Source organism: Mytilus galloprovincialis, chromosome 7 (genome assembly GCF_965363235.1).
Source record: "Mytilus galloprovincialis chromosome 7, xbMytGall1.hap1.1, whole genome shotgun sequence".
In the NCBI taxonomy this organism is placed as follows: domain Eukaryota; kingdom Metazoa; phylum Mollusca; class Bivalvia; order Mytilida; family Mytilidae; genus Mytilus; species Mytilus galloprovincialis.
Genome location: NC_134844.1, coordinates 94,599,990 through 94,881,263, shown reverse-complemented (window position 1 = coordinate 94,881,263; position 281,274 = coordinate 94,599,990). Strand labels below are relative to the sequence as shown.

The following is a 281,274-nucleotide window of genomic DNA, read 5'->3' as shown; positions in this document are numbered from 1 at the left end:
ATCAACGTCATTAAAACTTAGTAATTGTATATAATAACAATGTGAAACGTCATATAAGGTCAACAAAGCTTGACGTATGATAACTTATCAATTCAATGAATCATTATCAAGAGATATACATGCCACCAAGACACTTTCTCTATGAAAATGTTTTTGAAGCAGCGCATATATGTGGTATATGTGTGGTACATGTTGTTGTGTCAGTATTACAGCAACAATGTATTTGGTTTTGTCTGCTTTCATTGCTGGTGGACGTTTCGTCCCCGAGAGTATCACCAGACCAGTAGTCAACACTTCGGTGTTGATATGAATATCAATAATGTGGTCTTTTTTTTTTTTTTAGAAATTTCCTGATTACAAAACTGTGAATTTTTCGAAAAACTAAGGATTTTCTTATCCCAGGCATAGATTACCTTAGCCGTATTTGGCACAACCTTTTGGAATTTAGGATCCTCAATGCTCTTCAACTGTGTACTTGTTTGGCTTTATAAATACTTTGATATGAGCGTCCTGATGAGTCTTTTGAAGACGAAACGCACGTCTGGCGTACTAAATTATAATCCTGGTACCTTTGATAACTATTTACTGTGCTATTGTTGACCTGTTATAAGAAAAATGTTGATTAAAAATATTTTAAATGAAGAACGACAACCATCATATTGCATTCGCAACTGTTTTTATTTGGAATGTTTCATTCAATTATAAATAAATAAAAATATTTTAATAAATATGTATTGTTATTTTTCTTTTTATACAGGAAACGAAAAATACAGCGAATTTATTTTGAATTCCCAAGAAGATAACTTCATACGTCTTAAAGTGAAACAGCCAGCGAACATGTTTTACATGTTGAAGCTTATGACAGATGGTCCACAGTATAATATGTCAGTAAAGATTGCAATAGAATTTCATAAACAGGTGTCTTTGTCAGATGCGGAAAATGGGACACTCATTAGTAATACACAAATAGCATTTTTAAAAGAACCTGAAAAGAAATCGCTATACTGGAGTATAGGAGTTATCATCAACGATAGAAGCAATGGAAATATTAGTCAGAATATATCTGTTAAAATTTCTTCGACTGCCATTAATTGTCGATATTGGAATAACACTATCGGAAAATGGGTTCCAGAGGGATGTCAGGTATTAATATATAAAAACAGGGGATGCTTATCTTATGAAAAAGGGGTTACTTTAGGAGTCGTCTTTTTAAAAAACTATAATATTGAATTAGTTAATTTGTGATCTAAATTTGAAAAAATAAGGTATAACGAAAATACCAAACAATGGAGAAAATACCAAACAATGGAGATGTCCTTATAAACTGAAAAAATCAAACGTTATCGACCAACAAAAAACCGGTTAAAAATCAACTGTCAAAATCCGGACTTGGTACAGGCATTTCTTTAGAAAATGGTGAGTTGCAGCTGGTTTTATAGCTATCAAAACATCCCACTGGAAAGTCACACAGAGTAACCCACGCAGGCATAATAATGTCCAAGGTTATTTTTTTTAAAGTGTACCTTTATTTATATTGTGACATTTTTCTAATCATCTAAGGATAACTGAGAGAGTTAGCTTAGCTTATTCTTTGTATTTATTTATGATCGAGTTACGCCTTTCAATCGATATATCATAGTGTATCTTTTTATGTCTTCATGTTGTAGTGTTTAACTGCTGATTCAGCTTAGATGACGGTTCGCGCTTTTTAAAACGTTTAAACCTGCTACATTTGCATAAATCTATCTGGAGCCCGTAGGTCAGTGTTGTCGTTTGTTGGTGTTATTCATTAGTGTTTCTCGATTCTCGTTTTTTATATAGATTAGACCGTTGGTTTGTCTGGTTGAATTGTTTTACATAAATCATTTTGGAGCCCTTGACAATTGCTTTTCGGTGTGAGCTAAGGCTCTGTGTTGAAGACCGTATTGATACCTATCAATGTTTACTTTTTACACATTTTGACTTAGATGGAGAGTTGTCTCACTTGCACTCATACCACATCATCATGCTAATACATACTAGGTTATAATAAATAGGACAATACTTTTGATCTAGCGAAGTCCAATTTGTGAAAATACACATGACAGACTTGCAACACAACTGACTGAATTTTACTAACAGACACATTAAACACCAATTGCAAAGTTTTTATACCGTATATTGTAAGTGTACTTTTTGTGCATGTATCATATTCGTGAAATCGGTGTTGCTGACAAATTGCGTGTATTTGATTTCGCTGTATTACCATGATATTAAAAATATTTATAACAGACTTTCTTGAGCCACTAATTTTGATATTGAGCAAAGTAAGTTCATACCTTCGGTAGAGTTTCATTCATTTGTACGTTTGTAAATATGACCTATGAAATTTAAATCATATATTCTTGTGTTTAAAAAAATATTTGTATTTGTAAATTTATAAAAATACTAGAAATTTTGAAATCGCAATACAATTGAGCAAATGTTAAATCAAAGAGTTTTTAAATTTCGCGGGCAGTATGTCGACTTAGAACTGAGGGGTCAAAAATACAAAAAGGGCAGTCAAGGTCAAAGATCTAAAATAAACTGATAACCTCATGGCTAAAAAGGAACAGACAAACAGACAAATCACAGTACACAAGACTCAAGATAGACAACTAAAGATTTAGCAACACAAACACCCCAAAAAACTAGGGGTGATCTCAGGTGCTCCGGAAGAGTAAGCAGATTCTACTCTACATGTTGCACCCGGCGTGTTGCTCATGTTATTACAAACCCGGTAAATAGTCGTATTCGTGAAAAGGGCAGGGAATTGGAGTAATGACAAGGAACATTTCCGATGTCATCTGTGAAACTGTTATTCAATGACGGTCAACTATCTCGTGATGGCGTCTGTAAAATTAACAAAGGGATAATCATCTCAACTTTACCATCTTGAACTCTTGGTTTAATAGCTTCCTTTTGAGCAGCAACCCTCTTTAAAGGTAATTATGATAGGAAATGCAAGCCAGGGAATACCGTATGAAAGCGCTGCTGAAATGATGCAAAATGGAAATGGAATAAGGATAAGGAGATGTCCAAGTTTTACATATTCGCGACGATTTACATTTACGTTATTTTTCTACTCGCGAGGTGAAACTAAGTTGGTTGACAAATATTTGTTTATACTACTTCTTTTTTGGAAAGTTGTAAATAATAGCTTAGGTTTGAACTTTTAAATCCGTATTCGAGATGATGAGACAACAACTTGTGTGATTTCCAATAAGTGCTAAGTCAAATGATAACAGTGATTTTCTGGATTTTTCCAAACAGAATTACAGGAATCACAAACATCTAAAACACTATCACTGAACCACATAAACAAATGACAGGCGACTTATAGAAAAACCCAGAAAAAACAGACGTTGTTACAAATTACAAAATCAAACATCAACGAATAACACATCATCAAGACAATTTGAATACTGTTTATATCAAGACATTTGTCTTAAATCTGAAATTCATAAAACAAACTTACACAGATGACCATTAACTTTAAATACACAAAGATCAATACATGCCATATGAAAATAATTTTGACAGCAATATCAAATTGTTTCCGCTATCAGTACCACAGGACGCTAGCTTCTAGAAGGAACATAATGGGTAATTAAGATTTAAGGCAGCACAATACAAAGATTTTATACCTCCAATTCCCCAGTTTTAAAATGCTGTAACTTTCGTTATAATGCTTAAAAATTTATAATAGGGGTATCTATGGATAGCTAACAGATTACTCTTTCAAATTAATGCAATGTTAGTATTATAAAACAATTATGTAATCAATCATAATGATAACTGTGTCTACAAAATTTTACAATAAATTTCCACTTTCAATTGAAATTAGCTTCTTCATGGATCCCCCGAGAGGGTAGATTTTATTATATGTTGTTCCTTGAGTCATTATCCACAAAAGAGTGTCTCAGATTTTGGATAGAAAGTATAGATCAAATTTTACACCTTATCATACATTATCTACTTTTATGTGGTAAGGAAGTTTACACTAATAACAAATTTATGAGAGAATGGAATACGATATCGATAATTTGAGACAACCTTTTGAAGCTCCAGCTGTGTTGCTTAAGATAACGTTAAAATTTCTTGTGTAGCTCTAGAGATGAAAGAGATAAATGCATTCAAGTGAACTGACCAAGATTTTACCGTTAATTGAATAATAATTGATTACATTTTATGATTGCATAACAAAATGTTGCATTCATTTAAAGTATTATTCATTACCTTTGTCCATATTCCTTTTTTATTAATTCATATACAGTTGTAAGAAAGTTACAGCATTTTAAAGGTTTGGGATTGGAAGTAAAAAAATCTTTTATTGTGCTACCTTAATAGTTTGATAAAAGCAGACATCAATAGACCAAAAATGGTTACAGAACAGTTGTTGGTTTTAATGCTGACGTTAATAAAATCAAAATTTCTTGCAGGAATGTACCAATCGTCATACCATTATATACTCATTTATCATTTATGGCGACTTATATTTACAGGTTTCACCTGTTTCATCAAGCGAAACATTAGAGTGTGAATGTGATCATCTTACCGATTTTGCTGGAGGAGTTTTCGTATTACCGAATATTGTGGATCCATTTCAAGATGCTTTACTATTTCTGACGTTCTTTGACAACCCAGTTGTAGTAACAGTAGTGATATTGGTCTGGTTGATATATTTTCTGGGTCTTTACAGGGCAAGGCAAGCTGATCGCAAGGATTCAAATTTTGTAAGTAACAGGTTTAGCTAGCTATAAAATCGGGTTCAGTCCCCCATTTCTACATAAGAAATATTTTCTACATAAGAAAATGCCTAAAGCAAGTCAGGAATATGACTGTTGTTATCCTTTCGTTTGATGTGTTTGAGCTTTTAATTTCGCCATTTGACTAGGGAATTTCCGTTTTGAATTTTCCTTGATGTTCAGTATTTTTTGAGATTTTACTTTTTTTTTGGAAATAAATTTAACATTATAGTGGTAACAAATACCTTGACTAATATTAGTTTGGCTCATTTAATTTTCATAAAAGTTTGACAAAATATTTACTTTGACCCTTTGACAAAGATATAAAAATTTCCAAAAAGTTGAACCAACCACTTTATCAAAAATAAGTATTGCTTATATGGGCTATTTCAAAAAAAATGATGCCTTTCCTTTAAACCTTTGTCAGTCTCTTGTATGATACTATATCTGTAATGTTTTTAGGTCAGATAATGTATTATGATTAGTTGGTCCTAACTGCCAAAGATAATAGCAGTATGTGCTCTGTTTAAAAAATATTGTCCAAAAATGTACCTCAAAATGTCAGGAGTGTAACGCTTTTAGTGTGACATTTAAAAGAAAGCATGTGCATTCATTGATGATATGGAATAAATAAGGGCAGATACAATACCAAACAATATCTTTCATCCAACTATTATATCTTGACTATGATTTCTTGTTCAAATCTTCCATATATTTACATTTTTATGAGCCTCATAAGGCAATTCAAATAAGTTTGTGTAAAAATAAAAATGTTAGTAAAAGTCAAGATGCTGCCAGAAAATGTCTTTGTAGGTTAGATAACATGTTTCTGTACATCTTAAAATTGAGAAAGGAAATGGTGAATATGTCAAAGCGACAACCACCCGACCATGTTTATGTTTTTTGTTTAGTATCATAGCTTAGCACAGGTGCATCCAGTTGACCCTGAAGTTCTACTACTGGAATATTATGGTTACAATAAGAGGACTACCCAAGTCTGTCAGGAGTGTAACAATTGGGTTAAGATGTATTTTTTTTAGAAACAATGTTGTTATAGTTGTTGTTTTTTCTTGAATTTCAGTGAACATTACCTGTTACAGTTTATCAGTAACAAACATGCCATTATTATGGCCTTCATTGCTTTTGTATGCTCAATACTTCAATGTCAGGAGTGTAACACAAAAAAATGCATTATTTCAATCTTATTAGCAAAGATAAGTTATTGAAAGAAAAACAAGCTGACAATTATTATAAAATGACATAACTACACCTCAGCTTAACACAGAATACAAGTCTACATCATTACTTTTGAAATTTTTGAACTAAAATTGCAATTGAACTAGCTTGTTTAAATGTGTTACAGTCCTGACATACAAGTATTGAGCATAAACAAGCAATAAAGGCCATAATAATGGCATGTTTGTTACTGAAAATATGCCAACAGATGGTGTTCACACTCAAATTCAAGGAAAGAAAACCAATAATAACAACATTGTTTCTATAAAAAATAACATGAATGTTACACTTAAACATTTTAAAGCGTTACACTCCTGACATTTTTGGGTACATTTTTTGACATTTTTTTTTTATACAGAGCACGTACTGCTACCATCTTTGGTAGTACGAACAAACTTATCATAATACATTATCTGACACAAAAATAGCATATATATAGTATCAAACAAGAGACTGAACAAGGTTTAAAGGAAAGCCATCTTTTTTTTTTAAATAGACCATTAGCAAAATTTGTACATATGTAAGAAATATATAAAAAAATTTAACCTGTTCTTAATGTGCACTAAAATAATATGTGAAATATAAAGACTCTACATGATTTCAGGTCAGTTTCAGGTTAAAATATGGTAGCAATAAATTATGGTCAGGAGTGTAACATTTGTTACACTCCTGACAAGTTTCTGATGTAGCTTATCTATAACAAAATTCAACATGATTCTTTATTAAAATAATTGTAACATCTTTACAATGAAATGAGAAAGCCGATCTGTCTTGTTAAAGTGATTTTTCTGCACACTATTTACCAAAGATTCTTTAAAATTAAAGTGTAATTCTCATTAAACATGTTAAAAGTTTGCTCTGTGCTCAGAAATTAAAAAAATATGTAATCAAATATCTAATAGGTTTATTTATTTGTGAGATTGTAAATTTAAAAAATATATCACGTCTGATTTTCTAAACATTTCATTAAAAAACAGTCTTATAGGTACTGAAAAAATATGTCAGGAGTGTAACAAAAGGATAGAAAACATATGTTTGTATTTTTTAAATGAAGAAAACTTAGAATTGACTGAAGTAATTGGTGTGAAATTTTCAGAGGATGTAATTAGATCATATATGTTTGCTTCCTTATAATTTGTATATAAAATTAAAGCCTTTGCAAAGAGATATAAAAACTTTTGAAATAAGATATTAAAGAATACACTAAAAATTGGTGAAATTTACATATTTAAAAAATAAAAACTATATAAGTAAAAAAAAATTGCAGGAAATCATTTAGTACCTATATTGCAACAAACAAAAAAATTACATTGATATTTATATTCTTTTTTATGTTTGTATGTTGATATTATAATTTTGTTGTTTCCTTTAAAAAGTGGATGAATTCTTATGAGTAAAATGTTGTTAAAATTTTTATTTTCATTATTTTGCATTAACCCTTGGTAGTTTTGTAAACTTGAATGTCTCGGGATGAAAGAAAAATGATAGAAAAAAGATAAGCAATGACTTAATTTTTTACTATGTTTGTCACACTTTGGCATCATTTTTTTTTTGAAATAGCCCATATAGCAGTTTAAAAAACACTAATTTTGTTCATTGAAAAGCTTTATATTTCCTTAACAATAAAACTTGAGTAAAATGTTCAGCTGAATTTTAGAGAGTTATCTCCCTGTACATGTACCACCTTACAGCATAATAATTGAAATTGTGTGACGCTTTGATGGAGTTTCTTTCATACGGAACGTTCAAAACCATAAGCAATAAGACCAAAATATAAATGATAACTATAATCATTTTTAATCAAAATTGGTAGAGGGAGTTATAGACTTTGTTTATTAATAGTAGTAGAACATATTTCACATAAACTTAAAGAAAAAAACTTTCATAAATTATATTAGTGGCAAATTAAAGCAAAGACTACTTAGCACTTGCTACCATCGTAGACTAACAATCCACAAACATGTTTTATGAAGGGTACCACCGAATGTCTTGACGTGAAACTGTAAATAAAAAATTAAAAAAAATGTATGCTGGATAGCAAACCAAGCATTTGACTTTAGACAGGCACATACAGAATCACAGCAAGAAGTCAGTTTATCAAGGTTTAAAGTTAAATGAAGCAAAACACAGCATTATCAAAATAAAGGCAACAGTAGTATACCGCTGTTCAAAATTTATAAATCAACTGAGTCAAAACAAATCCCGGCAATAAAACAGAAACTGAGTGCAACATATTCAATAAAAGAGGAGAACTACGACACAACAACAAGACTGTAGTGTTCATAATATCTTAACTCTATATTTAGTTTAATGATGAATGGATATTTTTAGGACATTTGGAAGTCTGTTCCTTAGACAGAGTCATTATTTAACAATGTCCTGCTCTTTCATATTGGAATCATGAAATCAAATGTCCAGTTCAATAACGATTTAAGGTGGTACCTAACACTACAGGGAGATAACTGTGTAAAATCAGCTAAACGTTTTAATTACGTTGTGTTGTTAAGGGAATATTAAGCTTCTCAATGATCAAAATAAGTGTTTGCCAAACTGCTATATAACCAGTGTAATTTTTCTGATAAAACGGTTTGTTCAAATTTTTTGAAATTTTTATATTTTTGTAAAAGGGTCAAAGTAAATACTTTGTCAAAATTTTAAGAAAATTAAACGAGCCAAATTAATTTTAGTTAAAGTGTTGGGTACCACCTTAATAGTTATATGTGATTCAAAGAGACAATTTTAGGAACCACGATAGGTTTTTCATGATATTTATTACATAGTATATTTTTTGTAGGATGGTATAGTGACACCCTTTCCAAGTGATCCTTCTGACCCGTTTAAGTATCTTATGTGCATTGTCACTGGATGGCGGTATGATGCTAGAACTACAGCCAATGTTTCGTGCTACATAAAAGGCAACAATGGACAAAGTGCAAGGCATTGTTTAAGTAGGACCTCATCACCGCAGGTTTTGTTTACATCTGGTGGGGAAGACTGGTTTCTAATTACTTCTTCCTACGATATAGGAGACATGGTGAATGTAATTGTATGGCACGACAACAGTGGTTCCTCGCCATCATGGTTTGTATGCACTTATGTGTAAATATATTTTTATAGATTTAACCGTAGGTTTCCCGTTTGAATTATTTTACACTAGTCATTTTTTTCATAGCTTGCTGTTCGGTGTGAGCCAAGACTCTATGTTGAAGACTGTGCTTTGACCTATAAAGGTTTACTTTTACTAATTATGACTTTGATGGAGAATTTTTTATTGGTACTCATACCACATCTTATGTTTATTTCGAAATATTTCGATTCTGTTCGAAATATTATTCTGATATAATATCATATGTCAATTAAAACGTTATACATTTGATTAAAAAGTTAACAGAATATAATTTGAAATAGAACTATTAGCCTAAATGAGAGAACTTGGTTTGGAAAAAATGTCGTATAAAGGTTATCAAAAAAAAATCAATATGATTTAAAACTAAACTGAGGCATCGAAAATAGCAATTTTGTATTTGCGATTTGAGTTTAACAGTTTAAGCAATTCCAAATCAATAAATTTAGGATATAAAAGGTGGCTTAATGACTTCCAAAAAAACAGCTACCTTCGTAAAGTAATCATAATGTGCAATTGTTAAAATGCCCGCTAACTGTACAGTTGCAAATATGAACATACAACGAAATTGAAATTAACGCTACATAAAATGCTGACCGTCTGTAAACAAAGAGATAAACTATAAACTTACTACAACCGTATATATGTATGTTGTGCCATTTTCAAAGATATATTTTCTGTTATGTATATCTGTACAGAAGGACAGTTTATATACTATATCGCAAAAATGTAAAATTAAATTCATTTCAACAGTTGTAAAATGTAGAAATCTTTAAAGAAGTTTATTTAATTACCATCTTTCCGGTACAAAGTTGAATTATTCTCGACAGCTTTTCAATTTACTTATATTCTACCGGAAAAAAGTTAAACCATTCTCTACAGATGTACAGTTTATATTTATTTTACCTGTACAAAGTTAAATCATTCTCTACAGATGTACAGTTTATATTTATTTTACCGGTACAAAGTTAAATCATTCTCAACAGAGTTGTATCATTCTCTACAGATGTACAGTTCATATTTATTTTACCGGTACAAAGTTAAATCATTCTTGACTGAGATACAGTTTATATCTATTTTACCTATACAAAAGTAAATCATTCTTCACAGATGTACAGTTTATATTTATTTACATGAATATCAATAATGTGGTCATTTTTATAAATTTTCTGTTTACAAAACTTTTGAATTTTTCGAAAAACTAAGGATTTTCTTATCTCAGGCATAGATTACCTTAGCCGTATTTGGCACAACTTTTTGGAATTTTGGATCCACAATGCTCTTCAACTTTATACTTTTTTGGCTTTATAAATACTTTGATATGAGCGTCACTGATGAGTCTTATGTAGACGAAACGCGCGTCTGGCGTACTCAATTATAATCCTGGTACCTTTGATAACTAATTACCGGTACAAAGGTAAATCATTCTTGACAGATTTACAGTTTATATTTATTTTACCGGTACATAGTTAAATCATTCTTGACAGATGTACAGTTTATATTTATTTTACCGGTACAAAGTTAAATCATTCTCGACAGATGTACAGTTTATATTTATTTTACCTATACAAAGCTAAATCATTCTCAACAGATGTATAGTTTATATTTATTTTACCTGTACAAAGCTAAATCATTCTCGACAGAGGTGCAGTTTATATTTATTTTACCGGTACAAAGCTAAATCATTCTTGACAGATGTACAGTTAAACAAAGGACAACTTTATCAAATAGCAAAAAAAAAAACATGACAAAGTCTTCAATATACAATCTTAAACAAAGGAAAGATAACCCATAATGAGGTTATCAACATATAAACTTAAACAAAGGACAGATAACCTATAATGAGCTCGTTAACATACATAGTTGAACAAAGGAAAACTGCAGATAACCAATATGGAGGTCGTCAACATAGAATCTTAAACAAAGGACAGATTTACAAAATAGCAAGCTTTCAATTGTCCCAAATCTGAACAATTAATTAAAAAGTAATATATACTGACAAACTGCTACCAACCTCAGTTTATTACATTATTACTGACATGGCGTTGTCAGTTTATTTTAGATTGATGAGTTTGACTGTCCCTTTGGTATCTTTCGTTCCTCTTTTATTAAAAACAAGTGCAAATTTATTATATTTTTTGTTTTCTTTAAAGATTTTCTTGAATTTTGTTTCTATTTTTAGAAGTGAGTTGGCTGCCTTCCTTGCATTTGAGTTTTTATAGCCCGACGTTGTCGTCCTATGTTTCTTGGTTCTATAAAAAAATATGTGGTATGATTTCCAATAATAAAACTTAAGGACATAGATGTACATACTATTTGTTTTTTGAAGTACTTATTTGATATTGTTTCTTATCTGAATCAGTTCAATAAAAAGTATACATTCGTGTTTTATAGATTATCGATTGAAGAAAAATGTACATGGAGTAAAATAATTTGTTTATTATGTTTTAGGTTTCTTTCAAGAATAATTATACAAGACTTGCAAACTAAAAAAGTATTTAATTTCTACTACGATAATTGGCTTGGAATTCAGAGTGGTACTGCTAAAGTGTGTTTGTCAATCAAGTCAGGTTACGAATTGAAGCAACAGTTTTTCCTTAGAACAAGTCAAGATTTACGTAGAGGGCATTTGTGGATCAGTATAATCTCAAAACCACCATGTAGTAATTTTACGAGGGCTCAAAGATTATCATGCGCATTGTCTTTATTGTTTTGTACAATGTTGTCCTGTCTAATGTTTCATGGAATTCCGACTGACGAAACGATTAGTTCTGATGTAGCCAGTATTCAATTTGAATTTTCGCTGAAAGACTTTATCATTGGTTTGGAAAGTAGTATAATAATGTTTCCTATAAACTTTGCCATCATTGAACTTTTTGTGCGATCGAAAACAAAACAGCTACATAAAGAACGATATATGGAAATTGATGTTAACCGTCAAACGACAAGTGATGAAAAAGGATCAGATAAAACGGATAATGAAATTGTTGCAGTAAAACGATGGATGTAAGTTAACCAATTTTATTATCTGTTTCTTGTATCACAATGGTGTGCATTAGATGGCTCAGCCTATTTGTAAAGCTAGGTTAATTATACATAAAGTAGTAAAACGATGGTAGTCATCTATGAAACCAAATCAATACATGCGCAGCAAACAACACACAAAAAACAAAGAAAAATGGCTTTTACTGCTGTTCCTCATCTATAAGTTATTAAAATATCGAAGAGCAAACACGTTATTTTCTTTTATCAAATGTTTTATGCGAAATACAGCAATTTTGTATATCTAATAAAGGTTCTTTTTTCCACTCTGCATCACCTACCCTGTATCGTATACCCCATATCGCATAGCTAAACTCGTATCCCATACCCCGTATCGTATAGCAAAACCCGTATTGCATACCTGTCGTGACGTCATAATTCGAATGACGTCAACGTTTAACATATGACGTCTAGTTGCTGTATTTCCTTGCATAAGAAAAAAATGAGTTCCACTAAAAAAAATATCCTATCATTTCAACTAAAATCGATATTTTTCCATAAATTATTACCCAGGAAAACTAAAAACACAATAAGATGTAGAAATTTTAACAATATAATTTGGTGAGAATAGATAGCAAACTTTTCAAGAACTATTTTTCTTGCTGTTCACCTCGTCAGAAAATTAAAGTGATCATGAACCACACCATCGCAATTAAACAATAAAACTTTAAACATTTCCACATCTTATGATATTTATTTGATAACTATTAATTTTAGTTGAAGTATTACCCTTAGGATAGGATCGTAAGTGGAAGATTTTAATACATGGTCTTTCACGTATATTAAGAATGTAATAAGGTTATAGGGGACATTACGATGTGGACATTAAGCAAATAAGGAAGTCATTAAAAAAACAAGCAAGCTGGAAAAATACAGGAAAATCATTATGTTCTTTTCTAGCTATAATTTCGGATGAATTAAAAAAAAGAGGAAATCATATGAATCTAATTCTATCGAAATATATGATAAACAGAATAATACATGGCAAAATCCGTATCGCATACTGTATCACCACTCGACCAATATCAACATTCGGGACCTTCGGCCCTCTGGACTGATATTGGTTTCAAGGGATAATACAGCATACGATACGGATTTTGCCATGTATTCTTCTGTATACATCGAAATCTTTCCCAGTTCTCTTACATACTCTCTGTTCCAATGTTTAATTGGAGTTCGGTATTTCTGTTCTTATACTTTTCTCTTAAAAGAGGTGCGAAAGATACAAGAGGGATAGTCAAACTCATAGATAAAAAATAAACTGACAACGTCATGGCTAAAAATAAAAAGACAAACAGACAAATAATAGTACAGACAACATAGAAAACTCTCGACTTAGCAACACGAACGCCACCAAAAACTGGGGTGATCTCAGGTGCTCCGGAAGGGTAAGCAGATCCTGCTCCACATGTGGCACCCATCGTGTTGCTTATGTTATTACAATTCCAGTAAATAGTCTAATTCGGTAGGTTACCTTCGTGAAACGGGAAGGGTATTGTAGTTAATATTAGTTGATCGAAATACCTCTTATAATCATAATGTTTTGGATCTTTACATATCAGTTCTTTATGACATTTGTAAATCAAAATAACTACATACTTGTTATCAACGCCTTGAGATCTTTTCATATCAGTACTTAAATTGTGCAATTGCATTCAGATATCGCAGATCAAATTTATTCGTTCATAGTGTGTTAATTTACGTTTTGTGATTGAGTTAAGACTGCCAATTAATATTTTATCATGTGTTTTATTTTTGTGATGTTATGCTATTGTTTCAGAAAAAGGGAGAAGGTTTGGTACCATTAAAACATTTAATCCCGCTGCAAATGTTTGCACCTGTCGTAAGTCAGGAATCTGATGTACAGTAGTTGTCGTTTGTTTATGTAATTTATACGTGTTTTTTTATATTGATTAAACCGTTGGTTTTCCCATTTGAATGGTTTTACACTAGTAATTTTGAGGCCCTTTATAGCTTGTTCTTCGGTGTGAGCCAAGGCTCCGTGTTGAAGGCCGTACATTGACCTATAATGGTTTACTTTTATAAATTGTTATTTGGACGGAGAGTTGTCTCATTTGCACTCACACCACATCTTCCTATATCTATTAAACGATATTTGTGTATTGATATAACTACATACAGTGAAACTTGTCTAAACTGAATCACTTCGGGGTCAAATATTTTGTTAGGTTTGAACATGTTAACATCTCATAAAGTTTGATATACTGGACTTAAAAACATGTTTTGATTAGACATGATTTCGATTGATTCAAGATTCGGTTTGAACAGGTTTTCCTGTATTTTTATTCAAACTTATTATTTTCAGGTTTCCATGGTGGGTTATATACATTGCATGGACCACAACTATTTTGACATCGTTGGTTTCGTCATATTTTGTTATGCTGTACGGATTAAAATATGGCTACTATGAAAGTTTGAATTGGCTAGTTTCCTTTCTTACAGCATTTGTTGATGATGTCTTTTTAATGGAGCCTATCAATGTTGTGTTTTTTGCCATGTTGTTCACATTTATATTGAAACGAGAGATCAAAATTGATTCGGCTCCAGCCTTGATTGTACACAAACCAGAAAGTAAGTTTGTTAATTTTTTGTGTAGTTACTAATAGTGTTAGTCTTCTATCGTTAACGCCGTAAGTCACCTCTCCTGTCGGTGACGCCATAACTCACTTCTCCTATCGGTGAAGCCATAAGTCACCTCTCCTATCGGGGACGCCATAAGTCACCTCTGCTATCGCTCCTATCGGTGACGCCATAAGTCACCTGCCCTATCGGTGACGCCATAAGCCACCTCTTATTTATGACGCCATTAGTCACCTCTTCATCGGTGACGCCATTAGTCACCTCTTCATCGGTGACGCCATAAGTCACCTCTCCTATCGGTGACGCCATAAGTCACATCGTCTATCGGTTACGCCATAAGTCACGATAAGTTTGCGTTTTATGCTCATCAGCAAGTCAGTCCGTAAGACAGTTTCTTTATATGCTGGATTAATTTAGTTTCTGCACTTTTTCTTTAACTAGAGATTAGATACTTACAAATAGTCATATAATAAAAAGATACATATATAATTTGAGTTATGTTTTGGATGGTGTGGTTCGTTGACATAGAAAACTACTAGTACTAAGAAATTTTATTTGGTGCATAACCTTTGACTAAATTGATAAGATATTTGGATTAAAAAGTAAAATCACAAAAATACTGAACTCAGAGGAAAATCAATTTGGAAAGTCCATAATCACATGGCAAAATCAAATAACAAAACGCATCAAAAACGAATGGACAAGAACTGTCATATTCCTGACTTGGTACAGGCATTTTCAAATGTAGAAAATGGTGGATTGAACCTGGTTTTATAGCTAGTTAAACCTCTCACTTGTATGACAGTCGCATCAAATTCCATTGTATTGTCACCGATGCGTGAAAAATAAAGTGTAACAAAAAAAGTTTGAGTTTCGTTCTGGTTGTGTGTTTTTCATCGGAGTTGTCAATGGACTTTCTCATTACTGTGGATTCATTTTTTTTTCGTGGATTGAGGAAAACTTGCATTTTCGTGGATATTTTATTTTCATGCTTTGTCAATCTGTGCATGCAAAACCTATAGAAAATTTGTTCATTTGAATTCATGGTTCCACTGTACCCACGAAACCCACGAAAATCCAACGAATAATGATGAATCCTCAGTAGGAATGATTGTAAATATAATTCACTCGAAATGCTTGGTTTGTTTGTGCAATCAAACAAAAGTTAATATTTTTGGGTAAAAAAAAACTTCAATGAATATAAGGTTGGTATGAATGCCAATGAGACAACTCTCCACGAGAGATCAAATGACACAGAACTTAACAACTATAGGTCACAGTACGACCTTGTAAACCCCATACCGCATAGTCAGCTACAAAAGGCCCCAAAATAACATGTGTAAAACATTTCAAACCAGAAAACTAACGACCTTACTTGTGTACAAAAAAAAAAAAAAAAAACATATATGTAACACATAAATAAAGGACAACTACTGAATTACAGGCTGACTTGTGACAGACATTTAATTGTGGATTTATTTCTTTTACATTAGCTTTATTTGGCAAAACGTTTTGGAATTTTTGGTCCTCCATGCTCTTCAACTTCGTACTCTATTTGGCCTTTTAAATATTTTTTGATTCGAGCGTAACTGATTAGTCTATTTTAGACGAAACGTGCGTCTGACGTAAATATAAATTTTTTATCCTGGTATCTATGATGAGTTTATCTGAAGATGATGAACAATCCGTTACTCATGAAAACAATTAAAAAGTGTTTGTAATTTTGGACAAGCGAGACAATTTTTGTGACAGGGTAGACATTTTCAGCTCTGCACACAATTATTTTTTAACGTAACAATATCTTTATTGCATATTTGCTGTAACAATTTACTAAGTTTACAGCTTATTACTTAGTATCCCTCATGTTAGTTTACCTAATAGCTTAGGGAAGCATCATTTGGAAAGATATAATATTATCTATAACAAATTAATTTCACAAATATATATAATAAATATTGTGAATACACATACAGATTTTTGTTTTTTCTTTCCTTTTTTATACAGATAATTTCCGGAATCCTCTCCATTATCATGCTCTGTACACAATGTCAGCCAAACGATTCCTATGTTACAGTTAAACTAAGAAGCTATGATCATAATAAATTGCAAAAGTTGTAAACGTATGAAAATTATGACGGAATAGAACTATTGAAACAATTACAAACTACCAATTTATAAATTTATAATGGCCTTCGTTGTACCTTTTGGGAGATGAATTCGGTCATTTGATGCTTGCTTTACCCGAAAGGTGAAGTGAGCTCTTTTTCGTCCATTGGCGACGGTCGGCCGTTATAATTCACAAAAATCGTCTACATCATTGTATGATACTAAATTGGGTCACAATAATTTTTAAGGTATCCATTAAAAAAATGTAAAGAAAACTGCAACTAACATGGCAAATTGACAATTGTCGTCTGGTAACATCTTATAATGATAAAATTTGACAAGGATAAATTTTTGTGAAAAGAATGTTAAGATCAGACAACTGTTTATTCACATAAGAAGAAAAAAAAAGACTACACATAGGAGTTCTTGACCTTAAAAGCAACTTTTAATAGCAAAATGATCATCAAAACAAGGTCAACAAAAAAGTCATTACTGCCGAAATTGTCAACCGATACCTCATATGTGTTATTTTCCTTATACGGGGATATTGCAAAGGATTTATAAAGGAGGAATCAGAAAAAAAATGAAAATTGTATGTATTGCAGCATATTCTATTTAGGTTAAGTTCTAGGTTACTATTAAAAGCGCCAAAACCAACCGGTTAAATACCAGCATGACCAGTTTACTTGTTTCCAAAATCTATTAGAATGTCAATAACCAGTTAAAAGTTATATTCCAAAAACAAAATGTCAAATTTGTCAGTTATGTGACGCTTTAAGCGTGATATAAAAAATTAAATTTCAAAATGTTGTAAAACTGTTCTAATGATAAAATTGAGAATGGAAATGGGGAATGTGCCAAAGAGACAACAACCCGACCATAGAGCAGACAACAGCATGCTAATTAAGATAGTTTATAGTTATTCTTCGATATAAAAGAGGAGTGAAAGATAGGGTGCATTTGATATGAGATTTTATAGATCATAGATACATGTATGTGTTATCATTGCGCAAATATCATAACAAGAAATACATAAAGGTATGTGCCAAAGTTAATATATAGTAAGCAAGATTATATAATTTCTAAATTTTAGCGCTTTGATTTCTCTTAAAGAAATTATTTTGTGTAAAATGCGATAGTATTATGTATGCATGTTTGAGTAACCAATTAAGAAATAAATTGACACTCTGAGATTGGATGTTTGGGTAGCCATAAAACCAGACTCAACCCAACATTTTTTTTTATATAGACATAGTGATACACGTTTCTTATATCAGTATAGAAAAACTAAATATTTTCTAAATGAATCTATTGAAACAATTATCTTTTCATTCCAGAAAACAATACATTATTGCAGAAAAGAAGTAATACGAAGACAATTATCCCAGGACATGCTTCAAAAAAAGATTTGAAGAAAGCTAAACAAGAACTTGATTTAAAAGAAAAAATCCAGACAAATCTCCAAGATATAATTCTTTACGTGTTTTTCACATTTATGTTGTTATTTGTTGTTCACAGCCATCGACCAGTGGAGAAATGTTTCATGCAGTCTCAAGATATCAATAATATCTTTATCCAAAATACATTAAAACATGTAAGTAATACAAACAAGAAAGAAATAAACAAAGGATCAATCATAAACCATTAGTCAATAGTTATCAAAGGTACCAGGATTATAATTTAGTACGCCAGACGCGCGTTTCGTCTACATAAGACTCATCAGCGACGCTCATATCAAAATATTTACAAAGCCAAACAAGTCAAAAGGCAAATTAGCTGTATTTGGCATAACTTTTAGGAATTTTGGTCCTTAATGCTCTTCAACTTCGTACTTTATTTGACCTTTTTAACTTTTTTGGATTTGAGCGTCACTGATGAGTCTTTTGAAGACGAAACGCGCGTCTGGCGTATATACAAAATTTAGTCCTGGTATCTATGATGAGTTTATTTAGACTGAACAATCTCATAAATCCATCAATAAGATCCAACTAAATTTTTTTTTAAACAAATGAGAATTTAATAATTTCCATTGGGAGCGAGACAAGATAAGCCAACAAATAAGTTTCTCCTGCTTTTAATGCATCACCCGTCTTGTTACTAAATCTTGTACACAGATAAAATCAGGGGAGACATTTTACAATGTTTTATTGGTTAACTGGTTTTGACAATTTTTTTTTTTTAAATGAAGACCCAGTTTTGTTTTGTAGAGGACACGGGTTTTTTTGTGGGCAACGTGAACATGCATTCTTACATTGTCTGTCGAAAAAAATCCAAATAAATTTCATCGTAAAACAAACTGTTGTCGTGTTAAAATTTATTTTAATCGGGTACTTTTCATAATAAGGAGGACACCTTTTTCGAAAGCGAAACGTATACATTATTAAACTATCTCGAAACTAAGTTTAAATGGAATATAAATACACAATGTACTCTCAATCATACAATGATAACAATTATCTTATAAAATTATACTAGATTTAAAATTAAGAAGATGCAGTATGATTGTGTCATCATAATAATTTAGTAACATTAGTAAATAAAGGCAACAGTAGTATACCGCTGTTCAAACTCATAAATCCATGGACAAACAACAAAATCGGGGTAACAAACTAAACTTAGTAGTAACTCGACGGGTTTCGAATGTGGAGCAGGATCTGCTAACCTTTCCGGAGCACCTGATATCCCCCCTATTTTTGGCGGGGTCCGTGTTCCTTAGTCTTTAGTTTTTCTATGTTTTGTCGTGGGTATTATTATTTGTCTGTTTCCTTTCTTCTTTTTTAGCCAAGGAGTTGTCAATAGTTTCAATTTATGAGTTTGACTGTCCCTCTAATACCTTACACCACTCTTTTATAACAGTAGTAAAGCACGTTTACTTACAGCTTCATGTAAAATATTAACTATCAACTTATTTATTTGTTGACGGACGATCAGGAAAAGAATTTAAACTGATCTGCACTAATTAATCATGCATGCAACCATGTTAGGTATTCTGGTACCATAAGATAATGGTTTCACGTCTTGGTCTCGCATTGCGACGAGACAAAATACCAATTGATGAGAATAAACATGACAACCAAACTCACATACCTTTAATTAAGCGGGTATCTCTGTTTTCTCTTTTTGCATAAAATATAAAGATGGTATTTAAAAGGGTTTTATTGTATCAGTGGCGAATTAAGGGGGCTTATAAAAAGGCAACCCTCCCCCGTTTTATATGATTTTTTTTTTAAATTCATAGCATCCAATCGTGGTTTATATTCCGTGTAATGCAATTACTCAACGTTTAAAACAACATAGATTCGTTCATATATATATAATGTCTAAAAATAGCAACAATCAACATTCAATCTATTTAAGCGTGGATCAGTTTGTGAAAATAAACTGATACAGTTACTGAATTAAAATTATATAAATGTCTAAGAATATAACTTAAACACACTAATTAATACATTAAAAAGTTATATTAGATGTTGCATAGAAATACGCAATATTTCGCTAAACAAATTAGCTTCATCAGGCGTGTGCATCTCTCAAGGTGAAATCGGATGCATGACAAAAAAATATTTTTGTAGCTTAATCTATACAAGAGTTGAGGAAAAGTGTAACATATTGATTGATGTTGCATAAAATATGTTTGTAGCTACAACTACATGAAGTTAGAATAAAAGTTTAACACATTTATAGATGTTCGATTAATTGTATGAATTTCTATAAATTAATTTGTAAGATTTCAAGATAATTATGGTTTTGATTTGTTTTTAAATCTTTTTTCGTCTCTCTCATTGAGTCCATCAGGTTCATGGTGACCACGTGAAAATGTAGATAATGTAAGAAAACAATTGCCACATGCAGTTTGTGCATCAAGTCTTTACCCTCATCCATGAGACGATATTTAATGACAGTCTAGCATTTCTAAATCAACTAATTGGATTTTCAGTGCATTTTTTTTGCGCAAAATGTTGGAATGACAATATTTTTTTTTTGTTGCTTCCCAAAGACACAACCGTTAAATCTCAAATGCTGGCTTGATCTGTCAAGATTGGAGAGTAGGGTACTGACTCGTAATCCTTGGCTAGCGAAGATGTCATGAAAGTTGCAGTCTTTCCTATGATGTTTATAATAAATATTCTGAGCACTCAATTGTTCAGAATATCTTCATCAAACAATTATAGATAAAACTACAAATCTCCCTCCCTTCAAACAACCTGTTATACAAGTAAATCACATATCAAATGTGCGTCCCTTAACTTTCCAGAGCCGTATCATGTTTGAACATTTAAATTTACACAATACATATCAATCAACGTATAGACGAGTTAAGTCTCAAAATTGGTTACACCTTCAACTATCTGTATTTCGCAGTTGAAGTATTTCTATAGATACAAAGCTAAATAAAAATTATTTTTCTTCTTTTCATTGGCTTGTAAACTTGCTTTTAGACTTATAAAGTTATGTTCAACTAGCCATCAAAATCCAATTCAAATTTTCAAAAAATTGAGCTTCGAGCTTGTGGACTCAAAATTTAATAGTGAATGCTGTTTGAAATTTTACTTCTTATATCTAAATATTATTTTGTAGGTTAAGACACGTGGTGATATTTGGACTTATATCAACGAAAGTGTTATTCCTCCATTGAGTAGAACAATACCTTATGACATGTCAAAGAAGATTCCAGAAAATGATTTTCTACTAATAGGAAAATTTCGTCTGCGACAGATAAGGGTTAAAAGAGGTAAACAATATAAGGTCAATGTCAGGAAAATATCAACTTTTTTGTATGAGGCTGAGAAACTGGGGAAGGGCGGGGTTCTAAACTTATTTTCATTCTTTAATGGACCCCTGATTGAGGAGAAAGTGTTCCATGATGAAATTGACATTTTACAAAATATAGCTATGTTACTATTTAACTAGGAAATAAACAATAATAACAAAAATAACATAAACTAGTTCTTTAAATGTAAATATTTGATGCACATTTCTACATTAGTATTATAGTTTCACACAGTTATATTACAGATCAGATTTAGAATTACATACTTTTTATGGAGTAACCTGGTAAAATTATATCTGTCAATTCTTTTTCTAATTAAGATATTTTTTACAACCGAAAGGTTGCGCCATTATCAAACAACCTTTAGCTTGATGAATGTTCATGTAGTCTTGTCACTATTTTCAAAACTTTTAAATTTAAAAAAAAAACTAAGGCTTTTCTACCTCAGGAATAGATTACTTAAGCTGTATTTGGACAAACTTTTAGGAATTTTGTTCCTCAATTCTTTTCAAATTCGTACTTTATTTGGCCTTTTAAACACTTTTTGTGATTCGAGCGTCACTGATGAGTCTTTTGTAGACGAAACACGAGTCTGGCGTATATACAAAATCCTGGTATCTGTGATGAGTTTATTTACTAACATCCGGGTATCTGTTATGAGTTTATTTATATTCACTGTGAATGTTTCTACATAAAAATAGAAAAAGGCATGTTTTCATGAACACCTTTGTTTTTTAGACAGCTGTAATTTCCCAGATAAGTTGAGGAAACTCTTTGGCTTGGACCATCTTGACATGAAATGTACATCTACATTGAACACGGTAAATGATGACAATGACAATTACAACAAGTCGTGGCAGATTCAGTCACAACTAGTGCCAGCCACTGATGAATGGTCCTTCCAAAATGCTTGGGACTTAGAGTCTGTACCATATCTAGGCGAACGGGCAATATATGGTGGGGGTGGCTACTTGGTTGACATGAACACAGGTCCTTCGTCTATTCTAAAGATTTCAGAGTTAATGCTTAAGTCATGGATTGACACAAGAACAAGAGCTTTTTTCATAGAATTTGTCTTGTATAATCCCAATGTTAACATGTATAGTTCAGTTATGATAGTGTTTGAGTATAGCAGTCCTGGTACAGTAACAACATCATTTCAGATATATACAACACCTTTATCCCACTACTCAACTAGTAAAGAAATTACCAGTTTGGTGTTTGAGATAGTATTTTTTCTTTTGACGATTGTCGTGTCTTATATTGAGATCAAAAAGATAAGACTGGTCGGTTTGAAAATGTACTTTAAAAGGTTTTGGAACAAACTTTCCATGTTGATGTTAATATTGTGCTATACTTCAATGGCGATTTTTATAGAGAGATTTAGAATGATAACACACATAATCCAGCAGTATAGAAGTGATGGTAAAGACAGCTACATTAATTTTAGTCTTGCAATCCTTTGGGATTGCATTTTATTTTACATTTTAGCTTTGTTAACCGTTATTATAATGATAAAACTACTGAAACTTTTAATGCTGAATCAGAAATTGAAATACCTATTTTCATTGATGGAACATGTAAAAAAACCTTTAAAATATTTCTTTTTTATCTATGTTATTTCATTGTTAGCGTTTGCGTGTTGTGGGCATTTGTTGCTTGGAGCATCATTAGCTGGTTATAGATCATTCGGAGACAGTTTGATGGTCCTTATAGAATGTACTTTCAGGATTGTCAATTATAATCAATATCTTGAATTTCATCCACAATTAGGTCCTCTTTTTATACTTTTGTTCATATTTATATTTGTGTTTGGTTTAATGAATATGTTTACTGTCATTGTAATGAATGCGCAGAAATCCTTAAGACAAAAAGGAGTAAAACATGATGACCAACTAACATTACTGATTAAGTACTTTGTGCAGAGCATCAGAAGAATGTTTCGATAATATAATAAATCAGTACTGAGTGCAGCATCAGAAGAATGTTTCGATAATATAATAAATCAGTACTCAGTGCAGCATCAGAAGAATGTTTCGATAATATAATTAATCAGTACTCAGTGCAGCATCAGAAGAATTTTTCGATAATATAATAAATCAGTACTCAGTGCAGCATCAGAAGAATGTTTCGATAATATAATAAATCAGTTCTAAGTGAGCCGCATTAGAATAATGTTTCGATAATACAATAAATAAGTTTTAAGTGCAGCATTAGAAGAATGTTCCGATAATATGATAAATCAGTTTTAAGTGAGCCGCATTAGAGGAATGTTCCGATAATATAATAAATTAGTACTAAGTGCAGTATTAGAAGAATGTTCCGATAATATGATAAATCAGTTCTAAGTGAGCCGCATTAGAGGAATGTTCCGATAATATAATAATAAATCAGTACTAAGTGCAGCATTAGAAGAATGTTCAGATAATATGATAAATCAGTTCTAAGTGAGCCGCATTTGAGGAATGCTCCGATAGTACAATAAATCAGTACTAAGTGCACCATTAGAAGAATGTTCCGATAATATGATAAATCAGTACTCAGTGCAGCATCAGAAGAATGTTTCGATAATATAATAAATCAGTTCTCAGTGCAGCATCAGAAGAATGTTTCGATAATATAATAAATCAGTTCTAAGTGAGCCGCATTAGAATAATGTTTCGATCATAAATTGAATCAGTTTTTAGTATAAAAAAACAGGAGAATGTTTCATTATAAATTGAATCAGTTCTTAGTATACAAAAACCAGAAGAATGTTTCGATTATAAATTGAATCAGTTCTTAGTATACAAAACCAGAAGAATGTTTCGATAATATGACAAATTAGTACTTGGTGATCAGCTTCAGATGATATTTTGATAACATAATGTATCAGTACTTAGTGAGCAGCTTCAGATGATATTTTGATAATATAATAAATCAGTACTTAGTGAGCAGCTTCAGATGATATTTTGATAATATAATAAATCAGTACTTAGTAAGCAGCTTAATTTAGATGATATTTTGATAATATAATAAATCAGTTAGCTTGCTAGTTTTAATTTTTATCAAACGCCATACTTTTGTGCTGACATGAAAAATCAAATGCACAGGTATTTGTTGGGACAGGTATTTTTTTTAGGTTTATGTTCATTAAGTATTTCAACTTTCTCTTGTTTGCAATGTTGTATAACTTTGTATCTCATTCTTCTTTCCAATTTTTTTTAGTGTCACTGATTATACTAATCGTTCCTTTAAAGTGGTACTACTGTAAGCACCTTGACTTAAATTGATTTGACTCGTTAAATGTTCATATAATTATTACAAAATATTTTCTTTGACCCTTGATAAAGGTATAAAAATTCAAGGAAATTTAAATCACGGGCTTTATCGGAATAAAATCATGGATATATGTCAGTTTGACAAACACAAATAAAGACATTGAGAAGCTTATCATCTCGATAACAATAGAACGTAATAAAACGTTCAGGTGATTTTTACAGAGTTATCTCCCTGTAGTGTAATGTACAACATTTCAAAAGATTTCATCAAATCTACATGTCTTATGGTTTACTATATCAGACGCGAGCTAACCTGGTGGATCTGATGAGTTCTTTTTGGAAGGAATAAGTTATAACAAAGGCTAAAAAAGCTACTTTAACAGAAACAGGTACATACATCTCATTTGATGACTTTGACATTTGGAATGCAAATATAGTATGGTGAACTGGATATCTATATTGTAAAAGTTATATAACTTACTTTTGTATTTTAAAAAGTAAAATCACAAAAATACTGAACTCAGAGAAAATTCAAAACGGAAAGTCCCTAATCACATGGCAAAATCAAATGACAAAACTTATCAAAAACGAATGGACAACAACTGTCATATTCCTAATTGGTACAGGCTAAACCTCTCACTATGTACGACAGTCTCATCAAATTCTGTTATATTTACAATGATCCGTGACTAAACAGACATACATAAAATAGTCAAAATATGGGTACAGCCGTCATCATCATGTTACAATTTTAAAAAGAAACAAATTCGCGTGTCTGACGTTAGAAAATTTATACGTCACATATTTTTGTCGTTCAATGTGTATACAAACAATTTTAAAATTTCCCATGGGCAATGTTAGCATACAGGGTTAAAAAATCAAAAGTAAGTAAGAATTAATTTTAGAAATAGACCAAGATTTAAAAGATAATGAAACTTTTAATCTAGTTTAACCGGAAAAGAGTGCAATCATTTCTTCTTTACTTTAAATTGGGATATTTTAATACCGGTCCCACATATTTACTTTATATTAAGGGGGTAGACTTTGGTTAAGGGAAATAACTCTTAAAATCATCAGTACGTTTGTGTCAAAAAAAAATTACTAGTGCATTGAAAATGGACGATTAATTTAACATCAAAACATGTAAATAAACTAAAATTATAAAAAACAGGAATGTGTCCTCAGTACACGAATGCCCCACTCGCACTATTATTTTCTATGTTCAGTGGTCCGTGAAATTGGTATAAAATCTCTAATTTGGCATTAAAATTAGAAAGATCATATCATAGGGAACATGTGTACCAAGTTTGAAGTCGATTGGACTTCAACTTCATCAAAAACTACCTCGACCAAAAACTTTAACCTGAAGCGGGACAGACGGACGAACGGACGGACGGACGAACGGACGCACAGACCAGAAACATAATGCCCCTCTACTATCGTAGGTGGGGCATAAAAAAAAACATACAGTACTGACAATGGCTATATACTGCAGACTTTGAATTGGTACAAACAAAATTGCAGCTAGGTTAAAATTGTTCAGATCAGTATTTAGTTGTGAGGGCATTGTATTTCAGATATAAGATACACACTATACACAAAAAGAAAAGTTCAGTGACATATTAATGTTGTATAAGAAAATTGAAATGTAAGTGGCAAAATGTTTTTCCTGTTTTTCTGTTTCCGCAAGACAGCTAGTTTGTAGGTCAAATAGTTAATTACATGTGACCCGGGGGTAACAGTTATCCTACTAGTATCGATTGTTGATTGCTTTCAGGAATAAATTTGATTATCAGGAGATAATCTCGCAGCTGTCTTTTATGTGAAGATTTACATAGAGGAAAATCAGGTTTTCAGGCTTAATGTATGTGTCCTTGTAAATCAAATTTGATTTTTATTATTTTCATCACGGTGGTACCTGTCTTCGTCGACAACATGTATAATCTAAAAGAAACTTTTTAGGAATTGAATCTTGTCCCTTTGGCTTGTTTAACTTCATCACAAAGATTAAAACTACACAGTTGTAACACGTTGTAATGATGTGCAATCCCTCCATCCAATAGTGTTATGGTTTCATATGTACGTATCAGCTTATTAACAGTTTCATACTATATAAAGGCAACAGTAGTAATCCGCTGTTAAAAAAAGTAATAAATCGATTGAGAGAAAACGAATCCAGTTTACAAACTAGTCCCAAGGGTTACACATCAACCATAAGCATGACAAGAGACAAATACCGGAGCACAGAAACACTGAAGAGCAATACAAACAAATGTCAATGCAACATACATTGAAAAGAACTATAAAATAGCAGATGTCATATTCCTGACTTCGTACAGGACGTTTTTAGAAAAAAAATTATAATGACTACAATTAGGATAACATGTTTTTCATCTTTTGATCATTGATAGTACAAAAGTATGTACGACGCGACCATGGGACACCATATCAGAATAAGAAGATGAGATATGATTGCCAATAAAACAGCATTCAACCATGGCTTACATTTCCTTGCTTGAGGGTTGCTGCTCAAAATGAAACTAATAATCAAACCAAAAGTTTCAAGAAGTGAAGTTTAACAAAATGGACGAAAGATACCAAAGGGACAGTCAAACTCATAAATCTAAAACAAACTGACAACGCCATGGCTACAAATGAAAAAGACAAACAGACAGACAATAGTACACATGACATTAAATCATCCCTCAGTTAATTTTACGGACGCCATAACGAATCGGTTGACCGTTATGGAATATCTGTTTCGTAGATGATAGCCGGTATAATCCATATGAGGGACGAAAGACATCAGAGTGACAATCAAACTCATAGTTTGAAAATAAACGGTCAACGCCATGGTTAAAAATAAAAAGACACACAGACAAATAATAGTACAGAAGACACAACATAGAAAACTAAAGACTAAGCAACCCGAACCCCACCAAAAAATGGAAGTGATCTCCCGTATTCTGGAATGGTAATTAATAAGTAGATCCTGCTTCATGTAGCACCCGTCGTGTTGCTTATGTTATTACAAATCCGGTAAATAGTCTCAATCGGTGAGGCACATTGGTGAAAAGAGAAGGGTAATAAAAGTCATAACTGCATTCCACTCTCTTTTTCCCGAATTAGACTTTTTACATATTTCTAAAAACACGAAGAGCAGGATCTGTTTACCTTTCGGTAACACCTGAGATCATCCCCAGTTATTGATGAGGTAGATGTTGCTCAGTCTTTAGTTTTCCATAACACCTCAATAAATCTATTGGAAACATAACTTCAAAATAATTCAGGATTTTCTTGACGCCTAAGATAAAACATGGGAAAAGGTCGAAATGGCCGCTTCGTCAGAAAGGGTCGAAGCACTCAAGTATCTCATAAAACGACGACTGTATAAGTTTTAAAAAGGGTAAATGATCAACCATTGGTGCAAAATAACCAACTGTTTATTATATATAATGACGAGATATAAAAAAGTATATAATATAGTGAAATATAAAAAACAATAATTATAACGCCCGACCGTTTGGGTCTATAAGTCACTTAAAACATTAATGTAAATGGTACGACGAACACAATGAATAAGTTCTTTTGGAAATTGTCAAAAACTTTCAATCATATCTTAATAATGATGAAAAGGATATTGCATAAAGATTTTAATTTAGGTACTAAGTTATATTAGTACAGATCGCTTTTGCACTGTCGTGCTGAATGGCCAAAACAATCCGTTTTTTTTTGGCGGGAATTCGACATTATGGTAGGTACAACACTTGTAGATAAAACCAAAAAGAAAAAAATTGCATTCTAGTTCACTACCGATGAACTGTATGAAATCATATAAATGTTAATATACAAATTGTATGATATATTGATTGTTTTCCCGTACTCACATGACGTAGTATACCCAGTACACCACACAAAATAATATAAAAGATATAGGAAATATGACGCGAGAAACATTGTCTATTGTCTTGGCTTTCTTGTGACCAGTCATTGGTTGTCTTGAAACATTCCTTTCCAACTTTTCCTGTGGTAAGAAATAAATGATGAATAATAATTATAAGGGAACAGTGTTTGTGTTAATAGACGAAATCAAACTCCTGCCGTCTATGTTTTAATCGTCAATATGGAATTTACTCACAACATCGATAACACACTATTATATTATATCTATAATCTTACTGACTATCATAACATGATGCATTAAAACTAGGGGCCTATCAAGGAGGGTGGTAAAGGGTTATTTTCGTGCAACGTGATCGCCGTTTTTTATTTCACGTTCAACGTGTTTTTACTTTTTTATTTGACGTTCAGTCGGTCAAGACGGGTGCCTCGTTCAACGTGTTCTGCTTATTTAATTTTACGTGCATCGTGATTTTCAAAGTCTTATTTTGCGTGCTCGGTATTTTTTAAATAAAATTCAAACACTAGGCAGGGATCGTCAAGAAATACTTTTTTTAAAAGCCGTAAACCAACTCTATCATAAATGTGTATACTAAATCAGGAATATCAAGTAAAACAAAGAGTTAATATATACAAGAAGGCAGTGACTCAGTCACCAAAGGTTCAAATTAAAGTTTTTATTTTTCGTGCAACGTTCATTACAGAAATTATTTCACGTTCAACGTGAACTTATGTCTTATTTCACGTTTTCTTCGTGCAAGCACCCCCACCCCCTTTACCACCCTCATCAAGTGATCAAGTTTTCTTTTGCAGAACTTTCATTGATCTTTACAAAATACAAATGCCAACATAAACAACTTGTTAGCTTTATCTGTGATTTGTGATTCATTTCAATCGTTCATCATCAATCTCTTCGTGTGTTGCAACCTTTCAGATTTTTTTCTCAATACGTTGCACAAGGACTCAATTTGCAGATTACAATTTGGACAGTCTATGGTGAATTGTCGTTGTAAGAGGGGGGCAAGGGGTTTAACTGTTATGCTGTTATGGGGCAATTTAATTCTTTGTTATCTGTTATTTTGAAAATATAATTGCTGTTAGCTGTTATTGTCTTATTCTTTGTTAGCTGTTATTGGGCTTTTAGTTTTTTTGTTATCTGTTATTGTGATAATGTATTTGCTGTTGACTGTTATTGAAAATTGAAATGTTAGCATTTTTTTTTGACAGTCAATATTCGGTATAAATTGAAGATCATTGGACATTGGGGTCTACCACTACTAATATGTTTGTCCCGTATTCAGAAAATGATTCCATTAACATATACCCATCACAGAAGTGAGGTCCAGGACAATTCAAGTATATCTTATATTTATCCTTTGTAATAAATTCCATTTTTTTTATGAATGTGTATTTAGAATTATCTTATTTTTTGTATGAGAATAATGTTCCTTGTTTCCCGTACGAACATATTAAATTAAAACAATTCTTAATATGACAAAAAGGAAAACATATGGCCAGGAATATCTGACAAGGATCTCAATTAAGGACTAGGTCCTAACAACCACTTAACCTTTTATATAATATGGTACATAGACTCAGCTCTGTGATTCTTTTCAAAGCAGAACCAAATGCATTGTACAATGAAAGTTCCAACCATGTACTTGGTTCCGAAGCTGCACATAACTCATAACAAATAAAGATTTATTTCGTTTCAAGCCATTGTTTCCCGACTAAACTATGTATTCTAATTACTAGTACACTTGGTAAAATAAAAAACCTCAGCTGATAAAAAATTGTTCAAATAAGGCCTTTGAAAATAGTGGAATAAATTGCTTTTGGGGTGTCAATATTCGTTCGAAGTACTTGATAAATTGCATGCTTATAATTGGTGCTTTTGATTTTTCTACCCTATATACCACTTTCCCTGATAGTCTTATTAAGATAAATTCAAACACCTCATTAAATGGCCATTTAAAAAAAAGTCAGAATATTCAAACTCTTTTAGGTCATTTTTTTTTTATTAGCAACAAAGGGAGCTTCAGTCAATATATATAAACAATACAACAACGTTTCATGAGAACTGCTGAAAGCATTTTTGAGTTATTTTTGAAAACTAGAAAATATCACCTTTTTCTAATGAAAAAAATCCCTTAACTCAATAACATAAAATCTAAAATTAATAAAAATCGAAAGGGAGTTTACAACAATAGATATAAACATTTCAGCAAAGTTTCATGAGAACTGCTGAACACATTTTTGTGTTAATGTCTGAAAACTGGAAAATCACCCCTTTTTAATTAATAAAACCCGTTAACTCGGAAACGTAAAATCTAAAATTTATAAAAATTGAAAGTTACCTCAAGTTAATAGATATAAACAGTTCACCAAAATTCCTTGCTTTGTGAAAGCATTTTTGAGATATTATCAGAAAACTGAAAAAAAACCACCAATTTTATTGAATAAAAACCCATTACCCAGAAACTTAAAATCTAAAATTTATAAAAAAAACAAAAAGGGAGCTCACGTCAATAGATATAAACAATTTCCAAAGTTTAATGCAAATTGGTTAAAGAGTTTTTGAGTTAATGTCCGACATGTTGACAACAGACGAACAACAGTATACCATAATACGTTCCGTAAACGAGCATATAAAAAATATTATAATATATTGAGTAGTAATTTAAACACATTCTAGATACATAAATTAATACTAAAAACATAGTCATAGAAAATGGAATGCATTACAAAGGATTATATCCGTAATAAGAAATACTGATTTGTCAAAGACCGAATTATTTTAATATTTCATTTACTGTTATCTGTTTTTGTCCATTTTAATTCCTTTTTATCTGTTATGAGCCAAATCAATTTGCTGTTTTGCTGTTATTGGGACCCCCTTGCCCCCCTCTTGTAATAAACGTATCAACCCGGAAGTTTTCGAATAACAAAGTTGTCTCCCATTTGGTCAATTTGATTGAAAAAAGACACGTTTTTCAGAACTTTACATAGCGATTGCTTTCGCTCGGAAATTTGAATATTTTGACCTGAATGAAATGATATTCGAGTAAGGGTGTCGTTGATTGGAAAATCAATGCATGTTTCTGATAGAATTTTATTAGAAATTGAGTGTGTTCGTAAGGTAAAAAGTTAAATAGAAATATTTTTTTAATTAGGATGGGTAAGCCATTCAAATCGGCGACTTAGATCCCTTGAGGATTTTTCAGTATACGGATGTGGATAATACACTGCACATACCAGAAAACAAAGAAATAGTTATGCCATCGTTTAAACCCCAAATAATGTAATACCAACAGACAGGAGATGGAGTGTTGTCTCATTGGCATTCACACCAGATCTTTTATCTGGGAAATACCAAATTAAATAAAAACATTGATAGACGAAATTTTGATCTGCTAACCGATTCCCTAGGCACGTTTGTTTTAACAAACGGACATAACAACGATACTAACGTTAATTGAAATAAATCACGCCTACTAATCCCAGATGAAAGATACATTGTCTCCAATGAAATTGCTTTTAACCAATCATATTCCTAGAAATGTAAAGACTAAGAGGGTAAGATAGTTCGAGATATTGCGCCAAAGACCAGGCTGATATCTTCAGATAGTTCCTCTGAATCAGACTTCATACGCCAATAGATTTTAGAAGAGTCCTTAAACAAACAGGGAGCATTCTTCTTATTCCAACCAGAAGTGGCAAATGCTTGCTGCGAATTCTAACATCGTGTATGTATATGTTCCACGATAAGGTCAAGAAGGTGTGTAGCCAAATTACCCTGACAATGACTAATTATACTTCAAAAGGCAACTTAAAAATAAAGTTTAAAAAAAGCTGTACAGGAAACTAAAAAAGTCATTCTTGCAGTCTTGTCCGAAAACAAAATCTTATTTTCCAAATGTGTATAAAGTATATTCAAATAAGTTAACGTGACGGTACCGAAATTGCACCTATCTTTACAGTTTTTTCAACTACGCCTTTATATGAAAAATTTTCATTTTGTGTTTATTTTGTAGCCGTATCCTTCTTTATTATATAGGTAAACAAATTTGATTTTCAATTCATATGGATTCATAGAAAAAAATGGTGTGAACTGACCTCCAAACCATCAATGATTCTGCAATGAGGAGTACCCACATTGCATCCATGCTTTAATTCGCATCGTCAAAATCCGAATAACAGAGCTTTTGTTTATTTTTTTCTAATATTTTAAACAATTGGATATTTATCCATGCTTACTCTTTTTTTTTAGAAATGAATACTTGGAACATATTGTATTTGCTTATTTTTAAAAAAAAAGACGTTTTGGTGACGTCGCATGGCGACGTTCCGATAGATTTTGCATTTTTAGTAAACTCTTCATCTGTTGATAATTTCTGTCAACGTTTTGTGTATATCTAAATATATTTACCAATTTTGAAAGACGTGCAAAATATCAAATCATAAAAATACAAGTTGTTTAGTCTCTGGGAGATCTTGTAAGATTTCTGCTGCTATTTTTTTTTTTGCTAAATAGGTGCAATTTGGGTACTCGTTCCAATTTGGGTACCGTTACGTTAGACAAACAATATCTCCTTAGTTATATACTGAAATCTCGTCGAAGAATACCTACCAGACAAGGTTTACTTTCTCCATTTCCTTTGAGTCGAACACTTTGAACTCGTCTGATCTGCCGCCGTTCCATTACGTTTACAAACGCAAATTCTAACAGCGCAGCAAATACAAACACTAAACAAGCTCCCATCCAAACGTCTATAGCTTTAATATATGATACTCTCGGAAGTGACGCAGTACCCGCTGATCTCTGTGTCGTCATGGTTAAAACAGTGAGAATACCTAACGAGATTCGTGCCGGAACAGCGTCGATCGTCAACCAGAACGAGACCCAAGAGAGTAAGACAATCATCACGCTAGGTACAAAGAACTGTATCATATAATAACCAATGTTCCTTTTAAAGTGAAGATCCAGTTGTATACAACTAAATGATGCTGTAAAAACATGATCCTGGTTAATAAAATGTTAGTAATGGTAAAAAGTCTCAATCTTAACAAGTAAATGATTATAATGCTGTAAAAAACATAGCTTTGATTGTTAAAATGTAAGTAATGGTAAAAAGTCTCTGTCTTAACATGGAAAATATACATGTTTAACGTTAAGCGGCAAATATAACATGTATAATCCGGACGAGAACATATCATATATATGATGGATTGGGACAGTTAAGCAGATGCCATCATGATTTGTTTGACCGTTAATTAATATATCTATCACAGATTTCTTTCTAATGTCATCTTGAATCGAAGCATCAAACCTGTTCTCATTTCCTTGTTAATGGCCTAAATAGTGAACTTGACATATCACGAGTTTTTAGCATTTCACGAAGGACTCGACTGGCTTGACTTGATGTGCAGGAACAACTCAATCTTGGGTTTTAAGTGCAGTGAATTTGTTTATTACTGTTTGTCTCATTTCCGTTTCTACAAAGACAATGAATGTGTCTGTCTGTTTTCAACGCATGGATTCGTGCACACATTCAGGAACCAAGAAATATTTTTGTCAAGAAATAGCTGAAGCGATTTTTTCGGGTTTTTTTTTACCAAATATTATATTTTTACATTTGTTCTGCGATCAGTAATGGCGTAACTATATTATGGAAGATGGGTTAAAACCATGAACACTCACAACAAGGAACGCTGGGAACCAGAATCACTCAGAAACAGGAACAATCAGAATCAGTAACCTTCAGAACTGGGGATATCAGAATCACTATACGATTACGATAGATTAAAGTAAAAAATGTTGCTTCATTCATTTATAATTAAAGTGTACAGCAGGCATACATTGTACACAACATAGTCTTTAGTTTTCTATGTTGTGTCTTGTGTACTATTATTTGCCTGTTTTTTTTTTTTTTACTTTTTAGCCATGGCGTTGTGATTTTGTTTTCTATGAGTTTGACTGTGCCTCTGGTATCTTTCCCCTCTCTTTTGTTAGGTTAGATATTATATGTTTAATTTGAACCATCAGGATATACGGTTTTGTTCCATACACGTTTCTCTGAAATATTGACAATTGTTCATTGCTCAATAAAGATATCTATTTGACACTATATAACATGCATGATACACGTACCATTCCCGTTTGTTCCATAGCTTTCATTACATTCCAATGTATCATTTCCAACCAATCGAAATTGTGGCAATTCAAATATGTTACTTTTTTGAACCGCCGACTCGTTTTCCCATTTAAATACTATTCCGTTAGTTGTAAATGCAACTGCAAAAATACAATACTAAGAATCAATTTCTTTGTGTAACATTAATTCTTTAAAAAGAAATTATAAATAAAGATTTCATAAAATGAATAATCAAAATCTCAGTATTTTTTTCTGCTCTTAACAATATCAAAAAAAAAGTGATGGTTAATTAACATATAGTCCTTTGATTTCAAGTTTTATGTCATTACATTCATTCTGCAGAAAATGAGAAAACAACACTTAATATTGTTACATTAATGGTATGTTGGTGTTTTGTTTTTATCTTTGAATGTCTTTTCTGTTCATCCATAGGGTTTTTGTACAGATCCATGGAACAGGATGCTTTCAAGTAAATTCTGGGGGGAATATAACCTATTAGATAGGGATATAAATTATAATTACAAAAATGACCTATTAGATTAGGCCATAAATTATAAACACAAAGAAAACCTAATAGATTGGGCCATAGATTATAATCACAAACATAACCTATAAGATTGGGACATAAATTAAAATCACAAAAATAACCTATTAGATTGGGCCATAAATTAAAATCACAAAAATAACCTATTAGATTGGGCCATAAATTATAATCTCAAAAATAACCTATTAGATTGGGCCATAAATTATAATAAAAAAATAACCTTATAGATTGGGAGATTGGGCCATAAATTATAGTCACAAAAATAACCTATTAGATTGGGCCATAAATTATAATCACACAAATAACCCATTAGATTTGGCCATAATTTATAGTCACAAAAATAACCTAATAGATTGGGACATAAATTATAATCACAAAAATAACCTAATAGATTTGGCCATAAATTATAATCACAAAAATAACCTTTTAGATTGGGCCATAAATTATAATCACACAAATAACATATTAGATTTGGCCATAAATTAAGATCAAATAAATAACTTAAAACTAACTTTTACTTAAGGGTATATAATTATCGTAACCATAAAAAAACCAACAACACGGCGGATAACATTTGAAAAGATATATTCAACCTATGCCTACATACAAAGTACAATATACAATTATGGCCCGTTACTTATAAATTTTCATACATATACTTACAGCTTTGAAAATACAACGAACATGTCTGTTCATCCATAGGGTTTTTGTACAGATCCATGGAACAGGATGCTTTCAAGTAAATTCTGCCATTTCCAAAGCCTTATTTCCTCGTCTCCCGATGGGCTGTCAGTGTAACGTGAACGCTGCCATGATGTTTATTTACGTCTGTGACGTCATTTTCATGGGAGGTAACTCGAGTGCAAATCTAGGCACTAAAAAGGTTATTCGCCGGTGAATAATACGGTTATTCACCGCTGGTGTAAATTTAAGGGCTATTCGTCCTCCCTTGCAATTAAACAAAAATTAACCGAATTATTCCATGTCACGTGATAACGTTTCACCCAATAGAATTGTTTAAAATATATGTAAGGTAAAATAATATACAATTATTGCCCGTTGAAGAGGTGAATATCCAAAATTGTCAACACGAGAAGGTTATTTCATTGAGGGCACATTCATCGATTCTAAGGGGCCACAATTGTTTTATTATACCGAACTAACAGTGGAAGGGCATTTCGAACACTTACAGTTACTAGTCTATATTTTTAACATAACACATAGACTGGCGTTTGAAAATACATTTGTGTTCGATTTTCTCGAATTTACAACAAAAGTAGAATCTTTTTGTAAAATATTGATGGCCCTGAAAAGGACCGATTATAAGAGATATCATCGGCTGCTGGCACTCTCAGCTCTATTTATGTCCAATGTCATATTTCCTCGTCTCTCGATGGGCTTCCAGTGTAACGTGAACGCTGCCATTTTGTTTATTTACGTTTGTGACGTCATTTTCATGGGAGGTAACTCAAGTACAAATAAACAAACCAAAAGGTTATTCACCGGTGAATAATAGGGTTATTCACCGCTGGTGTAAATTTTTAGGGTTATTCGTCCTTCCTTGCAATTGAATGAAATTTAACTGAATTATTCCATGTCACGTGATTACGTTTCACCACATAGAATTGTTTGAAATATATATAAGGTATAATAATAGGTGTTATTATAACAATAAGTTATTAATTACATGTGAAATATAGTCAGTATTTAAAAACATTAAAACTTACTCTTTCAAAATAAAACAACAACAGTGAAATACTTATTATAGATATTGATATATGAAAATAAAAATAAAAAATCAATATTACAATAGAACACTCTTGTTTGGTAAAATACTTCCAAAATTTTGTTGTTCTAGTTATAAAATTAATATACTGTATTATATTCACATGGTACTGGCATATCCTGAACATGCATGAAATATTTTTCACTGGACGTTAAGCAACCTTCATCAAATATTTTATCATGTTAATTTCTAATACAAAAGAGACCAGAAACACGTAATGTTGCCTTTTTTAAGACTAGGTATTACAAGTAACAAAAATAGTCTTTTGTATGCTTAACGCCAATTTCAAACTGGTTGTAAAATGATTGCCCTCTAATTATTTTTTGTTTTTATAACACTTAATCTGTTATATTTTATTCAACCTATGCGAAGATTTTTTCATACAATTTTATATATAAATTACAAAATGTTGGCATAGGTTGAATGAACCTAACAGCATGTTAACATACTTTATTGAGTTTACATCCAAACAAGTTCAAACAAACCGGCGGATAACAGCAGATTAACATACTTTATTGAGTTTACATCCAAACAAGTTCAAACAACACGGCGGATAACAGCAGGTTAACATACTTTATTGAGTTTACATCCAAACAAGTTCAAACAACACGGCGGATAACAGCAGATTAACATACTTTAATGAGTTTACATCCAAACGACACGGCGGATAACAGCAGATTAACATACTTTATTGAGTTTACATCCAAACAAGTTCAAACAACACGGCGGATAACAGCAGATTAACATACTTTATTGAGTTTACATCCAAACAAGTTCAAACAACACGGCGGATAACAGCAGATTAACATACTTTATTGAGTTTACATCCAAACAACACGGCGGATAACAGCAGATTAACATACTTTATTGAGTTCACATCCAAACAACACGGCGGATAACAGTAGATTAACATACTTTATTGAGTTTACATCCAAACAACACGGCGGATAACAGCAGCTTTTATTGAGTTTATTTCCAGAGGAACTTCCATTATACACATACATCAGGTTTTTAGTTTAGATAATTTGGTACTGATTTCAGAGCTTCAAACTGGTTCACTAGATAGTCTTCATTTCTAGACATGGGACTAATCTGTTTATATTTTTAAACGTTTATTTGATGTCAAAGATTCTGAATTGGACACTGATATTTGACCTGAAACCAACCAATTTTGAGACGTATACATGTACGGATAAACAATGGTATTTCGAGAATTGAGCGCAAATACATACATGTAACGTTGCTACCTGACTTATGTAATTATGACGTTACGTATAAAGCAATGGCTAGACGTTAGAATAAACACGATCTATACACAACGGATTTTATCTACTTTACATAATATTTATTGTGCCGTGAATGTCGGAAACAATGGAATCAAAGTTAAAAGCAGTACGAAGAGGACACAGAGGGCAAGTTACAAAGTTATTGAAGACATTTGATGAGATTGAAAATAATTCGGACTTAGACAAAGACGATGTGAAATTAATTTCGGATGCAATTGAACAGAAACAGAGGACTATTGTGGATTTGAAGGAAAATATACTGGATTTAACGTCGGAGGAGGATGTAGCAGAGGAAATTTAAGAGTTCGATGAATATATGTTTAATTTAGAGTCCAAACTTCGGAAAATTAGAAAAATATCACATTATGATTCACGTTCTCAAAATGTCGCATCAACGTCTCTAGATCCAAATGCAAACAGTTTTACGCCATCTTACCCCACAAATTCATCGCTTACCAATGTCAATGTTATACGCAGCAATAAAACTGAAATTAATGTACAGCCAACCCATTTTGATAATTTTCGCTCTATGCAAAATACCCATCGTGAATTACAGTCTTCAAATAATTTGTACAACCAAGGCTTTTCTTCGGTATCAAATAGCAGTCAAAACCACAGATTACCTAAACTAGATTTACTGCACTTTGATGGGGAAATTTTACAATGGCAAACCTTTTGGGATTCCTATGAATCAACTATTCATTTCAACAGTACTTTGACCGAGATACAGAAATTTAGTTACTTGAAGGCCCAACTCCATGGTCATGCCGCCCAAACTATTGAAGGTTTCGCACTGACAAATGCCAATTACACCACTGCCGTTAATTTGCTCAAAGAGCGTTTTGGATCGCCTCACAAGATTATTCATGCCTAAATGAAAGCTTTAATGGATCTTCCTTCACCGTCAAATTATTTAAACAGCCTTAGAAGGTATGGAGACCACCTAGAAACGCACGTAAGAGGTCTTAAATGTTTGGGTCAAACACAAGAAATGTATGGCGCGTTACTAGTACCTATAATTAATTGTAAACTACCAGTAGAAACGAGAAAAAGTATTGCCCGTGAATATGATAGCGATCATATAACTTTAAACAACCTCAGAAAAGCCATCACAAAAGAAGCGAGAATTCTTGAAGGGAAAATTTACCCACCGCGACGGTTTACATATTACCGCAACATTTCTGACCGAGGCTCGTAATAATACGCAGCGAAATTTCAATACAAACAATCCACGTTTCAATGACAAAAAAAGTCCATGCATCTACTGCACTGGTGTACATTGCACGATAACTTCTAACGTGAATGAAAGATTGAACATCGTAAAGCAAAAGAATTTTTTTTCATCAACTGTCTAGGAAACCACGGTGTTTCCGAGTGTAAATCGCGTAAACGATGTAAGAAATGCAACAAGAAAAATCACAACTCTTGGTAAAAACAGAAGAACCAGAGACCTCAGTAATGTAAACCTTACAACACTCAAGCGTTTTATTGAAAACAGCTATCGCACCAATATCATACGGAAAACATATCACAGAAGCTAGTATTTTATTTTATTACTCAGAGCATAGCCGAAAAATTACAGATAAGACCAAGCAGAAGGGGCACAATTGAACTGTCAGCTTTTGAAGACAAGGAAAAGAATATACGCGATTTGGATACAGCAACCGTTCAACAACAAACTGACAAAGGTGAGATTGTAAACATTAATGCATTGCTTGTTCCAGATATTGCAGTCCCACTTCAAAACCAGACGAAATACTTTACACGCAATTTGCCATACTTGAAAGATTTAAAGCTCGCACATCTGGCAAATAACGCTGATAGCTTTGAAATTTCACTCTTGATAGGAGCCGATTATTATTGGGGTATAGTTCAAGATCACGTGATTAGAGGGCATGGACCTACAGCCGCAGCATCAAAAATTGGTTACTTGTTATCTGGACCCGTAATAAGAAACGGAAAGAAATCCCTTACTTCATCAGTTCTTTTGAATGTTACTTCACACCATGCAGAGGAAAGCGAAATCGAGAAATTCTGGAATATAGAATTGTTAGAAATACGTTTAACACAACAGGACGATGAGGAGAGTTTTGTAAAGACTTATCAACAAGACTGTATTAAATTTGAAAACGAACGTTATTCTGCCAAGTTGCCATGGAAACTGGATCATCCGGACTTACCTTCAAACATCATGATATCTAAAGCAAAGACCGAAAGCACAACTAGAAGACTAAGTCGTGAACCACATTATTAAGAAAATATTCAGAAATTTTTGAAGACCAAATGGAGAGAGGGTTCATAGAGAAGGTAAACGATAAAACGACAATGGTAAAAACACTCATTATATACCACATCATGTCGTAAAAAAAGATTCGACAACAACACAATTCGTATAGTGTAGGACTGTAGCTGTAAAAAGTCGCATGATCACGCAAGTTTGAATGATTGCCTAATGTCAACTCCGCCAGACTTGAACGACTTGACAAAAATATTAATGGGATTTAGAACCAATAAGTACGCAATAAGCATTGAAAAGGCTTTCTTACATATTGGATAAGATGAGAAAGATCGGGATTTTACACGCTTTTTTTGGTTGAGCGACACAGATAATCCCAGCAGTACTCTTACAGCATATCGATTTAAATCTATTTTGTTTGGTTCAACAAGTTTATCGTTCATTTTAAACGCAACACTGCTTCAACACTTGGATGTATGCAACACAAATATATCAGTAATGATGAAGAATAACCTTTACGTGGATAATATTTTGTCCAGTTTGGAAAATGAAGATGACGCCGCAAAGTATTTTGTACAAGCCAGATCATTGATGTCGGAGGCTGGATTCAGCCTTGGTTCATGGAGTTCAAATTGCTCAAAACTTACAGATTTATCCAAACAGCATAACGTATGTGAAAAAGAAACTTTTGTCAAAATACTTGGACTGAAATGGGATACAGTTAAAGATACGATCACTTTTCAAAAAGTCGACTTATTTGATATTGAACTACCAAATATTACGAAACGTGAAATTCTTAAACAGTCGTCACGTATTTACTATCCGCAATGGATTACTTAGTCCTGTATCCATACGAGCAAAAAATTTAATGCAGACATTGTGGGAACAGAAGCACGGATGGGATGAGCCACTGCCATTAGAAATACAGACATCATGGAAAAAATTAGCCAAGGATTTGAAGAAAACGATTTATACAGAATTGAAAAGACCGTATTTTACCAATTTACCAAATCAGAAAACCCAACTCCATATTTTTGTAGACGATAGTACAACTGCATACGGTGCAACTGTTTACATATGAAACAATCATGAGTGATCTTTAGTTATTGCAAAGAATAGAGTAGCACCGCTTAAATAACTGATACTACAACAGCTGGAACTAATGGCCGCATTGATTGGAGCACGACTAGCCGATCACGTTAAATCAGTTTTACACATAGAAGACATAACGTTTTGGTCAGACAGTCAGATAGTTCTACAGTGGATATCAACTTTAAAGCAATTGAAAAGGTTCATACGAAATAGAGTAACGGAAATACGCAAATTGACTAATACACAAGAATGGAGATATTGCCCAACGAAAGATAATCCGGCTGACCTTCTTACTAGAGGACTCAGTGTGTCACAGTTTGAGAAGAACACACTATGGTTCAACGGACCCGAATGGATAACTGATATATCAAAATGACCGTCGTGGAAGCAAAATGACACAATGTATTAATAACCAGTACAGATATAGAAGATTCAAGTACAGCGGACAATGAAATAGATCATCAACAAGGAATACACCAAATTGTGCAAATTACTAGATATAGTACATTATCAAAAATAATACGAATAACAGCTTATCTATTACGATTTATGCGAAATTGCCGTTCGCCAATATTACAGAGAAATAAGGCAAAATTCGTTTCAAGGAGGGAATTGCAGGATGCAACAGAGTGTTGGATACTAAATTGCCAAAGAACTTCATTTAAGGACGAAATGTTATACTTGAAATTATGAGATACTTAACCTACTGTTTTAGTCAGAAAACTTAGAGTGTACCTGAATAACAAAGAAGCAATTTATTCTGTTCAGCAGCATTACTAATAAAAGTAATGAAAAATTTGAGAACATTCAACATTTTGAAATTATAAAATATATAAGCAAACAGGAAACAGGTGTCAGATACAAAAACGGTAACACATCACAGTTTATCACTATCAAGCAGCTCATCAAATATGAACTCATTCTAATCAGCAGTTTTTGGAAACACAGTAATGAAAATATTTGTTGACCAAAATCCGACAAATTTAGATGATGGACAGACGACAGACAGTGCAAGGAAGCTTACATTCCTACCTCAATGGTATGATGTTTAGTTTTTCACTCTCAACTCGGACTAACTATCTTATATACACATCATGCATATGTCGACATGTACATGCATGACATATTTGCCATTGGACATTATGCCAACATTATACACATTTTTAAGCTGAAGTTACATTGACTAAAACTTGTGTCCCAAATTCAGATTTTCCCATATAACTTCTCTTTCTAAACTAAAACGTTACACTTCTAATAGGGTTACATCTTGAAGCAATAATCATTAAATAGATGAGAACAATACACCATTTTACATCAACTATTTGATTTATTTAGGAATACATTGAAAAAGTCAGTAAATTGTCTTATTTAAAATCACTTGGAATGTCTTCTTGTAGTGTCTTATATTTTTTTCTTGCTGTGCCATGCTTCTGAAAAAAAAAATATGACAATCTTACATTCATATATAAACTTCTTGCGCATTCCTTTATTATAGAACGATTCACGTTGCCAGACGGATGTACATCCCCTCTCCTTTAAAGTTTTTAAATAAATAACGATGTACGTTAGTCTGTCGGTATGGGACGATAAATAGCTGACCTTTTTAAGCAAGAGCAATATACCACGCTGAACCTCATTTAGTTTTAAAAACACACATAAAAATTGATATGTGTGCAGTCCAGAGTGTTATTTCATTATACTCATTAATTGTCATGATTGTTGTTTTTTTCTTCTTTAATTGTTTTGTTTAAATCAGCCTGTTTTTTTTTTTTTTTTTAATTTTATTTTAGTTTTTTCTTATTTTTTTTTTAGTTATCATTAAATACACTGTATGTACATAAGAAGGAGCCTTTAAAAGCCCTGCTACATAAAACATATTAATGTCCCTTTAAAGTGTTTAGCTCTGCAGAGTGACATAGTTTATAATTTTTCATTTGTATCTAAGGGCATAAGATACAATCCTAGTTGTGTACTTTAAGCACATAATAACCTTTCTAAGTGTTACGCATTGTTTTCACAATGATGATAATAATATAACAACTTCCGAGAACACACACAGAGGCAAAAATGGACTTGTGTGCATTCTTTTGATGATAGTGAAGGACAGTTTGTTCTTCACATATATGACTACACAAAATTCCAATGTGTCAGAGACCAATCCTAAGGTTGTGCAGTACATGACATCTGACTGTGTAGAGACAGAATCAAAATTAGTACACAGCATGACATCAATCAACACAGATACTGTCATCACTTCCACTCCCAGTAGGAAGTCACCTGATACCAATGAACTGTTGTTAGATTTTAATACTTTATCTTCAATTAACACCAATCATCATGAAAGTATTAATCTACAGGAAGAAATATTTGAACTGAAGAACAGTTTGCCATCTAATGAATTTGATAAACAATAAACCAATCGTAACTGACAAAGGGACACAAGTTACTACTTGTCATATGCTTGTGATGCTTCTGCACAAACTGATGATTTCCAAATACTGGTAACTACAAAACCTGAAACTAATAGCATCGGAACTCAAATTCATCCTGATTTAAAGGACAGTGCCATGCAAACAACCCCTCCTGAGGTGCATTAAAAAAATGTTGAAAGGTGCATACAATCAACTCCTGATGTTAAAAATATCTCTAAATCCTACTCTCAGCAAAAACAAGAGCAAAAGACTTGGGAATGAATCTCAACAACAGAAAATTAGTAGAAATTTTAATAACAACAACATTCTTGTGATAGGATGTTCCCTTCTGAAAAGCATAAATACAAAAGACCTGACTAACACCCGTGTATCAATAAACAGAGGTGCAAGAATTATTGATATTACCAATATTGTTAAAGATACAGACATAATGCAATATCAATCAATCATTGTCCATATTGATGGGAATGATATAAGCAATGATGCCAGCCTAAATTTGATCCAAGAGAACTATGAAAGTTTCCTGCACCAACATCATTGTGTCAATTGTACCCCGAAGAAAGGATACAGATGTAGAACCGGTTAATAAAATTATAATTGATCTGTGTGACTATTACAATTTACAATATATAGAACATAGCAAATGTTTCTATGATGACTATGGTTATGTCAAAAATACTTTATATTAAAGAGATGGCATTCATCTTACAAAAATGGGAACAATGGTATTTTTACAAAACATTCATCAATATGTAAAAATTCTTAAACTTTCATCAGACAATGATTACTGTCAATACTGTGGTGAAAGAGGTCATGACCTAAATACATGTAGGCATGGTAAACCTGTGTCTTGTTTCTCCTGTCAATCATTTGGTCATAAGGAGAAATTTGTGATTTGTATTGGAGTTAAAACAAATGGCAAAGAAGATATAGCCATTTCATCTTTAAAATGTATTTCTAAAAATTAAAAAACTTCCACAAACTACTTTGATGTTTTAAATCAAATTTGTCAAGAATGTAATACTTACAAATGTATCTGCCGTACAGACAGGAGTCTAAATTATCTTTTTAAGAAAATTGAGAGAAAAAAACACCAAACTTAAAAATTCTTCAAATAGAATGGACAAATCTATTGTCAATTTTTCTAAAACTAATATAAGTGATTTGAACAAAATTAATGCAATCACCAGTATGACTAATGCTGGAAATTTTTACAGTGAATAACAATCTTTCTGTAGCTGTTACAGAATCGGATAATGGTTCTTATGAATCTAATGATGAGGTAATTAATGTGCAATGTACTGATAAAAATGTTTTATTCAATCCCCCCTGAGGCCTTATCACCTGTTGAGTTTAAGTTTTGTTTTTTCAATTGGATTAAGTCTATTAGTGACAGCATGTTTACTTGCTTTACTAAATAATAATTGTTATGAATTACCTAATTTACAATTTATTTTAGGCATTTTTAACATATAGCTCTTCAACGATTTTCGGTACTTATACATCTTCGGATTTCAAATGTTTGGCTTTGAGCGTTCCTGATGAAGGTAAATCCAGAAAAGCGCTTCGGACGCAATAAATTATTAAACGTGTTGTTTTATATTTTTACAAGAAACATCTGAAGGAAAGGATAATGTTGATGACTTTTCTTTAACAAAGGGTTTTAAAAATACTACCATTTCTTACAGAAATTTTAAAAAAATTCAATGAGACAAATTTTCTTAGTGACTTAGCTTTTTGATAAAATTGAACATGAAAGTCACCCAAATACATGTATTCAGATGTGTTATGACATATTTAATGCAGTTCTAGATACACATGCACCAATTGTTACTAAAAGAGTAAAACGAGACAGACAACTTGAATGTTTCAATAATGAAATTGCATATGCCAGAAAAATGAGAGAGAAATACCATAAATTAGGAATGTGGTCCGAGTTCAAATGTTGGCGAAACAGGACAAAACACATAATCGATGAATCAAAAAGAAATTTTTATTCAAAGATGGTAAAAAATTCAAAAGCTTCTAAAGATTTGTGGAAATGAATTCACAGTCTTAACCCATCCCAACAAGAAAAGCCATATGAATTTTAAATGAAGATGGTGTTAAAACTAATAATGTCAGAGACATCTGTAATGTTTTTAATAAGTTTTTTTACATCTTGTGTTGAAAACCTGAGGACTGACAGATGTATGAGCAAAAATCATGATTATACAAATTTAACTCAATTTGTACAAAAGAAATTTACTAAGTCAGAACAAGTAAAATTTTCAATTTCACCAGTCACAATAAATGGTCTATTTAATGAGATGATCAAACTTGACATTAATAAATCCACCGGATCTGATAACATAGGACCACAAATTTTGAAATTGAGTGCTCCTTTCATAACTTCATCTTTAACTTACATTTTTAACAGAATAATAGATACAAGTACATTACCCAGTGTTCTAAAGAATGCAAGAGTAACCCCTGTTTTTAAAGCTGGTGAAAAATTCATGGCAACAAATTATAGACCAATTTCTGTACTTCCCGTTTTATCAAAACTTTTAAAAAAGCATGTTTCAAAACATTTGTATGACTATCTAAAAAGATCTTTTACACCCAGCACAGTCTGGGTTTCGATAAGAACACTCTTGCCAAACTGCCCTTATCAATATCATAGATAAATGGATACAGGATATGAACGATAGTGATATATCATCTTAGCAGTCCTGTTGGATTTTAAAAAAGCTTTTGATGTAGTAGATCATGATATTCTCTGTAAAAAACTTGAAATTTATGGATTTGATAATACTGCTGTTTCATTTTTTAAATCATATTTGAATGAAAGAATTCAACAAGTACAAATTGGTAATGCTCATTCTGAAAAACTTTATATCAATATGGTGTCCCCCAAGGTTCCATATTAGGCCCCTTCTGTTTATATTATACATAAAAGACCTTCCTATTTATATGAAAAATTGTTGCACTGATTTATATGCCGATGATTCAACTTTACATCTTTCTGGTAGTTGTTATCAAACTCTACAGTCAAAGGTACAAGAAGATTTACATGGTGCAATGATAACAATATGTTCATCAATGAAAATAAAACAAAATATATGATTATTGGAACGAAGCAAAGATTAATGCCACATTACAATGAGAGTTGTTTAACTACATTTTGTATTAACAATCAAGTGATACAATCTTCCACATGCGAAAGTCTTTTAGGCATTAAAATTGACCCTTCCCTCACATGGACAAACCAAATTGACGTGATCTGCTCAAAAATTGCATCTAGACTATCATGACTATATCAACTATTAAGGATTAAAAAATTTCTAAATCTAGACTGCAGAAAATTATTCTATAATGGTTATATCTTGCCACTAATTGATTATTGTTGTATAGTGTGGAGTAGTTGTAGCAGTGAGGGTTTAAAAATGATATTAAAATTACAAAAGAGAGCTGCTAGATTAATAGTAGAAACAGACCCTTTCGCTCCTTCTGCGCCCTTATTCAAACACTTAAACTGGATGACAGTTGAACAGAGAATAAAATATCACAAGTTTGTGATGACATTTAAGTGCATTAAAAATGATGCCCAATCATATCTGACTAACAAGTTTCATTATGTTTCAGACAGAAATCCATACCCCTTGAGAAATGCTGTTCAAGGAAACCACGTACTCTCTAAACCAAAAACAGAATTTTTCAAAAAATCTTTTGTGTATTCTGGACCATTCTTGTGGAATAATTTGCCAATACCGTTAAGAAATATTACAAATGTTAATTCTTTCAAATACAAAATAACAGATTATTTATTGAAATCAACCTAGCTGTTTAAATAATATTAAAAACTGATTATGTCATCATCATGATCATGTTTATTTTTTCATCACATTTTATCAAGTTGTATTGAACATTATTATCATACTTGACTTTTTATACTAATGTATGCAATGTATATGTTTGCATTTTGTTTGATATTTCATGATGAGGGCCTCAGGGAAGATTAGTTATATACATGATATAGATAACTGTTTAACCCTCTTAAAATAAAGTATTGTTGTTGTTGTTCAGCTGTTAAGGGAAATTTAATTTATTGTTTTGCAAATACATATGTACACCGATTTTACTATAAAAAAATCTCCATAGTCACATGGTGCTTGCTGTTATTGTTACTTGTTTGTGTGCATCAGAATAAGGTATTGAGTCATCCTTTTTGCAATATTTGTTTTATATAATGTGTATTTAATGTAGACGGTTAGTTGTTATGTTTCAATTGTGTTGAGAAAAAAATGACATTTGTTTGTCAAGGCCTTTTGAAGGCTACATGTAATTTAAAGTGGACTAAATGTTATGGGTTTTCTCAGTGTTGATAGCCATACAGTGACCTATTATTTCTTGTATCCAAGTCATTTGAATTATGATTGATAGCCGTCTCACACACCTTATCGCTATTTCAGTATTTGGAAATCTATCCTGCTTGAACTCTTTTATGTCAGCATACTTCATACAATAATACACCTTATCGCTATTCCCACTTGACCTAAGAATCTGTCCTTCTTGAACTTTTCATGTCAAACAACAATCACTTTTCCATTTTGGCGTCACTCAGATATTTTTTATTTTGACATCAAGTTTTAGGGGATCTTGTGACAGTTGTGTGATGACCAGTAGTGGCGGACAAATAGCAATAATGTGTATCAAATATTTTCTATTATGACGTCAACATTTGACTGGAACTTTTGTGATGTCTATGGCCAGTAATGACGGAATAAGGTGTATTGGCAATCAAACCACATGCACTTGTTTCTATCCATCAAAAGACCCAGTGGGCCACTATCAATGTATAGACTCGTAAATATGCGTGATAGTGCATCTCCCCTTAGATAGAAACAAGTGCCTGTGAATATAGGTGGATAGTGGGTCTTCCCATGCCCATGGATAGAAACAAGTGCCTGTGTATCGCACACAAGCCACATATCCTTATTTTTATAGTTTGTGTACATTGATGCTGGAACATTGACAGATTTAGGACATAGACACCGTTATTGAGCTACATATAAGAATATTTACAAGTATCACTCCTAAGGACCAAACAATTGCTTGCCTTGGGCAGGCCCCCTTTTTTAAAAAACATTGAAACGCACATCTAGAAACAGATGTATACACCTTCTCACTAATCTCTGCTGACCCGGCCACTTGAACTTTTGACGCATACAACAATCACTTTTGCATTGTGGCGTCAGATGTTTTGTTTTATGACGTCAAAATTTTACGGGAACCTGTGTGATATCCAGTAATGGCGGACAAATAGCGATAAGGTGTATTGTTTCCGATTATGATAGAACACACAAAATAAATGCACAAATTTTATCTTAAAAAATTAATCATTCTTACCAAGTGAGTATATATCGCGTAACAAACAATTTTCTTTGCTCTCTGTTGATATTCTGACTTTCCTCTTCAAAATTCAAAATAAAAAATTCATTTCCGGTGATAAAACAAAAGTCGATTCTGGAAAAGATCGGTTTTCCGTAATGCATTCAAGCGGTACGAAAACGGAATTACTACAGTTTGAGTACAGTTACCAGTTTTCATTTCTTTTAATTTCTAAAATAATCACAAACGAAATGAAAAAAAAAAACATTAAAGAAAGATAATTGTTTATTAATACATTATAGCTTAATTTAATGTTGAATCTTTTGAATTTTGATATAAGGAGGAATAAAATCTGACTCCTTCCATCGGATATCATTCAAGGATTACAATGATATAGTACATGTATCTTGGTTGTCATGATATTGATGAAATGTAGTATTATATCTTATATCCTGAAAAAAAACCCGAGCTAATTCCACAATTAAACGATGTGTGTGGGGTTTGGAATAAAGTTTAAATAAAATGTTATTCTTATATCCGTAAAATGTTGAATAAAATATCAGTAAGACAATTAAATAATGTGCATGTCCAAATGTTTTATAGAAAACATTTAGCTAATGTTTTTCCGATGTTTTATGTAAAACATTTAAAATTTACTTTATAAAACATTTTATGCAAATAGCAAAACTATTCTGTTAAACATTTTTGAAGAATGTTTTTGGGATATTTGAAAAATATTTACTTTAAATGCGTAATAATATAAAATACCAATTGAAGAAAATATTATTTTCTTATATTAAAAAAATATCTACAGGATATTTTAGAACAATGTTCGAGAACATGAATAAAAGATATTAGCAAATAATATTTCGTTAATGTCGGGGGCGGTTCCAGGATTATGGAAAGGGCGGCGAAGTTTTTAAAGTTCGCCGAGCGGAGCGAGGCACCGCAAAAACTTTAGGACCTTTTTTGGGCTAAAAAAACATAAAATAAGGGTGCTATGCACTTTTTAAACTGTTTCTGGCGTGGGGCATGTATATTTTATAGATGCTGTAAAGTGTATTTAAGGGTTGGACTTTCGATGCTGTATTCTCCCTATTAATTAGATATAGAAAGATGTGGTATGAGTGCTATCATAAAATTTTAGTATGGATCCAAAGCTATGTACTGATATATTTAATGTGGGACTTGTCAGTAAAACAATAAACATGGAAAAATCTCGCCGGTTTGTTGTAAGTTAATTTATCATAACCTCACACATTTCTTGTTGTGAACAAGGTATACGCAGGGCTTTTCGATGAAATTTACAATACGACCGACAAGAGTTAATAAAAACAAACAAGCAATTTTCATCCAAATGTTTGGTTGATATGTTTCACCCAACACAATTAAGGGAAGTGAGGGGTTCCAAATCAACCAAAGGCTACGAATGAGTCTGAAATGAAAACGAATTTATGAATGACGGTCGACAAATGGAGAGATAAAGGCCACACACAGCAAGCAGGTTGCAGTCTGGTCTTGAAAAAAGTATTCAATATACCAGTTCGGCGAAACAGACATTCCAGTCAGACATGCAAAACCCCGGCCATATAAAAAATACTCCCGTTTTTATTCATCATGTTTATTTAATGCTAAAATAATAGAATTTTTTATTTCTATTAGCAAAAAAGGGGACAAGATTATCGTTTTCAATCCAGATACGGCCAGGATGTTTGTTTCCAAAAAAAATCAGAGTCAAATTCTTTTCTTTCAAATACCTCAGTCTGCCTCCTCAAATCAAATGGTTCGTACCTTCTATGTTTTAAATCTATCTAGAGCTTATACTGACTGGGGATCATTATTCAGCTATGTTATTTTGAAATAAGCTGGGGAGTTTTGGGTTAAACGTGTTTTCGTAAGTAAATATAAAAAAGTATTGCTTTGGAACTTTTTTTTCATGAGAGTGTAAGTCTATAAAGTATTACTTTCTGTTTTGTGGAAAAGGGAAATAGAAGTCAATTCGTTCTTGTTCAATGTGTCGCTTTAAAGGTGTCATGATTGTCATCCTCAGCCTAAGCAAAGTGTTACTGTAATTTAAATTTCAAAATGACTGAGTGACGTTTTTTCGACGCACTGGTCAACTCCAACATAGCGAATCACATGACTTTGACAATCAGTAAAACAAGCGAACAATATATTCATAAGTAAAGAATTGTCGCATAAAAATTAAATACAAGGGAAATGGCAAAGTTCACGAAGTCTATAGATATAGGAAGATGTGGTGTAAGTGCCAATGAGACAACTCTCCATCCAAATAACAATTTAAAAAAAGTAAACCATTATAGGTCAATGTACGGCCTTCAACACGGAGCCTTATACCGAACAACAAGCTATAAAGGGCCCCAAAATTACTAGTGTAAAACCATTCAAACGGGAAAACCAACGGTCTAATCTATATAAAAAAACGAGAAACGAGAAACACGTATAAATTACATAAACAAACGACAACTACTGTACGTCAGATTCCTGACTTAGGACAGGTGCAAACATTTGCAGCGGGATTAAACGTTTTAATGGATCCAAACCTTCTCCCTTTTTCTGTTTAATCATTTTACTTCCAAAAAAAAAGTCCAAGCAAAAAAAGGGGGCATACGCCCTCTACGCCACCCCCCCCCTTCTGGATCCGCCACTGAATGTTGTAAAAACATTTTACTATAATGTTAGAAATAAAACATTTCAAAAACAATAAAATAAACATTTTTTTAATGTTTAAATGATATCTTATTGAAATATTTTGTAAGAGACGTCCATATGACATTTGAAAAATGTTTTTAAAATGTTGTGTGTTTGCTGGGTATACAGCACCTGATCCCGCCACTCCCAAAAGTTCGATTACTGGAAGCGCCGCCTTTTACAATTACCGGCGTCGACTTTACAGGAGCGCTGTACGTTAGAGATAAACATGATACTGAAAACAAGTTTTTCATATGTCTATTTACTTGTGCCTCAACGAGAGCCGTACACCTGGATGTTGTACCGGTCCTGTCAGAAAAATCATTTTAACAAGCCTTTAGTAGATTCGCTAGTCGTAAATCTAGACCACACACTATGATTTCGGATAACACCTCGACATATTTAGTCGCCTCGGAAACATTAAAGAAATTAACCCAATCACCATCGCTAAACGATACGTTGTCAACATATGGAACAAATTGGAGATTTATACCGAAAAGAGCGCCCTGGTATGGTGGATGGTGGGAACGCTTTATAGGAATTACAAAAACTTGTTTGAGGAATACATTAGGTAGATCTTACGTTACCATGGATACACTTCAAACAATTCTGACATAAATAGAAGCCATCATTAATGATAGACCATTGACTTACGTACCACCGGATATTGAGGACAAGGAGCCGTTAACTCCGTCACATTTACTGTACGGAAGAAGAATAATTTTAACGCTGTATCCACAACCGAATATTGAGTACATTGCCGTGAATAGTGGAAAACAAGAACTGCATAAACATTTGAATAAACAGTTGAGTTTAATGGAGCATTTTTGGAACCGGTGGAAATCCGAGTATATAACGACGCTAAGAGAGTTTATCGCCAAACAGGAAACAATTTACAAACTATTCATTTTGGAGATGAAGTGAAAGTCCAAGATGATAAATTACCGAAAAACCGATGGAACATTGCCGTTGTTGATGAATTGATCATCGGAAACGATGGTTTTACACGAGCAGCTATAATACGAACCAGTGCAGGACGTACATCACGTCCTATAGTAAAACTGTACCCGCTCGAAATCCGAACAAACATTAACAATTTAGAAGACAAAAATGATGATACTTCAACAGAGAGATTGACAAGAGTTCTACCAAAACGAGAGGCATCTGTCCGAACTCGAGAGAACATCAAGAAATGGACTACCCAAAAGTGAACTACTAGCTGAAAATTTTATTTTAATAGACTTCGTTAAAAGTGAAAATTTAATAAGTGATTTATTTGAATTTGTTTAAGAAAGACAATTAATTATTTAATTTTCAATAATATCTATTCGATTGACATTTAAAGTAATTAATATATAATTATGGAAAGCCATACGGGACCCCCGACTCCGTGCAAGTTTTACAGTGTAATAATACAGTACTTGTACGGCCGTGTAAGATTACCGAATCCCGTGAATGTTTTTGCCGACTCCCCGAAAGTGTTGGACCGACTCCGTGAAAGTTGTTGACCAATTCCGGGAATGTTTTATACCGACTCCGTGAAAGTTATGAACCGATTCCGTGAAACTTGTTGACCGACTTCGCGTTTTGGAACGACTCCGTGAAAGTTGTTGACCGATTCCACGAATGTTAATTCCGACTCCCTTAAAGATATGAACCGATTCCGTGAAAGTTCTTGACAGACTTCGCGAAAAATGTGAACCGTATGGAAAGCCATACGGGACCCCCCGACTCCGTGCAAGTTTTACATTGTAATAATACAGTACTTGTACGGCCGTGTAAGATTACCGAATCCCGTGAATGTTTTTGCCGACTCCGCGAAAGTTTTGGACCGACTCCGTGAAAGTTGTTGACCGATTCCGCGAATGTTTTATACCGACTCCGTGAAAGTTATGAACCGATTCCGTGAAAGTTGTTGACCGACTTCGCGTTTTGGAACGACTCCGTGAAGTTGTTGACCGATTCCGCGAATGTTTAATTCCGACTACCTTAAGGTTATGAACCGATTCCGTGAAAGTTCTTGACAGACTTCGCGAAAAATGTGAACTGACTTATTGAAATATTTTGTAAATTCCTTTTCGTTATAATGTCTGAATGGATTTTTAACATTCAATTCATTCAAGTACGTAACATGCCAAAATTGAACATTGCAAGAATGCAGCCGGCTCTGGTTATTTTATAAACTACATTAGTGATCTAAATAGTTCTTCTTGAAATGATAAAAAAAATTTAAATGAAGTGTACATGAGTGTTTGGATTAGAGTCTTCATACTTGTTTTCTTTAACTTTTTCGACTTTTTTTCTCTCTATCCCTTTCTATTCTTCATGATTTACCATCCCATTATTTGTTTTATTTTCTAGCACTCCACTATTCTCATTTCTTTTGTATCTGGCGCCAATTATTCTCATTTCTATATTATTTGCATATTATTCTCTATTTTGTAAACCGTATCCATACCCTCATACGGATATTATTGATATCATATTTTAAATTGTGATATGGGGAAAAAATATAATGCCTCAAAATGCTTGAATTGCTCGTCCTGTTAATATAATTCACGTGTAGATATCAACTTAATGAATTGTGATGTGGGAACAAACTTAAATATCATATGTTCCCTCAGCAATCACATGAATACAAATGACCAATTACATGTTAGATATTTCCAAGACAACACCTATAATGTCATATGCATGGGACAGTTTCAAGAGTATGAATTTGTCTATCAATAACTACTAAGTTAAACAAAGTAGTATATTTGGCTAGTATAAAGATGTCTATGGAATTTTCTGTTATTAGATTTATGGAAGATGTGGTATGAGTGCCAATGAGACAACTCTCCATAGAAGTCACCATTATAGGTCAAGGTACGGTCTTCAACACGGAGCATTGGCTCACACCGAACAGCAAGCTATAAAGGGCCCCAAAAAATTACTAGTGTAAAACCATTCAAACGAGAAAACCAACGGTCTAATCTATATAAAAAAAAACGAGAAACGAGAAACACTTATGAACCACATCAACAAACGACAACAACTGAACATCAGATTCCTGACTAAGGACAGGTACAAAAAATTGCAGCGGGATTAAATGTTTTAATGGTACCAAACCTTCTCCCTTATCTGAAACAATAGTGTAACATCACAACATAGAAAGACACACTATAAAATATCAATTGGAATGGCTTAACCCAATCAAAAAACGTAGTAACACAATGAACATACACTGAACGAATAAATTTGATCTATGATACAATGTAAATACAAAGTTAATAAAAATATTAATATTAATAAAGTCAAAGAAACTAAACAGACTCAAAGATCAGTAATACAAGATAAAACAAAATAGAGATTTTTGTCATGAAGTCTATTCTCATCTAAAAGGTTGGAGAGTATATATCTATCCTTTGTTTGATATGCCCATAGATCAAGGTGAGCGACACAGGCTCTTAAGAGTTTTTTTAACGCTATGCCAAAATTCGATATTGACAAAAAGAATAACAACAGTATTAAGACACTACATAAAAGCATAAAGACATATAAATTCACCTCATGAAGTAGGGGATGTTCCCAAGTGCTCCTGGTGGGTAACAAGAATCTGGTCAACACGTGAAGCGTCCGGTGCTACTTTTCGCTCATTGTCAGGGTTTATTCGCTCTCTTTTTGTCGAGCCTTCGACTTTAGTCGAAAAAGCGAGACATAGCGATCCTACATTCCGTCGGCGTCGGCGTCGTCGGCGGCGTCCACAAATATTCACTCTGTGGTTAAAGTTTTTGAAATTTTAATAACTTTCTTAAACTATCCTTGAATTGTACGAAACTTGGACAGAAGCTTGTTTATGTTCATAAGATAGTATCCAGAAGTAAATTTTGTAAAAATAAAATTCCATTTTTTCCGTATTTTACTTATAAATGGACTTAGTTTTTTCTGCAAGGAAACATTACATTCACTCTGTGGTTAAAGTTTTAAAAATTTTAATAACTTTCTTAAACTATCCTGGAAATGTACAAAACTTGGTCAGAAGCTTGTTTATGATCAGGAGATAGTATCCAGAAGTAAATTTTGTAAAAATAAAATTCCATTTTTCCCGTATTTTACTTATAAATGGACTTAGTTTTTCTTCCAGTTAACATTACATACAGTCTGCAGTTAAAGTATTTAAAACATTTTTAAGATTCTTAAACTAGCCTGGATTTTTACCAAACTTGGACAGAAGCTTCTGACAATCAAAAGATAGTATCGAGAGGAATAATTTTATTGATTTTTTTCATCATTTTTGATGAGTGTGTGATTAATAGCAAAAGTAGGCGAGACACTGGGTTCCGCGAAAGCCTTACACATGTTTTTACTGTACGAGCGATATATGTATACCGCGAACCACAATGTGAACCTTTTTTGGGAGTGAGATCAGGATAAAGTTCGAATATATATTTAATTTATATTTTCTTAAATAAAAAACGTCGTATCAACTATCGGAAGCCCTCTCGACCAATCATATTAACGTATTTCCTAATGTGCAAATCATATAAGAATTATTACTGGTCTTTTCCCCCTTCCTAAGACAGTTTTACGCTTGACGAAAGCAAGCTGGATAACGGCTCCTCACACTCGAATCAAGCTTTAGCAAGTCAAGTTTATAAATATAAGCCCATACCGCATAGTCAGCTATAAAAGGCCCAAAAAATGACAAATGTAAAACAATTCAAACGAGAAAACTAACGGTAGGCTAATTTATGTACAAAATAATTTACGAAAATTAAATATGTAACACAGCAACAAATGACAACCACTGAAGAACAGGCTCCCGACTTGGGACATGCAGGCACATACAGAATGTATATGTTCCATCTTCAGACATAAATTCATTTACTCTGTAACCTTTTTTAACATGTTTTTTTTTTTTAAATAATTGAGTTTTTATAAACAAATCTAGCGGAAATTGTCATAACTCATACTTATGTTATATTTCCTATTTTATAACACTTATGTAGCAATGTTACATAATGTTTTCTTATTTACTAGAACCGATTTGTTAAATTTATTATGCACTTTCTCGTAGCTGAATCTGTGAATCAAGAATAACATAAAATAGTTAATTCTAGCTTTATTAAACTCTAAACAATGGAATAATATACTTCCACATTTAAATATCAATTATAATATGGGTTTTATTGATGGGCGATATTTTTTTTGCGCCTAAAATGAACTCATTTGCGCCACAACTTATTTACGCCAATGCTACTTTTGCGCCACTCCAATTTAAAAATTATAGGTATCATTTGCGCCAAAAAAACAACATCTAATTGCGCCAATTTTATCTATTTATTTATTTTTACTTATATATATCAACTAAATAATTAACTTCTCTCCTCCTTCACCCATGCATAGGACCATCAATTTACCGCCTGGCAGAGTTATTTTAAAGTCATTTTAATACATAAAATATGCTGAATCATCTTTGTTTGTTGCAACACCAAATATCATCAAGAATTTGTGAAATTCGGATTGATTTTTTTGTTGAACTGGATGAAGTTTCCTTCTTTCTCTGTTTTATGTATAGTTGAAAGAAGGAGGTTAAACATATTTCAAATATTAATTATTGTAGGAGGTTGCTCAGATAACATACCAGTTGCTTTTTCGTTTGCATGCTTTTCTCAAAATCTGTCTTTCTAGTTTCTGAGTATTAGTTTCATGTAAATAATCTAAAAGCCTAGAACAACTCGAATATCTGTGTATCTCTATCTAATTTTTCTAACAAATGCCTGACGAAATTTATGTTCTTCGACAACGATGACAAGTTTTCCTCTATCAGATTCGTATTTCTCGAACGATATATTATCAGACATCTTTACATGTGAAAAAATATTCTATTGATACTGAACAAGTTATTTCTTGGTGACTTTTCTTAATTTTTATGAGATAGTATTAATGAGTAAAACCATTTACAGGATAAATCAACAGGAACATACTTTTAAAACCTTTGAAATAGTTATATTTTCTAGTAGGAATAATGAATATCTATATATGATATTTGTATCCTCAAAAGAAAAAATGATAGACAGTTCTTTTCGTGAAACTATAACAATTGCTTAACTTGTCTCCTGGTTCTGCTACTAATTGTATGCATGCATTATAAAACAGCAAAAGAAAAAAGATAATCCGCACAAAAAAAAGAACATCTAATATATTGTATTCATGTGGAGCAAGTTATCAAAATTAGGGGCGGTACTGTCAATATAGTAACCTAAAAAAATCCGCATATATTCTCGTTTTATACCGTTTACATAAACAAAGAAACCCCCCCCCCCCCCAACAAAATTCCCTTCTTAATTATTTTAGATTTTAGATCAAATATTAAAAAACTATAAGAGGTAAGAATAAAATTGTCAAATACATATTAATACAATGACAAGTAGCGAATAATACAAAATAATTATGCATTATATAATTATAATGGTTTTAATGATTCCATGGAGATCGCTAATGATATGTATGAAATGGACACAGTCGGCAATAAATTGTATTACACGGCCGCGACCATCACTAATTACTAACGTTTTAATCAAATTAATTACTACAGAGTCGGCATCAATCTTACACGGCCGCGAATGTGCTATGTAATTAAATAAAGTTATCAAAGTCGGCATCAATCTTACACGGCCGCGAATGTGCTATGTAATTGAAATGTCGGCATCTATCTTGCACGGCCGAGTATGTCAACTGGCATTGCGTTTAAAGAGTTTGTTAAATAAGTCGGGCTATATCATTCGCGGAGTCGGTCAGGAACTTTCACGGAATCGGTCCAAAACTTTCACGGAGTCGGTCCAAAAAATTCGCGGAATCGGAAAAAACATTCACGGGTTCGGTAATCTTACACGGCCGTGAAAGTACTATATAAAACATGCACGGAGTCGGGGGTCCCATGTGGCTTTCCATAGAACCGACTTATTGAAAATTTTGTAAATTCCTTTCCGTTATAATGTCTGAATGGATTTTTAACATTCAATTCATTCAAGTACGTAACGATACACACTGAAAAAATACACTAGTCAAACTGACTAGCTTACCTAGTCAAACTGACTGTCCACAGGATGACTATGTCAAAAGTCAAAGTGACTTTAAAAAAGGTCAATTGACTTATTATTTTTGTAAATTAACTAGCTTTTCTAGTCACCCTGACTTTGTTAAAAATAGTATTTGTACTAGACCAATAGTCAAGTCTACTCATCATTCTAGTCAAGTTATCTCTTGCTGCGCACGCAGACTGACTAGCCAGTCCCTAAGATAATGCATGTTCCACATGCATTTCCTCATTCTCAAGAGCGTCCAGTGAAGAGAAAAAAAAATTGACTGCAAAATCTAAACATAGGCTTAACGAAATCAATCAGAAACAAACTTCAGGAAACGACTGACAATAAACCCCATTAAAGAAAACATGTCCTTTGGTGGATAATTGTCTCATATATATTATACCACATTTCTCAATTATGTACTTCTTGTTGATTTTATAAACCTGTTAACATTTGTGTATTTTTTGGGGTTTTTTTTGTGTTATTTTAGAACACTAACATTAAGAATAGTAAATAAAAATACCATAAACAAAGCAAAACATTTAATATCATTTATTTTGATAATTCTGGTCCGAACTCGGCCATCAGTTGTTCTTGGTCCCACCAATACTTCTTGGACTGTTCGAAATGCATCCCTGCTCCCTGGTTCTTCTTCCCATATCTGCAAAATACAGAGATAGAACGTAAGATGTGAATAGAATAGAATAACCGATAGTGAAGTGTGTAATGAAACTTTAGTTTCACAGACTCATTTGGAAAATTTTGCCTATATACTCTGACCTTGAACCAAACGCACTTGTTTGTTATACATGTCCCATGTTCACATATTCTGAAATATTTAACTTTTTGGTTGTTTCTTTTAAAGTACATGCATGTACACATATACATGTACATGAGCAGCAATGAATTATAGACAACAAATAATTATTATGGATTTTTTTGAAATATACAACACAAGTTCACTTCTCAGCAGAAGAACTGGCTCAAGACAACAGATGCATCTTTCCAATCCTAAAGGAACGAAGATTCCTTGTGTCGTAAAAATATGAGTTGTTTCAGTTTGAATTTTGCATTTAAAAAAGTAAAGGTTAACTGAATTCATTTTTCGGTTCTTTATTCTTAAATGTACAAATGTCCTTTTAATTTTACTTCAGTTTTGTTTTCAATATTTTCTGTTCTTTGACCATACACTTTTTTCATTCATTTTTTGTACATAAATAAGGCCGTTAGTTTTCTCGTTTGAATTGTTTTACATTTGTCATTTCGGGGCCCTTTACAGCTGACGATGCGGTATGGGCTTTGCTTATTGTTGAAGGCTTTATGGTGACCTATAGTTATTAATTTCTGTGTCATTTGGTCTCTTGTGGAGAGTTGTCTCATTGGCAAATATACCACATCTTCTTTTTCATATTTATAGTAATACACTTACCAAAATTTTGCCATATCAGTCTGTTTCTTTCTATTTTTAAGTAACTGATATTCTTGAAATCTTATGTACAATTGATTTAGGTCAACTTTGTCTCCAGGTCAGGTTTTTCAATTTTTTTGTTTACTGACTAAATAACTTGGTTATCAGAGGATTTTTCAGAATCGTGAGAATAAACACTTTTCTGAGGTGGGTTGCTAATTGTCATGATTGTCTGCGAACAGGTGTCAACTGTACGGTCAGTTTCTGAAGAAGACGAACTTGGGGCAAAGCAGCAGGATGACCTTGCACATGAACAATAGCCTGAAATATTCACAGATTTCTTTTCCTTTTGTTGATTTTGTTCTCTCTTCTTTCTTTTGTATTTTAGCTTTGAATTTAAGGAATGTCTACCCATATAATTGCTGTAAATAAAATAATATAATTGATTAAGCATATATAACCCTTAAATTTTAACTCCTTTAAGTTTTCTTAATGTACCCAACACCTGTAGACTTTATTATAGTTTATATAGCAACTGTAAGAATTAGGAAAAGAAAAGAGATATATGTATGCAGCTTAAAATATAAGCAACACAGAAAAAAAATTATACTCAAGTCCTTTTAATCTTGAACAAAGCTTTTACACCTAAACCAAGCGACTTAAAAGATGAGAACAAATAGGTGTAGCTGGTAGAATGAATATAGCCATAGGATAAGGGGGAATTCAGGGGTACCTCCCCCAAAAAACAAATCATTAATCAGTGGCAGATCAAGAACGTTATGTAAGGGGGCTCACTTACTGACCTAAAGGGGGACGCTACAGTTTTGTTCAGTGATTCCCTATATAAGCAACCAATATAATTTATTATATTTCCCACAAAGCCCCCCCCCCTCCCCCTTTCCCCCATCTGGATCCCCCTATGTTAATTAATACCTCCAATAGTACGCAATCATGTACACATTTGATATAGACATGTTGTTGAAAAGTAGAATTCAGATATTTGATTTAAATTCATACCGATTTAATTTAGACAAAAAACAAATAACGAATGATATAGCTGTGTGTCATTTTCATGTGAAAAAAAAATGGATTGAACGGGCGCAGCCATGTTTATTTCAGTGTATCCTCATTGTAACCGTTTGCCAGCACATGGGCAATGTTGTCTTTATAGTTATATTTACCATGTTTACCTGTTTACGATTTCTTAAAAAAAAATAGGTGTTAATTATAACATTAAAAAATTACAAACTTTGCAGAACATAAGAAATATTTACCTTTTTTCTAAGGAAACGATGTGAACTTCTTGTCCCTTTTCTTTGTTATGAAAGCACGTGTTGAGGCGCGAGAAGATGTGCGTCGGCTATCCAGATGTATAAGATAAGACGTCATAGCGGGCATCATCAAATTTCACTATGCATGCTGAGTAAAGGTACTAGGTTAAACAGTAGCGATTTTATCTACTAGACATCTAACTGAGATTACTAGACAGACTAGTCATTCTGACTAGGTATTTTTTTCAGTGCATGCCAAAATTGAACATTGCAAGAATGCAGCCGGCTCTGGTTATTTTATAAACTACATTAGTGATCTAAATAGTTCTTCTTGAAATGATAAAAAAAAATTTAAATGAAGTGAACATGAGTGTTTGGATTAGAGTCTTCATACTTGATTTACTTGTTTTCTTTAATTTTTAGGACTTTTTTTTCTCTATCCTTTACTATTCTTCAAGATTTACCCCCCCCCCATTATTCGTTTTATTTTCTAGCACTCCACTATTCTCATTTCTTTTGTATCTGGCGCCAATTGTTCTCATTTCTATATTATTTGCATATTATTCTCTATTTTGTAAACCGTATCCACACCCTCATACGGATATTATTGATATCATGCTTTAAATTGTGATAAGGGTGGAAAATATAATGCCTTAAAATGCTTGAATGGCTCGTCCTGGTAATATCATACACGTGTAGATATCAACTTAATGAATTGTGATGTGGGAAAAAACTTAAATATCATATGTTCGCTTGAAGCCTCGGTCACACCTTACCGGATAGCATGAACGGACGCCTAACGGATGAAAATAAAAGTTGTCCGTTGGGAGTTCGTTGATGTATTGACCGAATAAAACGGACGTGCAACGAATGCATAACGGACACAAACCGGATATGCAACGTACGAGAAACGGTAACGTACCGGACAGAACGGATGTAGAACGTACACCCAACGGACGAGTACCGCATAAAACGGACACCTAACGGAAGCGTATCGGATAAAACGGATGAACAATATATACGAAAATTAAAGACGACAATAAGAATGCATGTAAATCGCATCAATATTCAAAATGTTTCTGTGTAACTGATTTTGGTTTGTTCTTCAAAATGCCGCCAAAGGGCAGTGTCTGGCCTGAATAAGACCTGCTTGATTGTGAAGACGTGCCTTTACTCTAAGATCGATTATGAATAAGAAGAATTCACGAACCTTCAGAAATATGACACACCAATAATTGGCATTTCTGACGCGAAATTTTCAATTGGCATTTATCCGTTTCAGATCCGTTCATCATCCGTTTTATCCGTTATACGTCCGGTAGAAGTCCGTTTCTCATTCGTTCAACATCCGTTTTATCCGTTAAACGTCCGGTAGAAGTCCGTTGGTGAATTAATCTTCCTGACCTCCAACGGATGTACAACGGACACGTAACGGATACAAAAACGGAAACGAAACGGACGAGTACCGTACAAAACGGACGCCTAACCGACGTTCAACGGACATTTTATCCGTTGGACGTCTATTCAAAGTTTTGAACATGCTCAAAATTTTCTACCGGACAGAACGGATGTCGACGGATAAAACGTACGCTAAAACGGACATGCAACGGATATTGACGGACGTCTAACGGATACGAACGGACGTCTAACGGACATGAACGGATTGAAAAAAGTTATCCGTTAGGCGTCCGTTCGAGCTATCCGGTAAGGTCGAGGCTTCAGCAATCACATGAATACAAATGACCAATTACATGTTAGATGTTTCCAAGACAACACCTATAATGTCATATGCATGGGACAGTTTCAAGAGTATGAATTTGTCTAACAATAACTACTAACAAAGTAGTATATTTGGCGAGTATAAAAATGTCTGGAATTTTCTGTTATTAGATTTATGGAAGATGTGGTATGAGTGCCAATGAGACAACTCTCCATCGAAGTCACAATTTATAAAGTAAACCATTATAGTTCAATGTACGGTCTTCAACAGGGAGCCTTGGCTCACACCGAACAGCAAGCTATAAAGGGCCCCAAAAATTACTAGTGTAAAATCGTTCAAATGAGAAAACCAACGGTCTAATCTATATAAAAAACGAGAAACGAGAAACACTATATGAACCACATCAACAAACGATAACTACTGAACATCAGATTCCTGACTTAGGACAGGTACAAACAATTTCAGCGGTATTAAATTTTTTAATGGTACCAAACCTTCTCCTTTATCTGAAACAATAATGTAACATCACAACATAGAAAGACACACTATAAAATATCAATTGGAATGGCTTAACTCAATCAAAAAACGTAGTAATACAATGAACATACACTGAAGGAATAAATTTGATCTATTATACAATGTAAATACAAAGTTAATAAAAATATCAATATTAATAAAGTCAAAGAAACTAAACAGACTCAAAGATCAGTAATACAAGATAAACAAAATAGAGATTTTGGTCATGAAGTCTTTTCTCATCTAAAAGGTTGGAGAGTATATATCCTTTGTTTGATATGCCCATACATCAAGGTGAGCGACACAGGCTCGTAAGAGGTTTTTTTTAACGCTATGCTAAAATCCGATATAGTCAAAAAGAATAACAACAGTATTAAGACACTACATAAAAGCATAAAGACATATAAATTCACCTCTTGAAGTAGGGGATGTTCTCATGTGCTCCTGGTGGGTAACAAGATTCTGGTCAACACGTGAAGCGTCCGGTGCTACTTTTCGCTCATTGTCAGGGTTTATTCGCCCTCTTTATTTACTGTACCAGCTATATATGTATACTCGATTATCAGGTTTTCGACACATTGATACCGTAAAATCTCAACCGCGAACCACAATGTGAACCTTTTTTGGGAGTGAGATCAGGATAAAGTTCAAATATCACGGCCCAGGCCGCGTGTAAGTTTCCAACAAATCTATGGCTTCCATGAATTATTTCTTAAATAAAAAACGTCAAGATCCACTATCGGAAGCCCTCTCGACAATCATATTAACGTATTTCCTAATATGCAAATCATATAAGAATTATTACTGGTCTTTTCCCCCTTCCTAAGACAGTTTTACGCTTGACGAAAGCAAGCTGGATAACGGCTCCTCACACTCGAATCAAGCTTAAGCAAGTCATGTTTATAAATATAAGCCCATACCGCATAGTCAGCTATAAAAGGCCCAGAAATGACAAATGTAAAACAATTCAAACGAGAAAACTAACGGCAGGCTAATATTTTATGTACAAAATAATTAACGAAAATTAAATATGTAACACAGCAACAAATGACAACCACTGAAGAACAGGCTCCTGACTTGGGACAGGCACATACAGAATGTATACGTTCTTCAGACATAAATTCATTTACTCTGTAACCTTTTTTAACATGTTTTTTTTAAATAATTGAGTTTTTATAAACAAATCTAGCGGAAATTGTCATAACTCATACTTATGTAGCAATGTTACATAATGTTTTCTTATTTACTAGAACCGATTTGTTAAATTTACTATGCATTAATTTTTCTCATAACTAAATCTGTGTGTCAAGAATAATATAAAATAGTTAATTCTAGCTTTATCAAACTCTAAACAATGGAATAATATACTTCCAAATTTAAATATCAATTAAAATATGGGTTTTATTAATGGGCGATATCTTTTTTGCGCCAAAAATGAACTCATTTGCGCCACAACGTATTTGCGCCAATGCTACTTTTGCACCACTCCAATTCTAAAATTATAGGTATCATTTGCGCCAAAAAAACAACAACATCCAATTGCGCCAATTTTATGAATTTATTTATTTTTACTTATATATATCAACTAAATAATTGACTTCTCTCTTCCTTCATCCATGCTTAGGACCAAAGCCTGGCAGAGTTATTTTAAAGTCATTTTAATACATAAAATATGCTGAATCATCTTTGTTTGTTGCAACACCAAATATCATCAAGAATTTGTGAAATTCGGATTGATTTTTTTGTTGAACTGGATGAAGTTTCCTTCTTTCTCTGTTTTTATGTATTATAGTTGAAAGAAGAGGGTTAATATTTCAAATATTAATTATTGTAGGAGGTTGCTCAGATAGCACACCAGTTGCTTTTTCGTTTGCATGCTTTTCTCAAAATCTGTCTTTCTAGTTTCTGAGTATTATTTTCATGTAAATAATCTAAAAGCCTAGCACAACTCGAATATCTCCATCTAATTTCTCTAACAAATGCCTGACGAAATTTATGTTCTTCGACAACGATGACAAGTTTTCCACTATCAGACTCGTATTTCTCGAACGATATATTATCAGACATCTTTACATGTGAAAAAATATTCTATTGATACTGAACAATTTATTTCTTGGTGACTTTTCTTAATTTTTATGAGATAGTATTAATGAGTAAAACCATTTACAGGATAAATCAACAGGAACATACTTTTAAAACCTTTGAAATAGTTATATTTTCTAGTAGGAATAATGAATATCTATATATGATATTTGTATCCTCAAAATAAAATTGATAGACAGTTCTTTTCGTGAAACTATAACAATTGCTAAACTTGGTCTCCTGGTTCTGCTACTAACTCTATGCATGATTATAAAACAGCAAAAAAAAAAAAGATAATCCGTACTAAAAAAAAGAACATCTAATATATTGTATTCATGTGGAGCAAGTTATCAAAATTAGGGGCGGTACTGTCAATATAGTAATATAACAAAATCTGAATATATTTTCGTTTTATACCGTTTACATAAACAAAGAAAAAAAACCTCCCCCCAACAAAATTCCCTTCTAAATTATTTTAGATTTTAGATCAAATATTAAAAACTATAAGAGGTAAGAATAAAATTGTCAAATACATATTAATACAATGACAAGTAGCGAATTAGTTGGGGGAAGAAACCTGCTTAATACAAAATAATTATGCAATATATAATTATAATGGTTTTAATGATTCCATGGAGATCGCTAATGATATATATGAAATGGACACAGTCGGCAATAAATTGTATTACACGGCCGCGACCATCACTAATTACTAACGTTTCACATTAATTACTACAGTGTCGGCATCAATCTTTTACACGGCCGCGAATGTGCTATGTTATGTAATTGAAATAAAGTTATCAAAGTCGACATCTATCTTGCACGGCCGAGTATGTCAACTGGCATTGCGTTTGAAGAGTTTGTTAAATAAGTCGAGCTATATCATTCACGGAGTCGGTCAGGAACTTTCACGGCATCAGTCCAAAATTCTAATGCAACAACCTTTGTAACGTTCATTTTGATTGGATAACGTCACTTTCTTACATGGCATCAATTGACAATTGATGCAATGGGACGTACGCGCAAGCGCAGACGGCATATGACAGATTTTAAATACATGTTTTAACGTTGTATTCTGTCAGTTTCATTAGAATGGAGATAACAATGTTGTATTTTAAGCTCCGACGGCATCAATTTGGGATTTGATGGTCGCAAATACCCGTTTACTGTCTCCGCTAACGCGTCGCCAGTAAACTTAATTTGCGACCATCAAATCCCCAATTGATGCCGTCGGAGCTTAAAATACAATACAGTTATCTCCTAACTTTCACGGAGTCGGTCCAAAACATTCGCGGAATCGGAAAAAAACATTCCCGGGTTCGATAATCTTACATGGCCGTGAAAGTACTATAGAAAACATGCACGGAGTCGGGGGGTCCCATGTGGCTTTCCATAAATAATTCTATATTTTAACTTTTGCCGGCCCCGAGAATGTCGGGAATTTAGTGCGAATATATACATGTTAACATTGCTACCTGACTTATGTAATTATGACGTTACTTATATAACAATGGCTAGACAAATAAGAATAAGAATAAGAATAAGAATTTTATTAGTATAAAATCCAAACAATAGGATTGTTACTAAAATATATGACAAAAACAAACCAACAGACAGTGGCATATTAAATACAAAACGATAGTCATTAAACACTACAAACATGTAGCATTGAAAGAAAAACAAAAACATAGATTATTAGTATTAATTATAATACTATTTTTGACAGCATGCCTCCTCTTTAAAATTATCATCAATTAGAATATTATGCTTACAAAAAATATGTTATAATATATATAACATTATAAGTTGAGCCATCAATTACACAGTTCATATATTATCACTAGACGTGATAAACACACTCAGTCGGAAAGCAAGCCCTTAGAAACGACCGTTGTTGCTACTTCTTAAGACAACAATGGGACTGATATTAAAACCCGCCATTCTGAAATTGCGCTAATTTCGCGGAAAAAATAATTTGGCGCCGATTTGGAATTTTTTCTTTTGTCTGTTTTTAAATTGCCTATTGATTTTTTTGCGAAAAAAAGTTTGTTTCCAATTTTTGGATGAAAAATAATTTGTTTTTGACCCTAAGAAAAAAAAATGATTGTTTTACCCTCAGCTGCCATTAAATGAAATGCTATACTTGAAAGAGAAGAATTGTTTTCAACTTGTCGCCAAAAAACTGATTGACTTAACTAAAACAAGGTAAGGAAATCTTATACTGTCTTTGCACAACCCTAACTGCTTTAGATGACTGACACAAAACCCATTCATTGTTTTTTGAATATCTTTATATCTACCGGATGTTGTTTGAGCTTAATGGCCGCAAAAAATAAGCTCCAGGAAAAAATCAGAAATATGCTATTTATTGGAAGTTTCCAGTTCTGAAAAGTGATAAAATGTGTTTCTCTAATGTTTTTGCACATGTTTTCAGTATCAAAATATATTTAATAAGATTATTTTAATAATATCCACATGTAAATAACAGCATATGGTGCTTGATATAACAATAGTTTGTTTATGATAGTGTCAAACAAAGGGACGTAACTCGTGAATTACCGTCGGCCCCGCTTCGTCAGAAACATCGACACATCGAAGTGGCACATTTGCGTATCTTAGCGTATCAAGTGGCACAAATTTGACATATCATAGTACAAGTTATGTTACATAACATAATTTAAATTCAACATAGCTTCCCGAGAAGTTAAGAAAGAAAATTACGATTTTAATTTTCTGTGACCAATTTTTTTCGTCAACACCTTGACTTTGAAGACACATTTAAAAAAAAAAATTAGTTTAATCCATAATTGAGTTGAGTAATTTATTTCTTATATACTCAAAAATGTTCACTTAAAAGGAAATTAGTTTTAATTCATGCAAAAAACTACAAATTCCAAAAAACGGACTTTACTTTCTTTGGTAAAAAAAATGCCCATATATGGTAATCACATGACGTCCATTGTTGCTTTAAGAAATGGGGCCAAACCGGGGTCAGCTTTCCGACTGAACACGATCTATACACAACGCATTTATCTACTTTACACAACATGCAAACATGTCAGGACTATGGTTCTAATAATCAACATTCGGTTAAGCAATCTACACCACCGCCAAGTTATTCATCTCTACACCAGTTCCAGTCGGAAACTAATTGACACATCATAGTTAAATTCATAATAACGTAGTTCTTCCAGTTCTTGGACAGTTAAAGAGTTGATTGTATAATGTTTGAAGAGAGAAAACATAAATATGTGTGTGGCTCGTTATCCATAGTCATTATTGAGCAACCTGTATTTCTTTGTATCGCAAGTGTAAACTGAGTAGTTCTCCTCTGTATAATATACTGCATATGCATGAAATAATGCTCTGTATATGGTAATGAATAAGCATGAAATAAATGTATGGCTGTTGCAGACCTTCTAAAATTCAAACTGACCATTATTCCGTGCGTTCATCGTGTATCGTGCGTGTTGCGTGCGTGCATCGTGCGTGTATCGTGCGTGTACCAATCGTGCGTTCATCATTCATCGTTCCGTGTATTTTCCGTGTAACGTGCGTGCATCGTGTATTCTTAATCGTGTATCGTGCGTGTATCGTCCGCTCATCAAACATTCATTCTTAACCGTGTATCGTGCGTGTATCGTGCGTTCATCAATCATTCATTCTTAACCGTGTATCGTGCGTTCGTCAATCGTGTATAATTGTGTAGATCAGATAACGTGCATTTGTGAAACGTTCATCTCTAATTGTGTAACGTTCATACATTGCGGTTTTTATATGATAGTCGGTTATAAAATTTACAGTCATACTTTCTTTCTTGTAGACTCTTAATTAACTTCATCGTACATAACGTTCATACAGATTCATGACTTTTTGTGTAAATATTTTATCATCTGTAAAGATTTTGTGGTTATTCGGTGAATCTTGGCTGGGACTGACACATTTTGATATAATGATACATGTTGTACATACAAACAATAACATGATATCGACATTTCTACGACAGAAGAGTTAAAATTGGAATTTCTATTCAACTGAGCGAAAATGGACTTAAAAATATACTGTTGGCCAACTGGTATTTGTTAAAAATATTCTGTCAATTAAAAACAAATGTGTTTTTGCAAAATTTAAATGTGGGGTAGCTCCACTAAAAAAATAGAAACTGGAAAGTATGAAAGAAAAGAAGTCCACGAGATGACATGTGTTGTAGCTCTACTATTGAAGATGAACTTCATGCCATTCTAAAAGGTAAACGGACAGAAAGTCACAGGACAAAAAGTCTTAACAATTATTTGATCATCTTTGATATTTTTTTGATAAATTTTGCTTAAAAAGTTGGTTAATATACAATACATCAAGAAAAACACAAAAATATTTTTGTAAAAATAAGCATTTTTTATTCAAAGAAAATAATCAGAAAAAATGAATTGTGACTTTTTGTCCTCTGACTTTTTGTCCGTGACTTTTTGTCCTGTGACTTTCTGTCCTACATTCTTCTAAAATGCCCTTTATAGTATAATATTATACATTTTAATGAACATTTTAACCCGCGGCTATAATTATCAGATAGCGAAAATTTAATATTTTTATTTAATAACGGCAATGTTGCTGCTATAGTCGCAAAACACACCAACAATATTTTATTGAAAAGAAACTATACAAATCCTTGGTTGTAAAAGAAGTCCACGAGATGACATGTGTTGTAGCTCTACTATTGAAGATGAACTTCATGCCATTCTAAAAGGTAAACGGACAGAAAGTCACAGGACAAAAAGTCTTAACAATTATTTGATCATCTTTGATATTTTTTTGATAAATTTTGCTTAAAAAGTTGGTTAATATACAATACATCAAGAAAAACACAAAAATATTTTTGTAAAAATAAGCATTTTTTATTCAAAGAAAATAATCAGAAAAAATGAATTGTGACTTTTTGTCCTCTGACTTTTTGTCCGTGACTTTTTGTCCTGTGACTTTCTGTCCTACATTCTTCTAAAATGCCCTTTATAGTATAATATTATACATTTTAATGAACATTTTAACCCGCGGCTATAATTATCAGATAGCGAAAATTTAATATTTTTATTTAATAACGGCAATGTTGCTGCTATAGTCGCAAAACACACCAACAATATTTTATTGAAAAGAAACTATACAAATCCTTGGTTGTAAATCCTAGGTAGATTATAATTCTTCGCTTATTTGGCAAATTCCTATGCTACTAAGATATTTCGAAATATTTAAGTTTTGATAAATACCATTATAAATATCATTTTTGTCTTAGTTTCTGATGGTCACATATGCACGTTATGTTATTTCATTGAGAAAATACAATATACACGATTGTCGGGTAAATGTGGATTGCGGATTAAAATGTTAAATGTCAAACATGAATTAACAAATTAAACTGAGGCGAATTAACACGAATATGTATATTCTCTTCAACAGTGTTTGAATTCTCTGTTCTGAATTTCTTTAAAACTAAGCTAAAACGTTTGTGGAAAATTGAATAAAAATAAACATTACATGTATTTGAAGGCATTATTTTAATTAAACAAATATAAGTTCACGCAAATATATCATACATATTATTTTAAATTGAGGAACTTTTAAAACTTGAAATTGGATTTACAAGTTTAAGGTTTAATCTTGTTTTTTTTTTTTTTTTTTTTTTTTTTTTTATATAAATTAGTTAAATATATGGTATTATCATAACAAGTCTTTACTTGAATGGAATAAACATGGAACACTTTCACGGATTCATTTTTCATTGTGTTCATGGTTGCCTATCAATGACACCGTTTTTAATGTATGTCTAAAAGATTATTACGTTGTTACTGACTAGGTTGGTCCCCTCCGTAAAACATTCAGTATGCCTTCGGAACATACAAATATTAAGGTATTGTCAAGAATTTCAATAACGGCCGGGAAACAAACTAGTTGTTAACCTTCTATGATTATTAAAGAATGACGGATGTTGGTTTTTTTCTTCGATACGTCTTAACACTGCTAAGGAATCCTTAGTGCTCTAAGGCTTTGACTATACAATGCCACTAAGGAATAGAAGGAGTGCTGTAATATGTATTATTTTTATATATCACGTTAGAGATTGATATTTAATGCATAAATTTCAAATTTTACAGAAAAATAGTCATAAATAAACGAGATATTCAACATTATTTAGACACGTGCCAGTTTTTCTTTGATATGCCGAAAATCAATGAACCGTTTGACACGTGCCAAATAACATATATATATATATATAGCAACTGATTAAACAATGACGATCTTTTTTATTTTAAGTGATTTAAAACAATTGTATCGAAAAGATTTATGCTTCAAATATTTAATTAATGTGTTGTTCTTATTTAAAATGATGAAAAGGACAAATAATTTTGCTGTTGTTTCATTTCGTTTGCAACAAAATTGTTTGCCATAGGAGCACGACTTTGATGTGCGCCAACTTATAAATAAGAGTGATCAACTTGTTAAAATGTTTATGTAAAGATATACGGAGACAAAAGGAATATATATATTTATAAGTGTTTTGTTTTTATTTTAATTCCGACAAAGATGCGTGTAAATACAAATGGTTTCACTAAAAATAAGAGTAAATTCCGAAAACCATCATAAGAAACAACTATGTTAAGTTTCATGAAATGGATAAGCGGTTCTCAAGTTACAGTGCGACATGCGGACGGACGGACGCCGGACATTTGTATACCATTAAACGTCCCGTCAAAATGTTGACGGGCGTATAAAAAAGCGTAGTGCGCCCGGATGTCAGAAAGAAATCTGATTTCTATGTTTTTTGTCGAGTCTTCGACTTTAGTCGAAAAAGCGAGACTAAGCGATCCTACATTCCGTCGGCGTCTTTGAAATTTTAATGACCGTTTCTTAAACTATCCTGGATTTCTATTAAACTTGGACAGAAGCTTGTTAATAATCATAAGATAGTATCAAGAAGTTTTAAAACACTTATTAGATTGATAAACTGTCCTGGGTTTTTATCAAACTTGGACAGAAGCTTTTTTCATTCAAAAGATAGTATCAACAGGAATATTTTATTGATTTATTTCCTCATTTTTTTTTAACAAATTGTCTGCTTAACATATTGTATGAGATAATTTATGAAATAATTACTGTGGTGTGTTCATTACTCACTGTTGAAGGCCGTGGGGTGACTTATGGTGAAAACTTTTGTGTCATTTTATTTCTTGCGATGAGTTGTCTCATCCCCAATCATACCACATCTTTTTCTTGTTATCAAAACTTCAACACGTATTTTCAAAAATTTTAAGAACGATTGTACGAATATGTATTGAAACCTCGTAACCAGCTTCAACATGTTCATGTTTGGACAAGTATCATTTAAATATATAAATATTTAAAACACGTATTCAAAATGGCGATTAACTGGAAACAACAAAGTATTAATACCAGAATTTGTGAAAACGCTCCACGTACAATAAAGCATTTTTTTTAATTTGTTTTTTAGGGATGCACCCAGTTGCACCTTTTCATTTAAGATATATTTCCGTGACGTAAAACAAATTGCCTAAAAATATAGAATACAGAAATACTGAATCCCCATTCAGACCCTCATGATCTGACATTTAAAGCTTTAGGACATTTATGGGCATGCAATACAGTTTAAGACCGACAGTGATTTTTTTTTACAAAATCAATTTGTACATGTGTATATGTGCTAAAAATTATATCTTCATGTGCTAAATTTAAGAGACAAATGGGTTTGAATTATTCGACATTAATTTTCCTTAATATTTCGGTTTCTTGGACATTTCTGCCTTTGAGCAGACACCCTTAACATTTTATGTTTCAAAATATAAAGATATGCAGATTTCGGTAAAGAGATAAGGAATATCTTTGTTACAAAATTGGGTTCTTCCTACATTTGTGTAACAATTCTATTTTTGTTAAAAGAAATTGATTTAAGAAAAAACGGTATTTTTGTTGAATATTTATTTAGTTAAAAAAAGTCGTTAATTTCTTCATAAAAGTTGGAACAAAAATCTCCATACGGTATCAAGCCAAATTTCTAAAAAGAAGGGAAATATGCTCTTAAGCTAATGGTTAAATCTCGAAAAAATGTTAAAATGCTAAAAGTTTTAAAAAGAAAGAGTTTAATGTCTGCTATTTTAGATTAATTCTGCGAATTGTTTTTGTCTGCAAAAACATAAAACAGAGAGATAAAGAGAATCACAACTAATTGAATAAAATGGAGGATTGAAATGGAGAATGTGTCAAAGAGCAGAAAATGGTGCGTCTAAACACGGCTAAGGACTCATAAGTGCACTAATATGTTATAATATGCTACTAAGGACTAAAAGAGTGATGTGTAGTGTAAACAAATTTCTTATCTAGATTGAGATTGATATTTAATGCATATATTCAAATTTAATCAATAAAAGATCACTGATAATAATTGAACAATGCCTGTGCCGGTTTTCGTTAATTTTTCCGAAAATCATACAGAGTATACATGAATAAGGCAAAAGAATAATGATTTGCATAGATACATAGATACAAACATTTTTTTTTTTTTACATACAGTTACAATACAATTACTAACTCATATTCACTTCAATAAATTTACCAACAGCATTAAGGACCTGATTGTCTTCACAGTTTAATAAATAAATAAATTTATGCTGATTATCAAGTATTGAAAAATTTGGAATTCTTTGACAAACAAAGTCAAAGAGAGCATCTCTATCTGATTTAAAATTTTCACAGTTAGTTAAAAAATGGATTTCATCTTCAACACAGCCAGAGGAGCATTTTTTGCAAATTCTTTCATTTCGTGGAATATTTGAAAAACGACCAACTTCAATTTGAAGCTTATGAGCAGAAATACGTAATTTGCATATAGATCTTCTAAAATCAAAGTTCTTAATTAAAGAAAGATAATTTTCATAACCAAAATTCTGCTTAAATTTCACATAATTAAACAGTTTTCCATCAGAAGCTTGATTTTGGCTAGCATACCAATTGCTAATATATTTAGTGTAAATTAATTTACTAGATATGTTCAAAAATTTATATTGTCCGAAATGTTTTACTTCTTGTTTAATTTCAAAAACTTCTGATACTTTTTTAACAAATGAGAACCAAGAAGTTATGTTAGATTTGTGAAGCTCTTGGCTGCATTTATAAGCATCTTTCAATAGACTGAATTCAGTTGTAAGATTTTCAAATCTATACCAGTATTTTACAATTGACTTTACAATATCATAATGTAAGGGGAAACGTCCCAGTTCTGATAATACAGCAAAATTGACACTCCTTTTGTGTACATCAAGTATAAATTTAGAAAATTTAAGATGGAGATTCTCACACTTAAGATTTTTAAAAATATTTTCAAGATTAAATAAGGAAGACTGTAATTTATTACAAGAGACATTATAACCTCCCCATACCTCTGAATTATATAACAGAATGGGTTTAAGGGTATGATCAAAAATATGAACACAAGATTTTATTCCAGGAGACAAATTGATAAAATCCTTTCTAAGTTTATAGTAGGCCTTAAGAGCCTTATTATAAAGTTCAGTTTTAGCTAGATGAAAACTTCCAGAAGCAGTAAAGTGAACACCTAAATATTTGTAATGAGCGACACAGTCAATCAAGTTATTCTGCAGTCGAAAATTCTCCTGAATTTTCCTTCCAGCCTTATTAAAAATTATGACTTTAGTCTTTCTAATATTAACTTTCAGGCACCAGTCAGCACAATATTTTTCTAGCTGATCAAGTCTACTTTGAAGCCCTGTGGCTGATGTTGACATAATCACAATATCATCCGCATACATCAAACAATTTAATTTCTCTGAGTGCAGGGAAACTGCATCCAGACAGGAGTCAAGATAAGATGGGAAGTCATTTATAAAAATTTTAAATAATGAAGGACTCAAGTTGTCTCCTTGTCTTACACCTAATTTAATGCTAAAAGGGTCAGTGAGAGAAGCTCCAACTCTTACACATGCTTTACTATTATTATACATATCTGATATAATATTATAAAATAAAGTACCAACTTTCATATTAATAAGCTTCAGTTTAAGACCTATATGAATTACACTGTCGAATGCTTTGCGAAAGTCTACAAAACAAGTATATAGTCTACCCTCTTTACTGTGACAATATTTGTCTATCAGTGTTTTCAAAATAAATATATGATCTGAAGTTCTGGCATTTTTTGTAAAGCCAATCTGAGAATTATGAATTAAGTTGTTTTGGTACAAAAATTTGTCAAGTCTAGTATTCAAAATATTGTTAAAAAGTTTACCAATGGTACTAGTAATTGTTATACCTCTATAGTTAGATGGATCACAAGGATCATCTGATTTAAAAATTGGCGAAATAAAACCATCAGCCCAAATCTTTGGGTACACACTATTCTTGAGGCACAAATTAAATAATTTATATAAGCAACCTATCAAATATGACTGACTATATTTTAACATTTCATTTGAAATCAAATCAGGTCCACAGGCCTTGCCTGATTTTAAGCTCGCAATAGCATCAGAAATTTCTTTTTTACTAATATCATTATCTAAATCATTAAAAACTAAAGATTTTTCTTTGTCATTCAGGATCATTTCCAACTGGTTAAGTTAAACAAACAACAGACACCGATTGTGTCTTATATTGTTGAAGTCATTTTTACTGAGAGCAAAATTTGATTAATTGATTATTCAGTGGTTGTTTAAACGTCCAGTGGCAAACATTTCATGCATATTCAGGACGAAAAGTCGTTTCAGAAGTATATAATGAAGTACTTGATATTACAAGTGTTAATTTTCTAATTATTAAGTAAATGTCATTTTCTTAGCTAGTTCTAATTAATTTGTACGAATCAAATTTTTCTGACAAAATAATATCTTTTGCTCTCAAACACATACGATTCTGATAACAATGGATAATATAAGGAACTTTGTAACTTAAAAAAAGAAATCATGATTGTTTAATCAGGTGTCATGTCAGTTCGCTTGTGTCAGTCGGATCGCTGATTTTCAGGAATATCAAGGAAAAACCGACACGTTCTAAAGATTGTTCAACTACTCATTTATTGGTGAAATTATAACCTAATATGTCCTGTTGATAAGTATATATGTACAGAACTACAAAAATTTGCAGTGAATGTTAACATAAAAGAATCAAATAATTTCTGCTATGCTTGTAGTGAAAACGAAAACAGCTTACAATATTTTTTAGATATATACATATATAATCGTTTATAAAATGTATCCGTCAAAGTGAAAAAATATATAACATGTAAAAATACATAGATCATACATTTATTGCAATCAATTATATCAAACATGTTAGTTAAAATAATTTCTAGAACCAGTCACTCTCTGTAGATATAATGCGTCGGACATTGTATGCATAAAAATAAAATCTCGATTTTTAACTGTATGAAATAAAATTAGTAAGAGTTTCGCGGAACACAATGTTTCGCCTTTGTTTACCGTAAACTTGAACTCTCAGGGTGAGGCTGAACAAAATCAAGACACTATATTTTGATTGTTATGAGCTTCTGTCCAAGTTCACAAATATTTCCGGTGCCTATAAAATAGCCGACTTTAATAAAGTTATTTGAATCTGAGCTGGCAAAATAGCATATTATCTATTATGGTGGTATCGGCAAAACAGCTACAAGTATTGCCTTTAATGAAAATGGATATCAATTTTAAATACTATTCTAAATAAAATAGCTTTGAGAATCGTGTAAAAAGCGTTCGTTGTTCAGTCGTCAATGAATCATCCAACGTGCGTGTATCGTGCGTGTATCGTGTATTTATCATTCATCGTGCACCGTGCGTGTATCGTGCGTGTATCGTGCGTTCATCATTCATCATTCATTTTGCGTTAATCCTCCGTGTAACGTTCATCGCTCATCGTGCGTGTATCGTGTATCGTGCGTGTACCGTGCGTGTATCGTGCATTCACCGTGCGTGTATCGTGCGTGCGTGTGGTCATTTTGAATTTTAGAATCTGTAAGTAGTTCTCCCCTGTATATTGTTATGAATATGCATGAAATATATGTATGGCTGTAAAGTAGTTCTCGCCTGTATATTGTTATGAATATGCATGAAATATATGTATTGCTTGCTGTTCGGTATGAACCAAGGCTCCGTGATGAAGGCCGTACTTTGACCTATAATTGTTAACTTTTTATCCATTGTGACTTGGATAGAGAGTTGTCTCATTGGCACTCATACCACATCTTCTTATTACTATAATGGCTTGTTAAGTAGTTCTCCTCTGTATATTGTTATGAATATGCATGAAATATATGTACGGCTGTTAAGTATAGTTATCCTCTGTTTATTGTCATAAACATGCACGAAATATATGTATGGCTGTTAAGTAGTTCTCCTCTGTTTATTGTTATGAATATGCACGAAATATATGTATGACTGTTAAGTAGTTCTCCTCTGTTTATTGTTATGAATATGCATGAAATATATGTATGGCTGATAATTCGTTTTATTTGTACATGTTGTATGTATTTTTCTTCTATGAGAAAAACAAGGGCATGCACCCATGCATATAGTTGTAAAACCTTATGAAGAACCCGAGTTCAAGGTTTTTGATGATTTTTGTGTTTTTGAATCTTTGGTTTTCTATGAAGGGTATTCAGGACCGTTGTTGGTCTTATTATCTTAGGTCGGACCACAGTGGTCGGAAAGCAGAAATATAATCAAACAAAAGGATTTTTCTGTAAAAAATATTTATATTTCGTTAATAGATGAGGGGCCGGATGGGTTATTTTCGTTCTTTGTGATCGGCGCATTTTCGCTATCGTGATCCGTTTTTCTACAGATGTATTACTCTTTTTATATTTTCGTGATCCGTGATCATGGAAATTTATTTTCTGTGAATCGTAATTGACAAAAAATCAACTCGTGAATCGTGATGAGACACAGGTCATAGGTTTGAACAGTCATTACATTTATGGAATTATATGCAACGTATGAGCACCAATGAGCAGGGATGCGTACCCAAAGTTAGCTAAATATTTATATTTTAAACGGTCGTGAATGAAAAAATACTTGCATGGTTTCAATTCAAAAGGATTTCAAGTAAATCCTCGCATCTCACAAAAAACGCAATTTAATATTTTACAGTAATCACAAGTGTGGACACAGATGAGTGTGGATAGTATGTTTGGATGTTTGACAGTGTCTTATGACAAAAGGAGATCTTTGTTTTTCCTATATGGTGTTATTAACTGTGTTGCACGATGACAACCAATCTGAGCATTGGAAGTGTTATTTATTAAATTATTTTTTTTTATGTTCAAGATGGGCATGGAGGAGACAGTAATTACACTAGTTACCAAATGATTATGATAGAATATGTTCTACATCTTTGATTTTGGATACATTTTGTAGCTACATTGTAGGAGAGCAACACATAATTTGTTCTTTTTTCATACAATAATCATAACAAAATTTAATTACTATCATAATATAAATAGTTTGTACTGTTTTAGTATGGATTTATAAGTCTCTGTTTATGTTTTGTACAGCAATAATTATATTCATATAGTGGAATGTTAGACTTTAAAAAGATATTGATTTCATAAATAAAATGTCCATCCGTAAATACTTGACGTTTGTGTTTATTGATATTATATTCTAAATTTTCTAAAACAATTCACTAACAGGAATGTATTTTAATTATCAAATTTCAATTCTTTTTTTGTTTGTTTGTCTTAATAGTTCAACCTTATAGCATCTAAATATTTGTACTATGGAACGATTTTGAAAATTGTATTCATTGTGTTGACCATGCATGCAGTTATCCTACACGTCTTGATTCATTTACATTATACATCACCCTATTCACACGCACACTTTCAGTTTGCGTTCACAAAAATTCCTAACTCGAATAATTATAGCGCCCCCTTACGGTCATTGTCACTGGCGATGTAGTGATCGATAGGGAGCGTAATATAACGACTGGATTATTCGGGTTAAAAAATTCCGGATAAAAGTCAATGAATCCGTAGTCAAACACTTGAGGTGGGTAGTTTGACATCCGAATTCAACTATTAGATTAATATATATGATGTGATGACGCAAATGCGTATTCTTATCCAGAGTGTCAGTGCGTATGCTTTCTATTTACTATTTCTTGCGCAAAAATACCACGTGTATGCATAAATATTAATTTCATTGGTGAATGCGAATTTTCGCTTTTCTTATCTTAATTCACGGCAGTAAGAGCTTAACATGTGCCTTTCAAACACAGTCATCATTACTTACGGTATTCTGACCTCAAGCTGTTTCTCTTTTGTTTTGTTTTTTGAGTCACTGTCCTATTATAAACTTTGACATTTTCGAAATGCTGAGGATTTCCTACCCAAGGAATTATAGAATACTTAACTTCGTACTTTATTTGGCCTTTTTAACTTTTTTTATTCGAGCGTTACTGATGATTCTTTGTAGACTTAACTCGCGTCTGTTCAGGTATTCATAAAATTTCTGAAAATAAGATATTCTTCAAAACCAAGTATTTCTGTAGAATATTTGGATAGCTTTAAGTAAAATCAGGAAATCTTTAAAATTTGAGATGTTTTATGAGACCAAAATAAGTCTCTATATAAGAGGCTCTAATGAAGCTGATGTGTTACTTTCAAGAAAAATATACGAAACCTTCTTAAGTTGCATGCCACAGGGTTTCACTTCACATGGAAATTGAACTTTAAATTTATCTATACAACATCTACTATGAGTACAGACAACTTTAATAACGAGTTGAGAATAATTGAAGGCATCCAGGCAACAAAATATGAAGATATGATAGATAAAAAAAAAATGCATCCAGATTATAAAGCAAACTCAGTGCTTAAATTCATATTGCGATTGGTTTGTGCGATTTGCATTAGACATCCGGTTTGTAGAAACCGGAATTGCAAAAGGGTTATGAAAAAATGATGTACACTCCCAAGAAATAAATAAAATATTCGAGCCTTGAAATGTATATTTAAAATAGTAGCTGTATATATACACTTATCTATTCACAACTATCCAACATTGCTTTCAACTGACTTGTGCAAGAATCTACACACAATTACATATTTTTAATAATGTGTTTTAACACCATCATTATCTTATTATATTCACAGTCAATTATTTCAATTCAAAAGCAAACAAAAATTCAACAAAAAATTTTCGGTGACCAATCAGCGGTCTATGATTTACGTATTGCTTTTTTTTATTTTAAAGAAAGCAACTTGTTTCTTTTTTTGTACATTATTTTGTCTGTTTCTTATGACACAATTTGATTTTCCCTTTTCTCTTGTTATTTGATTGTTAGTCATGTATATCGCCCGATCGACAGTAAATCAACGTTTCGGTTTCTGGACAATATCTTTGGAACCGTAAGCAATACATTTACCAAACGTGCCACATGGGGTGAAGATTGATTGATTGATTGTTGGTTGCTTAACGTCCAGGGGTAAATATTTCATGCATGTTCAGGACGAACATGGGGTGAAGAAGATCCTTATCGAGTTTAAAGTCATTAAGTGATTAGACATGCAAATGCTCAAGGAACGACCATTTAACTTCCAGGGGGGGGGGGAGGGAAGGGGGGGGGGGGGGGGCTGGGGGTGTTATTTTTTTTCTTTCTAAAAAAATATTCTGATCCCCAATTTGATAAAAAAAATATTCTGGTCAAACAGATAACAAAAAAAATTATTCTGAATGCAAATTCCCCCCATACCTTATAAGTGTTAAATTTTGAAAAAAAAAATAATCTGATTGATTGCATCAAAAAACTAAATAAAGAGGTAGAGCCAATTTTCCGGCGATTTGTTTCATTCGATTAGATAGGTAAATCGTGCTTTAAATAGCCCGATAGATGTTAATTATAGTACATGAAAATACGTCACATCATCTATTTTCATACCTTGAACAGGTATTCCTACAAAAACAAGGCCAAGGCTATTGATTTTTCAATATTGATTTTATTTTATTTTTAACATCCTTAATGCAAGGTGCCATACCACGTAACATGCCAAGGAGCCAAATAACATGGAACAAATTCAAATCTTGATTTTCTCATTCTAAATATATGTATATCTGTACTTTTCCTGGTCTTTTAAGGTTTTATCGTCTATAAGATAAGATAAGATGCTACATGTATATATTTTAACCCGAGAACATCTTACATGTACACATGTTATATTGCCTTTTCTGTCATTTTAACAAATCGGACCTTCGTTGTGATACAGATGCAACAGCTTCTTGATGTTTTACCTACAATCACGATTTGTAGTGTAATTGATTGTTCTGTTGTGTTGTTTTATTTTCTGATGACTTAGGTACCGGTGTAGGGACGGTGGTAAAAATTTCAGTACTAGTATCTAAACAGTTTGTGAATTGGCGACAACATTGTTGTTGACTGCATTTGTTACATATAATACCATGTTCAAAAAAGGTTTCGAAAAATAGTTTGTGCTGTTTTGAAACTTGTATACAATGGCCTTATTTTAAGTTATGTGTATATAACACCCGCAACATGTTACAGTAGGTTTCATTGCTATATAATTAATTCTCGTGTTATTGGTTATGTACAGGCCCTTACATAAGTTTGACGGCAGTTGGTCCTTGAATATATGTAATAAATGTAACCACATGAATAGAAAGAAAGTCAAGAGTATGGATAGTCTAGGAATACACACAATAAGCAATACATTATTTTTTTCTTTGATACATGTAAAATGATAAACTAGTAAACTATATAGTCAAAATGAACCAGAATGACTCTATGAATTAAGCAAACATCCGATAAAATATGATAGAAACATTAAAATTTAATATAACAATACAAAAAATGCAAATATTCTGAGCGAGATTCGAACCCTTTCTTTAAAACCATCATTTATTAGTAGTTCTGTGCTCTACTTAAGAAGCTACGGCGATGCTTATACATATCTCTCTTATTTAGAAGCTATATCGGTACAATTTATCGATGTTACAATTTTTTCTTTAAAAAGTTGTTTTTTATGTAATAAGGACACTCTAAACCAATTTCATTTTTGAGAAAACAAGTAGTATGAATAACAACAGTCATAAAAAGCATAACTTTTTTTTGGTTTGAAATGTCCTTCTGATGGGATTCCCTGTTTTTCTCACCTAAAAACCCCTGAAAATCCGCATATTGGACTTTCATCCTTTTTTAGGGTCAAATTAACTTTTGATCACACATGTCATAATATATGTAAATCGAGATATTGATCAAAAAGCATTTTTATTTTTTGTTTTTTTTGTAAATTTTATTCTTTCGGCACTTTTTAAAATTGGCCCTTCTGTGAAAAAAATCATCGGCAAATTGGCCCTACCTCAAATTTGCGATTTTTTTTCTAAATAAGAAAAAATACCATAACCCCCCGTTGAAGTTAAATGGTTGCTCCCTAAACTGATAGTGGCAAAAATATTGATTTTATATAACCGTAGTCCAATTTATAAAACTTAGCTTGCGAATGCCCCTTATATAAATAAATAAGTAATGAAGCTTCCTATTGATCTTCGGTAAAATAGGTTAAAGATCAAAATCACAGAGTATATAAGAAGATCTGGATTGGGGGTCCTACTTTTCTTTTTTCCGTTATTTTTTTTTGTGGCCTTTTTCTTAATCTTTTAATTGCCGCTGTGACATTGACCTTTGAACCACATTAAGGGTCTATTCCACTCAAAGATGAATTATCGATGTAAAATTGTGAAAGATGTCTATTTAAATGAGGGTCTGGACGGGGTTTACAGAATAATGAATAATGTCAAAAAAAAAGGAATCGAGAAAAATGAGCAAAAAAAAAAAAAAAATTGAGATGAAGAATAATGGGGTGCAAAAGAATAAAAAAAACCTGTAAAATAGGATTATAGGTAATAAAACACTGATTACAGAATTGATCCATGTACAGAATAAAAAAGTCATGTGATAACACATAAATCTAATAGAAAAATGAGCTTCGAAGTTTACTGAAGAAGCATTATTTTTAAAGGTAACGCAGATTTTATTTTTTCCAATGATTACACCATCTGTTGATATATATGTGAACGTTTTGTGTATTTTTAAATAAATCTACCTATGTTAAAAGATGTGTATAATGTCAAATGTAAAGTGTTTAGTCTCAAAGAAAACTTGTAAGATTCCCGCTGCTATATTTGTTAAATATGTGCAATTTGGGTACTCCGGTGCAATTTGGGTACTGTGACGTTACTTAAATATTAATGAGGGGCGGACAGGGGGGTACCTTACTCCCTTCTCTCGCCCCCTTTTCTCCTTCCTCCCGCCCCTCTTCTCCTTTCTCCCGCCTCATTTCTCTTGACTCCCTAAAACATGAAAAACTAATGTATTATAGGAAGCTCATTTTAAAAGAAATTGATTAAATGTCTTGTTTTTTATGGCTCGTCCCTGTCTTATCCTTTCACAAGATAGAAGTGTTGTTTCTTCTACTTCAAGAACCTCAATAAATTTTTCACTGACTTATATAATTTTAAGCTGTCTGTTGGCATTGAATTTGTAAGTCTGATGCACGCCGTTTTCAGATGATTTTTTTAAAGTATAAATCCAAATTATAGAAACGCAGGGGAATTTTTGTGCCACTATTGGTGCAATTTCGTTAAGAACTCATTCGTTTTAAAATGGTGGTCGAAAAACGCTGCTTGCAAAATAGAAAAGTAAAATTCATTTGGAAAAGAATATGGGATATAATTTGACGAATATGCATAGTACAAGCAGCCGCGGAAAATCAGGCAGAAAATGGTTTGACATTGTTGGAATGGAATTAACAAAGAAGAATAATTAAATTGTCTTTGAACTTGGTTATATTGCCGCACAACTTTCTCTATGTTCCAAGTGTAACCAGTTTCTGAATGTTATAGGACTGTACAAAAAATATGGTTGCGGAAGCTTGTAAAAAATAAATTGCCAACCCTGTAATCGTATAAGCGCAGTTTACACGGGACAGCAACATCGGAATGAGGAAAAAGTTAACAAAGGCTTCAAATTCTGGGATGTCAACACTTAATGTGCACCCGTTGGGATGATATAAAATTAGTTTATTCAGATCCCGCTACATATTTTTCTTTCAATTCCGTATTTCAAAACAAATTATCATCTCGAAATTTACAATCACACGATTCATTAAAAAAACAGTGGCCAACAATAAATGAATAGCCGGTGCTTTGATGAAGGTAAACTAGAAAAGCGCCCCGAACGCTAAAAAATAAATAAAATTAAAGAGATTTTTGTTTACCTTTATTTCTTAAAACGACAGAAACAAACTGAAAATACTGACATTTTAACATCATTTTGATTTAGATTCATGTTAATTTACCCTTGGGTGTACAGGGATGGGTGTGTTTTGTTGTTTGAATTGAACATGATGTACAATTGAGATTACATTCCACTATGAACTGCTTATTCAATCAAAAATATATTTTGTCACCAAATGCCTTGTAAAATAGTCAGAACATAATCATATACGGTTAATATATATTTTGGTCCCTCGGCAAAATGCCCGGAGCATACTGTTTTACCCGTGTAAATTTGACCGCCTGTCCCTCACTTGGTATATAGCTAAGGGTTCATACAATTTATTTCTTAGTGCTATATTTTTTTTACCTTCGACTTTACATTATGTATCTGGTGTTAATATATATATATATATACCAAAAGTGTGCATATTGTCAGGATTTTTTTTATGTACGTCTGTCTGTCTGTCCATCTGTCAGTCCGGCAAATCAGTTTTCCACACTTTTTTTTCTTCATGCTTGAAGATATTGATTTGATATTTGGTTTATTGTTTTATCATGACAAGTTACAGGTCAAGTTCAATTTTCACGATTTTAGCTTTTCTCTTTGTTCAGTTAAAGCCCTTTCCCTAGGATTAAATTTTTGATGAAATACTTATTAATTATAGTAGATTTCTGTTCAAAAGGAAATAACTCATTTAAAAAAAAAATGAAAGACAAAATGCATATGACATTTTGGATTTTTTTCCTTTTCTTTGGTAAATTGTTTTAAGGATTTAGTGGTAGGTTTGTTTGTCATTCTTGAAGATATTGATTTGATTATTAGTATATATTTTTATCATGACAAGTTACAGATCAAGTTGGAATTTTGTTCCGGTCTGATGATTTTGTGCAGAGTTATGGTCTTTGGACATAGAAAATTCACTTAAATAATCAGTTTTCAACAATTTTTTCCGTCATGCTTGAAGATTTTGACTTTATATTTTTATGTAGTTTACACCATGACAAGTTTTAGATCAAGTTAGAATTTCGTTCCATTACAATGAATTTTTAACCGGTAGGGGACTATGTATTGCCATGCAATACTCACAGAATGCTTGTTATTGTATAATTTTCTCGAATGACAGAATGTTGAACTTTGTCTTTTCAAATGTATTTTTGAAATACAGTTTGCAAGGTTTGTCCGCACACAACCCACACGTTTACATCATACAGAGTATATACTATCTTAAAAATATGTCTTCTTCTTCTTCTTCTTCTTCTTCTTCTTCTTCTTCTTCTTCTTCTTCTTCTTCTTCTTCTTCTTCTTCTTCTTCTTCTTCTTCTTCTTCTTCTTCTTCTTCTTCTTCTTCTTCTTCTTCTTCTTCTTCTTCTTCTTCTTCTTCTTCTTCTTCTTCTTCTTCTTCTTCTTCTTCTTCTTCTTCTTCTTCTTCTTCTTCTTCTTCTTCTTTAAGACACAACTAGACACAACTATTTCAAATTGTATTGTATCGTCCTGAACATGCCTGCAATATTTGCCACTTTACTGAATCAAATTTGTGAAGCACTTTATCCATGCATGGAAGTAGCGATGGCATTATCTTTGTCTAGTTTGGTAGGATTAAGTTGAAGATAATTTTTTTCTAAGCTGAATGTGCACCCAGTTAGTTCGAAATAAAATTAAATCAGTAGAATTAATAGGAAATTTACGAAACGTACAGACAGGGAAGTAAAAACAAAATAACAAACACGATTCAGATCCCGTTAGATATTTTTTCAATACCTCTGAGTAAAAATAACTTTATATTCAGAAACGTCATCCTTTATCTGCCAAATTCTATGCATATTGGTCAACTTTGAAGCAATTTATCAAAAAAAAAAAACAAAAAACAAGGGTGGTGACATGTGTCTCTATACTTGCAAGGACTCACTATAAAATCCTGGAAATTGTTAGTTTAAAAGTCTTTCTCCGTAAATGAGAGATCGTTATAAAATCCTGGAAATTGTTAGTTTTTAGTCTTTCTCCGTATATGAGAGATCGTAATTAATTAGTGAGCTACCATTTGATTTTTATGGGGGCGGGGGCAGGACAGGAGTTTTAAGTAAAAAAAAGGAAGGATGAGCAACTTGGCAAAAAAAAAAAAAAGGTAGGATGAAAATTTATGTAAAAAAGTCAGGATAAACTAAGAAGAAAAAAAGGCAGGACCGAATAGAGTGAAAAATAAAAAGGCAGGACAGAGATTACAACTAAAAAAAATGCAGGACAAAATTTTTCATCCTAACCCCCAATAATAATCAAATGGTAGCTCCCTTAGTGACGACGCTCGTAGTATTTATGAGGTCGCTTTCGTTACTATGACATTTTATGAAATTTTATGCGACTGTCATACCAGTGAGAGGTTTAGCTAGCTATAAAGCCAGGTTTAATCCACCATTTTCTACATAAGAAAATGTATGTACCAAGTCAGGAATATGACAGTTGTTATCTATTCGTTTGATGTGTGTTGAGCTTTTGATTTTGCCATTTGTTTACGGACTTTCCGTTTTTAATTTTCCTCGGAGTTCGTTTTTTTGTTATTTTACTTTTATTAGCACTTTCTTGAAGCTTTTTATTAGCTAATTTAATAAGATAATTGTTTTCCAGCTAAACTTAAATAATTTTCATATACATTTTTGATTTCATTTTTGTCTCTTTTTTTTACCCCTTTTCCCCTTTCTCTTGCCCCTTCTCTCCTTTCTCCCGCCCCCTCTCTCCTTTCTCCCACCCCTCTCTCCCTGTCTCCTTTTACCCTGTCCGCCTCCTCATTAATAATTTACTTGGCTTGTTTAGAACTTTTTTCATGTATTGTTTGTTTCTTGTTTATATATATGTCTATTATGTTTGGATTTTAACCAGTCAGGGTATTACTTTTTGCAATACAGTTATATTGAAGACCCTACCTTCTAGCAAACGAAAAGGTCAACTGTACTGTAGCTAACATGCACCCCACGGGACGTATTCTTTTTTACTTTTTTTATATCCTAGTCCTCTGTAAATATAGTCCTGTAAATATAATCTGAGTCTTGAAGCTTTAACCGATTCTGAAAAAAAGTGCTCCTTTGAAGGAGGGAATTCCTTTTACAGATAAGCCTTCCATTATAAAGACGTCACAAAGTGTTTCACCATATGTATATGTGACGTCATAGAAAATGGAAAGTACGGTGCTTTGACGACACAGAAGAAAAATTTGGACGGTAATTCAATAAAGTCGGTAAGACATCTCTGTTTTATGACATTTGTTGAAATGCACAGGCGGCTGTCTTTTTTTCAGGCTAGCGTTTCACAAAAGTCATACGGTAATTTCACTTTTGTACACAAGTACTTGAAGTAGATCCGCAAACATCCTGCATTTATATGTCTATCCAGTCATGCCAGTGCTAAGTATTTTTGTTCATTCTTACCTGGTCATGTTATTCATTTTCAACATCCTCCTGCCCCACCCCCACCCATTCCTTTCTGTTATGTAACAACACACGCATTGTAGGATTCGTGAAAATTGAAAGGTCATGGGACGATCATTTTATTATGTTTTGGGAGAGGGGGGGGGGGGAGATTTTGAAAATAGAATCCTGTCCAGGTAATACAAGACATACAATGTAGCATTAAATAAATGAATAATTTATTATTTTGCCCTTGTCCAAATGATTATGACGTTTTCAAAGGCTATTTTAATCACGTGATTTTAATGTTTTGCTGGGTCTTCCTACTCCTACAGTATATTAGATTTATTCGTCAAATAATCAAGATAACATATTTTGAAAAGTTTGGAGTGGAACCGGTAAAAAGTCTGGATTAACAATAAATTTAGCTCCATAAGGGGGGCCTAAATCCGACTCTGATTACAGTAAAATCAACGGTAAAATAAATTTATGAAAATTTTAAAGAATGACCAATATTTTTAAAAAGATATATATTATATAAGGAAAAATGCCAGAAAAATTAAAACAATACAGAAATAGACGTATTTACACTTGTATGCAAATTTGTCCACCATTACTTAAAATCACACAAGTTCCCGTAAAATTTGACATCACAATTTAAAAAAAATTGACGTCATAATTGATAATTAAAAAGTGATTGTTGCTTGACGTCAGGTTATTCGGCAGTGTGGCGTAGCTTGCCCCCCTCCCCCCCCCCCCCCCAATAAGCTAAACAGTTTTTGCTATTTGAACACAAGAATAATCTATTAAAAAATGACAGTCTTCAAACTCAAATAATTTTCATAGCTCAGGCCAGGGGGCCCTGTACATTCTGAAATCCGCAGCCCCCCCACCCTGAAATTTTACAGGCCCAAATTTTAAACGGTCAAAACTCACTAAATCTGAATACAGGTTAGCTCCTAATTACTTCTGACTGCAATAATTGGATGTTTATTAGTGGGTGTCAGATAATCAAATCATTGTATTTTCATTTTTTTTTTATTCATTTCAATTTTTAATCTCTGCTAAATGATAATATCATGCTGTCCACAATATTTTCTGGTATTTTACAGTCTGATTCATCATTGTCACAGTCACTATAGTCGTCATCATCATCATCATCATCACCATCTATCACCACCACCACCAATGATAGTGGTTGTTTAAATCTACATTATAATAATGTTAATATTAATAAAATGCCTTACACTGAGATATACTAGAGATGAAAGGGGGGGGGGGGTAGTCGGAGGGGTTCTGATCCCGAAATCCCGGGCTTATTAAAAAACATGAAATCCCGTTTCATTTTCATTTTCAATTCGTAAAAAGAATTCCCGGATCCCGAAAGGATCAATGCCGAAATCCCGAGCTTAAAAACACCCGATCCCGGAGTCCCGATAAAGGTCCGACCCCCCCCTCACAGATGTTAGTTGATAACTGGTACACACGTCATTTTCAATGTTCAGATGAGTTTTGTTCACAAAACATTTATCTCTTTTTCAAATCGAATCCTTTCAGTGAACTTCCAAGATTTTAAATTCATTGCGAATAAAAGATGGATATGAGATATACGTTAATGACACAGCAAGCCAACAATACAACAAAATTAAAAGTCATCTACAGGTTGACATACGGTCTCAGACAATATATTTACAATATATCAATCTCCGAAGTTGTCGTCATACGGTCTCAGACAATATATATACAATATATTAAGCTCAGAAATTGGCGACATACGGTCTCAAACAATATATATACAATATCAAGCTCCAAAGTTACTTTTTTCTTTTCTCTTTGTTCCTGAAAGCCAATAAGAATACCTAAATCTGCTGATATTTTTCCATATCATCATATACTCTAATATTGGTGGCTGTACCTTATTGTAACATTAGCGTTAACGTCATACAAGAAGGGAGACGAGATCTTGTTCGATGGCTAGAAGAAACCTGTTACTGTACAAAATTTTGAATGCACAAAAACGAACGAAACGGTTATTAGGTTTACTTATTTAAAATAATTTTTGTGATGATTATTTATTCATTTATTCGTTTTCCACGAATATAGGAAATAATCACATGCTAAATGTAAAGTGCACCACGGCACTTTTATTGGTTTTGTTTCGCCCTGCTATTTCTTGGAAGGTCTTCAAATTACGGAAGCCGATAAGGGCCATTCAAAAAAAAAAATTATGTCGTAATTACGACATAGAATGTCGTAATTTCGACATAACATGTCATTATTACGACATCGCTGTGTCGTAATTTCGACATAACATGTCGTTACAACGACATCGCTATGTCGTATGTCGTAATAACGACATCGCTATATATAAAAGAATATGTATTATGATTGCCAAGAAACTAAATGGCACAGAAATTAACAACTATAGGTCATCATAATGCCCCCAATAATTAGAAAAGCCCCCGCATAGTCAGCTATAAAAGAGGGAGGAAAGATACCAGAGGGAGAGTCCCCAAATGCTGTGTGGCAGACAGTGTTATTAATTAATTATTAGCTCCCTTGGTTAAACTCCAAATTTCATATTTGATGTATTTCATTGTTAAATAATTTACATGAAGCTTAATAAGTATATATTTGTTAATTGCATAGCTTTTGCTATTTGAATTCATTGGTTAAAGATATTTATTTATATTGTAAAGTTTGATATTTGCATCGTCGCACAATCTTTGGTTACCCTCTTTGGATACCTTCAGTGAGAAACTTATATATTTTATAGATCCCATCGAAGTTTAATAAGTGACCGGTCGTGGAAGAGCCGTACAGACAGAGAATAAAGATAAAGAAAATAAAGCTGTATGTGTGGAAGCATTTCATTCCTTTAAGACCCAAATATGTAGGTAATAAGAAAAGAATCTTGACATTCTTTACTCTGCGTGTATCTAACTTTTGTTTTAATCAATTATAAATAAATTTGGTGTTTTTTCTGTCTTCTGATGAATAAAAAGAGTAAGACAATAATAATATCTAACAAAAGTACAAATATTTGCCTCATGTGAGTTCAAATATTGCTGATTCAATAAAATCTTCTCTACACAGTCGTTTTTCAAACGGTAGCCATTTTGTCCAAGTTGATATTTCATTTTTCAAAGCAGTTAACGCGTATTTTTTATTTAATGAATGGCTATTATCTATTTTGAATTTATTGAACCATAAAACTAATTTTTGACTCTTCACATTGAATAATCCGCGAAGCGGATTATGTTAAATGTGAAGAGTCAAAAATTAGTTTTATGGTTCAATAAAATCAAATATGTTTTAAATTAAGATTTTACAGTGAAGCAGTTAACGCGTATTTTTTATAATTGATCAAAACAAAAGTTAGATACACGAAGAGTAAAAAATGCCAAGATTCTTTTCTTAATAACTACATATTTGGGTCTTAAAGGAATGAAATGCTTCCACACACTACAAAACGGTAGCCAATTTGTCCAAACGTCTGAAAACGTCTAAAATCCTAAAGACGCTAATTTCCGACGTTAAATGTGATAAATTTTCAATTAAATGTTCATGATAATTAAAACAAATCGTGTTATGAAATTTTGAAAAAGAGGTTGATGATTGCTGCCGAAAAAAAAGAATTATATTATATATTATAGTGCAAATTGCTATAGATTCCTCCCGGGGACATAGGTTCGACACAGGTTAAATTTTTATTAATCGTTTATAGCTTTTAACGATTTAATTAAAAGAATTGGGAAATGGGGAAAATATCCCATTACATGAACTTCGTCAAACTTTTGCAAAGACAAATTGGAGACACCAAGACAGTCCTCTAAATGTAAAATGCGAATTAAAATTTATGTAACGGAAGTACTCCAAAATAGATCATTCAAAGTCGTCACTTCAGTAAGGTGCAATCACCAATATCAAAACACTTAATACCAGTTCACGGAATGTTTTACTTCGCGATTTGTCCTGCTATTCATGTTATAACTGTCGTGATGAAAGTAATTCCTGTACTAGCGAAGCCGAAACTTTTCGTCAATATAAACTTGTGCATGAAATGGAGGTAATAGAAAGAAGAATCCCAAACAGCGACGAAAACCGTTTCATCGAATTAATAAAAACTCGGGATTATATTTGCCGTTTTCGCGGACGATCCAGGAGTAGATTACTATATTTTAAAATGTATATCAGAAGTTAAACACTATAGATGACTTGGGAAATAATTCTCAAGCCAAGGTTCAAGTAATTGAAGGGGTGTATTTCGACAACTTATGTGCCAGGGAAAATACAATTCTATTCAAATTTAACCAAGGGTAAAAATGTTCGAATTACTTGCAGAGTATTAGATATATTTGTATTGGGGTTGAATCAAGATATAGAAACTTTACAATGACAGATGATATGCACCTTGAAAGTTAAACATCCTATGATAAAAAAAAATATGGAAAACCGTAAACATCTACTTCCGTCCCATCTTTCCTTCCTACATTACTTGCGACAGAACTGCATTTTTAGTTGAAATAACTTAAACATTATTAAATCGATTTCCAGAACTCGAGGTAATTTTTGATAAAATGACATCACAAAACGAACAGAACCAGAATCAACCAACAATATGAAAAACCGAATAAAACTTGCAAAAATTAATCGAAGTCAAACACCCTTTTCGACGCCGCAATTCACCCTTATTACAAGAAGCCATGAAGTTTGCGCTTATTTAAAGGGAGATGGAATGCTTAGCTTGCAATGTCAGTCCTCATATAATTCCACATATTATTCTTCCAACAAATGGAAGTTTATATCAACCTTGTCTGGTTGTACAGCCCTTCCACGGCCGGTACCTTATTAAACTTAGAAGGGATCTATAAAATATATAAGCAAATATTAAACTTTACAATATAAATAAAAATCTTTAACCAATGAATTCAAATAGCAAAATTTATATGCAATTAACAAATATGTACTTATTAAGCTTCATGTAAATTATTTAACATGAAATACATTAAATATGAAATTTGGATTTTACTAAGGGAGCTAATAATTAATAAATAACTCTGTCTGCCACACAGCATTTCGGGGACTCTCCCTCTGGTATCTTTCCTCCCTCTTTTATAGCTGACTATGCGGGGGCTTTTCTAATTATTGGGGGCATTATGATGACCTAAAGTTGTTAATTTCTGTGTCATTTAGTCTCTTGGCAATCAAAATACATATTATTTTATATATAGCGATGTCGTTATAACGACATAGTGAAGTCGTTATTACGACATAGCTATGTCGTTTTAACGACATAGCTATGTCGTTTTAACGACATAGTGATGTCGTTATTACGACATGATATGTTGAAATTACGACATAGCGATGTCGTTATAACGACATGTTATGTCGAAATTACGATTACGATATAATTTTTTTTTTTAATGGCCCTTATCGGCTTCCGTACTGATCGAACCAGACTTTTAAAAGCCTCTGTTGGAAGATGAGATAAATCATGGAAAATAATTTTTACTCGATTAAAATACGAATAAAAAGATGAAGAATATTGTCTCATCTTTCAAAATCACTTTTCTGTTAAATAAAAAAGCTCGGAGATGTAACAACACGGGTTTTTATGAACCGTACTATTTATAGACTCAGCTGTCAATTTTGTCAATATCCGGTTCTATTTTAAATAAAAGTGGACTTTCGTTTTGTCGACCTTCATACTGCAAAACAGCTTTTCAATGAAAAGAAATAAAACCCGTAGCAACAAAGACTCCCAAGAGTGTCTAAAACGATAGTAAAAAACTCTGATCCACTCGGTAATGAAAGGTTGAGTGTCAAACGGCAGCGAGAAATAATAAGTTACAGTCGTGCACCTGCTGACGACGAGGGTTTCTTATCGTCGAGTTGCAAGTTGCGAGTTAAGAAAGTCGAGTTGCGAGTTACAAAAGTCGAGTTGCAAGTTGTGAGTTAAGAAAGTCGAGTTGCGAGTTAAGAAAGTGTAGTTGCGAGTTAAGAATGTCGAGCTGCCAGTTAAGAAAGTCGAGTTGCGAGTTACAAAAGTCGAGTTGCGAGTTACAAAAGTCGAGTTGCGAGTTACAAAAGTCGAGTTGCGAGTTATAAAAGTCGAGTTGCGAGTTAAGAAAGTCGAGTTGCGAGTTAAGAAAGTCGAGTTGCGAGTTAAGAAAGTCGAGTTGCGAGTTGAGAAAGTCGAGTTGCGAGTTACAAAAATATTTTTGACCCCGAATTTCCAGGTTTGAACAAAGCATGCATGTACCCGAACTTAGTTATTCCCGCGATTGCGGGATTTGAAAGAGTTATATGTGATACTTATTTACATGTATAAGATATAATGTATAAGTTAAATTTTGGAAGTATTTGAAAAAAAATAAAAAAATACTGTATCCCAAAAAGATGAGATCGATCTTATTTAATCCAGTGCGTTTTCAATACAACATAAAAAAAACCCGGTCTGATTATAAATTACCTTATAACCTTGTCAACCTTATATATCGTAAACAAATAATTCTAAAAATAGAATAGTAAATTAAATTCTGCATCTCGCGCGGACTATAACACACGGAAAGTCATCACCGTGTATCATCGTACAGCCGATATAGGTACTAACCAAGCGGGCGTGAGCGATTTTGATCTTAAACGCGGGTAACGAAAAATCTTTGTTTTGTTCACATAATATCAATGTGTACTTCAATCTAAACATAATTGTTGTTTTAAGAAATGATTTGATCGTAGGTTGATGATTAGAGATGTCTCATTATTTTCCCAAAACAAGAGGGATTACTAAAAGCATGTGCAAATACTTGTAAAAGAAGTTGGCCCTCGTCTCATCCGATATAATTCTATATTCATTTCAACTCTTTTTCTGATAGAAGGTCAATGTGTGTGTGTAATAAGTATAGCTGTTTCAATAATTAGCATTGAAATCTTTCATACATATGTTATTTTTCGATATTTTATCCCTAAAGAAGCGTTGTGTACGGTGTTTAGCTGACCACACAAATCCTTATGTACGGTGCATAGTTAAGTTGTTGTACACCGTACACAAAAACTTTATTTTATACTCGTTTATAACCCAAACAGTTTCAAAGAATGAGTAATCACAGGTAGGTTTATGATTGGTAACCATTACTGTTGCCCTGTATTAGGTTTCTTTCAGATAAAACATGTAAATGTCTCAACAACTGTATCGAAATTGAAATTGGGTGTTGACTTTCACAACTATTTGCGCATGAACAAGTTAATTGTTCTTATTTGAATATCAAAGTTGATTTATGAATAGGAAAAAATCGATGCAAAAATTATTTGTGAGCAGGAATTTCAGATGTTGAGAAATGTACATTGAATATTGATAAAGCAAGACAAAGATCTTCGTTACCTTGTAAGATCAAAATCGATCATGCCCGCTTGGTTAGTACCTATATCCGGTGTACTGATGATACACGGTGGTCATGGAGACAATAGTTTGCTCATTGGAATTTCGTATTGATTTATTAATCTTATTTTTGGTTCATTCATCACACAGACTTGTGTGTAGACTATCGCTAAATAACGAACGGTCAATGCGGCCGCGTTTGAAGATGAGGATTTGCAGCAAAGGAATAGAACTTATCGATTAAGAAGATAATCCCAAAAGTAGAGGAATCTATGTTTACTTTTCTTATTCAATCCATCATTTTAAAACACGCTGAAGATGCACAGATTTATTTTCATATCTAAAAATAGGTGGCCTCGGTGGCCGAGTGGTCTAAGTAGTTGCGACTGTAATCACTGAGGTTGTGAGTTCGAACCCCGCTCGGGAGGGTCCACTCGACTCCTATCTTAATTGACTAGGATTGTCAGTTTTTCTATCGAAGGTCGGTGGTTTTCTCCGGGCACTCCGGCTTCCTCCACCAATAAAAACTGGCCGGCACGAAATAGCCTAAATACGGTGCTTAAAAGTGGCGTTTAAACACTAACAATCAAATCAAATCATATCTAAATATAACATTCACCTGAAAAAAGATCGATCTTTTTAAAACCACATCAGGAAGTGGACTTTTTAAGATTGGCAATGAGGCACTATCAAGGTCAAATGAAGTGTTATAAAGCCACCATAGACAACCGTATGGCCTTCAAAATCAATTCTTAGTAGTCTGCTATAAACGGCCCAAACATGAAAAATGTGAAACAATCCAAATTGAAAACTCTAGAAAACTAACGGAAACCGTTTTACTAGCTCATAATTGACAATCTCAAACATGTGAGCACTATATAATTTTACACCTAAGTAACTCAGTAAGTTTTATAAGTTACCCAATACCCAGGAGGAATACTTTAAAAAAATCTTATTCACGTATAGCAATACACATTTTAAACTTTCCAATGAAATCGTACGTGTAAAATGGCGCAAAAGTAGTTTTTACAATAGTATCTTTGGCATCTACATGTATAGACTAAAGAATAATAATCTGCTATCACACGCTTTTTTGTAATTTCAATAATGCAAATGTTGAAATTAAAATAGCAACACTTTTGAAATGTAAGGTTTGCAAATATCCAAAGTTAATGAACCATGACTGAAGGAACAAGGCAAAACAATCTCTTTTGAAATGAGATGTGCCAATATTAATACAATTGCATACCAAATATCATTGACTTACCACAAGTAGTTTACCATAAACTAGACCTTATTACAAACTAATACATTAATTGTTGACGCAGCCGCTGCCGTCGCCGCTCGGACGCTGGAAACAGCATACCTATGTCTAGCTTTTTGACTCCGTCAAGAGACACAAAAACGGGGAATGAGTCAAAGAGACAGAAACCCAACCAAAATATACAAATCAACCAAAGGCCATTGGGTCTTCAACACAGCAAGAAATCACACACCTAGAGGGAGCCCCGAGCAGGCCCCGAAACACAATATTCATTAGATCAAGAATATGGACGCCATTCTATGCTCCTAAATATAAAGATGAACCTAAATTGATAGATATATACAAGAGCAACAACGGCTAAAGGTTCAGACACAAACAATGTGGCGGGTTTAAACTGATTGTATGTACGTCCATTATGTCCCCTTCATCTCTAGCCAATGTAGACATATTGCACTCACACCACATCTTCCTATATCTATATATAATTTTAACGACCACAATTTTGAGTGTCACTGCCTAAGAATAAATTTTGCGGTCCCAAACAAATATACCGGGCTCTGTAGCTGCCCCAAAAAGCACACATTAAACGAAATCTGCAGAAGGGGTCTCTTACATATGTACTATAGTTTGGTTGCTATCTATACCTTTACGTTTAATATGACGGTGCTAGCTATGAAATTAAATAATAACTAATTTGCAAGCCATCCGCTGTATTTCAAAAGGCTATCTGCTTCTTCAGAAAATACTATACGTAGTGATTATGTAAGCAATCCATTTTATTTTTACAAGAAACTCATATTAAGTCTAAACAACAAAAATAATCAACTATACTGTATACAATTCTATAAGCAAACATCGTTCCAAATTGTTAAACAATTACACCAAAAAAAAACCCAAATTGTTTCGTTTCCACATTTTTATGTAATTACGCAACTCGACTTTCTTAACTCGCAACTCGACTTTCGTAACTCGCAACTCGATTTTCTTAACTCGCAACTCGACTTTCGTAACTCGCAACTCGATTTTCTTAACTCGCAACTCGACTTTCGTAACTCGCAACTCGACTTTCTTAACTCGCAACTCGACTTTCTTAACTCGCAACTCGACTTTCTTAACTCGCAACTCGACTTTCGTAACTCGCAACTCGATTTTCTTAACTCGCAACTCGACTTTCGTAACTCGCAACTCGACTTTCTTAACTCGCAACTCGACTTTCTTAACTCCCAACTCGACTTTCTTAACTCGCAACTCGACTTTCGTAACTCGCAACTCAACTTTCGTAACTCGCAACTCGATACATGCAACTCGCAACTCGATACTCGACAACAAGTGAATCTTGCTGACGACAATCAAAGTATCGATTTCAGGTTGTTTTACAAATATCCTTCTCACAACTCCAAAATATACGTACATACATTATTAATTACTTTTGTACAAGTTAAACGACTTTCATGACCGCAGGTTAAGTTTTCTAAATGTTTCAACTCGAAATAAAACTCCTTACCGCGATTGTTTTTGATTCCGACGTTTTGTTTTCCACGAGTTTTTATTCTCAACAATCTTTGAAAAAACATTTTTTGACAGCGTTTTTACGCCCGATACATATATATCGAATGCATTTGGTGTTTATCATAATATCTATGGACCAACTGGGCCAAGGAACATGTTAAAACGTTATTTTTACTGTTTGCACTATGACCGTCTAAAAATAGAAATTTATGTATCCTTAATGCCCGCGTCACACTGTCCCGATTTTTATATACGATGGACACCCGAATGCGAAAATTGTAAGTTCGTACGAAGTTGGTCCCGATCTCGTTAAAATACCAAAAAGTGACCGAAGCAAGTACGATGAATAACGAAGTCTATACGATGGTGCCGAAATTATATACGATAGCAAAAGATGGACATATGAAGGTTAACCGAAGACGGGTATTTAAGCTTCATATCTCAGCCGGAGCCTACACGATGGATCACGAAGGCTACACGATGGATTACGAAGGCTACAAGATGGATTACGATGATGGCGCGATGGATTACGATGATGGCGCGATGGCCATACGATGTCTAAAAGATACGAACAGAATTTCGACAACATATCGTTTCTGTACAAGTCTGCCATGCATGGCGGGAAATCGATCTTTTAGTCTCATTCATATAAAACTTAGTTTATTATCCCCTCGCCTACTACATGTAAGTTGCGTGTAGATAAAATTGTTATGGACACTCTAGAACCAAAATGCTCAAAACCTGGTATGGTGTTACTCGTTAAGAATATCTTAAGCGCTATTGACTTTAAAGTTCAAAGGTCAAGGTCACAGTGGTAGTTGTAATACAAGGCAATATCACCCTTGTGGACACTCTAAACGCAATATGCTTCAAAAGATTTTAACCACATTTGGCATATTGTTCCTCCTTGTAATGATCTGACATTTTTTACGTTCAAGGCCAAAGGTCAAGGTCATGCAGATGGACTTGTTTTTTCTCCTTGACATTGCATAATACACTGGCAATTGGTTACTCATTTTTTTAACTGGTGATTCTAAGACAATATTAAAGGTATTTCCAGTTACTGAATGTTTTGGTTGATTTCTAAAAAAATAGTTTATGTATCAAATATGCATATTCAATTTACCATTTTCTGCATGTGTCATATACAAATATAGTGTCCATATTTGTCCCCAATATGTTACATACGAGGGGATGCCATGCTCGGCATTGCCTTGTTTGAACTGTAAAATGTGTGCACTAGTCTGAATAATCACCCATAATTATGCCCATGTTTACTGATCTATATTAAAGGTAAGGTAATGGGTTTGTTGATCCCTTTTATTCAAAAAGAGTTCTTTCCAGGAGAATATCATAATAATATAGACAAAAGGAAGGATGTGGGGAAAGCAACAAATGCGGCAAAATATGACATATAGAAAACAAAATGGTTATGGAGTAAACATTCGTGTGACAACAACTCAGACGATACATAAAAAATCAGAATAATGAAGAAAAAGTTGGTTTCCCTATATACGTGTACCTGCAGTGTTGGTGTACGAGGCGCGTTTATGATTTTCATTGTGTTACTTGATATGAAAAATTGACAAAAAATAATATTTTACTTATAAAAGTAAATCCTGAGCCTGTAATAGCTGCTCTTCTTGTTCCATTTGAATTAATAGAAACAACGCTGTCGCCTTTCTTGTTCTCATAGAATCATATGATATGAGCTCCATGTTTTGTGAACGTCTTTCTTAATTGTCGTATTAGACTGACCATTGCATATCGCTCATGGCACTTTAAATGTATTTTAGCGCGAAAATTAACTTACATTTAGCTGGATTTATTACCGTCGTAGTTCCATCTTGTCGCCTTCGTACTTTTATTCGATGGCAACACGACGGGATTACGAGGTCTTCACGAAGTCGTGTTGCCATCGTAAGACCTTAGGATATCTTCGTGATTCATTCGTGTAGACATCGTAATGTCAAAACTGCCCGATGGAAACGATGGAAACACGAATGCAATACGATGTGCAAAGATGCATTCCCGGTGACATTACGATGGTGAGGTAGTCCAGCCCTGGCCTCAGTGACTCATTTTTTTTTTTTTTTTTTTTTTTTTTTGTTGTCACTGAGGCCAGGGCTGGACTAGATGGTGAGGATGGTGATACGAACTCAATACGAACCCTCAACATCGGATGCACCTTCGGGGATTTTTTAACATGTTAAAAAATTTAGAACCCTTCCCGAAGTTGTCCCCGAAGGCTAGAAAAAGTGGCAGATGGTTAAAGAAGGCACTACGAATAGCCCGATCTGGATACGATCAGCCCCGATTTTGAAAATTTCCATTATCGTGTTGCCATCGGCGTAAAAATCGGGACAGTGTGACGCGGGCATAAGAATCGATACATTCGGCATCTACACCGGTGTGCCAAAAGGATACATTCGGCATGCGCATGAGGGTACCAAAAGAATACATTCGGCATGAAAGGGTTAATTAATAGTTCTTCCTTCAAAGACACTGTTCTCAAAATTTTAAATTTTTATCATTTTTTTCCTGTTATCCTGAGATATAAAGGGATCTGCAAACTGACTTTAATCATACTCTCATCATTCTAGTCCTAAGCTTATAATCTTTTATTGTTCTTATTAGATTTTTAGCTTCAAGAATTCTTTGCTTTAATTCATTTGATAACATGATGTCTAGTTTATTCAAAACATCGCGTTTAAATTCACTCTTTTTAAGTTTAGAACTTTTTTTTTTATTGTTTGGGATAAAATATGTGTTTTAGATTGGTCAAAGGGAGATAACTTTAATTGTTTTTTCTTTGTCGCAGGGATTGCTGTTTCGGCGTCGACGTCGACGGCGTCAACAATTGTTAAGTTTTCTGCTTTAAGTTAGTTTGATAGGACCTGCTTGTGATATATCATTGATATCTAATATAAAGTTGTATTACTATCAGTACATCAGTTTGACGACTATTTTGAGGACCAGTCCCCTAGGACATGGTCCATCCACTTTGAATTAATTAGCAAATTTTTAATGTTAAGTTTTCTACTTGATCAATGACGTTGCATTACTATAAGTTCATATAAGTTTGACGGCTTTTTCGAGGCCCTGTGACCTACACGACCTTGGTCATGGTCCAGCCACTTTCAATTACTACACCAATGTTTAATGTTAATTTTTTTGCTTAAGGTGGCGCGGGTGTCTACCTCCATCTTGGATTTTGAAGTAGCAGATAACGTTGGTCTAGATCTTTGAAGAAATGTGCAAATTTTGAGAGTAGCATGTAATTTATGTGTAAGACTTTTGATGAAAATATAGAAAATTGTGTGTTTTATCATAATTATGGCTGCAATTTCTCAAAAACACCTTATTTGTGTTTTTTTTCAACTTTGCCAAATAAGGGGAGATAACTCAGATAAAGTAATTTTTATAATAGAAAGTGTTGTGAATTTACCTATTTTAATCTGTAGCAAGAAAACAAGTTCGGTGACCCCATTTTTTCTTTTTCTTATCTGAAAGCATGTTATAAGAGCTATTTTCTCACATTTTATCTCAAAATTCTATCATGTAGTTTTCTTTTTATCACACAAAATTTGATTTTCCATGCATAATCTATACAAAATCTGACAATTTTGCACAACCTGTAGCGTGAAAAAAAAGTCCGGTGACAGCATGTTTGTGTGTTCCTTCCTACATCATGTTTGTGTGTACCTTCCTACAACATGTTTGTGTGTACCTTCCAGCAGCATGCATGTTTGCGTGTTCCTTCCTACAGCATGTTTGTGCGTTCCGTCCTACAGCATGTTTGTGTGTACCTTTCAACAGCATGTTTGAGTGAAACTTCCAGCAGCATGTTTGTGTGTACCTTCCAGCAGCATGTTTGTGTGTACCTTCCTACAGCATGTTTGTGTGAAACTTCCAGCAGCATGTTTGTGTGAACCTTCCAGCAGCATGTTTGTGTGAAACTTCCAGCAGCATGTTTGTGTGAAACTTCCAGCAGCATGTTTGTGTGTACCTTCCTACAGCATGTTTGTGTGTACCTTCCAACAGCATGTTTGTGTGTACCTGCCAGCAGCATGTTTGTGTGAAACTTCCAGCAGCATGTTTGTGTGTACCTTCCAGCAGCATGTTTGTGTGTACCTTCCAGCAGCATGCATGTTTGTTTGTACCTTCTAGTAGCATGTGTGTGTGAACCTTCCAACAACATGTTTGTGTGTTCCTTTACTTGTTTGAGTTTATTCAAGTTCATGTTTCTGTATACCTTTAATTAGTATAAAATTGAGAATGGAAATGGGGAATGTGTCAAAGAGACAACAACCCGACCAAATAAAAAAACAACAGCAGAAGGTCACCAACAGGTCTTCAATGTAGCGAGAAATTCCCGCACCCGGAGGCGTCCTTCATCTGGCCCCTAAACAAATATATACTAGATCAGTGATATGTTATGTTTGTATTCCAGCAATATGTCTGCGTGCACATTCGAGCAGCATCTTTGGTTGTTCCTTCCAACAACAGGTGCGTGTGTATATTTCAGCAGCATGTATGCGTTATTTTAAGCAGCATGTGTGTGTGTGTACCTTCCAGCAGCATGTTGTGTGTACCTCCCAGCAGCATGTTTGTGTGTACCTTCCAACAGCATGTTTGTGTGTACCTCCCAACAGCATGTTTGTGTGTACCTCCCAACAGCATTTAGTGTGTACCTCCCAATAACATGTTGTGTGTACCTTCCAACAGACTGTTTGTGTGTATCTCCCAACAGCATGTAGTGTGTACCTCCCAACGGCATGTATCTCCCAACAGCATGTTTGTGTGTACCTTCCAGCAGCATGTAGTGTGTACCTCCCAACAGCATGTTTGTGTGTACCCTCCAGCAACATGTTTGTGTGTACCTTCCAACAGCGTGTTTGTGTGTACCTCCCAACACCATGTTTGTGTGTACCTTCCAACAGCATGAAGTGTGTCCTTCCAGCAGCATGTAGCACTGTGTACATTCCAACAGCATGTTTGTGTGTACATTCCATCATCATATATGTGTGTACCTTTCGACAAAATATTTGTGTGTTTATTCAAGAGGCTTGTTTGTACGATAAGCAGCATGTTTGTGTGTACATTCCAGCGACATGTTTGTGTGTATATTCCAGCGACACGTCTGTGTGTATATTCCAGCCACATTTTTGTGTTAACAGTAATGAAGCATGCTTGCGCGTAATTCATGAGGTATGTTGATGTGAACAAACCAGCAACATGTGTGTGTGTGTGTGTACTTTCCAGTAGCATGTTTGTGTGTATTTTCCAGCAGCATGTGTATTTGTACATTCAACGACCTGGTTTGTGTGTACCTTCCAGTAGCATATTGTTTGTGCCTTCCAGTGACACGTTTGTGTGTACCTTTCAGCAGCATGTGTGTATATATATGCCAGTTGTTGTTGTTGTTGTTGTTCTGTATCTTTCCTCCACTGTCTGGAGAACTGTAGTGTTGAATATGGTTAAACAACACTTCATTATATATATATGCACTGTCCCACTTTTACTGCAATACTTACAATATAAAGAGAAGTCTATGTACACACTATGAGCGGGGTGGTCCCTACTATATTTCAATCACTCAATCATGAAAATATGATAAATCTCAAAAATCAAATGAGCTTTAGCACATTATTAAAAAGGTTACTTGTAATGATATTCCAGAGCTGTATTGCGTGCTATGTAGGGCATAGCATAGTCCTCAACTTTCACAATTTTCAGGGCATCCATAAACGGTTGTCTGACTGTAGTGAGATGCTTACATAGGACAAGAAAGTGAGTTCTGTCCTCTGGTCCTTGTTTACACATCGGACAAGATGGGTCTACTTCGAACTGGTTAAAACGATGTCTATTTAAGTTGGAAGCAAAAACCAAGTCATCTTTAAAATACATAGACATTGACCGTCTTTCAATTGGCAAACACATCTGATTTGGAGTAGTGCTGGTTCCGATACCTATATGCTATAACAAAAGCGTCTGTAAAATGTAGAATGTTACTTGGAGTATACACAGAAGATCTGTTTCACAGGTGACGACGGACATGTTCTAGTTGTCGTAACGACAACCCCGTCATCTTTTCCTCGAATGTGAACTACCAAATAAAACCAAATCACTGGATTTGAACTTTATGGATTTATATTACCCAGTAATACTGATCTATTGAGTTAAGCCAATTGAAACTGTTTTTTACTTTTTTTTCTTATGTTGTGCTGTTACACTACAATCCGAGGTTAGGTTAGGGTTTAGAGCTCCAAAAAGTTTTTTTTTCAATTAGTGCGATGTATATCAGAGAATTTAATTTATAAAAATAAAAGATTGATATTCTTATCTGTTCAAATGATCATACACGATAGAAAAAATCAGAGAATTCATATTTTATAGAATTGATGCTTTGTCGCTTAGTCCGATCCCCCCATTTCCCTGTAACTTTAGTGTGAGTTGATTTAAAGTGTCTCATTGTTGACAATAATGTACAATTCTTTTGATTTGTGTCAAGCTTGTGACATTCATGTAGCGGCAGTGAGACACACCAAACCTGTATTCCGTTGTCGGTAGTGGCGTCGGCGTCTTCATCATTTAGATTAAGTTTCTCGTTTGAGTTGTTTTTTTACATTTTTCATTTCGGGACCTTTTATAGCTTACTATGTGGTATGGGTTTTGCACATATAGTTGTTAACTTCTACGTCATGTGGTTAAGAGTTGTCTCATTGGCAATCATACCACATTTTCTAATTTCTTTATACGGTTTTTATTTTGTATTAAATATTAAACTGTTTTGACATGATCAATTTGTAAACCTCAATGGATTGTTATAAAACTTGTATAGGAGTTATTCTTCAAGATCACGATAAAGCATCTACAGAAAAACTTTTGTTTTTACTAATAAATATAGTCAACATTACGCTTTTACTCTGACAATAGCAATATCAGGCGAGACAAGGATTCCGTGGAATCTTTTACGAATGTATTATATAACACTGCTTCCAATTGAGAGCTAGGGAAAAAAACTGCAGGACCAAGTGGTTGGGGATATCCCCCGTATGTCCGAAAGACTGTAAATGTTTTAGTACTTTTTTCTTATTTTTGTCTGCCGTAATTCCCTCTTTCGTACCAATTAACTCTGACCAACAACTCGAACTTTAATTTGAACTTTACCTCAATGGATAGCGAAACTCATCCAAAGTACATTAAACAAACGACATATGGAAATCGGTTTAAAAATAGAACATATTTTTTTCCGAAATGGTCACGTGGTTTTACCTCATCACGTAATGTGATAACCACATCAAAGAATGAAAGGACCACATCAAATACTGAAAAAAACACATCATGTAGTGTAAAATCGTCAAATTTTGAAACATCATTACGTAATGATAAAGTCATATAAAGAATTAGTTTAAACATATTTATTTATAGTGGATTGGGAAACAAGTTTTGCAACTTATATTAATCCCTTTCCACTTTGCGTAGCGGCATTAGCCTACTCTTTTTCGAAATCTACAAAGGTGTCTTTAACGTGCAAGAGATATGGCTCTCTCTTAACACGGGTCAGCCATTTATCGTCCCCTTCCGACGGACTATCATCGTTTCCTCAAGACCATACTCGCAAATGGTGTCAAGGGAGAGCCGAAAATTGAGTTCCTGAAATTTTCATCCCGAACGGGAATCGAACCAGGAACCTTTGTGTTAGTAGTCCGATGCACTAACCACTACAACAAGGATATAAAGAATTGGCAAATCATCATTACGAAATTACAAAACCACATCATGGAATGAATCAACTACATTACGTTAAGTCACATACCCATCAAGTAACATAAAAACCACATTTCCTAATGAAAAAAAACCCACATTAAATAATAGTGAAACCACATCGAGTAATGACAAAACCATATCATGTAATGACAAAACTATATCAAGTCAATACGAAACCATATCGTGAAATATCGAAATATATAGGAATATACAAATTTCGGAGAGTTCATCAACAGTTTCCCGGTAGTCGGTGTCAGCATCAGTTGTGTACATTTAAAAAACATGTTTGTATATGTACCTTCACACTGGAAGTTAAGCCAGCACCTATTTCTAGACGTAAGATTGCACTAAAATTACGGAACAAGTTAAAAAGAAAATCTTTCTTTTATTTTTCAGGTTGCAAGAATGAGAACATTTATACATACCATTTTGCTGATCATTCTTTATCTACAAGGTAAGTTTATAATGTAAAGTTATATCTAAAAATGAATAGACGTGGCATTATTGCCAATGACACAAATCTCCATCACTGAATAAATGATAAGGATGTTAACAACTATAAGTCAACGTACGGTCTTCAACAATGAGTAAAAACCATGCCGTACAGTAAGCTATAATAGGCCCGACATGACAACAATATACTATGAAAACTCAGAAATTTTTTTGGAAGTACACAATGTTGTGTCTGAAACTATCCCAGCAATGTCATTTCAAGCAAAACAGATTCCATTTCAATATTGTGCATCCATTTGTGGTACTGATAGTGGCGAAACATTATTTATTTTTCTTCTTCAAAGTTCAAGTTAACATACGAGTTCGAGTTATGATTTTAACTGTAGTCATACGATAACGACATCTTTATTTACGAAATAATGTTGTAAATTTATCAGCTTTTGCCTAAAACGGTTATGAAATTCTGAATGATCTTTATGAATACAGATTGTACATGTATATGACACTGATGTCTGTGAGTTTGCAATGTTATTACATAGGCATTTATAATAAAGTATTCAAGTATGACGTAAGTTTTATTTCCCCTAAATTATCATTTTCAAGTTTTTGATTTTTAATCAACGTTCGAGTTATGCTTGTCTTAGAATTAGATTAGAATAATGTTCGAGTTAAATGTCTTTTCAAATAAAAGTTTGAGTACGAGATTGCGAGGATTTTTCAGTATCAGTTCGAGATAGTACGACAGCTAAAATTGATACAGTGCATTGATCCAAATATTCGTCACCTTCAATTTTAACGCTGTATATTTCAGAAGACAAACATTAAAATAAGGATGATGTGGGCTGATTTCTGTTCAGATTTTCATTAACACTTACCATGCGGTGACCGTCATATGACGGGCTTACCAAAATAACCGTTATTTGGCTCCAATGGCTCTCCATACTTTAAGAGGTCAACTGCATGATATCTATTTCGAAATTGATGCATGTTCCCTCAACCTGAGGCTATTTATTGTCATGTTTCTCATGTTTAAGGTGCATTTTGAGCTCAAATACGAACTTGGAAAATTGAAATCGGATAAAAGTGGTTTTTATACGCCCGGGACGGGACGTATTATGGTATACCGTTGTCCGTCCGTCCGTCTGCCCGTCCGTCCGTCCGTCCGTCGTCCACACTTCGGACAATAACTCAAAAACACTTTCACCAATTTCCATGAAACTTGAGTGAATTGTTTATATCTATTGACGTAAGCTCCCTTTCGTTTTTTTTTAATTTCAAATTTTAAGTTTTGGATTTATGTGGCTTTATTCATAAAAAAGGGGGGATTTTCAACACTTCGGACAATAACTCAAAAAGGCTTTCACCAATGTCCTTGAAACTTTGATGAATTGTTTATATCTATTGACGTAAGCTCCCTTTCGTTTTTTTTTAATTTCAGATTTTAAGTTTTGGATTTATGGGGCTTTATTCATAAAAAAAGGGGGGATTTTAAACACTTCGGACAATAACTCCAAAAGGCTTTCATCAATGTCCATGAAACTTTGGTGAATGTTTATATCTATTGATGTAAGCTCCCTTTCAATTTTTATAAATTTCAGAATTTAAGTTTTGGATTTATAGGGCTTTATTAAAAAAAAAAGGGGGATTTTTAACACTTCGGACAGTTACTCAAAAAGGCTTTCACCAACGTCCATGAAACTTTGGTGAATTGTTTATATCTATTGATGTAAGCTCCCTTTCAATTTTTATAAATTTCAGATTTTACATTTCCGTGTTATGAATTTTTATGCTTAAAAAAGGGGGGATTTTCCAATTTTGGGACAATAACTAACACTTTCACAAAATTTATGCAACTTTGATAAATTGTTTATATCTATTGACCTTAAAAGTGCCAATTGGGGGGGGGGGGGGTAACCAAAAAGTGGGGGGGGGGGGGTATTTGACAGGGCTCACACTATTTCTAGTTGATCATATAAATTCATTTAAAGCATAAAAGACAAGTTAAAAGAGCAACGGGCGTATCATGCGCTAAAGCGCAGCCCTTTATTCTGGAGAGGTGGGCTTCCCTTCGGTGTCTGACAAAGGCAGTTCAGTATGGCATGGTATTGGTTGCAAAAATTGATATTTTTCATTTAAATGCAATATTTTTTATTTAATTGGTATATTTCTTCATCTAAATGCAATATTTTTTTATTTGAATGGTATATTTTTTTCATTTAAATGCAATATTTTTTATTTAAATGGTATAATTTGTCATTCAAATGCAATATTTTTTTTATTTGAATGGTATATTTTTTCATTTAAATGCAATATTTTTTATTTAAATGGTATAATTTGTCATTCAATTGCAATATTTTTTATTCAATTGGTATATATAGTAGTTTTTTTTATTTATATGCAATAATTGCATTATTGGAAATTCTTTGACGTCATAAGGTCAAATTTGCAACAACATTTGTGATTTGGATTTCCCCCCTTTCTTTCTAAACATGAGTGACCAAGTATTAAAAAACGCGTCAGAATATCGCCCCCTAACTAAATCTTGCGTTCGTGCGAGTCCTGCACTGGTTGTTAAAATCTTATGGTCCTTACTATTATTTCTATTGCAAAATTTCGATGGTCAATACGTTCGGACCACCACTTTTTAAAAACTTTCTTTGTACATGGATCTATATGCAAGTATTATTATTATTAGTATATCGTTTTTTTAAATAGATTAGGCACCGTTGGTTTTCCCGTTTGAATGGTTTTACACTGTCATTTTTGGGGGGCCCTTTATAGCTTGCTGTTCGGTGTGAGTCAAGGCTCTGTGTTGAAGACCTTACTTTGACCTATAATATATATATACATTTACAAATTATGACTTGGATGGAGAGTTGTCTCATTGGCACTCATACCTCATCTTCTTATATCTATATACAACGTACACCAGACGTTTCTCAGACTGTTTTCTTTTTTGATAAATCCTTTGCAGCGCGTTGTGAACTGATTGATACTTCAGTCTGGGAGAACAAGATTTATTTCAGTATTAGTTGTAATAGCTTTAAGGAAGCTGGCTTGTCATGTTTTGGATTTTTTGACAGATTTTCGGAATCCTCTGGTTTTATCCATTTGAATGCCTGGAAAAAATTTGCCCGGTGACCCCCATTTTTCTTTTTATAAATCTTTTACATGTATAATGATAAGCAATCTGTAAAAGTCTTATAAAATTTTAATTACTTTTTAACAGTTTTTGAGAACTTCAACTTGTCAATGATAAAGCTAGGAAAAGTCAAGAGAGAATATTTTCCCGCCAAAATTTCAATGGCATATATCTCGAAAACAAGCACGGCGACCTATATATTTGTTTTGCTCTTTGGATTCCTTTAATAACCCCCTATCTATATAAACTAGTGTTTTGAAAAGTTAATTACTTTGAAACTGAGAAGCGAACTCCCTTAAGCAAACTTCCAGTAATTGCAAATATTATTATGTCGGTGCTTTGTGTCTATTGTCTTAATGTTATTTTTTTTTATGTGTCTCATACCGATCTTTTGAGTTAATCTAATTGCAACTGATTAGTGCAGGTTGTGCTTTGATGATACTGTTACACCACTGTCCCAGCTTCGGGATGGGTTGAGTGCTAACAAACATGTTGTTGTACTGTTAGACCACTATCCCAGGTTAGGGGAAGGATTGGAATCCCGCTAACATGTTTAACTTCGCTACATTCTGTATGTATGTGCTTGTCTCAAGTCAGGAGCCTGTAATTCAGTGGTTGCCGTGTGTTGTTGTGTTATACATATTTGTGTTTCGTTCATTTTTTGTACATTAATTCGGCCGTTAGTTTTCTTGTTTAAATTGTTTTACATTTGTGATTTCGGGGCCTTTTATAGCTGACTATGCGGTAGGCTTTGCTTATTGTGGAAGGCCGTACGGAGACTTATAGCTGTTGATTTCTGTTTAATTTGGTCTCTTGTGGAGAGTTGTCTCATCTGCAATCATACTGTACTACATCTTCGTTTTTGTACCAACCCTGCCATTTTCTTTATTTGCCTGTCCCAGGTCAGGAGCCTGTAGTTTAGTGGTTGTCGTTGGTTCATGTCTCGACTCATATTTGATATTTTGTAAATTGTTTTGTTATGTATAATAAGCCGTTAGTTTTTTCGTTTGAATTGTTCACACTTTTCATGTCGGGCCTTTTATAGACGACTTTACAGTATAAGGTTTTTGTCATTGTTGAAGGCCTTACGATTGTCTATAATTGCTTACATCCACTTCATATTTGAACTCCGGTGGATAGTTGCCTTATTAGCAATCATATCCCATCCCTTCGTTTTTATATTATATACCTGACTTCTAAACTCGTGTTTTATGAACAAGCATGAAATATTTGTCACTGGGCGTTAAAAATTAGCAGCAAACAATCAACCAATTTAAACTTGTGTTAAATAAGAGGAAAACCATTTAATATTTATTTATTTATTGGGGTGGGGGACAGAAGGATTTCATATATGAATATGGTTGCCTGGTAAGAGCTGAAAAATAGGCATGATAAGCGACAGATTAAAATGAATAATACTGTCCTCTCTTCCCTTCCCCATCCTTCATCTATAAATTTAAACTGACCACCACGGAATAGCCCAATAGTATTGAAAATAACGTTAAATACCAATCAATCAAAATCCCTTCCCTAGAATATCAAATAATCGTCCCTTAACTGTTATTGTCCGTGTAGTTCTTATATTTATCCAGCTTATCGTCCTACAGGGATGTCTTACTAAGGTTGTCATACCATAAAAACGTTTATAACACAGCCGCATTCATAAACGTATTAATGTTATTTAGACTAAACGACGCCATGTTTGTTATGTGCCTCTGCCGTCTAAAGAACCTATAAAAAAAGAAGAGGTGGAAGAAAGCCAGAAGATCTTCCCAATGCAAAAATGCAGAAATGGACTTCTTCTGGCTCACTACCGAAGAACAAAAAAACGCTCCCAATCAATATGTTTTAAAAACGCCTTGCTCCTACCCTTTTTTCCAAAAAAAATGGCATTGTTAAATATATATACATATATATAATCATCATTAAAATGCTTTTGTATTTTTATAAGACCTACTTTATTACATGATCTGGGACTAATGACATCTATCTATAAGTCCAAGCATACATTAAATTATTATAATATGAATATGTTTCTTTTAATATCCACATATGATGCTATGCATGAGTCACCATTTATCAGGACATAAATTGGGTTTACATAGAGAGAATAGTGTGCAAAAATAGATAAGGGGCGGGACCAAACCTATAGATCACATAATAAAGAAATGATGAAATATAAAGAATACGTTGATTGTTTTTTTTGTTTACTTATGTCCAGTGGCAAATATTTCACGCATGTTTAGGACAAATATAATAGAGATCAAAGGATAAAGAATAGAGTGAAAAGGTCAAAACTAAAAGATATAGAATTATAGAAACAATCTTTGATCTGAACCCCCTCTCCCTCCCCTCACACACACACACCATAACCATTACTGCCAATACTTGCATATATACATCTCTAAACAAATATCTAAATCTGAACCCCCTCTCCCCTAGACACCTAGGTTCTGGATCCGCCCCTGTTAAATGTATCTTATTACATATGTAGGACTCTAAAGTACGATGGGGACGCTAAAGTACGATGGTCACGCTAAAGTGCGATGGTTTACGCTAAAGTCCGATGCTTCCATACGCTTAAGTCCGATGGTCCGCGAAAATATAGACGTTAGAAACGTACTTTGATAATGACGTTAAAAGTCGTTTATAGATACAAACCAAAAATGAACATGCGGGAAGATAAATTAAGAATATTTGATTAACAACTTTTACACCAAATGTCCATGACTTACTAGTAATTCATTTAAACTGAACCGTTCTTTGTCGGCTGAAGCACAATGTTTTTTTTTCGAGTGATGAAAGACGGACTTGCATCCTACAGTCAACCATTTTACTTAAAAATGTATAGATACAAAATATAATACGCATACGTATCCTGTATCCTGCTTCTATTTGAAGCGATCGGATACATTTTAATCATTGTTTATGTGGCAGTTTCCTTTGCATGCGATCACCGTTAAAGTACTGTCGATTTTAATGAAAAGTAACGTCGGTATAATAGAGGTACATGTTTTCATGCGTAAATTAAAAATTGTCTGCTAAAGCTTATACAAATAAAAGTTGTATATTCCGACAATGAACGAATTTTGTCATTGTAATTTTCAATGACGACTGTAAGGGAGGTTGTCACATTAGTGTGAACGGCAAGATACACCAATTATCCAAATATTGAATCGCTCCGAATTGTTACAATTTCATTTTACAGGATATATAGTATAATGTGACACTTAAATACCTTTTTAGCAATTATAACGTGGTCGGTCTTCCAAATTTAGAAACAATCACTTAAGCCTTTCTGTAATCATAAATGCTATCACATATGTTTTTCCTTAACATACTAGCTTTTGATAAAAGACTATTTTTAACCTCGGTGTACTTTAACGTTTTAATCCCACGAATCTTACCCTTTTGGTCCATCGCACTTTAGCGTGATATACCATTGTGCTTTAGCGAACAAACAAGCATCGCACTTTAGCGTGATACACCATCGTACTTTAGCCTAGACCATCGCACTTTAGCGTGACCATCGCACTTTAGAGTACCATCGCACTTTAGAGTCCTACATATACATTTTGTACTGGTCTAGATAATAGTTAAACGTACAATCCTATAATTTGTGGGATACAAATCATTAGAGATTTGTATCTTATTATATTATATACTGAGTCAAAAAATAAACTTGTATACCCTCCCCCCCCCCGTTTTTCCAAATGCAGTATTGAAAAGTAAATCGTTTAAAAGTCCTGAAGAAAAAATATGTTTTGAAAAATGCCCTGCATACTTATTTATGCAAAGACATATAGTAATTATTGAACAGCTGTGGGGCTTGAAAAAAATTTCTATTTAAGAGATTCGGAGATGGTAACAGTAAAAAAAGCTCAGCAACGAATCCTAAATGTAAAATGATTTGCGGCATAAGACATGAGAGTACATATTATAGATAGTCCAAAATATGAAGTTCACGCCTTATACAGTGTACGTCCTATGTCATAGGACTATTGTTGTAACATGTGTTAGTTACTGGTTCCAATTTATTCCGAATTGTCTTTATTAAAGAATTAGTTTGGGAGTATCACGGGCTCAGGTCTCTTCTTGTGGGTCTCTGGTTCTGCTGTCGTAATTAGGGGATTTTTTTCTACATGAAGCAAAAAAGTCCAAATAATTATAACGTCCTGGAAGGTTTTTATTCTTTTTTATGTTTGCCTTCCTGCAACGTCTCTGCGGATCAAGAAAAGTAAAAAATAGTATAGCATCAAAGAACGTCATGATTACATGTATCTGGACTTAGAGGGGAGGAGGGCTAGCTATGTATTTTTTTTAATTTCAATGTGTAGACTGTAGGGGAGTTTCTTCAGAAAGGGTTTTCATTGGAGGTGTTTTGCCATGCACGCAGGCATCTGTCTCTATCAGTGTTGACATGAATATCAATTATGTGGTCATTTTTATAAATTTCCTGTTTACAAAACTTTGAATTTTTAGAAAAATTAAGGATTTTCTTATCCCCGGAATAAATTACCTGTAGTTAGCCGTATTTGGCACAACTTTTTGGAATTTTGGATCCTCAATGCTCTTCAACTTTGTATTTGTTTGGCTTTACAACTATTTTGATATAATTGTCACTGATGAGTCTTATGTAGACGAAAAGCGAATCTGGCGTACTAAATTATAATCCTGGTACCTTTGATAACTATTTACACCACTGGGTCGATGCCACTGCTGGTGGACGTTTCGTCCCCGAGGGTATCACCAGCCCAGTAGTCAGCACTTCAGTGTTGACATGAATATCAATTATGTGGTCATTTTTTTAAATTTCCTGTTTACAAAACTTTGAATTTTTAGAAAACTAAGGATTTTCTTATCCCAGGAATAAATTACCTTAGCCGTACTTGGCACAACTTTTTGGAATTTTGGATCCTCAATACTCTTCAACTTTGTATTTGTTTGGCTTTACAACTATTTTGATATGAGCGTCACCGATGAGTCATATGAAGACGAAACGCGCGTCTGGCGTACTAAAATATAATCCTGGTACCTTTGATAACTATTTACACCACTGGGTCGATGCCACTGCTGGTGGACGTTTCGTCCCCGAGGGTATCACCAGCCCAGTAGTCAGCACTTCAGTGTTGACATGAATATCAATTATATGGTCATTTTTATAAATTTCCTGTTTACAAAACTTTGAATTTTTTAGAAAAACTAAGGATTTTCTTATCCCAGGAATAGATTACCTTAGTCGTATTTGGCACAACTTTTTTGAATTTTAGATCCTCAATGCTCTTCAACTTTGTATTTGTTTGGCTTTACAACTATTTTGATATAATTGTCACTGATGAGACTTATGACTTATGTAGACGAAACGCGAATCTGGCGTACTAAATTATAATCATGGTACCTTTGATAACTATTGACACCACTGGGTCGATGCCACTGCTGTTGGACGTTTCGTCCCCGAGGGTATCACCAGCCCAGTAGTCAGCACTTCAGTGTTGACATGAATATCAATTATGTGGTCATTTTTATAAATTTCCTGTTTACAAAACTTTGAATTTTAAAAAAAAAATTAGGAATTTCTTATCACAGGAATAGATTACCTTAGCCGTACTTGGCACAACTTTTTTTGGAATTTGGATCCTCAATGCTCTTCAACTTTGTATTTGTTTGGCTTTATAACTATTTTGATATGAGCGTCACCGATGAGTCTTATGTAGACGAAACGCGCGTCTGGCGTACTAAATTATAATCCTGGTACCTTTGATAACTATTTACACCACTGGGTCGATGCCACTGCTGGTGGACGTTTCGTCCCCGAGGGTATTACCAACCCAGTAGTCAGCACTTCAGTGTTGACATGCATATCAATTATGTGGTCATTTTAATAAATTTCCTGTTTACAAAACTTTGAATTTTTAGAAAAACTAAGGATTTTCTTATCCCAGGAATAGATTACCTTAGCCGTATTTGGCACAACTTTTTGGAATTTTGGATTCTCAATGCTCTTCAACTTTGAATTTGTTTGGCTTTACAACTATTTTGATATGAGCGTCACTGATGAGTCTTATGTAGACGAAACGCGCGTCTGGCGTACTAAATCATAATCCTGGTACCTTTGATAATTATTTACACCACTGGGTCGATGCCACTACTGGTGGACGTTTCGTCCCCGAGGGTATCACCAGCCCAGTACTCGGCACTTCAGTGTTGACATGAATATCAATTATGTGGTCATTTTTATAAATTTCCTGTTTACAAAACTTTGAATTTTTAAACTATCCATGAACAGGTTGTGTGTCAAAATAATTATAAGGACTTGTCACTCGCATTTTATGCTCGACCTGGCCATTATCACGGTAGGTATAGTGTCCGGCTAGGATCGTGGTTTTTCGAGTGATTCGGTCCATTTTTTTCGAGTGTAGTTCGGGCTTTTTCGAGTGATAAAACATGCGATAAGTTCAATTAACGGATATTTCGTACTTCTAGTAGTTTCTAACATTACTACCCATCTTATATTGAAGACTATACATGTTTTGATCAACAAAGAAGCACAATTTCCTTGTATTTAAACCAAAAAAATCAGTGTTTGTTATTGTCCGGGTTTTTTCGAGAGCAACTGTGAAATCGTCCGGGTTTTTAGACAAATGGTCCGGGTTTTTTACAGAAAATTTGAATAACAAAAAAGGTATTCTAGACTTTGAAAATGACTTTTTCTAGTTTTTAACTGTAATTAAGTGAAGGAAAATATCATATATTCCAAATAAATTGTCAAAAAATATTACTTCGTTTATCAAAATGAAGCTTTTTTTTCAATTAAATGCAAATTTTCTGTTCGGAAAGCGTTCTACAACTACGTTCCAGTGTTCATATAGCAATTACTTGTCTTGATCCCTTCAAAACGGTCTTGAGAACACAGTGCAGAGGACTCGTATTCATTTTAACTTCATTTCATGCTACATTTGATTTTACAGTTAATGATATTTCTTGTGGTTAAACCCGGAGATTAAAAAAAGGAGAAGGAAACCTAATAGACAGCAGTGAAGAATCAGAAAAATGCTATGTAATAAAAGATATTCTACAAAAAGAGGCCTGCACCCGTCCCCATATAGAATCCATTAATAAAAATTAAATACACACACATTCCAAGTATTGTTCGTTGTATCAAATGACTTTAATATGTATTCCAACATTGGTAATAACACACCTGGTTTCATTACTTTTTGGTAAAGCGGACGGTGTCGATAAAAGTACTGTCTTATTTGGAACGACAAAGTTTATTTTTGAGTTAATTGGGTCACAATTACCCCTGTCTTCTGTTTGTTTTTTTACCAGGCCCTGGTTTCCTAGACCTCTCATGAAATTAAGAAATTTTCCATGAAACAATCTGAATCCAACTTGCCAAAAATTTCTTGTAATTGTTGTGTACCTCATTTGACAAGTATTTTCAACCGAAAACCACTTAACGACGTCTAGAAACAGCAAAAAGGAAATGTTATTCGTGGGGAACTTGTCCTGTTTCAAAAGTTTAAAGAAACATTCTAGATTTTCTCGTCTATCATCAGAGGTCGGAACATGAGTCAGTAGTGAAGAAATTGCGTTGTCACTATACCTTGAAATCTGTTTAATATGTTGGTTGGTTATCTCTTTTTTATTATTCTCTTCAGAGTTTTGATGTATTTCCAATGTTTCATTTTCAGCTGGCAAAATACATACCATATAATCCTTTGGTCGTAACCAGATAGATTGATAGATATCCATATTGTCCATTTCTTAATCACTTTTCTCTTATTGAAAGGAAGTTCTCATGGTGTTTTATTGCTGTATGACCAATTATGAGATATGCGTAATCAGACTCCTCCTCGCAGTAATATAGCATTTAAACATTCTCCCATTCTACTATTTAGTCAGACGTCAGTCGCTACCCTGATATACCCTATCTTTTGTTTTATTTTTCGGGTAATTAATGACTGATAGCGTTTGACATCTTTAGCCGAACAGAATTATCATTTTTACATAATTTAATTGATTGTATGCTGGTTCATATTCTGGACGCCAGTCTTTGCTCCTTTCTAATAAAAAATAAAATTAAAAAAAAAAGGACATCGGACTCGGACTTCTCTTGAACTGACTTTTAATGTGCGTATTGTTATGCGTTTACTTTTCTACATTGGCTAGAGGTATAGGGGGAGGGTTGAGATCTCATTAACATGTTTAACCCCGCCGCATTTTTTGAGCCTGTCCCAAGTCAGGAGCCTCTGGCCTTTGTTAGTCTTGTTTTATTTTTACTTTTAGTTTCTTGTGTATAATTTGGAGTTTATTATGACGTCCATTATCGCTGAACTAGTATATATATTTATTTAGGGGCCAGCTGAAGGACGCCTCCGGGTGCGGGAATTTCTCGCTGCATTGAAGACCTATTGTTTACCTTCTGTTGTTGTCTGTTCTGTGGTCGGGTTGTTGTCTCTTTGACACATTCCCCATTTCTATTCTCAATTTTATTATCGCTTTCCATTTTTCTAAAACAATAAAATAAAGTATACAAGACACGAGACAGATAGTTAATAAAATATTTAGGATGCATACTCTTTTAAAAACAAACATATATGTCTCACCTCACACAATATATGTGTGTACGTCTCAATCTGATTTTTATATGCTTACATTAGACTGTTGACACCACGAATATATACTGTACATGCAATTTATAAGATATGAGAAACAACAATATATACAAATGAACGATACTTGTTTATAAAATGTGTGTGTTAATACACCATGTGCCTTGAAAGTACTTGATTTGACATTTTTATCTATAGTTTTTAAACGTAAATACACCAACACATAACATTTTTCGCTATAAGAAATGTGAATAATCACTCGATAAAAAACGGACGCACTCGAAAAAGTCCGGACTGCTCTCGAAAAAGCCCGGACATAACAAAATGAATTTAGTCTCAAAATGTCGTTTTCAATGCAATAAGAATAGTTTTTGTAAAGTGTCTGTATATCTAAGGATATATAGATTCCATGTATGTATTTCCTTCGACATTTACATTGGTATGTGTATATGGTTTATTCTGTATTTTTGAATAAAAGCATTGTAAGGCTAAATTTAACTTTTAAACGAAAAACAATGTCAGAATGATGATAACTTTTTATCTAAAATACTAACATACCTTGTATAACCTTGTATATTAACCTCAAGCTTGTATATCAGTTCTTGTCAGAAAGGAAGTCTGTTTGTTTACATTTTTGATCACAATCACTCTAACAAAGTGGTCACACTCGAAAAAGCCCGAACAAATCACTCGAAAAACCACGATCCTAGCCGGACACTATACCTACCGTGATTATTGGCATTAACAGCCAGTGCACGAACTCGCACCAACTCGCACGAACGCCAAATTTAGTTAGAGGAGTGATATTCCGACGCGTTTTTTTAATTCTTGGTCACTCATGTTTAGAAAGAAATGGGAGAAATCCTAACAATTACCGACTAATCACAAACGTTGTTGCAAATTTGACCTTGTAACGTCGAAGAATTTCCCATAATGCAATTATTGCATATAAATAAAAAAACTACTATACCAATTGAATAAAAAATATTGCATAAATATGACAAGTTATACCAATTGAATAAAAAATATTGCAATTGAATGACAAATTATATCATTTGAATAAAAAATATCGCATTTGAATGACAAATTATACCATTTGAATAAAAAATATTGCATTTAAATGAAAAAATATACCATTCAAATAAAAAAATATTGCATTTAAATGAAGAAATATACCAATTAAATAAAAAATATTGCATTTAAATGAAAAATATCAAATTTATGCAACCAATACCATGCCATAGTTCAGAGGCTTAAAACTTTCAAAAATAGTGTAAACCCGCAGGGTTACAACTACTGATCGTGTTTATTATTGAAATCCACTGAGGGAACGACTTATTCCGGTTGCAGATCCAGTTGAAGCCAAAAATTGGGAAAAATCGAGAAATTTCGGATTTTTGGTGCAAATGACCTTCTTTCGACTGCTGTACCAAGATCAGTTTGACTCTGACCTAATCTTTACTGTGTGTTCACTAGGGTCCACTCTACATGCATATTACAGCAAGATACATATCTATCAGCATCCCTAGGTCTTACTGGTCAAGAAAAAGGACGAAAAATCGTCAAAATTGACGCTTTTGCAGTTGATGAGCAATTTTGGGGCAAATTCCCGCCCACACACCCCCGCCTCCTCGCCCCAAACATCCCACCCGTGATCCCTATCTTTGATTTAAAGGAATCAATATGCATCAGCAGCAGGGTAAAGCGCATTTGCATGTTATTTGCATATTTTTGCAAATAAACGAAAATTATACATTTTCTGAAAACAATTCAGCATGGTAAGAGTTAAGATAAAAAAAATCGTTAAAGATTATCAATACTTCGTTAACATCATAACTTATACATGTAATAAGCTGAATTCCATGACGATATACCAATAAAGTTTCGAATTTAAAGGTGGGCTGGATGATTTTTTTTTTTAGAATAGATTATAAAAGCAATAAAAATAAAAAAAGAGAAAAAACCTGGTTTTATAGCTAGCTAAATCTCTCAAAAATACAAAATTGAAGACCCCTTTTTAGGCCATGGGTATTCAAAAAACTTTTCAAATACTACTATAATTAAAGTCAAACTCGCGGATTGGATGGTACACCTCATTCCACTTGTCTGTCCGTCGGTCTGTCTGTTTGTCCTTCCGTCTGTCCGTCCGAAATTATTGTTGCATATTATTTCGTTTCTATATCATGGGAAAGCTTGATTTATTTACAAGTTGTAATTAGCTTTGAACTAACTTTTAATAACTGTGAGTACTCTCAGATCTGTATTGGGTGTCTTGTCTTTTCTTTGCAGCCTTTACGAAATTTCATTTATATGACAGGCCGAAAATAAGATTTTAACAAAATTTCTTTAAAACTTATTTTTCTTGTGGGCCTCGGTTTCTGGAAAATTGCACTGACCCGTCAACATTTTACAGATAATTGCTTGAATAAGTATTCTAATTAATTGGGTAACGTATACATTATGAATGCACGTGTGATACCAAGAATCAACAGATAGAAATAAATTTAGAAACATTCAAAATCTGAGACGTTCATTTTCACTTTATCATTAAATATTAAAAAAACCCGCACTTTAATGCATCCCTTTCAGAAGCCGTAATGCTAAGTAAACAAATATCTTCATTTGAGTACATTAAAACCCTTTCATCCCCAACAAGGCATCGTTTTTTTCGGTATTTTAAAAATAAGTTTCACAACAATATAACAGGGCGTATGAACTAGAAAATTAACCCATTCATAAAGCGCATAGGGCCCGGTCCCCCTGCCCCTCCTAAATCCGCCTCTGAGTTTCTATGCATCGTTTTGTGCATAGGAAAAATACAATTGAAACGGCGGGTAAAAATTAATGGAAGCCTCCGATGAGCAACGTTGGTACAACAGCCGTTTATTTCAATGTTTTACGTTAACGTTTGAACAAGTGTCTTTTCCGGTGAAAATCACAAACATTTATTCCGTGACCTCATTTGCTATCATTTGCATATTACTGCGGATATGAAGGGGGCATTTAATTCAACATTTCATTGAAAGTTGTCGGTTTCTGATTCGGATGCTCTTAGCTTTTCTTTGCTTCATTATTTCTTCCTTTTGCCTGCAAACGGCCACGGAAAACATTTTATTCAGTCCAAAAATGAGACCGCATGTAAATCACCATTTGTTTTATTCATTTTTTTATTCTATCCTATAAATAAATTGACCTTTGACGACGGCCGTCAGTTGACCAATAAAAATTGGGATTCCGTTTCTTACGTCGTAATATCATGTGATATGCCATGTGCTTAAGAAAAAGAAATGTGTACATTTAGAAAACTATGCACACAAAATATATTTGAAAAGACTGATAATTAATTTTTGGTGAATGGGACAAGGTATATAATGCTTCTTATTGTATTTCTTCAAATAGTTAGGAACATTCAAGTCTTTGGACTGGCATTTTCAAATATGCAGATCACAAGTAAAGTAACAGGCTACTTCAAAATAAATACACTAGCTAAAATAAATACACATATATATGTCCAGTCCTGTAACTTGGTTATATCATAGAAGTATTATATTAACTTTCATCTTCTTTCCATGATCATATGTTGGAGTAAAATGGATTAGGAGTTGAAAAGATTGCTAATTAAAATAAGATTGTGGGCATACATATGCATTATCACAATTTTAATGTAAATGGAAAGGAACATTTTCAATCTCTGTTTTATGTATGTTTAACATTTAAAACAAAAATATTTAAAGGAAAGAACTTGCATGACTTATTGATATCTTAGTAATTTTTTTTATGGAAAGCTTCAGGAAAAGCAATACATTTTCTGAAGTTATATACCAAATAAAACCCATATGCCCTAGTTAATCTTGGCCTAAAAACTTTACATATAACATTTAAGGGTACTGTGGATTCATTATTATTCGTTGGATACCAATTTTCATGGATTTCGTGGGCACAGTCAAACCACGAAATTCAATATTCAACGAATGATAATTTTCTATAGGTTTGAATGCAGACTTCAGCAAAACCACGAAATTAAATATCCACGAATATGCAAGTTTTTCTAAATCCACGAAAATTGGTACCAACGAAAATAAATGAATCCACAGTATACTAAATACATCAAATGGAGTAATGTGACTAATATATATACTTCTTTACTTTTGAACCTTTTCACTTTCAAACCATATAAATTAGTATTATAAGTGACATATGAGGCAGGCATTACCTGTAAATGGGGACGAAGTCTGTATGAATTATTTTTTTGTAACTTAAGTATTTGTTAAAAAAAAAGAAACGGAAATACCGTAACGTTTCCGATTTTGGTTCTGTTGTTAGGGATTTTAGTTGTGACGTTATTTAAATTATGACGTCATATGCAATGTAAACAAAAAAAAAAAACGCTATCATCAGGTAACGTTTTTTCATATCAAGGAATTATTAAAAATGAAATTGGTATTGCGCGTTCCTTCCTATTTTATACTAGACTGATAAATATATATTTTACTCAAAGTTTCATACAAACGAGACCGGAAAAAGGAAGTACATTGTACATTTCTGCGCCGGTCCGGGATTAACAGATAAAACAAAAAGAAAAATATACAATGCAAAAAGAAAGTCTTTCATTTCAATATGAAACTTTGAGACAACCCAGAATATACCAGATTCTAATATTTTCCAAAATTGGTCAACAAATAATCTGTTTTAAGGTAGTTCAGGGGTATAGAAAAAAAAATGACAGAATTTTCTTATACTTTGTGAACTTAAACTTTGTAGCATTGTAATTGAAAAAATGCAAAAAAAATTGGGGGTCACCGGCCATTCAAGAGATTTTTTTACCTCTGAAAATGAGTGCAAATAGGCTTATTTATCAATGGATATATAGGGGAAATGTATCTTGATATCAATATCTTTAACGGGAAGCTTAATACCAAAATTTATGATAAAAGAGATGATTTTTCACTTCCTTTTGTTAATTATTCATTATTAGATGGTGACGTTCCCTTGTCTCCATCTTATGGTGTTTATATATCTCAACTTGTTCGATTCCCTTGTGTATGTAACAAAGTATTTGATTTTTACGAATGAAATCTCTGTATTACTGAAAAATTATTACACCAGGGTTTTCGATATCACAAACTAGTCAAAACATTTACTAAATTTTATCATCAGTACAAGGACATCCTTCGTAAATATAAATCAACATGCAGACTTCTTACACGTTCAGGTATTTCACGTCCAATCCTTTATGGCAATATTCTATACAAAGCACAAAAATGTCGACATTCACGTCAAAAGCTAACCAAACCTTTAAACAGACTTATTCAGAAGGGATATAGTGACGATACTGTTGTCAGGTTATTAAAAATGGCATATTTTGGTATTAATATTGATTCACTCATAGGGTCTTTGCTTCGGAAATAAACACATTTATTATAAAACCAGTTGTTGGCATGATACGGGTTATGTTCTTCTCATATATTTTATGATGGTATGATACTAAACCCCTAACAGGAGGGATAGTGCTTGATTTTATTATGATGAAGACATAATTTTTCAATCAGTTTAATTGAGGTCTGGAGCTGGCATGTCAGTAACTGCCAGTAGTCCTTTGTTAATTTTTGTATCATTATAATTTTGCTTAGTTTATTTTGTTACATATTCTGACATCGGACTGGGACTTCTTTTAAACTGAGTTTTACTGTGCGTATAGCTGTGTGTTTGTTTATTCTTCATTGACTAGAGGTATAGGGGAGGGTTGAGATCTCACAAAACATGTTTAACCCCGCCGCATTTTTGCGCCTGTCCCAAGTCAGGAGCCTCTGGCCTTTCTTAGTCTTGTATATAATTTTATTTTTAGTTGATTAATATGTTTTGGATTAAAGTGTGACGTCCATTTTCATTGAACTAGTACATATTTTTTTTTTAGGGGCCAGCTGAAGCCCACCTCCGGGTGCGGTATTTTCTCGCTGTGTTGAAGACCCATTGGTGGCTTTCTGCTGTTTTCTCCTCTTTGGTCGGGTTGTTGTCTCTTTGACAAATTCCCCATTTCTATTCTCAATTTTATTTGCTATAAAATATTGCACAAAGGGGAGTAAATATGTCACATATTTCCCCAAAATTTGGCTAAAAGTAGAATTTCAATCCCTTGGAGTGATAGCTTTTCTGAAACTGGTTACTTTTATCTATCAAGAGATCAAATAAAAATCATGTCTTTCGTTTCATTTTTTGTAAAATTGCGTCAAAAAGATCATGTGAAAAAAAATGTTCTGGAAAGATTAAAAAAAATATCTGGACATATGGCCGGTCTTGCTATGAAAATAGGACAATCAAACAGAAAATAGCCCATAAATCATCTAAAAAATAATCTTGATGTTCCTATGAACCCACTTTGAAGGCTAAAGTAGTCATTAGCTGTCTAAAAATGAATTTTATTGCACAATAACTTTCATATTTTAAAAAATCCACCAGGGCCAAAATGCGAAACTATACAGTCCTAACTGCGTATTGCTACCTAACAAAAACTTTGTTGTTATTGTTAAGTTTCAGCGTAATCGTAGTCGGTGCCATGATTTTATTCAACCAACATCCAAAAATGTCCTTTAACCAAAAATGTTTCAATTTTTATACTGTATCACTAGACATAACAATTTTCTGGATAAGGGTTGTGACCAAAGTTATTAATGCTCAAAACTGTTATATGAATTATGAAAAGTATCACCAAAACTGACATTACAACATAAATAATTTTTATAAATAAGTTATAGATCATAGCTTCATAATTCAGAATGTGATATACCAAAAAAAATAATAAGTTATTCTGCATAAATTACTTCTTTTATCACAACTATTTCTTCCCAAAACCGCAGTATTTTACGCAAATTAAAAAAAAAATTGATGATCTATGTGGGCCTATTTCTATCCTTCGTGAAACTTCTTCTTTGCATGTTTTTTTACAGCGTAGATGTCTGAACTTTTTAAAAATTTGTATAAAATGAAAAGCCAATTAATTTTAAAACTAAATGCAAATTGTATTTTTATTATTTTTTGTAGGTTTGGCGATGTTTGGAGAGCGATGTCAATATAGTATATGTTCTTCTCCTTTTGTTTGTAATAATGCACTTTGTAGTTGTCCAAATCAGGAATCCCATTATTTTGATCTAAGAGTACAACGTTGTAAACTAAAAGGTAAGTTGATAAGGCCATTATGAAAATATTCCCGTACCTCAACCCCTCCCCCGATTTATTTCAGAAGCACCCTAACATTTTTTCATTCTGGCTTTTCCACTTTCAGTTTGATAGAAGTTTTCACAAATAATAATAAAAAGGTAAAAAAAAAAAAAAAAAAAAAAAAGAAAAGAAAACCTTGATTTTCGCTACCCAAAGGTTACGATCCGGATCATTAATCCAAACCATTTGCAGTTTAGGAAGTACACCACTAATTCATGGCCCCTTTGCATTCTATGTTAAATTCCTCAATTTCAAGCAGGCACAGCTCTTTTGTTTTCAGTTCAAATAAAGTGGCAATCATTGCATGTCAAAAAAAAAAGTAAAACTACAAAAATACTGAACTCCGAGGAAAATTCAATCGGAAAGTCCCTAATCACATGGCAAAATCAAATGACAAAACACATCAAAAACGAATGGACAACAACTGTCAAAGCTACACCTTATAGTGTCTTGTACCGTAAACATCAACACACCTTCAATTGCATATAAGAGAGAACAGGTTGCTGGAATTTCGGATGTACCAAAAAACAGTTACTTCAGATCTGTAAAATATGGCCGTGTCCAGTGTTCTCATATTTTTGAGTGAAGACTTATCAATCAACAAACCTCGGGTGACTCCGCTTCTATCCATGTTAGATTGAGGTACTTAATCAGCTGAGTTGTGACGAATGAAGACTTATGGCACAATATGCATGTCACAATACACCAGTTTCACATAAGCGACTTACCAACCCTGATCTTGAAATCATATGCGCGTTTATGTTTAAATCCCGCGACAATTAACGATATCATACGTGACAGCGGGTCATCCGATTTACCCTAATATTTGGCAACTCAATAGTAAACCAATCGAACAGATAATACACATCACTCTCTCTTGGTGTGTGCCTATTTTTTAGTATACGAATATGGATAGTAAACTGCACATTGCTAGAAAAAAAAGGAAATATTGATACCATCGTTAAAAAAGTTAATAAAATAATACAAATAGATAGGAAATACTAAAAATAAAAACAACATTGATTAAATCATCGGTCTAAACTTAGGGTCTAACACTCCTCTCCTGTCCATTTCTTGGAATATGTCGCGTAAGTTAAATGTTGAATAAGGTTTTTTTTGCGCTCCTTATAATGATTATAAGTCTTTTATGTAATGAAAAGCAAACGAATACGACTGTTACAGAAAGAGAGTAATTTACTGAAACTGCTTTACGAGTTGATTAAAAGGATAAACGAAACTTTTAATTTTCATTACGTTTATCAATTGTTATTAAATACTAAGTAACTACATGCTAACCTTCGATGAAAATTTGAAGAAAAAAAGAAGAAAAAAAAAGAAAAGATATATTCGTCTTTTGGTTTACACCAATAATATGTTTATCTATTTAAAGGTTAAGTAGAAACTCAGATCCATCAAAGACAACTCGAAGTACAGAAGTTAATCTTACTTAACGATCTTGCTGATAGCTTAAGTTACACAAAACCAAAGTATTTTATCAGATTAAATTAAAAAGCTCAAGACATCGAAATTCATTTAAATTCCTTTTTTTTTATTTTGCTGTTTCCGAATGAAATTAACTCGCATAAATTGTTACTGTGATGATAAACGATGATTTTGTTGTCTTCGAAAAAAAAATTATTTCATTATGTCAACAGGTAATTCCAGTAGCTGTTTTCTGTACGGGAATCAAAATTTTTAGACAAAAAATATTCTTATTGTGACAAAATGATATATATCATAAATAGTTCTTAATTAAACGTTTAACTTATATTATGTTTCAATAGTCTGAATAAAAGGAGATGTCACTTCAATGAGACAGTAACCCAGCAATAGACAAACCTAAAAGACATCTAGAAATCGATAAACGCCTGGGTTTTTACAATAGTTGTAGCAGGATTCTGACTGTAGCTGTATGCATAACAACACCAACTTGTAGGCAAAGAATGAAGAAATACTCCCTAACAAAACAAACAAAACCAAAAAAGATAAAACGAAAACAAAAACAAAAACGTATGGAAATCAAGTAAAAAAGATAACATCAACACTTACGAAATATTTCATCCTGAAATCGGTGGAATTAAATTTGCTTGTTGGTTGTTTATATATGTTACAGGCATTTTCTAAATTTAGGCATTTTGTAAAATGACTGAATTTTCAGGCAATTTACAAAATGCATAAATTTGACAGGCATTATATAAAATGACTAAACATACTTAGTCATTTTGTAAAATGACTGGAATTTTGAAACACAATTCAACCAATTGCCTATTCAGTTTCAGTTAATTTGTAAATAAATAACATCAGTGAGATATCACCAAAAACACAATATCGTGCAAAGAAAATACCTAATGGTACGGTAAAATTAAGTTTATTCTTTAATTACCAGCTAGGAAAGTTTGTATGTCTGTATTAGGTTCTTTTTAGTTAAAATACGTTTGTACTAACTTTGTATTTCAGATAGTAATTTTATGATAATCTTGTCATTGTGAACGAAGGACAAATTGACCTTACAATGAAACAAAATATACAAACAAATATTTAGACAATCTAGAAATACATGTGTGGGAAAACATACAGCGTTTTGTATTTTATTTTCAAAATCACTGTTGTAAAATCTTTTCAAACAAAATCTGTTACGTCAATGAAACAGCAACCCAACCACAATGCGTAGTAACTAAGAATAAACAAAGACAATATTCCCGACAAAGTACATTTGATGTTTCGAGAAAAGAGGGGCACTTATCTCCAACTTTTCTTTCTCGATTAGTCGAATAACAAATTAGGTCACGAGTCTATTCATGGTTTCAATCATATTTTACATACTGCTATTAGACTTAAAAACAACCGTTGATGCTGTAAATTCTTCTAACATTCAGTGATATTTGTATATGATACAGATTGTAATTTATAATATTTTTTAATGAAGCAATCAAGATTTTATTGTTCAAAATTTAAGCAGCAGGATGTTTGATCTCAGGATTCCGAGTTTACATATTCTGAATGTGGCAGCCTATTAGTAATGACCACCATTCTAGCTAAACGTTCGAGTCTGACATTATTTTACAACGATGATACAAAGATACATATCTAATAACGATCTGCAGAGACAAAAACGACCAATGTTTTCAAATAAAGCACCACTTTTACCCGTTAATGCCAAACAACCAATTGAAAGACACCAAGTAGACCTTGTGGACATGCGTAAGCTCATAGTAGAGAAAGACGCTGTTTCGTATAAATCTATTGTCAACAATGGATGTGTTCAAAAGATTTTTTTGGTTGCGACCATTGTCTGATAAGAGCTCGGAGAAAGTTGCTGCTAAGCTACTTGGAGATATACGCGGAATTTGGAAACCCTATAATATTACAAAGTGACCAAGGTTCAGAGTTCAAAGGTGTTGTTACACGCCTCTGCAAAGATATGAACATCAAATTGATATACAGTTCAAGTTGCCATCCGCAAAGTAAGGGGAAAATAGAAAGATCTCATGGGACCTGGAAAGACAAATTCGTTTTGATCTTAAAAATTCAAAATTCGGAGGCATTTGCGATTGGTTGACGAATCTTCCCAATTCACAAAGTATTTACAATAACGCAGTTCACTCATCTTTGGGAATAACTCCTTATGAATGTTTATTAGGAATCAAACCAAATTCTGTAACACAAAAATGTAATTTCACAAATACAAACATAGAAGACATAAAAATAGAATTTGCAAACGAGTCAAATATGACATTCAAACCGAGTAAAGACTCAGCAGAAAGAATAAGGCAAACTGAAAAAGTAAGAAGTCAGGCATTTAACATTTAAAAAAAAGCCAGCGCAAATATACAGAAACATGGTTTGGCAAAATTTCCACCATCAGAATATAGTATTGGCGATGAAGTATATGTTAAATTTATAGGCAAAGACAAAAGAGTATATAGAGGAGGGGCATCGATTGCAGCGCCACGAGTCTTAGACGGAATAGTCATTGCAACAAAAAAAGATCTCAATAAATATATGGTTAAGTTGGAGAAAACGATTTCCAGTGATTGGTTTAGGGTTATTATGATCACTTCTAAAATAGCAAGTCAAGAAAGACAAAAATAACGGACAGCAAAAGAAAACGCTAAAAAAGAAAACAAACTTTGCAGGGCGAAAACTAACGAGTTTTTGAAATCCTTCAGTAGTTAAATGATATAATTACCGAAAGTAGAGTAATGACAACGTCACACAAGGAAGCCTTGCATGATAAAATGATCTGACTTCAACAAAATGCAGCGAAAGATGATCTTCCTGTCGACAGAGATATACAATCGGATGGTAACTATGTTTCATGCGCTGTACTTGCAACTATCACGAGAAGGGGTCCACATTTCTTATACATTACAAGATTACGTCATATGATAGTTGACTTTTTACGTAATAACCCTGTCCTTGATTTTTCTGAAGGAACTTGATTTTCGTGATTTTATGGTCGATGTAGACCGGCATGGTTATTTGGAAAGGATGGAACGTGATTGATGGAGAATGGGGCGATACTACCGTGCTTGTTGCTGCAGCATGTCTGTTCCGCGTTCCAATTCTAATATTATCAAGTTTACCAAACTCTCAACTAATAAGAATAATACCAGAATAAAAAGAGATGTTGCACTGGAGCAGACTATATGCTTAGGTCATATAGCTGGATATCATTATTTAAGTTTGATACCCGATCAAGCACAATCCATTGGGAACATGTTAATTGAGCAGACCATACTCTTTTGTGCGAAGTATGCGGAACCTTTACTTGTAATACGTGTAATTGCTTGAATAACACAAATGAAATGTTATGCCATCGTTGTGGAATAATCCACACCAAAAATCAATATTTAATCAATTCCTCTGAAGATATTAAGCAAATTAACTTCAATAAAGACCACGATCAAAAGCCTGATTTTGATCTGGACTCAAATACCACCCTTGGCAGTATGCTAGAAGAAAACTTTGAAGCCGATGATGACAATGAAATAAGCGTTGGTAAGCCACATAAAGGACCATATGAATCAACGGATACGCTTCCTAAAAATGATAATCTTTTGTCAAATGACCACAACTTCGATATGATTTACAAGTGGCTCCAGCATAAGTTATTTGAATTTGAAGATCAATCATTCGGCAATGGAATTCTACTGTCAAGAGATGAACGGTCAATGATGTTTTATCACTTTTTGAAATTACATGGATTTGTTTTACCATTTAAACAAGAGATTGACGAAGAATTCATACTAGTAAACCACCCGTTTATGGTCTTATATGCCGACTTTCGGTCATATATGGCAATAATCTCCAGTGGACTATGTTGTATACCTCACCAATGATGTTCGTCGATGGGTTTCGTTGTTCAATCACACATTTATGTCTAATAGCAATTCTATAATGACTTTGAATGAAGACAGTAATTATGATCTTGTTCAATATCCACGCAGGATAAGAAATCCGGACCAAGACGACGACTAAAATTCAGATGAAGCAGAGGAATAGATTTTGTATATTGGAATCATACTGTCCACACGAAAGTAAAGAATATTGGGTATCTATCAATGACACAAAATCAGAATGTGAACAGGAATAGCGCTTTTATTGTTGTTCTTCATCTCAAAGTCACAGTGAGGTTTCAACAAGTAGCAAAAAAAAAAAAAGAAAAGAAAAAAAAGAGCGTATACATATTTTCTCTTTATAAAATATTTCCTGGACAAGGATACCGACATATTAAGTAGAAATGCTAGCTAAATTTTTCAGATCAATTTCGATAAAGGAATAAACAAAACAAAACAGTATAGCATTGTTTAATCTCCCCCGCCCCCTTGTTATTTCTGTTGTATGTTAACCAGTCTTGCAAACCTACTCGGGCATACAGGAACATCCTGTTTGCTCGACTGTCCGTTTGAATCATTCAAAATATATTTTGAGTATGATGGGAGCAGTTTGTATAGAACGTAAGAAACAAAATTGTTTCATTTTGGAAAGAAAGGAGAGGCAACTGAAGGAATTTACTAACCCTTGCAACACATATTTTCCCTTCATAACATTTTTTTCCGGGATAAGGGTAAGCCATTAAAAGTAAAATTGAGAGCTAAATTTTTCAGACCAACTTACACTGTAAAATGACGCTTAGAATTTAAACGTAAGTGTTACATGTTTAGGTCTAAACATGTTTAGGATTGTGTTTAAATTCTATACAGATGGCTCCCTAAACGTGTTTTTGATCATTACATGTTTATATTTTAAACATGTAATGCCTATCTATTGTGTTTATGTCTTAAACGTGTAATGTCTATTGTTCTTAGGATTTTTACCCATGATTCATCTACCTTGAACAGGTGGCGCTGCTAATAATTAATATTTGAAATCAAACAGAGGAAAAAATGAGGTTCTGTTGGCATATATTGATGCCGATACCAATGTGACAGAGTTATACAATATAAGTCGTCATAATCATATGAGGAGTGAGTCCAAAATCCTCTAGGAAATTTCAATGGGTTTATGTTTTGAAACACTAGAAAATGTTTAAGTGCAAACGGAGACAATTCATCACAAACAGACTCCAAATGATTATCAAAAGGGACACCTGAAATCAAAACAATATCTACCTAAGCGCGAAAATTCCTAAACATTAAAAATCTAAGTCCCTAAATCCCTAGGCACATAAATTTAGTCATTATGGGGCTGATATTGATTGGTCTATTTTTTTTAAGTATCCTATCTGGTCCTGGAGATTAATCAACCTTCAGACCCCTCAGTATCTTAAATACACCTTCCTTTTTTTTCATATGTGGCACTTTACTAGTAGCATCTCTTATCGGTTAAATAGGAACATCACCTTTATTTTATTTTGTAAAAACGCTATTGAAAAATAGTGTTGCTATATTTTCATCCTTTTCTTTGTCATCTTCTGTTTTTCTAGATGTTTCATCACTATGGTCGGTTTAACAGTTCTCTAATTCCTGTTCTTGTTTTTATACCTCTACTTAACATATTAACCCCAAAGTTACGTTATAGTTATACTAATAGTGCTTAGAAACAGGTGACGTAATCGCGTGAAAGAGTTATTTGTATGTCGATAACTTCAAAAATATATATATAGATTCTATCAGTATCGAGTCTGATTCGATATTTCTCCTGTCGAAAAAGTTAAAATTTAAAACGCGAGGCTTGCAGAGCTTTTCGATTATTTCAAATTTATATACCGATATGGAGCTATTTTCTTTCAGAACGATAGGTCATTCTTCTGAAGAATCAACCTGGACGATACCAAGTTACAATGAAATGTACTTCAAGGCATAAACTAATAACCTGTGTAAGTCATTATTTTTCCAGATTAAAATGCAAACGACAGTTTGTTAAAACATTTAGTTCATTTGATGTTGCCAACTGGAGTTTTACTATACAATTTCGATCTCTACTAATCTTTTTACGTTTTTGTCAGAAACAATTCTTTCCTCCGTTTATTATACTGAAATACAACAACAAAAAGTAGAGTTAAATTTTCAAAACAATTAGCCTAAATATTTTTTTAATTCGTCGCTACAATAAAGGGACTATATGCGAGATAAATTCAATAATGCAAAGCTTTTCATAACACTTTAAAAGCAAGCTAACTTGTACCACATGCATGTGTCTAATTATTAAAAAAAACAAAAAATAAAAGTATTCATTCTTGTTGTTTAACACCGTATTGGAAATTGTACTATGACCTATGGATGGTTAATTCACACCGTATTGGAAATCGTACTATGACCTATGGATGTCTTGTTGATTTACACCGTATTGGAAATCGTTCTATGACCTACATGGATGTGCGTTTTTCGTGTTCAATGTACACTACGATTTTGTGCTCTTCGTAAATTTTACAATTATATATACTCTTTTCTTTTACCCTATCAAATTTATATCAAATATTCTCATTTCTAAAGGTGAACAGTCACGTAATTTAATGGGGAGGGGGTAGTATTATATTTTATCCTGATTCTTATTTAAAAACAAGACTAAAGGATGAAAACAATTAACAATTTTCTGAATATTTCATACAAAATTGTAAAAAAAAATCTCCTTTTCTGTGGTAAAAATGTCATGAACCAAGAGAAAAAAATAATAGCACCATGCTTCAATATAATAAATTACTTACCAAGTGACTTGTATTTTTTTATTCACCGTATTATAACAATTAATTTCCTTCTTGCTTCATGCATTTATTGCAACATTTTAAAATGTAACTTGACAGTGATTACTTACGTTTATATCTAGAGTAATGAGTATCATTTCACCTTATTATTCATTCGTTGGGCGTGGTTATACCTGATCATAATAGAAAAAGAATATCCAACTTTAATTTGATCGGTCAAATGGGATACAATTTCAAGCAAATCACTGCAATTCTGACACCCCTTGGTGTGTTATACGACAAGAAAAAAATCGATGGTGGAATCTGTTTCTCTAATACTGTTTAGACGACATGTAGACAAACTTTATCTTTCCTTTCAATGATCTGCAAAGAGATCATATGTGTTCTTGACGTCATCAGATATGGTTGCCTTTTTTTCATGACTTCACAAAAGGAGATTCAGATGGATGCAAGAAAATTTAAGCAGTATCTTTTACCCTTCCGGCGCACCTGTGATCACCCCATGTTTTTGTTGGGTTTCATGTTGCTCAGTCATTAGTTTTCTATGTTGTGTTTTGTGTACTGTTTGTCTGTTTTTCTTTTTACTCTTATAGTCATGGCGTTGTCCGTTTTTTTTCGACTTATGAGTTGAAATCTTTCGCCTCTATTTAACTTCATAATTGAATTTTGACCAATGAAGAACTGAGATCAAACTAACCTCACGTAACAAAAGGGAAGAGGGAAGAGGGAATTTAATATAATATTCGATCCAAATTTAAATGAAAAAAATAATGATGATGCTAATTATTAGTTATTTAAACCTAAAAGAAAAATTTATACGAATGCATGATTTATATGTATTTTTTCATTCGTTTGTTTATGGTTGGTTCTGTTGGCCATTGTCCCATACTGACATAAAGGGCTTCACTAAATTAAGTTATGTTGAATTTCAGATTTTGTTAGCATTGCAAAAGGAAAGCCCACCTCAATGTCTGCTCCACCATATATCCAGGATGCGTATTCTTGGAAAGCTAATGATGGAAATTACTGGTCAAAAAATGCAAAATGTGCATACCCACATATAAATACGTTTCCTAGGTGGTGGAAAGTTAATCTACTAGCTTATTACGAGATTCATCGGGTAATCATGTATAGTAACCATCCAGGTAAGTACAAAAGATTTACTTTATTAGAGACATCTATGATATATAATTTACTTAAGGGAGTAGACCTGGGTTTATCAATGTGAGTAAAGAAGGTTTATTAAAAGAGGGGCGAAAGATACCAAAGGGACATTCAAACTCATAAGTCGAAAATTAACTGACAACGCTATTGCTAAAAAAGAAAAAGACCTATCAACTTTATTAGAGACATCTATATGGGTGGAATCAGAAAAAATGAAGATTTTAACATATTGGGGCATATTGTTTCCCCCATTATATTTAGGAAAGTAAATTAAATGTCAAACCAACAAGTTCAATACCAGCTAACTTGCAGCCAAATTTCATTTAGATATCTTGTACCAGCCAAAAGTTTTATTAAAAAAACATGTCAAATTTGTCAGGAGTGTGACGCTTTTTGTGTGACAGGATTTTTTTTTAATAATTTACATGTTGAGTAAAAATTATTATGATGAATGCATGTATATGAAGATGGTTTATAATCATTCTTCAATACTAGGTTTTGTAGATTATAGATTGGTGTTATCATTGCACAAATATTATGTAAATAAATATACATTGTGAAAAGGTATGTACCAAAAATTAATATTGGCAAAATTTGATAATTTCTAAATTAAAGTGTTATGGTTGTATTTTAAAGGAGTATTTGTGTGTAAAACTGGTAAGTATTTATTGTATACATGTATAAGCTATCCATAAAAGGCTATACAGACATCCTGAGGTGCATAATTCACATATTGGATTAACTTCTATACAAGCACCCAAAAATGTCAGGAGTGTGACAACTGTCTTTAAACATGTACCAAAGAATACATAGGACTTAAATATGTTCTTCTTCTTTATTTTTCAGTAGTGGCTATTCCAAAGAGAAGAAAAAAATTTATTACAACTGTGATATGTTTATATCATAGATGTGGGAGTGCATTATATATGTCAGGAGTGTGACGCTTTTTTTAAGGCATTTTCTGTCAATTCATAATTTCACAAGGACAAGTTCAACAGGTTTCTTTGTGTTAGAAATGTTAAAACAAAGTTATATTCCTATCATTTACCTCTTAAATGTGTTATTTATCATGATTGTTTTGACACAATAAGTTTTAATTAGTCATTTTTCTATTTTTTGTGCACAGTAATGCAAATTTATCAAAGGAAATAAGTGTGTACAACTATAAAATCATATAGGAAAGTGAGGAAATGAATTTTGTACAAAATAGAACAATCATTTTGAATTTAAATGGTATATTTAAAGATGTTTCAAGGATTAACCATTCAGATGTAATTCGTCACACTCCTGACATGAAGTTAACAATTTAAGAAAATATGAAAATTAGCTTTATTTTTAGGACAGATAGTTGAAAGACAGCTAGTAATTTAGAAACTTTTGGTAAATCTTCCATTCCTTAAAACATTCACTAGACTTGCTGACATAAGCCAGGCAAAATTATCTGGAAGAAATGATTCAAAGAAAGAGACTTGGAAAGAGAAAACCCGCAAATATTGGCTGAATATAAAATTAAAAAATTATCAGAGGAAGTTGGACAATCTTAAACAAAATAAAAAACTACAAAACCATGCTAACAAAAAAAGGCTTAAAGAAAGAAGAACTTTGAATTCCAAATTTGATAAACAATATAAAGAAAAACAAAGGCAGTAGCAGAAAAACAGTAGAAAAAAAGGAAGAAAGATAAAAAAAGAAGTTGGGTTGAATAAGGACTTAGAATCGAACAAAAACAGCTCAAAAATTCAAATGAGAACAGATCTGTAACTGTGTCAGATTCCAGATCTACAGTGAGAAAACCTGCACAACACAAGAAAACAACTGCCACAAAACCCAAATGCTTGGACGAGTTCTTTGAAACACATCATAAAAAATGCTACACCCAGAAGGGCCTTCTAGAAGGGATCATTTATAAGCATCTTTGTTTTGTGGCAATTGTTTTCTTGTTTGTTGTGCAGGTTTTCTCACTGTAGATCTGGAATCTGACACAGTCACAGATCTGTTCTCATTTTAATTTTTGAGCTGTTTTTGTTCGATTCTAAGTCCTTATTCAACCCAACTTCTTTTTTATCTTTCTTCCTTTTTTTCTACTGTTTCTCTGCCACTGCCTTTGTTTTTCTTTATATTGTTTATAAAATTTGGAATTTGAAGTTCTTCTTTCTTTAAGCTTTTTTTTGTTAGCTTGGTTTTATAGGTTTTTATTTTAAGATGGTCCAACTTCCGCTGATCAATTTTTAATTTCAGATTCAGCCAGTATTTGCGAGTTCTCTCATTCGAAGTCTCTTTCTTTGAATCATTTCTTCTAGAAAATTTTGCCCTGCTTATTTCAGCAAATCTGGTAGATGTTTTAAGGAATGGAAGGTTTACCAAAAGTTTCTTCATTTTACTAGCTGTCTTTCAATTATCTGTCCTAAAAATAAAGCTAATTTTCATATTTTTCTTAAATTGTTAAATTCATGTCAGGAGTGTGACGAATTACATCTGAATGGTTAATCCTTGAAACATCTTTAAATATACCATTTTAAATCAAAATAATTGTTCTATTTTGTACAAAATTCATTTCCTCACTTTCCTATATGATATTATAGTTGTACACACTTATTTCCTTTGATAAATTTGCATTACTCAGTGCACAAAAAATAGAAAAATGACTAATTAAAACTGATTGTGCCAAAACAATCATGATAAATAACACATTTAAGAGGTAAATGGTATGAATATTACTTGGTTTTAACATTTCTTACACAAAGAAACTTGTGGAACTTGTTCTTGTGAAATTATGAATTGACAGAAAATGCCTTAAAAAAGCGTCACACTCCTGACATATATAATGCACTCCCACATCTATGATATAAACATATCACAGTGGTAATGATTTTTTTTCTTCTCTTTGGAATAGCCACTTCTGAAAAATAAAAAAAATAAAACATTTAAGTCCTTTGTATTCTTTGGTAGATGTTTAAAGACAGTTGTCACACTCCTGACATTTTGGGGTGCCTCTCTTTGTGTTTTTTTTAAATGGTCCTAAAAAGAAAGTCCTGTTCTATGGGTAAAGATATCAGAAATTGAAATCAATGATATAGCAATGTGTTTAATGATTTTTTGTGAAAGTTTAAAGCATTTTTCAATCTTTATAAAATATGTCAGGAGTGTGACAAAATACTGAAGATAGAAGGCTTTTTCTACATACAATTACATTACAACGGTACAATGAAATGACATTTTGTTTTTTGCAAATGATCACAAAATCTCAGGGCTTTCAAAGTTTACTATTGTAACTGAAATATATTAAGATTCTTTTTATTGGCAAAAACTTCAATCACTAGTTACTATTATTTTTTTCAAATTAAGCTATTCAATTTGATTGTTATTATATGATTTAGCAGAAAAGATGGAAATTTTGGTTTTAAAATTTTCCTTTTTATATTGACTTTCATTTGGAAAAGGTCTGAGCAATGTTTTCTTGACTGTTTTATTACCAAACTTGTTTTTAAGTAGTATGGTTTCTGTTAAATATTTTTGAGATGTATGCTATTAAAATTTAAGATTATTCAATGTGTCTGTTTCGTTCGGCCTGAAACTTTGGAATTATAAAATTTAAAGTATTGGTAATAGGGCAAGACAAAAAGAAATACAAAATATTAAGTTTGAAATTGGACCCCCCTTGTCACACTTTTGCTTCATTTTTTCTGATTCCACCCATATGTTATACTTTACTTAAGGGAGTAGACCTGGGTCTATCAATGTAAGTAAAGAAGATTTATTAACATTGTTAAAGACATTATAAGTTATACTTTACCTAAGGGAGTAGACCTGAGCTAAAGGAGACACCTCTTTATTAGAGACATCTATAAGTTATACTTTACTTAAGGGAGTAGATCTGGGTTAAAGGAGACACCTCTTTATTAGAAACATCCATAAGTTATACTTTACTTTAGGAAGTAGACTTAGGTTAATTTAAACGGTTAAAGGAGAACACTCTTTATTAGAGACATCTATAAGTTATACTGAAAGGGTAGACCTGGGTCTATCATTGTAAGTAAAGAAGATGTATTAACTTTATTAGAAACATATATAAGTTGTACTCAGTGGCGGATCCAGAAATTTCCATAAAGGGGGCCCACTGACTGCCTAAGAGGGGGCCTGCTCTAGTCATGCTTCAGTGATTCCCTATATAATCAACAAAATTTATTCTAAAAAAGGTGGGCCCTGGCATCCTGCAATCCCCCACCCCCACCCCCACCCCAACCACCCCCCAAATTCGCCTTTGATACTTAACTTAACGGAGTAAACCTAGATTAAGGGGGACAACTCTAGTAGAGTTCCCCAAGGGTGACTGGGGAATAGAAATATGGTCACTACAGGTCTTCTTCCGACCGGCAGTAAAAACCCTTGCCAAAGTGGGGCGTCCGTTTGGCTGTGCGGGATGTATAAAGTACGCAGCCACGTCCGGTCAGAATTGGGACGCTAAATCCGATGCCTAGTGTGGAGAGAATGTCACGCTCTCTGCACGTAAAGAAACTTTGCATCAACTCTTTGAGGGGTCCGTAGGTGTAACAAGGCAAAATTTATGTCCCTATCCAATATATCCTCATTTTCCAGTGGCAGTCGAAATTTTCCCGACCTTATCCCGGACGACCTCAATTACAACACCTACCTATTGTATATTTTGTTAATGTGTCCTCGTCCTAAACATGCATGAAATATTTGCCACTGGACGTTAATCAACCAGCAATCAACCAATCTTTAGTAGAGATATCCAAAAGTTATAATTTACTTTAAAGGTAGACCTGGGTCTATCAATGTTAGTAAAGGAGATGTATTAACCTTATTAAAGACATTTATAAATTATACTTTACTTAAGGGAGTAGACATGGGTTAAAGGAGGCAACTCTTTATTATACCCCACGCAACAAAGTTGCGGAAGGTATAATGTTTTTGACCCGTCCGTCCGTCCGTCTGTCCGTCTGTCCGTCCTTCTGTCCGTCTGTCAGTCCGTCAGTCCGGTTTCTTGTCATCGCAACTCCTCTCAAACCACACAACAGAATTTCATGAAACCTCTTTAGATAATAAGGACATAATATGTAGATGTGCATATCGACAGGAAATTACGATTCATTATTTCTTGGAGTTACGCCCCTTTGAACTTATTTGCTTCAATATACATTTTTTTGTACTACTGCAACAGTTTGTCATCGCAACTCCTCTGAAACCACACAACAGAATTTCATGAAACTTTGTAGATAATAAGGACATATACTATGTAGATGTGCATATCGACAGGCAATTATGATTCATTTTTTTTTTTCTTAAAGTTATTTTATTTCTCCAGTGACAATGTGTGGACGTGGGGTATGTGAGCGCGCTCACTAAGGTTCTTTAATTAGAGACATCAATAAGCTTTGCTTTACTTACGGGAGTAGATCTTGGTCTATCAATATAAATAAAGATGATATATTAACTTCATTAGAGACATCTATATGTTATACGTAACTTAAGGGAGTAGACCTGGGTTAAAGGAGACAAATCTTTATTAGATACATCTGTAAGTTATACTTTACTTAAAAGGTAGACCTGGGTCTATCAATGTAAGTAGTGAAGTTGTATTAACTTTATTAGAGACATCTATAAGTTATATTTTACTTAATTAACCCTCCCATACCCAACGATGCCTTGAGGCATTGCCCGGCGCGTGCTCAACGATGCCCCAAGGCATCGCCTCCCGCTGGCATGTTTTTTTCGGTATTTTTTGAATTAGTATCTAAACAAAATAACAAGGCGAATGAACGAGAAAATTGACCAAGTCGCTGAGCGTATTATGAAATTTGTTTATATGCTTCGTTTAATGCAATCGTACGGTTTAAAATAAGAAAAATACAGTTGACATATCGTTCAATGTGGTGGAAAATTAATGGCTTTCTCCGTGGAGCAACGTGGGTTCAACAGTGGAGATGCCTGGCCTATATGATTACAGGGAATATATTGTATTATTTGCATTATTTGGGAAGATCTTGTATCCAATGTAGGGTTACAAAGTTATGAACAATTTAGGGGTTGTCGTTCCTGTGGTCCCCCTTTTTTCTCCAAGATGGCCGCCACTAAAATTGTGTTGATTTAAGATTTTATATGCATATTTTGAGGCAAGTAGCAAGCACTGTGCCCTAAAATACTCTAATCTGGCAGAACACACTTCATTCTTTAGGGAAAACCATTAATATTCAGCAAGCTATGTCATTAAAAGATTTTTTATCAGCATCAAACAACCCAGAATCCTCCCTTCTGATATTACCATAAGGTATTGATAGCCACGTTGAAGCATAATTTTCTACTAAATGACCCACACAAGTACAGAATTGTACTTAATTAACTATATTAATTTACCTGTTTTGTTTAAATCTGAAATCTTGGTATGACAAAGTAGAAAAAAAGATTAATTTCATGGTCTCTTAATATGCTATCGCACTAATTTTTGCTAATAAATCTGAATGGTACCAATTAACTAAGTCTGAATTAGCTTTTTTTTTTTTTTACCAAAAAACAACAAAATCTATCATTTCTCTTAAATTGTGCAAGGTATCAAGATGAAATTTGAGATACAACATTGTGAAATGTCACTAGATATGATTTTGATAAATGTATATGTTTGAAAGGAAAAATAGCCGACATTTTGACATTTTTTTTCCTCGTAAAATCACATTTTCCCTCACTACTTATTTCTCAACCGATTTTAAAAATCTTGGTACCAAAATAATTGTCTTAAATCCACCTTTTTATTTTTCTGATTACATCTATTAAAATAGATCATTTTGTTGCGATATGAATATATGTTGTACCAAGTCTAAATAACCTGATCTTTTTAATATGTTAATTCACAAGATAGCACTTCACACAACTTTTAGACACTCTTCTCCAATACTTCAATATCTGACTGGGTCAACAATCCTTTGCTCTTAATATTGAAAATACAGTGTTCAAACTAAATCTTATTATAGAACAGCTAATACCAATTTTCAAGTCTAAGATTTGACATGTCTATTTGATCCAACCAAAGACATCTTGCACTTTTGATGAGCACATTCAATGAGACTTCCAAGATGGACACTTTATTTATATTTACAAATAAATAAAAATAAAACGAATTCCTGAATCTTGCTTCATATTTTTATTAACAAGAAACCGTCACCAAGTTAGACCTTTACAATACATGTACATGCAACTACAAAATACAAAGTTGAGTACCATAGCCGCATAAAACATGCAACAAGTAAATACAAAGTTATGAGTAACATCACCACAAGAAACGTGCAACAAGTAAAAACAAAGTTATGAGAACCATATCACCACATAAAACGTGCAACATTTAAATACAAAGTTATGAGTACCATCACCACAAAACATGCAACATGTAAATACAAATTTATGAGTACCATCACCACAAAACATGTAACATGTAAAAACAAAGTTATGAGTACCATATCACCACATAAAACATGCAACAAACAAATACAAAGTTATGAGTACCATCACCACAAAACATGCAACATGTAAATACAAATTTATGAGTACCATCACCACAAAACATGCAACATGTAAATACAAAGTTATGAGTACCATATCACCACATAAAACATGCAACAAACAAATACAAAGTTATGAGTACCATCACCACAAAACATGCAACATGTAAATACAAATTTATGAGTACCATCACCACAAAACATGCAACATGTAAATACAAAGTTATGAGTACCATATCACCACATAAAACATGCAACAAACAAATACAAAGTTATGAGTACCATCACCACAAAACATGCAACATGTAAATACAAATTTATGAGTACCATCACCACAAAACATGCAACATGTAAATACAAAGTTATGAGTACCATATCACCACATAAAACATTCAACAAACAAATACAAAGTTATGAGTACCATCACCACAAAACATGCAACATGTAAATACAAATTTATGAGTACCATCACCACAAAACATGCAACATGTAAATACAAAGTTATGAGTACCATATCACCACATAAAACGTGCAACAAGCAAATACAAAGTTATGAGTACCATCACCACAACACATGCAACATGTAAATACAAAGTTATGAGTACCATCACCACATAAAACGTGCAACAAGCATTGTTTGTATCGCTCAAATATCGATTTATGAAAACAATAGAGGACATCATTAATGATTTATATAAATTATGAGCATCTTTCTCAAATTTGTAAAGGCACAAGAAAACATTTTTGACTATATTGAAGAAAATATGAACTTCAAAAGTTAAAGGTTGATTCTTGATCTGGATAACTTATTCTTGCAAAAAACGATGAATGCAAAGTGAAGTGTTAGAAGTTCATACATGCATTGTTAAATGCTGCTATGCTGCTTTTAGACTAATTTATTTAGTAATTTGTCAAAATATTTTCTACAGTACTGTTCGTACTTAGATTGAAGTTTGTGATAATTTGTTAAATACCATGTTCTACCACCAGAGTTAAAAAAAAAAAATCTAAATTTAAATTAAAAATAAACATTTCATCAATTTCACTGATATCTTCTCGTTCAGGCCATTTAAAAAGATTCATTACAGATTTTGCAGGATGCAAAAAAATTATTTTTAAAATATTGTTTTCCTTAGCAATAACTTGTCCAGGATACCATGTATCCATATAGGCCACAACAACATTTTTACCAACTTGACATTTATTTAATCCAGTCATATTCATATCAGAAGACTGAGAAGAACTTTCAACATTCATAATAATATCAGAGGTATTTTCAACAGTTTTCTTTGAAGTGTTTTCTACTACAGTTTTCTTCCTTTTAGGAACTGGTTCTTTGAAAACTTTGTTAGCTTTAATACATTTTTTGGATTTAATATTTTCTATTTTTTTCAATACAATTTCCCTCTGATTTTGCATAATTTCATCTCTTTCATTTTTGGATTTAATAACAAAAGTCACCATACTTTTAGGGGGGACTGATTGTGTATTGTCAGCTGAGAACAAAACTTCAAGATGTGAAATAAGTTCATGCAAGGGAAACAGAATACCATTGGCAGAAAATTGCGGTAAAAATTTGTCTTCTGGATTGCATTTTAATACTTTTTTTTCTAAATTTTAACTGTAATTTTACTGCTTCCATTTTTTCGGTTTCATTAAGTTTTTTTTTAGTGTTTTTTAATATCTTGTGAAGTTACCAATAAACCTCCTATTTTTTTAATGTCCTTGTTTAAAGATTGGAGTTCTTGTTGCTTTGATTTTTCTTTTCTGATTTTTTCCTCTCTTTTATTTTTTAATAATAAAATGTGTTGATTTTTAATGTGTTTTTTTCTCAGTTTCAATTGTTTTAACATTGCAGGTGCCCTTTCTCTTGCTATTCTAAACATTTCTGTTTTCTTTTCTGTCTCCATTTGATCAAGCCAATGTAATGTTTTGTTGTTGGTGAATAAAATCAAACCTTCCAATGCTATTATGTAAGCGTTTGGTTCTTCCCTTTTTAATCGGTCTAAATTTTCGAAATCTCGCTCTGAAACCATGTTTGTAGGTTTAACAGTAGAGGATTCGTCTCTGAGTTCTTTCTCATTAACCCCTTCTGTTTCTTCATTTAAACTGCCCCCTGTCAAATTATCAAAGAGTTGCCTTTCTATTATCATACAAAAATTTAACAAAACAATTTGCAAAGCTTCAGTTGTTTAAATGTTTAATTCTTCATCATCATTTAAAAATAAACTTTCAAAAACTTTATCTGGAACAGTATATTCAGGATATAAGACTTTCCCTTCAACAAGTTCTGTGGCATCTACTGAATATTTCTCTAAAATATGTTTAAAATCTAACAATACTTTATTCAAATTTAAATTATGCGTGGTGCTTTCAATTATACGCCAAATAGGACCTGTTAAAATTTTCTCATCAATGCCAAATGCCCTACAACCAGCAAGATAGACTGGATTATCTACATAGTAAGAGACTGTAGTTATTAATGAATTTCTTTCTGTTATGGTGAAAAATGAATCAATAAATTCTTTGATGTGTTCTCTATGAAAAAAAAAACTGCTGCTCCCATCGGAAATAATACATTTATTCTGTGACCATGACAAGTGCTCATTTTTAAATCTATTGGACGTTCAAGCTGTTTTAAAAAAGTTAAAAAAGGTTGACCGTACCCAGATTTTTCATCAGCTCCTGGCACACACAGCTTAGTACTTGCACAAATAAAATCAGTAGTGTTTTGGTTATATGTGAACTGATGAAAATTTTCAGATTCCAGCACAATCTGTTCCCATAATTTAAAGCCAGATTCAGCCTGTGATGCTAAATTAACTAAAATGTGCAGGTTACATTTAAACCATTAAATTTGGATATTTTTTTAAGTATTTCTTCTTAATTGTCAGACCTGTTCGGTATACATTCTAATTTAATTTTCTCAAGTGATGTTTTAAGACATGTATTTACTATGTGTCTGTCTGTCATCGTATTTTTTATTGACAATAATAATTCATTTTTCTTTTCAATGTAATTTTCATGCAAAAGATTAGCCATATCTGTAATTACTAAGTCGATTATTTCTAAAAAGTTTTCTGTATCACCACGCAACATTTCAACTAAGCCAGTACTATATTGACCACTATCTGTACCTATTTGCAGCCCCCCCCCCCCCAATTCACGACCATCTCTTTTTGTGCCATCTATGTGTAATGTGTTGTTTTTGCTAGTTAGCATTGCCTCCGATGCCTGCAATTGTGCTATTATTTTTGCTCCTATTAACATAGTTTCTGCAAATGTTTTTTTTGGTAAACGTTCAAACTTTAACCCCCCTATTTTTTCTAGAACAGTGCGAACGATTTTTTCTACATTACATACCCCAACGTTCATTGATAGAAGTGATGCATATACCTCCCTTATAGAGTCATCATATTTCCTCCCATGAAATGTTTTTACGATTTGTGACTTCATTAAGTCTTCAATATTTTCTTTCAATATTTCATTGTCATTTTCCAAATATTTCACTTTGTTTACCATTTCTAAATCTATCCTTATTCCTGATTTTTCTATTCTGTCAACAGTTTCATTACTTTTTTGTTTTTTTAAAGTTTTTGTTTCGGTAATATCTCAGAAGTGCTGATTGCCCTTTATACTTTCTTTTTATATTCTCATTTCTTTGTCGTAAATATTTCATGTCTTTTTCGTGTTTTTTTTCTGATGTAAGTTGTGTATAACGTATTTGTTTAGGCTTCAGCCTTTCGTTTACATTTCTTGTCGATAGTAGAGACTTTTTGGAAGACTATCAGTATATTTAGCTGTTAATTTTTTATGTTCATTTCTTATATTAAATAACCTCAAGTTTGCACTAAATTTCTATTGTCTTGTTTTTTGCAGGTTTTTTTTTCCAGGTCGGTTATAATACTTTTTTGTTCGGCACACTTAAGAGATGTGTTATCGATGTAGTCATGAAACCTTTTATTGTCAACCGTTCCAGAACTATTTCTTTTTTCATTTAAGGCAAAATTACATATGGTATTTCTTTTCTGAGGGGGGATATATTGCTCTTTCAAGTAGGAACTGAGATTTTGCCTGTCATTTCAAGAAAACTTTGACAGCTTTTTGTATTCTTATTCAATATTACGTTTTAACCCGTCAGAATCAGGGATGTAATTTAAATTACATAAAAACTATACCCACAATGCAACTGTTTTGTTTATAATATTATGTTGCATTTTTAATTTTCTTAACACAGCAATAAGACCATTTGTAACATGGATTTGTTTTGGTATAGGAGCCGGATTTATTAACCAATCTAAACTTATACCCTCTTTTTCACATATTGGACCAACATCTTTGAAAACAATCCCTATGGCTTGCTCTTTACCAACAGATAGCTCTTTTTTCTTAAAAACTGACTTCATTTTGTTTCGAATGTTTCTAAGAAATACAGATACATTTACACTAATAAAATTAAGATTTTCAAAATAATGTGCATATTTGTCTTAAATGAGAGTTCTACATGATCTTCAACTACTGCTTTAACACAATGCCAAAAACAGATATTCATGCCATACATTCTGCTTCAACTTGTCTAAACTCCAATCAACTTAATAAAAAGGGACCAACATTTCGTGAGTTTTAAATGTGACTTTGGTGTGATTCTTATCATTTGTTTGAAACGCTGACCAGCAACATTTAAATAATAAGGGACTTTTGAGTTGACTGCATTTCTGATAAAGTTTTTTTTAATTACACATCATTATATGCATCAAACTCAATAGTCATCTATTCAGTTGGCATTTATTTTTAAATGGCCTTAGTGGTTAAAATAAAACATAAGAGGAAAACTACTTGTTTTTTTTTCAAAACATCATAAACATATAGGATTAGGCATCAACATATTGTTCCATATGTACACAATCGTCCAGCGATGTCTTCAAATGTCCATCTCACCACTGACCAGCAATGTACATAGATCATATACTGAAAAGAGGGACCACAAAGAAACAGTTCTAGTTAACATGTTGAAATATTGTGTATATTTACACATTTATATATGACGTAATGAATCTGCATATTACTAAATACCAATAAATTTAAAAAATAAAAGAGATGTTGAATAGTACGGTATTTATTGCTCTTTTCTTTTCATGGAATCTCTTGTGTCTTTATAGTGAAAGCATTTTTTCTTCGAGTTAATTTTTGCAAATATCAAAATGTTTCTTGTGAATATGTGTACATGGTGTATACATGTGATGAAAATTGTTATTGATTATAAATATAAAAAAATAAAAATATAATATATATTTGAAGCTAATAATGTTTTCAGTATAATGCTGTCATTTACCGACTGATATATCTGATTACGAAATGCAATTACTGATGGATTTATATAGGCGAGTGACATATTTCAAAAAGACGCTTAGTTAACGACTTTAATGCACCCACCTAACACACGGCTGTATTTCATGTCATTCGAAAGCTTATTATCTGTACTTTCTGTTTTGCCCGGTCGTAAAAAAATCGCACGGTGCATTTTCTGTTAAATTAAGGTCAAAGGTCATGAATAAACATTCAAATTTTTTGCGATAATTGATCAAAAAGCCATTTTCTAGTTCTTGTACATTATTTCAAAATCAAACAAAAATTAAAAGGTAAGTTGCGCAATATTTACCGAAATTTTAAATTTATTTCAAATCCTAAAAAAAAATCAAAAAATTGTTTTAAAAGCAAAACATATCTTGGGGGATCGATATTTGTATGCTAAAAAATAAATAAATGTATATTGTTTTAGGTCAAGGAATATTTGTTGTATAATTTTAAGATGCAATTATTAGCTATTGTTCATAGAACAGCCTTCTATTGAAGTGTTTGAAGTTGCCCAAAAATCTTCCATCTGCAAATAGCGATCATTTTGTTATTCTATGTTAAGACAGCACATCGCGAATTGTCAATATCAGCGAGGAGAATAATTTTCCATAATAAAAAAAGGGGTATTTAAAGTTCGAAAAGAAACATACGAGTTAATTGAGGTAAAAATATGAGGGGTTTTTCAGTGTCAAACTTATTTACCTTTTGTAACATTGTGACTAAATCGTATGCACAATTGAAATAAGTAACCATCGTTAACACTTGGTTGTCTTAAGCGGGATGTAAACGAACCAAATATAATGCTGCTGATTTTTATTGTGTTTAAAAACGTGTAAGCCATGTTAAATGTGTTTAGAAGTTTAATCTCTTCAACTATTCGAATGAAAAATGTTTTGAGTGTTTTCAAAATATGCTTGTTATATACAAATGCAGGACATTGTGTTTGTAAAACATTATAAGCAGTTGTGTTATTACAAGATGAAAAGGTTGAATACCCTTCTAGACCTCATAAGAACAGTCGCTGTTTTAGGTACCGCTTTCATGCTGTGCTGTATTTTGTGAACTGTTGTTCGTCTCTTGGACTTTAATTTTATATTGTTCATGGTTTTATTAAAGCTCCTTTGATTCATGGTTTGAGATTGATTGTCCCTTTGGTATATATCATTTTACTTTCAAGACATTAAGTTGCAGTAATGAACATATAAAACTACAGACTGAGTAACACAAACCCTCAAAAATATTTGGGGTGAAATCAGGGGCTCCCAAAGGGTAACCGGATCCTGTTCCACATGTGACACACGTCTCGTGGCTCATGTAATTCCTTCATCGGTAATAAACCTTATTCGATAAGTGACATTCAAGGCAGAGATGACGGTATTTTGGTTACGTCGATTGGAACTGATCCGTCGTCATCTGGCGAATCAGATATTGCATAATTGTCAACTAACTTGTAGTTGGGTCCAACAAAATCCGAAGGGATGTTTTCAACTTTGCATTTGAACTCTGTTTAAAACCATGTTCAAACCACCATTTTCTTCAAATGTTCTGTACCAAGTCAGGCATATGGCAGTTGTTATCAAATAGTCTGTTTCTATGTATGTTGGCGTTTGTTTTTGTAGCAGTTCAGGTTTCTGTTATTCTGTTGTTGATGCGTTTCTCTCGGTTTTGGTTTGTGACCCGGATTTGTTTCAGTTAAATCAAATTATGACTATTAAATAGCGGTTTACTATAGTTGCCTTTATTTAATAGCTCCATTGTGAGCAGTAACCCACTATCAAGGAAATCGTGAAAGTAAATGCATGCTCTTGAACATTGTATCAACTTGGAGATATATACCGCTCAAGAAGACGCCGCGAAATCGCGTTACAGTTGTGCAAGTGTTGAAACAAAGAGTTTTAAAAATTTTGCGGGCAGAACGTCGACTGAGCATGCAAAGACAAATTTAGGAAATAAAAAACACTACATTTATACGTCATAACATAAATATTTTTGACTTTTTATACGCCCGTCAAAATTTTGACGGGACGTATTATGGTATACAAATGTCCGGTGTCCGTCCGTCTGTCCGTCTGTCCGGCGTAAACATGTCGCACCGTAACTTGAGAACGACTTATTCAAATTTCATGAAACTTAATATAGTTGTTTCTTATGATAGTCAAATGATCTGTATACTTTTTGGTGAAAATAAGATTTAAACTTTTTGAGTTACGGCACTTTGTAACTAAAACAGGGGTGTGTTTTTTTCACATGTCGCACCGTATCTCAAAAACGTTTCTTGATTATTGCTTAAAACTTTACACACTTCTTAGTTATATTAATCTTAATATCTGTATACTTTTTGGTGATGATTCAAAATTTCATTTTTGAGTTTTTGAGTATTTTGTAAAAAAGGGGGAGGGTTTTTTTACATGTCGCGCCGTATCTCAAAAACGATTTATGATTATTGCTTAAAACTTTACACACTTCTTTGTTATACTAATTTAAAGATCTGTATACTTTTTGGTTTGATTCCAAATTTTATTTTAGTGATATTTGTAAAAAAAAAAAAAACCAGGGTGGGGGGTTTCACATGTCCCGCCGTGTCTCAAAAACAATAAATGGTTATTGCTTAAAACTTCCTCAGAAACTATTTATGATTATTGCATAAAACTTCCACACAAGACGTCGGGCGTATCATGCGCTCATGGCGCAGCTGTTTATTATAGTTTTAGAGGTGTTGCAGCTCAATGAAATCGGTCTCTATCTTTAGTAATATAGATATGCAGGCGTTGCTGTAATGTTGCTACATAGAAATAAAAAAGTTTACAATTGGGTAGCTGAACTCATCTCTTTTGTCGTAAAATGTGTTCTCAACCGCCCCTCATCGTCGATATGTGATAGAGTTAACTGTATCTGTTGAGTCTTTTATTTTCAATTTCAATGGAATACGCGTTCAACATTGTTACAAACTTAGTACTATGCAGTGAGAGGACATCATCTATATAGTGGAAAGTGAAGTTTCAAGATAATGGTAGCTTCTTTTCAATCGTAATAAGAAGCTCTTGCATGAAGTCAGCCTCTTATAAAAAAAGAGCAAGTCATTCAAGCTATTCAGGAAGTCTAGTTGTAACTAGAATCGTTGCGTATTTATGGTATATTTTCTTCAAAATTATTCGTTTTTGATGAATTTAGGCATTTCATCAATGACCAACGCAATTTAAGCAATCAAGAAGTCAATTTTTATAATGTGTTTATTGTTTTTTGAATTCTTTGATATTTCAATTTTCATCAATTTATTTTTCATCAATTTATTTTTGTCTATATTTTCAATTTCTTTTTTATGGTTCACATTATATAAATAAAAGGTCTTTTCACGACGTCGATGTTTATAATGAAACTACAAATCAAACAGTAAGACAGTTGCAAGATGTTTATTTCAGTCTGGTAGTTACAATGCAGATTACAATCTCACAGTTTCGCCCCCTTTATTTCAAGCAATAGTATGATGCTCGCACATATTTTTTTACTATAAATTTTTCAGATTCTGAAGAATTAGTTTATTAAATCTTATATTGACCACATACAATGTTTAAAAAGGAAGAAGAGCTTAAAAGCTATGATTCCGCAGATGGCGGTATTTTAGGCAACCGTGTGAGTTGTTATGATTTGCTGTTGGATTAGAAGTAAGCATGATTATAGGAAATTGATGATGTCAAAAACTTCTTTAATAGTTCTTACAGGGTTTTACTTAGTTTTAACTGATAAGCAGTTGCATCAGAAAGAAAAAAAAAAGTTTTCACCCATTTTGTTAACTTTTACTCGAATTTCAGGAAACATGTGCTGTCTATCAAAAACACGCTTTAAATATTTAAAAAGGCGTTTGATTAATGACTGTTAATCTCTCTGCTAAAAGTTTAAATTGTTTGCATACGTGAATTTATTATATATAAGTCATAATATGCAATCAAGCTGACATCTTGTAAAATATGCACTTATTCGTCCTTGACCTTTGATCTTGATTTGACAGAAATTGCACTGTACGATTTTTTTACGACCGGGCATATCAAATAGTACAGATGAGTAGCTTTCGAATGATATATAATTTAGCCGTGTGTTAGGTTGGTGCATTAAAAATTTAATTTTATGGTTAAAGTCACTCCACTAATAATGCAATGTAGTCAATCTTACTATATAAAATACTAACCGGTATACATGCAATTGATGAGCAGAGAATGAATCATGTGTCTATCAACTCCCATGCAGGATAAATAATTCCAAACATCTGTCTCTTCTATCAGCTGTGCCACAGGAGATGGGGATCCTGAATTTAAATTAAAAAAGTCTTTAAAAAGAAGTCGGTAATAAAAATCCAATAGGTTTGTTGGTCTTCAGCCATCAGGGAGAGTTTGGGTCACATTTACTATTTCTCATTTATTTAATTATGACAAATTATATCAAAAGATTGCATGTTCGAAATGAACGATCCATACATGTATAGTATGGTATGAATGAAAATAAAGAGTATTCAAACACTTCAAGTCTTAGTCTGATGTTGATTTTATCAATATCCCAATTTAATTAACCATTATTTTTTTTCTGATATAAAAGTGAGTCTTTCTTTAAGAAAATTGGTTATCACAATTCATAAATCATGAATTACACGATTAATTGAACATATGATTTGTTGATAATTTGATTTGACATTAGTTAAGCTTGAAAAGGGTGGGGTCTTACAAATCATGTATATTTGCGATTGTATGCAAGTCAAACGCTAGAGACATATAGAATAACCTTAAATTTCAATTAAACCAATCTCAGATATACGGTAATAATATTTATTCTAACCGATGTTAACACGATCGCTGCTTTCGAACGATGTCTGTTAACGCTGCACTGTCATGGTGAAGGACAGTTAAAAATGCCTGAAAATAAATATGTTCCTGGTCATAAATCGTTTTAAAAAAAGTTTAACGCCAAAATGCCAACGAGGAATTTAAAAATCGTAGTCGTTTAAAAAAAATCTCAATATTTCTACTTGAAAATTATCTTTGAGGTTTTGTCAAATTCGCTTGCAGGTGAGCGTAAACAGGAAACGGAAAGCGACTTCGATTTTGCACTAAATGGGAATCTCTGCTTTCGTTGGATAATAATTATATAAACGTATGACGTCAGGAACATATTTATTTTTGACTCCAAACTAAACATCCCCCCCCAAAAAAAAACCGTGCCGCGCAGTTCAAAAGTCGGACACGTAGGTTTTATTTCGACTCGATAAAATACAAACGAAAATATGAAAAGAAAAATTTATAATTTATTACAAAAGAAATGCTACAAATGAAAGATAACAGATTAGTAAAAGGGGGAAATCTAACAATAACAATGGTAATTTTCCAGTAATATCAGTCACCGGAAAACAAAATGGCGGCCAATATAACGTAAACTGGCATCTCTATCAACAGCCGTTTATTTCAATGTTTTACGTTTCAACAAAGGTCTTCTCCGGTGAATATCACAAATAATCATTCCGTGACCTCATTTGCGATCACTTGCCTATTGAGGGGGCTTTTGAGATTCGGATTGGCTAACCTTTTCGTTGTTTCATTATTTCTTCAATTGTGCCTGCAAATAGCCACGACAAACATTTTATGCCGTCCTAAATCGCATGCAAATCTCCATTTGTGTTTTGTTTCTTAATTATATCTTACAAATAAATTGATCTTTGAAGACGGATTTCAGTTGACCAATAAAAATCGGGATTCTGTTTCGTACGTCGTAATATCATGTGAGATGTCATGTGCTTGAAGTAAAAGAAATGTGCACGTTTTTGAAGCTTCGAACACAAAATATACTTAAAAAAGAAAACACAAAATATTCTGAAAAAAAAAATCACCAATTCACCAACATTCCAACTGACTCCATTTTCAGAAAACGACATCTGTAACAAACATAAACTTTACGGCTTTACAAGCAGAGCCAAATACAATGAAAGTCCCAACTATGTATTGGCTTCCGAAGCTACACAAAACACCTTACAAATATAGATTTATTTCGTCTTCAAGCCATTGCTCCACTACTAAACTGTCTATTCTTCTTACCAGCACACTTAGTACAATTAAAAACCTGATAATAAATTGTTCAAATAAGGCCTTCGAAAATAGTGGAATTAATTATTTTTGGAGTGTCAAGAACTCGTTGGAAGAACTTGATAAATTGCATGCTGTCATTTTGTTTATTTTCTTTGGTTACATCTTCTGACATCAGACTCGGATTTCTCTTGAACTGAATTTTAATGTGCGTATTGTTATGCGTTTACTTTACTACATTGGTTAGAGGTATAGGGGGAGGGTTGAGATCTCACAAACATGTTTAACCCCGCCGCATTTTTGCGCCTGTCCCAAGTCAGGAGCCTCTGGCCTTTGTTAGTCTTGTATTATTTTAATTTTAGTTTCTTGTGTACAATTTGGAAATTAGTATGGCGTTCATTATCACTGGACTAGTATATATTTATTTAGGGGCCAGCTGAAGGACGCCTCCGGGTGCGGGAATTTCTCGCTACATTAAAGACCTGTTGGTGACCCTCTGCTGTTGTTGTTTTTTATTTGGTCGGGTTGTTGTCTCTTTGACACATTCCCCATTTCCATTCTCAATTTTATTATATTGGTGATTTTGAATCTGTTCAAAGTTTTGATTTTTCTACCCTGTATACCACATTGCCTCACATTCTCATTAAGAAAAAATTCACACACCTAATCAAATGGGCATTTAAAAAATCAGAATGTGAATATGTATGTTCAAACTCTTTTAGGTCATTTTTTAGTAGCAATAAACAAAAAAACTATGTCAATTGGACATGCTTTGATACTATATATGCCCTTGAATTTTTACTAGATAACATTTTTGTTCGCTTTGGTGATTCCGTATATCGTTTATGACAAAAATAAGCAAAGACCCATCGAAACAACATCTGATAAACAAATACTTTTAGATATTTGGATGATATTTTGGCTCTCAATAATGACGACTTCAGTATGTATATTAAAGAAATTTTTCCTGTTGAACTAACTTTAAATAAAGCTAATACTAACAATGACCACTGCCCTTTCCTCACTCTTGATATCTATATCACTAACGGAAAGCTTAATACCAAAATTTATGGTAAAAGAGATGATTTTTCACTTCCTTTTGTTAATTGTTCATTATTAGATGGTGACGTTCCCTTGTCTCCATCTTACGGTGTTTATATATCTCAACTTGTACGATTCGCTCGTGTATGTAACAATGTTTTAGATTTTAACGAGAGAAATTTATGTATTACTGAAAAATTATTACACCAGGGTTTTCGATATCACAAACTAGTCAAAACATTTACTAAATTTTATCATCGTTATAAGGACATCATTCGTAAATATAGCTCAACATGCAGACGTCTTATACGTTCAGGTATTCCACATCCAATTTTTTATGGACATATTCTTTATAAAGCACAAAGGTGTCAGTATTCACCTCAGAAACTAACAAAACCTTTGAATAGACTTACTAAGAAGGGATATAGTTACGATACTGTTGTCAGGTCATTAAAGATTGCATATTTTGGCGTTAATATTGATACACTTATAGGGTCTTTGCATCGGAACTAAACACATTTAATCAAAAACCAGTTGTTGGCATGACACGGGTTATGTTCTTCTCATATATGTTATGATGGTATGATACTAAACCCCTATCGGGAAGGATTGTGCCTGATGTTCATATGATGAAATCATAATCTTTCAGTAAGTTTAATTGAAGTCTGGAGCTGGCATGTCAGTTAACTGCTAGTAGTCTGTTGTTATTTATGTATTATTGTCATTTTGTTTATTTTCTTTGGTTACATCTTCTGACATCAGACTTGGACTTCTCTTGAACTGAATTTTAATGTGCGTATTGTTATGCGTTTACTGTTCTACATTGGCTAGAGGTATAGGGGGAGGGTTGAGATCTCACAAACATGTTTAACCCCGCCGCATTTTTGCGCCTGTCCCAAGTCAGGAGCCTATCGACTTCGTTAGTCTTGTATTATTTTAATTTTAGTTTCTTGTGTACAATTTGGAAATTAGTATGGCGTTCATTATCACTGAACTAGTATATATTTGTGTAGAGGCCAGCTGAAGGACGCCTCCAGGTGCGGAAATTTCTCGCTACATTGAAGACCTGTTGGTGACCTTCTGATCTGCTGTTTTTTCTATGGTTGGGTTGTTGTCTCTTTGACACATTCCCCATTTCCATTCTCAACTTTATTAAGACTGAGAGAACTGTTCTTGATGAATGGGAGAAGGTATTCAATGCTTCTTATTGTATTTCTTAAAATAATTAAGACCGTGCAAGTATTTGCACTTGCATTCCCAAGTATGCAGATCACAATAAAGTCCAGTCATAGCAGGCTGAATAAAAATAAAACACACAAGCTAAATAATACACATATATATGTCCAGTCCTGTCACTTGATTATATATTAGAATGAAATGGAAAAGGATTTGATATTTTAACAGATAAATTATAAAGATTGTGGTCAAACTAAATGATGTGGCCAAGGGTTCATTGCCAAGCAGCCAAAGACAAGAATAATTTAATGTAAATGGAAAAGAACATTTTTAAGCCCCAGTTTTATGTATGTTTTTTTTAATTAAAACCAAGACATTAAAAGGAAACAACTTATTGATATCTTGATAAATTTTTTTGATGGAGAGCCCTAGGTAATATTGGCTTAAAAACTTTACATTTCACATTTTAGGGTACCCTAAATACACCAAAGGAGTAATGTGACTAATATGTACGTCTGAACTATTGAGTCTTTTTACTTTCAAACCATATGAATTAGTATAACAAGTGACACATTATATGATGTTTCATGAGTCTTTTTACTTTCAAACCATATGAATTAGTATTGCAAGTGACACATTATATGATGTTTCATAATGAAAAAAAAAATTAAAAAAAAAATAGATTTTTAAATGTAAAACGAAAGACTTTCATTTCTATATAAAACTTTAAGACAACCCTGATAATACCAGATTCTTATATTTTCCAAAATTTGTCAACACATAGACTGTTTTTTTTCATAAAATATATATGCAACCAACTGAAGGTATGTGAAATGCCAGTCATACATACTACTAATTGTATAATAGCTTGTGTAAATATACATGAAAGCAGATGTTGGGACAGGGTATACAATATTTAGACAAACAACCCAACGGCACATCCAACCCATAAGATATTCAGTTGTCACCTACAGAGACGATTAAGGCATGATACTGTAGTATTACATTGATGTTTACTGGGTGTAATTCAACGAAGATTAATTTGTTCTGTTTCCTATACCAAATTAAAGGAAGAAAAAAAATATTGGTACTTGAAAATTAGCTGTCATTTTCTTTTATCAGTCCAAACTGACCAGTCTGACAATGTTAAATTTGTGCAAAACCAAGGATGTTTAAGTATCGTAATTATTTGCAGAAATGATTAGAAAACATTTTCCAAACTCAGTGTCATCTGGGACCTCGTATATATTAGGTTCCAGGTATCAATTAGATTTAATCAGAGACATGTAATACGTCTCTGATTTAAGGTCAAAAATAAAATATTGTTTGTTTCCCCTCCCCCGACCGACCCGGTAAAATCACCGCGACTCGAAAAATTTTATTGGCCATTCTTGTCCAAAATTATTTATTTTGCTATGTTGGTTTTTGGTGTCAGATATCTTTCCGATGCTGTAGTAAACGTGCGTTGGTTTTTTGTCATACCTTTCCGATGCTGTAATCAACAAGCGTTTTAAATCAAGGCATTTTTTGCATTGAAGCGTCTATATGATTCGGAATCAAGGAAAACAAACTGCCTTGCTACACGATTTGTGTTGTGTGCAAGGGTGATTTTTGAAAATAAAAAATCTGAAGCATCTTTCAACCCACTGAGTGCACCTTGATTGGCTTTGTCTTTTACCTCTGTTCCTGTTTAAAGGATAAAATCTTTGAGTAAAAATGGTCTGAATCGTGCTTTGAAATCAATCTACTTTGTCTTCGACTTCGAACAGGTTGGGCACAAGTCAGAAAATGTTAGATACGTGAATTCCCTGCTTTCACCTCTTGTGCAAACAAGACCAGTTTAAATGTGTTTTTTTTTTAATTTATGGCATGAAATTTACAAAAGGGCACGTTTTACGTTATAACTGAATCAGTTGAACTTGTAAATACTTAAAGTATTCTAGGAACAACAAAACATATAAGTGAAGCCTTGTTTTTCTAGAACTCGAAAAAACATACAAATATTTTGTTTAGGAATTAATTGACCAAGCTGCATGATCCAGGTGCAACTGAACATAACTGAATTATGTTCACTTCTATTGAAAATTTTTATTCATTAAATTTTAATTCCCAAGTCATTAACATATCTTTTTGTCATCTCATAATTGATGATCAAGGTATGAATTGGTGAACACAGGAATTGTTTTGTTGTGAGTTATGCATCAAATTAGACTTGAAATAAGCTTGATTTTTAACTAATTAAACACTTGCTTTCATTACACATTGTTATCACATGAAGGATGTGTGCTTTTGTAGATTTCATATCAATAAAATGAATAGGAAAAAGGAGGTCCCTGTATACTGTTTTTGACATCAGAAAACTGGGGTGTACACTGAATACAGGGAATACCCCACTTTTCTTGACTTATCTTACCTGTTGAATTTTGTAAAAATTTAATATAGAAAAATTATATCAAGAAATAAAATAAAATAATTTGCCTACCTACCTACCCATACCCTGATAACCTAAGTCGGGGAGAGGAAACAAAGATATTTTTAATGTTGGCCTAATGCTATATTAGGAAATCATAAGTTTTACAAATCAAATCAAATCAAATCATTTTATTCCTAATTAAAGGGTCCTTTAGGGCATATCAATTACAAAAAAGAAACAAGAAAATAATAAAAAGGCATACATATATTATACTTTCATTTTAGACAAAAACGTTCATTAAACATTATTTTATGATTTATATAACTTAGAAAAATAATTTTTGAGAGAGCCAGCTGGTCGAAAGAAAGATAACTCCATCTATATAATGTCACTAAAATCCTTCAGTTAGTTGTGTCATTTTGGTAAATTTATTTTCCTATTTTTAGTTTTCTAGTTTAAGAAATTGTTCAGGTATTTGCATAAAGATGTTATAAAGCTTTTGTCGTCATTTCACATAATCCAAATGAATAAATTCTCTAAGTTTAGTATTCTCAAATTTGGATATTTAATAAATAGACTATCTAGTAAAAAAAAAATTGCTGCTGCATATAAAGGACATTCCTATACAAAATAGAGCTCATCCTCAATCACATTCAAATTGCAATAATTACAAAGTCTTTCACATCTTGGAATATATTCCAATTTACATGAAGAGTTAAATTTGAGTTCATGACGGCTAGTTTCAATTCTTAATTTATGATTACTCAATCTCAATTTTGTGAGAATTATCCAATCATCAGGATTTGAAAAGGATAAATAGTTCTCTCTAACAAAGGAGAATTTGAGTTTGAAATATGTACTGAATTTGCCTTTATCATGTGAATAAGAAGACCTTATTTCCTTCCAAGTCTCTAGGAAGCTGTTTTTGAGACAGAATTGAAGTGATTTCTTAAATTCCAGTTTACTCCAGTTTTTACAAATGGTTAATAAGGGGGATATTGAATTATAATATAATGCTCAAAGTGAATGTCATAGGCAGTAAATATCTGGTATGTCTGGTAGAGACATCTTTAGAGACATCCATACGTTATACTTTACTTAAGGGAGTAAACATGAATTAAGTGAGATAACTCTTTAGAGACATCCATACGTTATACTTTACTTAAGGGAATATACCTGAATTGAGAGAGATAACTCTTTAGAGACATCGATACGTTATACTTCACCTAAGTGAATATAACTGGATTAAGGGAGACAACTCTTTGAAGACATTCATAAGTTAGGCTTTAATCAAAGGAGTAGACCTTGGTTTAGGTAGATAACTTGATAAGAGACATCTATAAATTAAACTTTACGTAAGGGAGATAACTCGATTAGATAACTACATAAGTTATACTTTACTCAAGAGAGTAGACCTGAGTTAATGGAGATAAACTCTCAAAATCAATAATGCGTTTGTTATAGTCAGTTTCATCTAGTAGATGCTTTTTGAAATTCATGTGAAAGAAAAATAAAATAATCTGTATTACGTTCCATTGATTTTTAAGATTTTGACCGTTAAGCTAGATCTACCTCCTTAAGTTTTGAGTATTTGTAATGGGCTATAAAAAATAATACATTTCAGGTAATATGAGACAGGTATTACCTGTGACAGAGGACGAAGTCCGTAACACGAATTTTCTTTTTTTAGTATTGTCAGTATTCTTTTTGGTAATCAGATATACAAAATTTCGGGAAATCGTATTACAGAGTCCGCCAATAGAACAGGAACATGGTAATGCGCAAGCGCATTGCTAGAAAAAAAGAGAACGATTTTGGGTTCATCAGTATGTTGATTTTGATTTTGATTTTTCTTTTAATGGAATTTCTTACTGTTATAATACATAATATGTTAGTTGTTAAAACCCATGTTGCGAGCGGTAAGAAATTTAACCCTTTTTTATTCAGAAGTTCTAGACATCTATCGACATTTCAATAATAAGTCAATTCTGATTGGATAAAACATTACGTCACAATCCTTGATAATCGGCTTTCAAGGACAAAACATTTACTTTGAAGTTTTAAGGGGTTGAATACGGTCAGAATTTGTAATGAAAATATACTAATCTATAGCATGGAGAACTCAAAATTTAACGAGCAATTCACTATTCATATGAACTTCCTTCGGAAAACGTTATTTTTGGTAGAAAATATTTCGACCTATAGTATACTGCCAGTCAATCTGATTTTGATTAGGACATTTCTTTTAAGGTAATACTGTGTACTATAGAGCGAGTTATTCAATTTTTTTTGGCAAAATGCGAGCCCAATTTTGAACATTAACATTGTCTTTAGTATATTAAAAAATATGTGATATCTTATTATTGTTCGTTTCTTTTTTTTCCTTATTATGGCACCCTCAACTGAGTTAGGGTGACATATTGTAACGAAAACCGAGCGGTCGAGCCTTAGTGTAAGATTGTGTTTTTGTAATAAAATACAAATATAACTTAAAGGAATAAAAGTTTACATCCAGTAACTCGTTCTTTGGTAGCGTGGTACTCTGGTATTCCGTATGCACCCTAGTATGGTTGGTTCCTCTGGTAATGTAACACCTCGGATAAAAAGGGGTAGATTTGGCTATAGACTTTTTGTCTGTGAAAGTATGTGGTTTTGTATAATGGCAACTCTCCGCATTGATGTTTGAATGAGTAACAGACTCGTTAAATCAAATCAATTGCTATTAACTTTAATATGCATTAATATTAACAATGTATATATATATATTAATATATATATATCAAATATCTTAACCGCGTTCAAATCCAATAAATAGACATGTAATCAACCTTCTTTCGTAAATACAGAAAATGAATAGCGGAAAAATATACCCAGAAAGTTCACTAATTGTAATTTAGTAATCGGCAAATGGTAAAACTCAACACCAAAAAAATTTGCTATAAAGTTTAACTTACCAGTTGTTTTCTAGGTGTAACTTATAAAGGAATTAACAAACCCGCATCATACGAACCTAGTCTCCTCGGGCATTGTAATATGCTGTCTGCCTTGTTACTACTTGGTCTTGTAACTGTATCTATAATTATATTAAAAGTTGAGAGTTATTTGCACAGGGGAAAATCGTGCTGAAGACTTATTTGAATTCTCCATCGTATTTAAACTTAGGTTAACCAATTTACCGATTCAGTTTACCATTTACCATTATGGAAATACCAAAATTACCCTATACCGGAACTGATAATTACAAAAATTGGTAAAACGTTATTGTACCTCAATTGAAATAAACAGTTCAGAGGTGTTCTGAATGTAAAAACAAAGGAAAGGATAATAAAAGTTTTAGAGTTAACAATGTTTAAACATACTTATACAAGAAATATATAATAACAAAAGTCATTTATCGGTTCGATTAAAACAACGTCAACACACAATTTTAGGGGAAACAATGTTCCATTTCAGGGAACCAACAGTTCGTCCCAATATTGTTATTGTTCGTTTCTTTTTAAGTCGGCAAAACGGAGTTTAGGCGACTTTATGTTTTGTCCCATATCTTCTTCTCCTTCTTATTATTATTATGGCACCCTCAACGGAGTTGGGGTGTCATCTTATCATTCTACAGTTCTTTTTATTATGGCACCCTCAACGGAGTTGGGGTAACATATTGTTATTATGGCACCCTCAACGGAGTTGGGGTGACGTATTATTATTTTACGTTTCTGTTTTCTTATTTTTTTTCTTCTTTTTTTTTTGTCCAGCTTATATCTTAGGATTCTATGAACCAATTGTTATGGAACTATACCATAATGTTAACCAGCATGTGCAAATTTGCAATCTGGGTATGGCATTTTCAAGATGGCTGCCGTTACCATGGAAACCGCAAAAATGCGAAAAAAATCAAATTGCTTCAAACTGCAGAAAACTTCATGGAATTAGTGACTGACATTTGCTGATTTGCAGTTTGACGTTGGAATTTTCAAAATGGCCGCCGTTACCATGGAAACCGCAAAAATGTCCAAAATTGAAAATGCTCCAAACTTAATGAAACTGTACAAAAATGTTAATTTGGATGTGTAGATGCACTTTTTGACTTTTGAATTTCAAGATGGCGGTCGTTTCCCTGGCAATGGGGGAAGGGTGCCATCCGTTATTGCTAGCAATTACAAATCTAGTTCTACGTTTCTTTTTCGTCTTATCATTATTTTTCTCCCACTTTTTTGTCCAGCTTATAACTCGGAATTGTATGAACCAATTGTAATGGAACTATACCATAATGTTAACCAGCAGATTTGCAAACGGGCTATGGCTTTTGCAGATAGCCACCGTTGCCATAGAAACAGCAAAAATGTACCAAATTTTAAAATGCTCCGAAGTAAACGAAATTTCATGCAAATGTTAATTGGCATATGCAGATGTTCAATTTGACTTTGGAATTTCCAAAATGGCCGCCGTTACCATATAAATATTAACTGGCAATTAAAGATAAGACTTTTGAATTTCTAAAATGGCCGCCGTTGCCATGCAAATAGGTAAAATGTGAAAAATTTCAAAATGATCCGAACTTACTGATGGTGGACCAGGTGACATCCGCTAATGCTTGCAATGGCAATTCTAGTTCTATTTCTATTCTCTTTTGCTGTTATGTTGAATATATATGGGAAACCTCCCCAGTCACTCTTTGGTGCTTTATTTTTTATTCATTGCAAATAGTACGCAATAGTGACAGGAAAGTTATGCCATTTTTGATTCTAAGTGTGGAGCAATTATCTGATTTTGCCGACCACATAATCCGTTTTACCAAGTCAGCAACATCCGTACACCCTTTTAAAGTATTAGCTAACTGTAAAACGAGGTTTTGCCCTCAAGTTTCTCGGAAAATGCCTGTACCAAGTCTTGAATATGACAGTTGTTTTCCAGTTGTTCCGTTGATATAGTCGAGCGTTTGGTTTTGTCGGTTTTAATGGACTTGTCCTGTTTGAATTAGCATTCCAGTTTGGTATTTTTGTTACTACATCTTTTATGCACTGATTCTAGCTAGGTGTCGTTAGTCGTTTAAATTTTCAAGACTATGCTTTTGCGGCTTTGATAATGGATTTTTTGGGCGGCAAAATCAGAAAATTGTTCCGGAATATTGCTCAATAATAGAAGCAATTGACACGAATTAACAAATCACAGCAAGACTAAGGAGTAGCCAAAGAAAAAACTGATGAGATAGCAAATAAGCAAATAACGAAAAAGGAAGGGCTTATGGCAGATTCCATATAAGAAAGTGAAACAACTCCCATAAGCATGTTAAGCAAAAATCAGAAGCAATGAACTTCTGTTTTTGAATACATGCTTTACTAATAAAGATAAAGACAATTTGACCCCAAAAAAAAATCATGAGCATCATCCTTTTTAAATAAACGAAGCCTTAGATATTATGTTTCTGACATAAGATTTGACAGACTTTATTGTTTCTGACATAAGATTTGACAGACTTTATTATTTCTGACATAAGATTTGACAGACTTTATTTTTTCTGACATTAGATATGACAGACTTTATTATTTCTGACATAAGATTTGACAGACAAATTGAGTTTCTGACATAAGATTTTGACAGACTTGATTTTGACATAAGATTTTTCATACATAAGATATTTGACAGACAATATATATATATATTTTTTTTACTGACATTGGAAATCAAATTCTAGTTGAAAGTCATTTTTAAAACTCATGGAAAATACTGCAGCCTAACATCAAGATTTCACCACAGCTCAAATAACTCTAACTGTTAGCACATTCAAATGTTTTAGAAATAAGAAAACAAGTTTGACAGATCTTATGTAGGAAACATATAAGTTATAACTATTGCTTGAATAAAGTTAATGAAAGAATCAACATGTGTTTTTTCTTATGCACAGCATGATTTACAGTTTTAACTGGCATATATTGGAACCTACAATGATTTTGAAAGTTTTTACAGAGATGTTCCTGACATAAGATTTATTGACAGACACTGAGCTATAAAGCAAGATATTTGAAAGTGAAAAAAATTTATATATCACAGATGTTTTTGACTAAAAAAAGTAACAGATTTTAGAACAGGGATGTTTGAATAACCAGACTACACTAGTAAATACCAGTATACATAAACATTGTGTAAAAAAGTGGGAGTTAATTCTGTCAAAATTTTTGCATTTTTTCAACTTGTTTTAATAATGGATTTTTTGGGCGGCAGTAAAATATACAGAAGATGATATTATCAAAATGCTGGACTTTTTGATCGACAATATATTTGTTGAGTTAGGAGGATTTATTTTTCAACAGACAGTCGGTATTCCAATGGGTACTAATTGTGCACCCCTGCTGGCTGATTTGTTTTTGTACTCGTATGAAGCAGAATTCATTCAGAACCTTCTAAAAGACAAAAAGAAAAAGCACCTTGCGAAATTCTTTAATTTTACTTTCCGATATATTGATGATGTTCTATCATTGAATAACCCATATTTCAGCCAATACTTACATCTCATATATCCAAGTGAACTTGAAATTAAGGATACCACTGATACTAGAAGGACTGCTTCATACCTGGATCTTTTCCTCAATATTGACGTAGATGGACGACTTCACACGAAAATCTATGATAAACGGGACGATTTCAACTTCCCAATTATCAATTTCCCATTTCTCAGCAGTAACATACCCTCTGCCCCTTCGTATGGTGTTTACATATCACAATTGATACGTTATTCCCGTGCTTGTTCACACTATACGGACTTCATATACAGGAGTGTGCTCCTTACGCAGAAACTGCTCCAACAAAGTTATGAGGAGGACAGATTAAAATTGACACTCCGTAAATTTTATGGACACCATCACGATTTGGTGGATCCATACGATGTTTCGTTGACCAAACTAGCTAAGGACATTTTTACCACATGGTAGATTGTGTTTTGTCATAATGTCGTCTAATCTTTTAATTACCAAACGTGACTTATTCCCGATTGTGACTGTTTTGCCGAGTGTGAACTCGCATTACTATAAGACGTGGTACGGTACTTATCCAACCCAAATTCATGTATTTAGTTTAAATGTTTAATGTTATATTTGTAATTCTCATCGGATTTTGTCAAATGTGTTGACGTCTTTTCTATTATATTTATGTGTTATGGTAAAGAAAATTAATCACCGCCTTCATTTATCAGATTTGATTTCGTTCAAAGTAATCAGTACGATATTTTACGTTTGAAGTTAGATTCATAACAAACCTGACATAGTTTTATAATATAGTTAATTGCTACCTCAGTTTTATATTAATAAGAATTAAAATGTGCTTTGTTATCAAATGCAATATCAGTATTTAGTTCAAATATATAATCTTAAATTAATCCTAATTCTATCTTATTCATTCTTATGTGACGTCATTTTTCATTTTTTGATGCTCTGTTTTACTAATTCAAATGACGTCATTTTTTCGTCATTTTTCAGTTTCAAATAGGACGTCACTTGGCGTAGAGGTTTAAACGTATTCGGATGTGTCTATTTTTGTGTTTCAAATGTCTGGTTATGTAAATGTATTTCAGTTGTTTCCTGTAATTAGTTAATACTTCAGCTTTATCATGTACATCTTTTGAATATTCATTTTATTAAATTTACTGTTTGCAAAAGTATAAATTACTCTAAATTATAGGGATTTTCTGGTAACTTAACAGAAAACCCTTGCCGTTTTTGGCACAACCTTTTTGATCTTTTGGTCCTCGATGCTGTTCAACTTTGTACTCGTTTCGGCTTTCAAACTTTTGTATCTGTGCGTCACACATAGGTCTTGTGTGGACAAAATACACTTCTGGCGTATTAAAATTTTGAACTTGTTGCCTTTTAGTTGGCTGTTGTTCGTGTGATTCTTTATCAATTGTGTTCTCCAATTTATTTATATTGTAGTCCTGTGTTGTCATTTTGATGTTATATTTCACATGGCCATAAAAGTGCGAGGTTTGGCATGCCACAAAACCAGGTTCAACCCACCATTTTTTCCTTTAAAAATGCCCTGTACCAAGTCAGGAATATGGTCATTGTTATATTATAGTTCGTTTCTGTGTGTATTACATTATAACGTTGTGTCGTTTGTTTTCTCTTATTTTTGAGTGTAAATTCACATTGCGATAAGACGTGTCACGGTACTTGTCTATCCCAAATTCATGTATTTGGTTTTGATGTTATATATATATGTTATATTTGTTATTCTCGTGGGATTTTGTCTATATGTGTTACATTTTAGTGTTATGTCGTTGTTCTCCTCTTATATTTAATGCGTTTCCCTCGGTTTTAGTTTGTTATCCCGATTTTGTTTTTTGTCCATGGATTTATGAGTTTTGAACAGCGGTATACTACTGTTGCCTTTATTTAATCATTTCTACTTTAAACGGAAACAATCATATCCAAAAACTATTTTTATAATTTCATCTAACATCATTATTCATCAAAACATTCACAGATTATCTTTCAAATAACAGTAATTATTATTTTTATTTATTTATTCATTTTGACAGACATTTCCATTTTTTATATGGAATCTGCCTTATCTTCATCATCTTATATTTAAAATCTTTGTAAAAACAATTGCAAAGATAATAACATTTTTAGAGTTAACAATGTTTAAACATACGAAAACAATAATATATAATAACAAAAGTCATTTATCGGTACGATTAAAACAACATGAACACACAATTTTAGGGGAAACAAGTTCCATTTCAGGGAACCGACATTTGGCACACTATTGTTATTGTTCGTTTCTTTTTAAGTCACAAAACGGAGTTTATGTTTTGTCCCATATCTTCTTCTTCTTCTTCTTCTTCTTCTTCTTCTTCTTCTTCTTCTTCTTCTTCTTCTTCTTCTTCTTCTTCTTCTTCTTCTTCTTCTTCTTCTTCTTCTTCTTCTTTTGCACACTATTGTTATTGTTCGTTTCTTTTTAAGTCACTAAAACGGAGTTTATGTCTTCTTCTTCTTCTTCTTCTTCTTCTTCTTCTTCTTCTTCTTCTTCTTCTTCTTCTTCTTCTTCTTCTTCTTCTTCTTCATCATCATCATAAGTTACAACAGTAATTATCAGTTTTCAGTCAAAGAGTCCATTATTTTGATGATATCATCTTCAGTGTAAGTGTTGTTGGGATCAGTGGGAATCTTCACAGCGTTAGATTTTTCATGACCTAAAATATTGAAATAGAAAAAAACAATTCTGATCAGAATTATTAGCTTGATGATGATAGTAAACTAAACGGATTTATGTATTTATTCTGTTTGAACACCAAAAAAAATAAGTAAAAATGTAGCAGTTCCAAACGTTCATCCTAAAATTAAAAGTTTTTTTTGTGTACTTTTTATTTGCTACTGGACGTAGAACAAACAACAATCAACCAATCAATCTATTATGTATGATATCTACCTTGTTTGTGAAACTGGTGCATTCTGATTTCATGTATAACATTTGTCCACATTCTCATTCTCATGTCACTGCTAAGTTTGATCTGAATTTATATTAGTCATCACCTAAGCATTTTTGGCTTCAAATTAGTTCACGACATTATTGAACTTTTTAACATAAAATATGTCTTTAACCAGAATTTCAGTTTTTTTTCATTTGTAAAATTACGATGTAAAATGGATGTTGGATGTACTGATTGATATTTTAGTCTGAGATGCATGATTTTTTATTAGTTGTTATTGGCTTTAAACTAGCTGTCAGTAACTGCGAGTACTCTCAGATCTGTACTTAATGTCTTTTTGTTGTCGGGATGAATAAGTATATTTCACGTCCACACGATCTGATGAGTTAAGCCCTTTTCAACTGATTTTTATAGTTTGTTCTTATGTGGTACTTTTGCACCACTGTCCCAGGTTAGGGGAGGATTGGTGCGCCTTCAAACTAATTTAACCCCGCCACATTCTGTATGTGCCTGTCCCAAATCAGGAACCTGTAATTCAGTGGTTGTCGTTTGTTGCTGTATATATTATTTGTTTTTCGTTATTTATTTGGTACATAAATCAGGCTGTTATTTTTCTCGTTTGAATTGTTTTACATTTGTCATTTCCGGGCCTTTTATAGCTATGCTAGACTATGCGGTATTGGTTTTACTCACTGTTAACAGCCGTACGGTGACCTATAGTTGTTAGTATTCAACGATATCTTTCAAATTTAATAAGCTTTTGTACTTTTTCCTTATGGCCCAGTTGATATGTTGCTATAGGTTGAACCTGATCTCTAAGCTGTTCAAATCAGCTTGTACCTTTATGATGTTAAGCACCCATCGAGATATTCTTTACAGCCATGACAACAAACCGTAAATAAACTCATCATGGTTACCAGGAATGAAATTTTGTATTTGCGCCAGACGCACGTTTTGTTCACAAAAGACTCATCAGTGACGCTGGAATAAAAAGGTTAAGTGGAGTGTCCTTTACAAATGTATTAGCAGCTATATTTCTGTCATGTGGATGGATTTTTATGAAAGCATCTTTATTTTCCAATTTCTCATTCATTTTTAGCTTTCAAATTCTTTCCTGTATCCGTGCAACATTATTTTGTAACTTTGTACCACTGATCTTTTTCTTCTAATGCTACAACAGTGGTGTACAGGGAATTTTTCCTCCAACCGTATCATGCATCTGTTAAGATATTGATTCCAATTAGAAAATCACATGAACATTGTGACATAGGAAATTTAAGGGAAAGTGCACGAATTCGAAAATCGTCTATACGACCAAAAGACCACAAAAGAATAGCCAAATCCATCTGAGGTCAACTTTGCGTGAGTGAGTTGGAAATTTAGTTTTTAACAATTTCTATAACGGAAAATTATGTTATAAATCATTTCAGTACCGAAACAGTGACTACTGAGCTGAAAGAAAAGCAGTTAAGATCCTGTGATTCGCCAAAAACTAATGATTTGGAATGTATGACGACGACCACCATAAATAAGAATGTGATTTTGCATTCGTACACATCAGCCTGAAGGATGATTAATGTCCTTTCATTGTTCTTTCATCACTTTCAGCTTTCCATTACCAATACGTATATGTGTTTCAAATACCTCTCAATAGGAAGTTTTTGCAGTAACAAAAAGTCCTTGGCCAGCCTGGTGTCCCTTTTCATTATAATTAGATGAGAAGGAATTTCTTTAGAACGGTCATTTGCAAGATTTTTATTTAAAAACAAAACTATTTTACATGCTTATTTAAATTTAAAGCTGATGTGTAACTTCAACTTGCTGAAGTTTTCCCAGAATTCTTTTTTTTTGCCACTAAATCACTCATAAATCTTTTGAGTACGAATATCGTACTCACAGTATGAAATCAACCGATCAAATGAATAGAATTTGTTTTCGAGTACAAAGGAGTTTGTTCACTAACTTAATATTAATAAACTCATCATAGATACCCGAATTAAACTTTTGTACGCCGGACGCGTGTTTTGTCTACAAAGGACGACTCAGTTTTGACCGTTAAAATCTGATTTTTTTTTACGTGCGATAATGTTATTAAGATTTGATAAAAGCATGTGTTGAAGTGCTGAATACTTTCAGTTAAATAAGATTTTCACCGAGTCTTTAGTGATGTGTTTGTTGTGACGTCATAAATGTAGGTGAATTTCATTAAAACCAGTTTATTGAATAATTTGGCAAAATTTACGACATATTTCTGGTAGATAAAAAATGCCCAACGCCTCGGCCACAAATACTTGTGATGAAATTCTCTTTATATGCCATATTCTTTACTTTTCAACCAAAATTTCAATAGGCGAGAGGTGGCGTTATAAATGAAATCATGAAAATAGGTCGAAAAAGACAGTCTTTGCGCGCAACCACAGGCCCACCAGCCCAGGCTGGTAAAATTTCTTTTAGGCCTATAAAAATCATCTCCTCAGGCCAATATAATCTAACTAAAATGTTCTTGAAATTCAGCTGCGGGCCTTTAGATTCAAAAGTCTATTGTGAAGACTGAAAGGGGACACATTTCAAGAAACATGGACTAACATGGAGTCTATTCCTAGTTATTATTATTATTATTAGGCCTTTCACATATCCTGTGGAAAATCATTTTGATTTTATTCTGATTTTTTTTTCGTCCGCCACTTTTTGATGTTGAGAATATTTTTTTGTTTCCCAAGATATCGAGAAGATTTTTGGCACATGATATCGATCAATAAAAACACTTTCACAGTTGTTGACCCTGTGTAACCGTACTCTTTCTCCTGTGAAAGTCATATCACTATACAATTTTTTTCTTGTTCTTTCTACTCCTTTGCAACCGTAAAAGAAATCGACAAATTTAATTTTCAAAATTGCTCATTATATCCTCAGGATGCTCTGTTCAATTTTGACCCAAGCATTACGGAGACTCCAAATGAGAGTTATTTATGTATTTCACATAGTGATATAAATGTAAATCGTGAACTGTAAAGTTATACAGACCCAGGGTATTTTGATTTTTTGTCTTTGGTCCACCAAAAGAAATGTTAAGGTCAAGATCAAAGTTAAAGGTAAAGGTCATGATCTAAATTTTAACTTTTGATTGGTTTCGCTTTTCCTCACAAACTGTAATAAATAATGACGGGAATTTTTACCAAATTGTTCGCTGTGACATGTTCTAGTTTTAACACTTTGGTCGAAAGAGTGCCGTGCCTTTTGATAGGAGTTTTCTTCCCTGGAAAGTTTAAAATAAGTTGTATGGAAATATTAATCATTAACCATATATAGTACAGATAAAGGCAACAGTAGTATACCGCTGTTCGAAAGTCATAAATCGATTAAGAGAAAACAAATCGGAGACATAGACCTAGGGTATATTGATTTGAAACCCTCCATTTATGGCCCTGAAATTGAGGTCAATGTCAAATGAAAATTTGACTTTTTGAATTTTGATCTTTGCTATAACTTCATACTGGTTCTTGGTAAAGCCATATGATGATTTGCATTCGGTTTGGAAAAATATAACCTTGAAAAATGTCAATCGAAAGTGATCTTAAGTAAACTGGAAATTGCAATTCTTGCGATTCTCTCACGGAAAAGTACATAGAAACCATATATTTGTTTAATCGGCATGGATAAACCTATCATTTGAGACCGGACGTGACCTTCTGAAAACCGGAAGTATCAAATTATCTCTCTTAATTTTGGCAAAGGTATATCGAAACCATATATTTTATGGGATCAGTGTGAATAAAGCTATTTTATTAGACCAGAAATGAAATGTTCTTAACTGGAAGTAGCAAATTATCTACCTTATTTCAGACAAAAAACATATAAATCATACATTTTTGAAATCAGTACATGAAACCTATGATTTAACCCCATTAGTAACTTAGAATAAACCGGAAGTAAATTCTTATCAATGATTTAAAAATTCAATGGTGATAAGACCTTCAATAGTTATCTGAACTAATGGCTTTTAATTCTTATATGATTTGCATATCTACAAATAATTGAATGTGATTTGTCCTTATTTAGGCTTGTGAGATAACCAATCAAGTAAACACATCAATAACCTCAAGGGAAAATGTGTTTAAATCTATAATATATCCCTACACCAAAGGACAATGGATATTTTATTCCCTTTTTACATCCTGAAAATAGAAAATTCATTTCCATGAATTTTTTCTTCTCCGCATGCTTTTTCTAAATAAACATGACGTATAGGCGACACATCAATAACTAATGATTCATCGATGTATATGTTTTTTTCTTTTTTGATTTTACATCTGAATTAAGTTTGATAATAGAGTTAAATAAACCGTGCGTAACGTCACACAAGATAATTATATATAGTCCGATGTTTAAGATGGATTTGACATGATTCTCAGAGGGGAATGTTTAAGTTTTGTTCAATATCATGTAGGATAGTCTCACCCAATAAAATATTGATGTAGCTATCAATATTAACATACAGTGGAATAATACAAAAAAAGTTTTGACTATGATTCTAATTGTGAGTGAAATAGTGAAATGTATTTGAAGGCAGATGATATGACAAGGGTCCTAAGAAAGCAACGATATGACTGGCACAAGAGAGAAATTATGTGAAAGTGTGTTGGTCATTGGTTTCACTTTTGGATTCTGCACATCGGACACATATGGGAATACTATCTGTATTCTGCAGCATTATGACGATGAGAAGATGTGGTATGATTGCCTATGACAACAAACCACCGGAGACCTAATAACGTGGATGTAAAAAGAATTTATTGTGCATACCGTATATAAAAATACATGAAGAGATGAAGTGTGATTGCCAATGAGAAAAATCCATACCGTATAGTCGGCTTATAAAAGGTCACGACATGACAAATATGAAATAATTCAATTGAGAAAACTTACTGCCTAACTCATAACAAAACAATTAACGAAAAACAAATATGATAAACATGAACCAACGACAACAACAGAACTACAGGCTCCTGACCTGGGACAGGTACATAAAGAATGTTGCGGGGTTAAACATGTTTGTGAGCGCTCAACCCTTCCCTAACCTAGGACAATGGTGTAGCAGCACAACATAAGAACAAACTATAAAAATCAGTTGAAAAAGGCTTAACTCATCAGATCAATACAAAGCATTAAAAACATCAATTATAAACATATATACGGACGTGGCAGGGTATTTATCCATCCCTCATCCTAAACAACAAAGGGGACACTAAGTACAGATCTGAGAGTACTTCCTGACTTGTGTAGAAAATGTTCGATTAAACCTGGTTTTATAGCTAGCTAAACCTCTCACTTGTATGACAGTCGCATTGAATTCCATTATATTGACAACTGTGTGTGAGCAAAAAAAACCCAGACATAATAGGTCAAAACGTCAAAAATTGGAGTACAGCATTCAACATTGTAATTTAATCTTAATCACTATAAAAAAAAATAACTGTTTCAACAAAGAAACACAAAATGGCATATAGACAAAGTACATAAGCAAAAATGAAAGACAAGATTCAAAATTGACCATAGCACAATAACACACTGGCGGGATGTATAAGTACCTAACTACGTCATGCGTATATTCAAAAAATGACAAGGACAAATAATTTGAAACTTTAACACGTAATTAATATGATTAACAACGTCAGTACCTAAATCTATACCTGAAGACCATCAAGTAATATGTGTTAAGTTGATACGGAATATTTATCAACAAGGTCTTGGTATCTTCCGATGAACTTTTTCAGAAAAAGGACGAGACGTTCTTTGACATAACATTGGCTCATCAGCTTTCTGCTCAGACACTTGTGACGTTTTGTAAAGTCTGAGTATCAGCTGCAAGCTCTTGAATACCGAAAACTATTAGTATGATTTGAATTCATGGATAACTAAATCAATATTTATACCAATATACACAATATTCAAAGATCTAATTACAGTGTTGAATTGATAACCTGTTATAATTTTATTTAAAGGATTGAAAAGTTTACCCGGATCGTATATAAATTCCAGGGCTCGGTTAACAACATCACCGTAAAATTTAGGATGTGCTGTTCCGTCTGAAACAAGTTTTTTACAGGTACAGCCAAACTTGCAAACCAAATCTTTGTGTCTATGAAAGAATTTAGTAAAGATTTTAAGTAAGTTGTGGTAACGAAATCCCTGACTTAATTATTTACCAGTAATACATAGATCGTGTAGATTACGCTAATTGAAATCCGAAACGTCACTACAGACACGGTCATAACGAACGAGTTGGGATATATAAACACCGTAAGATGATGCCAGAGGAACATCACCGTCCAAAAAATGAAAATTAATAATAGGGAAAGAAAAATTATCCCTTTTGTCGTAAATTTTTGTGTAGAGTTTCTGGTGTAAAACTGAAATATCTAAATCTTGGAAAGAAATGTATTGCTATTAATATTTGATTTATTTAAAGTAAGTTGCTGTAGGTAAATTTCGGCAGTATATTTAGAGAATTCTTGATTATTTAACGAAAAAATAACATCAGGATAACTGTAAGTGTTGTTGAATTTATCAATTAAATGGAATTACTGAGTTTGGCCATAAACTGTGATTCATAACAGTACAGGAACAAGTCTGCTTTAAAGGGGCACAATTGGTGCCAAAAGGAATACCTACATTCTGTCGATGAAATTTTATTTATGTTGTGTCTTGTGTATTGTTGTTTATCTGTTGGTCTTTTTCTTTTATAGCCATGGCACTGTCAATTTTTTTTTCGACTTATGTCCCTTTTGTATCTTTCACCTCTTGTTTCCAGAGATTTTGTTTGTTTGAATAAGTGGTTTTTACAAAGTTTGATTTAACCCTTCCTAAAACAACATATTTTTTTTCAAAGTGGTCATTCTTTAAAGATGCTTGTGGATCATGGTTATTTTTATTAAAATGAATAATGGGAGTTCTGAAATAAATGTATGCAACGTTTTACTAAAATGTTTGTAATTTATATCAGTTTGAATTGATACGGGAATAACTTTCCCGTGCGTTTGAATAGACTTGTAGTTGACACTCTGGTCTGGACTTTTTATTCCCTTCTTAACAAGGTAACAGTCCGCAGGGAGAAATGTCACCCTACCAGAACACATTATTCTGACCCCGACGAGTCATTGCTATTATTCCGTAATGCCGCGTGATTAGTGGAAAAAAGCATCAGATACAAATTTCCTAGTCTTTGGTTTGCAACAGCCGCGAATCGAACTCGTGATCATAATCGTGTGGGAACGTGCTTAAGCTCTTCATATTGTAATACGTGAAAAACTGGCTTACCGACCTGGTTTTTAGAAAAGCTTTTATTTTTAAGACTACATTTCAATTTACCCGAGGGGATCACTTATGTGGCAGCAATCAATTATTGCTTAGTCATTGTATATTTTGAATGCAGTTCAAAATGTTTGGTGATCTATTGACTTGAAGTTGTCTTTTTTAGTTTTCGCCATGTTGTTATACGTCCTTCTTTGAGGTGTTGTTTCTAACTAGCAACTTTCTTTTACAGGTCCGTTTAGATTAGTTACAGTCGAAGTCCTTTCCGGATCAAAAGTATTATTTTGTGACATTACTCCCGTGGAAAAACACGTTTACCGTATAGCAACTTGTGCTAGCAATGCAGTAGGAAAAGAAGTGAGGATTAGCACCGGCTACAGGTTTATTCTGTGTGAAGTAGATATTGATGGGACATTAGCCAATCCATGTAAGACAGATTTTATTTTGCCACATCTTTTTTTCTATTTCGAAGAAATCAGAAAGAGGAGACAATAAATAAATCCTTGAAAACCTTCTATTTCCTAAAGTAGCGAGTCGCTATAATAGATGTACCAAATACATTTTTATCAAATAATTTACTCTTCTATGTAGACATTTAAAAAAAGACAAGTTCGATAAAATCATAAGACGGATTGTTAATTTTTCCCTCATCTTGTGAGCTATTCTTATCACCTGGCGTCCGTACTCCGTCGTCCGTCAACCGTTAACTTTTCAAAAATCTTCTCAGAAACTCCTTTGTGAATAAAATCTCAAAATAAGTCCGATGATCCCGCCTGCAAACTAACATGGCCACGGAGACTAAAAATGGAAATCCGAGACAATATGGAACTAGTGACTATTATTTTGAACGTTATAGTTACAGAAAATCTGACAGGGGAAATATTAATATTAAGAATGTCAAGATCTACATATTGTCTATTTTGACCGGAATTGTCAAACAACTCCGTATAATTATGAGTTATTGTTCTTTGATGACGATATTTATCATTGTTTGTAGTTTTTGACTTTTGTCTTAAAAACAATTATAGAAAGAGAAAAACATAGGTAGCAGAAACTATCAACAACAAAAAAAGATTTACAGATAGATCAACATGACAGAAATTGTCAACATATTTCTTATTTGGGCTTAATTTTGCCCCTAAAGAACGATTTGTACCAAATTTAATGTTTTTGCCTATTATCTTGAAATCTTATAAAATATGATAGGTAGAGAGAATCTTTAACAACAAAAATTATCAGCAATCTATCAATCTATAAAAAAGCCCGAAATGGTCTGTCGACTCTGAACAGGAGTTTTCTCTTAATTGATGATTTTACTCATTTTTAAGATAAACTGTACACAGCAAAAACAAGGACTCCACATAAATCGTCCAACAATTGTTATTGTATAAGTTATTACCCTTAAATGACGATTTTAATCACTTTTTTTTGTTTTGATCAAAAGAAAGAAACTGTAAAGGAAAAGAAATTTCAGTTATGAATTATATAATAGTCTATAATGTTGAACAGTGGCAATTGTTAAAGATGCGAATTGTTATTGATCAAGGTGAGCGATACACGCTGTTTAGAGCCTCTAGTTATATGTATGTTTAGAAATGAAATGAAAACGACATTTCCGAGATAATGGCCGTTTTAACGTGGATGTGAAGAAATTTGTTTCACGTGACATTTTTCTAGGCATCTGCCTGGCCTTGCGGTCATAAAAATTTCTAGTACGATAATTGTACTCAGACTCTGAAATCAACCAATCAAAACACTGGATTTGTTGTTTCGAGCACAGATTTTGAACTCCGAGTACTCAGTAAAGTTTAATGAACGAGAGCCCTGGTCTTTCTCATAGGTAATTCATAGGTGATTCAGAAAACGGGTTGTTTTTGTCAAATTTCCACTTGTAATAATCGACCAATTTCCTACAGTCGACTCTCGTTGTCTCTAACTCAGTTGACTCGAAATTTCGGTTGAGTCGAAGTTTTCTCGAGGTCCCGAACTTTGTTTCATATAAATATAAATGTATTCTGACTCCTGATGAGTCGAAATTGGATGAGTCGAAATTCGGTTGACTCGAACTAAATTTACGGTCCCAAGGTTAACAAATGCATTCAAAATTCATTATTTATCTCAAACTAATACACTTCATGACCTTGGAGATTTAAATGAATGAAGAGTTAATCTGACAATACACGTATAATTAAATATTTGGTCACTTACCCGTTACCATATTATCGATTTATGAGATTCCTTTTCCACGAGTGTTGTACGTAAGATTATTTTGATCACTGTGATACATTGTTATAGTTCATGAAGAATTATTTAAAATGTTTAAAAACAATTAACCGTAATCATACACTAATGAGCTTGGTTGCGTATAAAGTAGGGATTAAAACTTCCAAACACATTCAAATTTGGCGCCGTTTAATGAAAAAAAAAAAAAAAAAAAAAAAATACCGATCTCCAGGGAAAATTCAAAACGGAAAAATAAATGATAAAGACAACAGTCAGGGAAATTAACTCTTTGAATTACTGCAGTTTTTGACAACACTTGTAATGAACATATATAAAAAAAGTTAGTTACACCGATCCTAATTCTTGCATTTCACGTTAAAAGTCGAACTGTTTCAGGCGTATTGCTATTACAGTTCTAAAAAATACCGAACGCTAAATGAAATGGTAGTTATCTCTTATTTTAAAGTTTTGAGAGCCCTACGCTTTAGCCTTCATTTTAGTGTTTTTAGTTGATTAACCAATGTTTGTGCAAATTTTTTTATCGAATATGTTTGTTGACAGATAAAGCAAACTGTTTGACGGACATTAAACCTGAAGAGTGTATCACTCCGCTGAATTGTTCGGTAGATGGTTTTTGTGATTGTGAATCGCCAGCAACCCAGTTTTACGCAAGAAAAAGTAACACTTGCATTGAAAGTAGGTATTTATAGTAAATGACTTGAGAGGTTGAGGGCCAAATGGCAGTTTATTGACCGGTCGGTCCATAACCTGTCATTTGTTCTGAAGTGGCATGAGCTATATGTTATGTTATTCTGAATATAACATTGTTCAAAAAGTTCTACAAAGTTGATCAAACGCATTCATGTGTTTCAATATTATAACTACTGTTCAATGAAAAATCACAATAAAAATCTTAACGGCAATTGTTGTATGTTGAAACATAAGAAGAAATAAGAGAAATTCCAACATACTGATATAATTTGTGACTATAATATCTTTCTTGTCAATATTACTAAAATTAAATTTTGAATACTTTGTTTATGTTTTAAAATTCATGACGTTTGATATTACAACCAAATGCCTGCTGTCTGGGTCTATATATAATATATGACCTTGAGGATGGTCTAAAGTAAAATAGGAAAAACAGGCGTACCTATATGTGAGGCACGATACAACACTTTTTTCAAATATTGTTAGGGATGGGGAAAAGTGTAAAAACGATGGATTGTTTATTATGTTTGAAATACTCTTTTATTGCATGAACCCCGAGTACAACTCTGCTTAGAAAATAATCAATAAAATCCAACAAATGATAAAAAAAGGTTTGTGACTGTCTTTTTTTTAAACACGTTGTTTATGGATTAACGGATGCTCAAAAAATCAATAGATACCTCGGATAATAAGTTTCCGATGTAAATAAACTCATAGATATCAGGATTTAAACGGTACGCCAGAAGTACGTTTCGCCTACAAAACAATCATCAGTGACGCTCGAATAAAAAAATGTGAAAAATGCCAAAAAAGTACGAAGTTGAAGAGCATTTAGGAATCAAATTAAATACTATTCATTACATGGACAGTCATTCCTGATAAAGCATATTATGTTATCCAAAATATCTATTTTTTGGTATTTATCATAAACAATTCATATTTTTGGTGTTTCACGCTTTGTAGACATATATGTTCAACTATGTATGATATTACTATTCATGGAAAATTAATTCTACCATCTTTAGAAATAGGAACAAAAGCGAAGATCGTCGAGCTTTTCTCCTATTTTGTAGCGAGAATAAATACATTTTGACAATGTTCTTATATTGCTTTTATTCTACAATTTAACATTGACGCTTTGATAGAGAAGCAGGAAAATATATCTGTATATTATGCAATTCAAATAGATACTTATTTGTAGAGAGTTATTTGTTCCAAATATGGCTGATTGCAAGACAAATTGTATTCATTTATTGTGTACTGTATCGTTTGTTTAAATGAGTATCTAGAAAACACAAACCCTTAAAAATGTAAAGATGAAAGAAAAGCGTGCGTATTCAAAACTAAAAGCTTTTTTGATCATACATAATTTTGATTTTCGTGGTTTGTGAAGTGATCAGTTGACAATTGAGGTGTTTATACGTTCAAATATCTGATTTAAAATTAACAAAATAAATTAGATATGTCTTCTTTACAGTAAGAATTAATAAAAAAGAATGATTGTCCATAATACATATGAGTTACAGATAACAATGTAGACTTTACATAGATAAATTCAGCCGTATAAGAAAAGCAAAATGAGAATGTTTGCCTTTTTGTGCTACTTTGTTACATTTGTTGTTTATGTAGTGATATTAAGATGATAACACAATATTGACTGTTGTACCCCTATTTTTGACATTTTTACTCTTTGAGTATGTTTGTTTTGTTCATGCATCGTTGACAATGTAATGGAATTTGATGCGACTGTCATACAAGTGAGAGGTTTAGCTAGCTATAAAACCAGGTTAAATCCACAATTTTCTACATTAGAAAATGCCTGTACCAAGTCAGGAATATGACAGTTGTTATCCATTCGTTTGAATTGTTTGGACTTTTGATTTTGCCTTTTAATTTTTGATTTTCCTTTTTGATATTTCCACGGAGTTCAGTATTTTTGTGTTTTTACTTTTTGCATATATCAATTATTAGGAAAAACATACAAGGAGAACTGCTCATTAATACCCGAAGATTCGACATGTTACAATAAAATGGTTTGTGTTTCTGGTATTTGTGATTGTGAGATTCCCGCCATGCAGTATTACGATCCCTATGATACAAGTTGTAAAGCAAGTACGTATTCATGGTATATAATTGTAATCTCAATTTGAATAAAAAAACTAAGAAAACATTATATGGTATATAATTTATCTTTTTAATTTATGTCTGTATTGACTGTATCTCAAAATGGCTACTTCAGAAACATTTGTCGAAGGAAGAAAAACACATTAAATAAAACAGACGGTCGACTTATCACTGGGGTTCGAATCAAATACTAAAGATTCATTAGACGCAGTTTTGCACCACCGCAAAATCAAAAATTTACATCAAAGAAACTCCTTGAACAGGAATGATCTCACGTGTTCGTGAAGGATCATAGTTTCAGTGTAATTTGTGAAACCAACTTGTAACTTTTATTGAAATCAGAAACAGGTACTATTAGATTCAACCAAGATTTTGAGAGGGAAGACGGGAAAAGTGTTTTCACATGGCTGGTCATTCATTGTGTTTTTCACTTACAAGATCAGACGCAACAGTAGTTTATCGGTAGTAAAATCTCGTAAATCATTGCAAAAAAGATAAAAAATAAAACTGCAAATCCTTTAGCAACAATCAACGCGAGATCGGGTTCTCGTACCTTTGTATGCATACACCGTTTGCCAAAGGCATTTATTATTTGTTATCAACGTATTTCAAAGGAGATACCAGACGTGTGTCACATGAGTAATATTATTTATCAACCTATCCGGAGCACCTGGGATCATCATTTTTTAGTTTTTCTATTTTAAGTTTTGTGACTTTTGTTCATCTTTTCGTCGTTTTTATTACATGGCGTTGTCAGCTTGATTTCGACTAATGAGTTTGAATGTCCTATTGGTTATCTCCGCCTTTCTTTTTTAGTCTAGATATTTTCAATTGAGAGTATACTTAATCTTCATGTTCAAATTTTGATCTGCTATTTTTCTTCGTTCATAATTTTGATCCATGAAACCATGTTGCAAAATCTTTCATCAAAAGGGTAAATGCTTTATACAACACACAGGCTATAGATACAAGTTTAATTTGAAACATTTAGTTTTTGTATTAAAATTTAAATTGAGTATCACAACAGAGTTTTTACTGACAAAACACATGTTTAGATGTGTTTCAACTGACGAGGGACAATTTGAAGTGTTCTTACATGAACAAAATGAACAAAACGACAGGTGCCACCGTGCCACACGTGGAGCAGGATCTGCTTATCCTTCCGGAGCACATGGGATCACCTCTGGTTCTTGGTGGGGTTCGACTTGCTCAGTCTTTGATGTTCTATGTTGTGTTTTTTTGCACTTTTGTTTGCCTGTTTGTCTTTTTTGCATTTGTCGCTATGCATGCTATGGCGTTGTCACTTTATTTTCAACTTTGAATGTTTCTTTAGTATCTTTCACCTCTCTTTTCAATCAAAAGGTTCCAGAACGTTCATGAAATTAGTAAATGACTATTGGTCCAATTACATATCGTGACATTTTGACCTTTTCTTGATTCTTCTGGTAGGTGAAGATGCCTTAATGTCAGAGCACGCTTATACCTTGTCGACTCATCTGCTCTAAATCTTCTGAAGTTCTAGGTTTCCCCGCAGTTTTCTCATGTAGGTTTTGTCATGCCTTGACAGAGTAAAAAAAACGAGCATAGAAATGCTACTTCCAGCAGCAGCGGCGGCGTCATCAACAATTTGATAGTTTGTGATTAGGTCAGTTTATAGGGAACCAGTAGTGGTAGGTCAGTGATATTTTAAATTCAGTTGTATATATGCATTGGCACATCTCATTTCCATACAGATTATTTGGCCCTGCCCACTCAGTCATGGTCTATCTTTTGCTTAGTTAACATGAATTAATTTTCTTCATCACTTGGAACTCTTGGTTTAAAAACTTCCTTATGAGCAGCAACCGTCTACCAAGGAAATTATGATAGGAAACAAAAGCCCTGGAATATCGTATCAACTGGGAGATATATATTCCCTATGCAGGCGCTGCTAGAAGGTTGCTACATAGAAATGGAAAGTTCACAATTGGGAAGCTGAAATCATCTCGTTTGTCGTAAAGTTTTGTTTTGTTTTCAACCGACCATCATTGTCAATTTCTAGATGTAAGTCAAGGTATGAGGCAGACTTAACTGTGTCTGTTGTATCCTTTATATCAAGTTTGATTGGTTAGACCTAGTCACCAAATGTTTAATTATTTAGTGAGATAACATAGCGGAGAGTAAAGTTAAAGGATACTGCTAACTTCTTTTTTTTCTTCTGAAGAAGTTCCTGTATAGATAAAGTTAGCCTCATATTAATAAAGGGAAAAGTCGGCAAGAAGAGGAGAACAGTTGGTTCCCATGGGAATGCAGATTGCTTGTTGAAAAACACGTCGTCCAAGCGTAACAAATATGTTGCCAATCAAGAAATCAAGCATCTTGATAATGTCAGTTTCAGAGAATTTTTCGTTTGAATCAGATTTTTTTTTTACAAAGACTTGTATCTATTAAGACATTCTTTTTTATGAAACAAAGCATGACCAACTCTTTCAATTTGTCTTTTAGTTTGGAATGGGGAATACTTGTGTAAAGTGTAGAAAAGTCAAATGTTCTGATACTATTGCAAGATGAAAAAGTCTTAGATTGTGTGTACTGATTGCTGGACATTATGTTGTTTAGGTATCCAATACAGTGAAGGAAGATCCAGTTCTTTATCTTTGGTTGAAACTCTAAAGGAACATAGAACGTATCTATGATTATCCAGGATTTCCTCCTTGGTATGTGTCGTGGGGGTATATGTTGAATTTCGAAGTGAATGGTCAATACCTAATTAATTTGTCAAGTAGTTTATGTGATGTGATTTACACACTAAAAAGATGTTGTTTGGGGCTTATCTGCGGGGACAAAACAACATATTGGTCATAGGTAGGACAGGTATTTTGCAACATTTGGGTCTTTAAAGATTAATGTAGCATTTGTGTTCTTAGACCCATTCAGTTTTTTTAATTCTGATTTGTATCAACGACATCACAGCCTTAATTCATGCGGCTCGGTACTTACACATCCCGCCATTGTGTTATTCAATGTGCTATGGTCATTTTTTGTATTCTTGTCTTTCATTTTTGCTTTTGTGCTTTGGCTGTATGCCATTTTGTTTTTCTTTGTTATCATATTTGTTTGTTTATATAGCGATAATGATAATAACACAATATGTGTACCCATATTTTTAACATTTTACCTATTAATATGTCTGTTTGTTTTGCTCACACATTGTTGTCAATATAATGAAATTTTATGCGACTGTCATACAAGTGAGAGGTTTAGCTAGCTAGTTTGAAGTATGATTTATATGATTCGGATCTATTCAGTTTAACAAAACACTCTGGATAATTGTATATTTAAGGGGGTACCCAACACTTTGACTAAAATAGATTTGGCTCTTTTAATTTTCATAAAATTTTGACAAAATATTTACTTTAAATTGTGGACAAAATATGAAATTTTCAAGAAATTTGAACCACTCATTTTACAGGAATAATTTCATTGGATATAGAGCAGTTTGAAAAAACTCTAATTTTTCTTTCTGATAGTATGTCTATAATAGTTATCAAAAGTACCAGGATTATAATTTTATACGCCAGACGCGCGTTTCGTCTACATAAGACTCATCAGTGACGCTCAGATCAAAATAGTTAAAAAGCCAAACAAATACAAAGTTGAAGAGCATTGAAGACTCAAAATTCCAAAAAGTTGTGCCAAATACGGCTAAGGTAATCTACTCCTGGGGTAAGAAAATCCTTAGTTTTTCGAATAATTCAAAGTTTTAAAAAGTTATAAAACATTCAACTGTTTTTTAAAGAGTTAACTTTTTTTTAGGTGTTCTGTACCCCTTTAAACCATTTGTAAACAATTTTAGGGGAAATATTAGATATTACTTACCTGATGATATGATGTACTTAGTCTTATTAAAACTTTTGTCTAAAAGGTACCACAACGTTATTGTTCAAAATTAAAATGTATTACATATTATAACAAATTTGCATCAATTTTTTTATGTTTATTGTTAGAAAGAACATACAAAGAGAACTGTTCAACACTGCCTGAAGATTCGACATGTTTAAATGATATGATTTGTGCTGCTGGTATTTGTGGGTGTCCGATTCCCGACATGCAGTATCACGATCCCTATAATAAAAGTTGTAAAGCAAGTACGTATGAATGGTATATAATTGTAATCTAGATTAAATCCAAAAAAAAATAGGCAACATTATGTGATATATAATTGATCATTTTATTTTATTTCTGTAACTCAGCAGGCTTATTGGAACGTCAGACGTGCGTTTCGTCTACATGAGAGTCATCAAAGGGGTTCGAATCAAATATTAAAGATTCGTTACTTCAAATTTGCATTACACATTGTAATAACTTATATTTCTCAGTTATTGGACAGAGGTCTTTCAAGTTCAAAAGATGAACTGGCAACCCCAGGGCAAAAACGAAAAATTGCGGAAAGACTGACTTCATTCTACAAAACACAACTAAGACAATACAAATCATCCAAAAAAACCGGGATAAGATCAGATGCTCCGGAAAGGTCAGCAGATCCTCTTGCACATGTAGCACCCGTTCCGATGCTATTGTAAGTAATAATTCAGTGATGCCACATTTGAAGAATTGCGGACAGGATTCAGCTTAAGACAGTTGGAACATATTCGTGGTCATATGTGACATATACATGTATGCGACATAACAGTTACCAAATTCGAAGGCGCCCGTAAAATTTCGAAGGGTGAGTTCTATTTAACCATTTGGAACGCTTGGTTTACTAGCTTCTTTGTTAGCAGCAACCCTTCATCAAGGAAAACATGATAGGACATGCATGCTCTGGGATATCGTATCAACTGGGAGATATATATTTAGATATGCAGGCGCTGCTGGAATGTTGCTACATAGAAATGGAAAGTTCACAATAGGGAAGCAAAATTAATCTCCTTTGGCATTCTTTTTTGTTCTTAACGGATCCTTATTGTCAATTTCTATATATAAATCAGGTATGATACCGACTTCATTAGATCTGTTGTAGCATTTATTTCAAATTCAATGGGATAAATAAGGTCAACTTCAACCCCAAACTTTGAATTATATATTGATAACTTCATCCATATAGCGGAACGTGAAGTTAACTGATAATGCTAGCTTATTTTCATTTTTCTTGAAAACCTTCAAAATAAAGTCTTATCACCTAGTAAAGAAATACGGAGTTAAATGATTTTCACTGAGTAAAGAAATAAGGAAGTAACGTATTACCACAAAGTAAAACAATAAGAAGTTAAAGTATTATTACAGAGTAAAAATATAAGGAGGTATAGTTATATCACTAGGCAAAGGAATAAGGAGGTGTAGTATTATCACAAAATAAAGAAATATGGAGGTCAAGTATTTTCACTTAGTAAAGAAACGAGGAGGTAAATTATTATCACAAAGTTAAGAAATAGGAGGTCAAGTATTATCACTTAGTAAAAAAATAAGGAGGTAAAGTATTATCACTTAGTAAAGAAATAAGGAGGTCAAGTATTACTACAAAGTAAAGAAATAAGGAGGTCAAGTGTATAATCACCAAGTAAAGAAATAGGAGGTCAAGTATTATCACAAAGTAAAGAAATAAGGAGGTCAAGTATTATCACTTAGTGAAGAAATAAGGAGGTAAAGTAGTATTACAAAGTAAAGAAATAAGAAAGTAAAGTCTTATCATTTAGTACAAAAAAAAGGAGGTCAAGTGTATTATCACAAAGTAAAGAAATAGGAGGTCAAGTGTATTATCACAAAGTAAAGAAATAGGAGGTCAAGTATTATCACAAAGTAAAGAAATAAGGAGGTCAAGTATTATCACTTAGTGAAGACATAAGGAGGTAAAGTAGTATTACAAAGTAAAGAAATAAGAAAGTAAAGTCTTATCATTTAGTACAAAAATAAGGAGGACAAGTGTATTATCACAAAGTAAAGAAATAGGAGGTCAAGTATTATCACAAAGTAAAGAAATAAGGAGGTCAAGTATTATCACTTAGTGAAGAAATAAATAGGTCAAGTATTATTACAAAGTAAAGAAATAAGAAAGTAAAGTCTCATCATTTAGTAAGAAAAATAAGGAGGTGAAGTGTATTATCACAAAGTAAAGAAATAGGAGGTCAATATTTTTACAAAGTAAAGAAATAAGAAAGTAAAGTCTTATCATTTAGTAAAGAAATAAGGAGGTAAAGTATAACTGCAAAGTAAAAAAAATAAGGAGTTAAAGTATCGTTTACTAAAGAATCAAGGTCAAGTATTATCACTAAGTAAAGACACAAGGAGGTAAAGTATTACCACAAAGTAAAGAAATAAGGAGGTCAAGTATAATCACTCAGTAAAGAAATATGGAGGTAAAGTTTTATCACCTAGTAAAGAAATAAGGAGGTAAAGTATAATCACTTAGTAAAGAAATAAGGAGGTAAAGTATTATCACAAAGTAAAGAAATAAGGAGGTAAAGTATTATCGCAAAGTAAAGAAGTAAGGAGGTAAAGTGGTTTCAATTAGTAAAGAAATAAATAGGTCAAGTATTATTACAAAGTAAAGAAATAAGAAAGTAAAGTCTCATCATTTAGTAAAAAAAATAAGGAGGTCAAGTGTATTATCACAAAGTAAAGAAATAGGAGGTCAAGTATTTTCACTTAGTAAAGAAACGAGGAGGTAAATTATTATCACAAAGTTAAGAAAGGTCAAGTATTATCACTTAGTAAAAAAATAAGGAGGTAAAGTATTATCACTTAATAAAGAAATAAGGAGGTCAAGTATTACTACAAAGTAAAGAAATAGGAGGTCAAGTGTATAATCACAAAGTAAAGAAATAGGAGGTCAAGTATTATCACAAAGTAAAGAAATAAGGAGGTCAAGTATTATCACTTAGTGAAGAAATAAGGAGGTAAAGTAGTATTACAAAGTAAAGAAATAAGAAAGTAAAGTCTTATCATTTAGTACAAAAATAAGGAGGTCAAGTGTATTATCACAAAGTAAAGAAATAGGAGGTCAAGTATTATCACAAAGTAAAGAAATAAGGAGGTCAAGTATTACTACAAAGTAAAGAAATAGGAGGTCAAGTGTATTATCACAAAGTAAAGAAATAGGAGGTCAAGTATTATCACAAAGTAAAGAAATAAGGAGGTCAAGTATTATCACTTAGTGAAGAAATAAATAGGTCAAGTATTATTACAAAGTAAAGAAATAAGAAAGTAAAGTCTCATCATTTAGTAAAAAAAATAAGGAGGTCAAGTGTATTATCACAAAGTAAAGAAATAGGAGGTCAAGTATTTTTACAAAGTAAAGAAATAAGAAAGTAAAGTCTTATCATTTAGTAAAGAAATAAGGAGGTAAAGTATAACTGCAAAGTAAAAAAAATAAGGAGTTAAAGTATCGTTTACTAAAGAATCAAGGTCAAGTATTATCACTAAGTAAAGACACAAGGAGGTAAAGTATTACCACAAAGTAAAGAAATAAGGAGGTCAAGTATAATCACTCAGTAAAGAAATATGGAGGTAAAGTTTTATCACCTAGTAAAGAAATAAGGAGGTAAAGTATAATCACTTAGTAAAGAAATAAGGAGGTAAAGTATTATCACAAAGTAAAGAAATAAGGAGGTAAAGTATTATCGCAAAGTAAAGAAGTAAGGAGGTAAAGTGTTTCCAATTTGTAAAGAAATAAATAGGTCAAGTATTATTACAAAGTAAAGAAATAAGAAAGTAAAGTCTCATCATTTAGTAAAAAAATAAGGAGGTCAAGTGTATTATCACAAAGTAAAGAAATAGGAGGTCAAGTATTTTTACAAAGTAAAGAAATAAGAAAGTAAAGTCTTATCATTTAGTAAAGAAATAAGGAGGTCAAGTATAACTACAAAGTAAAAAAATAAGGAGTTAAAGTATAAATACAAAGTAAAAATATAAGGATGTTTGGTTATATCACAAATTTAAGAAATGAGGAGGAATAGTATTATCGCTTGCAAAAGAAATAAGGTGGTTAAGTATTATCAGTTGGTTAAAAAATAAGAAAGTATAGTATTCGGCTGTTGTCTGCTCTTTGGTCGGGTTGTTGTCTCTTTGACACATTCCCCATTTCCATTCTTAATTTTATTACCATAAAGTAAAATTATAAAGAGGTAAAGTATTATCACCTAGTAAAGAAATAAAAAGGTAAAGTATTATCACAAAGTAAAGAAATTAGGACGTAAAGTATCGTTAACTAAAGAATCAAGGTCAAGTATTATCACTAAGTAAAAAAACAAGGAGGTAAATTATTACCACAAAGTAAAGAAATAAGGAGGTCAAGTATAATCACTTAGTAAAGAAATATGGAGGTAAAGTTTTATCACCTAGTAAAGAAATAAGGAGGTACAGTATAATCACTTAGTAAAGAAGTAAGGAGGTAAATTATTACCAATTAGTAAAGAAATAAATAGGTCAAGTATTATCACAAAGTAAAGAAATAAGGAGGTTAAGTAGTATCAACTAGTAAAAAAATAAGGAGGTAAAGTTTTATCACCTAGTAAAGAAATAAATAGGTAAAGTATTATCACAAAGTGAAGAAACAAGGATTATCACACAGTAAATATATGAGGAGTTATAGTATTAACACAAAGTAAAGGAATAAGGAGGTCGCGTATTATCACAAAGTAAAGAAATAAGGAGGTAAAGTATTATCGCAAAGTAAAGAAATAAGGAGGTAAAGTATTACAACTTAGTAAAGAAATAAATAGGTCAAGTATTATCACAAAGTTAAGAAATAAGGAGGTAAAGTATTACTACAGATAAAAGAAATAAGGTGGTTAAGTATTATCAATTAGTAAAGAAATAAGGAGGTAAAGTTTTATCACCTAGTAAAGAAATAAATAGGTTAAGTATTATCACAAAGTAAGGAAACAAGGATTATCACACAGTTAATATATCAGGAGTTATAGTATTAACACAAAGAAAAGGAATAAGAAGGTCAAGTATTATCGCTTACAAAAGAAATAAGGTAGTTTAGTATTATCGCTTACTAAAGAAATAAGGTGGTTAAGTATTATCAGTTTGTTAAAAAAGAAGAACTATAGTATTACCATAGAGTAAAAATATAAAGAGGTAAAGTATTATCACCTAGTTAAGAAATAAAAAGTTAAAGTATTATCAAAAAGTAAAGAACGAAATAGGTCAAATATTGTCACTTAGTAAAGAAATAAGGAGGTAAAGTATTATCACAAAGTAAAGAAATAAGGAGGTCAAGTTTATCAACTAGTAAAAAAAATAAATTGGAAAAGTATTATCATAAAGTGAAGAAATGAGGAGTTAAAGTATTATCACACAGTAAATATATGACTAGGTATAATATTACCACAAAGAAAAGGAATTAGGAGGTCAAGTATTATCGCTTACAAAAGAAGTAAGGTGGTTAAGTATTATCACTTTATTTAGAAATAAGGAGGTAAAGTATTACCACAAAGTAAAAAAATATGGAGGTCAAGTATTATCATCTAGTAAAGAAATAAAGAGGTACAGTATTATCACAAAGTAAAGAAATAAGGAGGTCAAGTATTATCACTTAGTAAAGAAATAAGGAGGTAAAGTATTATCATAAAGGGAAGAAATAAGGAGGTAAAGTATTACCACAAAGTACAGAATTAAGGAGGTAAAGTATTACCACAAAATAAAGAAATATGGAGGTCAAGTATTATCATCTAGTAAAGAAATAAGGAGGTACAGTATTATCACAAAGTAAAGAAATAAGGAGGTAAAGTATTACCGCAAAGTAAAGAAATAAAAAGGTCAAGTATTATCACCTAGTAAAGGAATAAGGAGGTAAAGTTCTATCACTTTGTTTAAAAATAAGGAGGTACAGTATTATCACAAAGTAAAGAAATAAGGAGATATAGTATCATCAGAAAGTTAAGACATAAGGAGGTGTTGTATTATCTCCTATTAGAGAGAGAATGAGGTAAAGTCCTATCAATTGGTAAAGAACAAGATTGTTAAGTATTGCAGCCTTATTATTTTGTTGACAAAAGACGCATCAAACATCTTGTGACAACATATTTGTTTGTTTGCACTATAGTTCTTAATAGATCTGTAATATTGACAAAATTGTTGGAAACAATTAAAAACAAAACTGTCTTAAAAAGTCAAACAAATTTACAAATATATATCTGAGCCAAAACTGTGTACACATACATCACTGACATATAAATTTGACTGACATAAGATTTCAAACAAACATAAATATACCCGAAAAAGAATAAAAAAAAGAGATTTTGCATGACTGTTGTTACATAGAAATGAAAAGTCCACAATTGGAAAGATGAAATCATCTTTTTCGTTTTGATCATAACCGATCCTCCTTCTTAATTTCTAGACACAATGCTAGATGTAAGTCAGTCAAGATATGAGTCATACTTAACTGTATTTGTTGTATCCTTTATTGCAAGTCCGATGGGATAGATGCGTCCAACATAGTCATCAAACTGTAACGGTCTTTTTTAACGTAAAGTTAAAGGATAATGGTAGCTTCTTTTTATTCTTTCTTAAATGCTCCTGTATGAAGTCTGCCTCATATGAATACATTTATTCTAAAACCAGTTGTTGCCAGGATACGGGTTATGTTCTTCTCGCATATTTAATGATGGTATGATACTAAACCCTGAACGGGAGGGATTGTGCTTGATTTTTCATATGATGAAGACATAATCTTTCAATCAGTTTAATTGAGGTCTGGAACTGGGAATTATAGTCATTTCGTACCCTAACCATTTCGTACCCCCCAATTCGTACTCTGGCAAAAACCATTTCGTACCCTGACCTTTTCGTACCTTGACCATTTCGTACCTCATGGAAGTTTATTTGTATGCCATTTCATACCTCATGTAAGATTTATATGTATGTATTTATATGTTTATGATTTCTTGGTAAAGCTGTCGCATTGATGTGCGCCATTTCGTACCTTATAGCAGATATATATGTATACCATTTCGTACCTCATTGAAGATTTGTATGTATACCATTTCGTACCTCATGAAAGATTTGTATGTATACCATTCTAACCTCATGGGATGTTCGTATGTATGCCACTTCGTACCTCGTGGAAGATATTTATGTGTTTCATTTCTCGGTTAAAACAGTCTCAATGGCTGTTTACTGTAAGGTGGTAGAGGCCAAGAGAAACGCCTAAAATTCAAAATTAAAGCACCTATGTGATATTAAATAGGAATAAAGTCAATAAAAGAAATTTTTGGAAATCTGTAAAACTTCGTAACGTAAGATATTTATTTCAAATATTAGCTAGCGCTTTAGTAACAGTTCACATTTCTGCCGGTAAAAGTGATTTTTTTTACTTTGGTATAAACTTATAAATAAAGACACGCGCCACGTACTGTCGTGTTGTTTTAAAAAAATAGGTAGCGGTCTATTTAATTGGATTAAAAATGTTTATTAAATACACGGGCCATTTAAAATTGCGACGTGTGCCTAAATATTGAGATATAATCATTTGATTATCGTAAGGTGTAGTAGAACCTAAATGTATATATCATATGCATGGATTTTTTTTGAATAATACTTATAGAAAATATGCAATACACACTAAAAAAGATATCTACCAAACCTTTTTAAAATGTAGAAGTTTAGATATAATTAAGGATACAAAATAAATGAACTTGTTATTTCTCAAATTGAAAAAGCCATTACAAGTTCTTTGATTAGTTACATAAGGTGCAAATTCTTATGCAAACATTTTTAATCATGACCTTCTTCTTGGGTAAATATCAGCTTGTGTCTCTTTTCACTGCATTTCCTGACAGAAACAACTGTTAATAACTATAAAAACAGTTGCAGATAATTATTCCTTTGTTGGTTAATTAACCTTATATTTTTTTTAGATGAAAAATTAATAAAGGATAAATCCAGCAAACACACAAAGTGTAGTTTAAACTATGTAAGTTTCGAAGTGCTGCTTAATCAAACCAATCATCGGTCTTTATAAAATTTCTACGGCTGGATGCATTTTAGTTATGTTATATTGAAGAAAAAAAAATCATCTCAAAATGTTTTATATCTTAAACAAATGAGAACTTTTACAAATATATGATACGAAGTAGTAAAAATGTATTTAGTCCATGAGGTACGAAATGGTAGATGCATTTAGCCCATAGGGTACGAAATGGCAGAGGTACGAAATGGTCAAGGTACGAAATGACCTTAGTCAGTAACTGCTAGTAGTCCTTTGTTAATTTATGTATCATTGTCATTTTGCTTTCTTTCTTTTGTTACCTATTCTGACATCGGACTTCTTTTAAACTGAGCGTATTGTAGTGTGTTTGTTTATTCTAAATTGGCTAGATGTATAGGGGAGGGTTGAGATCTCACAAAACATGTTTAACCCCGCAGAATTTTTGCGTCCGTCCCAAATCAGGAGCCTCTGGCCTTTGTTAGTCTTGTATGTTTTTTTAATTTTAGTTTATGTATATGTTTCGGAGTGCGACGTCGATTCTCACTGAACTAATACACATCTTTGTTTAGGGGCCAGCTGAAGCCCGCCTCCGGGTGCGGGAGTTTCTCGCTGTGTAGAAGACCCATTGGTGGCCTTCGGATGTTTTCTCTCTTTGGTCGGGTTGTTGTCTCTTTGACACATTCCCCATTTCCATTCTCAATTTTACATGATAAAGTCAGCAGGAAGAGGAGCACATTTGGTTTCAATGAGTATGCCGATTCTTTGTTGAAAAACACGTCCTCCAAACGTAACATGTATATTGTCCATCAAGGAAATCATGCATCTTGATAAAGTCAGTTTCTTAGAATTTGATTTAATCAGAGTGGTCTATTTTTACAAATTGCGATGTTTACCTCCCTAAAATAAGACGTTGGTATCCATGTTGTCCAAAGCAGAACCAAATCGTTCATTTTGAGTTTTAGTTTGAAATGGGGAGTACTTCTGTAAAGGTTAGAACAGTCTAATATTTTAATACTATGACAAAAAAAAAAAAAAAAAAAGATTTTATGTACTCTAACAGATCTTTGAATTTTCTTTCTGGTATCAACTTCTGATTCACAGCGCCCTTAGACTAGAAAGTTTCACAATAACTCGGAAGGCTGGCTCTGATATCTGATAAAATTGAAGTTGATAATATAGAATGAGGTTTTTTAGAGCAATTAGAAGACCCAGTAATATGATGTAATGTTATAACTGTATAGCCTAAACCATTAATTGTTAATGTAATCGTCGAATAAATATTTGCTATTGTCTATTGTCTAAACAAAGTCACTCCGTAATTGGCCAGTAGCTTGACGAGGATAATTTGTTACACGTGATGACGTTTCTGACCAGATGGACACCTACTTCCTGTTAACCCATACTTTAGCTTACGAGCGGGAACATGGAAGGAACAGCACAAGATAAAATTGGGAAAATCAATTGCCAAGCGCTTGTCATGGTTCATGAGCGAACTCATAACTATTTGTTATTGAACAATGAGAGCAATCAACCAACGAAAAATCTCTAATAACAACATACAGAAACAAATATCACAAAGTTTAAAAAAAAACAAAAAAAACAGACAGCAATATTTTCATGCGGGGGCATATAGGTCCCAAGGACACATTCTTCTTTTATTTCATTAACACAACAAGACATGTCTTTATTTGAATAATAATCAATAAGCCCAAGCTCTTTCTGAAGTTTGAAAAGTATTTACAATACTATTCCAAAGTGTTATACTTTCTCTTGGTAAACTCTCTATAGCATAGACAATATAGATTAATTTTGTTTAAATTCTTATCAGATAAATAAAAGAAATATCCAATTATAGTTTATTAGTTATAAGAACGTAACCCCCTCCCCCCCCCAACACACACACACAACAATAAATCATATCAAACGCTATAGATATTAACAACTACATGTATATAATTATACAATTATTTAAAATCTGTTAAGGTTCATGTGGATCTTTTGGATAAAATGACTGTATTTACACCTCAAAAAGTACTCTAATTACAAACAAACCTGTGCATCCGAAATAGTTTTAAGGCATAGCATGACTTAGATAAATAAAATTTCAATGCATTTTATGCTTTAGAAAATAATAAACTTAATTGGATTTTGCTGTGCATTGTTTTTCGGCAGAATATGTAAAGTTAACAAACACTTGAGTTTTTGATATGGTCACCTCAACCACGTAGTTTAAACACCCAGAGTTGTCATATGTATATTGCTCTTCTCTTTTCCATGTCAATCAATAAAGTTCATTTCAATTATTACCTATGGGGAAGTTTTCAAATCTCTTTCCGAACTTTCTGCATTTAGGCTGAGCCTCCTTAAGAACGATAAAAAGTGGAAAGCAAAATCCAATTAATATTTCAATTTTCTGAAATATAAAATTCATTTCAGTTTAGTTTATCTAGATCATGCTGTGTCTTAAAATTATTCTAGATGCACAGGTTTGACTGTACTCAAAGTAAATTTTGAAGTGTAACCACAGTCATTTTAGCTAAACGGTCCACATGTACCTTAGATCCGAAAAAAAAATGACACAAGCAATCAAGCTGCTTTTGGAATTCCTATTAATCCCTCAGTGGTTTTCAATGGGTTTGAATAATCAATTTGAACATCGGTTTACTACTGATATCATTAACTTAAAGTAAAATGACATTAACTTTTAAGGTTCGTAACTTTTCCGAAAAAACTTGGTGCGAGATTTTACCGAAAATCGACTTATGGATCATCTCTCTGCATCACATTTTAATAAGTTATAACAGTACATGTATGTATATTCATTAATAGGAGGAAAATACAAAGAATCGTGTTACACAATAGAGGATGGTTCAACTTGTTACAGCAATATGATTTGTGTGAATGGTGTTTGTGGTTGTAATGCCACCCAGTATCACAACCCACATGTTCATAGTTGTAATACAAGTAAGTATCTTTAAGTCAGTTTTTGTTCAAAGTAGTTCCGACAGTTATTTATGTCTTCAAAGTAGAAGAACTATATTAAGGAATATAACTCTATAACTAAGTAAAAGTAATACTTTTGCAATAAAAAGTATAATCAATACCTTAAGGGTTACTAAGGAAAAAAGTTATGAAAATTGGAAAAAATAAACATCTTTGATTTCTAAAGTTATTTAGGTAGCATGTCCCGTATCGATGCACACAAACAACTACATCTCAATTATTGGAGATTATCTTCAGCGATTTGGAACAACTATTATTTTATTTTTTCAAACCAGTATTCAGTTATGGCTGAAACTGAACCAACATCTGCCCGATATAAACAGTTTATTAGCTCATTATATCTTTTACAACATGTCTGTCTTCCTCTCAAAATGATATATTATCTGAAGCTTTTTGAGATAAAACAGGAGCAATTTTTTTTAAATTTAATTCATTGTCTGAAAGAAATGCACAATGAAAAAAACTATGTACCCGGGCCAATTAACTACAGTTTTTATTAGAATTCTTCGACTGCACTACCTACTCCCGTAATTATGATCTCAATTCAATGCTTTGACTTTCGGCCTCTTTTACTTGTCTACTTTTCAACTTTATGATATCATGATTTTAAGTAAAAAAACAAAAAACCTCTCAACACTTCGAAAACCACGTTCATAATCTAAATTCCACTGCCGCTAATCGAAATGCATCTTCAAAATGTAGCACATTTCACAATTGTGTTAAAGAAAGCAATGCCTCTGCAGCTAGATTTTTCAACGAAAACGCATGTGGATATCCACAAAACTTTTTCTCTTTCCTTTCATATGACATTACTTGAAAAACCCAAAACATCATATATCTTGTAACATGAACAAAACCGAAATGTAGTATTAAATATGTAGGGCAAACTGGACGTGGATTTTTCAAACGAACACAAGAATATCTATACCGCTTCCGCAGACCCAAGAAATTCAACCGTTTAATATACCAACATTTAGAAAAACACAAACACAATATTAAACCAGAACAGACACATCAACAGTTTGAAGATTCCCGTAAACTTTGCGAACTTTCTAGGATTAACGACTACAGACAGCGTATCCCCGAGGTCTAAATGACAATATCATGGGCCAAGGGAACATATTTATAACTTCCTCTATTGATATCATGACTATTGTTGATAAATAAAGGCAACAGTAGTATACCGCTGTTCAATAGTCATAATTCGATTAGGCAAGAAACAAATCCGGGTAACAAATTAAAAGACAACGTAAGCATAGGTCTCATGGCAAACGATTTAACCGCAATCAACGAAATAAACATCGTTCTAATTTTACACTTGATGATTTTTTATTTATATTTGAAAACAATGGTAGACATCAATAAATATGTAAACTGGGTCAAATACCAATAAGTAAATTGCATAATATTTATAATGAGTGTGAAATAGTATAGTTTTTCATTCCAAAATATGAGTGTACACGAATTATTGCAGCCTTTTGTCACTATAGACTGTTATCTCAAATTGCCAAACCTGAAGATCATAAAAAGTATTTCATAAAAATAAACTACATTAATAGAGGTATTGATTTTATCAATTTGTCTAGTAATTTTGCAAGACTCTACCATTCAAAACGTTATACCTCCATATTTTGATAACATAAAGCCACCTATAATTTCTCATTCGTATAAAAAACCAAGTAGAAGTTTGAATTTTAATTGTACGTCAGTTACATCAAACGTCAGAATAGAAAATAATGCTCATTCGACATGAGTTTGAGAAACATCAAAGTTAAGATATGATACCGATGGCCATGTAATTATAGGGGACCTCAATATCGTCTAGACCGAGAGATTATAAACTTTCTGAAAAAGGACCAAAACAATTGGAGAAGGTCGTCAGGTTATTAAAGATGATCTTTCATCCTATCGTAAAAAATGGTATGAACAGGAGAAATCCGACAAAAAGTCACTTGGTTCCTTTTTGAATAAATGTCTAAATATTGTTGATATTCGCATATCACATTTCGGAAATAGTTTAGAAATATATAAATAAATTAATAATACGCCCGTTTCTAGGATTAAAAACAAAATTCAAGTACTCGCAAAGCGTTTTGTGTTCGTATCGTTTGACAAAGCAGCTAACAATGTGGTGGCGGTATGACGTAAATACTACACGGAAGTCTTTAAGAATGAAATTATACATTCAACTACATTCAAGACAGTATGCTCCACAGAGAGTCATATAGTAAATAGTCATGTCACACAACCATAGCTCAGCTTAAGGCCTCTTCTGGACATTTGAAGGTCCCAACTATGTATTGTTTAACTCCTTTAATACACAAGAAAGGCGTAAAACATCGTTTGATCCCGGCCTCTAGTAAGTTTTCTACTACTAGAATTTCAGTGCTTTTAACGTGTTTCTTATAACTAACTAATATCAAAAAATTGATCATTAGCTTTTGTAATAAAACATATGAAAATAGTGGAATCAACTAGTTTTGATATGTAAAAAACTCTTCTGATGTTTTAGATAAATAACGTAATGATGATGGTCCTTTTGATTCGGTTGACAGTTTTGACCTTTGAACTCTTTACAGTACATTTCCACACAATCTTATCAAACAACAGTTTTCCCATTTAATTAAATGGTCGTTCGATAAATCTAATTGCAAATTTATTTGCTGCAACTCATATAAAGCCTTTTTTTCTAAAACGAGAAAGATAAATATGCTAGATATACTTACCATGCTTACTGGAGGTGTGATGAGATAATAACAACCACAATTTTTTTCCCTTGATAACATTTATGTACGTTCCGGCAAAAAAATTTATCGACATATTGTAGGTAGTCCTATGGGCACCAATTATACCCCTTTAATAGCATACTTGTTCCTTTACTGTTATGAATCACAGTTAATGGCCAAACTCAATAAAGACCTGTCTATATTCAATTTAATTGATAAATTTAACAACACTTACCATTATCTTGATGATATTTTTTTCGTTAAATAAGCAAGAATTCTCTAAATATACTGCCGAAATTCACCCACAGAAACTTACTTTAAATAAATCAAATATTAACAGCAATAAGTGTCCTTTCCTAAATTTAGATATTTCAGTTTAAAACTAGAACATTTACGACAAAAGGGATGATTTTTTTTCCTATTGTTAATTTTCCTATTTTGGACGGTGATGTTCCTCTGAAACCATCTTACGGTGTTTATATATCCCAACTCGTTCGTTATGCTCTTGTCTGAAGTGACGTTTTGGATTTCAATGAGCGTATTCTATGTATTACTGGTAAATTATTAAGTCAGGGATTTCGTTACCACAAATTAGTTAAAACCTTTCATAAATTCTTCCATAGATACAAATATTTGGTTTGCAAGTTTGGCTGTACCTGTAAAAAAAGTTATTTCAGACGGAATAGCAGATCCCAAACTTTACGGTGATGTTATTTACCGAGCCCTGAAATGTATATACAATCAGGGTAAACTTATTAATCCTTGAAATAACTTATTCTAATAGGTTTCCATTTCAACACTGTAATTAGATCTTTAACCCTGCCACATTCTATATGTGCCTGTCCCAAGTCAAGAACCTGTAGAGTTCAGTGGTTGTCGTTGGTTCATGTCTGTCATATTTGTTGTTTGTTAATTGTTTTGTTATAAATTAGACCGTTAGTTTTCTCAATTGAATTGTTTCATATTTTTCATGTTAGGGCCTTTTATAATTGTATAAAGTTCGAGATTGCATGTTCGTTACGTAAGCGCGTCACTGTTTTTGATATCATGTGGTGTTTTTCGTTGATGGAATATGTTCGTTGTTGTTCTGTGGTTTGCATGTTGTGTCGACTTTTATATTATTTTATTGTGCGTTTCTCTGTTATGGATGTTCTTGCGTGTGTTTGAGCTGTATTTCTGTCACGCAGTGTTTAAGCGAAATATATTTTTAACATTGTCATAAAGCGGGAGGTTTGGCATGCTATGAAACCAGGTTCAACCCACCATTTTTTCTTAAAATGTCCTGTACCAAGTCAGGAATACGGCAGTTGTTATCAAATAGTTCGTTTCTATGTGTGTTGAACTTTGTTTTTGTTGCACTTTGGTGTTCATGTTGTTCGTTTGTTTTCCTCTTATAGTTGATATATGTTTCCCTCGGTTTTGGTTTGTAACCCGAGTTGTTTTCTCTCAATCGATTTATGACTTTTGAACACCGGTATACTACTGTTGCCTTTATTTATAGCTATGAGTTTTTGTCATTGTTGAATACCGAACAGTTGCCTATAATTGCTTGCATCCACTTTATTTGAACTTTGGTGGATAGTTTTCTCATTGGCAATCAAATTTCATCTCCTTTTTTATTTATATATTCAATAGGTTTTATAACGAGTGAGAATTGGATATCAAGTGATATCGAGTCGAGTTTATCTACTATAAGTTTAATAATAAATGAGCATGTGGCGAATTTATTATTGCTATTTAAATTAAAAAGTGAGAGTTGATATCAAGCCATATCAAATTCTCACTAGTTGATATACCTATTTCTTTTAAGGTTAATATTCTCATTGAGCTTAATAGAAATTTCCGCGACTCGTTTGTATGGACAGCTTGACGTCATGTGTTCTGGCTAGCATCAAACTTAAACCACAGACATTTTAAAACTTTATGTACGCTTTAAAATGTAATATTTTCATGTGAGAAGTGTGAGTGTTTTGTATATTATTGAAGACATCACATCTCTGTTGTCATTTAGGAAATGTATATCGTTTTAACCTTTGAAAATTATTGATGACCTTAGGAATTACCAATAGAAATATCGCAGTTTCGTTTCATGATGCTGGCCAATCAGATTAACGCATTTTTCGTATCACTCTTTCTTTTCACAACCGTGCAGTATGATACGAGAATTATCTCTTCATAAAAAAGTAAAATAACCAAAATACCGAATTCCGAGGAAAATTTAAAACGGAAAGCTCCTTGTCAAATAACAAAATCAAAAGCACAAACTCATCAAACGAATGGAAAACAACTGTCATATTCCTGACTTGGTACAGGCATTTCTTTATGTAGAAAATAGTGAATTAAACCTGGTTTTATAGCCATGATAGGTAAAAATGTCAAAAATAGAGGTACAGCAGTCAACATTGTGTTATAATCTTAATCGCTATAAAACAGATAATTATGTCAATAAAAAAAAAGGCATTTATACAAAGCACAGAAGTAAAAATGAAAGACAAGAATACCAAAATTACCATACAAAAATAACACAATGGCGGGATGTGTAAGTACCAAGCCACGCCAAAAGAATACCAAAAACGGACTAAACACTTAATGTTAATAATTTACAAAGACAAATAAAAATCCCTATAACACGTAATTAAGATGAGAAACAACGTCTGTACCTTGAATCTATACTTCAAGCCCAACATGTATTATTTGTGAAGTTGATACGGAATATTTATCAACAAGGTATTGGTATCTTCCGATGAACTTTTTTAGAAAAAGGAGGAGACGTTCTTTGACATAACCCTGGTTCATCAACTTTCTACTCAGACACTGGTGACGTTTTATTAAGTCTGATTAGCAGCTGCAAGCTCTTAAATACCGAATGAGTTGGGAAATATATATCCCATATGCAGGTGAAGTTGGTCTATTGCTACTAAGGCGGGAGAAATTGATAATTTCAGAATTAAAATCGTCTCGTTTGTCAAAAGTAAGGCAGATGGAGCCTTGTCTGTTGTTTCTTTAATTCCTAGTTCTGGAGGATATATTAATGAAACCCAATTAGAAAAGTTCGGATTGTTAAAGGAAAGAACATCATCAATATATCTGAATGTGAAATTAAATGATCTGGCTTCTTTGATCTTCTTGGTATTGACAAGTGTCTGAAGAAACTACGACTCATAGTAAAAAAGAAGAGGTCGACAAGGAGAGGCGCACAGTTCGTACCCATTGGAATGCCGATAATTTGTTGAAAAAGTCTACCTTCCATCCGGAAATAGATAACAGACCACAACCATAAAAGAAATTTAATATCACTTGAAATCATTTAGTATGACAGTATCAAAGTGTACCACTTGATTAAAGTAAAAAATAAAAATGAAATAACAATTTTGATCTAATGTTTATATCATTTCTCTTATTTGTATTTCGTTCATGGCAACGGACATATGTGATTTCTTCAATAAAATACAAAACATTTTGTCATGTTGGGGCCTTTAACAACTTACTTTAAGTTATGAGTTTTTTGTTGAAGGCAGTGCTGTTGCTTACATCCATGTCTTTGGTCTGTGTTCGATAGATGTCTCATTTTCAATCATACCACTTTCCAATTTTGTTCATATAAAATACAGGTTAAACCAAATGTCTAAGTGCTATGTGTAATAGTTAACTTATTAATGCAAAATATTTGTCATCGTAAATTTTTAAATAAACATATCTAAATATTAAGCATTTTGATTTAAAAAAAAAAGTATCATGTGATGGTTCTCGGAATTCGGTTGACAGTTTTCGGCTCTTTATACTGCACTTCTACGAAGGACGTAAAGAATTGATATTGATAAAGTGGTATTTTCAATTATACACAATCTAATCAAATGGAAGAATTTTTATTTAACTAAATGGTCTTTTTTAAAAATCTCATTAGAAATCAGTTCGTCGCAACTCATATACAGCTTTCTTCTGTAATATAAAGGATACAAATGCAACATACACTTACTAAAACTATGATAAAAGTTACAAGTCTCAACAGCAAAAAACTGACAATATCTATGTATTGTGTGTTCCTGTGGGCGCAAATTGCGCCCTTTAAAAGCAGGCGTGTTTCTATATACCTATAGCCAATCTCATTAAAGATCCGTCTATATTCCATATCATAGAACAGTATAATGACATAAAAATGATGAAATGTTTGAGTTCATTAATGAAGAATTATCTAACTATACTGATGACATTAACCAAGTGAGCTGCATTTAAATACATGTTAATCTAATATAAAGAGCAATAATTGTCCTTTTCTTGAAATTGATATTTGTTTCGAAAGATTTGATTTGATACTAAAAGGTCACTGAATTTGACCCCTTATATGATGTTTTCATATTTTACGAGCTGCAACCACCACTGTAATGGAGAAAATTGAAAGATCTGTTTTTAATGAGATTGACGTTCCTTTGGCCTTTCTGACGGTGTGTATATTTCCAACCTTGTTCGTTTTGCCCGTGTCTAGTTTCAAGGACGTTATTGTATAATTGTTTAATTGGAAAATAATTAAATCATAATTTAATTACCACACATTCTCAAAAACTGTTAATAAATGCTGTCATTGATACCGGTACGAATATTATAACAAACTGGATATCATAACTTAATTTTTAGAGATACTTTTTCATAAGGGGATGCTTTTATCAGACTGGTAATGTAGTCTTTACCCTCAAACTTTTCGATGCATACTAAAATATATTTCGTAACTGCGAGTACAATACGATTGGTGCATTGCGCTTTTTGTCTTTTAGTACATTTTGTATTCGCTTCGTGCCGATCTCAGTAGTAAACAAACGATTTCAATTGACATTCACAGTTTATTCTCAAGTTGCATTGTCATGTTACACAACTCTCCGAGGTGAAGGGAAGGTTGAGCGCTCATAAATATGTTTACAATGCTCTTCAACTTCGTACTTGTTTGGCTTGATAAATATTTTGATATGAGCGTCACTGATGAGTCTTATGTAGACGAAACGCGCGTCTGGCGTACTCAATTATAATCCTGGTACCTTTGATAACTATTTACACCACTGGGTCGATGCCACTGCTGGTGGACGTTTCGTCCCCGAGGGTATCACCAGCCCAGTAGTCAGCACTTCGGTGTTGACATGAACATCAATTATGTGGTCATTTTTATAAATTTCCTGTTTACAAAACTTTAAATTTATCGAAAAACTAAGAATTTTCTTATCCCAGGAATAGATTACCTTAGCCGTATTTGGCACAACTTTTTGGACTTTTGGATCCTCAATGCTCTTCAACTTCGTACTTGTTTGGCTTGATAAATATTTTGATATGAGCGTCACTGATGAGTCTTATGTAGACGAAACGCGCGTCTGGCGTACTCAATTATAATCCTGGTACCTTTGATAACTATTTACACCACTGGGTCGATGCCACTGCTGGTGGACGTTTCGTCCCCGAGGGTATCACCAGCCCAGTAGTCAGCACTTCGGTGTTGACATGAATATCAATTATGTGGTCATTTTTATAAATTTCCTGTTTACAAAACTTTAAATTTATCGAAAAACTAAGGATTTTCTTATCCCAGGAATAGATTACCTTAGCCGTATTTGGCACAACTTTTTGGACTTTTGGATCCTCAATGCTCTTCAACTTCGTACTTGTTTGGCTTGATAAATATTTTGATATGAGCGTCACTGATGAGTCTTATGTTCTAGAGGTGGCGTGAATCAGATGTGGATACTTAAAAATTCCAAAGATCTTTTAGAGTACATACAATCTAACTCTCTTTCATCTTGTAACAGTATTAAAACATTTGACTTTTCTACTCTTTACACAAGTATTCCACATTCCAAACTAAAAGACAAATTAAAAGAGTTGGTATTACTTTGCTTCATAAAAAAGAATGGCCAACGTAGATACAAGTATCTTGTCTTAGGGAGGGATAAATCCTACTTTGTAAAGAATCACTCTGATTCAAACAAAAAATTCTCTGAAACCGATATTATCAAGATGCTTGATTTCTTGATTGACAACATATTTGTTACATTCGGAGGACGTGTTTTTCAACAGACTGTCGGCATCCCAATGCGAACAAACTGTGCCCCTCTACTTGCTGACTTGTTTCTTTATCATCATGAGGCTGACTTCATGCAGGAACTTCTTAGGAAGAAAGATAAGAAGTTAGCAATATCCTTTAACTCTACTTTCCGCTATATACATGATATAGATGACATTCTTTCACTAAACAATTTAAAATTTGGTGACTATGTGGAACGCATCTATCCCATCGAATTGGAGATAAAAGATACTACAGATACAGTTAAGTCGGCTTCATATCTTGACTTACATCTAGAAATTGACAATGAGGGTCGGTTGAAGACAAAACTTTACGACAAAAGAGATGATTTCAGCTTTCCAATTGTGAACTTTCCATTTCTTAGTAGCAACATTCCAGCAGCACCTGCATACGGGGTATATATCTCCCAACTGATACGATATTCCCGTGCTTGCATTTCCTATCATGATTTTCTTGATAGAGGGTTACTGCTCACAAGGAAGCTATTAAACCAAGAGTTCCAAATGGTGAAGTTGAAATTATCCCTTCGTAAATTTTACGGACGCCATCACCAGTTGGTTGACCGTTATGGAATAACCATTTCACAAATGATATCGGATATGTTCCTTACGTCGTAACTACAATCCCCTTCCCTTTCATGAATCTGACCTACCGAATTAGACTATTTACCGGATTTGTAATCACATATGAAACACGACGGGTGCCGCATGTGGAGCAGGATCTGCTTACCCTTCCGGAGCACCTGAGATCACCCCTAGTTTTTGTTGGGGTTCGTGTTGTTTATTCTTTAGTTTTCTATGTTGTGTCATGTGTACTATTGTTTTTCTTTTTGTCTTTTTCATTTTTAGCCATGGCGTTGTCAGTTTGTTTTAGATTTATGAGTTTGACTGTCCCTTTGGTATCTTTCGTCCCTCTTTTATGTAGACGAAACGCGCTTCTGGCGTACTAAATTATAAGCCTGGTACCTTTGATAACTATTTACCCCTTTACAATCTTTTCGTGCATATTCCAAGACAGGAGTCGGTAATTAAGTGGTGGTTGTTGGTTGCTTTCTATCATTTTTGTTTTTCATTTATGGTTTTAAGCATACATCAGTCCGTTGTTTTTCTTCTTTGAACTCTTTGACATTTTATAACATACCATACGTTTTTGTTTTTTTTTAATTATTGCAAAAGGCCGTACAATTATCTATAGTTGTTCACATCCTCGACCTTCTTTTGTGGCTAGTGGTCCGATACCACATATCATATTTTTAAATTAAAAGTGTAATACTGCATTCTTTACAGAACATAAATATTTCTATCATTTTTGTTTTTCATTTATGGTTTTAAGCATAAATCAGTCCGTTGTTTTTCTTCTTTGAACTCTTTGACATGTGTCCTCTCGTGCTATTCCATACGGTTTTGTTGTTGTTTTTTTTCTTATTGCTAAAGGCCGTACAGTTATCTATAGTTGTTCACATCCTCGACCTTCCTATCATTTAAAGTTTAATACTGCATTGTTTACAGAACATAAATATTTAAAAAAGAAGTCTCTAATATAAAACACCTTTTCAACGTAATTTCCTCATTATCATGATCTTTAAACTTTGTTGATGTTAAGCATTTGATTACAGCTGGAAGATACCTTGACCCTTGTTCGACAGCGGTTAGAAATACAAGTTGTTATCCTCCTTTGTTTTGTTCGTCCAGTGTATGCCATTGTGAACTACCAGCAATGTATTATGATGCTAATGATAATACCTGTAATGTAGGTACGTATTTAGTACTTACAATAACTTCTGTACATGTATAGACTCATACCCCGTTCACACTATGCAGTTAAATCCGGGTTCGACCGGAATTAGTTAAGTACTATTGTTTGTCTAATTACTATAAATGACAACAAATTAAAAGAATTATAAAAACATTTAAAATTGATTTATGAATATTGCAAACGTTTTTTAATGGTACATATATGGAAAGGGAAAAATAATTAAAAAGGGGGGACAAGTCTGGTGTAAAGGAGTACATGGTAAAATAAAACTTAATCTTAAACAAGACCCTAGAGTCAATGTTATAATATTTTTTAAGAATAAATGATAGTTGATATATAAAGGATAACGATGAGGAAACTTTTTAGAAGAAAAAAAATACAATACATGTATCAATAAAAAAAAGATAGTAAGCATCTGATGTTGGAAGGATCGTAATTCAATATTGATTGCATAAGTTTGATCATTATTCGATTTTTTGAAAAGGTGATTTATCATTGTGTTTTTTTCAAAGAAGGAATTTGAGATATACAAGTATTAAATTTTACCAGTGAGAGAATTGTCAGGATCTAAACTGTTCTGTAATGATGTAGTTCTCTAAGAGTTGTTCCAGATTTAAACGCATGTTGGGGGGGGGGGGGGGGTGGAATGGGAGGTACTCAAAAGTATAAATTGTGGATAGTTGTATTATTTTTAAAATTTTGTAAGAGTCATTTTACAACTTACTCAATTATTTTGGTCTCTGAAGACCTTTAATGATTGTCCATCATCAATATGGGTTACAGATAACAATGTTGCATATATTAATTATTAGGAATACCATACAGAAAGAAGTGCTCATCAATGTCTGGAGATTTGACATGTTTAAATAATATGGTTTGTGCTTCTGGTATTTGTGATTGCGAGATTCCTGCCATGCAGTATCACGATCCCTATAATAAAAGTTGTAAAGCAAGTACGTATTAATTGTATATAATTGTCATCTAAATAGAAAACTGAGGCAACGTTATATGATATATAGTTTAATTTTTTTCTGTATTGACTGTATCTCAAAATGGCTACTCCAGAAACATTTGTCGAAGAAAGAAAAACTCACTCAATAAACCAGGCTTATTGGAACGCCAGACGATTGACTCGTCGCTGGGGTTCGAATCAAATATCAAAGATTCATTAGACATTCAAATTTAAATGATTCATTGTAATTACTTATCCTTCGCAATTATGCACCACCGCAAAATAAAACATTAACATCTAACAGGATTTATCTCATGTGTTCGTAAAGGATCAGTAGTTTCAGTGTAAAATAGAGTCGAAGGAGGATACCAAAGAGACATTCAAACTCGAAAATATACTGACAACGCCATGGCTAAAAAAGAAAGAGACAAACATCACACAAAACATCATAGAAAACCAAAGACTAAGCAACACGAACCCAGCGAAAAGCTCGGGGTGATCTCAGGTGCTCTAGAAGGGTAAGCATATCCTGCTCCACATGTGGCACCCGTCGTGTTGCTCATGCATGTACAAACCCGGTGCTATGTCTGATTCGGTAGTTCACATTCGGGGGAAGGGCACGACAATTGGAACATATCCGTCGTCGAAACAGATATTCAGTAACGGTTAACCAACTCGTGATGTCGTCCTTAATATTAACGAAGGGATTAATTTCAACTTCACCACTTGGTTTAATAGCTTCTTTGTGAATAGTAACCCTCTATCAAGTAAATCATGATAGGAAACACAAGCTTTGGAATATCGTATCAACTGGGAGATATATACTCTGTAAGCAGGCGCTGCTGGAATGTTGATACATAGAAATGGAAAGTTCACAATTGGGAAGCTGAAATCATCCCTTTTGTCGTAAAATTTTGTTTTCAACCGACTCTCATCGTCAATTTCTAGATGTAAGTCAAGATATGAGGCAGACTTTAATGTATCTTTTGTATCCTTTATCTCAAGTTCGATGTGAAAGATGCGTTTAACGTAGATCAGCAAATTGTGAATAATTTGTGAGAGAACATCATCTATATAGCGGAATGTGAAATAAAAGGATACTGCAATTTTTTTTCTTTCTCCTACAAAGTTCTTGTGTGAATTCAGCCTCATATGAATAAAGGAACAAGTCGGCAAGAAGAAGGGCATAGTTGGTTCCCATGGGAATGACGATTGTTTGTTGAAAAACACGTCCTTTAAACGTGACAAATATTTTGTCAATCAAGAAATCAAGCATCTTGATAATGTCAGTTTCAGAAGATTTTTTGTAAGAATCAGATTGATTTTTACAAAGCAGGATTTATCCCTCCCTAAGACAAGATACTTGTATCTACGTTAGCCATTCTTTTTTATGAAACAAAGCAGGACCAACTCTTTCAATTTGTCTTTTAGTTTGGAATGGAGAATACTTGTGTAAAGTGTAGAAAAGTCAATTTTTTTTAATACTATTGCAAGATGAAAGAGTCTTAGATTGTATGTACTCTTAAAGATCTTTGGATTTTTTTAGTATTCACATCCGATTCACGCCACCTCTAGAATATGTAGTTTCACAAAACTTTGAAGCCCGACTTTGATTGCTGATAAACTTGATGTTAATAATTTAGAAAGAGGTTTCGTGGAGCACTTTGAAGACCCAGTAATATAACGTTGTTTGTAAGGACATTTATGTAGTTTAGGTATCAAATACTGTGGAGGAAGATCTAGTTCCTCATCTCTAGTCGAAATTCCAAAGGAACATAGAACAGACCTATCATTATCCAGGATTTCCTCCTTTCCTCCTTGGTAATTTTCGTGGGGGTATATGTTGAGTTTCCAAGTGAATTGTTAATAACTTATTCATTTATCAAGCAGTTTATGTCATGTGATTTACGCACAAAACGATGTTGTTTTGGGCTTTATCTGCGGGGACAACAACATATTTGTCATGGACAGGTGTTTTGCAACATTTTGTTTCATGGGTCTTTAAAGATTGATGTAGCATTGGTGTAGCATTTGTGATGTAACAACGACCTCGCAGCCTTAACTCATTATTTGTCTTCTTTCTCGCGTTTAACCCATTGCCTGACATAATACTCGACTGAATCAATCAGTATTTTGAAGTTGTGTTTCCAATTGATGGATTTAGGCTCACGATATTTCGGGCCTTTGGATAATGCATTTCGAAGAGAAGTGTAATTGACAATGTTAAGGTCACCAGTAATAACGTGGCCAGCCGGATTATAACTGAATGGGGAACTATTACAGGTGCAATCAGCATGTTTAGACTTGAAGTCGTCAATATTGAGATCCTGCAACAAGTGTTTGTAATTGAAAATTTTATTTGCAATTGGTTTGGTATAGGTATAAGAAATGATAGGTACATACTGATCTTTAAAATAGGAAAGTATTTTGGATTGAACTGCTTTATGATGAAGGATATTGTCCAAGTTGATGGCATCACGACCTTTGTTGGCGAAAGAAAGTTTTAGAAAGCATATTTTCTCCTTTTTATTTTTTCCAATGCGAACTGGTTTAAAATTTCTTTGAATTGCAATATTCGAGATGATAGCTTTAAGTTTGAATGATACAAAGAATCTATAAGTTAAATAACTTTGTCAAATCTCATTTATGATGCAACATTTTAGGTGCACCAGAGTAAAAAATTTCTATTTTAGATACTTTTATATATATATATGAGATTTGACAAAGTTATTTAACTTATAGATTCTTTGTCACTTTGTATGCTGATCATATGGGGGAAAAAGAGTGATATTATACATTCTAACACAGCATCAATTGTGAAACAATAGTTCTCTCATCTAGACATTTTAGTTTTTAAGTGCGAGGCTTGCCGATCAGTATACATATTTAAGATTTCACCGTTAAGAGTGGAGAAATAACTTATTGACAGAGATTCTGTATGGGAATGTTTCTCTTGATATTTTTAAACGATACAATTATGTTACCAACTATCTTTGTTTTTTCTATTATGACCTGCAAAGAGATAGGTTCTTTCTGTGTGACATCAATGTTCATCAGGCATGATTATTAGTAGCCTTTTTTCCTGATGTAACAATGGCAAATTCTGAGAAAAGCAAGATCCTTTTAGCAGATCCAGATCGTTTATAAAGAGAAGGGAATTATTCCATATAACAGAAAAAATATATTTGATTTCATGCCAAAAAAATGTAAACTAGAGGGGTTCATCAGCAGAACTCGTGTTACAATAGAATTTAACTTTGCATTACATTAAAATACAATATGGCAAAAAAAAATGTAGACAATTCTGCTTCAAAATTGTGAACATTGACATTGAATGAAAAAAAGATAATTTGCAGTGGACAGAACTGTCATTTTTTTTTATTATACTTGCTTTAAGATTAGAAACTATATAAGATGCACAAGTTCTGTTGGTGCTCTAAATCAAGAGAAAAATCTGAACATCCAAAAGGCCAGAAAGGGATTTAAAACATTATAATCAACACAAAGAAAACTGAACAAAAAGCTGTAATGCAATATGATATCATGCAGTTCACATTATTCCTATTATTACAAGGTTTTTTTTCTTAAATTTGAATTCAAAAGTCCAACAAATAACTGTTGAGTCTTTTAATTAAATTATTGATTGAATAATGAATGATTAGTTAAGCTGATCAGTAAATAGTGTCTGAAAATGATTTTTTTAAATAAAAGAGTGTTATTATGTTATAAAATATACTGAATCAACTTCAAATTTAATCCAAATTCATATTTAACTGCTCTACAATGCATAAGCAATTGAAATACAAAACAAAAACAAAGCTGTCACTTAAATACAGTATATTCAGAAAGTTTTTGAAGAATTGACAAAATTGAGATATTTATTATTCTGATTTCAGAAAAAATCTTCATAGTATCAAATCAGAATGCGAGTTCTTATTATTGCGATAATCAATTAAATCGTATTATTTACTTTAATAAAAACCTCATGATAATTTTTGAATTTCCAGTGACTTAGTTTGTCAACCTCCTAGTTTCCTCCAGTTTCCTAGGCCTAAATGTGGTTGAAATACTGACAATTTTGCAAACTTTTACCAAAAATCTCTTTTTTATGACATAACTGGATTATTACTTTTTCAGAAAAAGCTGCACACAGTTATATATTTATCACATATCAGAATGATAGTTTGTATTATTGCAATAAGTTAAATTATTATTCAATTAATTAAAAAAAAACATCAATTATTTTTGATAGCTTTAATTTTTAATCTGGAATCAGTACATACATTTGTTTTTTTAAACATCTATATACTATTCATTAGGGAACTTATTAAAATGAATTTTGTTGCAGAAGACAGTCATGGCATTTCACAATTACAGGGATCATTATAAATAAACTCATCACATTCAAATGATTTAATGTTTGATAGTCATTTACTTTAAATAATCAACCTGTACTAAAATAAAGAAATGTGGTATGATTGCCAATGAGATAACAGTCTGAAAACTATCCACCAGAGTCCAAATAATGTGTCTGTTAGCAGTTATAAGTCGCTTTACAGACATCAACAGTGAGTAAAAACTTTCAATGTTTTTAAGGCAGCATAGGAAAAAAAAGAGTTGTAGCTTTTTGGCTTAATACAAGAAAATATAAGAAATATAATAATATAAATAAGAAAATAAGAGAGACAAAAAAGACAGGACTTAGCCACTGGACTATATATAAAGTGCTCCCTTACTAGTCCGTAGAGGAGCTGCTGTATACTTAGAAAAGAAAGATGTCGGGGACTTAGCCACAGCGAACAGCATCTTGAGACTTAGGAAGAACAGAGTAGATGCGGGGACACTACATTTTGGCCAATCTGCCCTATTTGCTCCTACCTATTAAAATTAATGCCTAGGGTGGGAATTAAACCCATGTATGTACATGTACTCTTATTGTTCTCTATGTACATATATGAAAAATATCAAATGCAAAAAAAAATGCTGTAATGTAAAAATGGTAATTTGCATCATTACAGCCTCAATCTTTTTTATAAGGAACTAGTATCTATAGGAAGTCCCTGGACCTAGCTAGACCTATTTCTTAGGCAAGGTGTATTATATAACTCTTGAAAGCATTAAAATGCAATTGTAAAATTAATTATATCTGCTGTTAAACAATAATAACACAATAGTGCTTACTTCTAAGTATTCAGTAACAACAACGTGCAATTTAAGTAAACAAACATCAATGAACGACCACGTGTTTGTCTGCTGTGCTTGAATTTAAAACGACCCATCAGCTTTATTTACACGAATTTTTGCTAAAGCAGACAAGACAGTTAAACATGTCTGTTTACATTATAAGTTTTATAAACTAGAGGCTCTAAAGAGCCTGTGTCGCTCACCTTGGTCTATGTGCATATTAAACAAAGGACACAAATGGATTCATGACAAAATTGTATTTTGGTGATGGTGATGTGTTTGAAGTTCTTACTTTACTGAATGTTCTTGCTTTTTACAATTATATCTATATTGAACCTTACCCATTAGTAACAGAGAAAAATATTTGGTAAAAATTTACATAAATTTACCAAATTAATGAAAATTGTTAAAAATTGACTATAAAGGGCAATAACTCCTTAAGGGGTCAATTGACCATTTAGGTCATGTTGAATTATTTGTAGATCTTGCTTTGCTGAACATTATTGCTGTTTACAGTTTATCTCTATCTATAATAGTATTCAAGATAATAACCAAAAACGGCAAAATTTCTTTAAAAATTACTAATTGGAGGGCAGCAACCCAACAACCGATTGTCCAATTCATCTGAAAATTTTAGGGCAGATAGATATTGACTTGATTAACATTTTAACTTCTTGTCGGATTTGCTGTAAATGCTTTGGTTTCAGAGTTATAACCCCTGTTCTAATTTTAGCCGTGGCGGCCATCTTGGTTGAATGACCAGGTCATCGGACACATTTTTTAAACTAGATACCCCAAAGATGATTGTGGCCAAGTTTGGATTAATTTGGCCCAGTAGTTTTAGAGGAGAAGATTTTTGTAAAAGATTACTTAGATTTATGAAAAATGGTTTAAAGTTGACTATAAAGGGCAATAACTCCTAAAGGGGTCAATTGACAATTTCGGTCATGTTGACTTATTTGTAAATCTAACTTTGCTGAATATTATTGCTGTTTACAGTTTATCTCTATCTATAATAATATTCAAGATAATAACCAAAAACAGCAAAATTTCCTTACAATTACCAATTCAGGGGCAGCAACCAAAAACAGCTTCTCCAATTCTTCTGAAAATTTCAGCGCAGATAGATCTTGACCTGATAAACATTTTTATCCTTTGTTAGATTTCCTCAAAATGCTTTGGTTTTTGAGTTATAAGCCAAACACTGCATTTTACCCCTATGTTCTATTTTTAGCAGTGGCGACCATCTTGGTTGGTTGACCGGGTCATGCCACACATTTTTTAAACTAGTTACCCCAAAGATGATTGTGGCCAAGTTTGGGTTAATTTGGCCCAGTAGTTTCAGAGGAGAAGATTTTTGTAAAAGATTCCTTAGATTTATGAAAAATGGTTAAAAATTGACTATAAAGGACAATAACTCAAAAGGGGTCAACTGATCATTTCGGTCTGTTGACTTATTTGTAAATCTAACTTTGCTGAACATTATTGCTGTTTACAGTTTATCTCTATCTATAATATTATTCAAGATAATAACCAAAAACAGCAAAATTTCCTCAAAATTACCAATTCAGGGGCAGCAACCCAACAACAGGTTGACCGATTCATCTGAAAATTTCAGGGCATTCTCTTTTCTTGACCTTATAAACATTTTTACCCCTGTCAGATTTCCTGATTTTTTGGGTTATAAGCCCAAAACTGCATTTTACCCTTATGTTCTATTTTTAGCCGTGGCGGCCATCTTGGTTGGTTGACCGGGTCACGCGACATATTTTTTAAACTAGATACCCCAATGATGATTGTGGCCAAGTTTGGTTTGATTTGGCCCAGTAGTTTCAGAGGAGAAGATTTTTGTAAAAGCTAACGCCGGACGACGACGGACGCCGGACGCCGGACGCCGGACGCCGGACGCCAAGTGATGAGAAAAGCTCACTTGGCCCTTTGGGCCAGGTGAGCTAAAAATGTATTTGTTGTTTTGACGTGTGTATGCATGGAAATATAATGAAGATAACATTGATTTTTACCGTAAAAATTGAATACACAACATTCCAGAGGTATACACACAAAACACATCCTACTTTTGTAACAATGGATGGTAACGTATAGCCACTTATGTAACAGTAAATGCCATTAGATAAGCTACCCTACACAATAAATAATTTGCATATTCATGAGACATGATTGTGTCAGCTTTTGTTTTGATGGAAAAATGTAAACATTGGAATCCGCAATTTTGACGTAGGAAACAAACTAGTTTTCAATCTTGGAATAAAGGACATTGCGCACATTGCCAGCGTATCATGCATAACCAGTCATGTGAAAATATATCTTTTAATTTGTTTCCTACACTAACTATTCTATGTTTTAGTTAATTTAAGGTTTTAATTTCCTACAGAACGGAACATGGTTCTCAAAGACGACGTAGAAAAAATTATAGGTAACGCTGTTTGTGGGCGTAAACATTTTACATACGGGTACTTTTTATGTCGACAGATTGACCTTTATCTGTCAGATTCAGGCGTTTGCCGTTCAACTGTTCATTTTATATTGTGGAATATTCAATGATTTGATGGCAGTTTACTAAATTTAATAATATTCATTTTATTTTACATATTCTGTTATCAACAGGCAGATGTTCAATGCACAATATATGGACCAGCTTGAAGGCAGTCAATATATACATAGGCATAATTAAAGTTGAAAATGTAATATGTTGATTTATTTTGAAGTTGTATTTAAGTGTGACAAACGACATCATAGTTTTATTGGAAATTTCTTAAAAGTTCACAAAAAAGATCGATTTCTGCATTTACTATCATAAATACTCCTCTATTGCTTAATCTCGGGCCATATCGGTTTTAAAAAAAGCAATAACTTTGTTTACCAAACGTACAATGATCTATGATTGTCAAAATTAAATTGAATTGTGAATTGTTTTTTTAGCTCACCGTTCCGAAGGAACTGTGAGCTTTTGCCATCACTTGGCGTCCGTCGTCGTCCGTCCGGTATAAACTATTTCAAAACAACTTCTCCTCTGAAACTACTGAACTAATTCCAATTAAACTGAAGCTGAATGATCCTTTGGGTATCTTGAATAAAGTTGTGTTTTATTTTCTGTTTAGTCAAAAAACATCGCCGCCATGGCTAAAAATAGAACATAGGGGTAAATTGCAGTTTTTTGTTTATATCTCAAAAACAAAAGCATTTAGAGCAGATCTGATACAGCGTTAATATGTTCATTAGGTCAAGTTCTATCAGCCCTGAAATTTTCAGATGAATCTAACAACCCATTGTTGGGTTGCTGCCACTAAATTGGTAATTTTAAGGAAATTTTGCAGTTTTTGGTGATTATCTTGAATATTATTATAGATAAAGATAAACTGTAAACAGAAAAAATGTTCAACAAAGTAAGATCTAAATAAATTTGATATGACCAAAAGTGTCAACTGACCTCTTAAGGAGTTATTGCCCTTTAAGGACAATTTTACACAATTTGTTTATCATGTTTTCTAACTTTAAAAAATCTTCTCCTCTGAAACTACTGAACCAAATTAAACCAAACTTAAGCTGAATGATTCTAAGGTTATCTAGAATAAATTTTGTGTTTTATTTTATGTTTCCTCAGAAAACATGGCCATCAAGGCTTAAAATAGAACATAGGGTAAAATGCAGTTTTTGACTTTTATCTCAAAAACTAAAGCCTTTAGAGCAAATCAGACATGTAGTTAAAGTATTTATTAGGTCAAGGTCTACCTGCCCTGAAATTATCAGCCAAATTGGATATATCTGATTTTTAGGCTATTGCCCCTGAATTGATGATTTTAAGGAAATTTTGCAGTTTTCGATTACATGTATTGTCTGAATATTATTATAGATAAAGATAAACTGTAAACAGCAAAAATGTTTAGCAAAGTAAGATCTACAAATATGTTTTTATATGACCAAAATTGTCTAATGACCCCTTCAGGCGTTATTGTCCTTTAAAGACAATTTTTCACAATTTGTTCATCTAATCTAGTTTGCTTACTTTAAAAAATCTTCTCCTTTGAAACCGCTGAATAAATTTTAGCCAAACTTAAGCTGAATGAGTTTCAGAGTATCTTGTATAAATTTTATTTTTTATTTTCTTGTACGTCAAGAAACATAGTCACTATGGCTAAAATGGAACATAGGGGTAAAATGCATTTTTTTGCTTTTGAAAAAATTATGACAGATACAAAGAACATTTGAATGGCATTTTTAAGCCACTTATCAATATATTCTGAAAAGCAAAAATAATCATTGATGAAAGATTTAAGCAAAAAATTACAGGTGAGTGATTCAGGCTCTTGAGAGCCTCTTGTTTAAAAACAGTTTTTCCTTAGCAGATTAAGAAATAAATAACCTTTGTTTGGACCGTGTCATAAGAAAAACGTAATCCAATTCATATATATTCCCTTATTGAAAAAGTAATAGGACAATGAAGAATGACAACATTGCGCCGAATGTATTTTCGTGGTGTCACCATAACCATTTTTTTTATCTGCCATTATTATAATATGTTTTGTCGAACCAAATTCCCCATACTGCAGAATAACGAAATGCTGTGTGACTCTTCTTGGATTTTTTATTCGCATTTTGTTCTTTCAAATGTGAGGTCTTGGCTATAAAAAGAATCTTTTTGGAACGATTTTACATCAGATAATTTAAACTTATCTTTAAATTTCTAATTCGATTTAACAATTTATCAGGCGAACTCCATCAAGGCAAAGTTGACCTTAGATAACGTCTTTTGGTACTTATCCATCCTTGTCTTTTAGCGTTCCTGGTGAAGGTGAATACAGAAAGGCACTCCAGACGCATGAAAATTTAAATATGCTACTGTCATTTCCAAACACTGGGTCAATACTAGTATCATCTGCTCAGTAGTCGTTGTTTCGGTACTGACATGATTTATAATACACCTTTCTTTAATTCTCCGTTGATAAATTTAGAAATTAATAGGAAACTAAGTTTCCAAATCCCTTAGGCAAAGTTAGTTTTAGATGGTTTGTTTTGTGTATATTTTTGTCATATAGCTCCTAACGGGTTTCGGTACTTATCCAACTTTGGTCAAAAAAAAATTGGAGTTGAATATACCTGATGAAGGTAAATTCAGAAAAACGCTTCGGAGGCATGCAGTTTTAAAAGCTTTTACTTTTATCATCATCCTGTACGATTATCGTTCAGTTAAAACAACGTCATAGTTACGTTATGAAACTGTATCATCATCGGGTTGTTAAAGACAATATTATAGGCATATAAGTTTTCGCACTTAAGTTGTTCAGTCTAAGTTTAAACATATTAAATTTCCCAAAATACAAATTAAATAAGACACAATTCAAATACTAGTAGGCTTGTGAAATCTTTCCGATTGCCATTCAGTCTCTAACGACATTGCGCCCATTGACCACTAGACGAGCTATCGCTATATGAAAATAATAAATATTATTATGGATATTTTGGTCTTACAGTTTGAATATATTTTTAATTTATGAAAAAAACATATGTATAGAAAGCTTGTGTTATAGTTTTTAGAAATGCTTTCATTTCTTTAATAAAAGACAATCTGAAAATAACATAAATAGAAAATGAAAGGATATGAAGTAAATGTACATGGGACAAAATCGCACACAATACATAGAAAACATAGAAAACTATCAATGAACAGGGCTTTTATTTCTGTTCTTCATCTTGACAGTTGACGTAGGGTCTTCAACAATGAACGAATCATTCATATCCTACAAGGTCAAGACGGCCCCTAGCGTCGACTTAAGCGGTACTATTGATAAATATAAACCACAGTTCACCTTCTTGCTCCCACCCGCCTCGGAGTGCCAACTTGTGCGATGCTTGTGTACAACGGTTCTCCAGCCGAAAGAACCAGGTACAAGAAAAATGCAGTAAGTTTGAAAGACATCGATCGCCGCTAAAATATGCCTTGAAGTTACACATGTCGGGAGCGGTCAATGAATTACATACTTTATAATTACGGGCGAGGTTTTCAACATACATTTTTCATTATGTTCTTATAAATAACCTTGATTAGGACATTATAATGACTTATTGTGGTATCTTTAATTAATTTAGAATCATTAAATATGTTTCTTCTGATTACATAGACAAGTATTATGTATGATTTATATGATTCGGATCGATTCATTTTAACAAAACTCTCTGGATAATTGTACCCAACACTTTTACTGAAATAGATTTGGATCGTTAAGTTTTCATAAAATTGCGACAAAATATTTACTACTTTGACTTATGGACAAAAAATATAAAAATTTCAAGAAATTTTAACCACACAATTTACAGGAATAATTTCATTGGTTGTAGAGTAGTTTGACAAACACTAATTTTGATCATTGAGAAGCTTGATTTCTTTTTTCTAATAGTATGTCATTTAAACGTTCACATGATTTTTAAAGCGTTAACATGCGTAGGTGTTCTGTACCCCCTTAAACCATTTGTGAACAATTTTAGGGGAAATTTATAGATACAATTTACCTGAGAATATGATTTACTCAGTCAAATTAGAACTTTTGTCTAAAAAGGACCACAGCATTGTTGTCAAAAGTTTAAATGTATTTCATATAACAATTTTGCATATTTTTTTTTAATGTTTATTGTTAGAAAGAACATACAAAGAAAATTGCTCAACTATAGTTGGAGATTCGACATGTTACAGTAATATGGTTTGTGTTTCTGGTATTTGTGATTGTGAGATTCCAGCCATGCAGTATCACGAACCCTATGATAAAAGTTGTAAAGCAAGTACGTATTCATGGTTTATAATTGTAATCTAAATTGAATTAAAAAAAACTTAGGTAACATGATATGATATATAATTTATCTTTTTTAATTTATTTCTGTATAGACTTTATCTCAAAATGGCTTCTCCAGAAACATCTATCGAAGAAAGAAAAACTCATCAAATAAAGCAGGCTGATTGGTTCGCCGGACGGGCGTTTCGTCTACATGAGACTCATCAATAGAGTTCGAATCAAATTTGCATTATACATTGTAATGATTTATCCTACTTAGTTATTGGACAGATGACTTTCAAATTCATAAAACAAACTGGTAACCCCAGGGCTGAAAAGAAAAAATACAGAAAGACTTCCTTCATTCTATAAAACACAACTTGAAGACTAAAGACTTAGCAATAAAAATCCATCAAAAACCGGGATAAGATCAGATGCTCATGAAAGGTAAGCAGTCCTCTTCCAAATGTAGCACCCGTCCCGATGCTTATATAAGTAATAATTCGGTGATGCCAAATTAAAAGAAATGAAGACGGGATTTAGCGTTTGAACATGTTCGTGGTTATTTGTGACATAGATGTGAAATAACAGTAAACCAACTCGAAGACGACCGTAAAATTTCAAGGATATGTTCTATTAAACCACTTGGAATGCTTGGTTTATTGGCTCTTTTGTTAGCAGCAACCCTTCATCAAGGAAAACATGATAGACCATCAAGATCTGAAATATTGTATCAACTGGGTGATATATACTCATATATGCAGGTGCTGCTGGAATATTGCTACATAGAAATGGAAAGTACACAGTAGGGAAGCAGAAATAATCTCCTTTGTCGTTCAGTTTTTTTTTCTGAACGGACCCTCATTGTCAATTTCAAACTGGTTCAGGCATTTTTGGGATAAAATGATGGTTTCAACCTGATAGCTAAACCCTGCACTTGTAATACAGTTGTTAATAGTTCCGTAATATTGACAAAATTGGGAAAAAACCCAAACAAACATAATTAGTTAAGTTCACAATTGTTACGATTTAGCAGCTAAAATTATAGAAGCATACATTACAGACATACAAACACAACTGACTTAAAAATTCTAACAAGCATACCAATATATATCTGAGCCAAAACTGTGAAAACATACATCACTGACATACAAATTCAACTGACATAAGATTTCAAACAAACATATATAAACCCGACAAAGAATATAAAGAAAAGATATTTTGCACGAATGTTGTTACATAGAAATGAAAAGTTCACAATTGGAAAGCTGAAATCATCTTTTTTTGTTTTGATCTCAACCGATACTGATTGTTATTTTTTTTAAGATGTAAGTCAAGATATGAGGCAGAGTTATCTGTATCTGTTGTATTCTTTATTTCAAGTTCGATGGGATAGATGGGATAGACATAGTCATCAAATGTTCACATTTTTTTTTACGTGATGTTAAAGGATAATGCTAGCTTTTTATTCTTCCTTTAACGCTCCTGTCTGAAGTCTGCCTCATATGAATACATGAACAAGTTGCAAAGAAGAGGAGCACATTTGGTTCCCATGAATAGGTTGATTGTTTGTTGAACAAAAACGTCCATAATAAATCTATTGTAAATCAAGAAATCATGCATCTTGATAAAGTTAGTTTCATCAGTTTTAATCAGAGTGTTGGTTTTTTTTAAGTGCGATGTATACCTCCCTAAAATAAGGCATTTGTATAAACGTTGGCCAAAGCAAATGAGGAGTAAAGTTTAGAAAAGTCTAATATTTCAACACCATGACATCAGGAAAGAGACTTAGATTGTATGTACTCTAACAGATCTTTGAAATCTATTAGTATCAACATCTGATTCACACAGCCCCTAGACTAGGTAGTTTCACAATAACCCGGAAGGCTGGCTTTGACTGCTGATAACATTAAAGTTGATAATTTAGAAAGAGGTTTCGGAGAGCACTTGGAAGACCCAGGACTATAATGTAGATTATAACTGTATTGCAAACCATGTATCGTTAATGTGTTTTCTTGCAAAAAAATATTGGCTTTTGTCTATTGTCTAAACAAAATTACCCCGTAATTTGACAGCAGCTTGACAGGGATAATTTGTTACGTGTGATGACTTTTCTGACCAGACGGATACCTTCTTCCTTTTACTGATACTTTAGCTTACGGGTCGGGAGAGTGAAGGAACAGCACAATATCAAACTGAGTTTAAAATCAATTAGCAAGTGCTTTTACTCTTCAAATTGGCACGGGAAAAAAAATAAAAAATTAGCAGAATATTGACTCCGTGGCTGAGGAGCATTAAGGTTTTGTCCTTTCGTACATACGTTCGTAAATTGGTTTCCGTTCGACAACTTAGTTTGCCTTGGCCTAATGTTATGAAACGTATAAAATGCGTATAACCACCAAGCGCAGATCAAGTTTAAATTGTGTTTGCGTCCACTTTTACAGTTTTCGAATTATGTCCCTTTATCAATGGAAAAGTTGCTGAATTTGCCGTTTCCAAGCAGTAAATTTATTTTGCCGCATCCAAATGTTATGAAATTATACACAATGCTTATTACCACCAAACACAGATCAAGTTCTAATTTGGGTGGCGTCGCTATTACCATTGATGAAAAATGTCACTTTATAAAAAGAAAAAATGACGGATTTGCCGTTTCATTACTCTAATTTTACTTGGCTTCAAGTTACTTCACTTCACCGTTCTTGAGTCTCTTTTTAAATGAAATATGGCGAATTTGCAGTTCCTGCACTCTAACATTACTTTGTTTAAACAAAATGTTATGAAACTTATACACAATGCCTATTATCATCAAACACAGACCAAGTTCTCATTAGTGTGACGTCACTTTCACGGTTCGAGAGCTACCTCATTACTGTTCGTTATTGAAGATTGAGAGAACTCAACCTCTAATAACAACATCTAGAAACAAATGTCATTAAGTTTAAAAAAAAAAACCAACAGGAATATGTTTGTATTAATATATTGACTCTTGTATATTTACAAGCGGGGGCATTTATGTCCCATGGACACATTCTTCTTTTATTTTATTAACTTACTATAAGACATGTCTTTATTTGAATCTTTATCAATAAGCCCAAGTTCTTTTTGAAGTTTTTATAGTATTTACAATTCATTTAAAACATTGTCAGAAATACTCTGTATATGAAAATTGTCGTATTGATTATCCCTCTGCATCACATTTTTAATAAGTTATAACAGTACATGTATGTATCATGTATTTATTAATAGGAGGAAAATACAAAGAGTCGTGTTACACAATAGAGGATGGTTCAACTTGTTACAGCAATATGATTTGTGTGAATGGTGTTTGTGGTTGTAATGCCACCCAGTATCACAACCCAAATGTTCATAGTTGTAATACAAGTAAGTATCTTTAGGTCAATTTTTGTTCAAAGTAGTTCCGTCAGTTTTATATGTCTTCAAAGTAGTAGAACTATATTAAAGGATATTACTCTATGAATAAGTAATACTTTTATAAGAAATTGTATAACCAATAATTTACAAAACATGTTTAACCCAGCCGCATTTTTTGCGCCTGTCCCAAGTCAGGAGCCTCTGGACTATGTTAGTCTTGTATGTTTTTTTATTTTTAGTTCATTTATATATTTTGGAGTTAAGTGTGACGTCAATTTTCACTGAACTAATACACATTTTTGTTTAGGGACCAGCTGAAGACCACCTCCGGGGGCGGGATTTTCTCGCTGTGTTGAAGACCCATTGGTGGCCTTCAGCTGTTTTCTGCTCTTTGGTCGGGTTGTTGTCTCTTTGACACATTCCACATTTCCATTCTCAATTTTATTTAAGTGTTACTAAGGAAAAAAAGTTATACTAGTAAATGAAAGTCGGTAAACACAAAGTTAACGTCTCTGATTTCTAAAGTTATATCCCTTTGCCAAGGTATACTTTCTTAAAATGGAAAGCAATCATTTACGTTTTATCTTTATGTCAGTCAGCAAAATTTGAAAACATTAATATTAAACTATCTTTAAATCAGTGAGAAATGAAATTTCTCGTATATAGTTAGTGCGGCATTGCTTGAATCGTGGCATACTCCTTTTTTGAAACGGCTAACACTTAACAGGTAGCATGTCCCGTATCGATGCACAAAAACTACATTTCAATAGTTGGAGATTATCTGTGACGATTGTGAACAACTTTTTTTTTTTTTGTAAATCAGTATTCAGTTATGGCTGAAACTGAACCAACATTTGCCCATTATTTACAGTTTATTAGCTCAGTATATTTTGTCTGTCTTCTTGTCCAAATCATATATTTATAGGTTTCACTACTAGTAAGAAATGAATCATAAGGAAAATAGGTTTATCAACTTGTGAGAATTAGATATCGCATAATATCAACTCTCGTGACTTAATTTAGATAGTTATAATAAACTGGCCGGAAGCTCGTTTATTATTATATTGAAATTAAATAACTCGAGTTGAAATCAAGCGATATCCGATTCTCACTCGATATAAAACCTATTATTGAATGTTTCCACATGGTAGTTGTCAACAGTTAACAACAATACTTTCTTTATATGTACATTCATTTCCTCTAGTTTGTATAAACAGCTATTGTGTTTATATTTGAACATCGGTAAACTAAAGTTACCTCTATTTATATCCATGTTTAAGGTTTATTCGTTAGAATAAACTTATACACCTTTGAATATTTTCTTTTTTTCTCGTTTCTTTTGTTTCACATTTTGTCATGGTGAAGACTTTCACAACTTACAATACGTTATGGGTTATTTTGTTGAAGGCTGTGCTGTTGCTTACATCCATGTCTTTGGACAATGTTCGATAGATGTCTCATTTGCAATCATACCACATTTTAATTTTTTTTCATATAAAATACAGTTAAACCCAAATGTCTATGTGCTATGTCTATTATTCAATTTATTTATACAAGATGTGTCATTGTAAATTTTTAAAAAATCTTATCTAAGTATTAAACATTTTGAATTGAAAAAATGTATCAATGAGTTTTTGTTCTTTCCAAGCCTAATTTTCATATAAGTTTGTGAGTTTTGTGCACAAACTTTCCGATAATTACAATTCGATTGGGTCCGTATACTGTTTTATGTTAGATAAATTATGTGCATTTTCACGAAGGACGTACGGAATGGATAACATGTTATTTTCATTGATACACAATCTTATCAAAAGGAATGTTTTTTTTTTATTTAATTATATGGTCTTTTTAAAAAATTGAATGGAAATCGATTCGCTACAACTCGTATGAAGCTTTCATCTGTAATGAAAAGGAAAAACACGCTAGATACACTTACTAAAACTGCGTTTGGAGTTAAAAGCTTAAAAAAAATCTGACAATATCTATGCTTTGGGTATTCCTGTCGGCACCAGTTGCGCCCTTTAAGAACAGGCAGTATTCCTATGGCCAATACTGCTGACATTTACCAAGGGAGCTGCATTTAAATAAACGTAAATCTAACATAAAGAGCAATAATTATCCTTTTATTGAAAATGATTTTTCAGTTTAACAAATATATACACATATCTACAATAATAGAGATGACTTATCGTTGCCTCTCGTTAATATTCCTTTCTTTTTACGTTGATGTTCTTTCAATTGGATTACAATCTAATCTTTTGCATTGCTCCGTTAAATTGTTTGTCGCGGCGTGTAAGATCTGAATATAGTTATCAAAGGTACCAGGATTATAATTTTATACGCCAGACGCGCGTTTCGTCTACATAAGACTCATCAGTGACGCTCAGACCAAAACAGTTAAAAACCCAAACAAATACAAAGTTGAAGAGCATTGAGGAACCAAAATTCCAAAAAGTTGTGCCAAATACGGATAAGGTAATCTACTCCTGGGCGTAAGAAAATCCTTAGTTTTTCGAAAAATTCAAAGGTTTGTAAACAGAAACATCCTCTAGATGACCTGAACATGCTGAATACAAATTTTTAATCAATCAATCATTTCGAGTAACACACTGTCACTTTGATTGCAAATGTGTGTTTACCCGCAAACAAAAATGTGACCGTTACATTGATTTAATTGATAATCAACTAATGATGTTTTGTTTGAAAATGAAAAACAATGGAACTTTACTGCTTTGTTAAGTTGAAAAATGTTAACGATCAAATATGTCAGTGCATACATTCGGAACGATGCGGCAAATTGAATGGTAGGAATTTCCAGACTATATTAGGAAATATTTAGCAGTTTATTCGATAACTTTTTTTTATTTGGCCATAGTAAGAATACCAAAAAAATAATGAAGAGAAAGACTTGATTGGATGGCAAAAGGTCACTGAACTTGACCACTTATAACGGAAAACCCTTGCCGTTTTTGGCACAACCTTTTTGATCTTTTGGTCCTCGATGCTGTTCAACTTTGTACTCGTTTCGGCTTTCAAATTTTTGTATCTGTGCGTCACACATAGGTCTTGTGTGGACAAAATACACTTCTGGCGTATTAAAATTTTGAACTTGTTGGCTGTTGTTCGTGTGATTCTTTGTCAATTGTGTTCTCCAATTTATTTATATTGTAGTCCTGTGTTGTCATTTTGATGTTATATTTCACATGGCCATAAAAGTGCGAGGTTTGGCATGCCACAAAACCAGGTTCAACCCACCATTTTTTCCTTTAAAAATGCCCTGTACCAAGTCAGGAATATGGTCATTGTTATATTATAGTTCGTTTCTGTGTGTATTACATTATTACGTTGTGTCGTTTGTTTTCTCTTATTTTTGAGCGTAAATTCACATTGCGATAAGACGTGTCACGGTACTTGTCTATCCCAAATTCATGTATTTGGTTTTGATGTTATATATATATATGTTATATTTGTTATTCTCGTGGGATTTTGTCTATATGTGTTACATTTTAGTGTTATGTCGTTGTTCTCCTCTTATATTTAATGCGTTTCCCTCGGTTTAAGTTTGTTATCCCGATTTTGTTTTTTGTCCATGGATTTATGAGTTTTGAACAGCGGTATACTACTGTTGCCTTTATTTATATGATGTTTTCATATTTAACAAGCCGCGACAACCACTCTAATGGGGCAATTAAAAGATATGTCTTTAATCAGGTAGACGTTCATTTTGGCCATTCTTCAATGTTCTAACGATGTATGCAATTCCCAACTCGTTCGCTTTGCCCGTTTCTGGTTTCAAGGAATGTAATTGTTTAATTGTTTTTATTGGAAAATAATAAAGCCAGAATTTCGTTACCAAAATTACCTAAAGCGTTCTGTCATAGATACAAGAATTTGACTGCACCTTTTATACATTTATGTTTAGGAGTCTGTAATTAAGTGGTGGTTGTTGTTAGCTTTCTATCATTTTTGTTTTTCATTCATTGTTTTAAGCATAAATTAGGGTTTTTTTTTCTATTTTGAATTCTTTGACATGGTGTCTCTTCGTTGCATTTTATTTAAGGTTTTTCTCATTGCCAGAGGGCGTATATTTATGTTTAGTTGTTCACATCTTTGTTTGTTGGTCTCTAGTTTGTAGTGGTCTAATTCCACATCTCATATGTTTAAATTGAAAGTTTAATACTGCATTGATTACAGAACATAATATTTTTTAAAAAATGTCATTAATATAAAACAGCTTTTCAACGTAATTTCGTCATTATCATGAGCAAGCGTGGTTTAACGCGCGTCTGGCGCAAATACAAAATTTCAATTCTGGTATCTATGATTAGTTTATTTAAACAGCTCCCGATTTCAGATGCATTGGCGAAAAGGTAAATATGTAATCTAGAAAAAAAAACATATATACTCATTGTTCGTATCATACTGATTGAAATAGAACCCAAACAGGTTAAAATTATTAACTTCTACTTCAACATAGTTGATGTTAAGCATTTGATTACAGCTGGAAGATACCTTGACCCTTGTTCGACAGCGGCTAGAAATACAAGTTGTTATCCTCCTTTGATTTGTTCGTCCAGTGTATGCCATTGTGAACTGCCAGCAATGATGCATTATGATGCCGGTGCTAATACCTGTAATGACGGTACGTAATAAGTACTTACAATTACTCCTGTATAGACTCATACCCCGTTCACACTACGCAGTTTAAATCCAGGATCGACCAAATTTTGTTAATATAGGTTACATAGCGGTACTTGTATTGTGAACGTCTTAACCTAGAACGAAATCAGTTTATTCACTTCTATTTTTTATGCACTATACAATGCTATACATGAATGACTTTTCATTTTAAATTAATTATAATAGTGAAATCTTAATTACGGCCAAAACGAAGTGTACAATTCCCTGATGCAATTTATATAGGAAAAACACAAAGGAAAAATATCATGAGTATTAACTATCAATGACAACAAATGAATAGAATTATGAAAATATTTAAAGTTTAATTATCCAAGAGTCAATGTTATTATTTATTTAAGAATGAATAACTGTTGATATATAAAGCGGAGGAAATTTTTAGAGAAAAAAAAACACAATATATTTATCAATAATAAAGTAATCATCTGATTTTGGAAGGATAGAAATTTATTATTGATTGAATAAGTTTGATCATAATTAAACTTTTTGAAAAAGTGATATATTATTGTGTGTTTTTAAATGAAGGAATTTGAAATTGATAAGTATTAAATTTTACCTCAAGCAGACTCAAAATCTTCCGTTTTAAATAATTTATGTGTTTGTCCTCACAAAACTATCTCAGTACTATTTTATTCGATCGGTCAAAATGACCATTCAATATGATTAACTTCCCTTTTATTAACCATATTCACATTTGAAAGTGAACTCATACTTATGTTTAATAATATATATTGAGAATGAATAAATTTTAAAGCCACTCGAAGGTGAAAATATGTTCTAAATTGGTCACACAATACTTGTTCATGTTTTATGAACATATAAATCCCTGGGTTACGCCTCGGGCTTTACATATTCATAAAACATGACCGAGTATTGTGTAATTAATACATCAGCTGAAGTTATTGTGGGACAATAGTTATCAAAAGTACCAGGATTATAATTTTATACGCCAGACGCGCGTTTCGTCTACATAAGACTCATCAGTGACGCTCAGATCAAAATAGTTCAAAACGCCAAATAAATACAAAGTTGAAGAGCATTGAGGACCCAAAATTCCAAAAAGTTGTGCCAAATACGGCTAAGGTAATCTACTCCTGGGGTAAGAAAATCCTTAGTTTTTCGAAAAATTCAAAGTTTTGTAAACAGAAAATTTATAAAAATGACCATATATAATTGATATTCATGTCAACACCGAAGTGTTGACTACTGGGCTGGTGATACCCTCGGGGACGAAACGTCCACCAGCAGTGGCATCGACCCAGTGGTGTAAATAGTTATCAAAAGTACCAGGATTATAATTTTATACGCCAGACGCGCGTTTCGTCTACATAAGACTCATCAGTGACGCTCAGATCAAAACCAGGTTTAATCGCCTTCTGTGTGCGAACGTTAAGTTTGTAAGATTTTAACTATCGATAGTGACACATGACGTTTGCCTACGTCATTCTCGAACTCACAGAGGTCAGATCATTGGCGAAAAAGGAGAATCAGTTGTAAACCAAAATAGTGTGATCTTTGGTGGAGAGAGGAAAAGATAAGAATCTAGCTATTCATATGTTGAGAGAGCACAGATGCAGGGGAATCTTTACTTCTCATATTAGAATACCTATATATTTGCAAATACCGGAAAGAAGATAGGTGTTGTGGGTTTTCATGGAACCGCCAGGAGTGCCAACAAATAGATTTTGAAAAAGAATGCAAAGAATGTTAACGCATTCAGTGGACTGATGCGAGTGAAACTTTTGTCGTATTTATTTCATAATTAAAGTTTTAAAAAAACATGTCAAATTAAGCTTAACAATATATGTCTGGTGGTAGAAAACTTTGTGTTTTGAATAATTTTAGACAATCGTAGTGTAATGACTTGACATAATAACTATATAAGGATAAGGCTTATAAACGGGGTAAATTTCAAAATGTATGTTGTTGAACTCAGTCTGGTGAACGAGTTCGGGTGATTATGGAATGAAATATCAACAATAAGGAATAAACATTACAATACAATTTCATCAACAAATAAGAACCAGAACACTATTTTTGTTATATTATTGAAGGGGAAATAAGTTATAGATACATATTTTAAGGTGTTTCTTGTCGTATAACACAACGAGGGTAGTCAGGAATGATCAAATGAAAGACCGACCGTAGGGTGGTCTTTCTTTGGGCAATCCTGACACCACGAGCTAGGTGTGTTATGTGACAAGAACAACCTTAAAATATGCATTATCTGACTTATATACCGTCACAAAATATTATTTTCTGCAAAGATTTTCAGAAATTGGATCCTATTTTACCGATCACATTGAAGTTGGATATTCTTATCGTAAACATTTAGGTATAAACACGCCCTACGGCTCATTTTTAATGTGAATTAAAACTTACTAATTAATCTAGATATAAAACGTTAGAAATCATTGTCCAGTTATAAAATAAATGGTATAGTGATTGCATGAAGCAAGAAGCAACTGAATTGTTAAGATGTACGAAAAATACTAGCCACTATGTAAGTAATTAATCATATAATCTATATAAAAGGGGGTGATATATTTTTTCTCTTGTTTCATGACATTTTTATCTCGGAAAAGCAGATTATTTTTCTAACAATTTTAACGAACTTTTTTTAGAATAATTGTTTTCTCTCTTTTGTCTGGAAAAACATTTGTTTTTTCTTAAAAGATTAAGAATCAGGAAGAAATATTATAAAGAACCATGGCTGTTTCCCTGTAGAAATAGAAATATTTTTGTCAATTAACAGAGTAAAATGTATTTATTTTAACCGAATACACGGAGGAAAGAATTGTTTCTGCCTAAAAGTTTCAAAAGTGTCAAAGAAAGAAAATTGTACAACAACACACGAAATGACCTGTCTTTCTGAAAGGAAATAACTCCATATAGGTATATAAGTCTATGTAATTGCACTCCTAAGATGTGTGTGCATTTCATTACGAATTTTTAAATGTAGTTTCAGCGATTGGCGTGTTTTATTACTTTATATGATCAATCACTGCATATCACATGCATTAGTACATACAAAGTATTTTGACCTCTCAAATAGAACGATTGCAGTATAAAAGCTGATAAGCCTAACCCTAACCAATAGATATGTATAAACAGTTAGAATTGACAAAAGACATGTAATTTGAATGCATTTTTAAGCTCAAGCCGGATGTTGATCTCTAGATCCCTTTTTTAAAGTCTCTTTTTGTGGTGTTTGCTTGCTGTCTCATTGACGTTTTCCCTACATATCCTTCCTTTCACACATAGTATTATATTTGAAATGTTAGGCCGTGTTCACACCAAACGCCGTGTAGAGTAAACATGTTTACAATTAGTTTAGTGTAGTGTGCACTGGTTTCACATTACATTTGTTCACATCTATACACCTTGTTTAGCTACCTGTACATAAGATTGTACATAAGATTTGTTCTCACTTGTAAACTAAGTGTCATTTAAATGTTCATTACGTAGAACTGAATTCAAAATTTTGGGACAATTTTTCTAGCGGTAAGGGAACAACCATTTGACTTCAAAAAGGGGGGGGGTGGGGTGGGAATGGAAATATTCCGATCCCCAATTTGATAAAAAAAAATGATCATACAGATGATAAAAGAAATATTCTGAATCAAAGAGTTTCCCCATACATTATAGTGTTAAATATTGAAAAAAAATGTATTTGATCACCAGCATCGAAAAAAAAGGAATAAAAACGTACGCGCGAAAAAAAAATCTTACTCAGATAAAAAAAAAATAACCCGCCCCCTTTTTAAGTTAATTGGTTACTACTTGATGAAAACCATTTTTATAATTTGCAGTAGTTTGAATATACTAGAGATGTCTCGATTACGCACTAGAAAATGTTAGCTGCAGCAGCGTGCTTACAGCCGAAAAAAAGGATAGAGTTATTAGGGATCTCTAAATTTTTATCTTTTCTGTTTGTTTCAAATGGTATTTCTTCTCCAAGGAGTATTTGGTAAAAGAATAGGGTCACGTTTTTTTTAATTTATTTTAAGTGTTATTTAACGGATCTGAGATACTAGACAAACATATCATTTACCCCACACTTTTTTTAGTCATGCATTTATGCGTGAATCGTTGTTTGAGTAAAGGCCAGTGGCAAATATTTCTATGTACGTCAAGTCGATTCGGGAAGACCTTTACAAATGAATTAGGCAGCAACTATTTACTTCATCTTTTAGGGAGGGAAAGGGGGGGGGGGGGTAGATGGGCGTCGGCTATTGATTTTTCCAGGACAAATTTTGGTGACAAGTCGAAATCAATTTTAGCATTATATATATATATAGTGGCAGCTGAGAGTGAAACAAACAAATTTTTTTTCAGGGCCAAAAACTGGAAACATTTTTTGTTTCTAAAACAAAATCCATAGCTCACCCCCCCCCCCCCCCCCCCACCCCCACCCCCTTGCCTTTATGTTTTATACTCAACTATAATATCCCCAGGCCCATGCCTTTATGTTTTATACTCAACTATAATAGCCCCCCTCCCCATGCCTTTATGTTTTATACTCAACTATAATAGCCCCCCCCATGCCTTTATGTTTTATACTCAACTATAATAGCCCCCCCCCCCCCGAAAATCAATTGGTTCCTGCCTTATAGGTTCGGCAATGATGCTGCTTTGAGTCTTAATCAGGGGTTAATAAAGTACGTGAATTTGTTTTTAACAAAAAAAAATCTGTAAAATTTAGACAACAATTTCTGTAAAGAACTATACTAATAATTATCAAAAATATCAATTTTACTCAAAAATAGTTTCCTCCTTAAATATATACACGGTAAAACTAATGTCCTAAATGCCTAGTTTTGTGTACACTTAACCTACACAAGGCCTACATTGACTATCGACTGTGTGTAGATAAAACATGATTTAAACTACATGTAAACATTGAGTTTTATCAATGGGAACGCAATTGTGTTTAGTTTACGTGTTAGTAACACTAACACAACACCGAATTTAGGTCAATGTGAACACGGCCTAAGTTCCTTTATTTTATGGTGTTGTGTTTGAAAACTTAGTCATTAAGCATGCGGGTCTCGTCTTTGGTGGGTTTTGCTTACATCCCCGAGATTTGGACTTTGCTCACTCATTGTTGTCAGCATGATAGAATTTTATGCAACTGTCATACAAGTTGGGGGTTTAGCTATCTATAAAACCAGGTTTAACCCACCATTTTCTACATTGGGAAAGGCCTGTATCAAGTCAAGATTATGACACAGAAGGTATGACACATGATTGTTTTAAACAAACCTCTAACATAAATGCACTCATCTTATAGAACTTATAAAAACGAAGAAAATGGTGCTTAGAACATGAAGATACCTTTCTCGGTACAAAAGTTACGATCAAAACATAATCTAAAAAATAGGCTTTATTTCGGCATCTTTTGCTATAAATATGATACAAAAATGATAAAATCTCAAATTTTAGAGGCTAATATCTCTACATTTTTTGTCAATAAAATCTATATATTCTGAGAATCATCTATTTGGGGATATACCAGCCTTGTATTATATAAGCTACAGTACTGTACATGAACACAAGGTTTCAAAAAATGAAACATCACAAATAAGTCTTCAAGCACCGATGGGAACGTGTCCGAAGGCAGACACGACTGCGTACAACTTTTTTTTTCTTGATTTAGTTGTAATTTGTTTATTATTTGCAGTACCTTCTTATAAACTGGCATCTAGGGGTAATTCGGCATGCTCTTTTATTTGCCACTGTCAAAATTTCAGGAATTTTGAGAGATTAGTTACCATGGCAACCATTTTTTGAAGTGAAGCAACCAAAGAATAATTCGTTTAAAGTTCATTTTTTAAGTTATCTCAACATAAAATTTAATCTCAGATACTTTATGGCATGATCTTTTAAGTAGTATGGTTAAAAATATGATAACTAGTCAGATATTTATAGTTGTGGTTATCCTTAACATCTGTTTCTTTTTACATTTCAAGGCATATTAAAATCAACCATATCATAATATCCTCAAAGTAAACTTTTCAATTAAAATTGAATTTATGTAAAATGTTTTTCTTGGGATGTGGTATCCTTTGTGTCTAACAATTATGACAACTAGCCAATAAGTTTCAGTTCTGTAATACTATGGCAACCAATTATCTCTTACTATTTAGATATATTGAATTCTTTCAAATGAATGTTTTGTTGCAAAAATGTCTCACATTTTTTTAAAGGCAGAGAGACCATGCAAGTTCTTAGACATGTTAGAGGAAAAAAATTAATTGAATTGATATAGTTTTTATTGACATTTAACCTGAAATGTATGAACCTGAAATAAATGCCAGCACTTTCATTTGGAAATCTAAAATTTTACTAAAAAGAATAACAAAATACACACAACATGTCATATAATAAATTTATGTATTATAAGATTAAAAAACAGAATATTAAAATAAATTTCCATGGGGAAAATCATAGATAACAAGATGGTAAAACATACAATTGAAATATGAACATCTGTACACGAACATACATGTGCAAATACAGAAAAGGTTAAAATAGTTGGCATCCAGTCACAAGAAGGTTAGCACCGCAATCTTTTAAATACCACAAATCATCTGTTGTTTTTGTTTTTGTTTAATTTAATTCATGCTCCTTAAAGTATATTCCACGGAAGTTAAAATTACCCATCTATTTACTTTTAATTATTGAAAAAAAATTAATGTAAAAGTATTAGTATATCCAGTGTCAAAATCATTAGCATACAGGTAAACAATAATGAATATTAAGCCTTCAATGTAAATTTAAATTTTGATTTACATAAAGCAGATTATCTTTACCGAAAATTTATACACATCTTCCCATTTTATTTATTCTCAAATGTAATAATCTGCAATACATTTTTTATGACATTGGTTATATCATCAAAATCAGAAATCAACCACGGTCTTAATCCTGGCATGGTACAATATAAAAATGAGAAAAAATAATAAATATATTTATCGATATTACAAATATCATCGGTTCTTGTCCATACAAATGTAAATCCACCTTTCTTCGCTCTATCCATCAATTTTACAGTTATATTATTTTCATCAATTACTTTAATAATTTCGCCAGGATACCAGTCATCCTCATATGAAATGCCAACCCATGTACATTCATTTAATATTTTTGGCACATCTAACTTGTTTTCCATTTTAATAACAGTGTTTTTAAAATTGAGAAAGGAAATGGTGAATATGTCAAAGCGACAACCACCCGACCATAGAGCAAACAACAGCCGAAGGCAACCAATGGGTCTTCAATGTAGCGAGAATTCCCGCACCCGTAGGTGTCCTTCAGCTGGCCCCTAAAATATGCATAATAGTACAGTATGCAAAGTCACTATTTGGAATCTCTATATTTTAAAACTGTTAACAATATAACAATTGAAATCTCAGTTTCTCTTTTTTTTTCAATTTAACAGACTTTGCATTCTTTAATAAACTGTCAATGTCTTTTTTTGATTTCACAATTTCATCCATTCCTTTAACACTTTTCTCTATTTTATTCAGTTCTGATTTTTTCTATTCCAAAACTTTCATTTCTTTTACATTTAGTTTCTTCTAGTATTTTCTTTCTTTCTTCCATCAAAGTCTTTTAATATGCCTTTTATTTTAACTTTATCAATTTTGCTTTTTTTCGAGCCTCAGTTTATAGTAGTTTCCTTGAAAAGTCTGACTTTTTTTAAGCCAGTGCAGTGTAATTTCTTTTGAACATAGTTACTGTGATAATAGATACACGAAAAAGACTAGCATTTGGCTTCTTTTTCATTGAAAAATCCAAGTCACCAAAAACAAATTTAGCCGGTATATTTGTTAATTTGCTGTGAGAGGATCGATAAAGTAAACCTTTTTCTGGAGATGATCTGTAAACACCTGTATCTAAGTGATCATGTAATTGTCTTTTTACTACATTAAATATTGATTCACATACATTTTTTAAGAAAATTTAAATATTTGGCAATTCTTTTGCAAAATTAACAATATATTCATTGGGGGTATGAGGAAATTTGTCATTCAATGGTGGTAAATCGATATCGATCAGTTCCTCACAATTTTCCTTCCAACATTTAAGTTGATCATGTAAGGGTTTAATAAACTTATAAAGATCAACATAATATTCATCACTGTTAATGACACTCCAAAAAGGCTCAGCAACATGAATAGATGATGATAGCTATTGCAGCAACTTGTGAGAGTACATCAAAAGATTTGACATCAGCAAGAACTGACTGATGTTTTAAATTCGGTTTTTCAATATAATTTGATAGAAAATCAACAATATCTTAGCAGTGGATAATAATAGTCGTAGCACCAGTATATAAATTATTAAATCTATTACCACGACAATTTATTATTTTAGAGAATTTCCCTTTTGGGGAAAGATATGCCAGGTACTGTTGCTGTACACCATTTTGCCATCGCCCCTTGGTCCTAAAACTTCAGTTGCAGTTCTAATTACACGAACTACTGATGGTTCAGAATTATCTTTGAATTTTCCAAAATGTGGTTATGCATTCCTTCCCATAGGCTCACAAGTTTTTGAATAATCCTTCAGAAATTTTGATACATCATTGTGAAATCCCAACAGGACAAGCACAACTGCAATAAAACAAGTTTAACTTTTGAAATTCTGACTTGTCCATATCTTTTTTTAATTGCATCGTTCTCCATTTATCAATTATTTCATAGGTTGTTTTTATAACACTGGATCTGTCACTCATCATTGATGTACATAATAGTTATAATTTATTTGAGTTAATACTTTCAAAGTTAGCTGATTCGTTAAGAGAATCTTGAGTAACTTTTGCGACTGTCTGTGAATCTTCCTGTGCAACAGACTTGTAGCCTAAACATAAAGTTCCATTTTTAGTATGTACACCTAAATCAAGATTTTTTTTCCATCACGGCCTGTTCAGTCTGCAAATATGTCGAAATTATTTGCATTTGCTAAAGTTTCACTTACATGATGTTTTGCCACAACATTTCAGCTCTTATGTTAGATATTGTACTTCTACATGGAAGTTCAACAGAGGCGTTAAACATATGATCGCTCACAACTTTAATTACATTTGATGTTTTATTTGTTGGAATATCATTTCCCTGAAGTTCCATAACACGTTCTTAAAGTTTCAGAATATCTTCTACCATTATCAATTGATACATCATTATCTTCATTTGACAGAAAATTAATTTCTGCATTCTTTTCATTTATTTCTTTCTTAAGATTTATATTCTCATATTCTTTGTTCTGTAAATCAACACTTTTGATATAAAATTTTTCTTTAAGCTGTAAGCGGTTTTTTTTCTATCAGTTTTCTCAATTTGTTTTTTATATCCCTATTTTCATTATTAAATTTCTTACTTTTTTCATTGTTGTTTTTTTCCTTTAATGCTAGACTTCTTTCCTAACGTTTAAATATTTTGTATAGTTTACTTTTTTCAATCTTATAACACTTTGCTTAATTGTCTCATTTTCCCGTTTTAAAATTATATTCCTTCTTCTTCTTAGTTGTACATTTTTAGTCTTATATTTTGTTTTGCAATTTTAGTTTCAGTTTCTTGAAGTCTTGCATTTTCCTACACCAGATTTTCCTCATTCTCTGTATAGATATTCTGATTTTCATTTAAGGCATGTTTTTGGTTTAAAACACATATTGGGTAATTGCTTGGTTTTTTTTTCTCTTCAGTTTGTGGTGAGACAAGTTTTATTTAATTTACACTATTGATGAATTAAAAAAAAATGTTGATTTAAAGATTTCTAACTCTTCCTTTTTATTGTTTTTCATCAAGCTTTGATAGATGTAATTTATTTCTATTCATGAAAAGCATCAACTGTCAAAATGTCCTTTGATGAAACGTTCAATCCTGGATTCATGAAAGTAGACCGTTATTCCTAAACAGTCACAGACAGGTCCAACAAAGTCGATCATGTTTGGTTTTTCATGAGGCATTTATTGCTCAACTGATGCATTAAAAACTTTTTTTTGCTTATATTAATCATCACAATTCTTGTTACATTTCACCATTTTTTGGGTACCTGTATAGCTGGATATTAGAGATGAAGAACTTCTTCTAGAATGGTATAAACAGGAAATCATTAAATGTCAGCTATAGCTGTAGTATAAGCTTCAACTTAGTACTTGTAATAAAGATTATTTGAATCCTCCCCCTTTTTTTCAGTACCAGGGCCAAAAAATAAAAACAAAGTCCAGACCTGAAAAAAAAATTGCGCAGCATCCCTCCTGTAACAGACACATTTGTTTATCACCCCACCCTTTTAATACCAGACCAGAAGGAGGACATTAAATCTCAATAGGGAGAAAGTATGAAGGGCTGATCTCATTTATTAATGACAGAAGATCATCCACACTACTCTTTGAACTAGCCCACTATAAAAAAAAGTGTAAAGCATCCTTACCTAATACTTTCTTTTTATTGATGAAATCTGTAACATCACATTCTGTCCATCCACTCAATTTTATCAGCTCACAAGGTTGAGTATTGTCCATTTCGTTAGCGTAACGTTAAACGTTATTGTAAAAGCGTCATAAGAAACAGAAGTGCTAATATGGCGAGTGGCTCATTCACCGCCGGGGTTGCGAAATTGGAAGTCGTCGGTACTGCGAATTAAAATTTGAAGCAGACGTCATGGAAAGGAAAACGAAAGTTGTTATCGCGAATTTGTAAAGTTTGATGAAAGTCAGTTAATCATTTATTGAGAAGAATTTTTCACGATAATATTGCAAATTTTCTTATCAGATTTATATTGTTTTCATCATTCATTTCGAACATATGACCTGTTAAAGTATGTTTTGAAAATTAAAGAAAAAATAGCGGCCATTTAGATCCGACGTCAAAATGGCGTCATGTGTCATACCTAACGACAGTTGTTTCCCATTCGTTTAATGTGTTTGAGCTTTTGATTTTGCCATTTTATAACGGACTTTCCGTTTGGAATATTCCCTGGAGTTTGGTATTTTTTTTTACTTGAGGATAGTTAGCTCATCGGTAATAAGACATAAACATCTTTAAATTTACGGAAGTGACATTTTCGTGTTTTTGGCATCCAAGGTGTTCTATAGTTTTAAACGGGCTGGGCTATTTCATTATCATTTCACAGAATTTATTTCTGCAACAGGTGTAACCTATTTTTTCGATGGCATTCAGCAATATCAAAAGTCTCAAGGTTCGAAAAATTACACCTAGATATTATGTTTTAGAAAATGTGCATTTTTGGTAGGTTTGAATGAACATTGTGTACTGACATACCCTAAATCAAGGAACTGAGAAGTCCAAAAGCAACCAAAAATAAAGAAATACATATTCTTATTGTGTTTCCAGACGATGAAGGCATTGAAATTACTCCTTCTTGTTTGAGGACAAAGTTTATAAAAATCATAAAAATATGTATTATCATACCTCATTTCCTTATTTTTATATTGTGGCAATTTTTGACCAGAATAGCCTTCCATAGACAGTTTTATCACGGAAGCTTTCCTTGTAATGCTATTACTTTAAGGATGAAATTGCTCACAAAATAATGTTTTAACAAAATTACGAACTCAAACTTGAATTTAGAAAGGGTGAAATTCAATAAAACCTGATAAAACCAAAAGCTCGACTATATTAATTAACGGAACGAATGGAAAACAAGCCGCATATTCCTGATTCGGTACAGGCACTAAAAAAATAGTGGGTCAAACCTGGTTTAATAGCTAGCTAAACCTCCAACTTGTCTTACAGTTGTTTTTTTATTGACAAAATTGTGTGAGCAACCGAAACATACATAATTGGTTAGCGTGACAATCATTGGGATCCATCAGCCAAAATTATGTAAACATACATCATAGATATACAACACAACTGACTTTAAAAAAGTACAAATAAAACATACAAATAAATCCGATAAAGACATGAAAGAGGCTACAAAAATGTATTTGTGGTTGATAGTACAGTATAGTACAACACAGTGAGATACACATGTATACACTTTCATGATAAGGTAGAAATTAAGTTAAATAGAAATACAAGGGTATACAAAATGAAAACAAAAACTTTAACATTTCACGCGGACGAGTCACACATCTGGACCCATCTGCATCAAGAACGCCCAAAGCCAAAATCAACTAAGCTGGATACACAAATAGCGACCCACGTCAAGAGTCAAACGACCAAATAGAAAATAATGGAAGAAAGACAAATAAAGAGAAAACTGTAAAGTAAAAAACCAAGATACACCACGTCAGCACATAGAATCTATAACTCAATTTCATCCTAGACTCTTGAATATCGTACGACTTGAGAAAGTTATACTCCATACGCGAGCAAAGTTGGTATAATGCTGCTAAGGTGAGGGAAATTTGTAATTTCAAAATTGAAATCGTCATAGATTCTGGTACTGAAATGACCGCTTGAGTCAAACTCGAGGTATATGTCTAAAAATGATGCGGAGAAAGCTGTGTCTGTGGTTTCTGGGATCTCTAGTTTAGGAGGATATAGAAACGAGTACCCATTCAGAATAATTTGAATTTTTAATGGAGAGAACATCATCAATATACATGTTTGTGAAATTAATTGATCTAGCTTCTTTGATCTTCTAGTTTGTTTACAAGTGCCTGAAGGAACTCCGACTCACATAAAAATATGAAAAGGTCAGCAGGGAAAGGTGCACAATTGTTTTTTTAAAAATGCCGGCAACCTGCTGAAAATTCAACTTCCGAATTCAAGAATGAATTTAATCTTTTTCAAATACACTGACTTTAATCTGCCCATGACCCAAAGCAAGGACAGTCTATCTCGTCCAGTGAAAGTAAGCCAGATATTATTGTAATTCTTTCCAAATTCAAATAGCTCTCAGAGTTAACCCTAATGAAAGATAGCCAAAAAAAAAAAACACAAATAATTTTAGTATCCAAATATCCATCACAAGAAGAAAGCAAAACAAATTGAAAATCAAAATGTAGCAAATAAGAAGTTATGATAATCCTCTGTTAATTATGTTTATTCTATAGGATGAGGTTACCTCAACGCATAAGAATAAACAATGTCAAGAGTAAAGAACCTATGATGTCATCAATTTGCTTAAATTGATACATTTGACGTAAAATGTCAAGTTTTAATATAAATCAACATGCTTTCTCTCATTTTAGCTAGTTTCAATGCTGAAGAGTTTGTTAATGATACGGAGGGATTTGGAGATATTGTAGGAGCAACGATTGATTCTATTCATCATATGCATATAGAGATAGAAGAAAAAGAGCACGTAAGATGTGTCTATTTATTTATACGCAACGCTTTGAAGAAGCAGAAGTATATTGTTTTTGGCCCGTCCTTCCGTCCCTCTGTTAGACATTTTGTTTTCGAATGTTAACAAAAATAATCTTTATCGGATTGCGATCTTATTTGGATAAACATTCACATAAAATAAGAGGAAGATCCCTATTGATTTTAAGGTCCCCATCGGAGTAACTATAATTGGACTGAAATTTGTGCAGCTTAACAGTTTCAGGCTGCTAATCAAATTCTTTATATGGGATTTTTAACTAATTTGAAATATGATAACATTTAATAAAAGGAAGATTCTTGTTAACTTTGAGGTTAATAACCTAAGATCAAAGTCCCAATTACTTCAGTATATTTTTACATTTATTAGAAGAACGATCATGAATGATTTTGAAGTCTTTTTTTTTATTCTAGCGTATTTTTTTAAAAATGCCTCGTGCCTTCAATGTTTCGTATTTAAAACTTGTCACTCGCGGTTTTTTGCTGAATTCGTGCTATATATTCAACTTCTGTGTAGTGTTTGTCGACCTATTTGTTTTTTCGTTTCTTAATTTTTTGTCATTGTGTTGTATAATTTTTTAAAGTTGTTTCTGATTCCCCCTTTGTCTAATTCTCACTGATGCTGTTGAAACCATTCTCACTATTCAAAGTATATGTGTTTTGTGGATGTTAAGAGAGGCGAAATATACCAAAGAGACAATCAAACTCATAATTAAAAAAATAACTAAATCACAATTTTAATAAGGATCTGGTTGTAACGCATCAATGCGCATGATTTCAAAACATTTATAAAAGTTACACATTCCCCTTATTTCAGGTCCAACCATTTTATCGGAATGCTTTGCCAGACTTTGGTCACGTTACATATGTATACAGAAGTAAATAATTTCGAAAACATACATAAAAAGATATCCAACAAGAAAGGCGAACAAATAATGTCATTATTGTCATAAATTGCCCGCTCGTCTCAAAATGCAGAAACCGTTCAAATATTCAGAGAACAAAAGGGAACAACACAATATTTATTTGACATAAAAATAAGAAGATGAAGTATGATTGCCGTACGGCCTTCAACAATGAGAAAAAACCCATACCGCATAGTCAGCTATAAAAGGCCCCGAGTTATTATGTTAAACTGACCACAGATATGTTCATATTATCATGGCCACAATCCAATCCCTTTAATGTTTCTGAATTGACCAAAATGTAAATTACAACCGTATTTTTTTACCGTGAACAATATGATAGGTGTCACTACTGAATATGTCCATCCGTAACACCCGCTTCCTATGTTTCTTTTTTTGTTTAAATATGTTGCTCATTATATATAATAAGACAACGCCATGACAAATTAAAAAAAAAAACAACATAAAAACAGTCCACAAAACTTGATACAACTATTGAAGTTGTATCTTCTTTCTTTTTTTATTTACATGAAAGAGTCTTATATCTTTTACAAAACAGTTACAACTGATTGATTAACAGATAATATAATTTCATTTTTTATTTTACCGATAACGATGTTTATTTCTCTGTAATTTTCTTACAGATAATTGAGGAAATGGTTACAGTTTTAGCTGTGTTACCTACAGAAAACGAAGCTGAAATGGAAAATGTCTTAGAAGCTTCGAACCAAATTTCTAAGGAAGCAGATGCCTTATCTGATAACGTGCAGGTAGTAAATCAATAATTAGTAGGAATTGTTTGACTATCGGCAACATTCAGGTAGTAAATCAATAATTAGTATGAATTGTTTGACTATCGGATAACATTCAGGAAGTAAATCAATAATTAGTAGGAATTGTTTGACTATCAGATAACATTCAGGTAGTAAATCAATAATTAGTAGGAATTGTTTGACTATCAGATAACATTCAGGTAGTAAATCAATAATAAGAATAAATTATTTGACTATCAGATAACATTCAGGTAGTAAATCAATAATTGATATGAATTGTTTGACAATAGGATAACATTCAGGTAGTAAATCAATAATTGATATGAATTGTTTGACTATCGGATAACATTCAGGTAGTAAATCAATAATTAGTATGAATTGTTTGACTATCGGCAACATTCAGGTAGTAAATCAATAATTAGTAGGAATTGTTTGACTATCGGCAACATTCAGGTAGTAAATCAATAATTAGTATGAATTGTTTGACTATCAGATAACATTCAGGTAGTAAATCAATAATTAGTAGAAATTGTTTGACTATCAGATAACATTCAGTTAGTAAATCAATAATTAGTAGGAATTGTTTGACTATCAGATAACATTCAGGTTGTAAATCAATAATTAGTAAGAATTGTTTGACTATCAGATAACATTCAGGTAGTAAATCAATAATAAGAATAAATTATTTGACTATCAGATAACATTCAGGTAGTAAATCAATAATTGATATGAATTGTTTGACAATAGGATAACATTCAGGTAGTAAATCAATAATTAGTATGAATTGTTTGACTATAGGATAACATTCAAGTAGTAAATCAATAATTGATATGAATTGTTTGACTATCGGATAACATTCAGGTAGTAAATCAATAATTAGTATGAATTGTTTGACTATCGGCAACATTCAGGTAGTAAATCAATAATTAGTAGGAATTGTTTGACTATCGGCAACATTCAGGTAGTAAATCAATAATTAGTAGGAATTGTTTCACTATCAGATAACATTCAGGTAGTAAATCAATAATTAGTAGAAATTGTTTGACTATCAGATAACATTTAGATAGTAAATCAATAATTAGTAGGAATTGTTTGACTATAGGATATTATTCAGGTAGTAAATCAATAATCAGTATGAATTTTTGGCTATAGGATAACATTCAGGTAGTAAATCAATAATTGATATGAATTGTTTGACAATAGGATAACATTCAGGTAGTAAATCAATATATAGTATGAATTGTTTGACTATAGGATAACATTCAGGTAGTAAATCAATAATTGATATGAATTCTTTGACTAAAGGATAACATTCAGGTAGTAAATCAATAATTAGTAGGAATTGTTTGACTATCAGATAACATTCAGTAGTAAATCAATAATTAGTATGAATTGTTTGACTATCGGCAACATTCAGGTAGTAAATCAATAATTAGTAGGAATTGTTTGACTATCGGCAACATTCAGGTAGTAAATCAATAATTAGTATGAATTGTTTGACTATAGGATAACATTCAGGTAGTTAATCAATAATTGATATGAATTATTTGACTATCGGATAACATTCAGGTAATAAATCAATAATTAGTATGAATTGTTTGACTATAGGATAACATTCAGGTAGTAAATCAATAATTGATATGAATTCTTTGACTATAGGATAACATTCAGGTAGTAAATCAATAATTGATATGAACTGTTTGACTATCAGATAACATTCATGAGGTAAATCAATAATAAGTACGAATTGTTTGACTATCGGATAACATTCAGGTAGTAAATCAATAATTGATATGAATTGTTTGATTATCGGATAACATTCAGGTAGTAAATCAATAATTAGTATGAATTGTTTGACTATAGGATAACATTCAAGTAGTAAATCAATAATTGATATGAATTGTTTGACTATCGGATAACATTCAGGTAGTCAATCAATAATTAGTATGAATTGTTTGACTATAGGATAACATTCAGGTAGTAAATCAATAATTGATATGAATTCTTTGACTATAGGATAACATTCAGGTAGTTAATCAATAATTGATATGAACTGTTTAACTATCAGATAACATTCAGGTAGTAAATCAATAATTAGTATGAATTGTTGGACTATCAGATAACATTCAGGTAGTAAATCAATAATTTATATGAGTTGTTTGACTATAGGATAACATTCAGGTAGTAAATCAATAATTAGTATCAATTGTTTGACTATCGGCAACATTCAGGTAGTAAATCAATAATTAGTATAAATTGTTTGACTATCGGATAACATTCAGGTAGTAAATCAATAATTGATATAAATTGTTTGACTATAGGATAACATTCAGGTAGTAAATCAATAATTGATATGAATTGTTTGACTATAGGATAACATTCAGGTAGTAAATCAATAATTAGTACGAAATGTTTGACTATCAGATAACATTCAGGAAGTAAATCAATAATTAGTATGAATTGTTTGACTATCGGATAACATTCAGGTAGTAAATCAATAATAAGAAGGAATTGTTTGACTATCAGATAACATTCAGGTAGTAAATCAATAATTAGTATTAATTGTTTGACCATCAGATAGCATTCAGGTAGTAAATCAATAATTAGTAGGAATTGTTTGACTATCAGATAACATTCAGTTAGTAAATCAATAATTAGTAGGAATTGTTTGACTATCAGATAACATTCAGTTAGTATATCAATAATTAGTAGGAATTGTTTGACTATCAGATAACATTCAGTTAGTAAATCAATAATTAGTAGGAATTGTGTGTGTGTTTGACTATCAGATAACAGTCAGGTAGTAAATCAATAATTAGTAGGAATTGTTTGACTATCAGATAACATTCAGTTAGTAAATCAATAATTAGTAGGAATTGTTTGACTATCAGATAACATTCAGTTAGTAAATCAATAATTAGTAGGAATTGTTTGACTATCAGATAACATTCAGGTAGTAAATCAATAATTAGTATTAATTGTTTGACTATCGGCAACATTCAGGTAGTAAATCAATAATTGATATGAATTCTTTGACTATAGGATAACATTCAGGTAGTTAATCAATAATTGATATGAACTGTTTAACTATCAGATAACATTCAGGTAGTAAATCAATAATTAGTATGAATTGTTGGACTATCAGATAACATTCAGGTAGTAAATCAATAATTTATATGAGTTGTTTGACTATAGGATAACATTCAGGTAGTAAATCAATAATTAGTATCAATTGTTTGACTATCGGCAACATTCAGGTAGTAAATCAATAATTGATATAAATTGTTTGACTATAGGATAACATTCAGGTAGTAAATCAATAATTGATATGAATTGTTTGACTATAGGATAACATTCAGGTAGTAAATCAATAATTAGTACGAAATGTTTGACTATCAGATAACATTCAGGAAGTAAATCAATAATTAGTATGAATTGTTTGACTATCGGATAACATTCAGGTAGTAAATCAATAATAAGAAGGAATTGTTTGACTATCAGATAACATTCAGGTAGTAAATCAATAATTAGTATTAATTGTTTGACCATCAGATAGCATTCAGGTAGTAAATCAATAATTAGTAGGAATTGTTTGACTATCAGATAACATTCAGTTAGTAAATCAATAATTAGTAGGAATTGTTTGACTATCAGATAACATTCAGTTAGTATATCAATAATTAGTAGGAATTGTTTGACTATCAGATAACATTCAGTTAGTAAATCAATAATTAGTAGGAATTGTGTGTGTGTTTGACTATCAGATAACAGTCAGGTAGTAAATCAATAATTAGTAGGAATTGTTTGACTATCAGATAACATTCAGTTAGTAAATCAATAATTAGTAGGAATTGTTTGACTATCAGATAACATTCAGTTAGTAAATCAATAATTAGTAGGAATTGTTTGACTATCAGATAACATTCAGGTAGTAAATCAATAATTAGTAGGAATTGTTTGACTATCAAATAACAGTCAGGTAGTAAATCAATAATAAGTATGAATTGTTTGACTATCAGATAACAGTCAGGTAGTAAATCAATAATTAGTATGAATTGTTTGACTATCGGATAACATTCAGGTAGTAAATCAATAATTAGTAGGAATTGTTTGACTATCAGATAACATTCAGGTAGTAAACCAATAATTAGTAGGAATTGTTTGACTATCAGATAACATTCAGGTAGTAAATCAATAATTAGTATAAATTGTTTGACTATCGGATAACATTCAGGTAGTAAATCAATAATTAGTAGGAATTGTTTGACTGGATTTCTCTCTTGTAGATGATACAAATTTACTAAAAATTAGTTAAAATATCCGTCTTTTAAAAACGAGAGAGATTAAAATTGTAATTACTTTCGAAAGAATTTTCATGATATCCCGGTGAAATAAAAAAAAAAAGAAAATTTCACATATAAAATAAATCTGACAATTTTACTCCTCTGACGTCATTCAATACTGGATATTGTCTGGATGTTGTCGATGACGTTGCTTTAGAATGAGTAGAAATAAATATAGGTGTCAGACCACCAATTACTCCCTCAGATTTAGAACGAATGTAAAAGGAGCCCTACTCTGACACAAAATAGTGCTTATGATGTCATTGTTTACTTAAACTAACCAACACATTTGCAGAAATGAAACTTTCGGTGAAACAAAACCGACAAACAATAGTACAGAAGACACAACATAGAAAACTAAAATACTATGAAAGCTGTGAAATTGCAAAATTTGGTTGAACAGTTAGGGATTTTCAATTTGTTTAGTTCCTCCTCTTTCTTTTTACCCATTTGAAATAAGAATTCCATGGTCAATGTAATAAAAAGAATAAGTTACCCAGGAATTGAAACATTTAAAAATATTCAACTCTAACTATAAAACAATGATAATTAAGTCATATGCAAATTATTAAACATGAAAATTGAGCATCATTACATTTTCATGATGCAAAGTTTTTGATTATTTTAGTTTTCTTACAGGATGCGTTACTTAATGTTATGGACAAGATATCTGACAAGATATCACATACAGATGTCAATAAAAGTGAACCGGGGAAAGTAGAAAATATGGTCAAGTAAGTATAACATTAAAATAAACCGGGGAAAGTAGAAAGTATGGTCAAGTAAGTATAACATTAAAGCGAACCGGGGAAAGTAGAAAATATGGTCAAGTGAGTATAACATTAAAGTGACCGGGGGAAGTAGAAAATATGGTCAAGTGAGTATAACATTAAAATGAACCGGGGAAAGTAGAAAATATGGTCAAGTGAGTATAACATTGAAGTGAACCGCGGAAAGTAGAAAGTATGGTCAAGTAAGTATAACATTAAAGCGAACCGGGGAAAGTAGAAAATATGGTCAAGTGAGTATAACATTAAAGTTAACCGCGGAAAGTAGAAAGTATGGTCAAGTGAGTATAACATTAAAACGAACCGGGGAAAGTAGAAAATATGGTCAAGTGAGTATAACATTAAAGTGAACCGCGGAAAGTAGAAAGTATGGTCAAGTAAGTATAACATTAAAGCGAACCGGGGAAAGTAGAAAATATGGTCAGGTGAGTATAACATTAAAACGAACCGGGGAAAGTAGAAAATATGGTCAAGTGAGTATAACATTTAAGTGAACCGGGGAAAGTAGAAAATATGGCCAAGTAAGTATAACATTAAAGTGAACCGGGAAAAGTAGAAAATATGGCCAAGTAAGTATAACATTAAAGTGAACCGGGAAAAGTATAAAATATGGCCAAGTAAGTATAACATTAAAGTGAACCGGGGAAAGTAGAAAGTATGGTCAGGTAAGTATAACATTAAAGTGAACCGCGGAAAGTAGAAAATATGGTCAAGTGAGTATAACATTAAAGTGAACCGCGGAAAGTAGAAAGTATGGTCAAGTGAGTATAACATTAAAACGAACCGGGGAAAGTAGAAAATATGGCCAAGTAAGTATAACATTAAAGTGAACCGGGGAAAGTAGAAAATATGGCCAAGTAAGTATAACATTAAAGCGAACCGCGGAAAGTAGAAAATATGGCCAAGTAAGTATAACATTAAAGTGAACCGAGGAAAGTAGAAAATATGGTCAAGTAAGTATAACATTAAAGTGAACCGGAGAAAGTAGAAAGTATGGTCAAGTAAGTATAACATTAAAGTGAACCTGGGAAAGTAGAAAATATGGTCAAGTAAGTATAACATCAAAGTTAACCCGGGAAAGTAGAAAATATGGACAGTGAGTATAACATTAAAGTGAACCGGGGAAAGTAGAAAATATGGTCAAGTAAGTATAACATTAAAGTGACCGGGGGAAGTAGGAAATATGACCAAGTGAGTATAACTTTAAAGTGAACCGGGGAAAGTAGAAAATATGGTCAAGTGAGTATAATATTAAAGTGAACCTGGGAAAGTAGAAAATATGGTCAAGTGAGTATAACATTAAAGTGAACCGGGGAAAGTACAAAATATGGTCAAGTGAGTATAATATTAAACAGAACCGGGGAAAGTATAAAATATGGTCAAGTAAGTATAATATTAAAGTGAACCTGAGAAAGTAGAAAATATGGTCAAGTAAGTATAACATCAAAGTTAACCCGGGAAAGTAGAAAATATGGACAGTGAGTATAACATTAAAGTGAACCGGGGAAAGTAGAAAATATGGTCAAGTAAGTATAACATTAAAGTGACCGGGGGAAGTAGAAAATATGACCAAGTGAGTATAACTTTAAAGTGAACCGGGGAAAGTAGAAAATATGGTCAAGTGAGTATAACATTAAAGTGAACCGGGGAAAGTACAAAATATGGTCATTGAGTATAATATTAAACAGAACCGGGGAAAGTATAAAATATGGTCAAGTGAGTATAATATTAAAGTGAACCTGGGAAAGTAGAAAATATGGTCAAGTGAGTATAATATTAAAGTGAACCGCGGAAAGTAGAAAATATGGTCAAGTGAGTATAATATTACAGTGAGCCGGGGAAAGTAGACAATATGGTCAAGTGACTATAACATTGAAGTGAACCGGGGAAAGTAGAAATTATGGTCAAGTGGGTATAACATTAAAGTGAACCGGGGAAAGTAGAAAATATAGTCAAATGAGTATAACATTAAAGTGAACCGGGGAAAGTAGAAAATATGGTCAAGTGAATATAACATTTAAGTGAACCGGGGAAAGTAGAAAATATGGTCAAGTGAGTATAACATTAAAGTGAACCGGTGAAAGTAGAAAATATAGTCAAATGAGTATAACATTAAAGTGAACCGGGGAAAGTAGAAAATATGGTCAAGTGAGTATAACATTGAAGTGAACCAGGGAAAGTAGATAATATGGTCAAGTGTGTAAAACATTAAAGTGAACCGCGGAAAATAGATAATATGGTCAAGTGAGTATAACATTAAAGTGAACCAGGGAAAGTAGAAAATATGACCAAGTGAGTATAACATTAAAGTGAACAGGGGAAAATATTTTCATTAAAATTCCGGTTGCGGTCTTTCTGTCCTTTTTGATAAATAGAACACGTCTTTCTATTTTCAGGTCACTTTTTGATTCGAGTTCCAATCTGTTGGATTTAAATCATGTACCTGAACGTCATATTGTAAAAGAAAAGGTTATAGTGGAAGATAAATCTGAAACTGAAGATGTCATACATGTAGAAGAAACAGAACCTGAACAAGAAGTTCCATATGAAAGTCCAGAAGAACAACAAGAAACACAAGTACAAGAAACAGAGGCAGAAATCAAGGCGAGAGAAAAAAAGGTAAAACGATCACTTACAATGTATTTTACATTACAATACTCACATTAATGAGATTATACAGAAATAGGGAAACTTCTTTAAGGAATATTGTTTTCTACATTTTTTATCAAGTTGAAACCATATTAATAGTTATCAAAGGTACCATGCTTATAATTTGATACGCCAGACGCGCGTTTTGTAACACAAGACTCATCAGTGACGCTCAGGTCAAAATAGTTAAGATATTAAGAATTTTTGAAAGAATTTGAAACGGTTTATTAAATAAGATTTACGAATTGGAAATACAAAATTAGGTCAAACAACTATTTCTATGTTTCTATTTTTCATACTGCTTATCCGTTTTGACTACAATCACAGTTCAAAGAATATAACAGGAATTATTAGAATTTATTTTATAACAGAAAATATTTTTCTATTCAAATAAATGTTTATAACTGGCATGTAAAAATGATGTAAGAAGTTGGTTTTGAATGTGTTGACCAGTGGGTCTTAATTTTTGTTATTTAAACCTCGACGACACATTTATACTTATTTAGCATAATTTTCTGAGAAACAACTGTTTAAAAACAATTTAGTCATTCAAGAGCAACAAGAGACATGGTGATGGTCGTTTTGAAATATTTTTTTTTAATAATTTTCCTCCATTTTTCACTTTTTTCATCATTTCCAAAATCCCGCGTCCCTCTTTTCATGTTAATATATTCTTTTCCCCAATAACGCTTTTTTTGCAAGTTTTCCCAATTTTTCACTTTTTCACCTTTCTTTCTTCTAAAATCTCCGTTTTAATCAATTATTCCTACCTTCTTATTTTTTCAACACCAAATAGTACGCATCACTTAGGTGTGTCAATTCTTTTGTTCATTATGTTATGTTTTCGTTAAGTTGCTTATAACACGTATAGAGAGAAAAACTATAAGCCGTTTTAGATCATGAAGACCAAAAGCTGTAAATCACTGATAGATTCCACAACTGCAACAAGTGTGTAACGATATTTCTGGACTCGTGACAGTTATTGTTTATATTTAGAGCATTTGAGATAATTTAAATTTATATTTTGACAATTGGGAAATGTCGTTATACACGAGTTATAGTGGTTGAATATTTCGTGTGACAAAAGTTTGAGAAAAAATACCTGGCTTTTGACAGAGAATAATTTTTGTCACAAAATGTATGACCGCAGGTTTTCATAGGCTTTATATCCTAATATGCATACTCTTATGTTTTTTCATACGAATTTGCAATGCTCACCCTTGCGAAGCAACTTTAATCATCCTATTTTTTTCGGTTGGGCTCAGTCTTTAGTTTTGTGCTCTTTTTTGTGAACTGTTGTTTGTCTTTTGATCTTTATATTTCTTTCGTGTTGTTGTCAGAGTTTATATATGCTACTTTGAATGACATTCATTATCTTTTTAAAAGATCTATTTAAAAAATTATTTGTTTTTTGGTATATTTTATGGCAAACTTTAAGTTAAAGATTAATTCCTAGAAAAATTTAATGTTTACTTTTTACGTTTTGCATTGCCCTCCAATGACCACAGTATGTGACATAGTCAACAAGGTGACGTTATTTTCAATTTATTTAATTCTTTATCTGACTCAATACACGCATATTACCGGTAATATAAATATATAAATAATTCTATATTAGATCGAAAGAACAAAGAAGCTCCTTCACACAGTTGATATCATAGCTGATTCAGCACTTAAAACTCTGTCAGACGATGAACCTAAGACAATGGAATTCTCAACAAAGACCATGAATTTAGTAGTTGGAGTTTCCAAATTAAACAATTCAACAAACACTTCAACAGATATAAGCACTTCCAGGAAAATTGGTAACAAAACCGTCACTAGTTCCTTCAAACTACCACCAGAAATAAAAGAACAACTTAAAGAAGCTAGTAAGAATGGATTTAAATTTCAGGTATATTTTTGTGTAGATTTGTCAAGGCAGGTTGCAAAAAATACTTCTTTGGTTAAAACTATCGTTTCACTGTACCTGAAATAAAAACAAATTAAAACTGTGCACTCATAAGGGTAGATAATTGTACTGAATTACTGGTAGTATGATATGTGTTGTTTTTTTTAACAACATAAGGTCAGTGATTCTCTTTTTCATTTGGTACTGTTGAAGTATTTATCAAAATCAATTATCTCATTGAAATGAAATGCTAAACACAATCTTGTTCATGTTAATGACAGTCTATTAGGGCTGTTCATGAACATACTATGCTACCTTCAAGGAGGACACTTCTATTTTTTATTTGGGTGTTCATATTTGAATATTTAGGAAAGATGAATGGTGTTTCCTTGAACAAGATGTAAACACTGGGTTCACATATCTATTACACGGTGTTACAAGACAGTAATATGTACAAGATGTAAACACTGGGTTCACATATCTATTACGGTGTTACAAGCAGGGTTTCCGCTGGCGGTCGCCATTTTCGCAATTTGCGAAAAAATAATAATTGTGGCTATTAAAATTTGTCATTGGCGAAAGAATTTGGCGAAAGAAATATATATAACAATTTATTTTCAGTCGTCTTGTTTATTTATCTTTTTCGGGTTTCTCGGACTATACCCGATCAGACAATACTCGGAATTAACCTTGAACTCGTTAAGATTTTATCAGAAAATCAATTATCAGCTGATTGCATTTATAGCTATCGACATCAAAGGACTAATTAATAAAGGTGTTGATTGTATTATATGAAATGATATGGTTAAATGTCGTCCGTCACATGTCACAAACAGGATTTTGCCACTTTGCGACGCACGTGTTGAAGCAAAATGTTGACGCTTCCTCTCGATCCTTCTTTTAATGATAGTCAAGAAAAGAAAACTGTTGTTATGACGAAAAATCTTCAAAGGCAAGAAAGGTCTCTGATTTAAAACTTTATCATTTAACTTTGATATAGATAATTGATTTGAGTGGGTACTTTAAAGTCGTTTCAGTGACACACGTGTTTCAATGTTTCAAGCATAGTTTTACTTATTTACGATGGTCTAGAAAAGAAAACTGTCGTTATGAAGAAATCTATTCAAAAGGTTAGGTTGGCATGAGAGTAACACTTCAATGTAATGACTACACCTTACACGAGGGATAAATTTCAAGTGGTAAAATGTTTCGTTTTGTTGTAAAAACCACTTTTTGTTGGGGGGGGGGGGGGGGGGCGATGTCAAATTTTAAAAGAAAAATATATTTGTGCTACTTGGCGAAAAAAATATTAAAGTGGCGAAAAATATATTGTTTTGGCGAAAGAGGTGGCGAAAAAAATAATTGACCCAGGAGAAACCCTGTTTACAAGACAGTAATATGTATGTATGATGTGTTTTTTGGGCAATTTTTCTGATTTATACTGGTTGTGGTTACAAGGTTAATTCCAATTGTATATTTGGCTGGGGTTTTCTATTTTTTTTAAATGTCAATGCGGTGGGGATGACACTTTTTTCTATTACAGATGCTTTACTCAGACAAGAATCCAAAATCTGGGGACAAGTCGTCTGCAATTAATAATTTCCTTTTTCTATTACACACGTTTTTCTCAGACAAGAATCCAAGATCTGGGGACAAGTCGTCTGCAATTAATAATTTCCTTTTTCTATTACATATGCTTTCCTTAGACAAGAATTCAAGAACATTGGACAAGTCGTCTGCATACATTAATTCTCCTTTTTTCTACTACAAATATTTTCCTCAGACAAGAAACAAAGATCTTGGGACAAGTCGTCTGCATACATTAATTCTCCTTTTTCTATTACAGATGCTTTTCTCAGACAAGAATCCAAGATCTTGGGATAAGTCATCTGCATACATTAATTCTCCAATGATATCGCTAATTCTTAAGGATTTAAACCAGAAAACACTTGGTGTAACTAAATTACCAAAGCCTATCATCATTGACATACCTATTGGAAGTAAGAATCTATAAACATCAGAAAAAAGGATACATGATAATGATGGGATGGGAACTGAACTCTTCTTTATACTTAATTATACAATATGTAGCTGTTTGAGTTTAACCCAAATATCGGTGTCATTCAAAACATTTATTTGTTATGAATTGGGCTGTAAACAATAGTAGATAAAGGTTTACAAATACGAAGACGCCCAAACACATATACTGTAAACAATAGTAGATAAAGGTTTACAAATACGAATACGCCCAAACACAAATACTGTAAACAATAGTAGATAAAGGTTTACAAATACGAATACGCCCAAACACAAATACTGTAAACAATAGTAGATAAAGGTTTACAAATACGAGTACGCCCAAACACAAATACTGTAAACAATAGAAGATAAAGGTTTACAAATACGGATACGCCCAAACACAAATACTGTAAACAATAGAAGACAAAGGTTTACAAATACGAAGACGCCCAAACACAAATACTGTAAACAATAGTAGATAAAGGTTTACAAATACGAATACGCCCAAACACAAATACTGTAAACAATAGTAGATAAAGGTTTACAAATACGAATACGCCCAAACACAAATACTGTAAACAATAGTAGATAAAGGTTTACAAATACGAATACGCCCAAACACAAATACTGTAAACAATAGTAGATAAAGGTTTACAAATACGAATACGCCCAAACACAAATACTGTAAACAATAGAAGATAAAGGTTTACAAATACGAATACGCCCAAACACAAATACTGTAAACAATAGAAGATAAAGGTTTACAAATACGAATACGCCCAAACACAAATACTGTAAACAATAGTAGATAAAGGTTTACAAATACGAATACGTCCAAACACAAATACTGTAATCAATAGTAGATAAAGGTTTACAAATACAAATACGCCCAAACACAAATACTGTAAACAATAGTAGATAAAGGTTTACAAATACGAATACGCCCAAACACAAATACGAATACGCACAAAGACAAATACTGTAAACAAACTTATTTTCGCGATGAATTTGTTTTGCGTTTTAACCTTTCTTGTTCACTTTGCGCCTATTTAATTTTGCGATTTTCTAATTTACTTGATGTAGCATAATAAGGAAAGATACAAGTTTTACATGTTCGCGACAATTAATTTTGACGTTATTTGTGATCTCGGGAAAATAAGTTGGAAGAGAACCTTGGGTTAATATTATTTTTTCTATCTTGCAACATTTTGTGATTGCTCAGAAAAATCAGAAAGCCTGGGGTATTGGAATTACTGTAGAATAAAGGCAACAGTAGTATACCGCTGTATGAAACTGTTAAAGTTTTTTTTGTATGATAACAAAAAGTATAAACAATCATAATAGGAGGGCAAATTTGTTCTGTTGTTCAGATCAGAAGTATTAGTTTTGTAGTATTAAACTTCCTGAAACCAGTAAGCTCTTACCATGCCTATATGCAATTTAAGGTATGAATTTTTCAGCTCAAGTCGAGATAAGTTATAGGCTAGACATGAAATGACTTCCACTTAAATTGAACTGAAGCAAATGTCCGTCGCTAGGTAAACTCAATTTGCAATAGTAAAATTTTTGTTTTAAGATAGCCAAGCTTAAAATACAATACAGTTATTTTCTTATTGGAGAAGTAATATAATTACACAAATTTTGACTTCAGTTTATACAATGATATATGAACCCAAGAGATATGACATTCATCCTTGGCCGATGAATATCATATATCTAAGTTGATACATCATTGTATCAACGTCATTAAAACTTAGTAATTGTATATAATAACAATGTGAAACGTCATATAAGGTCAACAAAGCTTGACGTATGATAACTTATCAATTCAATGAATCATTATCAAGAGATATACATGCCACCAAGACACTTTCTCTATGAAAATGTTTTTGAAGCAGCGCATATATGTGGTATATGTGTGGTACATGTTGTTGTGTCAGTATTACAGCAACAATGTATTTGGTTTTGTCTGCTTTCATTGCTGATGGACGTTTCGTCCCCGAGAGTATCACCAGACCAGTAGTCAACACTTCGGTGTTGATATGAATATCAATAATGTGGTCTTTTTTTTTTTTTTTAGAAATTTCCTGATTACAAAACTGTGAATTTTTCGAAAAACTAAGGATTTTCTTATCCCAGGCATAGATTACCTTAGCCGTATTTGGCACAACCTTTTGGAATTTAGGATCCTCAATGCTCTTCAACTGTGTACTTGTTTGGCTTTATAAATACTTTGATATGAGCGTCCTGATGAGTCTTTTGAAGACGAAACGCGCGTCTGGCGTACTAAATTATAATCCTGGTACCTTTGATAACTATTTACTGTGCTATTGTTGACCTGTTATAAGAAAAATGTTGATTAAAAATATTTTAAATGAAGAACGACAACCATCATATTGCATTCGCAACTGTTTTTATTTGGAATGTTTCATTCAATTATAAATAAAAAAAATATTTTAATAAATATGTATTGTTATTTTTCTTTTTATACAGGAAACGAAAAATACAGCGAATTTATTTTGAATTCCCAAGAAGATAACTTCATACGTCTTAAAGTGAAACAGCCAGCGAACATGTTTTACATGTTGAAGCTTATGACAGATGGTCCACAGTATAATATGTCAGTAAAGATTGCAATAGAATTTCATAAACAGGTGTCTTTGTCAGATGCGGAAAATGGGACACTCATTAGTAATACACAAATAGCATTTTTAAAAGAACCTGAAAAGAAATCGCTATACTGGAGTATAGGAGTTATCATCAACGATAGAAGCAATGGAAATATTAGTCAGAATATATCTGTTAAAATTTCTTCGACTGCCATTAATTGTCGATATTGGAATAACACTATCGGAAAATGGGTTCCAGAGGGATGTCAGGTATTAATATATAAAAACAGGGGATGCTTATCTTATGAAAAAGGGGTTACTTTAGGAGTCGTCTTTTTAAAAAACTATAATATTGAAATAGTTAATTTGTGATCTAAATTTGAAAAAAAAAGGTATAACGAAAATACCAAACAATGGAGAAAATACCAAACAATGGAGATGTCCTTATAAACTGAAAAAATCAAACGTTATCGACCAACAAAAAACCGGTTAAAAATCAACTGTCAAAATCCGGACTTGGTACAGGCATTTCTTTAGAAAATGGTGAGTTGCAACTGGTTTTATAGCTATCAAAACATCCCACTGGAAAGTCACACAGAGTAACCCACGCAGGCATAATAATGTCCAAGGCTATTTTTTTTAAAGTGTACCTTTATTTATATTGTGACATTTTTCTAATCATCTAAGGATAACTGAGAGAGTTAGCTTAGCTTATTCTTTGTATTTCTTTATGATCGAGTTACGCCTTTCAATCGATATATCATAGTGTATCTTTTTATGTCTTCATGTTGTAGTGTTTAACTGCTGATTCAGCTTAGATGACGGTTCGCGCTTTTTAAAACGTTTAAACCTGCTACATTTGCATAAATCTATCTGGAGCCCGTAGGTCAGTGTTGTCGTTTGTTGGTGTTATTCATTAGTGTTTCTCGATTCTCGTTTTTTATATAGATTAGACCGTTTGTTTGTCTGGTTGAATTGTTTTACATAAATCATTTTGGAGCCCTTGACAATTGCTTTTCGGTGTGAGCTAAGGCTCTGTGTTGAAGACCGTATTGATACCTATCAATGTTTACTTTTTACACATTTTGACTTAGATGGAGAGTTGTCTCACTTGCACTCATACCACATCATCATGCTAATACATACTAGGTTATAATAAATAGGACAATACTTTTGATCTAGCGAAGTCCAATTTGTGAAAATACACATGACAGACTTGCAACACAACTGACTGAATTTTACTAACAGACACATTAAACACCAATTGCAAAGTTTTTATACCGTATATTGTAAGTGTACTTTTTGTGCATGTATCATATTCGTGAAATCGGTGTTGCTGATAAATTGCGTGTATTTGATTTCGCTGTATTACCATGATATTAAAAATATTTATAACAGACTTTCTTGAGCCACTAATTTTGATATTGAGCAAAGTAAGTTCATACCTTCGGTAGAGTTTCATTCATTTGTACGTTTGTAAATATGACCTATGAAATTTAAATCATATATTCTTGTGTTTAAAAAAATATTTGTATTTGTAAATTTATAAAAATACTAGAAATTTTGAAATCGCAATACAATTGAGCAAATGTTAAATCAAAGAGTTTTTAAATTTCGCGGGCAGTATGTCGACTTAGAACTGAGGGGTCAAAAATACAAAAAGGGCAGTCAAGGTCATAGATCTAAAATAAACTGATAACCTCATGGCTAAAAAGGAACAGACAAACAGACAAAACACAGTACACAAGACTCAAGATAGACAACTAAAGACTTAGCAACACAAACACCCCAAAAAACTAGGGGTGATCTCAGGTGCTCCGGAAGAGTAAGCAGATTCTACTCTACATGTTGCACCCGGCGTGTTGCTCATGTTATTACAAACCCGGTAAATAGTCGTATTCGTGAAAAGGGCAGGGAATTGGAGTAATGACAAGGAACATTTCCGATGTCATCTGTGAAACTGTTATTCAATGACGGTCAACTAACTCGTGATGGCGTCTGTAAAATTAACAAAGGGATAATCATCTCAACTTTACCATCTTGAACTCTTGGTTTAATAGCTTCCTTTTGAGCAGCAACCCTCTTTAAAGGTAATTATGATAGGAAATGCAAGCCAGGGAATACCGTATGAAGGCGCTGCTGAAATGATGCAAAATGGAAATGGAATAAGGATAAGGAGATGTCCAAGTTTTACATATTCGCGACGATTTACATTTACGTTATTTTTCTACTCGCGAGGTGAAACTAAGTTGGTTGACAAATATTTGTTTATACTACTTCTTTTTTGGAAAGTTGTAAATAATAGCTTAGGTTTGAACTTTTAAATCCGTATTCGAGATGATGAGACAACAACTTGTGTGATTTCCAATAAGTGCTAAGTCAAATGATAACAGTGATTTTCTGGTTTTTTCAAACAGAATTACAGGAATCACAAACATCTAAAACACTATCACTGAACCACATAAACAAATGACAGGCGACTTATATAAAAACCCAGAAAAAACAGACGTTGTTACAAATTACAAAATCAAACATCAACGAATAACACATCATCAAGACAATTTGAATACTGTTTATATCAAGACATTTGTCTTAAATCTGAAATTCATAAAACAAACTTACACAGATGACCATTAACTTTAAATACACAAAGATCAATACATGCCATATGAAAATAATTTTGACAGCAATATCAAATTGTTTCCGCTATCAGTACCACAGGACGCTAGCTTCTAGAAGGAACATAATGGGTAATTAAGATTTAAGGCAGCACAATACAAAGATTTTATACCTCCAATTCCCCAGTTTTAAAATGCTGTAACTTTCGTTATAATGCTTAAAAATTTATAATAGGGGTATCTATGAATAGCTAACAGATTACTCTTTCAAATTAATGCAATGTTAGTATTATAAAACAATTATGTAATCAATCATAATGATAACTGTGTCTACAAAATTTTACAATAAATTTCCACTTTCAATTGAAATTAGCTTCTTCATGGATCCCCCGAGAGGGTAGATTTTATTATATGTTGTTCCTTGAGTCATTATCCACAAAAGGGTGTCTCAGATTTTGGATAGAAAGTATAGATCAAATTTTACACCTTATCATACATTATCTACTTTTATTTGGTAAGGAAGTTTACACTAATAACAAATTTATGAGAAAATGGAATACGATATCGATAATTTGAGACACACTTATGAAGCTCCAGCTGTGTTGCTTAAGATAACGTTAAAATTTCTTGTGTAGCTATAGAGATGAAAGAGATAAATGCATTCAAGTGAACTGACCAAGATTTTACCGTTAATTGAATAATAATTGATTACATTTTATGATTGCATAACAAAATGTTGCATTCATTTAAAGGATTATTCATTACCTTTGTCCATATTCCTTTTTTATTAATTCATATACAGTTGTAAGAAAGTTACAGCATTTTAAAGGTTTGGGATTGGAAGTAAAAAAATCTTTTATTGTGCTACCTTAATAGTTTGATAAAAGCAGACATCAATAGACCAAAAATGGTTACAGAACAGTTGTTGGTTTTAATGCTGACGTTAATAAAATCAAAATTTCTTGCAGGAATGTACCAATCGTCATACCATTATATACTCATTTATCATTTATGGCGACTTATATTTACAGGTTTCACCTGTTTCATCAAGCGAAACATTAGAGTGTGAATGTGATCATCTTACCGATTTTGCTGGAGGAGTTTTCGTATTACCGAATATTGTGGATCCATTTCAAGATGCTTTACTATTTCTGACGTTCTTTGACAACCCAGTTGTAGTAACAGTAGTGATATTGGTCTGGTTGATATATTTTCTGGGTCTTTACAGGGCAAGGCAAGCTGATCGCAAGGATTCAAATTTTGTAAGTAACAGGTTTAGCTAGCTATAAAATCGGGTTCAGTCCCCCATTTTCTACATAAGAAATATTTTCTACATAAGAAAATGCCTGAACCAAGTCAGGAATATGACTGTTGTTATCTTTTCGTTTGATGTGTTTTGAGCTTTTAATTTCGCCATTTGATAAGGAATTTCCGTTTTGAATTTTCCTTGATGTTCAGTATTTTTTGAGATTTTACTTTTTTTTTGTAAATAAATTTAACATTATAGTGGTAACAAACACCTTGACTAATATTAGTTTGGCTCATTTAATTTTCATAAAAGTTTGACAAAATATTTACTTTGACCCTTTGACAAAGATATAAAAATTTCCAAAAAGTTGAACCGACCACTTTATCAAAAATAAGTATTGCTTATATAGCAGTTTAAAAAACACTAATTTTGATCATTGAAAAGCTTTATATTTCCTTAACAATAAAACTTGAGTAAAATGTTCAGCTGAATTTTATAGAGTTATCTCCCTGTACATGTACCACCTTACAGCATAATAATTGAAATTGTGTGACGCTTTGATGGAGTTTCTTTCATACGGAACGTTCAAAACCATAAGCAATAAGACCAAAATATAAATGATAACTATAATCATTTTTAATCAAAATTGGTAGAGGGAGTTATAGACTTTGTTTATTAATAGTAGTAGAACATATTTCACATAAACTTAAAGAAAAAAAACTTTCATAAATTATATTAGTGGCAAATTAAAGCAAAGACTACTTAGCACTTGCTACCATCGTAGACTAACAATCCACAAACATGTTTTATGAAGAGTACCACCGAATGTCTTGACGTGAAACTGTAAATAAAAAATTAAAAAAAAATGTATGCTGGATAGCAAACCAAGCATTTGACTTTAGACAGGCACATACAGAATCACAGCAAGAAGTCAGTTTATCAAGGTTTAAAGTTAAATGAAGCAAAACACAGCATTATCAAAATAAAGGCAACAGTAGTATACCGCTGTTCAAAATTTATAAATCAACTGAGTCAAAACAAATCCCGGCAATAAAACAGAAACTGAGTGCAACATATTCAATAAAAGAGGAGAACTACGACACAACAACAAGACTGTAGTGTTCATAATATCTTAACTCTATATTTAGTTTAATGATGAATGGATATTTTTAGGACATTTGGAAGTCTGTTCCTTAGACAGAGTCATTATTTAACAATGTCCTGCTCTTTCATATTGGAATCATGAAATCAAATGTCCAGTTCAATAACGATTTAAGGTGGTACCTAACACTACAGGGAGATAACTGTGTAAAATCAGCTAAACGTTTTAATTACGTTGTGTTGTTAAGGGAATATTAAGCTTCTCAATGATCAAAATAAGTGTTTGCCAAACTGCTATATAACCAGTGTAATTTTTCTGATAAAACGGTTGGTTCAAATTTTTTGAAATTTTTATATTTTTGTAAAAGGGTCAAAGTAAAAATTTTAAGAAAATTAAACGAGCCAAATTAATTTTAGTTAAAGTCTTGGGTACCACCTTAATAGTTATATGTGATTCAAAGAGACAATTTTAGGAACCACGATAGGTTTTTCATGATATTTATTACATAGTATATTTTTTGTAGGATGGTATAGTGACACCCTTTCCAAGTGATCCTTCTGACCCATTTAAGTATCTTATGTGCATTGTCACTGGATGGCGGTATGATGCTAGAACTACGGCCAATGTTTCGTGCTACATAAAAGGCAACAATGGACAAAGTGCAAGGCATTGTTTAAGTAGGACCTCATCACCGCAGGTTTTGTTTACATCTGGTGGTGAAGACTGGTTTCTAATTACTTCTTCCTACGATATAGGAGACATGGTGAATGTAATTGTATGGCACGACAACAGTGGTTCCTCGCCATCATGGTTTGTATGCACTTATGTGTAAATATATTTTTATAGATTTAACCGTTGGTTTCCCGTTTGAATTATTTTACACTAGTCATTTTTTTAAACCCTTCATAGCTTGCTGTTCGGTGTGAGCCAAGACTCTATGTTGAAGACTGTGCTTTGACCTATAAAGGTTTACTTTTACTAATTATGACTTTGATGGAGAATTTTTTATTGGTACTCATACCACATCTTATGTTTATTTCGAAATATTTCGATTCTGTTCGAAATATTATTCTGATATAATATCATATGTCAATTAAAACGTTATACATTTGATTAAAAAGTTAACAGAATATAATTTGAAATAGAACTATTAGCCTAAATGAGAGAACTTGGTTTGGAAAAAATGTCGTATAAAGGTTATCAAAAAAAAATCAATATGATTTAAAATCTAAACTGAGCAATTTTGTATTTGCGATTTGAGTTTAACAGTTTAAGCAATTCCAAATCAATAAATTTAGGATATAAAAGGTGGCTTAATGACTTCCAAAAAAACAGCTACCTTCGTAAAGTAATCATAATGTGCAATTGTTAAAATGCCCGCTAACTGTACAGTTGCAAATATGAACATACAACGAAATTGAAATTAACGCTACATAAAATGCTGACCGTCTGTAAACAAAGAGATAAACTATAAACTTACTACAACCGTATATATGTATGTTGTGCCATTTTCAAAGATATATTTTCTGTTATGTATATCTGTACAGAAGGACAGTTTATATACTATATCGCAAAAATGTAAAATTAAATTCATTTCAACAGTTGTAAAATGTAGAAATCTTTAAAGAAGTTTATTTAATTACCATCTTTCCGGTACAAAGTTGAATTATTCTCGACAGCTTTTCAGTTTACTTATATTTTACCGGTAAAAAGTTAAACCATTCTCTACAGATGTACAGTTTATATTTATTTTACCGGTACAAAGTTAAATCATTCTCTACAGATGTACAGTTTATATTTATTTTACCGGTACAAAGTTAAATCATTCTCAACAGAGTTGTATCATTCTCTACAGATGTACAGTTCATATTTATTTTACCGGTACAAAAGTAAATCATTCTTGACAGATGTACAGTTTATATTTATTTACATGAATATCAATAATGTGGTCATTTTTATAAATTTTCTGTTTACAAAACTTTTGAATTTTTCGAAAAACTAAGGATTTTCTTATCTCAGGCATAGATTACCTTAGCCGTATTTGGCACAACTTTTTGGAATTTTGGATCCACAATGCTCTTCAACTTTATACTTTTTTGGCTTTATAAATACTTTGATATGAGCGTCACTGATGAGTCTTATGTAGACGAAACGCGCGTCTGGCGTACTCAATTATAATCCTGGTACCTTTGATAACTAATTACCGGTACAAAGGTAAATCATTCTTGACACATTTACAGTTTATATTTATTTTACCGGTACATAGTTAAATCATTTTTGACAGATGTACAGTTTATATTTATTTTACCGGTACAAAGTTAAATCATTCTCGACAGATGTACAGTTTATATTTATTTTACCTATACAAAGCTAAATCATTCTCAACAGATGTATAGTTTATATTTATTTTACCTGTACAAAGCTAAATCATTCTCGACAGAGGTGCAGTTTATATTTATTTTACCGGTACAAAGCTAAATCATTCTTGACAGATGTACAGTTAAACAAAGGACAACTTTATCAAATAGCAAAAAAAAAACATAACAAAGTCTTCAACATACAATCTTAAACAAAGGAAAGATAACCCATAATGAGGTTATCAACATATAAACTTAAACAAAGGACAGATAACCTATAATGAGCTCGTTAACATACATAGTTGAACAAAGGAAAACTGCAGATAACCAATATGGAGGTCGTCAACATAGAATCTTAAACAAAGGACAGATTTACAAAATAGCAAGCTTTCAATTGTCCCAAATCTGAACAATTAATTAAAAAGTAATATATACTGACAAACTGCTACCAACCTCAGTTTATTACATTATTACTGACATGGCGTTGTCAGTTTATTTTAGATTGATGAGTTTGACTGTCCCTTTGGTATCTTTCGTTCCTCTTTTATTAAAAACAAGTGCAAATTTATTATATTTTTTGTTTTCTTTAAAGATTTTCTTGAATTTTGTTTCTATTTTTAGAAGTGAGTTGGCTGCCTTCCTTGCATTTGAGTTTTTATAGCCCGACGTTGTCGTCCTATGTTTCTTGGTTCTATAAAAAAATATGTGGTATGATTTCCAATAATAAAACTTAAGGACATAGATGTACATACTATTTGTTTTTTGAAGTACTTATTTGATATTGTTTCTTATCTGAATCAGTTCAATAAAAAGTATACATTCGTGTTTTATAGATTATCGATTGAAGAAAAATGTACATGGAGTAAAATAATTTGTTTATTATGTTTTAGGTTTCTTTCAAGAATAATCATACAAGACTTGCAAACTAAAAAAGTATTTAATTTCTACTACGATAATTGGCTTGGAATTCAGAGTGGTACTGCTAAAGTGTGTTTGTCAATCAAGTCAGGTTACGAATTGAAGCAACAGTTTTTCCTTAGAACAAGTCAAGATTTACGTAGAGGGCATTTGTGGATCAGTATAATCTCAAAACCACCATGTAGTAATTTTACGAGGGCTCAAAGATTATCATGCGCATTGTCTTTATTGTTTTGTACAATGTTGTCCTGTCTAATGTTTCATGGAATTCCGACTGACGAAACGATTAGTTCTGATGTAGCCAGTATTCAATTTGAATTTTCGCTGAAAGACTTTATCATTGGTTTGGAAAGTAGTATAATAATGTTTCCTATAAACTTTGCCATCATTGAACTTTTTGTGCGATCGAAAACAAAACAGCTACATAAAGAACGATATATGGAAATTGATGTTAACCGTCAAACGACAAGTGATGAAAAAGGATCAGATAAAACGGATAATGAAATTGTTGCAGTAAAACGATGGATGTAAGTTAACTAATTTCATTATCTGTTTCTTGTATCACAATGGTGTGCATTAGATGGCTCAGCCTATTTGTAAAGCTAGGTTAATTATACATAAAGTAGTAAAACGATGGTATTCATCTATGAAACCAAATCAATACATGCGCAGCAAACAACACACAAAAAACAAAGAAAAATGGCTTTTACTGCTGTTCCTCATCTATAAGTTTTTAAAATATCGAAGAGCAAACACGTTATTTTCTTTTATCAAATATTTTATGCGAAATACAGCAATTTTGTATATCTAATAAAGGTTCTTTTTTCCACTCTGCATCACCTACCCTGTATCGTATACCCCATATCGCATAGCTAAACTCGTATCCCATACCCCGTATCGTATAGCAAAACCCGTATTGCATACCTGGCGTGACGTCATAATTCGAATGACGTCAACGTTTAACATATGACGTCCAGTTGCTGTATTTCCTTGCATAAGAAAAAAATGAGTTCCACTAAAAAAAATATCCTATCATTTCAACTAAAATCGATATTTTTCCATAAATTATTACCCAGGAAAACTAAAAACACAATAAGATGTAGAAATTTTTACAATATAATTTGGTGAGAATAGATAGCAAACTTTTCAAGAACTATTTTTCTTGCTGTTCACCTCGTCAGAAAATTAAAGTGATCATGAACCACACCATCGCAATTAAACAATAAAACTTTAAACATTTCCACATCTTATGATATTTATTTGATAACTATTAATTTTAGTTGAAGTATTACCCTTAGGATAGGATCGTAAGTGGAAGATTTTAATACATGGTCTTTCACGTATATTAAGAATGTAATAAGGTTATAGGGGACATTACGATGTGGACATTAAGCAAATAAGGAAGTCATTAAAAAAACAAGCAAGCTGGAAAAATACAGGAAAATCATTATGTTCTTTTCTAGCTATAATTTCGGATGAATTAAAAAAAAGAGGAAATCATATGAATCTAATTCTATCGAAATATATGATAAACAGAATAATACGTATCGCATACTGTATCACCACTCGACCAATATCAACATTCGGGACCTTCGGCCCTCTGGACTGATATTGGTTTCAAGGGATAATACAGCATACGATACGGATTTTGCCATGTATTCTTCTGTATACATCGAAATCTTTCCCAGTTCTCTTACAGACTCTCTGTTCCAATGTTTAATTGGAGTTCGGTATTTCTGTTCTTATACTTTTCTCTTAAAAGAGGTGCGAAAGATACAAGAGGGATAGTCAAACTCATAGATAAAAAATAAACTGACAACGTCATGGCTAAAAATAAAAAGACAAACAGACAAATAATAGTACAGACAACATAGAAAACTCTCGACTTAGCAGCACGAACGCCACCAAAAACTGGGGTGATCTCAGGTGCTCCGGAAGGGTAAGCAGATCCTGCTCCACATGTGGCACCCATCGTGTTGCTTATGTTATTACAATTCCAGTAAATAGTCTAATTCGGTAGGTTACCTTCGTGAAACGGGAAGGGTATTGTAGTTAATATTAGTTGATCGAAATACCTCTTATAATCATAATGTTTTGGATCTTTACATATCAGTTCTTTATGACATTTGTAAATCAAAATAACTACATACTTGTTATCAACGCCTTGAGATCTTTTCATATCAGTACTTAAACTGTGCAATTGCATTCAGATATCGCAGATCAAATTTATTCGTTCATAGTGTGTTAATTTACGTTTTTTGATTGAGTTAAGACTGCCAATTAATATTTTATCATGTGTTTTTTTTTTTTTTTTGATGTTATGCTATTGTTTCAGAAAAAGGGAGAAGGTTTGGTACCATTAAAACGTTTAATCCCGCTGCAAATGTTTGCACCTGTCGTAAGTCAGGAATCTGATGTACAGTAGTTGTCGTTTGTTTATGTAATTTATACGTGTTTTTTTAATTGATTAAACCGTTGGTTTTCCCGTTTGAATGGTTTTACACTAGTAATTTTGAGGCCCTTTATAGCTTGTTCTTCGGTGTGAGCCAAGGCTCCGTGTTGAAGGCCGTACATTGACCTATAATGGTTTACTTTTATAAATTGTTATTTGGACGGAGAGTTGTCTCATTTGCACTCACACCACATCTTCCTATATCTATTAAACGATATTTGTATATTGATATAACTACATACAGTGAAACCTGTCTAAACTGAATCACTTCGGGGTCAAATATTTTGTTAGGTTTGAACATGTTAACATCTCATAAAGTTTGATATACTGGACTTAAAAACATGTTTTGATTAGACATGATTTCGATTGATGCAAGATTCGGTTTGAACAGGTTTCCCTGTATTTTTATTCAAACTTATTATTTTCAGGTTTCCATGGTGGGTTATATACATTGCATGGACCACAACTATTTTGACATCGTTGGTTTCGTCATATTTTGTTATGCTGTACGGATTAAAATATGGCTACTATGAAAGTTTGAATTGGCTAGTTTCCTTTCTTACAGCATTTGTTGATGATGTCTTTTTAATGGAGCCTATCAATGTTGTGTTTTTTGCCATGTTGTTCACATTTATATTGAAACGAGAGATCAAAATTGATTCGGCTCCAGCCTTGATTGTACACAAACCAGAAAGTAAGTTTGTTAATTTTTTGTGTAGTTACTAATAGTGTTAGTCTTCTATCGTTAACGCCGTAAGTCACCTCTCCTGTCGGTGACGCCATAACTCACTTCTATCGGTGAAGCCATAAGTCACCTCTCCTATCGGGGACGCCATAAGTCACCTCTGCTATCGCTCCTATCGGTGACGCCATAAGTCACCTGCCCTATCGGTGACGCCATAAGCCACCTCTTATTTATGACGCAATAAGTCACCTCTTCATCGGTGACGCCATTAGTCACCTCTTCATCGGTGACGCCATTAGTCACCTCTTCATCGGTGACGCCATAAGTCACCTCTCCTATCGGTGACGCCATAAGTCACATCGTCTATCGGTTACGCCATAAGTCACGATAAGTTTGCGTTATGTCTGCTCATCAGCAAGTCAGTCCGTAAGACAGTTTCTTTATATGCTGGATTAATTTAGTTTCTGCACTTTTTCTTTAACTAGAGATTAGATACTTACAAATAGTCATATAATAAAAAGATACATATATAATTTGAGTTATGTTTTGGATGGTGTGGTTCGTTGACATAGAAAACTACTAGTACTAAGAAATTTTATTTGGTGCATAACCTTTGACTAAATTGATAAGATATTTGGATTAAAAAGTAAAATCACAAAAATACTGAACTCAGAGGAAAATCAATTCGGAAAGTCCATAATCACATGGCAAAATCAAATAACAAAACGCATCAAAAACGAATGGACAAGAACTGTCATATTCCTGACTTGGTACAGGCATTTTCAAATGTAGAAAATGGTGGATTGAACCTGGTTTTATAGCTAGTTAAACCTATGACAGTCGCATCAAATTCCATTGTATTGTCACCGATGCGTGAAAAATAAAGTGTAACAAAAAAAGTTTGAGTTTCGTTCTGGTTGTGTGTTTTTCATCGGAGTTGTCAATGGACTTTCTCATTACTGTGGATTCATTTTTTTTTTTCGTGGATTGAGGAAAACTTGCATTTTCGTGGATATTTTATTTTCATGCTTTGTCAATCTGTGCATGCAAAACCTATAGAAAATTTGTTCATTTGAATTCATGGTTCCACTGTACCCACGAAACCCACGAAAATCCAACGAATAATGATGAATCCTCAGTAGGAATGATTGTAAATATAATTCACTCGAAATGCTTGGTTTGTTTGTGCAATCAAACAAAAGTTAATATTTTTGGGTAAAAAAAAACTTCAATGAATATGAGGTTGGTATGAATGCCAATGAGACAACTCTCCACGAGAGATCAAATGACACAGAACTTTACAACTATAGGTCACAGTACGACCTTTAAAAATGAGTAAACCCCATACCGCATAGTCAGCTACAAAAGGCCCCAAAATAACATGTGTAAAACATTTCAAACCAGAAAACTAACGACCTTACTTGTGTACAAAAAAATAAACAAAAAACATATATGTAACACGTAAATAAAGGACAACTACTGAATTACAGGCTGACTTGTGACAGACATTTAATTGTGGATTTATTTCTTTTACATTAGCTTTATTTGGCAAAACGTTTTGGAATTTTTGGTCCTCCATGCTCTTCAACTTCGTACTCTATTTGGCCTTTTAAATATTTTTTGATTCGAGCGTAACTGATGAGTCTATTTTAGACGAAACGTGCGTCTGACGTAAATATAAATTTTTAATCCTGGTATCTATGATGAGTTTATCTGAAGATAATGAACAATCCGTTACTCATGAAAACAATTAAAAAGTGTTTGTAATTTTGGACAAGCGAGACAATTTTTGTGACAGGGTAGACATTTTCAGCTCTGCACACAATTATTTTTTAACGTAACAATATCTTTATTGCATATTTGCTGTAACAATTTACTAAGTTTACAGCTTATTACTTAGTATCCCTCATGTTAGTTTACCTAATAGCTTAGGGAAGCATCATTTGGAAAGATATAATATTATCTATAACAAATCAATTTCACAAATATATATAATAAATATTGTGAATACACATACAGATTTTTGTTTTTTCTTTCCTTTTTTATACAGATAATTTCCGGAATCTTCTCCATTATCATGCTCTGTACACAATGTCAGCCAAACGATTCCTATGTTACAGTTAAACTAAGAAGCTATGATCATAATAAATTGCAAAAGTTGTAAACGTATGAAAATTATGACGGAATAGAACTATTGAAACAATTACAAACTACCAATTTATAAATTTATAATGGCCTTCGTTGTACCTTTTGGGAGATGAATTCGGTCATTTGATGCTCGCTTTACCCGAAAGGTGAAGTGAGCTCTTTTTCGTCCATTGGCGACGGTCGGCCGTTATAATTCACAAAAATCGTCTACATCATTGTATGATACTAAATTGGGTCACAATAATTTTTAAGGTATCCATTAAAAAAATGTAAAGAAAACTGCAACTAACATGGCAAATTGACAATTGTCGTCTGGTAACATCTTATAATGATAAAATTTGACAAGGATAAATTTTGGTGAAAAGAATGTTAAGATCAGACAACTGTTTATTCACATAAGAAGAAAAAAAAAGACTACACATAGGAGTTCTTGACCTTAAAAGCAACTTTTAATAGCAAAATGATCATCAAAACAAGATCAACAAAAAAGTCATTACTGCCGAAATTGTCAACCGATACCTCATATGTGTTATTTTCCTTATACGGGGATATTGCAAAGGATTTATAAAGGAGGAATCAGAAAAAAAAATGAAAATTGTATGTATTGCAGCATATTCTATTTAGGTTAAGTTCTAGGTTACTATTAAAAGCGCCAAAACCAACCGGTTAAATACCAGCATGACCAGTTTACTTGTTTCCAAAATCTATTAGAATGTCAATAACCAGTTAAAAGTTATATTCCAAAAACAAAATGTCAAATTTGTCAGTTATGTGACGCTTTAAGCGTGATATAAAAAATTAAATTTCAAAATGTTGTAAAACTGTTCTAATGATAAAATTGAGAATGGAAATGGGGAATGTGCCAAAGAGACAACAACCCGACCATAGAGCAGACAACAGCATGCTAATTAAGATAGTTTATAGTTATTCTTCGATGTAAAAGAGGAGTGAAAGATAGGGTGCATTTGATATGAGATTTTATAGATCATAGATACATGTATGTGTTATCATTGCGCAAATATCATAACAAGAAATACATAAAGGTATGTGCCAAAGTTAATATATAGTAAGCAAGATTATATAATTTCTAAATTTTAGCGCTTTGATTTCTCTTAAAGAAATTATTTTGTGTAAAATGCGATAGTATTATGTATGCATGTTTGAGTAACCAATTAAGAAATAAATTGACACTCTGAGATTGGATGTTTGGGTAGCCATAAAACCAGACTCTACCCAACATTTTTTTTTATATAGACATAGTGATACACGTTTCTTATATCAGTATAGAAAAACTAAATATTTTCTAAATGAATCTATTGAAACAATTATCTTTTCATTCCAGAAAACAATACATTATTGCAGAAAAGAAGTAATACGAAGACAATTATCCCAGGACATGCTTCAAAAAAAGATTTGAAGAAAGCTAAACAAGAACTTGATTTAAAAGAAAAAATCCAGACAAATCTCCAAGATATAATTCTTTACGTGTTTTTCACATTTATGTTGTTATTTGTTGTTCACAGCCATCGACCAGTGGAGAAATGTTTCATGCAGTCTCAAGATATCAATAATATCTTTATCCAAAATACATTAAAACATGTAAGTAATACAAACAAGAAAGAAATAAACAAAGGATCAATCATAAACCATTAGTCAATAGTTATCAAAGGTACCAGGATTATAATTTAGTACGCCAGACGCGCGTTTCGTCTACATAAGACTCATCAGCGACGCTCATATCAAAATATTTACAAAGCCAAACAAGTCAAAAGGCAAATTAGCTGTATTTGGCATAACTTTTAGGAATTTTGGTCCTTAATGCTCTTCAACTTCGTACTTTATTTGACCTTTTTAACTTTTTTGGATTTGAGCGTCACTGATGAGTCTTTTGAAGACGAAACGCGCGTCTGGCGTATATACAAAATTTAGTCCTGGTATCTATGATGAGTTTATTTAGACTGAACAATCTCATAAATCCATCAATAAGATACAACTAAATTTTTTTTTTTTAAACAAATGAGAATTTAATAATCTCCATTGGGAGCGAGACAGGATAAGCCAACAAATAAGTTTCTCCTGCTTTTAATGCATCACCCGTCTTGTTACTAAATCTTGTACACAGATAAAATCAGGGGAGACATTTTACAATGTTTTATTGGTTAACTGGTTTTGACAATGTTTTTTTTTAAATGAAGACCCAGTTTTCTTTTGTAGAGGTCACGGGTTTTTTTGTGGGCAACGTGAACATGCATTCTTACATTGTCTGTCGAAAAAAATCCAAATAAATTTCATGTAAAACAAACTGTTGTCGTGTTAAAATTTATTTTAATCGGGTACTTTTCATAATAAGGAGGACACCTTTTTCGAAAGCGAAACGTATACATTCTTAAACTATCTCGAAACTAAGTTTAAATGGAATATAAATACACAATGTACTCTCAATCATACAATGATAACAATTATCTTATAAAATCATACTAGATTTAAAATTAAGAAGATGCAGTATGATTGTGTCATCATAATAATTTAGTAACATTAGTAAATAAAGGCAACAGTAGTATACCGCTGTTCAAACTCATAAATCCATGGACAAACAACAAAATCGGGGTAACAAACTAAACTTAGTAGTAACTCGACGGGTTTCGAATGTGGAGCAGGATCTGCTAACCTTTCCGGAGCACCTGATATCCCCCTATTTTTGGCGGGGTCCGTGTTCCTTAGTCTTTAGTTTTTCTATGTTTTGTCGTGGGTATTATTATTTGTCTGTTTCCTTTCTTCTTTTTTAGCCAAGGAGTTGTCAATAGTTTCAATTTATGAGTTTGACTGTCCCTCTAATACCTTACACCACTCTTTTATAACAGTAGTAAAGCACGTTTACTTACAGCTTCATGTAAAATATTAACTATCAACTTATTTATTTGTTGACGGACGATCAGGAAAAGAATTTAAACTGATCTGCACTAATTAATCATGCATGCAACCATGTTAGATATTCTGGTACCATAAGATAATGGTTTCACGTCTTTGTCTCGCATTGCGACGAGACAAAATACCAATTGATGAGAATAAACATGATAACCAAACTCACATACCTTTAATTAAGCGGGTATCTCTGTTTTCTCTTTTTGCATAAAATATAAAGATGGTATTTAAAAGGGTTTTATTGTATCAGTGGCGAATTAAGGGGGCTTATAAAAAGGGCAACCCTCCCTCGTTTTATATGATTTTTTTTTAAAATTCATAGCATCCAATCGTGGTTTATATTCCGTGTAATGCAATTACTCAACGTTTAAAACAACATAGATTCGTTCATATATATATATATATATATTCAATTATAAACTTGTTTAAATGCTCCTATATATGTGCAATTATAAATTTGTTTGAATGTTTATCATTTGTCAACGCACGATAATCAATACACAATGGAGATCTGATAAACCGTTTATTTATAAAAATTGTATCAGTGGCGAATTAAGGGGGCTTATAAAAAGGGCAACCCTCCCTCGTTTTATATGATTTTTTTTTAAAATTCATAGCATCCAATCGTGGTTTATATTCCGTGTAATGCAATTACTCAACGTTTAAAACAACATAGATTCGTTCATATATATATATATATTCAATTATAAACTTGTTTAAATGCTCCTATATATGTGCAATTATAAATTTGTTTGAATGTTTATCATTTGTCAACGCACGATAATCAATACACAATGGAGATCTGATAAACCGTTTATTTATAAAAATGTCTATATGGTGATCACGTGAAAATGTAGATAATGTAAGAAAACAATTGCCACATGCAGTTTGTGCATCAAGTCTTTACCCTCATCCATGAGACGATATTTAATGACAGTCTAGCATTTCTAAATCAACTAATTGGATTTTCAGTGCATTTTTTTTGCGCAAAATGTTGGAATGACAATATTTTTTTTTGTTGCTTCACAAAGACACAACCGTTAAATCTCAAATGCTGGCTTGATCTGTCAAGATTGGAGAGTAGGGTACTGTCTCGTAATCCTTGGCTAGCGAAGATGTCATGAAAGTTGCAGTCTTTCCTATGATGTTTATAATAAATATTCTGAGCACTCAATTGTTCAGAATACTTCATCAAACAATTATAGATAAAACTACAAATCTCCCTCCCTTCAAACAACCTGTTATACAAGTAAATCACATATCAAATGTGCGTCCCTTAACTTTCCAGAGCCGTATCATGTTTGAACATTTAAATTTACACAATACATATCAATCAACGTATAGACGAGTTAAGTCTCAAAATTGGTTACAACCTTCAACTATCTGTATTTCGCAGTTGAAGTATTTCTATAGATACAAAGCTAAATAAAAATTACTTTTCTTCTTTTCATTGGCTTGTAAACTTGCTTTTAGACTTATAAAGTTATGTTCAACAAGCCATCAAAATCCAATTCAAATTTTCAAAAAATTGGGCTTCGAGCTTGTGGACTCAAAATTTAATAGTGAATGCTGTTTGAAATTTTAATTCTTATATCTAAATATTATTTTGTAGGTTAAGACACGTGGTGATATTTGGACTTATATCAACGAGAGTGTTATTCCTCCATTGAGTAGAACAATACCTTATGACATGTCAAAGAAGATTCCAGAAAATGATTTTCTACTAATAGGAAAATTTCGTCTGCGACAGATAAGGGTTAAAAGAGGTAAACAATATAAGGTCAATGTCAGGAAAATATCAACTTTTTTGTATGAAGCTGAGAAACTGGGGAAGGGCGGGGTTTCTAAACTTATTTTCATTCTTTAATGGACCCCTGATTGAGGAGAAAGTGTTCCATGATGAAATTGTCATTTTACAAAATATAGCTATGTTACTATTTAACTAGGAAATAAACAATAATAACAAAAATAACATAAACTAGTTCTTTAAATGTAAATATTTGATGCACATTTCTACATTAGTATTATAGTTTCACACAGTTATATTACAGATCAGATTTAGGATTACATACTTTTTATGGAGTAACCTGGTAAAATTATATCTGTCAATTCTTTTTCTAATTAAGATATTTTTTACAACCGAAAGGTTGCGCCATTATCAAACAACCTTTAGCTTGATGAATGTTCATGTAGTCTTGTCACTATTTTCAAAACTAATAAATTTAAAAAAAACTAAGGCTTTTCTACCTAAGGAATAGATTACTTAAGCTGTATTTGGACAAACTTTTAGGAATTTTGTTCCTCAATTCTTTTCAAATTCGTACTTTATTTGGCCTTTTAAACACTTTTTGTGATTCGAGCGTCACTGATGAGTCTTTTGTAGACGAAACACGAGTCTGGCGTATATACAAAATTTAATCCTGGTATCTGTGATGAGTTTATTTACTAACATCCGGGTATCTGTGATGAGTTTATTTATATTCACTGTGAATGTTTCTACATAAAAATAGAAAAAGGCATGTTTTCATGAACACCTTTGTTTTTTAGACAGCTGTAATTTCCCAGATAAGTTGAGGAAACTCTTTGGCTTGGACCATCTTGACATGAAATGTACATCTACATTGAACACGGTAAATGATGACAATGACAATTACAACAAGTCGTGGCAGATTCAGTCACAACTAGTGCCAGCCACTGATGAATGGTCCTTCCAAAATGCTTGGGACTTAGAGTCTGTACCATATCTAGGCGAACGGGCAATATATGGTGGGGGTGGCTACTTGGTTGACATGAACACAGGTCCTTCGTCTATTCTAAAGATTTCAGAGTTAATGCTTAAGTCATGGATTGACACAAGAACAAGAGCTTTTTTCATAGAATTCGTCTTGTATAATCCCAATGTTAACATGTATAGTTCAGTTATGATAGTGTTTGAGTATAGCAGTCCTGGTACAGTAACAACATCATTTCAGATATATACAACACCTTTATCCCACTACTCAACTAGTAAAGAAATTACCAGTTTGGTGTTTGAGATAGTATTTTTTCTTTTGACGATTGTCGTGTCTTATATTGAGATCAAAAAGATAAGACTGGTCGGTTTGAAAATGTACTTTAAAAGGTTTTGGAACAAACTTTCCATGTTGATGTTAATATTGTGCTATACTTCAATGGCGATTTTTATAGAGAGATTTAGAATGATAACACACATAATCCAGCAGTATAGAAGTGATGGTAAAGACAGCTACATTAATTTTAGTCTTGCAATCCTTTGGGATTGCATTTTATTTTACATTTTGGCTTTGTTAACCGTTATTATAATGATAAAACTACTGAAACTTTTAATGCTGAATCAGAAATTGAAATACCTATTTTCATTGATGGAACATGTAAAAAAACCTTTAAAATATTTCTTTTTTATCTATGTTATTTCATTGTTAGCGTTTGCGTGTTGTGGGCATTTGTTGCTTGGAGCATCATTAGCTGGTTATAGATCATTCGGAGACAGTTTGATGGTCCTTATAGAATGTACTTTCAGGATTGTCAATTATAATCAATATCTTGAATTTCATCCACAATTAGGTCCTCTTTTTATACTTTTGTTCATATTTATATTTGTGTTTGGTTTAATGAATATGTTTACTGTCATTGTAATGAATGCGCAGAAATCCTTAAGACAAAAAGGAGTAAAACATGATGACCAACTAACATTACTGATTAAGTACTTTGTGCAGAGCATCAGAAGAATGTTTCGATAATATAATAAATCAGTACTGAGTGCAGCATCAGAAGAATGTTTCGATAATATAATAAATCAGTACTCAGTGCAGCATCAGAAGAATGTTTCGATAATATAATTAATCAGTACTCAGTGCAGCATCAGAAGAATGTTTCGAAAATACAATAAATAAGTTTTAAGTGCAGCATTAGAAGAATGTTCCGATAATATGATAAATCAGTTTTAAGTGAGCCGCATTAGAGGAATGTTCCGATAATATAATAAATTAGTACTAAGTGCAGTATTAGAACAATGTTCCGATAATATGATAAATCAGTTCTAAGTGAGCCGCATTAGAGGAATGTTCCGATAATATAATAATAAATCAGTACTAAGTGCAGCATTAGAAGAATGTTCCGATAATATGATAAATCAGTTCTAAGTGAGCCGCATTTGAGGAATGCTCCGATAGTACAATAAATCAGTACTAAGTGCAACATTAGAAGAATGTTCCGATAATATGATAAATCAGTACTCAGTGCAGCATCAGAAGAATGTTTCGATAATATAATAAATGAGTTCTCAGTGCAGCATCAGAAGAATGTTTCGATAATATAATAAATCAGTTCTAAGTGAGCCGCATTAGAATAATGTTTCGATCATAAATTGAATCAGTTTTTAGTATAAAAAAACAGGAGAATGTTTCATTATAAATTGAATCAGTTCTTAGTATACAAAAACCAGAAGAATGTTTCGATTATAAATTGAATCAGTTCTTAGTATATAAAACCAGAAGAATGTTTCGATAATATGACAAATTAGTACTTGGTGATCAGCTTCAGATGATATTTTGATAACATAATGTATCAGTACTTAGTGAGCAGCTTCAGATGATATTTTGATAATATAATAAATCAGTACTTAGTGAGCAGCTTCAGATGATATTTTGATAATATAATAAATCAGTTAGCTTGCTAGTTTTAATTTTTATCAAACGCCATACTTTTGTGCTGACATGAAAAATCAAATGCATAGGTATTTGTTGGGACAGGTATTTTTTTTAGGTTTATGTTCATTAAGTATTTCAACTTTCTCTTGTTTGCAATGTTGTATAACTTTGTATCTCATTCTTCTTTCCAATTTTTTTTAGTGTCACTGATTATACTAATCGTTCCTTTAAAGTGGTACTACTGTAAGCACCTTGACTTAAATTGATTTGACTCGTTAAATGTTCATATAATTATTACAAAATATTTTCTTTGACCCTTGATAATGGTATAAAAATTCAAGAAAATTTAAATCACGGGCTTTATCGGAATAAAATCATGGATATATGTCAGTTTGACAAACACAAATAAAGACATTGAGAAGCTTATCATCTCGATAACAATAGAACGTAATAAAACGTTCAGGTGATTTTTACAGAGTTATCTCCCTGTAGTGTAATGTACAACATTTCAAAAGATTTCATCAAATCTACATGTCTTATGGTTTACTATATCAGACGCGAGCTAACCTGATGGATCTGATGAGTTCTTTTTGGAAGGAATAAGTTATAACAAAGGCTAAAAAAGCTACTTTAACAGAAACAGGTACATACATCTCATTTGATGACTTTGACATTTGGAATGCAAATATAGTATGGTGAACTGGATATCTATATTGTAAAAGTTATATAACTTACTTTTGTATTTTAAAAAGTAAAATCACAAAAATACTGAACTCAGAGAAAATTCAAAACGGAAAGTCCCTAATCACATGGCAAAATCAAATGACAAAACTTATCAAAAACGAATGGACAACAACTGTCATATTCCTAATTGGTACAGGCTAAACCTCTCACTATGTACGACAGTCTCATCAAATTCTGTTATATTTACAATGATCCGTGACTAAACAGACATACATAAAATAGTCAAAATATGGGTACAGCCGTCATCATCATGTTACAATTTTAAAAAGAAACAAATTCGCGTGTCTGACGTTAGAAAATTTATACGTCACATATTTTTGTCGTTCAATGTGTATACAAACAATTTTAAAATTTCCCATGGGCAATGTTAGCATACAGGGTTAAAAAATCAAAAGTAAGTAAGAATTAATTTTAGAAATAGACCAAGATTTAAAAGATAATGAAACTTTTAATCTAGTTTAACCGGAAAAGAGTGCAATCATTTCTTCTTTACTTTAAATTGGGATATTTTAATACCGGTCCCACATATTTACTTTATATTAAGGGGGTAGACCTTGGTTAAGGGAAATAACTCTTAAAATCATCAGTACGTTTGTGTCAAAAAAAAAATTACTAGTGCATTGAAAATGGACGATTAATTTAACATCAAAACATGTAAATAAACTAAAATTATAAAAAACAAGAATGTGTCCTCAGTACACGAATGCCCCACTCGCACTATTATTTTCTATGTTCAGTGGACCGTGAAATTGGTATAAAATCTCTAATTTGGCATTAAAATTAGAAAGATCATATCATAGGGAACATGTGTACCAAGTTTGAAGTCGATTGGACTTCAACTTCATCAAAAACTACCTCGACCAAAAACTTTAACCTGAAGCGGGACAGACGGACGAACGAACGGACGGACGGACGAACGGATGCACAGACCAGAAACATAATGCCCCTCTACTATCGTAGGTGGGGCATAAAAAAACATACAGTACTGACAATGGCTATATACTGCAGACTTTGAATTGGTACAAACAAAATTGCAGCTAGGTTAAAATTGTTCAGATCAGTATTTAGTTGTGAGGGCATTGTATTTCAGATATAAGATACACACTATACACAAAAAGAAAAGTTCAGTGACATATTAATGTTGTATAAGAAAATTGAAATGTAAGTGGCAAACTGTTTTTCCGTTTCCGCAAGACAGCTAGTTTGTAGGTCAAATAGTTAATTACATGTGACCCGGGGGTAACAGTTATCCTACTAGTATCGATTGTTGATTGCTTTCAGGAATAAATTTGATTATCAGGAGAAGTGAAGATTTACATAGAGGAAAATCAGGTTCTCAGGCTTAATGTATGTGTCCTTGTAAATCAAATTTGATTTTTATTATTTTTATCACGGTGGTACCTGTCTTCGTCGACAACATGTATAATCTAAAAGAAACTTTTTAGGAATTGAATCTTGTCCCTTTGGCTTGTTTAACTTCATCACAAAGATTAAAACTACACAGTTGTAACACGTTGTAATGATGTGCAATCCCTCCATCCAATAGTGTTATGGTTTCATATGTACGTATCAGCTTATTAACAGTTTCATACTATATAAAGGCAACAGTAGTAATCCGCTGTTAAAAAAAGTAATAAATCGATTGAGAGAAAACAAATCCAGTTTACAAACTAGACCCAAGGGTTACACATCAACCATAAGCATGACAAGAGACAAATACCGGAGCACAGAAACACTGAAGAGCAATACAAACAAATGTCAATGCAACATACATTGAAAAGAACTATAAAATAGCAGATGTCATATTCCTGACTTCGTACAGGACGTTTTTAGAAAAAAAATTATAATGACTACAATCAGGATAACATGTTTTTCATCTTTTGATCATTGATAGTACAAAAGTATGTACGACGCGACCATGGGACACCATATCAGAATAAGAAGATGAGATATGATTGCCAATAAAACAGCATTCAACCATGGCTTACATTTCCTTGCTTGAGGGTTGCTGCTCAAAAGGAAACTAATAATCAAACCAAAAGTTTCAAGAAGTGAAGTTTAACAAAATGGACGAAAGATACCAAAGGGACAGTCAAACTCATAAATCTAAAACAAACTGACAACGCCATGGCTACAAATGAAAAAGACAAACAGACAGACAATAGTACACATGACATTAAATCATCCCTCAGTTAATTTTACGGACGCCATAACGAATCGGTTGACCGTTATGGAATATCTGTTTCGTAGATGATAGCCGGTATAATCCATATGAGGGACGAAAGACATCAGAGTGACAATCAAACTCATAGTTTGAAAATAAACGGTCAACGCCATGGTTAAAAATAAAAAGACACACAGACAAATAATAATACAGAAGACACAACATAGAAAACTAAAGACTAAGCAACCCGAACCCCACCAAAAAATGGAAGTGATCTCCCGTATTCTGGAATGGTAATTAATAAGTAGATCCTGCTTCATG

General features: G+C 32.6%; 1 protein-coding gene and 2 long non-coding RNA genes across 3 annotated transcripts; 1 reads left to right on the top strand and 2 right to left on the bottom strand.

The window, feature by feature from the left end:
• Nucleotides 1-28,331: 28,331 nt before the first annotated feature.
• LOC143084013 (uncharacterized) lies at nucleotides 28,332-35,088 on the bottom strand. The gene is made up of 3 exons (XR_012980983.1): nucleotides 34,958-35,088; nucleotides 33,437-33,813; nucleotides 28,332-28,930 (listed from the first exon to the last, which is right to left on the bottom strand). It is a non-coding gene; the product is annotated as an uncharacterized LOC143084013 (long non-coding RNA).
• A 24,941-nt stretch (nucleotides 35,089-60,029) lies between these two features.
• Nucleotides 60,030-62,420, bottom strand: LOC143082066 (uncharacterized). The gene is made up of 3 exons (XR_012980253.1): nucleotides 62,175-62,420; nucleotides 60,922-61,322; nucleotides 60,030-60,153 (listed from the first exon to the last, which is right to left on the bottom strand). It is a non-coding gene; the product is annotated as an uncharacterized LOC143082066 (long non-coding RNA).
• Nucleotides 62,421-88,901: 26,481 nt separating this feature from the next.
• LOC143084329 (uncharacterized) lies at nucleotides 88,902-254,313 on the top strand. Its single transcript, XM_076260740.1, has 18 exons — nucleotides 88,902-89,014; nucleotides 107,507-107,564; nucleotides 126,359-126,493; nucleotides 135,614-135,826; nucleotides 176,368-176,562; nucleotides 178,920-179,054; nucleotides 181,041-181,181; nucleotides 185,180-185,320; nucleotides 195,940-196,074; nucleotides 206,516-206,653; nucleotides 222,823-222,957; nucleotides 227,450-227,590; nucleotides 240,818-240,930; nucleotides 242,500-242,625; nucleotides 247,611-247,705; nucleotides 250,156-250,378; nucleotides 252,027-252,302; nucleotides 254,146-254,313. The coding sequence occupies exons 2-18, from the start codon at nucleotides 107,516-107,518 to the stop codon at nucleotides 254,311-254,313; spliced, it is 2,559 nt and encodes an 852-aa protein (XP_076116855.1). The 5' UTR covers nucleotides 88,902-89,014; nucleotides 107,507-107,515.
• The last annotated feature ends 26,961 nt before the right edge of the window (nucleotides 254,314-281,274 follow it).

Bases quoted from the DNA above. Each gene is read 5' to 3' on its own strand.
- LOC143084329 (XM_076260740.1), top strand. From the start codon at position 107,516: ATGAGAACATTTATACATACCATTTTGCTGATCATTCTTTATCTACAA. The intron at 126,494-135,613 runs GTAAGTTGATAA...GTTGAATTTCAG, and splicing joins ACAACGTTGTAAACTAAAAG to ATTTTGTTAGCATTGCAAAA. The intron at 196,075-206,515 runs GTAAGTATCTTT...ATTTGATTACAG, and splicing joins TGTTCATAGTTGTAATACAA to CTGGAAGATACCTTGACCCT.